At 53.0% G+C, this 256,887-nt stretch overlaps 6 protein-coding genes and 2 pseudogenes across 6 annotated transcripts; 2 read left to right on the top strand and 6 right to left on the bottom strand.

Annotated features, from left to right (window-relative positions):
* Positions 1–16,140: 16,140 nt before the first annotated feature.
* LOC131586385 (zinc finger protein 271-like) lies at positions 16,141–119,028 on the top strand (annotated as a pseudogene).
* Positions 56,071–56,481, bottom strand: LOC131586420 (zinc finger protein 22-like; the record flags this gene model as incomplete). The annotated part of the gene is made up of 1 exon (XM_058853249.1): positions 56,071–56,481. A coding segment is annotated over one exon (411 nt), but the record flags the coding sequence as incomplete, so codon positions are not given.
* Positions 70,573–71,494, top strand: LOC131586396 (olfactory receptor 14J1-like). The gene has a single exon (XM_058853227.1). It carries the CDS (start codon positions 70,577–70,579, stop codon positions 71,492–71,494), a length of 918 nt encoding a protein of 305 aa, XP_058709210.1. The 5' UTR covers positions 70,573–70,576.
* LOC131586408 (olfactory receptor 14C36-like) lies at positions 102,551–103,483 on the bottom strand. The gene has a single exon (XM_058853237.1). The coding sequence runs from the start codon at positions 103,481–103,483 to the stop codon at positions 102,551–102,553; it is 933 nt and encodes a 310-aa protein (XP_058709220.1).
* A 23,519-nt stretch (positions 119,029–142,547) lies between the features above and the next one.
* On the bottom strand, positions 142,548–164,393 carry LOC131586328 (zinc finger protein OZF-like; annotated as a pseudogene).
* Positions 164,394–189,552: 25,159 nt separating this feature from the next.
* LOC131586327 (olfactory receptor 14J1-like) lies at positions 189,553–190,485 on the bottom strand. Its single transcript, XM_058853153.1, has one exon. The coding sequence runs from the start codon at positions 190,483–190,485 to the stop codon at positions 189,553–189,555; it is 933 nt and encodes a 310-aa protein (XP_058709136.1).
* A 41,040-nt stretch (positions 190,486–231,525) lies between these two features.
* Positions 231,526–232,458, bottom strand: LOC131586326 (olfactory receptor 14J1-like). The gene has a single exon (XM_058853152.1). It carries the CDS (start codon positions 232,456–232,458, stop codon positions 231,526–231,528), a length of 933 nt encoding a protein of 310 aa, XP_058709135.1.
* A 23,224-nt stretch (positions 232,459–255,682) lies between these two features.
* On the bottom strand, positions 255,683–256,670 carry LOC131586418 (serine/threonine-protein kinase pim-1-like; the record flags this gene model as incomplete). Its single annotated transcript, XM_058853247.1, has 2 exons — positions 255,683–255,795; positions 256,328–256,670. Coding segments are annotated over 2 exons (456 nt in total), but the record flags the coding sequence as incomplete, so codon positions are not given.
* Positions 256,671–256,887: the final 217 nt, after the last annotated feature.

Here is a 256,887-nt window from a genome sequence, read left to right as displayed (position 1 = left end):
TGTGGAGATTTTGTGGGATGTCTCTGGAATTTGGCAGGGGTTTCAGAACATGTAGGGAATTGTGTGGGATTCTTTTGCTATTTTGTGGGATTTTTTTGAATTATTTAAAATATTGAGGAGATTTTGTTGGAATTTTTGTAGAATTCTGAGGGATTTTGAGTAGACATGTAGAATTTTGAGGTATTTTCTTAGATTTTGTGTAAATTTGTGGGGATTTTCTGGGATGTTTCTGGAATTTGGTATGGTTTTGAGAAGATTTAGGGAGTTTTGTGGGTTTTTTGTTGAATTTTGTGGATTTTTTCTGGAACTTTGTAGGATTTTGAGAGCATTTGGGGCATTTTTTATGAAGAGTTTGTTGAAAAAAACAGGAAAATAAAAGGAGTGAATCTGCTGAAATTTCGGTAAACAAAGGTGAAAAGCAAAACCATCCAAAGTTACCTGAACTCCGCGATAAATCCGCATGGTTTGGCCCAATATCAGCCAAATGGGGTTAAAATCATCCCAAGATGTCCAAAGTGCAACCAGAAGGGCATAAAAATGCCCAAACTGGTGTAAAACCCACTCCAAATGGCCTAAAATCACCCTTGAATCTCCCAAATGGTGCAAGATCCACCCTGAAAGTCGCTGGTTTTGCCTCAAATCACCCAAAGGGCCCCAACATCCCCCAACCTGGCCTGAAACGGCCAAAAGGGACCTAAAATCACCCAAAAAGGGCTCGGTTCGAGCGGCACCGGGACTGGGAGCGAGACCGAGATCGAGACTGAGACTGAGACTGAGACCGAGAGCGGGCCTGAGACTGGGACTGAATCCGGCACCGGCACCGAGACCGGCACCGCTCCGGGACCGGGACTGAGACCGGGACCGGCACCGCTCTGGGATTGAGATCGACACCGGGACCGGAATCGGCTCCGGGAGTGCCCCGGGACTGCTCCGAGACTGAGACCGAGGCCAGCACAGGGACTGGGATCAACACCAGGAGCGCTCCGAGACCGAGACTGAGACCAGAACCGGGATCAGCACCCGGATCACTCCTGGAGCAGCACCGGGATCAGCACCGGGATCACTCCAGGACCAGCACTGGGATCAGCACCGGGATCACTCCTGGGCCGGCACTGGGGTCAGCACCAGGATCACTCCAGGAGCAGCACTGACACTGGGACAGGAACTGCTCCAAGGCCAAGACTGAGACCAGGACTGAAACCAGCCCTGGCACCGGCACTGAGACTGGCACCGCTCCGGGACCGAGACCGAGACCGGGACTGAGAGTGAGATGGAGACAAAGACTGGGACTGGGAGCGCTCTGGGACCGACACTGGGACCACCACAGCTCCGGGACAGAGATCGACACCGGGACCGGAATCAGCTCTGGGATCGCTCCGGGACCACCGCGTTCACTCTGGGCAGTTTTGGCCATGCTTACGGGTGAGACTGGGAAGGGCTGGGAGGGACTGGGAGAGAACTGGGAGGGAACTGGGAGGGAACTGGGAGGGAACTGGGAGAGAGCCTTCGGTGGGGCGGGACTGCCTCAGTTTGCATCATTCCAGTACAGCCATCCCGGTCCATGTGGTCCCGGTCCATGTGATCCCAATCTCTGGTGCTGATCCATACGGTCCCAGTCTGTGCAATCCCAGTCTGTGCAATCCCAGCCCATGGATCCCAGTCTGTGTGGACCTGCATGGCACACACTCCAAGAGTCTGGAATTCCAGTTGCCAGCAAGGAAAAGATGTTCCTGCCCTTGAAGGCAAAGCTCTTGAGAAGGGGCCGAGAGCCAAGTGCAGCAAGATCTTACAGTGACATTTCCCTGCCAGCCCCCAGAACTTCACCCATGCTTGTTGTAGCTCCTGGACTGGGAATTAAATCAGGGGAGGGTCTCTGGTGGGAGCTGCCTTGGGTGCAGGGAGATGCTGATGTCAGTGTTCAGGAACACACATAATCACAGATTGATTATATGCAGGTGCTTGATTGAAGCGCGCGGGAATTAGGGGTATCAGCAACCCAAATCTAGCTCCATCGTCTTTGTCCAAAGTGCACATATTTCTACAATTTCAGCTGTAGCAGTAATCACTGTAACAACCTTATCAATATTGCTTCATTAATATTGCTTGATTAGCTTTATCAATATTGCTTCATGAGAGTTAGCTCATCCTTGTATGAACATGTACGAATCCTATCTCTGGATGGGTATCCTGGAATTCCCAAGCACCAGTTCCCGTTACCGTGAACATTTCAGCTTGCTACACCATCCCTAATACCAGACATTCTTGCGGCCTACTTCTTCATGGTTTTAAGAAACATTTTCAGAAACATTTAACCCCATAATAACAAGGCTTTCACTGATGTGGTGTCACAGAGTGGGGAACACTGGGGGTGTCACTGCTGCGGTGTGTGATAGATTGACATTTAAGTGAAAAAGATAAAAAGCTAAAGAAGTTAAGGTTGCTGGAGGCTGATGGAAGTTTTTTCTCCTGGCCGATAACTGGTCATTTCCGAGAACTGGCAGTAGTTTTGACCATTGAAAAGTGATATCAACCTGTGAACATCACCCTTTAAAACTTAAGCCCGGGAATTTCTCTTTCTCTTTGGTTTCTGGCTTTTGAAGAGGTAACAGGGCTCTGGTTCATCCTCCTCCTCCCCAGGTCGGACAAGGCCACAGGGAGAGTGGGGCTGACTGGAGTTCTGCAGTTCCTGGTGGGGGATGGAGACTGTGAAGTGTCAGGAGCCCCTTCCCAGAGGGAAGTACTCCCATCTGTCCTACTGGTCTGGCCTTAATTTAAATCTTTGATTTTATCAAAGGGTCATTGCTAAACAAAACCTTGGTTTTTGCCTGCTGACAGTGCTGGTCAGGCAGTGTCCCAGGAGATGCTCTTGATGGTTCTTGATGCCTCTTTTCCTGGGCATGGCACTGGAGGAGGTCCAGGCCCAGGTGATGCCACTGAAGGAAATGTGCCCTCATCCCAGGGATGCTCAACACAGACTCCCCCAGCCCCTCAGTGCCCCGCCGCTGGTCACAGCAGCCCCTGCCTGGCTCCTGCCAGCCCACACCATGGTCAGCCCTGCCTGCTCCTGGACATGGAACTCAGCCAGGGCTGGTGCTGTGTGGGCTTTGCTGGTGGTACCAGGCAGACACTGGGGTGAGAGCTCCATCTCTTTATTGGAACAGAAGAGCTGTGCTGGGCCCTTTCCTAGCAGGAGGGACCCACCTTCAGTCCAGGCCACAGAGCAGGGCGGGTCCCTTCAGGGACACAGGGCCTTGCTTTGGGTGGTGGCAGCATCTGCACAGCAGCAAGCTGGTAATGCAGCTGTGACAGGGACATCACGTATGGGCATGGAGATGTGAAATGTGTGGTGCAGGTGTCCCTGAGGGAGGTGTTTGGCCTTTCTTGTGAAGCTGCAGAGGGGAACCTGTTGAGAGAGGAGATGGCTGAGGCCCCAGCTGCAGCTGGCACACAGGGACCCTCCTGCACAGCGGGAGATTCTCACTGTGCTCAAAGTTTCCCTCTGAAGACTAAGAGGTGAATGTGGATGGGCTTAGCAGCTGATCTGCAGGCCAAACAATTGAGTAAGCAAAAGAGGAAATTGAGAAAATACAAGTTTATCCATAGCAAGGAAGAAATCAAGGCTGTTAGCATGGAAACCAATAAAAAGGGACATAAAGGGGTATTTGCAGTTATGTAATATGTGCCTTAGAGGCAGCATACTTACCTTAATAATCTCTTGAAAACTCTTGCCAATTTATTGTTGATGTTAATTGCTTTGTACCAATAAAATACATTAAGCCATTGCTTTGCCCAATGAATATAATGAGCTGTTTTGATGTAAGTAATGACTTAAGATCATGCTTTGTTTAGGGAATAAAAGTTGACCACACTTCGTAATGAAGAAGAAGCCATTGTAGTCTCTGCACAAGTGTGTGTCATGTGTCCGTCTCAAGTGACAGGTGAGAAATTCAAAAACACCTTTGAAAAATCCTGAACTACTGTGGAAATTGAGAAGAAACATTTGTGGACTACTTTCTACAAAAAAAAAAAATTCTAAATGTTCCTAAAAACTTCTTACTTCTAAAAATGAAAAACAAAGATAACATGGTGCTCCATGCCTGGCTGCTGCTGGCAGAGCAAGAAGCTGATAATGCAGCTTTGGTGGGGACAACAGACACTGACTGGGAGATGCAGGAAGACAGGTGTAGTTCTCCCTGATTGAAGCCTTTGGCCTGTCTTGTGAAGCTGCAGAGCCATTCCTGTGGAGAGAAGAGGTCCCCAGCTGCTGCTGGCACTCAGGGACCCTCCTGCACAGCAGGGCCCAGAGCTGCCAAGGCTCCCCAGCACGGCTGGAGCTGCTGGCACAGCTTGGCCCAGCTGGACAGCTGCCCCTCAAGGCCCTGGAGAGCAGGGGATGGCTCTGGGCAGGGTCCCTGCTGTCTGCTTTTCAAGGGCAATCTTATCACCACTCTTTCTCCTGCCCACCTTGCTTTGCCTCTGCCTGGAGCTCCTGGGACTGCTCTTGGCCATGATTAATAATCACTGCTTATTCTGTCAGGATAGGGACATTGAGAAGTTGTCTCCAGCATGCACCATGATCTTCACAATGTGATTGACCAGGACTGCACGTCAATCCATATCTCAATGCCAGTCTGGATGGGAGCACAGATCAGAAGCGTTTTCATGGTGTGCTGGGCTCCCCATCCTGTTTAGGGAACGAGGCACTGCAAGGAGGTCCTCAGTGGCAGAGAAGCCACTGCCTGAGATGTAACCCCGGGTGCCTCCTGTGGCTCAGGGAGCAGCTGTGGCTGTAAATGTGTGTTTGTCTGCAGCACAGAGCCAGGGCTTAGCAAGGCCCTTGTTGTGCCTCAGGCACTGCTCTGCAGCCCCATCGGACCCGGGCCCTCAGCCCTTCCCTGTTGGGGACTGACCTGGCCCGGCCCAGCCATGGGGCAGGGCCCGACAAGGGCGCGGTGGGTCCAGAGGCCCGGCCTGGCCCCGGTCCCCAAGGGATGGGCTCTGTCTGCCTGCACAGCCCACAGGCGAGGCCCGAGGCTCTGCAGGAAGCTTCCTGCCAGCTTTGCACAACCTCCACCGAGAGTGTCCCCTGGCTGTGCTGAGAAGACTAACAAACCCCTCTAGTTTAACCCCACTGCACACCTCATGAGGGATCTCTGCAAATCTTAGGAGAGACCATATTCATTTGTGCCTCATGAGGGATCTCTGCAAACCTTGGCAGGGACCCCAAAATATCCCTTGTTCCTCACAGGGAATCTGTGTACACCTTTTGAGAGACCCCAAAATAATCTCATGTGCCTCACAAAAGAATCCGGCCCCTGGCCCACTTTAGGAAGGACTCAGCTCCTCTCCAGGCCTTGATGGCAACCACTAAATGGTCACGTAAATCATGAGAACTTAAGCCCTCTGCCAGTCCTACAGGTTTCTCCAGTCACCTGTAGCCATAGAAGCGACCCCAAATCCCCTAAGAACTTCAAGAGGAAACCTCAGCCACATGCACCACTTACAAAAGACCCAAACCCGTGCCTGTCTTACTGGAAAACACAACACCCTGCCCGTCTGCCTCACAATGGACCCCAATCATCTGGCAGCCTTACAGGGGTCCCCCATCACCTGCATGCCATAGAAAAGCCAGGTGTGCCATTAACTCTAGCCAGCAGTGTGTTCCATGGCAGAAACCTCTCCAATGCCTTTCTGGGAATTGGGAACACGTGCTGTGGTGCCAGCTGCATCTGTGGGAGCCATGGGCAGTGTGAGTCTGTGCTGTGCTCCACTGCTGAGCTGGCAGCACGGTGGATACGGCCAGGATATTCCGTTTCCCACAGGTCTGGAGCCTGCAGGCACCTTGCTGTCCCTTGGCACAGGCTGTGCCACCCAACAAAGCCCAGAAAGCCGGGAGCAGAGCCCAGGGACAGCACAGCTGATTGGGCAGTGGCTCCTTCCAGGGACATGGGCCAAACCCATCCCTGAGCAGCCACTGCCACCCCTGACCCTCCCTGCTCTGTGACAGCTCCCCCAGCCCAAGGGGACAGAGCCAGGTCCTGTCAGGACACACTGGAGCTTTGGCCTCCCCCTCTGCCCATTCCCCACCATGGGCATCCCTTTGCAGTTGCTGCCAGGTTTCAGGAAGTGTCTCCCACAGAGGGACCCCAGCAGGATTGCTCAGTAGCCGAGTACCCTGAGCCTGCTGGGGATAATTCCTCTGCGCTGGGCCGGCTTTGTCCTGGTGGCGTAACAGTAAGCATTAAGAATTAAATGCAATTTTATTTTTTATTGCAGAAATGTAAAAATATTCTACTCTTATCAGATTTATAAAACTACAATGAAAATTCCTAAACTGACATGGAAATAGGGAAGAAATATTTGTGGATTTATTCTACAAAAAAAAAAAAAATCTAAATATTTCTAAAAATTTCTAATTTTGCGAAACAAAAAAGAAAGGTAGTATGGTGTTTCAGGAGCCATGTGCCTGGCTGCTGCCTGCCCAGTCTGGGCTGTGCCCAACCAAGCAGCTCTGCCACTGCTGGTAGTACCAGCCAGATACCAGAGCTGAAGCCCAAAGGTGCTGCTGGACTCAAGCCCTGCCTTGGCAGGAGACCCTTGCCTTCTGTCCTGTCTGGAGAGCAAGGCCAAACCCTTTGTGGACAGAGACTTCTGTTCTGTGTGTTGGTGGCAGCATGGGCATAGCAATGAGTTGATAATGCAGCTGTGGCAGGGACAACGGACACTGGCTTGAAGATGCAGGATGACAGGTGCAGGTCTCCCAAACTGAGGTGTTTGGCAGGACTTGTGAAGATGCAGAGGCGCTCCTGTGGAGAGAAGAGGTGGCTGAGGCCCCCAGCTGCCTCTGGCACACAGGGACCCTCCTGCACAGCAGGGCCCAGAGCTGCCAAGGCTCCCCAGCACGGCTGGAGCTGCTGGCACAGCTTGGCCCAGCTGGACAGCTGCCCCTCAAGGCCCTGGAGAGCAGGGGATGGCTCTGGGCAGGGTCCCTGGCCAGGAGCGGGCCCCAGAGCACCTCTGCCTTTCAAGGACAATCTCATCCCCGCTCTTTCTCCTGCCCACCTTGCTTTGCCTCTGCCCGCTGCTCCTGGGGCTGCTCTTGGCCAGGCAGCCTCAGTGGCAGCCAGCACTGGCTGCAGCCCCAGCGGGCTCCCCAGGACAAGGCCCAGCAATTAAGAGGCCAATGAAAGGCCTGGGCAGCAGCAGAACTCTCAGCAGAGTTATTTGGGCAACCAAGGACTATCCACAAGTCCACAGCAGCCTCACTGGGAATGTTTCCTGACTATGAGCAGCCTTTCAATAAACTGTTTGAGGCTGAGATCACAAAACACTCACCGTTTTCTCTTCCAGCAATACCAGACTCCAGCACAGCACATCATCAGGAAAAGTGCTCCACCAGCCACAATGGCCATTAACTTAATCAAACCATGTGTTCCCTGGTAGAAAAGTCTTCTCATGCTTTCCCAGATATTCTGAGCATGTGTTGTGGTGCCAGCTGCATCTGTGGGAGCAATGGGCAGCGTGAGCCGTGCTGTGCTCCACTGCTGAGCTGTCAGCACGCTGGATACAGCCAGGACGTTCTCTGTTTCCCCCAGAGCTGGGGCCTGCAGGCACCTTGCCACCCCTTGGCACAAGACTGCTCAACCCCCTGAGCTTGAATGGCACAATTTCTCTGTGCTGTGCTGGTCTTCTCCAGGCAATACTTGTCAAGGACATGGATAAGGGTCAGGGAAATGCCCAGGGTTTTGGAAATGCTCCTGGGCCACCCCTCTTCCAAACAGACCCTAAATGTGAACTAGCCCGAGACCGGAAATTTTCAGGTGTGCATGGCCTGTGCTGTAGTTTGGGCTCCCTGTCAGCTGATGCCAAATGCCTTCCTTCAGAGGCTGGGGAGAAGCTGCAGCCAGGCTGGGAAACAGCCCTGCAGGGCATGAAAGCAGCAGTGCGACAGCAAGGCTGCCATGAATCTGCTTCCTGCTGTGCCACGCACGGTGTGTCCAGATGTGCAGAGAAAGCCCCTGGCTGCTGAGTCTCAGGAGGAGGCTGAGGGACATGGACCCACCACGGCGTCCCTCCAGATCATTCAGGATTATTTCCAGATATTTGAGTTCCCCCATTGCTACATTACTATCTCCTATAGGTTTGTTCTTCTTTCTCAGGGGACCATAATATAAAGTATTTCCATTTTCCAGGAATGGATCCCACAGAACCAGTGCTCAGCCTGTGGGGTCAGCAGGGATGCACCACAAACCCCAGTGATGGGAGCTGGGCTTGCTTGCAGAATTTAGCTCAGGAGCTGGGAAAGTCCTTGCTGCAGACACACCTGTAACTCAAAAGCCACAGAAGCTTCTCTCATCTCTGCTGCACAGGCAGCACTGAGCCACAGGAGCAGTGAGAGGATCACGCAGGGAGAGGGCACACACGTGCACAGCTCTGTCCTGGCACCTGCAGCGATGCCGCCCTGGCCGAGACTTGTGCTCTGAGCTGGCAGCTCTCCCAGGGGGAAAGGCCTTCACCTACCCTCAGAATATTCCTCATCATCAGGCTCAGTAATTGATATGGATCGGGAATCCAGATCATCCTCATAATCATGTTCATCTGCAACGAAAGGCAGGACAGAACAGCTCCTGTGACACTGCTCATGATTCTTCTTCAGGCTGGAGTGGCAGTGAGTGCACCTGAGTGACTGCTGCCCTCCAAGGCACTCCCTCATCTCTGCCTTCCACTCAGGAGCAGGGGCAGGGGGACCACGTGCCTGCAGTGGCCCCACACTGGGATGGAAGGAGCCCCTTGCATGGCAGTCAGGCGAGAAAGGACTCCCTGGAGCTGCCAGCAGCTCTGAACTGAGCCCCAGGCAGGGCCAGGGCTTGGCAGTGGCAGCCAGAACAGCTCAGGCTCCGTGTGGCCGGCAAATGAGCCATGCAAGGCACAGCCCCGGGACACAGCCCTGGGCCCGGCCCCTTCCTCTCTGCTCTTCTCCATGGCTTCACAGAGCACATTGAACTTCTTCATGAACAATGAACATTGGCAATGCACACAGGAAGAAGATTGACAGCTAAATGCTCCTTCCTCCCACTGACAGCGATGCTGTGGGATCACTCAGGGCTCCAGAAGGGAGCAGGGCAAGGTTTCCAGAATCCATCAACCTTCAGACTCTTGAGGGAAATGGCACATGAGTGAGCTCTTGCCACCTTGACACTGATTATTCTGTGTAGAAAGGGACATTGAAAACTTGCCTCCAGCATCTGGCAAGGTCTTCAAACCGCCATCTACCAGCACTTCCAGATGCTCCATGTCACGATCCCAGTCTAGAAGGGAGCACAGATCAGAACCATTCCATTGTGTGCTGGGATCCCCTTCTGCCTTAGGGAACTGGGCACTGCAAGGGGGTCGGGTAAGGCCATGGGAGCCAGATGTCAATGGACATGGCCAAAGCTGCAGAGGGGCCTGAGGAAAGCTCTGGACTGGCTCTGGTCACTCTCAACATCTTTTCCATGCTCTGTGCAAAATCCCTGAAAGGCAGGCACTGCCATGCAGCAGAGATGTACAGCTCAAGCCTCAGCAGGGCTCAGGCCCAGAGGCACAGCAATTACCTCCTGGGACTGTGCCTGGCATGGCCTCCCTTCCTGCAGCAGAGGCTGCCCATGAGCCACTGCTTCCTCCGGGAAACGCTGCCTTCAGCACAGCCTTTGGGTTCATCTCTGGAGAAAGGAAGAGCCACAGCTGGATCAGGTGGGGCTGTTCCCCAACAGGAAGGTGGCATCTTCAAACTGCAATACTTGTCAAGTCATGGATAAAGTTCAGGAAGCCATCAAAACTTTGGAGCCAGGCCAGGGCCCTCCCTCCTCCAAAGAGCTGCCATTCCACATCTAGCCCAAGACTGGGAAATTGCAGGGGATCTCAGGGTGTGCATGGCCCATGGTGCAGTTTGGGCTCCCTGTCAGCTGATGCCAAATGCCTTCCTGCAGAGGCTGGAGAGAAGCTGCAGCCAGGCCAGGCTGGAAAACAGCCCTGCAGGCCGTGAAAGCAGCAGTGGGGCAGCGAGGCTGACATGGATCCCTTCCTGCTGTGCTGGGCACAGCGTGTCCAGATGTGCAGGGAAAGCCCCCGGCTGCTGAGTCTCAGGAGAAGGCTGAGGGACATGGACCCACCATGGTGTCTATCCAGTTCACTCAGCATCTTGTCTTCTGTAGGTTTGTTCCTCCCTCTAGGAGAACCTTAACAGAAAGTATTTCCATTTCAGATGAATGGATCCCACAGAACCAGGCCTCAGCCTGTGGGATCAGCAGGGACACACAACTCACCCCTGTGATGGGAGCTGGGCTTGTGTGCAGCAACCAGCAAAGGAGCTTGAAACATCCTCGCTGCAGACACACCTGTAACTCAACAGCCACAGAAGCTTCTGTCACCTGGTTCCTGCCAGGTTGTCAATGATTATTCCTTGTTGGGACAGTGAGAACATACCTGCATGGGGCTCCAGAGGCAGAAAATCTTCATGAAGCCAAGCTGCTGGAGAAGCCTTCCTACCATCCTTGTCTAGAAAGGAGCACAGGTCAGAAGCATTCCATAGTGTTCTGGGACCCCCTTCTGCTTTAGGGAATTGGGCACTGCAAGGGGATCAGGTAAGGCCATGGCCAAAGCTGCAGAGTGGCCTGGGGAGCTCTGGGCTGGCTCTGGTCACTCTCCACCCTATTTGCAGGCCCTGTGAAACATCTCTGGATGGGCGGCAGGACCTGCCCAGGGCCCCTGGGGCCTCTCTCCCTCCCACAAAGGAAACCCCTCCCTAAAGCCCTGGGGAAAACCACCCCCAATGCTTCCCAGGGAGAAGGAAGTGCTGTCCCGGGAAAGGGAAGCCAAGCCGCCGGCTCACCTGCTCGCCCTGCTCGCCATGGAGCAGCCTGGGCAGCCCTGTCAGGCAGGGCCACTGCCAGGAGGAGCAGGAGGAGGAGTTGCAGAGCAAAGGCCATGGTGCCTTGCCCTCTGCCAGTCCTGCAGCTCTTGCTGCCACCACTGTCCTGACACCGCTGTCCCAATGTCAGCACCGCTGCTGCCGCCGCCGCTGCTGCCACAACAGTCGTGGTCAAGGACTGACTGCTCGGTCCTTGTGGTGCTGTGCAACCACGGGGCTCTGGGACCTCTGTGACCTCAGAGCCTGCTGTCACCTCAGCCTGCTGTCACCCCAGAGCCTTCTGTGACCTCATGGCCTTAGGTGTCTGCCCCAAGTGTACGCCCATCTGTACTAGAGGACTGCCCCAATGTAAATCTTTGAGTTCATCAAAGGGTCATTAATAAACAAAACCTTGGTTTTGCCTGCTGACATTGCTGGTCAGGTGGTGTCCCGGGAGATGCTCTTGATGGTTGCCTCTTTTCCTGGGCTTGGCACTGGAGGAGGTCCAGGCCCAGGTGATGCCACTGAAGGAAATGTGCCCTCATCCCAGGGATGCTCAACACGGACTCCCCCAGCCCCTCAGTGCCCTGCCGCTGGTCACAGCAGCCCCTGCCTGGCTCCTGCCTGCCCACACCATGGTCAGCCCTGCCTGCTCCTGGACATGGAGCTCAGCCAGGGCTGGTGCTGTGTGGGCTTTGCTGGTGGTACCAGCCAGACACTGGGGTGAGAGCTCCATCTCTTTATTGGAACAGAAGAGCTGTGCTGGGCCCTGCCCTGGCAGGAGGGACCCACCTTCAGTCCAGGCCACAGAGCAGGGCGGGTCCCTTCAGGGACACAGGGCCTTGCTTTGGGTGGTGGCAGCATCTGCACAGCAGCAAGCTGGTAATGCAGCTGTGACAGGGACATCACGTATGGGCATGGAGATGTGAAATGTGTGGTGCAGGTGTCCCTGAGGGAGGTGTTTGGCTGGACTTGTGAAGCTGCAGAGAGGAACCTGTTGAGAAAGGAGATGGCTGAGGCCCCAGCTGCAGCTGGCACACAGGGACCCTCTTGCACAGCGGGAGATTCTCATTGTGCTCAAAGTTTCCCTCTGAAGACTAAGAGGTGAATGTGGATGGGCTTAGCAACTGGGCTGCAGGCCAAACAATTGAGTTAGCAAAAGAAGAAATTGAGAAAATACAAGTTTATCCATAGCAATGAAGAAAGCAAGGCCGTTAGCATGGAAACCAATAAAAAGGGACATGAGGGGTATTTGCAGTTGTAATGAATGGAATTGGTTCTTGCTAACTAAATTGTAACTGTTACTAAAGATGTTTTTATTATTTATTTATTTTATGTTATTATTAGAAACAATCAAGAATCACTGTTACAAAGCAGATTTACCCCTTTGCAGATGTTACATGTCAAAATTAAGGTACAGGATGTAGTTTAGAAGATAAATGGTGTCTCAAGACCAAAATGGCAAAAATTAGAACAAATTTAGGCATTGGGCCTAAAGATTAGTAAACATAAGGCTAATTAGTAGACTAACATAACACAACGCTTAGTACACACACACAAACCTGTAAGGTTATCCCAAGGACAATGAGGAAGAGGAGAAGCCTTTGGCAAAAGACCACCAAAAGAAGACTGATGACCCCCTAACAAAAAGCGAGGCATGCGCCGTGAAGAAAAGTGATGTAAAGTCAGAAAAATCGGAAATAGGAGGAAACTTACAGGAAACATTAATGAATATGTAAAAGCATACAGTATATGAGTTTAGCTTGAAGTGCTTTGTTTTGAATATGAGGCAGGGTGGGAAACCTCTGTACCCTGGTTGGTTTTGCTTATGATTTAATCATACTTAATTTCTAGCAGATTATATATATAATTTTTTTTTATTAAACTGTATTATTTCACTAAACTGTATTCTTTTATACTACATTAGTATTCAATTTAGTAAATTGTATTCATTTTTAATTAAACTGCCATTAAGCCAAGGGACCTAGTTGTCAAAATTCTAATTTCAATAATAACAATATTTTAACAAGGAAGGCTGTTACAACAACATTTTTTATTTAACAAACATGACACAACATGAGGTATATTAACAAAGAAGCCCCCTTACGGTGACAACATTCTACTGTTCAAACTGTAAAACATCTTTGTGTACTGATCAGGAGGTCACGATTTCCTCTTTACAATCCTGATGCTGAATGTTTCCTTAGGAGGTCTGGTCACAGAGAAGAATGAGCCCCTTGTGGGCTGCCCCTGTTTGGACAACCTGCTCCTCACCCCGAGCCTCAGCATGTCTGACATCGCCCACCTGGGACTGACATCCCAAAACATTGAAAACATTTATAAACTTTTCTTTATCATTAAAATCTAATTAATTAATAAAAATGAAATTTTTATTTTTATAATATTATTCTGTATTTTTATAACCTATTTTTTATATTTATATAAAAGAATTGATACATTTTTATCAACTAAAAAAATTATCGGTCTTTGATTCTGAGTACCACAATTCCCTTCATTCGTTAATTGACTACTATTTCACCCTCTTTATGCTAATTATTCCTATTTTTAGTCCTTTGATCATAATTTTTATAATTTTCTCAGACAGGGTAAAAGGGGCCACTTTGGGGTCCATGGGGACTTTTCTGGGGAACATTTGGGGCAGTTTTGGGTCTGGGGAGGGAATTTAGAGAGAACTTGGGGGTCTGGAGGACACTTGGGGGAGCCAGGAGGGCACTTGGAGGGGCACTTAGGGATTCTGTGAGACAATTCGGGGCCCGGGGGAGCACTTGGGGGTCCAGGGGGGCACTTGGAGGTCAGGGAGGGGAATCTGGGGGCCCTTCGGGGTCCGGGAGGGCACTTGGGGGGCTGTAACAGGGAATCTATGGGCCGCGGGTGATGATGGGAGCTGTAGGCGCCGGTATAATACTGTTTAATGGGGCCGCGGAGCATCACGGGAGTTGTAGGCGCAGCTCCAATGGGTTCCGGTGAGGCGCGGGGCATGACGGGAGATGGAGTCCCGGCTGGAATAGCGCTCTATGGGCGCCGCGGAGCATGATGGGAGCTGTAGTCCCGGAAGTGGCTCGGAAGGCGCGTTTGGCGGTGTGGGGAAGCGCTTGGAGAAAACTTTTGCGTCTGAGCCATGGCTGCAGGTGCTGGGGGCGAATGTATACGGCTCGGGAGCACTTGGGGGGAACCTGGGGAGCTGTAACCGGGATCTTTAGGGCGCGGGGCACGGCAGGAGGTTTGGGCGCGGAACTGTGTTGTGGGATGATGGGAGATGAATTCCCAGCAGTGGCTGGAAGGGGAATCTGTGGGGTCGGGAACATTCAGGGATCCAGGGACACTTTGGGGGGTCCCGAACGGGCGCAGAGGGGGCACTCGGGGATCCTGGAGGGTTTGGGGGAGAATTACGGGACATACGAGGGGCGATCCCGGGGTTCTGGCGAGCGCAGGGCATATTCCCAGTTCCTCACAACCTGGTCTCAATTGCCCCCTGCAGGCTCCTACTCACTGCCAGTATGATCCCAGTATGATCCCAGTATGATGTCAGTACACAGCCAGTGCGATCTCAGCCACTGCCAGGATGATCCCAGGATGATCCCAGTACAAACCAGTCCCTGCCAGTGCTGCCACTCCTGGGATCCCCCAGCCCTCTCTGTGTTCCCCCCTCCCACATCTCCCCAGAGCAGCCCCAAGGGCTGGCAGTCCCCAGCCAGGGTCCCCAGCCAGCCCCAGGTTGGATCTGCAGCCCCCAATTTTCCCAGTTTCCCTCTCCTTTTCCCCGGGCCGGGTTCCCCCCGTCCCCAGCGGGTGGGAGCAGGGGAGAGCCCCGCGCTGCCCATCCCGACCTGTCCCGGCTCCATCCCCGCTCCTGCCGTGGGCTGTGAGGGGTTTGGGAACGGGGCACCGAGGGTGTCACTGCTCCTGGGGGAGGTGGAGGAGGGATGGAAGAGGAAGGATGAAGAAGGAGAGTGAGAAGGGATGGAGGTAGGAGAAGGCGCTGGTGTTAGGGAGGAGAAGGAGGAGGGATGGAAGGGGAGGAAAGGGAGGAAGATTTTGTAAATATCCACAAATCCCTTCAGTCTTGTCCCCCATGGGGATGTGTCCGCCCTTCACAGAACACGGGCGGGAAGGGGTCTCAAAATATATCCAACATGGACCTAAGGTATTTTAGACAAAGAAGGCTCAGACTTACGAGACGTGGTCCTGGGTTTATTGTATGTGGATCTCCCGGGGCAAGAAAGAGGCTGAGATTCCTCGGGTGCTCTCTTAAACTTGGGGGAGGGGGTGGCCAGGGGATACAGGGGGGTTACAGCCAATGGGATAGGGAAAAGAAAAGGGAGGTTAGGTAGGGACTGACCTTATACAACACCAAGGGTGAGTTCTTCCCTTGGGACATACCATAATTTTTTAAATGCACTTGAACAGGAAGAGGAGGGACAAAGGAGGATCAGGGAAAGGAGAAGGAACCAAGAGGTCAAGAACTCCCTGAATTCACAGTCCCCCACCTGTGGGATCATCACCCCCCATCCCACAGGTGCCCCGAGAGGGGGAGCCCAGCCCAGATATCCTGGGGGGTCCCTCGGTTGGGTTTTTTGAGGGGGGATATTTGTGACTTAAGGACTGCAAAGCTGAGCGGAAAATGCCCCTTGGGGGGACACTGGGGATCCCAGCCTCCCGAAGTGGGGAGATGGAAATGGGGGGAGCTTTTTGAATTCCTGGCACTCCCAGCAGCCTGGGGAGGGCAGGGACCGAGCAGACAGAACCCCAGTACAAGCATGACCCCCAGCAGCTGGGATTGGGGGAACCTCTGAACACCAAAGGGGAGAGACCAGAGATGGGGAACTTCTGGGAGGCATTTTCAGGGCTGAATCTTGATGTTTGGGAGGTTTTTGTGGAAGGCTTGTGATTTCTAATAATGGATTTGAGGAGGAAGAACTCCCTAATCCAATGTGCTTATGAATTGTATTTTTCCCCAAACCAGGATTTCCCATTCCCAGACCTTGGGCAGATGGAGAAGGAGGCTGTGAGGAAGAGGAAGATGCCCCGGGACACCCAGGCAGGTGAGGAGGAAGTCAGTGCCCCTTTCCCCCTCTCTCCTGCTCCATCTCCCAGCCCAGCATGGCCCCCGGCTGCAGGACCACCCCGCTGCCGACGCCGTCCTGCCGGGGACGCACTGGGGGGATCTCCTTCCCCTTCCCTCTGGCCCGGAGGCAAATCCCATCCTCTCCTTGTCCTTCCTCCCCCAGACAAGGAGCTGAGGATGGAGACCAGGGAGGACAAATCCCTGCAGCAGAACCTCGTGGACAAGGCCATTTTGAGCAGCTCCACAATGCAGAAATCCAACAGGGAGGAAAATCCCTGGAGATCCCTCAGGAGGAGGGGCTCCAAACCCAGCCCAGGGTGCTCTGAGGAGGAAAGACCCACCCTGTGCCGGGCAGGCGGCCGGAGATCCAGCCAGGGCTCTGAGCTGGTGGTCCATGAGCAGCTTCAGGATGGGGAGAAGCCCTACAAGTGCTTGGAGTGTGGGAAGAGCTTCATGTTGAGCAACAAACTGATCTGCCACCAGATGATCCACACTGGGGAATGGCCCTATCAGTGTGGGGAATGCGGGAAGGGCTTCAGCTTCAACTCCAACCTCGTCACCCAGCAGCGCATCCACACTGGGGAGAGGCCCTACGAGTGTCCCAAGTGTGGGAAGAGGTTTCAGACCAGCTCTACTCTCCTCAGGCACCAGCGGATTCACACGGATGAGAGGCCCTTCCGCTGCCCTGACTGTGGGGAGGTCTTCAAGTACAACTCCCACCTCACTGTCCACCGACGCATCCACACTGGGGAGAGGCCCTACGAGTGTCCCCAGTGTGGGAAGAGTTTCATCCAGAGCTCTGACTTGACCAGACACCAGCGGAGGCACCAGTAAGGGAAGCTCTGCAAATGCCTCAACGTACAGGAAGAGCTTTTTGCATTGCTCCAGCTTCATCCCCCCATGGAAAATTCAAGTTTGGCAGAGACCTGGTAATCCATGTTCCCTGTGATCCATGCTGGGGAGACACCTGTACCTTTTCCTGCCTATGGCAATGAGATGATGTGAGATCAAAGAAGGTGAGGGTCTGGCCATGGCCCTGTCATTATATTCAATCCCATCTCAGGTCATTGCCAGGGGCAGGTGTTGGGGGTTAGGTGTCTTTTTTTTTTTTTTTTTTAATTCTGGATTGCCTGTGGAATTTTTACCCATTAGTTGCGGGGACAACCTAACTATGGGTACTTGGTGGGTGATAGACAAAAGACAAAGAGTTTGGCTGGGCCCAGGGGGGGAAGGGGGCAGGAAAAAAGGAGGGTGGGGACAGTTTGGTGGACTTTTCTTCTGCTTCAGAGAAGGACACTTTGAGTGCAGAGCTGTTGCGGTAAGGAGAATGGAATTTTGCCTTCACCCAGATGGAGCTGTTGCTTCTTCTCCTTCTTTCGTCTTTGTTGGTGGCCTCGCACCCCCTGTCCTGCCAGGACATGTGGCAGTGCCAGCCACCGCCATGGAGCTGCTGATACACCTCAGCCACCGGCCCGGGATCTCAGCTCATCCCTGCTGTTCCAGCTGAGTGTTCCTCAGAGCCCTGCAGGAGCACCGGGACTGACTGCCCGAGGGGTTTGTGAAACAAAGCCTCTCCTCCATCCCTTCCCGTCTCAGAGAAAGCTGTCACAGGGCCCCTGGTTCTGTTTTCTTGCTAATGCTGTAGTTCTTGTTTGTTTGTTTGCTTTGTTATAAATACTAATAAAGAACTGTTATTCCTATCCCCAGATCTCTGCCTGAAAGCTCCTTGTTTTCAAAACTATAATAATGTAGAGAGAGGGGGTCTACATTTTCTTTCCAGGGGAGGCCCCTGCCCTCCCTAGCAGGCACCTGTCCTCCAAAACAAAGACAGATGGGGAGTTTCTCCATCCTCCTTGCCTTTGCGGGGCTGGCAGTGGCCTTGGTTCCTCATGCTCTTTTTGTGGGGCCTTCTGTGTCTGTGCCCCTCCGACTTAGGGGGACAGGGGATATTTGCTGCCCCCTTTCTGCTTCTGGGAAGCCTGTGTGGGCTCTTTGTCCCACTCTGATTTGGGGGTGCCAGTGTTGTCACCATCCCGGCAGCCTCCGGCCTCTCTTTGCCCTTTGCCAGGTCATGGGTGTTCTCTGTCCCCCTGCAATTTGCGGGGCTGGCACAGGCACAATTCCTCTCCTCTTTGGTGGGGCTGGCAGTTTTCCCTTCCCCCTCCGACTTGGGGGCTGCTGTGGGCTCCATCCATCTCTTATTTTGGGCTGGGGTGGGTATTTATCTCCCTTCAGTTTGGGGGGCCTGGGGATCGTCTCCATCATCGTCCAGTTTTGAAGGGCCTGGGAGTAGTCTCTGCCTTCCAGTGATTTGGGGGGACTGGTGCAGGCTCCACCCCTTTCTGATTTTGAGGGACAACCTGGAGGAAAGGCACCAAAAGTTTGACAAAGGCTGAAGGGAACGCTCTGATTACCCCTTTTGCCAAGAGGTTCCCTTAGCTGAAGTTGCTAACAAGGACCAGACTCGCCAGCCTGCCGTGGGTTTCGAGTTGTTTTATTTCCTGGGCCCTCAGTCCTGCGTGGGACATGGGAACTGGGTGCTGCAGAGTCTGCGGCAAGGCATCAGAACTGCCCGCCCAACACCCAAGGGTGGTAGAAGATCTGCTCCAGCACTGGCCGATCCATGGGGTGCTTGGACAAACAGCAGCGGATCAGATGTTGGCACTCTGGGGAGAGAAGGCAGAAAGCGGCGCTCACTTGCAGAAGGCTCCTGCCCAGCTGCTCCCGGCGCCTGCAGAAGCCAGGCCACGCTGCGTGTGCTCGGAGCTGCCCTTGGCGGGAGAGCGGCATGGCAGGACAAGCGTCCCCTCCTTCAGCCAAGCGTGCCACACCCAGCCTGCCACGGGCCACCTGCTGCAGCCGGCCCTTGAGGGCACATGGACGTCCCGTGCAGCTGCGGGAGGGCCGGGCTGGGCTGCGCGGTGCCACCTGCCAAAGCCTGCCTTCTTCAGGCTGTGTGCCAACCTGGAGAGACCTCCTGCGGGAAGAAGAGCTGCCCCAACACCATGTCACGCTCATTCTCGAAGGGCAGGAACCCGCACACCATCTCAAACAGCAGCACGCCCAGGGACCAGATGGTCGCCCCATCGCCGTGGTAGCAGCGCAGGCCGATCCACTCAGGCGGGCAGTACGTCCGTGTTCCTAGGGGAGACGGGCGGTGCTGCTCAGTCACAGGCTGCTGCCTTCCAGAGCCTGGAGCCAGCCTCCTGCCAGAGGCAGGGGCTGCAGCCGTGGCCACAACTTCCCCCCAAGGCCTGCCTGCCTCCCCCTGACAATGGGCCAAAGCCAAGAAACCATTCTGCAAGGCTGAGAACGCCAGCGGAGCAGCCCAAGGCCTTGCGGGCCTGCCAAGCCCAGGAGCCGGGGCCCGGCTTTTGCAGCCCCTTTCTGTCGGCAGGGCCGGCAGCCGGCTCCTGGGGCACAGCACCTGCCCCGTGCCACAGGGCAGCCGGCAGCCGGCTGAATGCCGCACCCCGCGGCCCAGGAGGGAATGGGGCCGTGCAGTGACTGGCACTGGGAGCAGGGCCGGCGCTCTGGGCTCACCGGCAAACTGTGTGAAGGCCCGCTCCTGGAGGAAGGTGCCGCAACCAAAGTCGATCAGCTTCAGCTCGCCAGTCTCCGGGTTGATGAGGAGGTTCTCTGGCTTGATGTCCCGGTGCAGGACGCCGCAGGCGGTGCAGTGCCACACGGCCTCCAGCACCTGCCAGAAAAGCCAGCGCGCCACCTCCTCACTCAGGAACTCTTGCTCCAGCAGGATGTGCAAGAGATCCCGAGATTGCTCCGGAACCTCCATCACCAGCACGAAGCTGTCAGGCAGCTCGAACCAGTCGAGGATCTGGATGATTCTGCGGCAGCCAGAGCCCACCTTCTCCATGAGCACGATCTCCGTTGGAACACAGGTGCTGTCGGGCTGTGAGGACGAGACAATGCCTCCATCACAGGGCCTGATGCTGCCAGGAACCCCCCGAGTTTCCGCCAGTGCAGCGGCCCCAGCCAGTGCCAGCCACTTTGCTCTGACCTGCTTCTAGGCTGCTCTCAGAAGCCCTGGCCTGGCCTGGGAATGCCCCTCCAGAGCCCCATGGGAGCCTCAGACAGCTCCTCAGGTCTCACCTGCTGGTACAGAAGTCTTGTTGGTAGTTGGTGGCTGTATGGGAGCGGCTTCCTGGAGATGGAGGAAACTCCCTGGTCCCTCGGGAATTGTCTCCACCAGGCACGGGCTGTTGCCAGCTGGCACGTCCAGCACCGTCACCTGGGAGCTGTGGTCCGGCAGCTTCTGGCTCCAGGACACTTGCTGCTCCTCCAGCTGCTCCTGAGATGGCTCCCCTGGATCGGACTGGGCTCCCACTTGGACCTGTGGGCTTTCCCTGGCCATGTCAGTGCTCAGGGTTGCGCCCGTGTTGTTGAGGTCCAAGGGTCCAAGGGAGCTGGGAGACCTGTCCCTGGGCTCTGCACCTTCTGCAGGCTGACAGGTCTGGCTGAGCCTCTCCGAGGGATGGAGGCTGTCAGAGATAGCGGAGGCTCCTGGCACCATGGATGTTCTCTGACAGGCTGAGCCTCTTGCATGGATGGTGGGTCTTCTCTGCTGTGCCATCCTTGCAAGGCTTGAGGCTCTCCCCCCGATGGCCAATCTTCCTGGGAGCAGCCTCCTGAAGGGATGGCGGCTTCTGGAGAAGCTGGGCAAGCCACAGCAGGGCAGGTGGCCTCACCTCATCAGCTTCTCCAGTTGTTTCCACAACGCCAGCCACATCCCAAAGTAGAGCGGCACAGATGTCCCATTGCGTGCCCAATGCCGGATCATCACTTCCTGCAGCTCTTGGGCCACTGCCATGCAGGGACCGCAGCTGCAGGAGCTCTCCAGAGGGCTTGCGGGAGCACCTGGCCGCTGGCGAGGGGTCACCCGAGGCCTGGAGAACCTGGGAGCCGCAGGGGCTGCTCGGTTCCTCCATGGGCCTCTGGGCCTAACCCTGGGGCGCTTCCTCGTCTGCCACCTCCATGGTTGCCAGTGGCCACCGGCCCACCAGACAGCCACAGCGGCCAGCAGCAGGACAAGGGCAGGCATCAGGACACCACTGTCACCCATGGCTACGGCACGTCCCATGGTGACTGCACTGGCAGCTGCAGGGGCTGGCCCGGTTTATATAGGGCTGGCGCGGTGATGTCACAGTGCTTTGGCCAGGACAGCTGTGTGACATCATGGCCCTGCATCACCCCAGCGCTCAGCCCCTTTGTGCCATCACAGCCCCACCCAATTCAGGGATCACAGCACCGGCTCATCCCTGAAGATGAACATGGCCGGGAAAAGCCTGGAAATAAGAAGTGTAGCTCAGCCCCTTGCAATGAATCCTTCCCTGGAGCAAGTGGCAGCACATCAGGAAGAGTGCTGCTGCCACCTGTGTCAAACCCCCGGATCTCAGGACACTGCAGCGGCACCAACTTCAAACAACCACTACTCTGTGCCGGAGAAGATCCCCCAGAGACAAAGGGAGGTGAAGTTCCTCTGTCTCTGGGGAGCTCTCCTGAAATGGCTGGCGAGGACTGCAAGAGTTTTTTCTTAGCAGCTCACCAAACTTCTGCAGAGCCTCCATTCTAAATAAAACCGATATTCCAAAGAGCGCTCATGCTTGTCCCACTGCTCTGGTTTTGACTGCCAGAGGGTCCCTCTCTTCCCAAGAGCTGGCACATGCTGTGTTTGGATTCAAGATGGGGATGCTGTGGTTCAGTCAGGGGTGGTTTGGTTTCTGCTGAGCAGGGCTTGCCCTTTTCAAGGACATTGCAGTGTCCCTTGGTACAATGCATGTTTTCCTCTGGGAAGGGAGGGGTGAGCGTTGAACACAGATACAAGAATGCGTTAGAAAACCTGCACTGTGACTCTGTCCGTGTTTGTCAGGTGACCATCCACATCCTGGAAGGGGACAATGTAATTTCTATAATTTCTTTTTATTCATGTATTTAACAAGTCAATTTTTATTGTGCTTCACATTTTTGGCCACCTTCATCTCCAGCTGAGCTTTCAGTGCACCAAATTTCTTGCTGCAGTGGCAAGAAGCATCTCTGTATTCTTCTCCTGACCTTCATTCCTTGTCCTCTACCCATCCCATCCCGCCCCAGGGAGCAGAGACCTTCCTGGGGCAGATCCAGGAGGATATCCAGGACCATCCTGGCCTGGGACGGGTGCCAAGGAGATCCAGGAGGGTTCAGTGTCCAGCTCTAAGTCCTGGGACACCCTGTGCCGTGTTCCCAACATCCCCGATTTCCAGGAAGGAGCCACAGCAGCCTCCTGGCCATCCATGGATTTTTCTTCCAGGAATTTGCTGTGGAGCTTGTTTCTGTTTTCTTGCTCTTTCTGAGCTCCTGTCATGGAGCTGGAAGAGGTGGAGAGGAGAAACATCGGGAATGGGAAGACAGAGGGAAATTGCTGGGGAAAAGTGAGACACACACACCCCTAATGGTGCCCAAATCTCCACAAAATTCCACAAAATCTAAGAAAAATCCCTCACAATTCTTCAAGTCTCCACAAAATCCCACAAAATTCCAGAAAAATACCACAAAATTATTTAAACTATTGCAAAATCCCATAAAACTCAAAAAAAATCGCACGAAATTGAAAAAACAAAAACAAAAAATCCCTAGATCTTCCCAAAACACTACCAAATTCCAGAAACATCCCACCAAATCTCCACAAAATTCCAAAGAAGCTAAGAAAAATCCCACATAATTCTTCAAGTCTACACAAAATCCCACAAAATCCAAGAAAGATCCCACGAATTTGCAGAAATCGTCTCAAAAGCCCAACAAATTCCAGAAACATCCCAGAAAATCTAAATAAATTTCCACAAAATCTAAGAAAATAATTCAAAATTCTTCATGTCTCCTCAAAATCCCTCAAAATTCCACAAAACTCCCACAAAATCTCCTCAATATTTTACAAAATTTAAAAAATCCTACAAAATTACAGAAAAATCCCATAAAATTGCAGAAAAATCTCACACAGTTCTGTAAATGTTCTGAAAACACTACCAAATTCCAGAAATATCCCACCAAATCGCCACAAATTTCCACAAAATTTCAGAAAAATCCCGCAAAATTCATCAAGTCTCAAAAAAATCCCACAAAATTCTAGAAAAAACTCCAACAAAATTGCAGAAAGCTTCTCAAAACCCAACCAAATTCCAGAAACATCCCACCAAATCTCCACAGAATTCCACAAAATCTAAGAAAAATCCCTCACAATTCTTCAAGTCTCCTCAAAATCCCACAAAATACCAGAGAATTCCACAACAGTACAAAAAAATCACACAAAATTCCAGAAACATCCCACCAAATCGCCACAAATTTACAAAAAGTTTCAGAAAAATCCAACAAAATTCTTCAAGTCTCCACAAAATCCCTTAAGACTCCAGAAAAAAATCTCAAAAAATCCCCTAAATCTTCCCAAAACCCAACCAAATTCCAGAAACATCCCACCAAAACTCCACAAAATTCCAAAGAAGCTAAGAAAAATCCCTCATAATTCTTCAACTCTCCACAAAATCCCACAACATTCAAAAAAAATCCCACAAAATTGCAGAAATCTTCTCAAAACCCCAGCAAATTCCAGAAACATCCCACAAAACCCCCACTAATCTCCGCAAAATCTAACAAAATACCACAAAAATCCTTCATGTCTCCTCAAAAACCCTTAGAATTCTACAAAACTCCCAAAAAATCTCCCCAATATCCTATAAAATCCAAGAAAAATACCACCAAATTGCAGAAAAATCCCACAAAATTGATTAAATGTTCTGAAAACCCCAGCAAATTGCAGGAACATCCCACCAAATCGCCACAAATTTCCACAAAATCTTCAAGTCTCTTCAAAATCCCTCAAGATTCCAGAAAAAAATCTCAAAAAATCCCCTAAACCTTCCCAAAACCTTACCAAATATACAGAAACATCCCACCAAATCTCCACAAAATTCCAAAGCAGCTAAGAAAAAATCCCTCAAAATTCTTCGAGTCCCCACAAAATCCCACAAAATTGCAGAAAAATTCCACACAATTCCCAAAATGTTCTCAAAACCCCAGCAAATTCCAGTAACATCCCACAAAATCCCCACTCATTTCCACAAAATCTAAGAAAATACCTCAAAATTCCTCATGTCTCCTCAAAATCCCTTAAAATTCCACAAAACTCCCACAAAATCTCCCTAATATCCTTCAAAATCCAAGAAAAATCCTACCAAATGGCAGAAAAATCTCACACAATTCATTAAATGTTCTGAAAAACCCCAGCAAATTCCAGAAACATCCCACAAAATCTCCACAAAATTCTACAAAATCTAAGAAAAAACCCTCAAAATTCTTCAAGTCTCTACAAAATCCCACAAAATTGCAGAAAAATCCCATACAATTCCATAAATGTTCTCTAAACCCTACCAAATTCCAGAAACATCCCACTAAATCCTCACAAATTTCTACAAAATCTAAGAAAATAACTCAAAATCATTCATGTCTCCTCAAAATCCCTCAAAATTCCACAAAACTCCCACAAAATTTCCTCAATATCCGACAAAATTCAAGAAAAATCCCACAAAATTGCAGAAATCTTCTCAAAAGCCCAACAAATTCCAGAAACATCCGACAAAATCTCCACAAATTCCCACAAAATCTAAGAAAAATCCCACAAAATTCTTCAAGACTCCTCAAAATCCACCAAGTTTCCAAAAAAAAATTGAAAAAAATTCCCTAAATCTTCTCAAAAGCCCACCAAATTCCAGAAACATCCCACCAAATCGCCACAAAATTACAAAAAATCTAAGAAAAATCCCACACAATTCTTCAAGTCTTCACAAAATCCCACCAAATTCAAGAAAAATCCCACAAAATTGCAGAAAAATATCACACAATTCATTAAATGTTACCAAAATCCTACCAAATTCCAGTAACTTCCCAGAAAATCTAAACAAATTTCAACAAAATCTGCGAAAATCCCTCAAAATTCTTCATGTCTCCTCAAAATCCCTCAAAATTCCACAAAACTCCCACAAAATCTCCCCAATATCCTGAAAAATTCAAGAAAAATCCCACAAAATTGCAGAAAAATCCCACACAATTGATTAAAAGTTCTGAAAAACCCCAGCAAATTGCAGGAACATCCCACCAAATCTCCACAAAATTCTACAAAATCTAAGAAAAAACCCTCAAAATTCTTCAAGTCTCTACAAAATCCCACAAAATTGCAGAAAAATCCCATACAATTCCATAAATGTTCTCTAAACCCTACCAAATTCCAGAAACATCCCACAAAATCCTCACAAATTTCCACAAAATCTAAGAAAATAACTCAAAACCATTCATGTCTCCTCAAAACCTATCAAAATTCCACAAAACTCCCCCAAAATCTCCCCTATATCCTACAAAATTAAAGAAAAATCCCACAAAATTGCAGAAAAATCCCAAACAATTGATTAAATGTTCTGAAAACCCCAGCAAATTCCAGAAACATCCCACAAAATCGCCACAGATTTCCAAAAAAATCTAAGAAAAAATACCTCAAAATTTTTGAAGTCTCCACAAAATTTCACAAAATTCAAGAAAAATCCCACAAAATTACAGAAATGTTCTCAAAAGCCCAACAAATTCCTGTAACATCCCACAAAATCCCCAGTAATTTCCAAAATCTAAGAAAATATCTCAAAATTCCGCATGTCTCCTCAAAATCCCTCAAAATTCTACAAAACTCCCACCAACTCTTCCCAATATCCTACAAAATCCAAGAAAAATCCCACTAAATTGCAGAAAAATCCCACACAATTAATTAAATGTTCTGAAAACCCCAGGAAATTCCAGAAACATCCCACCAAATCGCCACAAAATTCCACAATATATAAGAAAAATCCAACAAAATTCTTCAAGTCTTCTCAAAATCCCACAAAATACCAGAAAATTCCACAACAGTACAAAAACGTCCCACAAAATTCCAGAAACATCCCACCAAATCCCCACTAATTTCCACAAAATCTAAGAAAAATCCCACAAAATTCTTCAAGTCTCCATAAAATCCCACAAAACTGCAGAAATCTTCTCAAAACCCTACCAAATTCCATGAACATCCCAGAAAATCTAAACAAATTTCTAAAAAATCTAAGAAATACCTCAAAATTCTTCATGTCTCCTCAAAATCCCTCAAAATTCCACAAAACTCCCACAAAATCTCCTCAATATCCTACAAAATCCAAGAAAAATCCTACCAAATTGCAGAAAAATCCCACACAATTCCCTAAATATTCTGAAAAACCCCACCAAATTCCAGAAACATCCCAGCAAATCTCCACAAAATACCACAAAATCTAAGAAAAATCCCTCACAATTCTTCAAGTCTCCTCAAAATCCTTCTAGATTCCTGAAAATCCAACAAAATTATTTAAACTTTTGCAAGATCCCATAAAACTCAAAAAACATCCCACAAAATTGAAAAAACAAAACCAAAAATCTTTAAATCTTCCCAAAACCCTACCAAATTCCAGTAACATCTTACAAAATCTCTTGAATATCCCACAAGAATCAATAAAAATCCCACAAAATTCAAGAAAAATCCCACAAAATTGCAGAAATCTTCTCAAAACCCCAGCAAATTCCAGGAACATCCCACCAAATCCCCACAAATTTTCACAAAATTTAAGAAAATATGGCAAAATTCTTCATGTCTCCACAAAATCTTAGAAAGTTGCAGAAAAATCACACACAACTCCCTAAATGTTCTGAAACCCTAGCAAATTCCAGAATCATCCCACCAAATCTCCACAAAATTCCACAAAATCAAGAAAAATCCCTCAAAATTCTTCATGTCTCCTCAAAATGGTTTACAATTTCATAAAAATAACACAAAATTATGTAAACTTTTGCAAAATCCCACCAATTTGGGATAACTTAAAACAAAATTGCAAAAAATTAAAATGAAAAAATCCCTAAATATTCCCAAACCCTACCAAATTCCAGAAACATTCCACCAAATCTGTAGAATATCCCAAAAAAATCAAGAAAAATCCCACAAAATAAGAAAAAATGACCCTTCTTACACACAAAGTTCACCAAGTCATTCCCTGCATTTCTCCTTTTCACTGTCTTTCATCCACTGAGAGGTCCAGCTTATCATGTTCTGGTGCTTATCATCAGCTGATTGTGCTCTTGATTTCTACCACTGCAAGACATGTAGAATCATCTAAACTGAACACAGAAACAAACTCCCTCTGTCAGCCCATCTTCACATTCCAGATCACTTTCAAGATGTCCATGGGGCATTTGGAATGATGAGCTCTCCACTGCTGGCTGCAGGCTCTGGAGATTTTTTCTCCACATTCAGCCAGGCTTGTATTCCCCAACAATTCCTGGTAGCCCATCATGTTTTCTTTGGCTAGAAGAGGAACAATGAAAACCTTACCAATGGCACAACTCCCCAGTGCACAAGGAAAAGAAAGAACAAGTTGTCAAGTTCTTCAAATATTTGTCCTGCTTTGCTGCAAGAGTTGTGCTGCATTCACAGTGTGGGAAGCCAAGAGAAGCTGCAGCTGGGGGCACATCTTGTGACAGGAGCTGTGCCTTGTTCTCCAGGACAGGTTTTTGGAAAGAACAGACAGGACTGGGGAGGAGATTCTGGGAAAATTGAAACAACTTTTTAAAGAAATGAAAATAAAATCCAAAGAAACAACCAATATTTTTTTTCTATTTTTCTCTATTGATTTTTATGTTTCCCTTTTCCATCTTGCACTGTTTCTCCATCCCATTCATTCCAAATGGATCTCACCTCTAAGATCTGAGACTTGGCAAGTTTTAGACACTGTAAAATACCATGAGCTACACCCAGTTTGACTCCCCCTGTTTTACTTGGAAAGCAATGCTGGAGACACAAGTGCAGTGCTTGGCTCAGGTACAAATTCTGCATTCAGGGAATGTGCTCAGACAGTGTCTGACCCTCAGCAGGGACAAGGCACAGCAGCAGCCAAGGGCATTGCTGTGCCCCTGTGCAGGAGTCAAGACTCTGGCTCTTGGCTCACCAGGGCAAAGTTCCCGTGTTTGGCCAGGCTCAGGGGCTGCCCGGGGAGCGCGGGGCTCGGGGCGGGGCCGAGCGGGCAACGGACAAACGGACACGGGGACAAACGGTCCCGGGGCTTCAGTTGCAGCGGCAGCAGCGGCAGCAGCAGCGGCAGCAGTGGAAGCAGCAGCTTTAGAGACTTCTTCGATTCTCCTCCTCTCCCTCTCCCTCTCTCGGTCTCCCTTCCCCTGCATCCCCTCATCTCCGAGTCGAATTCTTCGACTCCCTTGAGTCCCTTGTCCCTCTCCCACTGTCCCGCACCCCATCCCTGTCTCCCTTTTCCTGTGTCCCCTCCTCTTCCAGTTTCCCTCTCCCCGTGCCCACCCGGGCCATGCCCCCGGTCCGCCCCCGGCCCCGGGCGGGGCTGCCCCGGCCCCGGCCCCGGCCCCGGCCCCGAGCATCCCCCCGCGGTCTCGCCTCCGCCCAGCTCTGGCTGTGCTGGCGCTGGCGCTGCTGGGCGGGCATCATTGCCTGGGGCTGGGGCGGCATCGCTGCCCTTTGGCTCCGCCTGGCCTGGCCCCGGCCCCGGCCCCGGCCCCGGCCCCGGCCCCGGCTCCTCCCGGGGCCCGCGGAGGACACAGGCGGCGCGGCCGCTGCCGCCGCCTCCGCTGCGGCTTCCCCGGCCCGAGCTCCGCCGCTCAGCAGCGCGGCCGCCGGCCCCGAGCCGCCGCTGTCGCGTTCCAAAGAGCGAACGCCTGCGGATGCCCGGCCCGGGGAGGTCGGGGAGCGCTCGGGGGCCGTTCCTGGCCCCGGGCCGAGCACTGACGGCCGCGTCTCTTCCCCAGGGAAGGCGCAGGAGGCCCTGCAGCAGCGCTACCGAGTGGGTTCTCTGCTGGGACGCGGCGGCTTTGGCAGAGTTTTCGCAGCCACTCGGTTCTCGGACGGACTCCCGGTGAGCGGTGGGGCCAGCGGCGGGCGGAGGAGGAGGAGCGGGCGGAGGGGGCGGAGGAGGAGGAGAAGGGGGCGGAGGAGTAGGATGGGGCTGGACACGGCAGGCGCTGAGCTGAATCCGCTGTTCCCTTTGGCTTACAGGTGGCCATCAAAAAGGTGCCACGGAACCGTGTCCGGCACTGGGGCGAGCTGGTGAGTGAGCGGGGCCAGCGGCAGAAGCCGGGGCGTGCCGGGCGGGGATGAGCCGGGACCCGGCAGGGTGGGAGCTGCCAGGACACCTGGAGGGAGAGCGGGCATGGGGCCAGCGGAGGGCACAGAGCATCCCGGGCTGGCTGAGGGCTTCCCGAGCCCTGGCACGGCCTCAGCCCCACTGACGGCACCGTGCTCCTCCCGCAGCCCGACGGCACCAGCGCACCACTGGAGATAGTGCTGCTGGACAAGGTGTCCACAGGCTTCCCCGGTGTGGTGCAGCTGCTGGAGTGGCTTGAGCTCCCCAACTACATTGTTATGGTGCTGGAGCGCCCAGAGCGGTGTCAGGACCTGCGGCACTTCATTCGGGCACGGAAGTTCCTGTCCGAGGAAGAGGCGCGGGAGCTGTTCCGGCAGGTCCTGGCAGCCGTGCGGCACTGCACCAGCTGCGGGGTCCTGCACCGAGATATAAAACCGGACAACATCTTGGTTGACCTGGACACCGGCGAGGCAAAGCTGATAGACTTCGGCTGTGGCACCTACCTTCAGGAGACAGCCTACACTCAATTTGCAGGTGAGCCCACACAGGGGTAGGCTTCTGGTCCCAGCATCTCCTGGCCCAACATCTCTTGGCGCAACAAGGGTGTGGCAGGAGGGATTCTCCCAGGACTGGGGCTGGGGCAGCCAGCCTGACAAAATCCTCCATGGGTAGGGGTGGCAGAGAGGGGGAGGCAGGACCTGTGCACCAGCTGGTTTGGTGTGCAGGTGAGAATGGGCTTGGACTGCTGTGCTTCCCTGGTTTGCTTTGGTTCAAAATATGTTTTGGGCAATGCCAGCAGGGAGGATGTGGGTATGGTTTTTCCCCAGCACTGAGTGGGTATTTCCCTTTGTGTGTCATGGTCGGGCCTTGCCAGGGTTTCTGCTGCCCTCTTCCAGCACCAGTGACTTCGTTTCCAGCCACGGATTTGTACCCAAGTCCCAGGTGCTGGCGAGAGGGCAGCAGGTCACCCCATGGGCCACTGGGGAAGCCCCCACATGCCCAGGGATGCTGGGGTCAGGCTCTGGGAGCAGCAGCATCCCCCTGATGAGCTCCATCCATATTCCATAGGAACACCATCATACAGCCCCCTGGAATGGAACGACTTTGGGTGGTACCATGGCGAGGCAGCGACCGTCTGGACCCTGGGCATCCTGCTGCACGAGATGGTCTGCGGGGAGCACCCTTTCAGGAGGGGCAGGAACATCAGATGGGGCCAGCTCCCACTGCCACAACGGCTCTCCCAAGGTGAATCCTCATCTCTGGGCACAGGGGGAACACCAGTGTTGGGAGACAGCAGCGGGCTCGTGAGCATCCCGCTCTGGCAGCTGCTGAGGAGGTGGCACATGTCCTGCTCTGCTGCTCTCCTCCAAAACAAAGAATTGATGGGAAAGTTTAGGCGGAGCTCTGAGCACATCCAGCGTGGCCTGGGCACGGGAATAGTGGGACAAAGCAGACAGGAGCCTTCTCCAACTGACCAGTGGTTTGTGGTTTCTCTCCCCAGACTGCCAAGCTCTGATCAGGTGGTGTTTATCCCTGAACTCCTTGGACAGGCCCTCATTAGAAGACCTGTCCTGTGATCCCTGGATGCAGGATATTCATCAGCCCTAGAAGAAGGGAGAGAGCCACAGGCACAGTGATGCAGGGACCTGGTAAGTTACAGCTCCACACATGCCCTGGCAATCAGCAGCAAAGAAACCCAGACTTTTTTGTCCTGCCTGTGTCACTGCACTGGGCTCATCAAATGGGAACACACAGCCCTTGTGCTGGAGCTGAGCTGCTCTGCCCAGCACTGGTGGGCACCATCTGAGCTGGTTTTGCTTGTCCTGGTTCACTGACAGCCGGGCCCTGGGCAGAACCTTGACAGCCTGGTGTCCCCCCAGGGAAGAAGGAGCCCCTGGAGAAACTGGACCAGGTGGGGCTGCTGCTGCTGCTGGAGACATGGAGGAAAACAGCAAGGATGACATCCTCTTCCTCCACCTGGCCAGCGGGAGCTGGTGATGATGGACTTTGATTCTGGCACCTTCTTCAAAGCCAGGCTCCACAGTGAATTTTCAGGTAAGTCCAGTCCCAGGGGGATGCTCCCAGATTTGAGCATTGGCGGGGAACCAAAGGTTTCCCCTTCACTGGGGCAGATGCAACTGATTCCTCAGTGGCTGCCCAGCTGGTTTTTGGCAGGGCTGGGGGCATGGGCTGGGGTGGTTACGAAATGGGAGTGGGATCCTGGCCCTGCCAACAGCCCCCACCACCCACCGTGCCCCGGGCTGGGGCTGGGGCAGCCAGCCCGACACAAACAAACCCCCATGGCAGGAGCACAGGTGGGACTCCAGAACCTGAGCACGGCTGCTTTGCTGGGCAGGCAAGGAAGGGCTTGGGCTGCTCCACTCCCCTGCTTTGCTTTGGGATCACCGTGATTTTGGGGGACAGTGCAGGGGGAAAGGGAGCAAGCATGGGCTTCCCTCACCCATGGGTGGGTTTTTCCCCAGAATGTAGGGGTTGGGCCTTGCTCAAGTTTCTGACAGAGATAAGATTTTTTACCATTTTTCTTGTTTCCCCTTTTTGTCTGTAACCTATTTTCATTAATTTGTTGTTTGTTTTTCTAAAGGAAGCGTTCTAGGTGGGATCCAGTCTGGATCGGGAAGTGCTTGGGACCAGCTGTGGCGTGGATGGGCCGTGCCCTTGGAGAAGACTGAGGACATCGTTTGGGACCAGCTTTTCTTCTGGCAGCGGATGGTGTGAGGTGGGTCCTCATCTCCTTGGCATGGGTGGGACAAGAGCTTTTGGGAGATGGCAGCGGGCACAGGAGCATCCCGCTCTGGGCAGCTGCTGAGGGGCTGGATCTGCCGTGGCTGGCTGCAGGCTGGGCACATGTCCTGCCCTCCTGCTCTGCTCCCAAAGGCAGCAGTGATGGGCAGCTTTGGGCCCAGCTCTGAGCACGGCCAGCATGGCCTGGGCACCGCGGCTGGCTGGGACAAGGGGACAGGAGCCTTCAGCTGACGGGCGGTTTCTGCTTTCTCTCCTTGCAGCCGGGCTCTGCGGATGCTGAGGCTGCTCTGGGCTCTGCCAGGGCTCTGCTGGGCTCAGCACCGGGCCGGGATCAGCCAAAGAAGAAACGGTGTGACCTGAAGCAGAGACTGGAGCATTTTGGCAATGCAGCTCAAGTCTGCAGAGTGTCCACCTCCAAGGGAAAACATGACACCTCCCAAAAATTAAACTTGTTCCGTAACTTCTGAAATGAAATCAATCTGGGATGACCCCAAATGACATTTTTCATCTTGCTCAAGCTGTAGCTCAGAACAGTTCTATTCTCTGAAGGAGTTCTGTCCCCCACCTGCCTTTTACTTCACAACTGCTCCCTCCTTTCCCCCAGTGAGTTCCCAGCCCATCACAGTCTCCATCACACTGCAGCCTTCCTTGATGCCCCTCACCATGAGGAAGGCCAAGCCCCAGTCTCAGGGACTCATCCTGTCAGTGGCTGAAGAGCAGCAATGTCTGTCTGTGCCAGGGGCTCTTGGATGTCTCTATCCATGGACAGAAGGGTCTGTCTGTGCCAGGGGCTCTTGGATGTCTCTGTATCCATGGACAGAAGGGTCTGTCTGTGCCAGGGGCTCTTGGATGTCTCTGTATCCATGGACAGAAGGTCTGTCCTTGCAAAGGTTTCCATAATATCTTGGTACCCGTGAGTATGGAATGAACACAGAGAGTGAAAGTGTCAGTCACGTTGTTTGCACACTCCTTCCTTTCCATACAAGACACATCCATGCACACCCCCACGTATAGATATATTAAAAGGATAGGGATGGATAGATATTTCCCACAGAGCTCTAACTTAGGCATAACTCACCTTGTAAGCCATGGCCAGGGCATTTTTTTCCCAGCTCTGTGGGAGTAGGTGTCCAAGAGCTATAGGGAACAGCATTTAGAAGCAGTTTCAGGATTTCTAGGCAGGAAAGGGAGCTGACAACCGTCCACGTAACTCACCATATTTGTCAGGATGGGCTGCTGGTACTTTAGGAATATGGCACAATGGAGACACAAGACTTGGGATAATCCCAGCTCTCTGTGGATCTGTGCAAAGGTGGAGCAGCAGAAACACCTTGTGTCTTCTTTGGGGACACAAGGTCCAAGGAGCTGGGGTGGCAGAGCGTGACCTGGGCTGGTGGCAGGTGAAGTCCCATCTCATGACATCCCGGAGTGGCACAGGACAAAGCTCCAAGCACCCACAGCCCCACTGAGGAAGTCCTTGGAGTGCTGCACATCCCATAGGAAAAGCTGCATTCACTCAGTCCATTGGGATTTATCACTTCCATTTGCAACACTTTAGGTCCAAGTTTCAAACTGCAAAATTTTTACACTCAAGACACAGTCATGAAGAACATGTATTTCAATTTCCTGTTCCTTTAACTGCAGTGTAAAATATCTTAATATTGGAAAATATCCATCAAATCTGTAAAGGAAGGCAGCTAATGGATCCTTTCCACTAGCACATCTACAAACTGAGTAACTAAAATCAAAGCTGAGTTCTCTTTTTCAAAAGATCAGTCACCTCTTTCTTACTCCAGAGTTATAGAAGATTTTTCACTACACATTTGGAGGTAATTTTTATCTTTCATATTTTTTCATGTTTTCTTTTTTGTTTTGTTTTTTTGTTTCTCTTTATTTGGGGTTTTTTTTACAGAAAGTATGCCCTAGAAAAGGCATGTCCTTTGCCCCTGGTTCCCGTGTGGAGCAGCTCCCTTCCCGCTGGCTGAGCTGCTCAGGCAGAGCCCGGCAGCTCCTGGCCCTGCAGGGCTGAGGCTTTTCCCCGTTGCTGGGCACAGACTGATGGAGCAGCACTGCTGAACACGGGCACACGCAGAGGGAGCAGAGCAGCTGCCTTTGCCCACCTGAAGCTCCAAGGCCAAACTCTGAGCAGGCACGGCTGGAAGAGACTCGCAGGCTCCCTGTTGGCTCTGCTGCCCCACTTGTGCCCGGCCCAGCTCTGCGTGAGGCAGAGGGAGAACAAGGGGCAGCTCCCTCCCAGCCCCAGCCCAGGGACCCCTCCAGCCCCGGGCCTTGGGGCACTGTCAGCACCCGCTGCTCCAGCCACCGCTTCTGCTGGCACTGACAGCAACAACCAAACCGGGGCTGGTCCCCAGGGAGCAGCAGCAGTGCCTGGATCTGATCCCTCAGCCTGGGGCAGCCCCCTGGGGGAACAGAGGGCACAGCAAGAGGGACAAAACCAGTCAGGGTCAGAGACTGGGAAAAGCCAGAGCTGGGAGCAGGAACAGCTGCTTCATTGCACTCTTGGAGAAAGCTCTTGGCTGGGTCAAAGCACTGAAAGGTGTGAAAGGCAGAGAGGAGGCCACACCAAACAATGCTCCTGTTTTCACACCCTCCTGTAATAAATGGAAATGATTTGTGCTAACTAAATTGTAACTATTTGGAAAGTTATTATTAGGAGCAATCAAGGGAATTGGTGTTACAAGGCAGATGTAGCCCCCCTAGAGATGTTACATGTTAAAATTAAGGTACAGGATGTAGTTTTGTGATAAGAAATGTCCTAAGACAAAATTGACCTTGAGATGGATGAAGTTGGAATGACTTTAGGTATAGGGCCTGAAAATTATAAAATATAAGACTAATGAGTGGAGCACAATGCTTACTTACATAACACAATGCTTAGGACACATGCACAGCCTGTAAGGTTATCCAGAGGACAACGAGGATGAGTGTAAGCCTTCATCCAAAAAACCACCAAAACAAGACAGAAGACCCCCTAGCAACAAGTGAAGCATGTGCCATGAAGAATAGTGATATTAAATCAATGAATCGGAAATAGGAGGAGACTTATGGGAAACATTAATGAATAGGTATAAGCATACAGTATATAATTTTAGTTTGAATTACTTTGTTTTGGTATGTGAGGCAGGGTAAGAAGCCCTCCCTGTACCCTGGTCAGTTTTGCTTATGCTTTAATCATAATTACAGGCAAATTATATTCACAAATATATATCTATGTATCTGAAGTTATTCACTAAATTGTACTCTTTTACTAAATTGTTTTCCTTTTATACCAAATTGCTATTCAGGCCACTAAATAGTATTCTTTTATTAAATTGTATCCTTCTATTCAATTCACTAAATTGTATCTTTTTTTTCCCTTGTTATTAAATTGCTGTTAACCTAATAGCTCTTGTTGTCTTATTTTAATTTCATTTATAATAGCACCAAGCAGAAAAGGGGCTGACTGAGAGCAAGCAAACTTAACTTTCTGCCAGGACACAAATTTAGAGGGCAAAAAATTAAAAAAACCCACAGCATCAGCCCAGCTTCCCAGTGAGAAGGGTTGGAACTCTCTGCCCTCAACACTTCCCCAGCAGCTTTACAAAGGGAACTGGGATCTGAGCTGTGCCCTCCGAACCAACAGAGCCAGCCTCCCTTCAGGGTGAGAAGCCACGGCCTCAGTTACAGCCCCGGGTGCCTCCTGTGCCCCAGAGAATGGCCCGGCTCACCTGGCCCAGCCCAGCCCGGCCCGAGTAGCCCGGACTGGCCTCAAGGGATGGGCTCCACCTGCCCGCTGTGCCCACAGGCCAGGCCCAAGGGCTCACAAGAGGCTTCCTCCCAGCTTTGCAAAACTCGGCCAAGAGTGTCCCCTTTACTGTGCTGAGAAGAGTAAAAAACCCTCTCAATTTAACCCCACTGCGCTCCTCATGGGGGATCCCTGCACACCTTAGGAGAGAGCCCAAATTTTCCCTGTGTGCCTCATGAGGTGCAGGCCCAGGTGATGCCACTGAAGGAAATGTGCCCTCACAGCCCAGGGACGCTCAGCATGGGCTCCCCCAGCCCCTCAGGGCCCCACCGCTGGTCACAGCAGCCCCTGCCTGGCTCCTGCCTGCCCACACCATGGGCACCCCCGGCTGCTCCTGGACATGGAGCTCAGCCAGGGCTGGTGCTGTGTGGGCTTTGCTGGTGGTACCAGCCAGACACTGGGGTGACAGCTCCATCTCTTTATTTGAACAAAAAACATGGGCCAGCCCCTGCTCTGGTGCACAGGGGCTGCCCAATTTCAGTCCTGGCCAGGGACCAGGGCCAGGGGGCTCAGGGGCAGAGGGTCTCGCTTGAGAGGTGTGGGTCTTGGGATGCCATCAAGATGGGGATGCAGCTGCAGCACAGCAGATGGGGAGAGATGTGAAGAGCGAGGATAACAGGTCAGCTTCTCTTAGACTAAAATCTTTGGCTGCTCTTCTGAAGATGCAGAGGCACTCCTGTTGAGAGAAGAGGTTGCTGAGGCCCCCAGCTGCCCCTGGCACACAGGGACCCTCCTGCACAGCAGGGCCCAGAGCTGCCAAGGCTCCCCAGCACGGCTGGAGCTGCTGGCACAGCTTGGCCCAGCTGGACAGCTGCCCCTCAAGGCCCTGGAGAGCAGGGGATGGCTCTGGACAGGGTCCCTGGCCAGGAGTGGCCCCAGAGCACCTCTGCCTGTCAAGGCCAATCATGTCCCCGCTCTTTCTCCTGCCCACCTTGCTTTGCCTCTGCCCTCTGCTCCTGGGGCTGCTCTTGGCCAGGCAGCCTCAGTGGCAGCCAGCACTGGCTGCAGCCCCAGCGGGCTCCCCAGGACAAGGCCCAGCAATTAAGAGGCCAATGAAAGGCCTGGGCAGCTGCAGAACTCTCGGCAGAGTTATTTGGGCAACCAAGAACTTAAGCCACAAGTCCACAGCAGCCTCACTGGGAATGTTTCCTGACTATGAGCAGCCTTTCAAGAAACTGATTGAGGCAGAGATCAGCAAAACACTCACCGTTTTCTCTTCCGGCAATACCAGACTCCAGCACAGCACATCATCAGGAAAAGTGCTCCACCAGCCACAACGGCCATTAACTTAATCAAACACTGTGTTCCCCAGCAAAAAACTCTTCTCATGCTTCTCCAGATCTTGTTAGCTTGTCTGGTGGTGCCAGCTTCATCTGTGGGAGCAATGGGCAGCGTGAGCCTGTGCTGTGCTCCACTGCTGAGCTGGCAGCACGGTGGGTATGGCCAGGACGTTCTCTGTTTCCCCCAGAGCTGGGGCCTGCAGGCACCTTGCCACCCCTTGGCACAAGACTGCTCAACCCCCTGAGCTTGAATGGCACAATTTCTCTGTGCTGTGCTGGTCTTCTCCAGGCAATACTTGTCAAAGACATGGATAAGGATGAGGGAAATGCCCAGGGTTTTGGAGCTGCTCCAGGGCCCTCCCTCTTCTAAACAGCCCCTACACCTGATCTACCCTGAGACCAGGAAATTTTCAGGGGATCTCAGAGACCCGTGCTGCAGTTTGGGCTCCCTGACAGCTGATGCCAGATGCCTTCCTGTAGAGGCTGGGGAGAATCTGCAGCCAGGCCAGGCTGGGAAACAGCCCTGCAGGGCATGAAAGCAGCAGTGGGGCAGCGAGGCTGCCATGGATCCCTTCCTGCTGTGCTGGGCACAGTGTGTCCAGATGTGCAGAGAAAGCCCCCGGCTGCTGAGTCTCAGGAGAAGGCTGAGGGACATGGACCCACCACGGCATCCCTCCAGATCATTCAGGATTATGTCCAGATATTTGAGTTCCCCCATTACTACATTGCTATCTCCTATAGGTTTGGTCTTCTTTCTCAGGGGACTATAATATAAAGTATTTCCATTTCCCAGGAATGGATCCCACACAACCAGTGCTCAGCCTGTGGGGTCAGCAGGGATGCACTACACACCCCAGTGATGGGAGCTGGGCTTGCTTGCAGAATTTAGCTCAGCAGCTGGGAAAGTCCTTGCTGCAGACACACCTGTAACTCAACAGCCACAGAAGCTTCTCTCATCACTGCTGCACAGGCAGCACTGAGCCACAGGAGCAGTGAGGGGATCACGCAGAGCGAGGGCACACACGTGCACGGCTCTGTCCTGCCACCTGCAGTGATGCCGCCCTGGCCGAGCCTTGGGCTCTGAGCTGGCAGCTCTCCCAGGGGGAAAGGCCTTCACCTACCCTTATAATCTTCCTCATCATCAGGCTCAGTAATTGATATGGATCGGGAATCCAGATCATCCTCATAATCATGTTCATCTGCAACGAAAGGCAGGACAGAACAGCTCCTGTGACACTGCTGAAGGTTCTTCTACAGGCCAGAGTGGCAGTGAGTGCACCTGGGTGACTGCTGCCCTCCAAGGCACTCCCTCATCTCTGCCTTCCACTCAGGAGCAGGAGCAGCGGGACCACATGCCTGCAGTGGCCCCACAATGGGATGGAAGGAGCCCCTTGCATGGCAGTCAGGGGAGAAAGGACTCCCTGGATCTGCCAGCAGCTCTGAACTGAGCCCCAGGCAGGGCCAGGGCTTGGCAGTGGCAGCCAGAACAGCTCAGGCTCTGTGCGGCCGGCAAAAGAGGCATGCAAGGCACAGCCCCAGGGCACAGCCCTGGGCCCGGCCCCTTCCTCTCTGCTCTTCTCCGTGGCTTCACAGAGCACATTGAACTTCTTCATGAACAATGAACATTGGCATTGCACATGGGAAGAAGATTGACAGCTAAATGCTCCTTCCTCCCACTGACAGCCATGCTATGGAATCACTCAGGGCTCCAGAAGAGAGCAGGGCGAGGTTTCCAGAATCCATCAACCTTCAGACTCTTAAGGGAAATGGCACGTGAGTGAGCTCTTGCCACCTTGACACTGATTATTCTGTGCAGAAAGGGACATTGAGAACTTGCCTCCAGCATCTGGCAAGGTCTTCAAACCGCCATCTACCAGCACTTGCAGATGCTCCATGTCACGATCCCAGTCTAGAAGAGAGCACAGATCAGAACCATTCCATGGTGTGCTGGGATCCCCTTCTGCCTTAGGGAACTGGGCACTGCAAGGGGGTCAGGTAAGGCCGTGGGAGCCAGATGTCAATGGACATGGCCAAAGCTGCAGAGGGGCCTGAGGAAAGCTCTGGACTGGCTCTGGACATTCTCAACACCATTTCCATGCTCTGTGCAAAATCCCTGAAAGGCAGGCACTGCCAAGCGGCAGAGATGTACAGCTCAAGCCTCAGCAGGGCTCAGGCCCAGAGGCACAGCAATTACCTCCTGGGACTGTGCCTGGCATGGCCTCCCTTCCTGCATCAGAGGCTGCCCATGAGCCACTGCTTCCTCCGGGAAACGCTGCCTTCAGCACAGCCTTTGGGTTCATATCTGGAGAAAGGAAGAGCCACAGCTGGATCAGACAGAACCATTCCCCACTGAGGAGGTGGCATGTTCAAGAGGCAATATTTGTCAAAGTCATGGATAAGGATCAGGAGAAAGGCCAGGTTATTTGGGCTGGCCAGGGCCCTCCCTCCTCCAAAAAGCCCCTACACCAGATCGACCCTGAGACTGGGAAATTGCAAGGGATCTCTGGGTGTGCATGGCCTGTGCTGCAGTTTGGGCCCCCTGTCAGCTGATGCCAAATGCCTTCCTGCAGAGGCTGGGGAGAAGCTGCAGCCAGGCCAGGCTGGAAAACAGCCCTGCAGGGTATGAAAGCAGCAGTGGGGCAGTGACGCTGACATGGATCCCTTCCTGCTGTGCTGGGCATGGTGTGTCCAGATGTGCAGGGAAAGCCCCCGGCTGCTGAGTCTCAGGAGAAGGCTGAGGGACATGGACCCACCATGGCGTCTATCCAGATCACTGAGCATCTTGTCTTCTGTAGGTTTGTTCCTCCCTTTAAGAGAACCTTAACAGAAAGTATTTCCATTTCAGATGAATGGATCCCACAGAACCAGGGCTCAAGCCTGTGGGATCAGCAGGAACACACAACTCACCCCTGTGATGGGAGCTGGGCTTGTGTGCAGCAACCAGAAAAGGAGCTTGAAATGTCCTTGCTGCAGACACACCTGTAACTCAACAGCCACAGAAGCTTCTGTCACCTGGTTCCTGCCAGGTTGTCAATGATTATTCCTTGTTGGGACAGTGAGAACATACCTGCATGGGGCTCCAGAGGCAGAAAATCTTCATGAAGCCAGGCTGCTGGAGAAATCTTCCTACCACGCTTGTCTAGAAAGGAGCACAGATCAGAACCATTCCATGGTGTGCTGGGATCCCCTTCTGCTTTAGGGAACTGGACACTGCAAAGGGTTTGGGTAAGGCTGTGGGAGCCAGATGTCAATAGACATGGGCAAAGCTGCAGAGGGGCTTGGGGAGCTCTGGGCTGGCTTTGGTCACTCTCAACACCCTCTTTGCAGCCCCTGTGCAACATCCCTGGTGGGGCAGTGGGACCAGCCCAGGGCCCATGGGCTCTCCCTCCCACAGAGGAAACCCCAAGGCCTTGGGCCAAACCGCAGCATTCAGTGCCACAGGTAACGGAACCTCTCTCCTGCCCTCTCTCCTGCCCTCTCTCCTTCAGCTGGGACAGCTCCCCCAGCCCAAGGGGACAGAGCCAGGCCCTGTCAGGGCACACTGGAGCTTTACCCTCCCCCTCAGCCCTTTCCCCACCATGGGCACCCCTTGCAGCAGCTGCCAGGTTTTGGGACGTGTCTCCCATGGAGGGATCCCAGCAGGACTGCTCAGTAGCCAAGTGCCCTGAGCCTGCTCAGGATAATTCCTCTGCACTGTGCTCACACAGCCAAGCAGCAGAGATGGCAGCTCAAGCCTCAGCAGGGCTCAGGCCCAGAGGCACAGCAATTACCTCCTGGGACTATGCCTGGCATGGCCTCCCTTCCTGCAGCAGAGGCTGCCCATGAGCCACTGCTTCCTCCGGGAAACGCTGCCTTCAGCACAGCCTTTGGGTTCATCTCTGGAGAAAGGAAGAGCCACAGCTGGATCAGGTGGGGCTGTTCCCCAACAGGAAGGTGGCATCTTCAAAAGGCAATACTTGTCAAAGTCATGAATATAGTTGAGGAAGCCATCAAAACTTTGGAGCCAGGCCAGGGCCCTCCCTCCTCCAAAGAGCTGCCATTCCACATCTACCCCAAGACTGGGAAATTGCAGGGGATCTCAGGGTGTGCATGGACCACGGTGCAGTTTGGGCTCCCTGTCAGCTGATGCCAAATGCCTTCCTGCAGAGGCTGGGGAGAAGTTGCAGCCAGGCCAGGCTGGGAAACAGCCCTGCAGGCCATGAAAGCAGCAGTGGGGCAGCAAAGCTGACATGGATCCCTTCCTGCCATGCTGGGCACGGTGTCCAGATGTGCAGGGAAAACCCCCGGCTGCTGAGTCTCAGGAGAAGGCTGAGGGACATGGACCCATCATGGTGTCTATCCAGTTCACTCAACATCTTATCCATGTGTTTGGATGTCTCCAGGGACTTACTATCCTCTGTTGGTTTGTTCCTCCCTCTAGGAGAACCTTAACAGAAAGTACTTCCATTTCAGATGAATGGATCCCACAGAACCAGGGCTCAGCCTGTGGGATCAGCAGGGACACACCACTCACCCCTGTGATGGGAGCTGGGCTTGTGTGCAGCAACCAGAAAAGGAGCTTGAAATGTCCTTGCTGCAGACACACCTGTAACTCAACAGCCACAGAAGCTTCTGTCACCTGGTTCGTGACAGGTTGTCAATGATTATTCCTTGTTGGGACAGTGAGAACATACCTGCATGGGGCTCCAGAGGCAGAAAATCTTCATGAAGCCAAGCTGCTGAAGAAGCCTTCCTACCATCCTTGTCTATAAAGGAGCACAGATCAGAACCATTCCATAGTGTTCTGGGACCCCCTTCTGCTTTAGGGAACTGGGCACTGCAAGGGGGTCAGGTAAGGCCATGGCCAAAGCTGCAGAGGGGCCTGGGGAGCTCTGGGCTGGCTCTGGTCACTCTCCACCCTCTTTTCAGCCCCTGTGCAACATCTCTGGAGGGGCAGCAGGACCAGCCCAGGGCCCCTGAGGCCTCTGTCCCTCCCACAGAGGAAACTCTCCCTTAAGCCCTGGGGAAAACCATCCCCAAAGCTTCCCAGGGAGAAGGGAGCGCTGTCCCGGGAAAGCGGACCGAGGCTGCCGGCTCACCTGCTCGCCCTGCTCGCCACGGAGCAGCCTGGGCAGCCCTGTCAGGCAGGGCCACTGCCAGGAGGAGCAGGAGGAGGAGGCGCAGAGCAAAGGCCATGGTGCCTTGCCCACTGCCAGTCCTGCAGCTCTTGCTGCCACCACTGTCCTGACACCGCTGTCCCAATGTCAGCACCGCTGCTGCCGCCACTGCTGCTGCCGCAACAGTCGTGGTCAAGGACTGACTGCTCGGTCCTTGTGGTGCTGTGCAACCACGGGGCTCTGGGACCTCTGTGACCTCAGAGCCTGCTGTCACCTCAGCCTGCTGTCACCCCACAGGCTGCTGTGACCTTATGGCCTTGGCTGTACCCCCTGAGTTACTCCCATCTGTACTCCAATCTGTACTGGACTGATTGTAAATTTTTGACTTCATCAAAGGGTCAGTGCTAAACAAATCCTTGGTTTTGCCTGCTGACAGTGCTGGTCAGGCAGTGTCCTGGGAGATGCTCTTGATGGTTGCCTCTTTTCCTGGCCATGGCACTGGAGGAGGTCCAGGCCCAGGTGATGCCACTGAAGGAAATGTGCCCTCATCCCAGGGATGCTCAACACAGACTCCCCCAGCCCCTCAGTGCCCCGCCGCTGGTCACAGCAGCCCCTGCCTGGCTCCTGCCTGCCCACACCATGGTCAGCCCTGCCTGCTCCTGGACATGGAGCTCAGCCAGGGCTGGTGCTGTGTGGGCTTTGCTGGTGGTACCAGGCAGACACTGGGGTGAGAGCTCCATCTCTTTATTGGAACAGAAGAGCTGTGCTGGGCCCTGCCCTGGCAGGAGGGACCCACCTTCAGTCCAGGCCACAGAGCAGGGCGGGTCCCTTCAGGGACACAGGGCCTTGCTTTGGGTGGTGGCAGCATCTGCACAGCAGCAAGCTGGTAATGCAGCTGTGACAGGGACATCACCTATGGGCATGGAGATGTGAAATGTGTGGTGCAGGTGTCCCTGAGGGAGGTGTTTGGCTGGACTTGTGAAGCTGCAGAGAGGAACCTGTTGAGAGAGGAGATGGCTGAGGCCCCAGCTGCAGCTGGCACACAGGGACCCTCTTGCACACTGGGAGATTCTCACTGTGCTCAAAGTTTCCCTCTGAAGACTAAGAGGTGAATGTGGATGGGCTTAGCAGCTGATCTGCAGGCCAAACATTTGAGTTAGCAAAAGAAGAAATTGAGAAAATACAAGTTTATCCATAGCAAGGAGGAAAGCAAGGCCATTAGCATGGAAACCAATAAAAAGGTGCATAAGGGGTATTTGCAGTTGTAATAAATGGAATTGGTTCGTGCTAACTAAATTGTAATTGTTATTAAAGTTATTATTAGAAACAATCAAGAACCAGTGTTACAAAGCAGATGTACCCCTTTGCAGATGTTACATGTCAAAATTAAGGTACAGGATGTAGTTTAGAAGATAAATGGTGTCTCAAGGCCAAAATGGCCTTGAGATGGACCAAAATTAGAACAAATTTAGGCATTGGACCTAAAGATTAGTAAACATAAGGCTAATTAGTAGACTTACATAACACAAGGCTTAGTACACACACGTAAACCTGTAAGGTTATCCAAAGGATAATGAGGAAGAGGAGAAGCCTTCGCCAAAAGACAACCAGAAGAAGACTGAAGACCCCCTAACAACAAGTGAGGCATGCGCTGTGAAGAAAAGTGATGTAAAGTCAGAAAAATCGGAAATAGGAGGAAACTTACAGGAAACATTAATGAATATGTATAAGCATACAGTATATAAGTTTAGCTTGAAGTGCTTTGTTTTGGACGTGAGGCAGGGTGGGAAGCCTCCATACCCTGGTCGGTTTTGCTTATGCTTTAATAATACTTAATTTCTAGCAGATTATATGAATAAATTTTATTTTTTTATTAAACTGTATTATTTCACTAAACTATATTCTTTTATACTACATTAGTATTCAATTTCGTAAATTGTATTCATTTTTAATTAAACTGCCATTAAGCCAAGGGACCTAGTTGTCAAAATTCTAATTTCATTTATAACAATATTTTAACAAGGAAGGCGGTTACAACAACATTGGTATTTACCAAACATGACAAAACATGAGGTATTTTAACAAAGAAGGCCCCTTATGGTGACAACATTCTACTGTTCAAACTGTAAAACATCTTTGTGTACTGATCAGGAGGTCACGATTTCCTCTTTACAATCCTGATGCTGAATGTCTCCTGAGGAGGTCTGGTCACAAAGAATGAGCCCCTTGTGGGCTGCCCCTGTTTGGACAGCCTGCTCCTCACCCTGAGCCTCAGCATGTCTGACATCGCCCACCTGGGACTGACATCTCAAAACATTGAAAATATTTATCCATTTTTCTTTATCATTAAAATCTAATTAATTAATAAAAATAAATTTTTAATTTTTACAATAATATTATTCTGTATTTTTATAACCTAATTTTTCTATTTATATAAAAGAATTGATACACTTTTAGCAACTAAAACGTTATCGGTCCTTGGTTCAAAGTACTACAATTCCCTTCATTAATTGGTCACTATTTCTCCCTCTTTATCTTAATTACACCTATTTTTAGTCTTTTGATCATATTTTTTAATAATTTTCTCAGGCAGGGTAAAAGGGGCCACTTTGGGGTCCATGGAGACTTTTCTGGGGAACATTTGGGGCAGTTTTGGGTCTGAGGAGGGAATTTAGAGAGAACTTGGGGGTCTGGAGGACACTTGGGGAGACGGGTGGGCACTTGGAGGGGCACTTAGGGATTCTGTGGGACAATTTGGGGTCCGGGAGAGCACTTGGGGCTCCAGGGGGGCACTTGGAGGTCAGGGAGGGGAATCTGGGGGCCCCTCGGGGTCCGGGCGGGCACTTGGGGAGCTGTAACAGGGAATCTATGGGCCGTGGGGGATCATGGGAGTTGTAGGCGCCGGTATAATACGGTTTAATGGGGCCGGGGAGCATCACGGGAGTTGTAGACGCAGCTCCAATGGGTTCCGGTGAGGCGCGGGGCATGACGGGAGATGAAGTCCCGGTTGGAATAGCGCTCTATGGGCGCCGCGGAGCATGATGGGAGCTGTAGTCCCGGAAGTGGCTCGGAAGGCGCGTTTTGGCGGTGTGGGGAAGCGCTTGGAGAAAACTTTTGTGTCCGAGCCGTGGCTGCAGGTGCTGGGGGCGAATGTATACGGCTCAGGAGCACTTGGGGGGAACCTGGGGAGCTGTAACCGGGCTCTTTAGGGCGCGGGTACGGCAGGAGGTTTGGGCGCGGAACTGTGTTGTGGGATGATGGGAGATGAATTCCCAGGAGTGGCTGGAAGGGGAATCTGTGGGGTCGGGAGCATTCAGGGATCCAGGGACGCTTTGGGGGGTCCCGAACGGGCGCTGAGGAGGCACTCGGGGATCCTGGAGGGTCTGGGGAACACATGGGACCTATGGGGGGCGATGCCGGGGTTCTGGGGAGCGCAGGGCATATTCCCAGTCCTTCCCAGTTCCTTCCAGCATGATCCCATTTGCTCTCAGCCACTCCCGTCAGCGTCAGCATGATCCCATTCACTCCCAGTATATCCCATTTGCCCCCAACCTGGTCTCAGTTGCCCCCTGGAGGCTCCTACTCACTGCCAGTATCATCCCAGTCTGATCCCAGTATGATTCCAGTCTCCCTCAGTGTGATCGCAATCTCTCCTGGCATGGGCCCAGCTGCTCCCAGTATGATCCCAGTATGATGTCAGTACACAGCCAGTGCAATCTCAGCCACTGCCAGGATGATCCCAGTACAAACCAGTCCCTGCCAGTGCTGCCACTCCTGGGATCCCCCAGCCCTCTCTGTGTTCCCCCTCCCGCATCTCCCCAGAGGAGTCCCAAGGGCTGGCAGTCCCCAGCCAGGGTCCCCAGCCAGCCCCAGGTTGGATCTGCAGCCCCTAATTTTCCCAGTTTCCCTCTCCTTTTCCCCGGGCCGGGTTCCCCCCGTCCCCAGCGGGTGGGAGCAGCGGAGAGCCCCGCGCTGCCCATCCCGACCTGTCCCGGCTCCATCCCCGCTCCTGCCGTGGGCTGTGAGGGGTTTGGGAACGGAGCACCGAGGGTGTCACTGCTCCTGGGGGAGGAGGAGGAGGGATGGAAGAGGAGGGATGAAGAAGGAGAGAGAGAAGGAATGGAAGTAGGAGAAGGAGGTGGAGTTAGGGAGGAGAAGGAGGAGGGATGGAAGGGGAGGAGAGGGAGGAAGATGTTGTAAATACTCCACAAACCCCTTCATTCTTGTCCCCCATGGGGATGTGTCCGCCCTTCTCAGAACACGGGCGGGAAGGGGTCTCAAAATATATCCAACATGGACCTAAGGTATTTTAGACAAAGAAGGCTCAGACTTACGAGACGTGGTCCTGGGTTCATTGTATGTGGATCGCCCGGGGCAAGAAAGAGGCTGAGATTCCTCGGGTGCTCTCTTAAACTTGGGGGAGGGGGTGGCCAGGGGATACAGGGGGGTTACAGCCAATGGGATAGGGAAAAGAAAAGGGAGGTTAGGTAGGGACGAACCTTATACAACACCAAGGGTGAGTTCTTCCCTTGGGACAGACCATAATTTTTTAAATGCACTTCAACAGGAAGAGGAGGGACAAAGGAGAATCAGGGAAAGGAGAAGGAACCAAGAGGTCAAGAACTCCCTGAATTCACAGTCCCCCACCTGTGGGATCATCACCCCCCATCCCACAGGTGCCCCGAGAGGGGGAGCTCAGCCCAGATATCCTGGGGGGTCCCTAGGTTGGGTTTTTTGGGGGGGGGGGTATATTTAAGAATTAAGGACTGCAAAGCTGAGCGGAAAATGCCCCTTGGGGCGACACTGGGGGCTCCCAGCATCCCTGAGTGGGGAGATGGAAATGAGGGGAACTTTTCAGATTCCTGGCACTCCCAGCAGCCTGGGGAGGACAGGGACTGAGCAGACAGGGGAACACCAATACAAGCGTGACCCCCAGCAGCTGGGACAGGGGGGAACCCCTGAACACCAAAGGGGAGAGACCAGAGATGGGGAACTCCTGGGAGGCATTTTCAGGGCTGAATCTTGGTGTTTTGGAGGTTTTTATGGATAGCTTGGAATTTCTAGAGATGGACTTGGGCAGGAGGAACCCCCTAATCCAATGTGCTCATGAATTGTATTTCTCTCCAAACCAGGATTTCCCATTCCCAAATCTTGGCCAGATGGAGAGGAAGGCTGTGAGGAAGAGGAAGATACCCCAGGACACCCAGGCAGGTGAGGAGGAAGTCAGTGCCCCTTTCCCCCTCTCTCCTGCTCCATCTCCCAGCCCAGCCTGGCCCCCGGCTGCAGGACAACCCCGCTGCCGACGCCGTCCTGCCGGGGACGCACTGGGGGGATCTCCTTCCCCTTCCCTCTGGCACGGCGGCAAATCCCATCCTCTCCTTGTCCTTCCTCCCCCAGACAAGGAGCTGAGGATGGAGACCAGGGAGGACAAATCCCCACGGCAGAACCTCATGGGAGAGGCTGTTTTGAGCAGCTCCACAGTGCAGGAATCCAGCGGGGAGGAAAAGCTTCAGAGATCCCGCAGGAGGAGGGGCTTCAAACCCATCCCAGGGTGCTCTGAGGAGGAAGGACCCACCCTGTGCCGGGAAGGCGGCCGGAGATCCAGCCAAGGCTCTGAGCTGGTGGTCCATGAGCAGCTTCAGGATGGGGAGAAGCCCTACAAGTGCTTGGAGTGTGGGAAGAGCTTCAGCCAGAGCACCAAACTGATCCGCCACCAGATGATCCACACTGGGGAGAAGCCCTACGAGTGTGGGCAATGTGGGAAGGGCTTCAGCTTCAGCTCCAACCTCATCCGTCACCGGCGCATCCACACTGGGGAGAGGCCCTATGAGTGTCCCGAGTGTGGGAAGAGGTTTCAGAGGAGCTCCCATCTGCTCGTGCACCAGCGGATTCACACGGATGAGAGGCCCTTCCGCTGTCCTGACTGTGGGGAGGGCTTCAAGCACAACTCCACCCTCATCAACCACCAGCGCATCCACACTGGGGAGAGGCCCTACGAGTGTGGGGAATGTGGGAAGAGCTTCAGCCACAGCAACAGCCTGATCTGCCACCAGAGGATCCACACTGGGGAACGTCCCTATGAGTGTGGGGAGTGTGGGATGACTTTCAGCCAGAGGTCCCAGCTGACCATCCACCATCTCATCCACACTGGGGAGAGGCCCTACGAGTGTGGTGAGTGTGGGAAGAGGTTTCAGACCAGCTCCAGTCTCCTCCAGCACCAGCGGATGCACACGGATGAGAGACCCTTCCACTGCCCTGACTGCAGGAAGGGCTTCAAGCACAACTCTCACCTCATCACCCACCGGCGCATCCACACTGGGGAGAGGCCCTACGAGTGTCCCCAGTGTGGGAAGAGCTTCACCCAGAGATCTCACTTGACCAGACACCAACAGAGGCACCGGTAAGGGAAGCCCTGCGAGTGCCTCAAGTGCAGGAAGAGCTTCATGTTCTGCTCCAGCTCCATCCTCCATCAGAGGTCCCATGTTGGGCAGAGCCCTGATGACCCACGTTCCCAGTGATCTGTGTTGGGAACACACTGGGCTGGAGGTCATTTTATTTTGGTTTCAATTATCTTTGGATTCATCCTCATCCCTTTAAAACCAACAAATGGTGGTAAAAATCAACAAATTCATCAAAGGCATCTAAAACCTCACATTTTACTAGTGCTTCAAGGCAATCTTGGAGATACTTGTGAGTATTTGAGGGTTGTGGGGTTATTTGGTGGAGTTGTCTCCATTTCTTGGCACTCAAAGAGGTGCGAGGGATCGATCTGTCACCTCAAAACCACTTAATGCCACTGAAACCTTCTCAGTCCCTCTCCAAAATTATTCAATTCCACAGCCCCTCAGGGTGTGATGCCTCATGTTTTGGCTTTCATATCTTTCATATTCTGCACTGCCTAGGTTTGTAGTTTTGAAGTTCATATTAAGTATTAGTGAGCTCTCTTCACAGAGTAGGTAGACAAAACAATTCCTTTTCTAGCTTGATACCAAGGACAGTTGTTAGAAGTTTCAGGCCCAAAAGCATAAACAAGGGTGGACTGAAGAGAGAAAACAAGAAGGATGGGACTTCATCATCTGAAGCTGTAACTGGACAATGAACCCAAATATGCAGATGGACCTAAACTTGTAAAAATATGGGACCTCGTGATGATTTGTCCATTTTTATGACCACTTTTGCTCCATCTTGGGTGTAGCCCTGGCCAGGCTCTTGTACTGCCCAAGGTGTATCTGTAACATGCTGGTCGTGAGTGAGGAGACAAAATCCACGACTCGTGCTCCAGTTGCTCATCAGACAAAACAGCCTCATTTATTATTCAGAACTCACTTGAATACCAAATTCAAATTTCCCAGGCTAGACAGCCATTGGCTGATACTTCCCTCCCTGCCCTGCATCCTGGCCAGTAGTGTGCAGTGGTTCAGACATGAATTAGGCTCACTAAATTAAATTTGTGCTAAAATCTATGGCTAAAGAGAATTTACTGCTAAATTAGATTTGTGTTATGTCTAGATTTACCTTGTCCAGTCCTGACCAGCTCTACTGTGACCATACTGTGACAATTCACTGTTTTTGATTAAATTAGAAAATATAAAATGCTCTCTGTTACCCTATCTGCAAGGGCCCTTTGCAGACATGATAACAGGGACAGCATGGGTTTAATTTGAATGAAGTTTTCTAGTTAACTTGACAAACTTAATTCTCTTCAGCAAGCAATATGCTTTGTGTACTAAATTGAGTTTGCAACACTCCCTTCCAGGAGCTGGCAGACAGGATCACAATCCTTTAAGCTAACAAGCCACAGGTTAATTACTTATAGTTAAAAGTTACAACTTAACATTAAAAAACAAGAAAGTATTTTGAACTGAGATTATCCTGAACTCTTTAAACAAGAAACAAAAACATTCAACATTTAGAACCGTGAGAAAAACCCAACTTAGCAGAAAAACAATTTGTAAACAAACAGTTTTTAAATGAACTGTCTTTTCAAGAGTCTGATTTTCATGGTGAATAAGTTGTTCTGGTTACTCTTCTTTAATCTGCTCCATCACATCCGTAGAGGTACTGTCAGGAGGGTGTTGTTTGTGTCCTTTGGCTGTATGTTTCACTCTTTCACATTGGTTGCAGCTTGCATTATCACTTCTTTGTCCCTGAGCTGTCCCCTGTGGAATGGGCTGGTGTGGACAGTTTATTTTCCCGTGGCCTTGTTGTCCACACTTGTAGCAATGGGGTGTGAGTTTAACAGCAGCTGTAATAGAATTGGCTAGCATATCCATGTGATGAGATCCAGTCCCAACCTTAGCACATGCTGTAATCATCTCCTCCAGAGATGGATTCTCTTGAGGTAATGCAGCTATAATTTTTCTACAGTCTTGGTTTGCATTATCTCGTGCCAATTGTAGCATTAATTGACCCCTTGCTTCACTGCATATATAGCTCATGGGGGTTTTATCTTCTACTTGAATAGCTTTGGGTTGGCACTGACAAGTTGGTAATTTTTGTTAGAGCTCACATTGCTAAGTCTTTCACTTGTGTTAGAATTGCAGAGTTCAAGCGAGCCTGGGTTTGGGGATCTTCTGATACTGCTGAATGATTTATTGTATGAACAGCCTTAGCTACTTTGCTTTCTGGGGTCCCACCACACATTCCTCCCTTTTGGTTTTCAGTAATTCCTGTTAAAGTGCCATGTGCTCTTCCCACAATGACCTGTTTTATTGTTATTTGAGGAACGCCAGTGCGGTGTGTTACACTCCAGGGCTGTAGGAAATGTTTTGTTTTCTGTGAGATGTGTGTTGTTTTGATGCTATGAGGGATGCTCAAAACAGCAAAGGCTGACTGCCAGTGTGCAATGGCATCCCGACCCTTTTCTCTTGTGTGTTTTATAGCCCATATTGCTGATGAAAAGGTATCTGTGGATAAATGTACATATTTTAAATGTCTAAATTCAGGGATGTGTGTGACATGGGTTTAGCAGATTTGTAAGGCACGCAGTCCACAAGGGTTTGCTCCCATCTGCAGTGGTGCAGTGTGGCCCTGGTGTCCTGATGGGACACTTGTGGTTGGGTTCTTTTTCCCCCTTGGACTGAAGATTGATGAGATAGAGGCAGTTTTCTCTTGTTTGGACTTGGTTGTTTATTCTTCTTTTATCTCCATTACATGTATACAGGGTACAAGGAGCCACAAGCAGCTATGTGCACTAAGATAGAAAGGTGCAAAATGACTAACAAAGATCTTCTTCAAGGATTTTTATATGTTCATTTACCCAATTAACAAATGCCAAGGAAATATTTTTTCTTAGTGACCCAATGACCCAACACTTGTGTGCTGCACTGCAGCATTCTCTATCCAATCACCTACTACTACCCAAAAACCTCTAGAAGAAGAAGATGAAGAAGAAAGAAGGACAAGAGACAACACCCTGAATCCTCCATCTTGTCCTCTATTTCCTAAACTAGTTTAAACTCCAAACTTTAACTTCTTCATGCAGTGACGTAAGAAATCTCTTTAATCTACACACTTACACTCCTGGTTTTTCTATTAACAGTTGCTTTCACGGTGTTCTATGACATTCAGTGTTTTCTTGGATGTCAGAGCCAGGTATCAGAGATAGGGGCACACTCTCAGTGCCTCTGGCTCCAACAGTAAACTAAGCTGAATATTGTTAAGTGTTATTCCACTGTTAAATTCTGAAGTCATATAAGTTAGCTTAAATGCTGTTAAGTTCTTTTGCTAAATTGTGATGTTTGAGGAATAAATTAAGGTATAAGTGAAGTCCTGTTAAGTTTGATCTCTGTTAAGCTCAAACACACACACACACACACACACACACACACACACACACAGAGTTCTGGGTTAATTTCTGGTTGAATTGCCTGGATTTTGTTTGTTTTTGTTGTTGCTTTGTTTCCTTGCTGTGCCTGAAGTGTCCAGTCAGGAGCAGAGTGACTCTTGCCAAGGAACTTTGTGCTGCTGGTGCTTAATATTAAATCTGGTTTTTGCTGCTCCCTTGCTGGGGATATTTTAAGTGCTCTCAAGCCCTCGTTGGTGACGGGGTGAAGGAGCCCTGGCCCAGGCTCTGGCCCTGGGGGATATGGGGATGCTGCCAGGGATTCCCTGTCCCCCTGTCCCATGCCCCACAGACCTTGGGATGTCCCACAGCCATTCTGTGATGTCCCAGCCTGGACTGTGATGTCCCAGCCCCTCTGAGATGGCAGAAGCCAATCTGATGTCACAGTCTTCTCTCTGACATCACACACTCTTCTCTCTGATGTCACACAGCTGCTCTGTGATGTCACAATCTGCTGTCTGATGTCACAGAGCCGCCCTCTGGGATTGTGGTGTCTGCTCTGTGACCTCACAGCCCACTCAGTAATGTCACAGTCCACCCTGTGGTGGCTCTGTGATGTCATACAGAAACTCTGTGATGTCACAACCCACTCTGTGATGTCATGCATTCAACCTCTGATGTCACAGTCCTCTGTGTGATGCCACACCCTGCTTTCTGATGTCACAGAATCCCCTCTATGATGCTGTAGCTGCTCAGTGACCTCACACAACAAACTCTGTCATGTCACAGCCCCATCTGTGACCTCACACAACCCACTCGGAGCTGTCACACAGCCCCTTTCTGACATCACAGCTGCTCTGGGGCTCCAGGACACAGCCCCAGAGGTGCCACTGTGACACAGCCCCCTCTGGGACATCCCCCAGCCCCTGCCAGTGCTGAGCCCCTGGGAGCTCTGTCTGGGCCTGCTGGTGTCCCTGAGCTGCCCTGGCAGGGCCCCAGCCCTGCTGGGCTGTGCTCAGGAGCTGCTCCTGGCCAGAGCTGTCTCTCTGCAGCGCTGCCCTTGCCAGGAGCTGCCTCTGGGCCAGGAGCCCGGCCCAGCTCAGCAGCACAGACACAGCACCAGCACTTTCATTACCCTCTCGGGCCTTTGGGGCTCTCTGCATCCCACTCAGTCCCTCAGAGTGTACTCCAGAAACTTCTCAAGAGCTCCAAGTCAGATGGAAACACTGAAGTTTCTTGTAGTTGAAATGAGAGACACGAGTGAGAAAGCGTCCCCAGGTTCCAGGTAGAGCAGAAGACTGGAGGCCCTGATGGCAGCTGAGGACAAGCAAGGGAAAGGTGTCTGTGGTGCTGAGCAAAGCTGGATGTGTTTCAGGAATGCCAAGGGCCAAGGGCTGAGCCCCAGCCCCTGGCAAGGCACATGCTGTCCCTCCCTCATTGCTCAGGGCTCTTCCCGGGGCACTGGCATGTGGGGATGTGCAATGCCAAGGGCAGCACCATGGGGTGGCCCCTGCCAGGCTGCTGAGCAGGGCCAAGGAGGCAATGAGGCCCCAGGGCTGCCAGGGTCACTTGTCCCCTGCTGGCCTCAGGCCCAGGGCCAGCAGCCATGGCCAAAGGGCTGCACAAGTTGCCTCTGGCAGGGCCTTGCAGCTGCTGCCCATCCCTGTGCCCTCTCCAGCCCAGGCTGCCCTGTGGTGTCCATGCCCTGCACCTCTGTCCCTGCAGGCTGTCGTCATCCCCCGGCTCCCCCACCTCGCTGGCCCCTTCCTTTGCTGACAGCTCTGTGTCCTGCCTGCCTCTGCCTGGCCACACAAAGCCTTGGGCTGCTCCAGACTCCATCTGGGGGATGTGTTGCACCACAGCCCTGCCCTGGGACACAAATTCCTTCCTCCTGGTGTTCATACTGGGCCTCCCCAGCTGCACTTGGCATCAATTCTTTCTTTCTCTGGCTCTTTTCCACTATGTCAAAAGGATCCACCATCTCTGAAACCGCTCTTTAAACACTCTCATGGCTCTTGTCCACTGTCCTCAGTCTCCACCCCACGGAGCACAGAGCTCCTTTGTCCCTATAGAGTGGTCATGTGCCTGAGGCCTCAAAACCCCACCTTGGGAGATCTCTGGGGACTCTCCAAGGGGTTTTCAAATGAAAACAGACTGCTTATAGTCTAAAAATCACAAGAGGACAAGGCCAACCTAACCCCTCTGTCCTGGCTGCTTTTGTCTTGGAGCAATTCTTAGATCTATGGAATTTGGGATGCCAAATTCTAAATGGTCCCTGGACAAGGAGGCTGGAGCTTTTCCATAGGGAGGAACAGAGCCGCTCTGTTTCAGGGGCTGATGCGAGGTGACCACCAAAGGCCAAGGCCAGCCAGAGCTAGCAGGTTTTTTCTGGGAGATACCCTTGAATAAAAGAAATGTTTAAGGGAGAGTACCAATTTTGGCAATGGGCATCAGAAAAGACAGATGGTATTCCATTGTTAAACCTGTGGGACAAATTGCATTACGGTTCAATTCCACCTGTCCAGTCTTTTACACATAAACAAAGCCTGGGACCGGGATTGGAGTAGACAGTCACCCCAGTCTCCTCTCTTAGAAGGAATTTAAATGTCTAGGCATCCTAGAGGGTTTTGAGGATTCCTGGTGGCTGTTGGGTGTCATTTCTCCACCTCATGACTCAGCAGGAGTTTCTCCAATAAAGAAATAAAGCTTTAGCCTGAAGATCCCACTCTGCCCATGACAGGAAGCCCTGGGAGTGTCTGTGACATCCCGGCTCTTTGGCAGCCTGGGGACTCCTGGGATGTCACCGTGGAGCCCCCAAGAGTGCCTGTGACAGAGCGGTGCCTTTGCAGCCCAAGGTCCCCTGGGATGTCACCATGGAATTGCTGTGACTGTGTCTGACCACACGGCTCTTCAGCATCCCCAGAAACCCCTGGGAGGTCTCTATGGAGCCGCTGTCAATGCCTGTGACATTCCGGCTCTTGAACAGCCTGGAGACTCTTGAAATGTCCCCATGGAGCTCCTCTGAGGGCCTGTAACAAATCTGATCCTTGGTAGGCAACCATCACCAGGACCTGTTGCTATGGTCTGTTTCCATGACAACCATCACAGCCCCTGTTGCTATGGTCAGTCCCTTGGAAGCTCCATGGAGACCCCATGCCAGGGGTGGTTGCCATGGACACCAGCTCAGGCCTGGAGCCAGGGCCCATTGCCATGGCAACCATTTGCAGTCCCATTCCCAGGCTCATGGGATCACAGAGCCACAGAATTGGCTGAGTTGGGAGGGACCCATGGGGATCCTCCAGTCCAACTGCTGGCCCTGCACAGGACACCCCAACAATCCCAGCCTGGGCCTGGCAGCGCTGGCCAAACGCTGCTGGAGCTCAGCCAGCCCTGGAGCTGGGAGCCTTCCCTGGGGAGCCTGTTCAGTGCCCCAGCAGCCTCGGGGGAAAAACCTTTTCCTCACATCCAGCCTAAACCTGCCCGCCTCAGCTCCAGCCGCTCCCTCCACTCCTGTCCCTGGGCACCAGAGGGAAGAGGTTCCCACAGCCCCCAGCCAGGGACCCGCTCCCAAGGCTGCTGCCATGGCAACCAGGCCTGGCACCAGCTGGGATGCTCGGTTTCCACGGGCTGGGCTTCAGGAACGGCATTCCCCAATTTCATGTTCCTGCTAAAATCGCACTGCTGCTCACTTCCCTCTTGCCTTCCATGGAAAGCAGAAAAGGCAAAGATCCCAGGCTGGGATAAGAACAATTTATTGAGAAGAGCAATGGGATAAGGAACAAACAGAGATAGAAACAATTTGGATAACAGAAGGGATAAGACAAACTATTCACAGAGAAAACTAAAATGCCACCGACTGGCTCATCCTGGCCACATATTTCCTCCTGCCAAGAAAGGACACTCTTATCCTCAGGTGAGAGAGAGGGAGTCCGTTTCCTGCCCCTGGCAACCTGAGATGGGATTGAATATAATGACAGGGACACGGTCAGACTCTCACGTTCTTTGATCCCACATCATGCCATTACCATGAGCAGGAAAAGGTACAGGTGTCTTCCCAGCATGGATCACAGGAAACATGGATCACCAGGTCTCTTCCCAATGTGGATCCTCCAAGGGTGGATGAAGCGGGAGCAGTGCACAAAGCTCTTCCTGCACTTGGAGCACTCGCAGGGCTTCCCTTACTGATGCCTCCGTTGGTGTCGGGTCAAGTTAGATTTGACTGAGAAGCTCTTCCCACACTGGGGACACTTGTAGGGCCTCTCCCCAGTGTGGATGCGCCGGTGCTTGACAAGGTGGGAGTTTTGCTTGAAGACCTCCCCACAGTCGGGGCAGCGGAAGGGCCTCTCATCTGTGTGAATCCGCTGGTGCACGAGGAGATGGGAGCTCGTCTGAAACCTCTTCCCACACTCGGGACACTCGTAGGGCCTCTCCCCAGTGTGGATGCGCTGGTGGATAATGAGTTGGGAGCTGAAGCTGAAGCCCTTCCCACATTCCCCACACTCATAGGCCCATTCCCCAGTGTGGATCATCTGGTGGCGGATCAGGGTTTTCCTCTGGCTGAAGCTCTTCCCACACTCCAAGCACTTGTAGGGCTTCTCTCCATCCTGAAGCTGCTCATGGACCACCAGCTCAGAGCCCCGGCTGGATCTCCGGCCACCTTCCCGGCACAGGGTGGGTCTTTCCTCCTCAGAGCACCCTGGGATGGGTTTGGAGCCTCTCCTCCTGCGGGATCTCTGAATCTTTTTCTCCCTGTTTGACTCCTGCGCTGTAGAGCTGCTCAAAACGGCCTCTTCCATGAGGTTCTGCTGCAGGGATTTGTCCTCCCTGGTCTCCATCCTCAGCTCCTTGTCTGGGGGAGGAAGGACAAGGAGAGGATGGGATTTGCCTCCGTGCCAGAGGGAAGGGGAAGGAGATCCCCCCAGTGTGTGCCCAGCAGGACGGCATCGGCAGCGGGGTTGTCCTGCAGCCAGGGGCCAGGCTGGGCTGGGAGATGGAGCAGGAGAGAGGGGGAAAGGGGCATTGACTTCCTCCTCACCTGCCTGGGTGTCCTGGGGTATCTTCCTCTTCCTCACAGCTGCCTTCTTTATCCAACCAAGGTCTTGGAATGAGAAATACTGGTTTGGGAGAAAACAAGGAATAAGCACATGGAGTTTGATGGTCCCTCTTACCAAGTCCATCTTTAGAAGTCACCCAGGCATCTAAGGTGTCTTGGTTTTAAAGGAAAGGTGTTTGCTAAGGAAGGCAGAAAACTCCACTGAAATGGATAAAAATGTAAACATCCCATCCCCCTCCGAATTATTATAATCTTGAAATCAAATTGATCTCAGGTTACGATATGGGAATAGGAATAATAGTTCTTTACTAAAAAAAATTGAAAATGAAAATGTAGTTGTACAAAAAAAAAAGAAAAAAACAACAACAAAAAACCAGCCCTCCCAGTGTCAGAATACAACCTGAAACCCTGTTGGTCAGGGTGTTGGTAGCAGTCTGATTAAATGGTGGCTGCAGTCCTCCTGGAGTGACAGATGTGGTTCTGTTTAAGCAGTGATTCCATAGAAGATTGTAGCTTACCTCTGAAGTTCCGGTGCTGTAGATGGGTCCGGTCTCTCCTCTGGGAATCCAGTGGAGAAAGACTCCCTGTGGTGTTTAGAGTCTCAGATTATATCCAGTCAGGAATGCTTGGCTCCTCCCCCTGGGTGGAGCATCTCACAATGGGATGATGTCATTTTATCAGTCCTGCAGTGAGACTCAATGGCCCATTAACATAAGATATCGTCCTGGAGGGAGGATGGGTGGTGGAAGAGATAAAGAACACTGCCCCACCTGGTTTTAACAGCCGGCCCATTAACAGAAGACATCCCTCAGATATGAGGGAATGGGTGATGAAAGAGATAAAGAAAACTGCTCCACCAGGTTTTAACAGATGGTGATAGAAAACATACTTTTGGTTACATCTTGCATTGCAACCCAGTACATGGAGTCCATAAAAATTTTACACCACAAAAATTCAGCTGTGAAAATGCCTCCCAAGAGTTCCCCATCTCTGTTCTCTCTCTTTTGGTGTTCAGGGTTTCCTTCCTGTCCCAGCTTCTGGGGTTCACGCTTGTACTGGGCGTCCCCTGTCTAGTCAGTCCCTGCCCTGCCCAGGCTGCTGGGAGTGCCAGGAATCTGAAGATTTTCCCGTTTCCATCTCCCCACTTAGGAATGCTGGAAGTTTTGGGGGGTCCTAGGGTCCCTGCTCACCTTATTCTCTTCTGGGGGGTGCAGGTGGTCCATGGAGACACCCTTCCCTCTCTCCAGGCTGTTGAGGGTCCCATGAATTGCGGCACTCCTTCTCTCTGTGCTCCCCACTTTGGGGTCCTGGGGGACACAGGGCTCTGCTCCTTCAGGCTGCCTCTGTCAGCAGCTGCCACAGGGAACCCCAAATGTCCCCCCAAGGGGCATTTTCCACTCAAAGAACTCATTTTCCACTGAAGAACTTTGGAGTTCTTCATTCTCCAATAATCACCCCCAAAAACCCAACCCAGGAACCCCCCAGGATATCTGGGCTAAGCTCGGTAACCATGGTCACCTTCGGGATGGGGGGTGATGATCCCACGGATGGGGGGCTGTGAGTTCAGGGAGTGCTGGACTGGGATAGACTGGGAGTGACTGAGATCATACTGGAATAACAAGCACCTGACTGGGATTACTAAGAGTGTCTGGAAATGGCTATGGGTATGCTGAGGGCAACTGCAATATACTGGGAGAGTTTGTAACCATACTGGGGATGACTGGGAACACACTGGGAATAAATAGGAACCACGCTGGGGACAACTGGGACCCCATGCTGGGGAAAACTGGGAGCAACTGGGAGTGAGTGGGTCTACACTGGGGGCAACTGGGAATGACTGCAACTTTGCTGGGAGTAGCTGGGACCATCTGGGGAGTGACTAGGACTATACTGGGGGCAACTGGGTGCAACTGGGATCACACTGGGAGGAACGGGGAGCAACTGGAACCATGCTGGGGACAACTGGGATCCTGCTGGGATCACAGTGGGAGCAGCTGGGCCATCCTGGGCAAGACTGGGACCATACTGGCAGCAACTGGGACTGCACTCAGGGTGACTGGGAGTGGCTGGGAGCAACTGGGATAGACTGGGAGAGACTGAAACCACAATGCAGGTAAATGGGAGCAACTGGAACCACACTGGATAATCCTGGGAGCAGCTGTGCCCATGCTGGGGTAATACTGGGATCCTAGTGGAACTAGCTGGGATTATACTGAGAGTGATTGGAAAGGTGCCGGCTATGACTGGAACCATGCTGGAGGTGACTGGGAGCAACTGGGCCCATTCTGGGAGTGAGAGGGAGTCACTCTGGCCATGACTGGAATCATACTGGGAGGATCTAGGGGTGAGTGGGTGCAACAGCTCATTCTGGGAGGGACTGGGACTGTAGAGGGAGTGACTGGGATCATCCTGAAAGTCTTTTTCTGTGGATCTTATGTGTTTCTGGTCTCTTTTTATTCCCCTTCTTATCCAATGTGCCTGGATTATTTTTGGATATCTTAATGTTACCTAAAATCTTAAGGGTAAGCAGTTTTTAGGTTAAATGAGCTAAGTTTCCAAAGTTAATGCTATGGTAAGCGTTTTGTGTTCGATTGGATGCTGTATTAAACCCTTTGCCAAAATTCCTTGATTGTCTATATTTTAACAGTTAAATTTTGTGTCATTTTGACCTTTTAGCTCAGTTGTTAGACCATGATGCCAGTATCACCGAGGCTGTGGGTTCAATCCTTTCAGGACTGAAATCCTGTCAGGCCATTCACTTAAGAGCTTGACTTGATGATCCTTGTGGGTCCCTTCCTACCAAGAATATTCTTTACATCTGTCCATCTTGAGAAGATCTGGTTGTTGTTTCTCCTGTGCACCAAACTCAAGCAGAGGAACCTTTGGTTACCACCAGCATTGAAGTGTTCTGGGGTATTACAGACCTGCAGGCTCACAGTGGCCTCTTGTTTCCATGAGGCCCCAGAGTGTCCCACTGGTTCCTTGGTTCCATGGGTCCAAGAGTGCCACAATGATCCCCGTGGTTCCACAACTTCCCATGGTGTCACTCTGGCCCCTTGGTTCCATAAGGGTCTGGAGTGTCACACAGGTTTATGGCATTCGTCCTTGCTGCCCCTCACATCCCACTGCCCCACAAAGAGCCCCGAGCCACCCGTGAGGGACAGGCCCTGCTGTGCCAGGCCTGGGCTCAGGGCTTGGCCTTTCTGCTTCCTCCAACCCAGCCAGGGCTTGCTCAGCATTGCAGTTCCCTGCTCAGAGCCTTTGGCTCCCGGCAATCCTGGCCTCCAGGATCTGCTCTCGCCAGTCCCTGGGGAGCCTTTGGCAGTCCCTGCCCTCAGAGGGAACGATTGAAGCTCCAAGGGACTTGGAGTTTTGTTTCTGACACCTGTAGCAGCTTCTTCAGACTGAAGGAGAGACAAAGGAGGATCAGGGAAAGGAGAAGGAAGCACGAGGTCAAGCACTCCCTGAATTCACAGCCTCCACCCATGGGATCATCACCCCCCATCCCACAGGTGACCAGGGAGGGGGAGCTTGGCCCAGATATCCTGGGGTGTCCCTGGATTGGCTTTTTTGGAGGGGATGTTTGGAGAATGAAGAAATCCAAAGCTGAGTGGAAAATGCCCCTTGTGGGGACACTGTGGGGTCCCAGCATTCCTAAGTGGAGAGATGGAACCAGGGGAACTTTTTGGATTCCTGGCACTCCCATCAGCCTGGGACTGAGTAGACAGGTGACCCCCAGTACAAGTCGGACCCCCAGCATCTGGGACAGGGAGGAACCCTTGAAGACCAAAGGGGAGAGACCAGAGATGAGGAACTCCTGGGAGGCATTTTCAGGGCTGAACCTTGGTGTTTGGGAGGTTTATATGGACCCCATGTCCTGGGTTGCAGTGCAAGATGTAACCAAAAGTATGTATTCTTTCACCATCTGTTAAAACCTGGTAGAGCTATTTTCTTTATCTCTTTCATGAGCCATCCCTCATAACTGGGGGATATCTTCTGTTAATGGGCCAGCTGTTAAAACCAGGTGGGGCAGTGTTCTTTATCTCTTCCACCACCCATCCTCCCTCCAGGGGGATATCTTCTGTTAATGGGCCATTGAGTCTCACTGCAGGACTGATAAAATGACATCATCCCATTGTGAGATGCTCCACCCAGGGGGAGGAGCCAAGCATTCCTGACTGGATATAATTTCAGAATTAGAACACCACAGGCAGTCTTTCTCCACAGGATTCCCAGAGGAGAGACCAGACCCATCTACAGCATCAGAACTTCAGAGGTAAGATACACCCTTCTACGAGATCATTGCTTCAACAGAACCATATGTGTCACTCCAGGAGGACTGCAGACACCATTTAATCAAATTACTTCCAAAACCCTGACCAACAGTGTGTAAGGTTGCATTCTGCATTCTGATTCTGTTGGTGAGGTTTTTTTTTGTTGGTTTTTTTTTTTTTTTTTTTTTTTTGTACTGCTGCATTTTCATTTTCCTTCATTATTAAAGAACTTATATTCCTTTTCCCATATCGTTACCTGAGAGCACTTTGATTTCAAGATTATAATAATTCGGAGGGGATGGGATGTTTACATTTTTATCCATTTCAATGGAGGCTCCTGCTTTCCTTAGCAAACACCTCTCCTTTCAAACCAAGACACCCCAGATGCCCTGGTGATTTCTAGAGAGGGACTTGAACAGAAAGTCCTTCAAACTCAATGTGGTCATTCCTTGTTTTCTCCCAAAGCAGGATTTCCCAATCCCAAACCTTGGCTGGATGGAGAAGGAGGCTGTGAGAAAGAGGAAGATGCCCCAGGACACGCAGGCAGGTGAGGAGGAAGTCAGTGCCCCTTTCCCCCTCTCTCCTGCTCCATCTCCCAGCCCAGCCTGGCCCCCGGCTGCAGGACAACCCCGCTGCCGATGCCGTCCTGCTGGGCACACACTGGGGGGATCTCCTTCCCCTTCCCTCTGGCACGGAGGCAAATCCCATCCTCTCCTTGTCCTTCCTCCCCCAGACAAGGAGCTGAGGATGGAGACCAGGGAGGAAAAATCCCCACGGCAGAACCTCATGGAAGAGGCCATTTTGAGCAGCTCCACAGTAAAGGAGTCCAACAGGTAGGAAAAGCTCCAGAGATCCCGCAGGAGGAGGAGCTCCAAACCCATGCCAGGGTGCTCTGAGGAGGAAAGACCCACCCTGTGCCAGGAAGGTGGGCAGAGATCCAGCCAGGGCTCTGAGCTGGTGGTCCAGGAGCAGCTTCAGGATGGGGAGAAGCCCTACAAGTGCTTGGAGTGTGGGAAGAGCTTCAGCCACAGAAGAAACCTGGTCAGCCACCAGATGATCCACACTGGGGAATGGGCCTACGAGTGTGGGGAATGTGGGAAGGGCTTCAGCTACAACTCCAAACTCGTCATTCACCAGCGCATCCACACTGGGGAGAGGCCCTACGAGTGTCCTGAGTGTGGGAAGAGGTTTCAGACCAACTCCAGTCTTCTCCTGCACCAGCGGATTCACAGAGAGGAGAGGCCCTTCCGATGCTCTGACTGTGGGAAGGGCTTCAAGCGAAATTGCACCCTCATCACCCACCGCCGCATCCACACTGGGGAGAGGCCCTACAAGTGTTCCCAGTGTGGGAGGAGTTTCTGCCACAGCTCTAGCTTGACAAGACACCAACGGAGGCACCAGTAAGGGAAGCTCTGCAAATGCCCCAAAGTGCAGGAAGAGCTTTCTCCACAGCTCCAGCTTCATCCCCCATTGAGGGCCCCACGTTGGGAAGAAACCTGGTGATCCATGTTCCCTGGGATCCATGCTGGGAAGACACCTTTACCTTTTCCTGCCTATGGCAGTGACATGATGTGGTATCAAAGAAGGTGTGGGTCTGGAGATGGCCCTGTCATTATATTCAGTCCCATCTCAGGTCGTTTCCAGGTGCAGGAAAAGGACTCCCTCTCTCTCACCAGAGAAAAAGGTTTTCATTTCCTGTCAGGAGGAAATACGTGGCCAGGAAAAAGCTGACGGTGGTCTTTTAGTTTTCCCTGTAAGTAGTTTATGTTAGCCCTTCTGTTATACAAAGTTGTTTCTGCTCCTCTTCATTCATTATCTCGTTGCTGTTCTCAATAAATTGTTCTTATCCCAGCCCGGCATCTTTGCCTTTTCTGCTTTCCATGGGAGGCAAGAGGGAAGAGAGCGGAAGCGCGGTTTCAGCAAGACCAGGAAATTGAGGAATGCCATTCCTGAAGCCCAGCCCGTGGAAACCGAGCATCCCAGCTGGTGCCAGGCCTGGTTGCCATGGCAGCAGCCTTGGGAGCGGGTCCCTGGCTGGGGGCTGTGGGAACCTCTTCCCTCTGGTGCCCAGGGACAGGAGTGGAGGGAGCAGCTGGAGCTGAGGCGGGCAGGTTTAGGCTGGATGTGAGGAAAAGGTTTTTCCCGCGAGGCTGCTGGGCCACTGAACAGGCTCCCCAGGGAAGGCTCCCAGCTCCAGGGCTGGCTGAGCTCCAGCAGCGTTTGGCCAGCGCTGCCAGGCCCAGGCTGGGATTGTTGGGGTGTCCTGTGCAGGGCCAGCAGTTGGACTGGAGGATCCCCATGGGTCCCTCCCAACTCAGCCAATTCTGTGGCTCTGGGATCCCATGAGCCTGGGGATGGGACTGCAAATGGTTGCCATGGCAACAGAATCTGGCAACAGGCCTGAGCTGGTGTCCATGGCAACCACCCCTGGCGTGGGGTCTCCATGGAGCTGCCAAGGGACTGATTATAGCAACAGGGGCTGTGATGGTTGTCATGGAAACAGACCATAGCTACAGGGGCTAGTGATGGTTGCCTGCCAAGGATCAGATTTGTTACAGGCTCTCCGAGGGGCTCTATGGGGACATTCCAAGAGTCTCCAGGCTGTTCAAGAGCCAGAATGTCACAGGCATTGACAGGGGTTCCATGGAGACCTCCCAGGGGTTTCTGGGGATGCTGAAGAGCCGTGTGGTCAGACGCAGTCACAGCAATTCCATGGTGACATCCCAGGGGACCTTGGGCTGCAAAGGCACCGCTCTGTCACAGGCACTCCTGGGGCATCCACGGTGACATCCCAGGAGTCCCCAGGCTGCCAAAGAGCCGGGATGTCACAGACACTCCCAGGGCTTCCTGTCATGGGCAGAGTGGGATCTTCAGGCTAAAGCTTTATTTCTTTATTGGAGAAACTCCTGCTGAGTCATGAGGTGGAGAAGTGACACCCAACAGCCACCAGGAATCCTCAAAACCCTCTAGGATGCCTAGACTTTTTAATTCCTTCTAAGAGAGGAGACTGGGGTGGCTGTCTACTCCAATCCCGGTCCCAGGCTTTGTTTATGTGTAAAAGACTGGACAGGTGGAATTGAACCGTAATGCAATTTGTCCCACAGGTTTAACAATGGAATACCATCTGTCGTTTCTGATGCCCATTGCCAAAATTGGTACTCTCCCTTAAACATTTCTTTTATTCAAGGGTATCTCCCAGAAAAAACCTGCTAGCTCTGGCTGGCCTTGGCCTTTGGTGGTCACCTCGCATCAGTCCCTGAAACAGTGCGGCTCTGTTCCTTCCTATGGAAAAGCTCCAGCCTCCTTGTCCAGGGACCATTTAGAATTTGGCATCCCAAATTCCATAGATCTAAGAATTGCTACAAGACAAAAGCAGACAGGACAGAGGGCCTTGTCCTCTTGTGATTTTCTTCGACTATAAGCAGCCTGTTTTCATTTGAAAACCCCTTGGAGATTGCCCAGAGATCTCCCAAGGTGGGGTTTTGAGGCCTCAGGCACATGACCACTGTATAGGGACAAAGGAGCTCTGTGCTCCGTGGGGTGGAGACTGAGGACGGTGGAGGAGAGCCATGAGAGTGTTTAAAGAGTGGTTTCAGAGATGGTGGATCCTTTTGACATAGTGGAAAAGAGCCAGAGAAAGAAAGAATTGATGCCAAGTGCAGCTGGGGAGGCCCAGTATGAACACCAGGAGGAAGGAATTTGTGTCCCAGGGCAGGGCTGTGGTGCAACACATCCCCCAGATGGAGTCTGGAGCAGCCCAAGGCTTTGTGTGGCCAGGCAGAGGCAGGCAGGACACAGAGCTGTCAGCAAAGGAAGGGGCCAGCGAGGTGGGGCAGCCGGGGGATGACAACAGCCTGCAGGGACAGAGGTGCAGGGCATGGACACCACAGGGCAGCCTGGGCTGGAGAGGACACAGGGATGGGCAGCAGCTGCAAGGCCCTGCCAGAGGCAACTTGTGCAGCCCTTTGGCCATGGCTGCTGGCCCTGGGCGTGAGGCCAGCAGGGGACAAGTGACCCTGGCAGCCCTGGGGCCTCATTGCCTCCTTGTCCCTGCTCAGCAGCCTGGCAGGGGCCGCCCCATGGTGCTGCCCTTGGCATTGCACATCCCCACATGCCAGTGCCCCGGGAAGAGCCCTGAGCAATGAGGGAGGGACAGCATCTGCCTTGCCAGGGGCTGGGGCTCAGCCCTTGGCCCTTGGCATTCCTGAAACACATCCAGCTTTGCTCAGCACCACAGACACCTTTCCCTTGCTTGTCCCCAGCTGGCATCAGGGCCTCCAGTCTTCTGCTCTACCTGGAACATGGGGACGCTTTCTCACTCGTGTCTCTCATTTCAATTACAAGAAACTTCAGTGTTTCAATCTGACCTGGAGCTCTTGAGAAGTTTTTGGAGCACACTCTGAGGGACTGAGTGTGATGCCAAGAGCCCCAAAGGCCCAAGAGGGTGATGAAAGTGCTGGTGCTGTGTCTGTGCTGCTGAGCTGGGCCGGGCTCCCGGCCCAGAGGCAGCTCCTGGCAAGGGCAGCGCTGCAGAGAGACAGCTCTGGCCAGGAGCAGCTCCTGAGCACAGCCCAGCAGGGCTGGGGCCCTGCCAGGGCAGCTCAGGGACACCAGCAGGCCCAGACAGAGCTCCCAGGGGCTCAGCACTGGCAGGGGCTGTGGGATGTGCCAGAGGGGGCTGTGTCACAGCGGCACCTCTGTGGTTTGTGTCCTGGAGCCCCAGAGCAGCTGTGATGTCAGAAAGGGGCTGTGTGACAGCTCAGAGTGGGCTGTGTGAGGTCACAGATGGGGCTGTGACATCACAGAGTTTGTTGTGTGAGGTCACTGTGCAGCTACAGCAACACTGAGTGGAATGTGTGACATCAGAAAGTAGGGTGTGACACCACAGTATGGCTGTATGATATCACAGCCTGGTCTGGCTGATATCACTTAGTGGGTTGTGACATCACAGAGAGGACTATGACACCAAAGGTTAGATGTACAACAACACAGAGAGGGTTGTGACATCACAGAGCAGACTGTGACACCACATGGTTGTGATATGAAATCCTAGAGTGGGCAGTGACATCATAGAAGAGCCATGTGACATCTCAGGACAGGTTGTATGACATCACAGTGCCGACTGTGATATCATAGAGTGAACTATGACATCAAATGTTGCTGTGTGGTATCACAGAACGCTATGTGACATCACTAGGTGGTTTTGTGGCATATAGGAAAAGATGTGACATCACAGAAAGGTGGTGTGACATCCTGGGGCAGGTTGTGTGACACCACTGAGTGGGCTGTGACATCCCAGGTGGCTGTGTGACATCTCGAGGTCACTGGGGAGGTCACTCTGCCCCAACCTCCCTCACAGTTTCCCCCAGAGAAGTCCAACGCTGCCCTTGCAGCAGCCTGTCTGCACAGAAACACTTCCAGGGCTCTCTGCATTTCCCTTCCCTCACTCTTGCCTCACTCACTCACCTCCCAACAACCCACTTGGTGCTTTCAGCTGCAAGGAGTTCAAAGCTTGTCTGTCCTTCAGCAGCTGCTCTAATTCTGCCTTCAGCCAACTCTGGATTTGTGTTTATTGTAGAACTTCCTGTGTGTCTGAAACATTCCTTGTGTGGTTCTGCCTTGGGGAAGGGGAACCTCCTTGGTGGCACCTTGGGCTTGGCACACACTTGAGGAGGGTGTCTGTTTTCCACAGCGAAACTCAGGAGTTTTAGATTGCTAAAATACAAGAAGGAAAACCCCTCTTTGCCTGAGTACAGCCAGTTCTGTGAGCAAAGCAGGTCCCAGGTGAGTGAGGAGAGACAGGATGGGGTTGGGGAACGTGGAGCAAGGTTGTCCCCACTGGGTCAGACCTCAAGGCACAGCTTCTCTGACCTGGCCAGACCTCCTTAGGAGAGACCCTGGATCAATATCCATCACTGAATGCTGCAATCATCTCTGCTCTAAAGAGAACAGGAATAAAAGACCCCCTTTTAAAATAGGAATTCATATTTCTTAGAAGTTCTTTGAACTATTTCTCCATAATTATTGTAGAAAACTTTCCTAGGAACTGCACCAGACCAGAGGGAAATCAAGGCACAGCCATGGTTTGTTAGGACTTGCTTGATCCTAATGAGCCCCGTGGTGCATTTGGAGCTGAGCCCTGGAACCTCAGGGCCTGAGAGGAGATTGCACAAACCTTTCCAAGAGTCAAAGTCAGTGGAAAAGCCCAAAGTTTCTTGACGCAGTAATGGGTGCCACTGAGGTCCATCCCCAACACAGAATCCTCATGGACTCCTTGGAGGAGAGAACTGGAGGCCAGGATTGCACAAAAACCTCCCAGAGAGTCAGTGTGGGAAGGAAAATCCAAAGTAGCTGAAAAAGCCTGAGTATCTCAAAGTATTGATGAGCCCCATTGAGTGTCAATGCAAAGCTCCCAAGGGACTCGTTAAAGCAGATAATTGGGGCCCTGATTGCACAAACTTCTCAGAGACTCAGGGTGGGAAGGAAAAAGGAAAGTACCTTAAGAACCTGAAGTACCTTGAAGCATTAATGAGCCCCACTGAGTGTTGTTACTGACAAAGCCTCTCAAGGGACTAATTACAGCAGATAATTGGAGGCCAGGATTGCACAAAGCTCTCAGAGACTCCAAGGCAAAAGCCAAAGTCCTTTGAAAAAGCTGCAGTCCCTGGGAGCATGAAGGAGCCCCCCAGGGCCATTCCTGAGCAAGGCTCCCCAGGGACTCCTTCCAGCAGATCCCTGAGGCCACTGGCATGTGGGCTAGGGGGGATGCTGAGGGCAGGCCAAGGGGGTGACAGTGGCCAGCCTTGCTGGGGCTGTGCCAGGAGGCCCCAGGGCCTCAGGACAAGGTGTCTCCTCACAGCCCTTGCTGGCACAGCATTGGCTGCTGTGGCCCAGGGCACCAAGACTTGGCTTCTCTTTGTCCCCAGCTGTCATCAGTGCCTCCAGTTCTCTGCTCTGCCTGGGGCCTGGGGACACTTTCTCAGTCACGTCCCTCAGTGGGACCCATTAAAAGTGAAAGAAACTTTGGAGTTGGATTCTGACTTGGAGTTCTTGAGAGCTTTCTTCCCCTCCCTCTCAGGGACTGATGTTCAGGGCCTCAGCACAAAGCCCCAAGAGGCTCATTAAAGTCCTGCTGCTGTGTCTGTGCTGCTGAGCTGGGCTGGGCTCCTGGCACAGAGGCAGCTGCTGGAAACCAAGAAGAGCTTCAAAAGCACATTTCTCTTGCTGAGCAGCTCTTCTGCCAGCCCAGCAGGGCTGGGGCACTGCCTGCAGCCACCCTGGGCACAGCCCAGAGGCCCAGAGAGCTTCAATCAGTCAGGGCTGGGAAGGTGCTGAGAAGTGCCTGGGGCAGAATCACTGCCAGCCCTTGACACAGGAAGCCTCTGGCTGCAGGACAATGCAGCTGCAGCTCCTGGAGGCATCTCCTCAAGCTGGAACATGCCAGTGCCTACAGACTCTGTGAGTACAGCTCTGAGTATTTGTGGTGGAGGGGAGGTGAATGCTCATGAAGTTCTGACATGCTGAGTGTTTCTGATCAGTTATAGAATATTTCCAAGACAAGGATTTTGATAAAAATGAGGACATTTCCTAAGACTTTGTATTCAGTTTCCTACTACTGGAGAATGGCAGGGAGGGGTGGATAAATATTAAAGGTATTACAAATTTTGACAAGTGCCTGAGACATCTCAACTGTTACTTTTAGTGATCAGTAGGTTCACAGAAGATTCCTGATGTGCTTTCAGCAATTCTACCCATGAACTGCACCAAGTAAATTACACAGGGAGCATGGCAAGTCAGGGGCTGCATAAAAGGGAAGATTCTGCTTTTTTAATCTAGTGCTCTGGGTTGCCTGGATGGGAAACTGCACATTGATATTCATCTCTCATTTCATTTCTCTATTCAACCTCTGATGACAGCTTGAGATAAATAAAAAAAAAATTCTCAGATCTTAACAAACCAGGCACTGACAGAAATCAGCACAGGGCCTCTTACAGGCAGCATCAGTGTCTCTGTTCCAGCCTCCTCAAGGTTGCTCTGACATTCCCATCACAGCCTGCAGAGCCAGAGCTTCCCCTGGGCAGTGCCCTGAGCTGGGAGGGCTCTGCAGGGCAGAGCTGAGCCCCCAGGGCTGGGCTGGGCTGGGGCAGCACTGGCAGGGACCAGCCCTGGGCACAGGGCAGCAGCTGCTGGCAGGGACAGCTCCAGGCAGCAGAGCCCTGGGCAGGCAGTGGGGGGAAAGTGCCACAAAGCTCTGCTGGGATGTTTAAAGTCTTTTCCCAACCTAACTATTCCATGATTACTTTTATACAGATCCCCATGCCAAGACACAGCAAATGTCTCAATGCAAATGCCTGAGGGTGACTGTCCTGCACTGGTGCTGCCTGGCAGGGGCTGGGCAGGGCTGGGCAAGGAAAGGCTTTTCCTCAGGGCCTGGCTCTCTCTCCTTGCCTTGCCCAAGAGCTCCTGGCATTGCTGACGAGCTCTCTGGGAATGGCAGCTCCAGGTGACGGGGCAGGCCCAGCCCTTGAACTCCTCCTGTGCAGGCTGGGCACAACAATGGGATGTCCCAGCTCCCTCTGCCCTGGGGAGCTCTGGGCAGGGCAGGCTGGGAGGCTGGGAATGACCCAACTCTCCTCCAGCAGTGCCATGGACAGGACCCTTGGTGTGTCCTTGGGATGCCACCCAAGCTGTGAGCTGTCTCCAGGGGACACTGGGGACAGGAGTGTCCTTGGCCAGGAGTGGGGCTGAGACTCTGAGAAATGCTGAACCAGTTTGCTCTGCTGTGGGTCCCTCTGCACTCAGCTGTGCCAGGCTGATTTTCAGGGGAACACAGTGCCTGCCTTCAGTCTCAGAAAGGGCAGCTGGGGACAGATGGAGCAACAGAGTAGCTCCCCTCACCCTCCACTGAGTTACAGCCAATGCTCCTGCATTACACAGTTCTCTCTGATCTCCCTGGGCACAGCAGGAAACCCTAACAAACTGCCTTTGGCCATCACCATTACTGAGCCCTGGGACAGGAGATGCTGCCAAGCTCCTCTGCCTCAGGAGCAGTTTGGGATGATGCAGTCCAAACCCAGGACCGGCCCCTAACCCCGTTCCCATGACCCCACTGCTGCAGAGCAGAGCTGACTCCTCAATGTCCATGGGCAGAGCCCCTTCTCATCACGGCAATGGGACCAGATCCCAGCAGAGCTCCAGGCACGGGACTGAAGGAAGGGCTCTGAGAAAAGGAAAATGGGGTGGCACAGAGCAGCAGGAGGAGGGCTGGGAGAAGGGACTTGGTCATTATTCAGCAAAGTCTCTCCTGACTTGTCACTGTCTCCTCCTTCAACAGAACTCCATGGCCAGAGTGAAGAAATGTCCAACAGCAGCTCCATCAGCCACTTCCTCCTGCTGGCATTGGCAGACACGCGGCAGCTGCAGCTCCTGCACTTCTGCCTCTTCCTGGGCATCTCCCTGGCTGCCCTCCTGGGCAACGGCCTCATCATCAGCGCCGTAGCCTGCAGCCACCACCTGCACAGCCCCATGTTCTTCTTCCTGCTCAACCTGGCCCTCACTGACCTGGGCTCCATCTGCACCACTGTGCCCAAAGCCATGCACAATTCCCTCTGGGACACCAGAGACATCTCCTACACAGGATGTGCTGCACAAATATTTTTTTTTGTTTTCTGTGCTGCAACAGAGTATTTCCTCCTGACCATCATGTGCTACGACCGCTACGTGTCCATCTGCAAACCCCTGCACTACGAGACCCTCCTGGGCAGCAGAGCTTGTGCCCACATGGCAGCAGCTGCCTGGGCCAGTGGCTTTCTCTATTCACTGATGCACACAGCCAATACATTTTCCCTGCCCCTGTGCCTGGGCAATGCCCTGGGGCAGTTCTTCTGTGAAATCCCACAGATCCTCAAGCTCTCCTGTTCAGACGCAAACCTCAGGGAACTTGGGCTCATTGCAGTCAGTGTCTGTTTAGCACTTGGCTGTTTTGTGTTCATTGTTTTCTCCTATGTGCAGATCTTCAGGGCTGTGCTGAGGATCCCCTCGGAGCAGGGACGGCACAAAGCCTTTTCCACCTGCCTCCCTCATCTGGTTGTGGTCTCCTTGTTTATCAGCACTGCAGCATTTGCCTACTTGAAGCCCCCCTCCATCTCCTCCACGTCCCTGGATCTGACAGTGTCAGTTCTGTACTCGGTGGTGCCTCCAGCCCTGAACCCCCTCATCTACAGCCTGAGGAACCAGGAGCTCAAGGCTGCAGTGTGGACACTGATGACTGGATGATTTCAGAAACTGCTGGGCAATTCCTGCAAATCACTTGTAATAAAGTGATTTTTAATCACTTGTAAATGACTTGTAATAAAAGTAATCTTGGATACTTCTTGTTGGTTTGGTTGGGTTTTTTCCATTTTTTTGGTTTTCTCATAGTGTCTGCAAAGAAATGTCATTGTTGGTGCCATTTCTCATTTTGTTTCCCTCCACCTTCCCTGTGGACACAGGCTGTGTCAATGAGGGGCTGTGCTCTTGGTGGCTGTAAAGGAATTAAAGGATCTCCCAGCAAAGTCTTCTCCAGAGATCCCCCTTTTGTTCCCTTCTCTGGAGCTGCAGCAGCAGTGTCTGTGTGCAGAGCTGGGGTCAGATCAGTGCTGGCACAGCAGCTGTGCCCAGGAGCAGCAGCACTTGGTGTTGCCAGTGCTGCTCCCGTGCCACTGCCCCGCTGCCCTCCTGGCCCTGGTGTTGCTGCAGGGCCTGAGTGCTCTCGGAGCCAGGCACAGCCCTGGGGGTGGCTGTCGCCCTGAAAACTCAGCTTCTGAGCTTGCTGACATAGTTTTCTAAAGACTTTCCCAGGACAGTAATTGTAAACATAGATATGTGTACATTCTTTCTGTTACACGTCTTGTGATGGGCATCTCTCATGGCCAGTGCAGTGAGAAAGTGTTATCCTGACCATCCAATCCCTGGCCATGGTCAGAAACCTATAAATCCTGGGAGGAAAAATAAACTCTCTCTTTCCTTCACCACACCTCGACCTGTGTCCGCGTGATCTATTCATCTTCAGCAGCAACAGGTGGCAGTGCCGGGGCTGCAGCAGGGACAGGCCATGGGCACTGCTGGGGCAGCGCTGACGCCTCAGGGCAGGGCCTGGGGGCTCCAGGCTCCTTGCCCAGGCTCTCTCAAGAACACGCCCAGGCCAAAGCTCAGCACAGAAAACCCCCGTGAGCAGCCCCAAGGTGGCCGTGGGCAGGCTGGGGGCAAACAGCATGGCTGGGGCTCTGCAAGGTCCCTGGGGGAGATGGGAAGGAGCAGCAGAGCAGGGGCTGATCCATCCCCACTGCTCTGGACACCCCAGGGCAGCATCCCAGAGCGTCCTCGTGGAGCTGCCAACAACATCCCCCCTGTGCAGCCCTGGCCTCTCCCCCAGCTCAGAGAGGTGCCGCATCCTTGCAGGCACAGACACGGCAGCACTGGCTCAGGAGCCCCTGTTTGCACTGCCCAGAGCAGGCGTCAGCACCCCCATGGTGCTGCTGTGGGGAGATGAACCTGAGGGAGCACAAATGCCATCAGCCCCTGGGGCCAGGAAGGGCTGGGGGACGGGAGGGAAACCACTCAGGTTTGTCGTGGCCTCTGAAGTCACAGAGAAAATTTGTTTCCATGAGCTGTGAGTTTCCTGTGCCACTGCAGATGTTGGTGCTCAGGACCAGGAAATCCCAACACTCTGAATTGCGCTTGGGAGAGATTCGTGGAACTGCCAGGATGACGAGGGCTGGAATGCTGGTAGAAAAGCCTGCACTTTAATTAACCCAATTTCCTATGGAAAATAATCCAGGAATTTCCTTGGAAAAGCAAGGACATGTTTTTTTAGGAGGTGTCATAGGCACTCCCAGACTGGGGGACTCCCTAACCCATCCTTTCCGGATTGAGGAATGGAAGTTCCTGGGATGAGCCAGGATTAACAAACACCTCCCTCAGGTGTGTGTTCCAGGATTTTTCTAGGTTTTCCCAGCCCAGGTGAGCCATGTGCAGCATTCCAAAGGGATTGGTTAAAACCAGGAAGGATTTTGTTCCCCATGGGAATAAAACTGGCTCCAAAACCCTCCCAGAAAGTCCAAATCCCGATTTTTGCAGCTTTTTCCACCTCCACTGGGTGAACAAAAACTGCTGGGTGCGGTGTCACCCACCAACTGGTCCTTCGGGAGATCTTCTCCTCGTTCCCCAGGTGGTCCTAGGAGGGTCCCGGTGTCCCCTTGGATAGCCCTTGCTAAAACGCGAGGGGGTTTCCTCAGGGAAGTGACAGACCCGAGAGTGACTTGCTTTCTGCAGCTGGTGCTGCAGGAGACGCTTCTCCCGGGATCCAGGGAACCAGGGAACCGCTGGCAGAGCTCCCTGTTGGGGCACCACTTGTCGCAGTGAGCGGAGGTGGTCAGGGTGCCGCGACCTTCCCAGGGAAGCGTCTCCTGTGGCACTTCCCCTGGGCGCACAGGCACGCTTGCCTTGCCCCCGTGATTCAGCTGCGAGCCCTTCAAAGGGCTTTTGGAATGGCCGCTGTTCCTCGGGTGCTGCCAAAGAAAAGAGACGGGAGGCACCGTGTGGGGTTCCAAGGAGGTCTTTATTCTTCTCTCCAGAAGGGTCCCAGAGACAACAACTGGCCTGGGCTCAGTGAGAGCAGGGATTATATAGGAAAAGCAGGGGGTGGGGTGGAGCAACAGGGACAATGGTCAGAGGATTCAGGGGTGGAACAAGGGGGAAGGGCCAACAGGGTAAAAATAATATGCATACAGGGGGAAAGACATGTTGGGAACCACTTAACCTGTGGCTGTAAAAATAAAAGCTCCCCATCAAGGCCTTTAGCCTCTGGGGGAGAGTGGTAAGTGAAAGCCTCCTATGGGCTCTTCCTCCAGGGGAGAGTGGCTACAGTATTGGCTGCTTCCTTGGCCCCCACAGTTCCCAGTATCTAGTTAACATCTCATAGTTCTTTGCATCATTTGGGCCCAACAAAGGGTTTACAATAGGAAACAACTGGTCCACTGTACCTTGTAAGGCTCCACTAGCAATTTCTCCCTGCACATGTGCTCTGACCATCTTCATCACCAACTCTTTATCTGTTTTCCTTAGTGCTGTCATCATGAAATCACCTCAGTCTGGGTCTCGGTTCTTGACTATTAACTCAAATTTTTTGCCACTTTGCTAGGGTTTTCTCTATAATTATGAACTTCTTCCTGCCAGTTATTCAGGTCACCAGTAGAAAAGGGGATCTTCACCCACACAGCTTCTCCTGTGGGACCCACTTCTTGCCTTAAGGGGGTGACTAAAGGCAAAGCTTTCTTGGTTTTATTCCTTGTACATGTTGCCACTGGCATCCCCAAACTTGTCCCCTCACCAGGATTATTCATCTCATTCTCACTTTCATTTAATTGAGGGAGAGGAGTGGTTGCTTGAGGGGGAAGGTAGAGCTGGCCTGGAATAACTCGGCTGTGAGTCTTGGACGTCTATAACAGCGTCTTCCTCGCACTTTTTTGCCAATTTCAAACATCTCTGCCCTAAACTACACGCTGAACAACATCTCTTTATTTTCCACTTGTTACCTCTTTCCAAAGGAAGGACCAAAGTCTCCTGGGGGTCCAAATCAAAGCCATATTCTTGGTGCCACTCAGGTTTATTCTTCAGGGTAAAAAAAAGTGTCTGCACATATCACTTGGTCTTATTTGTCTTCTTTTCTTAAAAATAACATCAACTGTAACAGTGGATGATCATTTAAAGTTCCATTAGGCAGTCCATTTTCACCACCTTCTAATTTTTACCAAGCCTACCGTTGGTTACAGTATTTAATCAGATCACTTTGCTTCAAAAAATGACCCTCTGGGATTCCTCCCAAGTCTTTCTAATGTGCTAAAATACATTCTAGTGGACTCTTCGTGCCTTGGACCAGATGTTCCTTGTCTGTGTCACACCCTGTGCGGGTTTGGAATGGCCACCAGCCGGGATGTGTCCCAAGGAGGCCGTGCCAGCTTCTGTGCAAGGCCCCGTTCCCTTCCTGCTGCGGCTGCGTTGGCAGCCCTGGGGGCTCCTTCTGCTGCCCTGAGCCTGCAGAGCAGGGCAGCGTTTGCTGATGGTTTGAGGTGTTCCTAAAGATCCTGTCAGGCTGTCTTAGACACTTTGGGCAAGGGATTCCTTCCAACCTGGGCCACTTTGTGGGGGATGGGGGTGGCCCCAGGGCATGTGGCAGTGTGTGCAAGGGCCCTTTGTGACACATGGTCACCATGGGATGGAAATGGACAGGGTGTCAAAGGGCCCTTTGTGACACGTGGTGACATAGGAGCTGGCGGTGACAGGACCACGCCACAGTGCTCGGTGCATGCGACGGGACAGGACGCGCCAGAGCGGTGCTGTGAGGAGCCCCCGCACAGCGCTCTCGTTTGTGTCTGACCCGGAGCTTTTCTGAGCCATCATTCCTGCAGGTGACCTCGAGGCCAGACCACAGGAATTGCTGACCTGTGGCCTTGCTGAGGTTTCTCTTCTGCAGGTGCCCTCGAGGGCAGACCGTGGGACTTGGTGACCCGGAGCTTTTCCGAGGCATCGCCCATCCCTGCAGTCGCTGCCCTTGAGACCAGAGCACCATCCTTGACGAGGAGCCTCCTGTCCTTGTGGCAGGAGCCCTCAAGACCCGAGTGCAGGACTTGCTGTCCTGCAGTCTTGCCAGGACTTCAGTCTTGCAGGCGCCTTCCAGGCACGACTGCAGGACTTGGTGACTTGGAGCTTTACCGAGCCATCCCTCCTGCAAGTACCATCAATCCAGTCACTGTCATGGAGCAGCGACCCCCAAGAGTGCCCAAGTTGGCCTGGGTGGAGGAGGAGGAAGAAGAAGGCCCTGGAGATGCCCCAGCACAGGAGACTGAAGAGGTGCAGCACTTCCAGCCACTGCAGGAGGGTGAGTGGCAGAGCTGGGCCAGCTTGGCCACATCCCATCCCATCCCATCACGTCCTGTCCCTTTCCGTTCCCTCCCGCCCCTTCCCGTCCTCTGGGGACGTGCCCACAGAAAGGATGGAAGAAGGCCTGGGGCTACCCCCCCAGCAGTGGCCACACTCCATCCCCTGGGGCATCCCAGGGCTGTCCCTGCCTGGGGAGTGCAGGGCTGGGCTGTGTTCTCCGGCCTCTCCCGCAGCCCCTCAGCTCTGGCTGCTCTTTGACAGATGCAGCCATGGACGGGACACAAGAGCAGGACCTTGCCGGTGGCCTCTTCCGCAGAACAGCGCAGGTACCTGCAGCCATCCCCACCTGGGCTGGGCCTGCTGGCACTGCTCAGCCCCCCAGCACCATGCTTGGAGCTCTCCATGCAATATCCCTCTCTTCCCACCCTTCCTTCTCCTGCCTGACTTTCAAATTCATCAAGTGCATTTGGCAGGAAGAGACCAGTGCCATGGGCACGGGGTCCATGGAAAACGGTGATGTCTACACCACCGACACCAGTGCTGCCATGCTGGAATTGATTTTGGAGGAGGGTGTTTCCATTCCAGAGCAAGTAAGCAGCCTGTGGCCAGGGTTTGATCCTCCAGGGATCGCTTGGCCTCCCAAGCCATGCCTGCTGATCACTGTAAGCCTTTGAGGCCATTGCAGCGTGGTGAGAAGGGAAGCACTTCTCTGGGGAAGCTGGGGACATTCCTGACTCCCTGTGGCAGCTTTCCAAGTCTCCCTGTGCCTTCTCCAGGTGCCTGCCATGGTGAGGTACATCCACCAGTGGCTCATGGCCAATGAGTCTGCTGAGCACAGGCTGGGCAGGACACTGCTGGATCTCACTGAGGCACAGCCTGCTGATGTGGTCATTGCTCTCCTGCGTGTGGCCCCATCGTGTGACAGGTACGGGGCCCACATGCCCAGAGGGCTCAGGGCTCCCCAGCCCATCAGCCTGCACAGCCTGGCCCAGGTGTCTGACCAACAGAGAGTTCCAGGGCCCTCTGGCTGCTCCCTTTCCCAGCCCTGCTACATCAGCCCTTGAGCCTGCTGCCATGCCATGCCCCCTCAGGGCCCTGTCCCCACAGGGCTGGGCTGCCTGGGTGCTGCTGCTGGTGAGGGGCAGCGGGCAGAGGCAGAGCTGGCAGCCAGTTCCCCCCCCCCCACTGCTGCCCAGGCCACGGGGATGTGTCTGAGACCCCCGTGAGACAGAGCTGTCACCCCACAGAGCTGCCATGACCATGTGGAAGACGGTCATGTGCTCGAGCAGGACTGTGGAGCCAGTGGTGCAGATACTCCTGGATGTGCTGGGGAACTGGCCAGAGCACAGCACGTGCACCTCCGACGGGGACAACACGGGTGTCTTTGCCCTGGCTGTGAGTTTCTGCAACTGGCCTTTGCTCACCCCATGGCCAGCCGTGTCTTCAGCAGCTCTGTTTCCTCCTTCCCCCACTGCATCTCCCTGCCTCAGGCACTGGGCTGAAACATGGCCTAGGGGCAGCTTCAGGGGCACCAGGCCCGATGCTCCCCCTGTGTCTCCCCCAGCCTCTCCCTGCCACGCTCAGGCCCTGCCACAGAGACACCTCGGCACTGAGCTCTGTCTCAGGGTGCTTTGTCCTCTGCAGGCAACTGTGGTGATGTGGAAGTTCCTTCAGGTGCCCTGTGTCCCACGTGTAGTGAATGGGTATTTCCCCCACCTCTTTGTGCATCTGCTCTTCCAAGTGTTCTTCAGCACTTTGGATATGCCAGAGGAAGTTGATACCTTCTGGAAGGGATGCCAAGAGCAACACGGCCTTGCCACCAGCCCCAGCAGGTGCTCCATCCCAGTCCTTCTGTCCCTGCCATGTCCCCATGGCAGGAGCCAGTGTTCCCAGCGTGACGTGGGCCTTGCTGTGCACACAGGTTTGCAGTGCAGACCCTGAAGTCCCTGCTCTGCCTTCTCCGGTGTGAGCGTGTGGTTCTGGAAGTGGAACGCAAGTGTGGCTGGGACACGCTGCTCTGTGCTGACACCCACCACTATGCCGTGGGTCTGCTGGCCAGGTGAGACCCCCTTCTCCCCACTGCCTCTGGCATTTGTGCCCTGTGTGTCCAGGTGACCCACACCATCCCAGTGGTTGTGGGCACCAAGGAACAACCAAGGAGACTTCAAAAGGCTGGGAGAGGAGGGTGCCCAGGAGCAGCCACCTCCCCAAGGGCCCATGTCCCCTTGGAAGCTGGTGGGGAAAGATCAGCCCTCTGTGAGTCATTCCTGGGAGAGCTTTGCTGCCACTGGCTCAGAGATTTGCTTCCTTTTTCCTCCATTCAGAGAAATGTGTTCTTCATCCGTACACTTGTGCTCTGGGGTAGCATTCTACCTGCTCAGCCTGCTCAGCAAAGAGATGCCATTCTGGGATTTTGCTGCCCTGGCATTCCTTGTAGAGGTGAGCCTGAAGGCCAGCTGCTTTCCAGCTCTCTGCCCTCTCACAGCTGCAGCTGCCTGGGATTTCACTGCCCGTGCTCTGTGCTGCTGCCAGGGCCCAGCTCTGTGTGGTTCTGGCCTCCTGCCAGCCAGCTCCCCTGTCACTGCCCTGTGCCTTTCAGGTCCTGGAGTGCCTGGACTTGACTGAATGCACTGACAGCATCCTGGACATCCTGTCAAACCATTTGCAGAGCGAGTGCAGGGAGAGGCAACGCTTGGCACTCAGAGGCCTCCTAGTGCTTGGCAAGAATCCCCTGATGGTGAGAAGGGGGCAATGGCTGAAGCCATGCGGGCAGCGTAGGGATGGGGAACGCAGTCCCTGGGCTTAGCTGAGCTTCAGACACTGAGGCAGCTGCTCCCAGCTCTCCTGCCTCCTGGCTCAGCTGCCCGAGTGCTTTAGGACCAGCCTTTGGCCTCTGGGCCCTGCAGCAGCAGGGTGGGGTTTCACAGACTTCTCTTCCCCACAGGCCAAGAAAATGTGGAGCCTGACTGAAAACCTGCTGGAGCTCCTGCAGGAAAATGATAGTGACGTGGTCAGGATGACCATGGTTCTTCTCAAATATTTATTCCTGTATAATAGTGCCCCGATAGCCATCCCCATAGCCCGGCAGCTGGCTGAGGTGCTCCTGCCACTGTTTGACAATGTAAGGTTCTGTGCCCTCAGCCACGGCCACTGGGTGCTGCCCAGACACTTTGTGCCCTGTGCATTTGCAGGCCAGTCCGAAGGGGGCCCGAAGCACCCAGTGCTGAAGTCTTTTTTCCTTCCTTTCATACAGGATGATAGCCAGGTGCAGCTGTGCTCCATGTTTGTATTTAAAAAGATGATAGATTTATTAATGGAAGAGGGAAGAAAGGCCCTGAAGTCACACGTGCGCCAGAGCCTGCTGCCACTCTTCTTCCACTGCCATGAGCAGAACCAGCATGTGGCAGAGGTGAGGACACCTGGGCTGCCGGTGGCACCCTGGGAGAGGGCTCGGCTGCCTCCTGCCCTGGCACCTCCAGGCCTTGGCACACGAATGTGGGTCCTGTGCCTGGGTTTGTGGGGCCATGTCCAGTCTCTGCTGCTCTCCAGGTGTCCCAGGAAACGCTGCACTCTTCAGCCAGATTCCTGAAGAGGAGAGATATTGAACAGATGCTGCAGCTGGATAAGAAACTCTGGAAGTTCAGCGAAGGCCTGGTAAGGACAGCCTGGACGGCCCAGCCTCAGCCTGGAGAAGCTCCCTGTCCCCGGTGCCCAGTGTGTGGGGCTGGCAGCTGCGCCCCTGGCCGGTGCTGCACCCAGGGGCACCAACCTGCACCCCACACGCCGCTCCCTTCCCTGGGCCGCATGGCTTCTTCTCCAGGCTCCTCTGGCCCCGAGTGGGGATGCGGGGAGGGGTGACACCCCGGCTCCCTGGGCAGCAGCCGGCCCTCTGCCCCCTCCAGAGCCCGGCGCCAGCGGCTGCTGGCCGGGCCTCAGGGCTGGGCGGGCACGGGAGGCCGGGGCTGGCCGCAGGCAGTGCCCGGCCGAGGGGCAGAGCCCGCACCAACCCTTCCCTCCTGCCGCTCTCTCCAGCTGGCACAGGACAGGAACCGAGCGGCCGAGCAGCTGCGCCGGGCCCTGCCGTACCTGCAGAGCCCACAGGAGCCCCTGCGAGAGGCGGCCATCAGGTTCATCGGTGAGCCACGAACCCGGGCTCCCTCCCCGCCCCGCCGCAGCTCGGCCCCGGCCCCGGCTGCTGCCCCGGCAGCGGCACCCGGGCCCGGCGCCCTGGAGCCCCGGCTGCCCTCGGGGCTGCTGCCGGCCTCTGGCAGCCGTGCCCTTGGGCTGAGTCAGGATGCGGCAGGGGCCCGGGCTGAGCCCTGCCGGGGCGGGAGGGCGTGTGGCCACAGGGCTGGCAGCGCCGCTGGCAGGGAGCTGTGCCGCCGGGGCCCTGACAGGCTCTGTGTTCCCAGGGATGGCCGGGCAGCACCTGAGGGGGCAGAAGAAAGAGATGCTGCTCATTTGTGAGGGTGAGTGAGGGCAGCGGGCTGTCAGCGGGGCTGTCGGGGGGAGCTGCAAGCCCTGGCCTGGCTGTGGAGGGCTCTGCTCCCTGTGTGGATGAGGGGCGGTGTGGGCAGAGCACACCGAGATTTCAGGGGCACGTGGGGCATTCGTGGCCGCAGCTTCGGGCTGATCCCCTCGGTCCCTGCTCCCTGCTGGCCATGGCAAGAGCCGGCTGGGATGGCCCTGGCAGGGGGCTCTCCGTGGGCCCCCGCAGGTCTGGGATCTGACCGTGGCTCTGTCCGTCTCTCTTCCAGCCCTTGAAGACACAGCATGTGACAGCAGCCTGGAGGTTGGAAGCCTGGCACTTCAGACTTTGTGCCTTCTCAGGGCAGGAGACCACGCTCCTATCTCCACCTTCCAGAGGCTGCGAGATCAGCTCCGCAGGGCATGGAGGTCACGGCCTCGTCTGTCGGGCCTCAGCTGGCTGCGCTGCTGGAGCTCTGCAGAGAGCTGATCTGGGAGGCTGTGTCTGCTGGGGCCACATGAGCAGCCAGCAGGGACTTTTTTTCCTTCAAAGATTGTTCTTTTCTTTTTTTTTTGCTTTAGTATGTAAATAATATAGGATATGTTATAATAGTCAGACTCCCAGGAGCTTTCTTTTGCTGCCCAGGGTGTGCGGGGCATAGGGGAAGAGGGGGAAAAGGGGGCTTGTGCTCTGCAAGCTGCCCAGGCATGCAGTGGTGCAGGGAAAATGGTCAGAAGCCCCTTGGCCTTTGGTGGTTCTGCTGAAGTCACAAGCCCTGTCCCAGCCAGGAAGTGCCCTCTGTGTCCTGCTGCCTGTGTTGCTGCCTGGATTGCTGAGGGCTCTGTCATGATCTGCTAACACAGGCAGGAATCATGAGAGATTCGTTTGATCTCCCAGTGCAAAAGGACACAAAGGGATTTCAGTTTAAATCACAGCTATAGTGCACTTTTATTTTAGTGCCAACAACAGGAGTTCTAGCTGCTATGGTTTTTTGAAGGAAAATTGCTGTAGCTTTATGTGATTCTGGAAGGGCTCGAATTAAAGGGGTCATCATTTCACAGGTAATTGCATTGGTGATTCATAGCCTGTAGTTAATTTTCTGTCATGTATCATTTGCAAGCAGGCAGCTTTGTGCATGTCTTCCAGTAGCTGGTCAGGAGTACCAACTATAGCTACAGGGTCTCCCCTTTCCAATGGATTAAGCCCTGCTGCCCAATGAGCTGCGTGCTGAGTTAGGGACCACGGGTTACATCTGTCTCCTGCTGTTGAGAGGACCCCATGTCCCCAGTACCCACTGGCTTCTTGTTCTGTCAGTCAAATCTGATCTCCTCCAGTGAGAGATGCAGTATGTGTTCTGTCTCTGACTCGTGAGGGAGACACCCGTGCTCCTTTTTCAGCTCAGCCAGTTCAGCAGCAGTGTACGGGATTTCTTTAGTGGTTGTATGCGAATCAAGATCTTCATCATTGATATGATTATATTCTGTTTTAATTAAAGGTTTCAAGCTAGAACAGCAGTGCTCCCCACAATTTTTCATCAGTTAGTTCTTTTTGAGGGTAAATTTGATTAATGAGAAGGGTTTCCCTCTCCACTGTTTCTTTGGTGAGTAAGCATTCTTTGAATTTTTAACCCATTCCTCTCTTTGGGCCACTGGCAACAGATGGATCTCATTCCTTTCTTCATCTGATTGTTTTTGCAAAATTTCAACTAGGTTTTGAAAGGAGTCCATTCTAGTTCTTTCCTCACCTTTTTGCTTAAAGCAAGTTTCTCTAGCTGCTGTAAGACAAGCTCCCAAAACTGAGCAGAGTATATATTTTTGCCAAGTAAAAGCCTTTGGAACCCATACTGGAGGTCTCCTCCTCATCCTTGTCTCCACCATGCACCTACCAAGATCCTTGTGCCGTGGAGCATTTGCTCTAAGCCACACCTTGGGTCACCCCGCTCCCGAGTGTCACAATCCCCTAACACAAGTGGAAGTTGTGAGAGGTTTGTTTGATCTCAGAGTGCAAAAAGGACACCAGGGGATTTCAGTTTAAATCACAACAGCACTAATGCACCTTTATTTTAGTGCCAGCAACAAGGGTTATGTGATAGAGGAGAGGGAGGGAGAGATGGAGAGAGGGATAAAGAGGCAAAATGCAAAAAGAAAATAAGGGGGGTTATAGCTACCAACGGATGAGACAGGGTCGCTGGTGTCTTCTTCCATGTGGAGATCTCTCTTGAAGAAAGTAACTTGGAAAAGTCATTTTTACAGTCTGTTTCAAAGCAAGGGGCAGCTGGCCAAGAGGTGGGGAAATTCCTCGGCTATTGTGATGAGCCCCCTTGCTCTGGGAAGCAGGTGTAAGGTACAGAACAGGCCGCTCCTTACAAGTCCCTGCTCAGCAGCAGGAATGAAGGCAGTGTACCTTGAGAGCACAACAAGCACACCTGCAAACCATCACCTGGCAAGCTTCCACCTCAACCAGGCCAGAACCCCTGCACAAAGTCCCTTGGGGTCTTCAGGGTCTCGGTCTCTGTTCTTGTGACGGTTGTGAGGCAGATGAGGGTAACTTCAGACTGTCTCTTACACCCTAGTAACCCCAAATGACTCAAATGACCCCAAATCACCACAAATAACCCCAAATTACTCTAAAGGACCCCTCTGACCCCTCACCTGACCCCAAATGACCCCAAATGACCCCACACCTGACCCCACAGGACACAGACATTTACCCCCTGCTGAGCTCGGTCCTATACAACCCCAAATCCTTCAAAAATCCCCAAAATTTGACCCTGGGAACTTCCTGGACGAGCAGGGTCAGTTCCAGTGCAACGAGGCCTTTGTGCCCTTCTTGGCCAGTGGGCACCCCAAAAATCCCATAAATCCTTGGGGTGGGGTCCTAAATCCTTCTGGAATCCCAAAAATCCCAAAATTCCTTTGCGGTGGGGTTCTACATTCTTTTGGAATCCCAAAATTCCTCGGCGTGAGGACCCCAGACCCATTTGGGACCCCCACCCCTGAAACCCCCAGACCATTTTTGGACCCCAATCCCAAACCTCCCAGACCCTTTAGGGACCCCCCAGGCCCTTTTTGGGGTAGCCCAGACCCTTTTGGGACCTCAGACCCTTTTGGGATCCCGTAGCCCCCAGAGTCCCCAGACCCTTTGGAATCCCCTCGGCCCTTTTGGGATCCCCAATCCCTGAAACCCCCAGACCCTTTTGGGACCTCCAGCCCCTTTTGGGACTCCCAGCCCCTTTGGGACCCCAGTCCCTCTAGAGACCCCCAGCCCTTTTGGGACCCTCGGACCCTTTAGAGATCCCCAGACCCTTTTGGGTCCGCCGACCCTTTGGGGTGGGGCGGTGCTGACGCCCCCTCCCCACAGGGCAGTGGCTGTGCCTGGGGGAGGCGCTGGCGCGGGCAGAGCTGTTCCTGTTCCTGACCTCGCTGCTGCAGCGCCTGCGGCCGCGACCCCCGGCACCCCCCGAGGAGCTGCCCACGGCGCCCCTGGAGAGCGGCTTCGCCAACATCGTGCCCCGCTTCCAGCCCCTCCTGCTGCCCCAATGAGACCCCCCCAAATTCCAGACTGCTCCCCAAATTCAGGAACTGCCCCAGGATCGGGACCTTTCCCCATGGCTGGAAAATCTCCCCCCAGATCCTCCCCAGATTCCACTTCCAACATCCCCCCTGCTTCCAGCTCAGGATGGTGCTCTGATGAGACCCTTCCCCAAATCCCACCCCCGAGATGCCTCCCCATCACTGGAAAATCCCCCCAAATCCAACCCAAACCCCACCCCAAAATCAGGAATCCCCCCCTGAGACCCCTCTCCAAATTCAGGACGCCTCCCCAAAATGCCCCTCCCCATCAATGGAAATTCCCCCAAAACCCAAAAAATCCTCCCCAAATCCCCCTCCCACAATCAGAACACCCCTGGGACCCCAGAATTTCCCCCCAAAACCAGCAAATTTTTCCCCCAAAATCCCAAAATTTCTCCCAAATCCCCCTAAAAACCCCAAACCCCCCATATCCCCCCAAAAGTCCCAAATCCTCCGAAGACTCAAAATCCCCCCCACAAGACTCCAAATTTCCCCCAAAATTTCAAATTTCCTCCCAAACTCCCCAAATTCCTTCAAATCCCCAAAATTCTCCCCACCCCCCCAAATTTTCCCCCCAAAACCACCAAATGCTCCCAAAATCCCAAATCCCCCCTCAAGATTCTCAAATTACACCTCAAATCACCAAAATTTTCTCCCCCAAGTCTCCCAAATACCTCCCCAAAAATATCGGGGGGTGCCCCTAAGTAACCAAATCCCCTCTCCCCAAAATTCCCCTCTGGACTCCAAATTCCCCCCCCCAAAACCCCCAAATTTCCCCCCCCCCAACACAGTTTTTTTCCCCAAAACCCCGAATCCTCCTGCTAAAAAACCCAGAGTTCTGCCCAAAACCCCAAATTTCTCCCCCAAGCACCCAAATGTTACAAAAAAATCCTAAAATTCCTGCCCTAAAGCCCCAAAATTCCTCCCAGGACCCCTGAAGTTTCCCCCCAAAACCCCAAATTTCCCTCCAAACCCCCAAATTCCTCCCAAATTCCCCCCAAAAACTGGGAGAACCTCCCAAAAAAATACCAACACCTCTTCAAAACCCCCCCCAAAATCACAACTCCCTCCCCAAGAATAAACAAAAAAGCTGAAAATGTATATTTTTATTTCACATTTTTCACACCTTGGGCAGGGGTGTAGGGGGGGAAATCCCAGAATTCTCAGGATTTTTCACATTCTTTTGGAGAGAGGTGGTCTTCCCAACTTTTCCAGCAGCCCCCAGGCAACTGCTCCTCAAAATTCCTGCTCCTCAGCCCCCCAAATTAAGTGCACATAAATAAAAAAGAGGAAAAAAGAAAAAAAAAAAAAAAGGGAAAAAGGTAAAAAATAAAAAAAACAGAAAAAAAAGACACCCTCACCCCAATTTGGGGGGAGGAGGACGAAGGTAAAATTGCGGAAGGGGTCGAACCCCCAGAAAAAAATTGAGGGACAGCTAAAAAAATTGGGGGAACTACCACAAAAAAGCTCATTTTGAAAAATGCTAAAACCATTAAATAAATAGCAGAGGCAAAAAACCTGAAAAATCTGGGGAGGAACCCCCAAAAAATGTGTCAAAAATGGGGAACTCCCCCTTGAATCCAAGGGATTTGGGGGAAATTTTTTTCCCAAAAGCTGTGGGTTTTTGAGGGTGGCAGGGGAGGAGAGACCCCCTCCAAATTCCTGGGGGTGTCCTCGAGATCCAGCGAAGGCACCTGGTCCTGGAGGGGGACAAAAAGGCCATTTTAGAAAAATTAAGGGAATCTGGGTGGATTTGGGTGAATTTTAGGGAATTTTGGGATTTTTTGAGGTCTCGGGGGGGGTCTCAATTTTGCGGGGTCTTGCGTTCCGGGGCCACAGGATCATGTTCAGGGAGGCCACAGTTACCAGGAACAGGCATGGGACACCAACGAGATGGGATTCTGCTCAGGAGAACATTTATTCAGCTCAGGAACAAACTCAGACCCAGAGACAGCCCCAAACAGAGGCAGGGAGATGGGGTTTGAGAACCAGGGTGGAGTTCAAGGTCAGGGACCACTGGGAACACAGCAAGGGAGAAACCCCAGGGGCCCAAACCCAATCAGAAATCCCTGGACTGCCTCCCCACGAGGGGTCCAGGGTGGAGTTTCTTCCTGGGCTCACAGGGCCCAACCTCTGAGGCAGAGGGATGGAATTCCCTCTTGCCCACACCTCTCACTTTAACAATGTTCATTTGAAACTAAATCTTTGCCTCCCTGGGCAGGGGCACCTCTGACAAAAACTCACTCAGTAATGGGCTCCCCCTCCCTTCATCACCCCCAAACTTTGGCTGTCTCATTCCAGACCCCACCCCACCTCCTCAATCCCAACCTCAACCCATCCCATTCCTGCTGGACATCAAGACCCCTTCCCAATCCCTATTTCCCCCATTTCACACCTCCCAAACTCCATCCCACCCATCCTGCCCCCCCCAATGCCCATCTCACCTCTCCTGATTTGCATCCCACTTCACCCAGTCCCCTTCCAACCCCATTCCACCTGATGCCTTCAGAAGGCTGACCTAGAACAGAGCCCAGACAGAGTTAAGAATAAAGTTTATTAGAAGAATTTAAATACACCATGGGCAGTACAAGAGGCTGGCAAGGGCTATACGCAAGATAGACCAGAAATGGTCACAAAAATGGACAAGTGATCACAAGGTCTCACATTTTTAGAAGTTTAGGTCCATCTGCAGATTGGGGTTCATTGTCCAGTTACAGCTTCAGATGATGAAGTCCCATCCTTCTTGTTTTCTCTCTTCAGTCCACTCTTGTTTATGCTTTTGGGCCTGAAATTTGTAACAACTGTCCTTGGTATCAAGCTAGAAAAGGAATTGTTTTGTCTACCTACTCTGTGAAGAGAGCCCACTAATACTTAATATGAACTTCAAAACTACAAACCTAGGCAGTGCAGAATATGAAAAATATGAAAGCTAAAACTTAAGGCAACACACCCTGAGGGGCTGTGGAATCCAGGAAATCTGGGTGGGAATGAGTCCTTTTCAGTGGCATAAAGTGATTTTGAGGTGACAGGTTGAACTCGCTCGTCTCCTTGAGTGCCAAGAGATGGAGAAAAATATACCAAATACCCCCAAAACCCACCCATTTACCTCCCTGAATACCAGATTCCCTTCAAGCACTAGTAAAAAGTGAGGCTTTAGATGTCTTTGACTAATCTGTTGACTTTTAGCGCAATTTTGTCTGCTTTAAATAGATGAAGATGAATGAAAAGAAAATTAGGGCCAAATCAAAATGACCACCAGCCCAGTGTGTTCCCAACGCAGATCACAGGGAACGTGGGTCATCAGGGCTCTGCCCAACGTGGGTCCTCTGATGGGAGATGGAGCTGGGGCAGTGCATGAAGCTCTTCCTGCACTTGGGGCACTCGCAGGGCTTCCCTTACCGGTGCCTCCGTTGGTGTTTGGTCAAGTGAGAGCTACTGGAGAAGCTCTTCCCACACTGGGGACACTCGTAGGGCCTCTCCCCAGTGTGGATGCGCTGGTGGTTGATGAGGTGGGAGTTTTGGTTGAAGCCCTCCCCACAGTCAGGGCAGCGGAAGGGCCTCTCATCCGTGTGAATCCGCTGGTGCCTGAGAAGATTGGAGCTGCTGTGAAACCTCTTCCCACACTCACCACACTCGTAGGGCCTCTCCCCAGTGTGGATGCGCTGGTGACGGATGAGTTCGGAATTGCAGCTGAAGCCCTTTCCACATTCTCCACACTGATGGGCCCATTCCCCAGTGTGGATCATCTGGTGGCGGATAAGGAATGAGCTCTGGCTGAAGCTCTTCCCACACTCCAAGCACTTGTAGGGCTTCTCCCCATCCTGAAGCTGCTCATGGACCACCAGCTCAGAGCCCCGGCTGGATCTCCGGCCGCCTTCCCGGCACAGGGTGGGTCTTTCCTCCTCAGAGCACCCTGGGATGGGTTTGGAGCCCCTCCTCCTGCGGGATCTCTGAAGCTTTTCCTCCCCGTTGGATTCCTGCACTATGGAGCTGCTCAAAACAGCCTCTTCCACAAGGTTCTGCTGTGGGGATTTGTCCTCCCTGGTTTCCATCCTCAGCTTCTTGTCTGGGGGAGGAAGGACAAGGAGAGGATGGGATTTGCCTCCGTGCCAGAGGGAAGGGGAAGGAGATTCCCCCAGTGCGTCCCCGGCAGGACGGCGTCGGCAGCGGGGTTGTCCTGCAGCCGGGGGCCATGCTGGGCTGGGAGATGGATCAGGAGAGAGGGGGAAAGGGGCACTGACTTCCTCCTCACCTGCCTGGGTGTCCTGGGGCATCTTCCTCTTCCTCGCAGCCTCCTTCTCCATCCAGCCTCCAGGTCTGGGATTGGGAAATCCTGGTTTGGGAGAAAACAAGGAAGGAGCACATTGAGTTTGAAGGTCCCTCTGTCCCAGTCCCTCTCTAGAAGTCACTAGGGCATCTGGTGTGTCTTGGTTTGAAAGGAAAGGTGTTTGCTAAGGAAGGCAGAAGCCTCCATTGAAATTGATAAAAATGTAAGCAACAACCCCCTCCAAATTATTAGAATCTTGATATGAAAGCCCTCTCAGATAAATATATAGGAATAACAATTCTTTACTAAAGAAAGGAAAATGAAAATTCAGCAGTAAAAAAGAAAAACAACAAAAAAACAACACTCTGAGAGAGTCAGTATACAACCCTATACCCTGTTGGTCAGGGTGCTGGCAGCAGTGGCTGCAGTCCTCCTGGAGTGACAGATGTGGTTCTGTTGAAGCAATAGAAGATTGTAGCTTACCTCTGAAGTTCCGGTGCTGTAGATGGGTCTGGTCTCTCCTCTGGGAATCCAGTGGAGAAAGACTGCCTGTGGTGCTCTGACTCTCAGATTATATCCAGTCAGGAATGCTTGGCTCCTCCCCCTGGGTGGAGCATCTCACAATGGGATGATGTCATTTTATCAGTCCTGCAGTGAGACTCAATGGCCCATTAAGAGAAGATACCCTCCTGGAGAGAGGATGGGTGGTGGAAGAGATAAAGAACACTGCCCCACCCGGTTTTAACAGCTGGCCCATTAACAGAAGACATCCCCCAGTTATGAAGGATGGGTGATGAAAGAGATAAAGAAAACTGCTCTACCAGGTTTTAACAGATGGTGATAGAATACATACTTTTGGTTACATCTTGCATTGCAACCCAAGACATGGGGTCCATAAAAACCTCCCAAACACCAAGATTCAGCCCTGAAAATGCCTCCCAGGAGTTCCTCATCTCTGGTCTCACTCCTTTGCTGTTCAGGGATTCCTCCCTGTCCCAGCTGCTGGGGATCATGCTTGTACTGTGGGTCCCCTGTCTACTCGGTCCCTGACCTCTTCAGGCTGCTGGGAGTGCCAGGAATCTGAAAAGTTTCCCCTGTTTCCATCTCCCCACTTAGGGATGCTGGGACCCCCCAGTATCCCTCCAAGGGGAATTTTCCATTCAGCTTTGGAGTTCTTCATTGTCCAAACATCCCCCCCAAAAAACACAACCCAAGAAGGACGCCCCGGGACATCTGGGCCAAGCTCCCCCTCCCCGCTCACCTGTGAGATGAGGGGTGATGATCCCACAGGTGGGGGGACTGTGAATTCAGTGGGTGCTTAACCTCATGCTTCCTTCTCCTTTCCCTGATCCTCCTTTGTCTCTTCTTCAGGCTGAAGAAGCTGCTCAAGGAGTCAGAAGCAAAACTCCAAGTCCCTTGGAGCTTCAGTCGGCCCCACTGAGGGCAGGGACTGCCAAAGGCTCCCCAGGGACTGGTGAGAGCAGATCCTGGAGGCCAGGATTGCCGCGAGCCAAAGGCTCTGAGCAGGGAACTGCAATGCTGAGCCAGCCCTGGCTGGGTTGGAGGAAGCAGAAAGGCCAAGCCCTGAGCCCAGGCCTGGCACAGCAGGGCCTGTCCCTCACGGGTGGCTCGGGGCTCTTTGTGGGGCAGTGGGATGTGAGGGGCAGCAAGGACAAATGCCGTAAACCTGTGTGACACTCCAGATCCTTATGGAACCAAGGGGCCAGAGTGACACCATGGGAAGTTGTGGAACCAAGGGGATCATTGTGGCACTCTTGGGCCCATGGAAACAAGTGGCCAGTGGGACACTCTGGGGCCTTATGGAAACAAGAGGCCACTGTGAGCCTGCAGGGCTGTAACACCTCAGAACACTTCAATGCTGGTGGTAACCAAAGGTTCCTCTGCTTGAGTTTGGTGCACAGGAGAAACACCAACCAGATCTTCTCAACATGGACAGATGCAAAGAATATTCTTGGTAGGAAGGGACCCACAAGGACCATCAAGTCCAGCTCTTAAGCGAATGGCCCCACAAGGATTGAACCCACAACCTTGGTGATACTGGCACCATGCTCTGACCAACTGAGCTAAGAGGTCAAAATGACACAAAATTTTACTGGCAAAATATAGACAATCAAGGAACTTTGGCAAAGGGTTAAATACAACATCCAATTGAACATAAAATTCTCACCATAGCATTAACTTCACTAGCTTAGCTCATTTAACCTAAAAACCTTGAACATTTAAGATTTTGGGTAGCATTAAGATATTCAATAATGTTCCAGGTACGTAGGATAAGAAGGAGAAGAAAAAGAGACCAGACAGACAGAAGATCTACAGAAAAACACTTCCAGGATGATCCCAGTCACTCCCACTACAATTCCAGTCACTCCCAGTTTGAGCTATGGCACCCAATCACCCACAGTGCGGTTTCAGTCAATCCCAGGTCCTCCCAGCATGATTCCAGTCATGGCCAGAGTGACTCCCTGTCACTCTCAGGATGGGCCCAGTTGCTCCCAGTCACCTCCAGTATGGTTCCAGTCACAGCCAGCCCCTTTGCAGTCACTCCCAGTACGATACCAGTTAGTTCCAGTAGGATCCCTGTATGTCCCCAGCATGGGCACAGCTGCTCCCAGGATTATCCAGTTGTGGTTCCAGTTGCTCCCATTTACCTGCACTGTGGTTTCAGTCTCTCCCAGTCTATCCCAGTTGTTCCTAGTCACTCCTCAGGTGCTTCCAGCCTGATCCCTGTTGCTCCCAGCCACTCCCAGTCACCCTGAGTGCAGTCCCAGTTGCTGCCAGTGTGGTCCCAGTCTTGCCCAGCATGGCCCAGCTGCTCCCACTGTGATCCCAGTAGGATGCCAGTTGCCCTTAGCATGGATCCAGTTGCTCGCTGTTGCTCCCAGTGTGATCCCAGTTGCACCCAGTCTCCCCTAGTATAGTCGCAGTCCCTCTCCAGATGATCCCAGACTCTCTCAGCATGGTCCCAGTCATTCCCAGTTGCCCCCAGTGCAGACCCAGTCACTCCCAGTTGTTCCCAGTTGTCTCCAGCATGGGCTCCCAGTTGTCCCCAGCACGGTTCCCGCTGTTCCCAGTGTGTTCCCAGTCATCCCCAGTATGGTCACAGACACTCCCAGTATATCCCAGTTGCCCTCAGCATGTCCATGGCCATTCCCAGACACTCCCAGTAATCCCACTCAAGTGCTTGTTATCCCAGTATGATATCAAGCCCAGAATATCCAAGTCGAGCTGGGATTCACTCCCTGAATTCACAGCCCCCCATCTGTGGGATCATCACCCCCCATCTCACAGGTGACCAGAGAGGGGGAGCTCGGCCCAGATATCCTGGGGGATTCCTGGGTCGGGTTTTTGAGCGTGATGATTGGAGAATGAAGAACTTCCAAAGCTGAGTGGAAAATGCCCTTTGGGGGGACATTGGGATGTCCTGGTGGCAGCTGCTGGCAGAGGCAGCCTGGAGGAGCAGAGCCCTGTGTCCCCGAGGACCCCAAAGTGGGGAGCCCAGAGAGGGGGAGCACCACAATTCATGGGACCCTCAATTGCCTGGTGAGGGGCAGGGGGGTCTCCATGGACGCCCTGCACCCCGAAGAAGAGAATAATGGGAGCAGAGACCCCGGGACCCCAAAAAATTCCAGCATCCCTAAGTGGGGAGATAGAAATGGGGGAAACTTCAGATTCCTGGCACTCCCAGAAGCCTGGGCAGGGCAGGGACCGAGTAGATGGGGGACCCCCATATACATGTTACCCTCAGATGCTGGGACAGGGGTGAAACCCTGAACACTAAAAGGGAGAGAACAGAAATGGGGAACTCCTGGGAGGCATTTTCAGGGCTAAGTCTTGGTGTTTGGGAGGTTTTTATGGACCCCATGTCTTGGGTTGCAATGCAAGATGTAACCAAAAGTATGTATTCTATCACCATCTGTTAAAACCTGGTAAAGCAGTTTTCTTTATCTCTTTCTTGACCCATCCTTCATAACTGGGGGATATCTTCTGTTAATGGGCCAGCAGTTAAAACCAGATGGGGCAGTGTTCTTTATCTCTTCCACCACCCATCCTCCCTCCAGGGGGATATCTTCTCTTAATGGGCCATTGAGTCTCACTGCAGGACTGATAAAATGACATCATCCCATTGTGAGATGCTCCATCCAGGGTGAGGAGCCAAGCATTCCTGACTGGATATAATCTGAGAGTCAGAGCACCACAGGCAGTCTTTCTCCACCGGATTCCCAGAGGAGAGACTGGACCCATCTACAGCACCAGAACTTCAGAGGTAAGCTACAATCTTCTATGGGATCATTGCTTCAAGACAACCACATCTGTCACTCCAGGAAGACTGCAGCCACCATTTAATCAGACTGCTACCAACACCCTGACCAACAGGGTGTCAAGTTGTATACTGACTCTCTCAGCGAGTTGTTTTTTTGTTGTTTTTTATCTTAGGTACTGCTGCATTTTCATTTTCCTTTCTTTAGAAAGGAATTATTATTCCTATTCCTCAATCTTTATCTGAGAGCACTTTGATATCAAGATTATAATAATTCAGAGGGGGTGATTACTTACATTTTTATATATTTCAGTGTAGGTTTCTGCCTTCCTTAGCAAACACCTTTCCTTTCAATCCACGACAAGCCAGGTGCCCGGGTGACTTCTAGAGAGGGACTTGAACAGACAGACCTACCAACTCAATGTGCTCATCCCTTGTTTTCTCCTAAACCAGGATTTCTCATTTCCAAACCTCATCTGCATGGAAAAGAAGGCTGCAAGGAAGAGGAAGATGCCCCAGGACACCCAGGCAGGTGAGGAGGAAGTCACTGCCCCTTTCCCCCTCTCTCCTGCTCCATCTCCCAGCCCAGCCTGGCCCCCGGCTGCAGGACAACCCCGCTGCTGACGCCGTCCTGCCGGGGACGCACTGGGGGGATCTCCTTCCCCTTCCCTCTGGCACGGAGGCAAATCCCATCCTCTCCTTGTCCTTCCTCCTCCAGACAAGGAGCTGAGGATGGAGACCAGGGAGGACAAATCCCCACAGCAGAACCTCATGGAAGAAGCTGTTTTGAGCAGCTCCACGGCAGAGGAATCCAATGCGGAGGAAAATCCCCGGAGATCCCGCAGGAGGAGGGGCTCCAAACCCATCCCAGGGTGCTCTGAGGAGGAAAGACCCACCCTGTGCTGGGAAGGCGGCCAGAGATCCAGCCGGGGCTCTGAGCTAGTGGTCCATGAGCAGCTTCAGGATGGGGAGAAGCCCTACAAATGCTTGGAGTGTGGGAAGAGCTTCAGCCGGAGCAACAGCCTGATCCAGCACAAGATGATCCACACTGGGGAATGGCCCTACAAGTGTGGGGAATGTGGGAAGGGCTTCAATTGCAGCCCCAACTCATCATCCACCAGCGCATCCACACTGGGGAGAGGCCCTACGAGTGTCCTGAGTGTGGGAAGAGGTTTCAGACCAGCTCCACTCTCCTCCTGCACCAGCGGATTCACACGGATGAGAGGCCCTTCCGCTGCCCCGACTGTGGGGAGGGCTTCAAGTACAACTCCACCCTCACCATTCACCGGCGCATCCACACTGGGGAGAGGCCCTACGAGTGTGGGGAATGTGGGAAGAGGTTTCAGGCCAGCTCCACTCTGCTAAGGCACCAGCGGATTCACACGGATGAGAGGCCCTTCCGCTGCTCTGATTGTGGGGAGGGCTTCAAGCAAAACTCCACCCTCATCAGGCATCGGCGCATCCACACTGGGGAGAGGCCCTGTGAGTGTGGAAAATGTGGCAAGAGCTTCAGCCACAGATCCAACCTCAGTGCCCACAAACGCATCCACACTGGGGAGAGGCCCTACGAGTGTCCCCAGTGTGGGAAGAGCTTCACCCAGAGCTCTACCTTGACCCAACACCAACGGAGGCACCGGTAAGGGAAACCCTGTGATTGCCCCAAAGTGCAGGAAGAGCTTTGTTCACTACTCCAGCTTCATGTGCCCTTCCAGAATCCACGTTGGGAAGAGACCTGGTGATCCATGTTCCCTGGGATCCATGCTGGGAACACACCTGTCCCTTTTCCTGCCCATGGCAATGTCATGATGTGGGATTGAAGGACATGAGGGTCTGACCATGTCCTTGTCATTATATTCAATTTCATCTCAGGTTGTTGCCAGGGGAAGGAAAAGGACTCCCTCTCTCTCACCAGAGGAGAAAAGTGTCCTTTCCAGACAGGAGGAGATACGTGGCCAGGAAGAGTCAGTTGGTGGCATTTTAGTTTTCCCTGTAAATAGTTTGTCTTATCCCTTCTGTTATCCAATTTTTTTCTGTTCCTGTTTGTTCCTTATCCCGTTGCTCTTCTCAATAAATTGTTCTTATCCCAGCATGGGATCTTTGCCTTTTCTGCTTTCCATTAGAAGCGGGAGGGAAGCGAGCAGCAGTGCGATTTCAGTAGGAGCAGGAAATTGGGGAATCCCATTCCTGAAGCCCAGCCCATGGAAACCGAGCATCCCAGCTGGTGCCAGGCCTGGTTGCCATGGGCAGCAGCCTTGGGAGCGGGTCCCTGGCTGGGGGCTGTGGGAACCTCTTCCCTCTGGTGCCCAGGGACGGGAGTGGAGGGAGCGGCTGGAGCTGAGGCGGGCAGGTTTAGGCTGGATGTGAGGAAAAGGTTTTTCCTGCGAGGCTGCTGGGGCACTGAACAGGCTCCCCAGGGAAGGCTCCCAGCTCCAGGGCTGGCTGAGCTCCAGCAGCGTTTGGCCAGCGCTGCCAGGCCCAGGCTGGGATTGTTGGGGTGTCCTGTGCAGGGCCAGCAGTTGGACTGGAGGATCCCCATGGGTCCCTCCCAACTCAGCCAATTCTGTGGCTCTGTGATCCCATGAGCCTGGGGATGGGACTGGAAGTGGTTGCCATGGCAATGGGCTCTGGCTCCAGGCCTGAGACAGGCACAAACAGGGCTTCCATGGAGACTTCCCAGGGGTTTCTGGGGATGCTGAAGAGCCGTGTGGTCAGATGCAGTCCCAGCAATTCCATGGTGACATCCCAGAGGACCTTGGGCTGCAAAGGCACCGCTCTGTCACAGGCACCCTGGGACCCCATGGTGACATCCCAGGAGTCCCCAGGCTGCCAAAGAGCCGGGATGTCACAGACACTCCCAGGGCTTCCTGTCATGGGCAGAGTGGGAGCTTCAGGCTAAAGCTTTATTTCTTTATTGGAGAAACTCTGTCTGAGTCATGAGGTGGAGAAATTACACCAAACAGCCACCAGGGATCCTCAAACTCCTCCAAGTCACCTAGACTTTTAAATTCTTTCTAAGAGAGGAGACTGGGAGCAGCTGGATTCAATCCCAGCCCGAGTTTGTCAGAGGTTTATGTGTAAATATTGGACATGTAGAATTGAACCGTAATGCAATTTGTCCCACATGATTAACAATGGAATATCAGATATATTTATATAAATACAACTGTGACTGATTCTGAACATGATTTATTTACACCACAGAGTAAATAAAGAAAAAGATTTATTTACTCCACAGTATAGGAGCTATAACAATTATTAGACTATAGTGCCCTAGGAAGCAATTTTGAAGGAAACAGGGCCTTGCTGGAGTTGTTTGAGCCCATTCCAGGCACAGCCTCCTGCTCCAGCAGGAACTGCCTTTCCTGTGCCATGGCCAGGGCAGATCCCGCTGCAGGAAAAGCCCCAGGCCAGCCCCAACCCAGGGAAGGGCTCGGGCACAAGTGCAGAGTGCCGTGCTGGGAGCTGTGCCAGGGACAGCCTGAGGCACCAAAGGCACCTTGGCAGCAGCAGCTGCTTCCAGGCCATGGCCAGAAGGCTCCCTTGGCACCCCGGCCTGGTGGCCAGCACTGCAGAGCTGCTGCTTCAGGGCTCATTTCTGGCTGGGCTCTGGAAAGCCACTGCTGCTCCAGGAGCCTGACTGGGAAGCAATTGGCCCCAGCACCCTGGGGACAAGATAATAATGAAACAACTCTTTATGGCAGCAGAGACAAGGCAGGGGCAGAGGAAAGGAGAGAACCAGGCCCAGGGGACATGGCTGCAATGGTGATGGCTTTGAGGTCAGTGCCACTGCAGCAGCCTGGCTGGCCCTCAGCAGACATTCTGGCCAGGAGGGTTGTGAGGTCACCCAGCACATCAGAGAACCCACACAACAGCAATTCCATCCTTGGGGAGGGGAGGGGGCTTTCACTGTGTCAGGTTGCACAGAGATCCTGCTCTTGGAGCATTCTTGGGATGGGGCATCGACTTGTCTGGAAAAGCAGTTGCAGTTTTGTGCCACTCTCATAAAATACCTGATTAAAATTTTTTCTCCTTCTAAAAAATATAAATTAACTCTTGATCACTTTAAAGATATTCATCCCTGTCACTGCAAGATTTTGGAGAAAATAACTTTGACCAGTGCTTCCATTTTCACACACCATGGAGAGGACCCAAAAATCTCCCAGGATGGGGTTTGGAGGCCTCATCACATAAGCAACATAAGAGCTGAGGGCCCTGGGCTGTGCAGCTGCAAGGCCCTGCCAGAGGAAACTTGTGCAGCCCTTTGGCCATGGCTGCTGGCCCTGGGCCTGAGGCCAGCAGGGGACAAGTGACCCTGGCAGCCCTGGGGCCTCATTGCCTCCTTGTCCCTGCTCAGCAGCCTGGCAGGGGCCGCCCCATGGTGCTGCCCTTGGCATTGCACATCCCCACATGCCAGTGGCCCGGGAAGAGCCCTGAGCAATGAGGGAGGGACAGCATCTGCCTTGCCAGGGGCTGGGGCTCAGCCCTTGGCGCTTGGCACTCCTGAAACACATCCAGCTTTGCTCAGCACCACAGACACCTTTCCCTTGCTTGTCCCCAGCTGCCATCAGGGCCTCCAGTCTTCTGCTCTACCTGGAACCTGGGGACACTTTCCCACTCGTGTCTCTCATTTCAATTACAAGAAATTTCAGTTTTTCCATCTGACTTGGAGCTCTTGAGGAGTTTCTGGAGCACACTCTGAGGGACTGAGTGTGATGCCAAGAGCCCCAAAGGCCCGAGAGGGTGATGAAAGTGCTGGTGCTGTGTCTGTGCTGCTGAGCTGGGCCGGGCTCCTGGCCCAGAGGCAGCTCCTGGCAAGGGCAGCGCTGCAGAGAGACAGCTCTGGCCAGGAGCAGCTCCTGAGCACAGCCCAGCAGGGCTGGGGCCCTGCCAGGGCAGCTCAGGGACACGAGCAGGCCCAGACAGAGCTCCCAGGGGCTCAGCACTGGCAGGGGCTGTGGGATGTGCCAGAGGGGGCTGTGTCACAGCAGCACCTCTGTGGCTGTGTCCTGGAGCCCCAGAGCAGCTGTGATGTCAGAAAGGGGCTGTGTGACAGCTCAGAGTGGGTTGTGTGAGGTCACAGATGGGGCTGTGACATCACAGAGTTTGTTGTGTGAGGTCACTGAGCAGCTACAGCATCATAGAGGGGACTGTGTGACATCACAGAGAAGGCTGTGACATCATGGCATGGCTGTATGACATCATAGACCTGGTTGTGATGTCAAAGTATGTGCAGTGACATTATAGGGTATCTGTATGACATCACAGAGGTGGCTGTGTGACATCACTGATGGGGTTATGACATCACAGAGTTGGCTGTGACATCATGAAGGATGGTGTGAGGCCATAGAGCAGACACTGCCATCATAGAGGGTGGCTCTGTGACATCACAGACCAGGATGTGACATAACAGAACAGACTGTGACATCACAGGTTGAATTTTTGACATCATAGTCTTCTGTGACATCGCAGTACAGCTGTATGACAACACATGATAACATCCCAGAGTTGTCTCACTTAACAGAGCTCAAACTTAACAGGACTTCAGTTATCCCTTAACCTTAACTGAAACCTCAAATGTCACAATTTAGCAAAACAACAGCATTTACTGTATTTAACCTAACTTACAACCTATGACTGAGCGAATTAACAGAGGAATAATACTAAACAGTATTTAAATTAGCTTATAATTTATATTAAACAACAATGGAGCAAAAGGAAAACACTACACAGCGTTTAACTTATCTTATACCTCGTGACTGAACCTTCCTCACAGGCCTGACTGACTGAGATCTCCAAGGCACTCCAACCCCTCTGAGAGCAGCATTTCTGCCACATTTGCCAGGGCACAGCACTGGTGTGTGCACACAGACACAAAGAGGCAGTGCAAGGCAGCTGTGAGAAATTCCCCTGCAGGGCAGGGAAATGCTCCCTGCGGATGCTCTGGCATCTCCCCAGCGGGCGAAGGGCTGAGCCTGGAGGAGTGGGGGGATCGGCCCAGGCTCCGTCCTTGTTCGGGGATGCCCCGAGTGCAGCAAACGGGAGAGTTCCCAGCTCACAGAGGCCCCACTCAGAGGGAGGTGGCTGGCCCAGGAGAGCTGCAAGGGGCTCTTTTTGGAGCGCTGTTTGTAGGGCCCCAAGAGAGGGGCTTCAGGCACAGCAATGTTTCATCCTGGCCGCACTTGGCATCAACAGCTTTCTTTGCAAGGCTGAGAACAGGGATGTTGTGCCACGGAGGGGACAGAAACAGTTCCCAGGGCTGCTCCTGAAGCAAGCAGGAGCTGCTTGGGCAGCAGCAGTGCCTGGGAGCAGACAGTGTTTCTGATGAGCTGCACAGGAGCTGAGCCCAGGGGCTGTTGGCCAAGGCCCAGGCCCAAGGAGCATTTCTCAGCTGGCAGGGCGGCCTGAGAAGGGGAGGGGGGAATGCACCAGCACAGGGCCCCATGGAACCAAGGGACCATTGTGACACTACAGGGCCCAATGGAACCAAGCAGAACATTCTGACATAGTGTGGCTCCATGGAACCAAGGATCCATTGTGACACAACAGGGTCTCATGGAGGCAAGGGGACCACAGTGATACTGGGGGCTCCATGGGACCAAGGGTCCATTGTGACATTGTGGGGCATCATGGTATCATGGACACCATTATGACAATGTGTGGCTTTGAGCCAATGAGTCCTGCACGCTCACACAGGCTGAGATGGACACTGCTGGTTTCTCTGTCAGGATCTCTGAGCCCAGCCCAGCTCCCTCCAAGCTGTCCCAGCTGCCCTGAGCTCTCGGCAGCAGCCAGGGCCTCTCCCCAGCACAGCCCAGCCGGCTCTGGCCCCACAGCTCTGCTCAGGGCAGGCTGCTCTGGGCACTGCCCCACGGCCTCAGCCCCTCTGCATGGCACAGCAGCAGCTGCAGCTCAGAGAGGCCTCAGCCCCAGCCATGGGGGAAGGTGCTTGGCCAAGGGAAAAGGAGGCTCCCTGGGTGCCCTGCTCCCCTCTCCCTGAGGTGCTGAGAGCTCTGCAGCCCCTCCTGCCATCCCATCTGCCCAGGCCAGCACAAGAGCCCCAGCCTTGGGGCCCTCAGGAGCTGCTCCTGCTCCAGGCCCAAAGCTGGGCCAGCCAGAAAGCTGTGCCCATTTCTGTTCATTCCTGCTCTGATGAGGAGGGATCCTCAGCCACCTGGAGGTTGCTGATGCATTTTGCTACTCCAGAGGCCACCTCTTCCTTGGGCTTATGGAACCAAGAGGCCCCTGTGACACTGCAGGGCCTTGTGGAACCATTCAGAGCATTGTGACAGAGCAGGGCCTCGTGTCATGATAGGGCCATTGGGACACTGCAGGGCCCCATGGAACCAAGGGGCCAGTGTTGTTCCTCAGGGACTCATGGAATGAAGGAAACATTTTTGACACCGTGGTGCCCCTTGGTACCAAGAGGCCATGATGACACTGTGGAACCAAGGAGAGCATTGCTGCACTGAGAGACCTCATGGAATCAAGAATCCACTGGGACACTGCAGAGCCCAAGGATCCAAGAGAATTTGTGACACCAAGGGGTCCCATGGAACCAAAGGGACACTGTGACCCTGGGAGGCCTCAAGGAATCATGGAGATCATTGTGACACACCAGAGCACCATGGAATTGTGGTGACACCAGGTTGTCTGGGAGTGTTGATGTGCTGCAGGGTAGGAGGGCTCTGCACAGGGACCTGGACAGGCTGAATCCAGGGCCCAAACCCAACAAGGTGAGGTTTAACAAGTCCAAGTGCCAGGTCCTGCACTTTGGCCCCAACAACCCCTGCAGTGCTACAGGCTGGGGACAGAGTGGCTGGACAGCAGCCAGGCAGAAAGGGACCTGGGGCACTGATGGACAGCAGGCTGGGCATGAGCCAGCAGTGTGCCCAGGTGGCCAAGAAGGCCAATGGCTCCTGGCCTGGATCAGGAACAGTGTGGCCATCAGGACCAGGGCAGGGATTCTGCCCCTGTGCTTGGCACTGGTTGGGCAGCACCTCGAGTGCTGTGTCCAGTTCTGGGCCCCCAATTTAGGAAGGACATGGAGGGGCTGGAACACGTCCAGAGAAGGGCAACAAGGCTGGTGAGGGGTCTGGAGCACAAGTCCTGTGCAGACAAGCTGATGGAGCTGGGATTGTTTATCCTGGAGAAGAGGAGGCTCAGGAGAGACAAGGTGATGTCAGGGCACAAGTTGGACTTAATGATCTCCAAGGTCTTTCCAACCTCTCTGTTTCTGTGATTCCCTGAAACCACCCTTGGAGCAGGTACAAGATGAGCCCTGGGCCTCTTCTTCAGAAGGACCAGCAGCCCAGGGCCCTCAGCTTCTCCACACAGGCCCCAAAGCCCATCCTGTCAGTCCTGCAGAGCCTCTTCAGCTCCTCCTCATTGCCCAGAACAGGGAGCCCCACAGCCAGACACAGCAGCCCAGATGTGCCCCCCTGGCCTGTGCTGCCTCTGGCAAGGGAGCAGCACGAGGCACTGCAGGACCCTGCAGACAATTCCTGAAGCACTTGTAGGATGATCCTGCTTCCCAAGGGATGTTCCCATGGTGCCAACTGGGGAACTGAAATGGGGAGTAGGGCCAGAGAGGAAAGGGCAAACAGGGATGGGCTGCTTGGAGGGCAAAGAACAGGAGTGGGCAATAGGAAGAAATCTGGAGCAGGAAGAGTAAAGAAGGCAAAGGTGAAGCGAAGGAAATGCTCAGGGCAGTTTGGGGCTGGCTTCCAGGCAGCCCCGGCTCTGAGCAACAATGTCTGCAGTGGCACAGGAAACTCGCAGCTCATGGGAACAAATTTTCTGTGTGACTTCAGAGGCCACGACAAACCTGAGTGGTTTCCCTCCCATCCCTCAGCCTTTCCTGGCCCCAGGGGCTGATGTCATTTGTGCTCCCTCAGGTTCATCTCCCCACAGCAGCACCATGGGGGTGCTGACGCCTGCTCTGGGCAGTGCAAACAGGGGCTCCTGAGCCAGTGCTGCCGTGTCTGTGCCTGCAAGGATGTGGCACCTCTCTGAGCTGGGGGAGAGGCCAGGGCTGCACAGGGGGGATGTTGTTGGCAGCTCCATGAGGACGCTCTGGGACACTGCCCTGGGGTGTCCAGAGCAGTGGGGATGGATCAGCCCCTGCTCTGCTGCTCCTTCCCATCTCCCCCAGGGACCTTGCAGAGCCCCAGCCATGCTGTTTGCCCCCAGCCTGCCCACGGCCACCCTGGGGCTGCTCACGGGTGTTTTCTGTGCTGAGCTTTGGCCTGGGCGTGTTCTTGAGAGAGCCTGGGCAAGGAGCCTGGAGCCCCCAGGCCCTGGCCTGAGGCGTCAGCGCTGCCCCAGCAGTGCCCATGGCCTGTCCCTGCTGCAGCCCCGGCACTGCCACCCCCAGGGCTGTGCCCGGCCCCGAGAGCACTCAGGCCCTGCAGCAACACCAGGGCCAGGAGGGCAGCGGGGCAGTGGCACGGGAGCAGCACTGGCAACACCAAGTGCTGCTGCTCCTGGGCACAGCTGCTGTGCCAGCACTGATCTGCCCCCAGCTCTGCACACAGACACTGCTGCTGCAGCTCCAGAGAAGAGAACAAAAGGGGGATCTCTGGAGAAAACTTTGCTGGGAGATCCTTTAGTTCCTTTAAAACCACCAAGACCTCAGCTCCTTATTCACACATTCTGTGGCCACAGGGAAGGTGGAGAGAAACAAAATGAGAAATGGCACAAACAATGACATTTTATTGAAGACAATTTTAAAACATAAAACTAAGTAAAAGAACCTCCTAAATGAAACCACCAAGAAGTATCAAAGATAAGTTTTATTATAAATGATTTGCAGGAATTGGCCAGCAGTTTAATGTTTCTGAAATGATCCAGTCATCAGTGTCCACACTGCAGCCTTGAGCTCCTGGTTCCTCAGGCTGTAGATGAGGGGGTTCAGGGCTGGAGGCACCACTGAGTACAGAACTGACACTGCCAGATCCAGGGATGGGGAGGAGATGGAGGGGGGCTTCAGGTGAGCAAATATGATAGTGCTGATAAACAGGGAGACCACAGCCAGGTGAGGGAGGCAGGTGGAAAAGGCTTTGTGCCGTCCCTGCTCAGAGGGGATCCTCAGCACAGCCCTGAAGATCTGCACATAGGAGAAAACAATGAACACAAAACAGCCAAGTAGCAAACAGGCACTGACTGCAATGAGCCCAAGTTCTCTAGTGTAGGAATTTGAGCAGGAGAGCTTGAGGATCTGTGGGATTTCACAGAAGAACTGGCCCAGGGCATTGCCCTTGCACAGGGGCAGGGAAAATGTGTTGGCTGTGTGCATCAGTGAATAGAGAAAGCCACTGGCCCAGGCAGCTGCTGCCATGTGGGCACAAGCTCTGCTGCCCAGGAGGGTCCTGTAGTGCAGGGGTTTGCAGATGGACACGTAGCGGTCGTAGCACATGATGGTCAGGAGGAAAAACTCTGCTCCAAGGAAGAAGAGAAGGAAAAAGAGCTGTGCAGCACATCCTGTGTAGGAGATGTGTCTGGTGTCCCAGAGGGAATTGTGCATGGCTTTGGGCACAGTGGTGCAGATGGAGCCCAGGTCAGTGAGGGCCAGGTTGAGCAGGAAGAAGAACATGGGGCTGTGCAGGTGGTGGCTGCAGGCTACGGCGCTGATGATGAGGCCGTTGCCCAGGAGGGCAGCCAGGGAGATGCCCAGGAAGAGGCAGAAGTGCAGGAGCTGCAGCTGCCGCGTGTCTGCCAATGCCAGCAGGAGGAAGTGGCTGATGGAGCTGCTGTTGGACATTTGCTGTGGCTGCACATGGGAACCTGTTCATGAAGAAAAAGAGCAGTGACAAGTCAGGAGAGGCTGGGACTCACCCACCTTTGTTCCTGCTCTGGGAAAACTTCACCCAGGTCCCTGACTGAGCTCCAGCTGTGCTGTCTGAGTGTGCCAGGAGCAGCCAGGCCTGTGCCTGGGGGCTCTCCAGGAGCCATCCCTGCCCTGCTGCCCTGGGTTTGTAGCCATGCAGGAGAGGGACATGGCTGGAAATTCAGGATTTGTTAGGGGATTCACTCCTAATGCAGAAAGATTTGTTGCCATCTGCACACACACTTCTAAATTATAGCAGGAGTTGCTTTTAGGAATTGTCTTCTTACCCACAAATCATTCCTGGTTCATTGAGGTCAGAAATCCCCAGCATTTCTGCTGCACTCAGAGTTTCCCACTGAGAGATGTGAGAGGCAAAGGATTCCCTGTGGCTTAGGGAAGGTGAGGGGCTGGATGGGCTTGTTCCCAACTGCCCTGGGTTTGCACCTTTGGCTGGAATCAGAGCACAGTCCCACTCCTGTGTCACCCTGGCATAAACCAGACCCTGCCCAGAGCAGAGGGATCCCTGAATGTCTCACCCTCTCTAAAGGTCTCTGGGCAAGGTCTCAGCACCCCCCTCTGTCAAGGACACTCACGGCTCCCTTGGCAGAGCCAACAGCATTTCCTCACCTGTGGCATCTCTGCCTTTTCCCATGGGACATTCAGGGAACTCTGAGAGGCTCTGGCACAGATTTGCAGCCAGGAGGGCAGCTCAGAGCTTGGAAGGACACAGCAAGGAGATCCCCAGGTGTGCCCATGATGGGATCTCAGGGAGGGGACTCAGCTCATTCCCCTTTCCCATGGACTGCTTTGCCCACAGCCCCACAGGTCACAGGGAAGCTGGGACACCCCATTCCCATGGACACACCTGCCTGGCAGCAATCCCAAGGGCAGGGCCTGACTCAGCTGCTGCAGATGCCAGAGGCTCCCTGAGAGCCCCAGATATCAATGACAATATCAGAGCAGTGCATTTAGGCTGTTTAGGAGGCTCCCAGCAGAGAGACTGAGCACCCAAACTTACAATTCTGGCATCTCTGTAAATGTTCCAACATTACTTTGCTGATCCTGGTGTGTCTCTTTCAACTCAGAATGTTCTGTGATTCTGGGATTACAATTCCTCTTGCTTCTCTCATCCCCCTGTTGTCTATAATTAAAAGAAGAAAAAAACCACCTTTTGCAACAGTGTTAGAACAGTAAAGTAAAAACCAGACCTTTATTGGAAGCTTCCAGGTGTTCCATTGGGGATGGGGCACACCCAGCCCCTTGTTTCAATAATTTATTAATGTTGATTAATTAGGATATTTAAAAGAAACATTCAATAGGAGATTCAGCTGCCCCAGTTACACACCCCTGGGTCAACCCATTGGAGTAGGTCCAAGGGTTACTTTGCCCCTCTTTCTGTTATGACTTTTCATATTCTGGTTAAAATCCAAATGTTCTTCATGTAGCTCCTCTCCCTGATGATAAGACTATACAGTATTTCAGAAATGTATTTAGAAGGTCAGTTTATTGTTCTAAAATCTAAGAGAAAGGTTAGGAAACATACTAGAATTAATTAAGGATAATAGTTATATAACAGTAGTTTAATAGAGTTAATTAAGGATTATAATTTTATAACTATATAATAGTTTATGGATATAAATACGTATTAAAAATGTATAAAAAGCAAAAATATTTTTGTCATCATCCCAGCTTTCCCATCCTGCTTAAAGCAAGAAATTGAAAACAGTCTCAGGAAAGCTCCTGATCTTGACATCAATCTGAGTCTCACCTTCTTTTGGGAAGTGTCCTCCGGAGCTGTGCCCAGGCAGGTCTGGAGCTGGGAGCAGCCCTGCCCCACACAGCCCCTCTCAGCAGCAGCACCTGCCCTGCTCAGGGTGGCTCCTTCCCCCCACAGCTTCTCCCCAGCGCTGGGAGCAGCTCCCCGGGCCGGCTGAGAGCTGTCCCTGGCAGGCAGCAGAGTCCCTGCCCCAGCACAGCGCCCTGGGCTGCAGGACCCTGCTCTGCAGGACAGCCCTGGGCACCCCTGGCTGCTCTACACAAGGGACAGGCAGAGAATGTACTCACAGAGTCTGTAGGCACTGGGAAGTTCCAGCTTGAGGAGATGCCTCCAGGAGCTGCAGCTGCATTGTCCTGCAGCCAGAGGCTTCCTGTGTCAAGGGCTGGCAGTGATTCTGCCCCAGGCACTTCTCAGCACCTTCCCAGCCCTGACTGATTGAAGCTCTCTGTGCCTCTGGGCTGTGCCCAGGGTGGCTGCAGGCAGTGCCCCAGCCCTGCTGGGCTGGCAGAAGAGCTGCTCAGCAAGAGAAATGTGCTTTTGAAGCTCTTCTTGGTTTCCAGCAGCTGCCTCTGTGCCAGGAGCCCGGCCCAGCTCAGCAGCACAGACACAGCAGCAGGACTTTAATGAGCCTCTTGGGGCTTTGTGCTGAGGCCCTGAACATCAGTCCCTGAGAAGGAGGGGAAGAAAGCTCTCAAGAACTCCAAGTCAGAATCCAACTCCAAAGTTTCTTTTCCTTTTAATGGGTCCCACTGAGGGACGTAACTGAGAAAGTGTCCCCAGGCCCCAGGCAGAGCAGAGAACTGGAGGCACTGATGACAGCTGGGGACAAAGAGAAGCCAAGTCTTGGTGCCCTGGGCCACAGCAGACAGTGCTGTGCCAGCAAGGGCTGTGAGGAGACACCTTGTCCTGAGGCCCTGGGGCCTCCTGGCACAGCCCCAGCAAGGCTGGCCACTGTCACCCCCTTGGCCTGCCCTCAGCATCCCCCCTAGCCCACATGCCAGTGGCCTCAGGGATCTGCTGGAAGGAGTCCCTGGGGAGCCTTGCTCAGGAATGGCCCTGGGGGCTCCTTCAGGCTCCCAGGGACTGCAGCTTTTTCAAAGGACTTTGGCTTTTGCCTTGGAGTCTCTGAGAGCTTTGTGCAATCCTGGCCTCCAATTATCTGCTGTAATTAGTCCCTTGAGAGGCTTTGTCAGTAACAACACTCAGTGGGGCTCATTAATGCTTCAAGGTACTTCAGGTTCTTAAGGCACTTTCCTTTTTCCTTCCCACCCTGAGTCTCTGAGAAGTTTGTGCAATCAAGGCCCCAATTATCTGCTTTAATGAGTCCCTTGGGAGCTTTGCATTGACACTCAGTGGGGCTCATCAATACTTTGAGATACTCAGGGTTTTTTCAGCTACTTTGGATTTTCCTTTCCACACTGAGTCTCTGGGAGGCTTTTGTGCAATTCTGGCCTCCAGTTCTCTCCTCCAAGGAGTCCATGAGGAGCATGTGTTGGGGATGGACCTCAGTGGGACCCATTAATGCCTCAAGCAACTTTGACTGTTTCCTCTGACTTGAACTCCTAGAAAGGTTTGTGCAATCTCCTCTCAGGCCCTGAGGTTCAAGGGCTCAGCTCCAAATGCACCACGGGGCTCATTAGGATCAAGCAAATCCTCAAAAACCATGGCTGTGCCTTGATTTCCTTCTGGTCTGGTTCAGTTCTTAGGAAAGTTTCTTACAATAATTCTGTATAAATTGTTCAAAGAGCTTTTAAGAAATATGTAATCCTATTTTAAAGGGTGTCTTTTATTCCTGTTCTCTTTAGAGCAGAGGTGATTGCAGCATTCAGTGATGGATATTGATCCAGAGTCTCTCCTAAGGAGGTCTGGCCAGGTCAGAGAAGCTGTGCCTTGAGGTCTGACCCAGTGTGGACAACCTTGCTCCACATTCCCCAGCCCCATCCTGTCTCTCCTCACTCACCTGGGACCTGCTTTGCTCACAGAACTGGCTGCACTCAGGCAAAGAGGGGTTTTCCTTCTTTGATTTTAGCAATCTAAAACTGCTGAGTTTCCCCATGGAAAACAGACACCCTCCTCAAGTGTGTGCCAAGCACAAGGTGCCACCAAGGAGGTTCCCCTTCCCCAAGGCAGAACCACACAAGGAATGTTTCAGACACACAGGGAGTTCTACAATAAACACAACCCCAGAGTTGGCTGAAGGCAGAATTAGAGCAGCTGCTGAAGGACAGACAAGCTTTGAACTCCTTGCAGCTGAAAGCACCAAGTGGGTTGTTGGGGGTTGTGTGGGTGAGCCAAGAGTGAAGGTGCTAGTGTTCAGGAACACACATAATCACGAATGATTATATGAAGGTACTTTTCTGAAGAGCTCTGGGTGTCAGGGGTACACATACCCAAGTCTGACCCGATTTGGTTTTGAGTTGAACATGTTTTATACTCTATCATTATACAACTTACATATTAATTATTGAACATATGTTGTTCTGTTGTATGCATTGTTTCTACCCAAGCGTGGATTTCTCATGATCCCTCCCAGCCCCCTAAGATTGTTCCTCATGTTCTTTAAACAATAATTATATCTAATCACATCTAACAATTGTATCATGATCATCTACTGATTAAACAGGTGCAGTTTGACCTGATCTTTAGCAAGTACAAGGCCTAACATTTCTCAGGGCCTACTTTTCCCAGGGATTTCCAAACCTAACTTTCTTTCTTAGTCTCCGAATTTTCTAAGATTTTAGAACATTTTACTATCAAGTGAAGGGAAATGCAGAGAGCCCTGGAAGTTCTTCTGTGCAGACAGGCTGCTGCAAGGGCAGCGTTGGCCTTCTCTGGATTTCTCACCTCCCCAGTGACTTCACAGAGCCCCCTGAGGTGTCACACAGACACTTGGGATGTCACAGCCCACTCAGTGGTGTCACACAACCGGCCCCAGGATGTCACATTACCATTCTGTGGAGTCACAACACTTCCCATATGCCACAAAACCACCTGGTGATGTCACATTGCCTCCTGTGATGTCACACAGCAACATTTGATGTCATAGTTCACTCTATGACGTCACAGTCGGCACTGTGATGTCATACAACCTGTCCTGAGATGTCACGTGGCTCTTCTACGATGTCACTGCCCACTCTAGGATTTCATATCACAACCATGTGGCTTCAGAGCCTGGTCTGTGATGTCACAACCCTCTCTGTGATGTTGTACATTAAACCTCTGGTGTCACAGTCCTCTCTGTGACATCACAACCCACTAAGTGATATCACCCAGCCCACACTGTGATGTCATACAGCCACACTGCGATGCCACACCCTGCTTTCTGATGTCACACATTGCTCTCTGTGATGCCGTAGCTGCTCAGTGACCTCACACAACAAACTCTGTGATGTCACAGCCCCAGCTGTGACCTCACACAACACACTCTGAGCTGTCACACAGCCCCTTTCTGACATCACAGCTGCTCTGGGGCTCCAGGACACAGCCACAGAGGTGCCACTGTGACACAGCCCCCTCTGGCACATCCCACAGCCCCTGCCAGTGCTGAGCCCCTGGGAGCTCTGTCTGGGCCTGCTGGTGTCCCTGAGCTGCCCTGGCAGGGCCCCAGCCCTGCTGGGCTGTGCTCAGGAGCTGCTCCTGGCCAGAGCTGTCTCTCTGCAGCGCTGCCCTTGCCAGGAGCTGCCTCTGGGCCAGGAGCCCGGCCCAGCTCAGCAGCACAGACACAGCACCAGCACTTTCATCACCCTCTCGGGCCTTTGGGGCTCTTTGCATCACACTCAGTCCCTCAGAGTGTGCTCCAGAAACTTCTCAAGAACTCCAAGTCAGATGGAAACACTGAAGTTTCTTGTAGTTGAAATGAGAGACACGAGTGAGAAAGCGTCCCCAGGTTCCAGGGAGAGCAGAAGACTGGAGGCCCTGATGGCAGCTGGGGACAAGCAAGGGAAAGGTGTCTGTGGTGCTGAGCAAAGCTGGATGTGTTTCAGGAGTGCCAAGCGCCAAGGGCTGAGCCCCAGCCCCTGGCAAGGCAGATGCTGTCCCTCCCTCATTGCTCAGGGCTCTTCCCGGGCCACTGGCATGTGGGGATGTGCAATGCCAAGGGCAGCACCATGGGGCGGCCCCTGCCAGGCTGCTGAGCAGGGACAAGGAGGCAATGAGGCCCCAGGGCTGCCAGGGTCACTTGTCCCCTGCTGGCCTCAGGCCCAGGGCCAGCAGCCATGGCCAAAGGGCTGCACAAGTTGCCTCTGGCAGGGCCTTGCAGCTGCACAGCCCAGGGCCCTCCGCCTCTACCTGCTGCTTATGTGATGAGGCCTCCAAACCCCATCCTGGGAGATTTTTAGGTCCTCTCCAAGGTGTGTGAAAATGGAAACACTGGTCAAAGTTATTTTCTCACAAATCTTGCAGTGACAGAACAAGGATGAATATCTTTAAAGTGAACTAGAGTGGATTTGGTTGTTTTTAGAAGGAGGAAATATTGTACAATCAGAGTGGCACAAAACTGCAACTGCTTTTGCAGACAAATGTATGCCTCATACCAGGATTGCTCCAAGAGCAGGAGCTCTGTGCAACCTGACACAGTGAAAGCCCCTCCCCTCCCCAAGGATGGAATTCCTGTTGTGTGGGTTCTCTGATGTGCTGGGTGCCCTCACAACGCTCCTGGCCAGAATGTCTGCTGAGGGCCAGCCAGGCTGCTGCAGTGGCACTGACCTCACAGCCATCACCACTGCAGCCATGTCTCCTGGGCCTGGCTCTCCCCTTTCCTCTGCCCCTGCCTTGTCTCTGCTGGCATGAAGAGCTGTTTCATTATTATCTTGTCCCCAGGGTGCTGGGGCCAATTGCTTCCCAGTCAGGCTCCTGGAGCAGCAGTGGCTTTTCAGAGCCCAGCCAGAAATGAGCCCTGAAGCAGCAGCTCTGCAGTGCTGGCCACCAGGCCGGGGTGCCAAGGGAGCCTTCTGGCCATGGCCTGGAAGCAGCTGCTGCTGCCAAGGTGCCTTTGGTGCCTCAGGCTGTCCCTGGCACAGCTCCCAGCACGGCACTCTGCACTTGTGCCCGAGCCCTTCCCTGGGTTGGGGCTGGCCTGGGGCTTTTCCTGCAGCGGGATCTGCCCTGGCCATGGCACAGGAAAGGCAGTTTCTGCTGGAGCAGGAGACTGTGCCTGGAATGGGCTCAAACAACTCCAGGAAGGCCCTGTTTACTTCAAAATTGCTTCCTAGAGCACTATAGTCTAATAATTGTTATAGCTCCTTTACTGTTGAGTAAATAACTCTTTTTCTTTATTTACTCTGTGGTGTAAATAAATCTGTCTAATCATCTTCAGAATCAGTCACAGTTGTATTAGTATAAATATATCTGGTATTCCGCTGTTAATCCTGTGAGACAAATTGCATTACGGTTCAGTTCCAGCTGTCCAATATTTACACATAAACCTTTGACAAAGTCTGGGGCTGGGATTGAATCCAGCTGCTTTCAGTCTTCTCTCTTAGAAAGAATATAAAAGTCTAGGTGACCTGGAAGGGTTTGAGGATCCATGGTGGCTGTTGGCTGTCATTTCTTCACCTCATGACTCAGCAGGTGTTTCTCCAATAAAGAAATAAAGCTTTTGCCTGAAGCTCCCACTCTGCCCATGACAGGAAGCCCTGGGAGTGTCTGTGACATCCCGGCTCTTTGGCAGCCTGGGGACTCCTGGGATGTCACCGTGGAGCCCCCAAGAGTGCCTGTGACAGAGCGGTGCCTTTGCAGCCCAAGATCCTCTGGGATGTCACCATGGAATTGCTGTGACTGCATCTGACCACACGGATCTTCAGCATCCCCAGAAACCCCTGGGAGGTCTCTGTGGAGCCCCTGAGAGTGCCTGTGACATTCCAGCTCTTGAACAGCTTGGAGACTCGTGGAATGTCCCCATGGAGCCCCTCTGAGAGCCTGTAACGAATCTGATCCTTGGTGGGCAACCATCACCAGGACCTGTTGCTATGGTCTATTTCCATGGCAACCATCACAGTCCCTGTTGCTATGGTCAGTCCCTTGGCAGCTCCATGGAGACCCCATGCCAGGGGTGGTTGCCATGGACACCAGCTCAGGCCTGGAGCCAGAGCCCGTTGCCATGGCAACCATTTGCAGTCCCATCCCCAGGCTCATGGGATCACAGAGCCACAGAATTGGCTGAGTTGGGAGGGACCCATGGGGATCCTCCAGTCCAACTGCTGGCCCTGCACAGGACACCCCAACAATCCCAGCCTGGGCCTGGCAGCGCTGGCCAAACGCTGCTGGAGCTCAGCCAGCCCTGGAGCTGGGAGCCTTCCCTGGGGAGCCTGTTCAGTGCCCCAGCAGCCTCGCGGGAAAAACCTTTTCCTCACATCCAGCCTAAACCTGCCCGCCTCAGCTCCAGCCGCTCCCTCCACTCCTGTCCCTGGGCACCAGAGGGAAGAGGTTCCCACAGCCCCCAGCCAGGGACCCGCTCCTAAGGCTGCTGCCATGGCAACCAAGCCTGGCACCAGCTGGGATGCTCGGTTTCCATGGGCTGGGCTTCAGGAATGGCATTCCCCGATTTCCTGGTCCTGCTAAAACCGCACTGCCGCTCACTTCCCTCCCACCTCCCATGGAAAGCAGAAAAGACAAAGATCCCAGGCTGGGATAAGAACAATTTATTGAGAACAGCAATGAGATAAGGAACAAACAGGTACAGAAACAATTTAGATAACAGAAGGGATAAGACAAACTATTCACAGGGAAAACTAAAATGCCACCGACTGGCTCTTCCTGGCCACATAGTTCCTTCTGCCAGGAAAGGACACTCTTCTCCTCTGGTGAGACAGAGGGAGTCCTTTTCCTGCCCTTGGCAATGATCTGAGATTGAATTGAATATAATGACAAGGACATGGTCAGACTCTCATGGTCTTTGATCTCACATCATGTCATTGCCATGAGCAGGAAAAGGTACAAGTGTCTTCCCAGCATGGACCACAGGGAACATGGATCACCAGGTCTCTTCCCAATGTGGGTCCTCCAAGGGGGGATGAAGCTGGAGCAGTGCACAGAGCTCTTCCTGCACTTGGGGCGCTAACAGGGCTTCCGTTACCTGTGCCTCCGTTGGTGTTTGGTCAAGTTAGACCTGTCTGAGAAGCTCTTCCTGCACTTGGGACACTCGTAGGGCCTTTCCCCAGTGTGGATGCGTTTGTGGGTAATGAGGCTGGAGCTGCAGCTGAAGCTCTTCCCACATTCCCCACACTCGTAGGGCCTCTCTCCAGTGTGAATGCGCCGGTGGGTGACAAGGTAGGACTTCTGCTGGAAGCCCTCCCCACAGTCAGGGCAGCGGAAGGGCCTCTCATCCGTGTGAATCCGCTCGTGCCTGAGGAGAGTGGAGCTGGTCTGAAACCTCTTCCCACACTCAGGACACTCGTAGGGCCTCTCCCCAGTGTGGATGCGCTGGTGGATGATGAGTTGGGAGCTCCAGCTGAAGCCCTTCCCACATTCCCCACACTTGTAGGCCCATTCCCCAGTGTGGATCATCTGGTGGCGGATCAGGGTTTTCCTCTGGCTGAAGCTCTTCCCACACTCCAAGCACTTGTAGAGCTTCTCCCCATCCTGAAGCTGCTCATGGACCACCAGCTCAGAGCCCCGGCTGGATCTCTGGCCACCTTCCCGGCACAGGGTGGGTCTTTCCACCTCAGAGCACCCTGGGATGGGTTTGGAGCCCGTCCTCCTGCAGGATCTCTGAATCTTTTCCTCCCCGTTGGATTCGGATCTTGTGGATTCACTCAAAATGGCCTCTTCCACGAGGTTCTGCTCTGGGGATTTGTCCTCCCTGGTCTCCATCCTCAGCTCTTTGTCTGGGGGAGGAAGGACAAGGAGAGGATGGGATTTGCCTCCGTGCCAGAGGGAAGGGGAAGGAGATCCCCCCAGTGCGTCCCCGGCAGGACGGCGTCGGCAGCGGGGTTGTCCTGCAGCCGGGGGCCATGCTGGGCTGGGAGATGGAGCAGGAGAGAGGGGGAAAGGGGCACTGACTTCCTCCTCACCTGCCTGGGTGTTCAGGGGCATCTTCCTCTTCCTCGCAGCATTCTCCTCCATGCAGCCAAGGTTCGGGATTAGAAAATCCTGGTTTGGGAGAAAACAAGGGATGAGCACATTGAGTTTTTAGGTCTCTCTGTTCAAGTCCCTCTCTAGAAGTCACCCGGGTATCTGGAGAGTCTTGGTTTGAAAGGAAAGGTGTTTGCTAAGGAAGGCAGAAACATAAACTGTAATCTATAAAAATGTAAGCAACAGCCCCCTCTGAATTATTATAATCTTGAAATCAAAGTGCTTTCAGATAAAGATATAGGAATAGGAATAATGGTTCTATTTTTAAAAAAAATGAAAATGCAGCAGTACAAAAAAAAAAATAGCGAACAAATAACCAACTCACTGAGAGAGTCAGAATACTACCTGACACCCTGTTGGTCAAGGTGCTGGCAGCAGTCTGATTAAATGATGGCTGCAGTCCTCCTGGAGTTACAGTTGTGGTTCTGATGAAGCAATGATCCCATAGAAGATTGTAGCTTACCTCTGAAGTTCCGGTGCTGTAGATGGCTCCGGTCTCTCCTCTGGGTATCCAGTGGAGAAAGACTGCCTGTGGTGCTCTGATGCTCTGATTATATCCATGCAGGAATTCTTGGCTCCTCACCCTGGGTGGAGCATCTCACAATGGGATGATGTCATTTTATCAGTCCTGCAGTGAGACTCAATGGCCCATTAACAGAAGATATCCCCCTGGAGGGAGGATGGGTGATGGAAGAGATAAAGAACACTGCCCCACCCGGTTTTAACAGCTGGCCCATTAACAGAAGATATCCCCCAGTTATGAGGGATGGGTGATGAAAGAGATAAAGAAAACTGCCCCAGCAGCTTTTAACAGATGGTGATAGAATACATACTTTTGGTTACATCTTGCATTGCAACCCAGGACATGGGGTCCATGAAAATTTTACACCACCAAAATTCGGCCCTGAAAATGCCTTCCAGGAGTTCCCTATGTCTGTTCTCTCCCTTTTGGTGTTCAGGATTTCCTCCCCTGTCCCAGCTCCTGGGGGTCACAATTGTACTGGGGGTCCTGCATCTAGTCGGTCCCTGCCCTGCCCAGGCTGCTGGGAGTGCCAGCAATCTGAAAAGTTTCCCCCATTTCCATCTCCCCACTTAGGGATGCTGAAAGTTTTTGGGGTCCCAGGGTCCCTGTTCCCCTTATTCCCTTCTTGGGAGGGCAGGGGGTCCATGGAGACCCCCCTGCCTCTCTCCAGGCTGTTGAGGGTCCCATGAATTGCGGCACTCCCCCTCTCTGGGCTCTCCACTTTGGGGTCCTGGGGGACACAGGGCTCTGCTCCTCCAGGCTGCCTCTGCCAGGAGCTGCCACTGGGAACCTCAAATGTCCCCCAAAGGGCATTTTCCACTCAGCTTTGGAGTTCTTGTTTCTCCAATCATCATCCTCAAAAACCCAACCCACAGACCCCCCAGGATATCTGGGCCGAGATCCCCATCCCTGGTCACCTGTGGGATCAGGGGTGATGATCCCATGGATGGGGGGCTGTGAATTCAGGGAGTGAATCCCAGCTCCACTGGGATATACTGGGCGTGAGATCATACTGGGATAACAAGCACTTGACTGGGAGTGTCTGGGAATGGCTATGGACATGCTGAGGGCAACTGGGACATACTGGGAGTGTATGTGACCATACTGGGGATGACTGGGAACACACTGGGAACAATGGGAAATGTGCTGGGGACAACTGGGACCCCATGCTGGGGATAACTGGGAACAACTGGGAGTGATTGGGTCTGCACTGGGGGCAACTGGGCATGACTGGGACCATGCTGGGAGCAGCTGGGATAATCTGGGGAGCGACTGGGACTATATTGGGAGGAAGTGGGTGCAACTGGGATCACACTGGGAGGAACAGGGAGTGACTGGAACCATGCTGAGGGCAACTGGCATCCTACAGGGATCACAGTGGGAGCAGCTGGGCCATGCTGAGCGAGACTGCTACCGTACTGGCAACAACTGGGACTGCACTCAGGGTGACTGGGAGTGGCTGGGAGCAACTGGGATCAGGTTGGAAGCACCTGAGGAGTGACTAGGAGCAACTGGGATAGACTGGGAGAGACTGAAACCACAGTGCAGGTAAATGGGAGCAACTGGAACCACACTGGATAATCCTGGGAGCAGCTGTGCCCATGCTGGGGACATACAAGGATCCTAGTGGAATTAGCTGGGATCATACTGGGAGTGAATGGAAAGGTGCTGGCTGTGACTGGAACCATACTGGAGGTGACTGGGAGCAACTGGGCCCATCCTGGGAGTGACAGGGAGTCACTCTGGCTATGACTGGAATCATGCTGGGAGGATCTGGGAGGGACTGGAACCATACTGGGGGTGACTGCGTGCAACAACTCATACTGGGACTGACTGAGATTGCAGTGGGAGTGACTGGGATCATCCTGGAAGTATTTTTCTGTAGATCTTCTGTCTTTCTGGTCTCTTTTTCTTCTCCTTCTTATCCTACGTACCTGGAACATTTTTGGATATCTTAATGTTACCCAAAATGTTAAGGATTAACACTTTTTAGGTTAAATGAGCTAACTTTGAAAAGTTAATACTATGGTAAGAATTTTATGTTCAATTGGATGTTGTATTAAACCCTTGCCCAAAAATCCTTGATTGTCTATATTTTAACAGTTAAATTTTGTGTCATTTTGACCTCTAAGCTCAGTTGGTCAGAGCATGGTGCCAGTATCACCAAGGCTGTGGGTTCAATCCTTTCAAGATTGAAATCCTGTCAGGCCATTCACTTAAGAGCTGGACTTGATGATCCTTGTGGGTCCCTTCCTACCAAGAATATTTATTACATCTGTCCATGTTGAGAAGATCTGGTTGGTGTTTCTCCTGTGCACCAAACTCAAGCAGAAGAACCTTTGGTTGCCACCAGCATTGAAGTGTTCTGGGGTGTTACAGCCCTGCAGACTCACAGTGACCTCTTGTTTCCATAAGGCCCCACAGTGTCCCACTGGTGCCTTGGTTCCATGGGCCCAAGAGTGCCACAATGATCCCCTTGGTTCCACAACTTCCCATGGTGTCACACTGGCCCCTTGGTTCCATAAGGATCTGGAGTGTCACACAGGTTTATGGCATTTGTCTTTGCTGCCCCTCACATCCCACTGCCCCACAAAGAGCCCCGAGCCACCCGTGAGGGACAGGCCCTGCTGTGCCAGGCCTGGGCTCAGGGCTTGGCCCTTTCTGCTTCCTCCAACCCAGCCAGGGCTTGCTCAGCATTGCAGTTCCCTGCTCAGAGCCTTTGGCTCCCGGCAATCCTGGCCTCCAGGATCTGCTCTCACCATTCCCTGGGGAGTCTTTGGCAGTCCCTGCCCTCAGTGGGGCTGATTGAAGCTCCAAGGGACTTGGAGTTTTGCTTCTGACTCCTTGAGCAGCTTCTTCAGCCTGAAGGAGGGACAAAGGAGGATCAGAGAAAGGAGAAGGAAGCACGAGGTCAAGCACTCCCTGAATTCACAGGCCCCCCACCTGTGGGATCATCACCCCCCACCTCACAGGTGACCGGGGAGGGGGAGCTTGGCCCAGATATCCCGAGGGGTCCTTCTTGGGTTGTGGTTTTTTGGGGAAATGTTTGGAGAATGAAGAACTCCAAAGCTGAATGGAAAAGACCCATTTGGGGGATACTGGGGTGTCGCAGCATCCCTATGTGAGGAGATGGAAATGGGGTGAACTTTTTTGATTCCTGGCGCTCCCAGCAGCCTGAAGAGCTCAGGGACCAAATAGACAGGAGACCTGCAGTACAAGCGTGACCCCCAGCAGCTGGGACAGGGAGGAACCCCTGAAGACCAAAGGAGGGAGAGCTGAGATGGGGAACTCCTGGCAGGCATTTTCAGGGCTGAATCTTGGTGTTTGGGAAGTTTTTATGGACCCCATGTCTTGGGTTGCAATGCAAGATGTAACCAAAAGTGTGTATTCTATCACCATTTGTTAAAACCTGGTAGAGCAGTTTTCTTTATGTCTTTCATCATCCATCCCTCATAACTGGGGGATGTCTTCTGTTAATGGGCCAGCCATTAAAACCAGGTGGGGCAGTGTTCTTTATCTCTTCCACCACCCATCCTCCCTCCAGGGGGATATCTTCTGTTAATGGGCCATTGAGTCTCACTGCAGGACTGATAAAATGACATCATCCCATTGTGAGATGCTCCACCCAGGGGGAGGAGCCAAGCATTCCTGACTGGATATAATCAGAGCATCAGAGCACCACAGGCAGTTTTTCTCCACTGGATTCCCAAAGGAGAGACCGGACCCATCTACAGCACCGGAACTTCAGAGGTAAGCGACAATCTTCTACGGGATCATTGCGTAAACAGAACCACATCAGTCACTCCAGGAAGACTGCAGCCACCATTTAATCAGACTGCTACCAACACCCTGACCAACGGGGTGTAAGGTTCTGACTCTGTTGGTGGGTTGTTTTTTTATAGTTGGTTTTTTTCTTTGTATTGCTGCTTTTTCATTTTCCTTCTTTAGTAAAGAACTTATATTCCTTTTCCCATATCGTTACCTGAGAGCACTTTGGTTTCAAGATTATAATAATTCGGAGGGCATGGGATGCTTACAATTTTATCAATTTCAGTGGAGATTTCTGCCTTCCTTAGCAAACTCCTTTAAACCAAGACACCTGAGATGCCCTGGTGACTTCTAGAGATGGGCTTGGTAAGAGTGACCATCAAACTCATTGTGCTCATTCCTTGTTTTCTCTCAAACCAGGATTTCCCAATCCCAAACCTTGTCCAGATGGAGAAGCAGGCTGTGAGGAAGAGGAAGATCTCCCAGGACACCAAGGCAGGTGAGGAGGAAGTCAGTGCCCCTTTCCCCCTCTCTCCTGCTCCATCTCCCAGCCCAGCATGGCCCCCGGCTGCAGGACAACCCCGCTGCCGATGCCGTCCTGCCAGGGACGCACTGGGGGGATCTCCTTCCCCTTCCCTCTGGCACGGAGGCAAATCCCATCCTCTCCTTGTCCTTCCTCCCCCAGACAAGGAGCTGAGGATGGACACCAGGGAGGACAAATCCCCACAGCAGAACCTCGTGGAAGAGGCTGTTTTGAGCAGCTCCACAGCGCAGGAGTCAAGCTGGGAGGAAAATCCCCAGAGATCCCACAGGAGGAGAGGCTCCAAACCCATCCCAGGGTGGTCTGAGGAGGAAAGACCCACCCTGTGCCAGGAAGGTGGCCAGAGATCCAGCCGGGGCTCTGAGCTGGTGGTCCATGAGCAGCTTCAGGATGGGGAGAAGCCCTACAAGTGCTTGGAGTGTGGGAAGAGCTTCAGACGGAGCAACAGCCTGATCCGCCACCAGATGATCCACACTGGGGAATGGGCCTACGAGTGTGGGGAATGTGGGAAGGGCTTCAGCTGCAGCTCCAAACTCATCATCCACCAGCGCATCCACACTGGGGAGAGGCCCTACGAGTGTCCTGAGTGTGGGAAGAGGTTTCAGACCAGCTCAAATCTCGTCCTGCACCAGCGGATTCACACGGATGAGAGGCCCTTCCGCTGCCCCGACTGTGGGGAGGGCTTCAAGTACAACTCCACCCTCGTCAAGCACCGGCGCATCCACACTGGGGAGAGGCCCTACGAGTGTGGGGAATGTGGGAAGAGCTTCAGCCGGAGCTCTCATTTGACCAGACACTAACGGAGGCACCGGTAAGGGAAGCCCTGCGAGTGCCCCAAGTTCAGGAAGAGCTTTGTGCACTGCTCCTGCTTCATCCCCACTTGGAGGATCGACATTGGGAAGAGACCTGGTGATCCATGTTCCCTGTGATTTGTGCTGGGAAGACACTTGTACCTTTTCCTGCCTATGGCAATGACATGATGTGGGATTAAATAACATGAGGGTCTGGCCATGGCCCTTTCATTATATTCAATCCTGTCTCAGGTCGTTGCCAGGGGCAGGAAAAGGACTCCCTCTCTCTCACCAGAGGAGAAGGGTGTCCTTTCCAGGCAAGAGGAAATATGTGGCCAGGAAGAGCCAGTTGTGTGGTGGTTTAGTTTTCCCTGTAAATAGATTTTCTTATCTATTCTGTTACCAAAATTATTTCTGTTCCTGTTTGTTCCTTATCCCGTTGCTGTTCGCAGTAAATTGTTCTTATCCCAGCCTGGGATCTTTGCCTTTTCTGCTTTCCATTAGAGGCGGGAGGGAAGTGAGCAGTGGCACGGTTTTAGCAGGAGCAGGAAATTGGGGAATGCCATTCCTGAAGCCCAGCCCATGGAAACCGAGCATCCCAGCTGGTGCCAGGCCTGGTTGCCATGGGCAGCAGCCTTGGGAGCGGGTCCCTGGCTGGGGGCTGCAGGAACCTCTTCCCACTGGTGCCCAGGGACAGGAGTGGAGGGAGCAGCTGGAGCTGAGGCGGGCAGGTTTAGGCTGGATGTGAGGAAAAGGTTTTTCCCGCGAGGCTGCTGGGGCACTGAACAGGCTCCCCAGGGAAGGCTCCCAGCTCCAGGGCTGGCTGAGCTCCAGCAGCGTTTGGGCAGCGCTGCCAGGCCCAGGCTGGGATTGTTGGGGTGTCCTGTGCAGGGCCAGCAGTTGGACTGGAGGATCCCCATGGGTCCCTCCCAACTCAGACAATTCTGTGGCTCTGGGATCCCATGAGCCTGGGGATGGGACTGCAAATGGTTGCCATGGCAACGGGCTCTGGCTCCAGGCCTGAGCTGGTGTCCATGGCAACCACCCCTGGCATGGGGTCTCCATGGAGCTGCCAAGGGACTGACCATAGCAACAGGGACTGTGATGGTTGCCATGGAAACAGACCATAACAACAGGGGCTGTGATGGTTGCCTGCCAAGGATCAGATTTGTTACAGGCCCTCAGAGGGGCTCCATGGGGACATTCCAAGAGTCTCCAGGTTGTTCAAGAGCCGGAATGTCACAGGCACAGACAGGTGCTCCACAGAAACCTTCCAGGGGTTTCTTGGGATGCTGAAGAGCCGTGTGGTCAGACGCAGTCACAGCAATTCCATGGTGACATCCCAGGGGACCTTGGGCTGCAAAGGCACCGCTCGGTCACAGGCACTCCTGGGGGCTCCACGGTGACATCCCAGGAGTCCCCAGGCTGCCAAAGAGCCGGGATGTCACAGACACTCCCAGGGCTTCCTGTCATGGGCAGAGTGGGAGCTTCAGGCTAAAGCTTTATTTCTTTATTGGAGAAACACCTGCTGAGTCATGAGGTGGAGAAATTACACCCAGCAGGCACCATTGATCCTCAAACCCCTCCATGTCACCCCAACTTTTAAATTTTTTCAAAGAGAGGAGACTGGGGGCAGCTGGATCCAATCCCAGCACCAGACTATATTAAAGGTTTATGTGTGAAGATTGGACAGGTGGAAGTGAAACAAAATGCAATTTGTCCCACATGATTAACAATGGTATACCAGAGATATTGATATAAATACAGCTACAATTGATTCTGATCATGATTAGCCAGAAAGATTTATTTAGAACACTGAGTAAACAAAAAATAGAGTTATTTATTCCAGATTATAGAGGCTATAACAGTTATTGAAATATAGTGCACTAGGGAGCCATTTTGTAGTAAACAGGGCCTTGCTGGTGTTGTTTGAGCTCATTCCAGGCACAGCCTCCTGCTCCAGCAGGAACTGCCTTTCCTGTGCCATGGCCAGGGCAGATCCTGCTGCAGGGAAAGCCCCAGGGCAGCCCCAACCCAGGGAAGGGCTCGGGCACAAGTGCAGAGTGCCGTGCTGGGAGCTGTGCCAGGGACAGCCTGAGGCACCAAAGGCACCTTGGCAGCAGCAGCTGCTTCCAGGCCATGGCCAGAAGGCTCCCTTGGCACCCCGGCCTGGTGGCCAGCACTGCAGAGCTGCTGCTTCAGGGCTCATTTCTGGCTGGGCTCTGAAAAGCCACTGCTGCTCCAGGAGCCTGACTGGGAAGCAATTGGCCCCAGCACCCTGGGGACACGATAATAATGAAACAACTCTTCATGGCAGCAGAGACAAGGCAGGGGCAGAGGAAAGGGGAGAGCCAGGCCTAGGGGACATGGCTGCAATGGTGATGGCTGTGAGGTCAGTGCCACTGCAGCAGCCTGGCTGGCCCTCAGCAGACATTCTGGCCAGGAGCGTTGTGAGGGCACCCAGCACATCAGAGAACCACACAACAGGAATTCCACCCTTGGGGAGGGGCTTTCACTGTGTCAGGTTGCACAGAGATCCTCCTCTGGGAGCAGTCCTGGGATGGGGCATCCATTTGTCTGCAAAAGCAGTTGCAGTTTTGTGCCACTCTGATTGTAAAATATTTCCTCCTTCTAACAAATCTAAATCCATTCTTGTTCAGCTTAATTATATTGATCCCTGTCAATGCAAGAATTGGTAGAAAATAACTTTGACCAGTGTTTCCATTTTTACAAACCACGGAGAAGACTAAAAAATCTCCCAGGATGGGGTTTGGAGGCCTCATCACATAAGCAGCAGGTAGAGGCTGAGGGCCCTGGGCTGTGCAGCTGCAAGGCCCTGCCAGAGGCAACTTGTGCAGCCCTTTGGCCATGGCTGCTGGCCCTGGGCCTGAGGCCAGCAGGGGACAAGTGACCCTGGCAGCCCTGGGGCCTCATTGCCTCCTTGTCCCTGCTCAGCAGCCTGGCAGGGGCCGCCCCATGGTGCTGCCCTTGGCATTGCACATCCCCACATGCCAGTGGCCCGGGAAGAGCCCTGAGCAATGAGGGAGGGACAGCATCTGCCTTGCCAGGGGCTGGGGCTCAGCCCTTGGCGCTTGGCACTCCTGAAACACATCCAGCTTTGCTCAGCACCACAGACACCTTTCCCTTGCTTGTCCCCAGCTGCCATCAGGGCCTCCAGTCTTCTGCTCTCCCTGGAACCTGGGGACGCTTTCTCACTCGTGTCTCTCATTTCAACTACAAGAAACTTCAGTGTTTCCATCTGACTTGGAGTTCTTGAGAAGTTTCTGGAGCACACTCTGAGGGACTGAGTGTGATGCAAAGAGCCCCAAAGGCCCGAGAGGGTGATGAAAGTGCTGGTGCTGTGTCTGTGCTGCTGAGCTGGGCCGGGCTCCTGGCCCAGAGGCAGCTCCTGGCAAGGGCAGCGCTGCAGAGAGACAGCTCTGGCCAGGAGCAGCTCCTGAGCACAGCCCAGCAGGGCTGGGGCCCTGCCAGGGCAGCTCAGGGACACCAGCAGGCCCAGACAGAGCTCCCAGGGGCTCAGCACTGGCAGGGGCTGTGGGATGTGCCAGAGGGGGCTGTGTCACAGCAGCACCTCTGTGGCTGTGTCCTGGAGCCCCAGAGCAGCTGTGATGTCAGAAAGGGGCTGTGTGACAGCTCAGAGTGGGTTGTGTGAGGTCACAGATGGGGCTGTGACATCACAGAGTTTGTGTGAGGTCACTGAGCAGCTACAGCATCATAGAGGGGACTGTGTGACATCAGAAAGAGGCGTGTGATGTCACAGTGTGGCTGTATGACATCACAGTGTGGTCTGGGTGATATCACTTAGTGGGTTGTGACATCAGGGACATGACTATGACATCAGAGGTTGAATGATTATCATTACTGAGAGGATTCTGACATCACAGAGCAGGTTGTGACATCACAGAGCCACCACAGGGTGGACTGTGAAATCACTGGTTGACTGTGTGACATAATAGACCAGGCTGTGAAGCCGCATGGTTGTGATTTGAAATCCTAAATTGGGCAGTGACATCATAGAAGAGCCATGTGACATCTCAGGACAGGTTGTATGACATCACAGTTCTGACTGTGACATCATAGAGTGAACTATGACATCAAATGTTGCTGTGTGACATCACAGGAGGCAATGTGACATCACCAGGTGGTTTTGTGGCATATGGGAAGAGTTGTGACTTCACAGAATGGCAGTGTGACATCCTGGGGCAGGTTGTGTGACACCACTGAGTGGGCTGTGATATCCCAGGTGTCTGTGTGACACCTCAGGGGGCTCTGTGAGGTCACTGGGGAGGTGAGAAGTCCAGAGAAGTCCAATGCTGCCCTTGCAGCAATCTGTCTGCACAGAAGAACTTCCAGGGCTCTCTGCATTTCCCTTCCCTTGATAGTAAAAGGTTCTAAAATCTTAGAAAATTCAGAGACTTAGAATGAAAGTTAGGTTTGGAAAGCCCTGGGAAAAGTAGGCCCTGAGAAATGTTTGGCCTTGTACTTGCTAAAGATCAGGTCAAACTGCACCTGTGTGATCAGTAGATGATCATGATACAATTGTTAGATGTGATTAGATATAATTATTGTTTAAAGAACATGAGGAACAATCTTAGGGGGCTTGGGGGATCATGAGAAATCCATGCTTGGGTAAAAACAATGCATACAACAGAACAATATATGTTCAATAATTAATATGTAAGTTGTATAATGATAGAGTATAAAACATGTTCAACTAAAAACCAAATCCGGTCAGACCTGGGTATGTGTACCCCTGACACCCGGAGCTCTTCAGAAAAGCACCTTCATATAATCATTTGTGATTATGTGTGTTCCTGAACACTAACACCTTCACTCTTGGCTCACCCACACAACCCCCAACAACCCACTTGGTGCTTTCAGCTGCAAGGAGTTCAAAGCTTGTCTGTCCTTCAGGAACTGCTCTAATTCTGCCTTCAGCCAACTCTGGGGTTGTGTTTATTGTAGAACTCCCTGTGTGTCTGAAACATTCCTTGTGTGGTTCTGCCTTCGGGAAGGGGAACCTCCTTGGTGGCATCTTGGGATTGGCACACACTTGAGGAGGGTGTCTGTTTTCCATGGGGAAACTCAGCAGTTTTAGATTGCTAAAATCAAAGAAGGAAACCCCTCTTTGCCTGAGTGCAGCCAGTTCTGTGAGCAAAGCAGGTCCCAGGTGAGGGAGGAGAGACAGGATGGGGCTGGGGAATGTGGAGCAAGGTTGTCCACACTGGGTCAGACCTCAAGGCACAGCTTCTCTGACCTGGCCAGACCTCCTTAGGAGAGACTCTGGATCAATATCCATCACTGAATGCTGCAATCACCTCTGCTCTAAAGAGAACAGGAATAAAAGACACCTTTAAAATAGGAACACATATTTCTTAGAAGTTCTTTGAACTATTTCTCCAGAACTATTGTGGGAAACTTTCCTAAGAACTGCACCAGATCAGAGGGAAATCAAGGCACAGCCTTGATTTCCCTTTGATTGTGGGAAACTTTCCTAAGAACTGCACCAGATCAGAGGGAAATCAAGGCACAGCCATGGATTGTTAGGATTTCTTTGATCTTAATGAGCCCCGTGGTGCATTTGGAGCTGAGCCCTTGAACCTCAGGGCCTGAGAGGAGATTGCAAAAACTTTTCCTGGAGTCAAAGTCAGAGGAAAAACCCAAAGTTTCTTGAGGCATTAATGGGTGCCACTGAGGTCCATCCCCAACACAGGCTCCTCATGGACTCCTTGGAGGAGAGAACTGGAGGCCAGGATTGCACAAAAACCTCCCAGAGAGTCAGTGTGGGAAGGAAAATCCAAAGTAGCTGAAAAAGCCTGAGTATCTCAAAGTATTGATGAGCCCCACTGAGTGTCAATGTAAAGCTCCCAAGGGACTCGTTAAAGCAGATAATTGGGGCCTTGATTGCACAAACTTCTCAGAGACTCAGTGTGGGAAGGAAAAAGGAAAGTGCCTTAAGAACCTGAAGTACCTTGAAGCATTAATGAGCCCCACTGAGTGTTGTTACTGACAAAGCCTCTCAAGGGACTAATTACAGCAGGTAATTGGAGGCCAGGATTGCACAAACCTCTCAGAGACTCCAAAGCAAAAGCCAAAGTCCTTTGAAAAAGCTGCAGTCCCTGGGAGCATGAAGGAGCCCCCCAGGGCCATTCCTGAGCAAGGCTCCCCAGGGACTCCTTCCAGCAGATCCCTGAGGCCACTGGCATGTGGGCTAGGGGGGATGCTGAGGGCAGGCCAAGGGGGTGACAGTGGCCAGCCTTGCTGGGGCTGTGCCAGGAGGCCCCAGGGCCTCAGGACAAGGTGTCTCCTCACAGCCCTTGCTGGCACAGCATTGGCTGCTGTGGCCCAGGGCACCAAGACTTGGCTTCTCTTTGTCCCCAGCTGTCATCAGTGCCTCCAGTTCTCTGCTCTGCCTGGGGCCTGGGGACACTTTCTCAGTCACGTCCCTCAGTGGGACCCATTAAAAGGAAAAGAAACTTTGGAGTTGGATTCTGACTTGGAGTTCTTGAGAGCTTTCTTCCCCTCCCTCTCAGGGACTGATGTTCAGGGCCTCAGCACAAAGCCCCAAGAGGCTCATTAAAGTCCTGCTGCTGTGTCTGTGCTGCTGAGCTGGGCCGGGCTCCTGGCACAGAGGCAGCTGCTGGAAACCAAGAAGAGCTTCAAAAGCACATTTCTCTTGCTGAGCAGCTCTTCTGCCAGCCCAGCAGGGCTGGGGCACTGCCTGCAGCCACCCTGGGCACAGCCCAGAGGCACAGAGAGCTTCAATCAGTCAGGGCTGGGAAGGTGCTGAGAAGTGCCTGGGGCAGAATCACTGCCAGCCCTTGACACAGGAAGCCTCTGGCTGCAGGACAATGCAGCTGCAGCTCCTGGAGGCATCTCCTCAAGCTGGAACATGCCAGTGCCTACAGACTCTGTGAGTACATTCTCTGCCTGTCCCTTGTGTAGAGCAGCCAGGGGTGCCCAGGGCTGTCCTGCAGAGCAGGGTCCTGCAGCCCAGGGCGCTGTGCTGGGGCAGGGACTCTGCTGCCTGCCAGGGACAGCTCTCAGCCGGCCCGGGGAGCTGCTCCCAGCGCTGGGGAGAAGCTGTGGGGGGAAGGAGCCACCCTGAGCAGGGCAGGTGCTGCTGCTGAGAGGGGCTGTGTGGGGCAGGGCTGCTCCCAGCTCCAGACCTGCCTGGGCACAGCTCCAGAGGACACTTCCCAAAAGAAGGTGAGACTGGGATTGCTGTAAAGATCAGGAGCTTTCCTGAGACTGTGCTCAATTTCTTTCTTTAAGCAGGGTGGGAAAGTTGAGATGATGACAAAAGATTTTTGCTTTTTATATATGTTTAATATATTTTTAGATCTGTAAACTGTTGTTATATAGATATAAAATTATAATCCTTAATTAACTCTATTAAACTACTATTATAAACTTATATAACTATTATCCTTAATTAACTCTAGTATGTTTCCTAACCTTTCTCTTAGATTTTAGAACAATAATCTCATTTTTCTAAATACGTTTCTGAAATACTAAATTGTCTTATCATCAGGGAGAGGAGCTACAAGAAGAATATTTTATTTTTTAACCAGAATATGAACAGTCATAACAGAAGGTGGGGCAAAGAAACCCTTGGACCTACTCTAATGGATTGTCTCAGGGGTGTGTAACTGGGGCAACTGAATCTCCTATTGAATGTTTCTGTTAAATATCATAATTAGTCAACCTTAATAAATTGTTGAAATAAGGGGCCGGGTGTCCCACATCTCCACTGGGACACCTGGAAGCTTTCAATAAAAGTCTGTTTCTTACTTTACTGTTCTAACTCTGTTGCAAAGAGGTTTTCTCTCTTTTTCTTTTAGATAACAGGGGATAAGCAGAAGAGGAATTGTAATCCCAGAATCACAGAACATTCTGAGTTGAAAGGGACACACCAGGATCTGCAAAGTAATGTTGGAACATTTACAGAGATGCCAGAATTGTAAGTTTAGGTGCTCAGTCTCTCTGCTGGGAGCCTCCTAAACAGCCTAAATACACTGCTCTGATATTGTCATTGGTACCTGAGGCTCTCAGGGAGTCTCTGGCATCTGCAGCAGCTGAGTCAGGCCCTGCCCTTGGGATTGCTGCCAGGCAGGTGTGTCCATGGGAATGGGGTGTCCCAGCTTCCCTGTGACCTGTGGAGCTGTGGGCAAAGCAGTCCATGGGAAAGGGGAATAAGCTGAGCCTCCCTCCCTGAGATCCTATCATGGGCACACTGGGGATCTCCTTGCTGTGTCCTTCCAAGCTCTGAGCTGCCCTCCTGGCTGCAAATCTGTGCCAGAGCCTCTCAGAGTTCCCTGAATGTCCCACGGGGAAGGGCAGAGATGCCACAGCTGAGGAAATGCTGTTGGCTCTGCCAAGGGAGCCGTGAGTGTCCTTGGCAGAGGGAGGTGCTGAGCCCTTGCCCAGAGACCTTTAGAGAGAGTGAGACATTCAGGGATCCCTCTGCTCTGGGCAGGGTCTGGTTTATGCCAGGGTGACACAGGAGTGTGATTGTGCTCTGATTCCAGCCAAAGGTGCAAACCCAGGGCAGTTGGGAACAAGCCCATCCAGCCCCTCACCTTCCCTAAGCCACAGGGAATCCTTTGCCTCTCACACCTCTCAGTGGGAAACTCTGAGTGCAGCAGAAATGCTGGGGATTTCTAGCCTCAATGAACCAGGAATGATTTGTTGGTAAGAAGACAATTCCTAAAAGCAACTCCTGCTATAATTTAGAAGTGTGTGTGCAGATGGCAACAAACCTTTCTGCATTAGGAGTGATTCCCCTTACAAATCCTGAATTTCCAGCCTTGTCCCTCTCCTGCATGGCCACAAACCCAGGGCAGCAGGACAGCGATGGCTCCTGGAGAGCCCCCAGGCACAGGCCTGGCTGCTCCTGGCACACTCAGACAGCACAGCTGGAGCTCAGTCAGGGACCTGGGTGAAGTTTTCCCAGAGCAGGAACAAGGGTGGGTGAGTCCCAGCGGGACAATCTACATGGAATGGCCCAGGTTTGGGTTAAAGCAGCCTCTCCTGACATGTCACTGTCCTTTATTCATGAACAGGTCCCCATGTGCAGCCACAGCAAATGTCCAACAGCAGCTCCATCAGCCACTTCCTCCTGCTGGCACTGGCAGACACGCGGCAGCTGCAGCTCCTGCACTTCTGCCTCTTCCTGGGCATCTCCCTGGCTGCCCTCCTGGGCAACGGCCTCATCATCAGCGCCGTAGCCTGCAGCCACCACCTGCACAGCCCCATGTTCTTCTTCCTGCTCAACCTGGCCCTCACTGACCTGGGCTCCATCTGCACCACTGTGCCCAAAGCCATGCACAATTCCCTCTGGGACACCAGACACATCTCCTACTCAGGATGTGCTGCACAGCTCTTTCTGATTACCTTCTTTCTTGGATCAGAGTTTTATCTCCTGACCATCATGTGCTACGACCGCTACGTGTCCATCTGCAAACCCCTGCACTACGAGACCCTCCTGGGCAGCAGAGCTTGTGCCCACATGGCAGCAGCTGCCTGGGCCAGTGGCTTTCTCTATTCACTGCTGCACACAGCCAATACATTTTCCCTGCCCCTGTGCCATGGCAATGCCCTGGGCCAGTTCTTCTGTGAAATCCCACAGATCCTCAAGCTCTCCTGCTCCAAATCCTACCTCAGGGAACTTGGATTTCTTGTGATTACTGCCAGTTTATCATTTTGTTGTTTTGTGTTCATTGTTTTCTCCTATGTGCAGATCTTAGGGCTGTGCTGAGGATCCCCTCTGAGCAGGGACTGCACAAAGCCTTTTCCACCTGCCTCCCTCACCTGGCTGTGGTCTCCCTGTTTATCAGCACTCTCATGTGTGCCCACCTGAAGCCCCCCTCCATCTCCTCCCCATCCCTGGATCTGACAGTGTCAGTTCTGTACTCGGTGGTGCCTCCAGCCCTGAACCCCCTCATCTACAGCCTGAGGAACCAGGAGCTCAAGGCTGCAGTGTGGACACTGATGACTGGATCATTTCAGAAACATTAAACTGCTGGCCAGTTTCTGCAAATCACTTGTAATACAAATCATCTTTGATACTTCTTGATGTCCTTTTTTCTTTTTTTCTTTTCTTCTTTTAACTTTTTTCATATCGTCCACAAAGAAATCTCATTGTTGGTGCCATTTCTCATTTTGTTTCTCTCTCCACTTTCCCTGTGGCCACAGACTGTGCCAATGAGTGGCATGCACTCTTGGTGGCTTTAAAGGAATTAAAGGATCTCCCAGCAAAGTTTTCTGCAGAGATCCCCCTTTTGTTCCCTTCTCTGGAGCTGCAGCAGCAGTGTCTGCGTGCAGAGCTGGAGCAGATCAATGCTGGCACAGCAGCTGTGCCCAGGAGCAGCAGCACTTGGTGTTGCCAGTGCTGCTCCCGTGCCACTGCCCTGCTGCCCTCCTGGCCCTGGTGTTGCTGCAGGGCCTGAGTGCTCTCGGGGCCGGGCACAGCCCTGGGGGTGGCAGTGCCGGGGCTGCAGCAGGGACAGGCCATGGGCACTGCTGGGGCAGCGCTGACGCCTCAGGGCAGGGCCTGGGGGCTCCAGGCTCCTTGCCCAGGCTCTCTCAAGAACACGCCCAGGCCAAAGCTCAGCACAGAAAACCCCCGTGAGCAGCCCCAGGGTGGCCGTGGGCAGGCTGGGGGCAAACAGCATGGCTGGGGCTCTGCGAGGTCCCTGGGGGAGATGGGAAGGAGCAGCAGAGCAGGGGCTGATCCATCCCCACTGTGCTGGACACCCCAGGGCAGTGTCCCAGAGCGTCCTCATGGAGCTGCCAACAACATCCCCCCTGTGCAGCCCTGGCCTCTCCCCCAGCTCAGAGAGGTGCCGCATCCTTGCAGGCACAGACACGGCAGCACTGGCTCAGGAGCCCCTGTTTGCACTGCCCAGAGCAGGCGTCAGCACCCCCATGGTGCTGCTGTGGGGAGATGAACCTGAGGGAGCACAAATGCCATCAGCCCCTGGGGCCAGGAAGGGCTGGGGGGCGGGAGGGAAACCACTCAGGGTTGTCGTGGCCTCTGAAGTCACACAGAAAGTTTGTTCTCATGAGCTGTGAGTTTCCTGTGCAACTGCAGACGTTGTTGCTCAGAGCCAGGAAATCCCAACCCTCTGAATCACACCTGGGATAAGGATTAGTGGAACTGCCGGAATGACGAGGACTGAAATGCTGGTGGAAAAAGCTGCACTTTAATTAACCCAATTTCCTGATGGAAAATAATCCAGGAATTTCATTCCTGGAATTGGAAAAGCAAGGAAATGTTTTTTTAGGAGGTGTCATAGGCACTCCCAGACTGGGGGACACCCTAACCCATCCTTTCCGGATTGAGGAATGGAAGTTCCTGGGATGAGCCAGGATTAACAAACACCTCCCTCAAGTGTGTGTTCCAGGATTTTTCTAGGTTTTCCCAGCCCAGGTGAGCCATGTGCAGCATTCCAAAGGGATTGATTAAAGCCAGGAAGGATTTTGTTCCCCATGGGAATAAAACTGGTTCCAAAACCCTCCCAGAAAGGCCAAATCCTGATTTTTGCAGCTTTTTCCACCTCCACTGGGTAAACAAAAACTGCTGGGCACAGTGTCACCCACCGACTGGTCCTTGGGGAGATCTTCTCCTCGCTCCCCGGATGGTCCTAGGAGGGTCCTGGTGTCCCCTTGGATAGCCCTTGCTATAACGCGAGGGGGTTTCCTCAGGGAAGTGACAGACCCGAGAGCGACTTGCTTTCTGCAGCTGGTGCTGCAGGAGACGCTTCTCCCGGGATCCAGGGAACCAGGGAACCGCTGGCAGAGCTCCCTGTTGGGGCACCACTTGTCGCAGCGAGCGGAGGTGGTCAGGGTGCCGCGACCTTCCCAGGGAAGCGTCTCCTGTGGCACTTCCCCTGGGCGCACAGGCACGCTTGCCTTGCCCCCGTGATTCAGCTGCGAGCCCTTCAAAGGGCTTTTGGAATGGGCGCTGTTCCTCGGGCGCTGCCAAAGAAAAGAGACGGGAGGCACCGTGTGGGGTTCCAAGGAGGTCTTTATTCTTCTCTCCAGAAGGGTCCCAGAGACAACAACTGGCCTGGGCTCAGTGAGAGCAGGGATTATATAGGAAAAGCAGGGGGTGGGGTGGAGCAACAGGGACAATGGTTTGAGGATTCAGGGGTGGAACAAGGGGGAAGGGCCAACAGGGTAAAAATAATATGCATACAGGGGGAAAGACATGTTGGGAACCACTTAACATGTGGCTGTAAAAATAAAAGCTCCCCATCGAGGCCTTTAGCCTCTGGGGGAGAGTGGTAAGTGAAAGCCTCCTATGGGCTCTTCCTCCAGGGAAGAGTGGCTACAGTATTGGCTGCTTCCGTGGCCCCCACAGTTCCCAGTATCCAGTTAACATCTCGTAGTTCTTTGCATCATTTGGGTCCAACAAAGGGTTTACAATAGGAAACAACTGGTCCACTGTACCTTGTAAGGCTCCACTAGCAATTTCTCCCTGCACATGTGCTCTGACCATCTTCATCACCAACTCTTTATCTGTTTTCCTTAGCGCTGTCATCATGAAATCACCTCAGTCTGGGTCTCGGTTCTTGACTATTAACTCCAATCTTTTTGCCACTTTGCTAGGGTTTTCTCTATAATTATGAACTTCTTCCTGCCAGTTATTCAGGTCACCAGTAGAAAAGGGGATCTTCACCCACACAGCTTCTTCTGTGGGACCCACTTCTTGCCTTAAGGGGGTGACTAAAGGCAAAGCTTTCTTGGTTTTATTCCTTGTACATGTTGTCACTGGCATCCCCAAACTTGTCCCCTCACCAGGATTATTCATCTCATTCTCACTTTCATTTAATTGAGGGAGAGGAGTGGTTGCTTGAGGGGAAAGGTAGAGCTGGCCTGGAATAACTCGGCTGTGAGTCTTGGACGTCTATAACAGCGTCTTCCTCGCGCTTTTTTGCCAATTTCAAACATCTCTGCCCTAAACTACACGTTGAACAACATCTCTTTATTTTCCACCTGTTATCTCTTTCCAAAGGAAGGACCAAAGTCTCCTGGGGCTCCAAATCAAAGCCATATTCTTGGTGCCACTCAGGTTTATTCTTCAGGGTAAAAAAAAGTGTCTGCACATATCACTTGGTCTCATTTGTCTTCTTTTTTTAAAAAATAACATCAACTGTAACAGTGGATGATCATTTAAAGTTCCATTAGGCAGTCCATTTTCACCACTTTCTAATTTTTACCAAGCCTACCATTGGTTATAGTATTTAATCAGATCACTTTGCTTCAAAAAATGACCCTCTGGGATTCCTCCCAAGTCTTTCTAATGTGCTAAAATACATTCTAGTGGACTCTTCGTGCCTTGGACCAGATGTTCCTTGTCTGTGTCACACGTGTGGGTTTAGAATGGCCACCAGCCAGGACGTGTCCCAAGGAGGCCGTGCCAGCTTCTGTGCAAGGCCCCGTTCCCTTCCTGCTGCGGCTGCGTCGGCAGCCCTGGGGGCTCCTTCTGCTGCCCTGAGCCTGCAGAGCAGGGCAGCGTTTGCTGCTGGTTTGAGGTGTTCCTAAAGATCCTGTCAGGCTGTCTTAGACACTTTGGGCAAGGGATTCCTTCCAACCTGGGCCACTTTGGGGGGGATGGGGGTGGAACCAGGGCGGGTGGCAGTGTGTGCAAGGGCCCTTTGTGACACATGGTCACCATGGGATGGAAATGGACAGGGTGTCAGAGGGCCCTTTGTGACACGTGGTGACATAGGAGCTGGCGGTGACAGGGCCACACCACAGTGCTCGGTGAACGCGACGGGACAGGACGCGGCAGAGCGGTGCTGTGAGGAGCCCCCGCACAGCGCACTCGTTTGTGTCTGACCCGGAGCTTTTCTGAGCCGTCATTCCTGCAAGTACCATAAATCCAGTCACTGCCATGGAGCAGCGACCCCCAAGAGTGCCCAAGTTGGCCTGGGTGGAGGAGGAGGAAGAAGAAGGCCCTGGAGCTGCCCCAGCACAGGAGACTGAAGAGGTGCAGCACTTCCAGCCACTGCAGGAGGGTGAGTGGCAGAGCTGGGCCAGCTTGGCCACATCCCATCCCATCACGTCCTGTCCCTTTCCGTTCCCTCCCGCCCCTTCCCGTCCTCTGGGGATGTGCCCACAGAAAGGATGGAAGAAGCCTGGGGCTACCCCCCCAGCAGTGGCCACACTCCATCCCCTGGGGCATCCCAGAGCTGTCCCTGCCTGGGGAGTGCAGGGCTGGGCTGTGTTCTCCGGCCTCTCCCGCAGCCCCTCAGCTCTGGCTGCGCTCGCTCTTTGCCAGGAGCAGCCATGGAGCGCACTCGAGAGCAGGGACGCAGCCGTGGCCTGTTCCGCACAACAGCGCAGGTACCTGCAGCCATCCCCAGCTGGGCTGGGCCTGCTGTCCCTGCTCAGCCCAGCACCACGCTTGGAGCACTCCATGCAATGTCCCTCATTTCTTGCCCTTCTGCTGCAGATGATTTGCAAATTCATGAAGAGAATTCGGGAGGAAGAGACCAGTGCCATGGGCACTGTGGTCAGAGCATACTCTCCCATCTTCAAAACCAAGACCTGTGCTGCCCTGCTGGACATGCTTGTGGAGGAGGGTCCTTCCAGTCCAAAGCAAGTAAGCAGCCTGTGGCCTGGCTTCCATCCTCCCAGGAATTGCTTGGCCACGCCAGCTGCTCACTGTGAGCCTTTGAGGCCGTGGCAGTGTGGTGGGAAGGGAAGCACTTCTCTGGGAAGCTGGGCACATTACTCCCGCTGGCAGCTTTCCAAGTTTCCCTGTGCCTTCTCCAGGTGCCCAGCATGGTGAGGTACATCCACCAGTGGCTCGAGGCTAATGAGTTTCCTGAGTACAATCTGTGCAGGCCCCTTCTGGATCTGACAGAGGCACAGCCTGCTGACGTGGTGATGGCTCTCCTGCGTGTGGCCCCATCGTGTGACAGGTACAGGGCCCACGTGCCCAGAGGGCTCAGGGCATCACCCTGCACAGCCTGGCCCAGGTGTCTGACAAACAGAGGATTCCAGGGCCCTGTGGCTCCTCCCTTTGTCAGCCCTGGCACAGCAGCCCCCGAGCCTGCTGCCCTCAGGGGCCAGTCCCCACAGGGCTGGGCTGCCACTGAGGGGCAGGGGGCAGAGGCAGGGCTGGCAGCCAGTTCAGCTCCCTGCTGCTGCCCAGGCCACGGTGATGTGTCCCAGACCCCCCTGACACAGAACTCTGACCCCACAGAGCTGCTACCACCATGTGGAAGAGCATCATGTGCTCGTGCAGGGCTGCAGAGCCGGCCATGCTGATACTCCTGGATGTGCTGGGCAACTGGCCAGAGCACAGCATGTGCACCTCCGATGGGGACCACACGGCTGTCCCTGCCCTGGCTGTGAGTTTCTGCAGCTGACCTTTGCTCACCCCAAGGTCACCTCTCCCTCAGGTCTCCATCCTCCCTCCTCCCATGGCATCTCCCTGCCTCAGGCACTGGGCTCAAACCTGGCCTAGGAGCAGCTCCAGGGCCACCAGGCTGGCTGCTGTCCCTACATCTCCACTGGCCTCTCCCTCCCACGCTCAGGCCCTGCCACATGGACACCTGGGCACTGAGCGCTGACTCGGGCTGCTCTGTCCTTCGCAGGCAACTGTGGTGATGTGGAAGATGCTGCAGCTGCCCTGTGTCCCACATGCAGTGGCAGTGTATTTCCCCCGCCTCTTGGTGCATCTGCTCTTGCAAGTGCTCTTCAGCACACTGGATATGCCAGAGGAGGTCGATACCTTCTGGAAGAGATGCCAGGAGCAACACGGCCTTGCCATCAGCCCCAACAGGTGCTCCATGCCAGTCCTCCTGTCCCTGCCATGTCCCCAGGGCAGGAGCCCGTGCTCCCAGCATCACCTGGGCTTTGCTGTGCACACAGGTTTGCAGTGCAGACCCTGAAGGCCCTGCTCTGCCGACTGCACTATGAGGATGTGGTGGCGGCAGTGGAAGACGAGTGTGGCTGGGACACGCTGCTCTGTGCTGGCACGCACCACTGTGCCGTGGCTGTGCTGGCCAGGTGAGCTGCCCCCAAACAGCGTTTGTGCCCTGTGCCTGGGGTGCCCCACACAGTCCCCGTGGTCATGGGCCAGAGGGCCTTGTCACCAAGGGATGGCCAAGGACACTGCAAAAGCCTGGGAGAGGAGGGTGCCCAAGAGCAGCTGCCTCCCAAAGGGCCTGGGTCCCCTTGCAGGGTGGTGGAGAAGGGCCAAGCTCCTCCTGTGAGTCAGTCCATGGAGAGGTTTGTCCCGCTGGCTCAGGGTCTTGGTTCCTTTTTCCTCCCGTCAGAGGAATGCGTCACGTGTCCCTACCCTTGTGTTCTGCGATTGCATTCTACCTGCTCGGGCTGCTCAGCAAAGACATGGCACACGGGGATTTGGCCGCCATGGCATTCCTTGTGGAGGTGAGCCTGAAGGCCAGCGCTGCCTCGCTGAGCTGTCTCCCAGCTCTCTGCCCTCTCGGTGCCGCAGCCGCCCGGGACGGTGCCCACGCCCTGTGCTGCTGCCTGGGCCCAGCCCTGTGCGGTGCTGCCCCATCACCGGCCTGTGCTCTTCAGATGTTGGAGTGCCTGGACTCAAGTGAATACCGTGACAGCGTCCTGGAGATCACATCAAACAAACTGCAGAGCGAGTGCAGGGAGAGGCGTCGCTTGGCACTCAGAGGCCTTGTGGTGCTCGGCAAGAATTCCTCCATGGTGAGAAGGGGGCAGCGGCTGCCGGCGTGGGGCTGGGGAAGGCAGTGGCTTGCGCTTGGCTGGCCTTTGGCCACTGAGGCAGCTGCTGCCAGCTCTCCTGCCTCCTGCCTCTTGCCTTCTGCCCCAGGGCTTTGGCACAGGGCTTTGGCCTCTGGACCCTGTGGCAGCAGGGTGGCATTTCACACACTTGTGTTCCACACAGGCCAAAAGAATGTGGAGCCTGCATGAAAGGCTCGTGGAGCTCCTGTGGGAAGATGACAGCGATGTGCTTGGGATGAGCATCGCTCTCCTCAGCCGTTTGTTCCTGTACAACGCTGGCCCGATAACCATCCCCCTCGGCCTGCAGCTGGCTGAGGCGCTCCTGCCGCTCTTCGACAATGTAAGGCTCTGTGTCTCCAGCCATGGCCGCTGGCTGCTGCCTAGGCACTGTGCCCTGTGCATTTTCAGGCTGTGCCCAGGTGGGCCTGAAGCAGCTGATGCTGACGTCTTTATTTCTTCCTTTCCTACAGGATGATAGCCAGGTGCAGCTGTGCTCCATGTTCATCTTCCGAGAGATGATGGATTTATTGCCAAAGGAGGGAAAAAAGGCCCTGAAGTCCCACGTGCAGCAGAGTCTGCTCCCACTCTCCTTGCACTGCCATGACGAGAACCAGCGCGTGGTTGATGTGAGGACTCGGCAGCTGCCGTGGCTCCCTGGCAGGGCGCTCAGTGCCTCCTGCTCTGCTGCCTCGCAGGCTGCAGCTCCCTCCTGCTCTTGGTCCAGGGACATGGGTCCTGCGCCCTGGGCTGTGGTGCCATCTCTGGGTCTCTGCTGCTCTCCAGGCCTCCCGGGAAACGCTGCTCTGTTCCGCCCGATTCCTGAAGAGGAAGGATCTCCAGCAGATGCTGCGGGTGGATCAGAGCTGGAGGTTCGGCGAGGGCCTGGTAAGGGCGGGCTGGAAGCCCCAGCCCCAGGCTGGAGAAGCTCAGTGTGTGTGGCTGGCAGCTGTGCCCTGCCCAGTGCCGCACCCAGGGGCGCCAGCCTGTGCCCCACACGCTGCTCCCTTCCCTGGGCCCCGCGGGCTCTACTCCAGCCCCCTGTGGCCCCGAGCCGTGTGCCCATGGAGCCCCGGCCCAGCTGGCCTGTCGGGCAGGGCGGCACCGCGGCTCCCCGGGCAGCAGCCGGCCCTCTGCCCCCTCCAGAGCCCGGCGCCAGCGGCTGCTGGCCGGGCCTCAGGGCTGGGCGGGCACGGGAGGCCGGGGCTGGCCGCAGGCAGTGCCCGGCCGAGGGGCAGAGCCCGCACCAACCCTTCCCTCCTGCCGCTCTCTCCAGCTGGCACAGGACAGGAACCGAGCGGCCGAGCAGCTGCGCCGGGCCCTGCCGTACCTGCAGAGCCCACAGGAGCCCCTGCGAGAGGCGGCCATCAGGTTCATCGGTGAGCCACGAACCCGGGCTCCCTCCCCGCCCCGCCGCAGCTCGGCCCCGGCCCCGGCTGCTGCCCCGGCAGCGGCACCCGGGCCCGGCGCCCTGGAGCCCCGGCTGCCCTCGGGGCTGCTGCCGGCCTCTGGCAGCCGTGCCCTTGGGCTGAGTCAGGATGCGGCAAGGGCCCGGGCTGAGCCCTGCCGGGGCGGGAGGCCGTGTGGCCACAGGGCTGGCAGCGCCGTTGGCAGGGAGCTGTGCCGCCGGGGCCCTGACAGGCTCTGTGTTCCCAGGGATGGCCGGGCAGCACCTGAGGGGGCAGAAGAAAGAGATGCTGCTCATTTGTGAGGGTGAGTGAGGGCAGCGGGCTGTCAGCGGGGCTGTCGGGGGGAGCTGCAAGCCCTGGCCTGGCTGTGGAGGGCTCTGCTCCCTGTGTGGATGAGGGGCGGTGTGGGCAGAGCACACCGAGATTTCAGGGGCACGTGGGGCATTCGTGGCCGCAGCTTCGGGCTGATCCCCTCGGTCCCTGCTCCCTGCTGGCCATGGCAAGAGCCGGCTGGGATGGCCCTGGCAGGGGGCTCTCCGTGGGCCCCCGCAGGTCTGGGATCTGACCGTGGCTCTGTCCGTCTCTCTTCCAGCCCTTGAAGACACAGCATGTGACAGCAGCCTGGAGGTCGGAAGCCTGGCACTTCAGACTTTGTGCCTTCTCAGGGCAGGAGACCACGCTCCTATCTCCACCTTCCAGAGGCTGCGAGATCAGCTCCGCAGGGCATGGAGGTCACGGCCTCGTCTGTCGGGCCTCAGCTGGCTGCGCTGCTGGAGCTCTGCAGAGAGCTGATCTGGGAGGCTGTGTCTGCTGGGGCCACATGAGCAGCCAGCAGGGACTTTTTTTCCTTCAAAGATTGTTCTTTTCTTTTTTGTTTTTCTTTAGTATGTAAATAATATAGGATATGTTATAATAGTCAGACGCCCAGGAGTTTTTTTTTGCTGCCCAGGGTGTGTGGGGCATAGGGGAAGAGGGGGAAAAGGGGGCTTGTGCTCTGCAAGCTGCCCAGGCATGCAGTGGTGCAGGGAAAATGGCCAGAAGCCCCTTGGCCTTTGGTGGTTCTGCTGAAGGCACAAGCCCTGTCCCAGCCAGGAAGTGCCCTCTGTGTCCTGCTGCCTGTGTTGCTGCCTGGATTGCTGAGGGCTCTGTCATGATCACTAACACAGGCGGGAATCATGAGAGATTTGTTTGATCTCCCAGTGCAAAAGGACACAAAGGGATTTCAGTTTAAATCACAGCAATAGTGCACTTTTATTTTAGTGCCAACAACAGGAGTTCTAGCTGCTATGGTTTTTTGAAGGAAAATTGCTGTAGGTTTATGTGATTCTGGAAGGGCTCGAATTAAAGGGGTCATCATTTCACAGGTAATTGCATTGGTGATTCATAGCCAGTAGTTAATTTTCTGTCATGTATCATTTGCAAGCAGGCAGCTTTGTGCATGTCTTCCAGTAGTTGGTCAGGAGTACCAACTATAGCTACAGGGTCTCCCCTTTCCAATGGATTAAGCCCTGCTGCCCAATGAGCTGCGTGCTGAGTTAGGGACCACGGGTTACATCTGTCTCCTGCTGTTGAGAAGACCCCATGTCCCCAGTACCCACTGGCTTCTTGTTCTGTCAGTCAAATCTGATCTCCTCCGGTGAGAGATGCAGTATGTGTTCTGTCTCTGACTCGTGAGGGAGACGCCCGTACTCCTTTTTCAGCTCAGCCAATTCAGCAGCAGTGTACGGGATTTCTTTAGTGGTTGTATGCAAATCAAGATCTTCATCATTGATATGATTATATTGTGTTTTAATTAAAGGTTTCAAGCTAGGACAGCAGTGCTCCCCACAATTTTTCATCAGTCAGTTCTTTTTGAGGGTAAATTTGATTAATGAGAGGGGTTTCCCTCTCCACTGTTTCTTTGGTGAATAAGCATTCTTTGAATTTTTAACCCATTCCTCTCTTTGGGCCACTGGCAACAGATAGATCTCATTCCTTTCTTCATCTAATTGTTTTTGCAAAATTTCAACTGGGTTTTGAAAGGAGTCCATTCTAGTTCTTTCCTCACCTTTTTGCTTAAAGCAAGTTTCTCTAGCTGCTGTAAGACAAGCACCCAAAACTGAGCAGAGTATATATTTTTGCTGAGTAAAAGCCTTTGGAACCCATACTGGAGGTCTCCTCCTCATCCTTGTCTCCACCGTGCGCCTACCAATATCCTTGTGCTGTGGAGCATTTGCTCTAAGCCACACCTTGGGTCACCCCGCTCCCGAGTGTCACAATCCCCTAACACAAGTGGGAGTTGTGAGAGGTTCGTTTGATCTCAGAGTGCAAAAAGGACACCAGGGGATTTCAGTTTAAATCACAACAGCACTAATGCACCTTTATTTTAGTGCCAGCAACAAGGGTTATGTGATAGAGTAGAGAGAGAGAGAGAGATGGAGAGAGGGATAAAGAGGCAAAATGCAAAGAGAATAAAAGGGGGGTTATAGCTACCAACGGATGAGACAGGGTCGCTGGTGTCTTCTTCCATGGGGAGATCTCTCTTGAAGAAAGTAACTTGGAAAAGTCATTTTTACAGTCTGTTTCAAAGCAAGGGGCAGCTGGCCAAGAGGTGGGGAAATTCCTCGGCTGTTGTGATGAGCCCCCTTGCTCTGGGAAGCAGGTGTAAGGTACAGAACAGGCCGCTCCTTACAAGTCCCTGCTCAGCAGCAGGAATGAAGGCAGTGTACCTTGACAGCACAACAAGCACACCTGCAAACCATCACCTGGCAAGCTTCCACCTCAACCAGGCCAGAACCCCTGCACAAAGTCCCTTGGGGTCTTCAGGGTCTCGGTCTCTGTTCTTGCAATGGTTGTGGGGCAGATGAGGGTAACTTCAGACTGTCTCTTACACCCTAGTAACCCCAAATGACACCAATGACCCCAAATCACCACAAATAACCCCAAATTACTCTAAAGGACCCCTCTGACCCCACACCTGACCCCAAATGACCCTTCTGGCCCCACACCTGACCCCACAGGACACAGACATTTACCCCCTGCTGAGCTCAGTCCTATACAACCCCAAATCCTTCAAAAATCCCCAAATTTTGACCCTGGGAACTTCCTGGATGAGCAGGGTCAGTTCCAGCACAACGAGGCCTTTGTGCCCTTCTTGGCCAGTGGGCACCCCAAAAATCCCATAAATCCTTGGGGTGGGACCCTAAATCCTTCTGGAATCCCAAAAGTCCCCAAATTCCTTTGTGGAGGGGCCCTACATCCTTTTGGAATCACAAAATTCCTTGGGGTGGGGACCCCAGGCCCATTTGGGACCCCCACCCCTGAAACCCCCAGACCATTTTTGGACCCCAATCCCAAAGCTCCCAGACCCTTTAGGGACCCTCCAGACCGTTTTTGGGGTAGCCCAGACCCTTTTGGGACCCCAGACCCTTTGGGGTGGGGCGGTGCTGACGCCCCCTCCCCACAGGGCAGTGGCTGTGCCTGGGGGAGGCGCTGGCGCGGGCAGAGCTGTTCCTGTTCCTGACCTCGCTGCTGCAGCACCTGCGGCCGCGACCCCCGGCACCCCCCGAGGAGCTGCCCACGGCCCCCCTGGAGAGCGGCTTCGCCAACATCGTGCCCCGCTTCCAGCCCCTCCTGCTGCCCCAATGAGACCCCCCCCAAATTCCAGACTGCTCCCCAAATTCAGGAACTGCCCCAGGATCGGGACCCTTCCCCATGGATGGAAAATCTTCCCCCAGATCCTCCCCAGATTCCACTCCCAACATCCCCCCCACTTTTAGCTCAGGATGGGGCTCTGATGAGACCCCTCCCCAAATCCCATCCCCAAGATGCCTCCCCATCGCTGGAAAATCTCCTTAAATCCACCCCAAACCCTGCCCCAAAATGGGGAATCCTCCTTGAGACCCCCCCAAATTCAGGCCTCCCCAAAATGCCCCTTCTCAATGGGATCAGGACCCCTCTCCATCAATGGAAATTCCCCCAAAACCCAAAAAATTCTCCCCAAATCCCTTTCCCAAAAATCAGAACCCCCCCAAGACCCCTGAATTTCCCCCCAAAACCACCAAATGCCTCCCCAAAAATACCAGAATTCTTCACAAATCACCCCAAAAACCCCAAAACCCCCATACTCCCCCCAAAGTCCCAAATCCACCCAAGACTCAAAATCCCCCCCCCAAAACTCCAAATTTCCCCCCCAAAATGCCAAATTTTTCCCCAAAACCCCCAAATTTCTCAAAACCCCCCAAATTCTACCCACTCCACAAATTTCCCCCCCAAACCACCAAATCCTCTCAAAATCCCAAATCCCCCTCAAGACCCTCAAATTACACCCCAAATCGCCAAAATTCTCCCCCCCAAGACTCCCAAATTCCTCCCCAAAAATACAGGGGGTGCTTCTAAACAACCAAATCCCCTCTCGCCAAAATTCCCCTCTGGACTCCAAATTCCCCCCCAAAACCCCCAAATTTTCCCCCCCAAACCCAGTTTTTTTCCCCCAATACCCCGAATCCTCCCCCTAAAAAACACAGAGTTCTCTCCAAAACCCCAAATTTCCCCCAAACCCCCAAATTCCCCCCAAATTCCCAAATTCCACCCCAAAACTCAGGAGATCCCGCCCAAAAATACAGTGACCCCTCCCGAGAAGCCCTCCAAGATTGCAACTCCCTCCCCAAAAATCACCAAAAAAGCTGAGAACGTGAATTTTTTATTTCGCATTTTTCATACTTTGGGGGGGAGGGGGAACCCCAGAATTCCGGGGATTTTTCCTGTTTTTTGGGGAGGGGGTTGTCCCCAACTTTTCCAACACCCCCCAGGCGACCCCTTCCCAAAATTCCTGTGCCTCAGCCCCCCAAATTAAGTGCACATAAATAAAAAGAGGGAAAAAAAATAGGGAGAAAAAAAGGTAAAAATAAAAAAAAAGAACCCCTCCAACCCAAATCTGGGAGAAGGGGGACAGAGGAAAAATTGAGGGAGGGGATGATTCCCCCCTAAAAAAATTGAGGGACCCCTCAAAAAATTGGGCGAACCTCCTCCGAAAAAACCTCACATGCCAAAACCATCAAAAAAATAGCAAAAAAAGGCAAAAAAACCATGAAAGATTTGGGGGAGAACCCCCCCCCCCCAAAAATGTGTCAAAAATGGGGGACCTCCCCCTTGAATCCAAGGAATTTTTGGAAAAGTTTTTTCCCAAAATGGGTTTTTGTGGGTGGCAGGGGAGGAAAGATCCCCTCCAAATTCCTGGGGGTGTTCCTGAGATCCAGTGGAGGCACCTGGTCCTAGAGGGGGACAAAAAGGGAATTTTAGGCAAATTAAGGGAATTTTGAGGGATTTGGGTGAATTTTAGGGAATTTTGGGATTTTTGGGGGGGTCTGGGGGCAGGTCTCAATTTTGCAGGGTCTTGCGTTTTGGGGCTGCAGGATCATGTCCAGGGAGGCCACAGTTACCAGGAACCAGCATGGGACACCAACGAGATGGGATTCTGCTCAGGAAACCATTTATTCAGCTCAGGAACAAACTCAGATCCAGAGACAGCCCCAAACAGAGGCAGGGAGATGGGGTTTGAGAACCAGGGTGGAGTTCAAGGTCAGGGACCACTGGGAACACAGCAAGGGAGAAACCCCAGGGGCCCAAACCCAATCAGAAATCCCTGGGCTGCCACCCCACGAGGGGTCCAGGGTGGAGTTCCTTCCTGGGCTCTCAGGGCCCAACCTCTGAGGCAGAGGGATGGAATTCCCTCTTGCCCACACCTCTCACTTTAACAATGTTCATTTGAAACTAAATCTTTGCCTCCCTGGGCAGGGGCACCTCACACAAAACTCACTCAGTAATGGGCTCTTCCTCCATTCATCATCCCCAAACTTTGGCTGTCTCATTCCAGACCCCACCCCACCTCCCCAATCCCAACCCCAACCCATCCCATCCCATCCCTGCTGGATATCAAGACCTCCTTCCCAAGCCCTATTTCCCCCATTTCACACCTCCCAAACTCTATCCCACCCATCCTGCCCCACCCAATGCCCATCTCACCCCTCCTGATCTCCATCCCACTTCACCCAGTCCCCTTCCAACCCCATTCCACCTGATGCCTTCAGAAGGCTGACCTAGAACAGAGGCTGGACAGAGTTAAGTATAAAGTTTATTAGAAGAATTTAAATACACCATGGGCAGTACAAGAGCCTGGCAAGGGCTACACCCAAGATAGACCAGAAATGGTCACAAAAATGGACAAGTGATCACAAGGTCTCACATTTTTAGAAGTTTAGGTCCATCTGCATATTTGGGTTCATTGTCCAGTTACAGCTTCAGATGATGAAATCCCATCCTTCTTGTTTTCTCTCTTCAGTCCACCCTTGTTTATGTTTTTGGGCTTGAAACTTCTAACAACTGTCCTTGGTATGAAGCTAGAAAAGGAATTGTTTTGTCTACCTACTCTGTGAAGAGAGCTCACTAACACCTAATGTGAAGTTCAAAACTACAAACCTAGGCAGTGTAGAATATGAAAAATATGAAAGCTAAAACTTAAGGCAACGCACCCTGAGGGGCTGTGGAATCCAGGAAATCTGGGTGGGAATGAGTCCTTTTCAGTGGCATAAAGTGATTTTGAGGTGACAGATTGAACTCGCTCGTCTCCTTGAGTGCCAAGAAATGGAGACAATTCCACCAAAAAACCCCACTACCCCCAAATACTCCCAAGTATCTCCCAGATTCCCTTGAAGCATTAGTAAATTTGAAGTTTTAGATGCCTTTCATGAATTTCTAGACTTTTATTCCAATTTTGTCTGTTTTAAAGGGATGAAGATGAATCAAAAGATAGAACCAAACCAGAATGACCACCAGCCCAGTGTGTTCCCAATGCAGATCACTGGGAACGTGGGTCATCAGGGCTCTGCCCAACGTGGGTCCTTTGATGGAGGATGGAGCTGGGGCAGCACACGAAGCTCTTCCTGCACTTGGGGCACTCACAGGGCTCCCCTTAGTGGTGCTTTTGTTGGTGTTGGGTCAAGTGAGATTTCTGGATGAAGCTCTTCCCACATTCCCCACACTTGTAAGGCCTCTCCCCAGTGTGGATGCGCCGGTGGGTGATGAGGTTGGAGTTGTCCTTGAAGCCCTTTCTGCAGTCAGGGCAGCGGAAGGGCCTCTCATCCGTGTGAATCCGCTGGTGCACGAGGAGAGTGGAGCTCCTCTGAAACCTCTTCCCACACTCGGGACACTCGTAGGGCCTGTCCCCAGTGTGGATCATCTGGTGGATGGTCAGCTGGGATCTCTGGCTGAAGGTCATCCCACATTCCCCACACTCGTAGGGACGTTCCCCGGTGTGGGTCCTCTGGTGGAGGATCAGGCTGGAGCTGTGGCTGAAGCTCTTCCCACATTCCCCACACTCGTAGGGCCTCTCCCCAGTGTGGATGCGCCGGTGGGTGATGAGGTTGGAGTTTCGCTTGAAGCCCTCCCCACAGTCGGGGCAGCGGAAGGGCCTCTCATCCGTGTGAATCCGCTGGTGTAGGAGGAGATTGGAGCTGCTGTGAAACCTCTTCCCACACTCAGAACACTCGTAGGGCCTCTCCCCAGTGTGGATGCGCTGGTGGATGACGAGCTGGGAGCTGCAGCTGAAGCCCTTCCCACATTGCCCACACTCATAGGGCCATTCCCCAGTGTGGATCATCCGGTGGCAGATCAGGGTTTTCCTCTGGCTGAAGCACTTCCCACACTCCAAGCACTTGTAGGGCTTCTCCCCATCCTGAAGCTGCTCATGGACCACCAGCTCAGAGCCCCGGCTGGATCTCCGGCCGCCTTCCCGGCACAGGGTGGGTCTTTCCTCCTCAGAGCACCCTGGGATGGGTTTGGAGCCCCTCCTCCTGCGGGAGCTCCAGGTATTTTCCTCCCCATTGGGTTCCTGCACCGTGGAGCCGCTCAAAACGGCCTCTTCCATGAGGTTCTGCTGCAGGGATTTGTCCTCCCTGGTCTCCATCCTCAGCTCCTTGTCTGGGGGAGGAAGGACAAGGAGAGGATGGGACTTGCCTCCGTGCCAGAGGGAAGGGGAAGGAGATCCCCCCAGTGCGTCCCTGGCAGGACGGCGTCGGCAGCGGGGTTGTCCTGCAGCCGGGGGCCAGGCTGGGCTGGGAGATGGAGCAGGAGAGAGGGGGAAAGGGGCACTGACTTCCTCCTCACCTGCCTGGGTGTCCTGGGGCATCTTCCTCTTCCTCGCAGCCTCCTTCTCCATCTGGCCAAGATTTGGGAATGAGAAATCCTGGTTTGGGGAAAAATACAATTCACAAGCACATTGGGTTAGGGAGTTTGTTCTGCCCAAGTCCATCTCTAGAAGTCACCAGCCATCCATAAAAACCTCCCAAACACCAAGATTCAGCCATGAAAATGTCTCCCAGGAGTTCCCCATCTCTGCTCTCTCCTCTTTGCTGTTCAGGGGTTCCCCCCTGTTCCAGCTGCTCACGGTCACACTTGTACGGGGGGTCCCCTGGCTACTTGATCTCTGGCCTCCTCAGGCTGCTGGGAGTGCCAGGAATCTGAAAAGCTCTCCCCTTTTCCATCTCCTCAATAAGGAATGCTGGGACTCCCCACGGTCCCCCCAAAGGGCATTTGCTGCTCAGGTTTGGAGTTCTTCATTCTCCAAACATCCCCCCCAAAAAAACCCAACCCAGGGATGCACGAGGATATCTGGGCTGAGCTCCCCCTCCCCAGGCACGTGTGGGATGGGGGATGATGATCCCACGGGTGAGGGGCTGTGAATTCAGGGAGTGCTTGACCTCGTGGTTCCTTCTCCCTTCCCTGATCCTCATTTGTCCCTCCTCTTCCTCCCTCTCCTTCCCTTCCATCCTTCCTCCTCCGCTTCCTCCCTAACCCCACCTCCTTCTCCTACTCCTGTCCCTTCTCTCTCTCCTTCTTCATCCCTCCTCTTCCATCCCTCCTCCTCCTCCCCCAGGAGCAGTGACACCCTCGGTGCCCCGTTCCCAAACCCCTCACAGCCCACGGCAGGAGCGGGGATGGAGCCAGGACAGGTCGGGATGGGCAGCGCGGGGCTCTCCGCTGCTCCCACCCGCTGGGGACGGGGGGAACCCGGCCCGGGGAAAAGGAGAGGGAAACTGGGAAAATTGGGGGCTGCAGATCCAACCTGGGGCTGGCTGGGGACCCTGGCTGGGGACTGCCAGCCCTTGGGGCTCCTCTGGGGAGATGTGGGAGGGGGAACACAGAGAGGGCTGGGGGATCCCAGGAGTGGCAGCACTGGCAGGGACTGGTTTGTACTGGGATCATCCTGACAGTGGCTGAGATTGCACTGGCTGTGTACTGACATCATACTGGGATCATACTGGGAGCAGCTGGGTCCCTGCTGGCTGAGACTGGGATCCCACAGAGGGTGACTGGAGTCATACTGGGATTGACTGGGAGTGGCTGTGAGCAACTGGAATCATGCTGAGAGGAACTGGGAGGAGCTGGGAATGACTGGGAGCGTGCTGGGGCTGAGTGGGATATACTGGGAGAGACAGGGAGTCCCAGGGATCACACTGGAGGCTACTGGGGTCATACTGGAACTGACAGGGAGCAACTGGGGGCCACTGGCCTCATACTGGGAGTGACTGGAATTAGACTGTAAGCGACTAGGATCAGACTGGGAGTTACTGGGATTAGATTGTGACTGGGATGAGACTGGGAGTGTGAAGGAAACTGGAAAATTGGGGAAAAAATGGAAAAAAACCCCAGGATAAATTCAAGGAAAATGGAAGGGAAAATTCAGGAAAAAACCACAAAAATATCAGGGTACAATCCAAAAAAATTTGGGAAAAATCAGGAAAAAATTGGGAAAAATTTGGGAAAAATGGGAAAATTTGAAAAAAATTGGGGAAAATCAGAAAAAATGGGGAAAAAATCAGGAAAAAATAGGAAAAGAAGGAAAAATCATGAAACACCAGGGAAAATTGGAAAGAATATTGGGCAAATCAGGAAAAAAACTGGGAAAGAACTTGGAAAAATTCGGGAAAATCCAGAAAAGAAAGAGGAATAAAATCTGGAAAGTAATAGGAAAAAAAACAGGAAAAATCAGGTAAAAACTAGGGAAATTTGAGAAGAAATTGGGAAAAAGCTAGAAAAAATTTGGGATAGGAAGAGAGAAGAATCAGGAAAAAATGGGAAATACATGAAAAAAATTGTGAGAAATCAGGGAAAATATCAGGAAAAAGAAGCCAAAAAGACCCTGGGAAAAATCAGGAAAAAATATTGGAAAAATATTGGAAAAATGAAGGAAAAACCAGAAATATTTGAGAAAAAATTGCAAAAAAATAAGGAAAATAATTTGGAAAAAATCAGAGATAAAATGTGGAAAAAAAAGAAAATCAGGGAAACAAACAGGAAAACGATAAAAAAATCTGGAAAAATCAGAAAAAAATAATGAAAAAAATCAGGAAAGAATTGGGGAAAACCAGAAAGATTAGGGAAAGGAAAAGGGAAAAATCAGGAAAAAAAATGGGATTAAAACAGGAAAAAGCACAAAAATCAAGGAAAAGTTTAAGAAAATAATGGGAAAAATTAAAAAAAAAAAAAATCAGAAAAATAAAAAAATAATGAAAAAAATCATTAAAAAATCATAAAAAAAAATCAATAAAAATCAGGAAATAATGGGGAAAATCTGGAAAAATATTGAGAAAAAATTGGGTAAAATCGAGAAAAGAGAGGGAAGAAACCTGGAAAAAATCAGGAAAAATCAGTAAAGAAATTAGGAAATACAGGGAAAAATCAGGGACAAATTGTGAAAAAAATATGGGGAATAACCAGGAAGAAATTGTGAAAAGAAGAGGGAAAAATCAGGAAAAAGTGGGGGAAAAGCAAGAAAAAAATTTAGGAAAAAAATTGGGAAAAAACAGGGAAAAATCAGGAAAAGAAAGAGGAAGAAGACTAGGAAAAAAATGGGAAAAATCAAGGAAAAAAAGAAAAAAAAATGAGGAAAAGAAAGTGGGGAAAAACTTTGGAAAATTGGGAAAAAAATTGGGAAAAAACTAGGAAATATCAAGGAAACAAACAGGAAAAAAATCAGGAAAAAATAGGAAAAAAAGGGAAGTATTTGGACAAATCAGAGGGAAAAATCAGGAAAAAAAATTTGAAAAATATGTGAAAAAAAATGTGAAAAATGAAGAAAAAAATAAGAAAAAGGGAATAAAACCTGGAAGAAATCAGGGAAAAAAAATCAGAAAAAAACCTGAAAAAAAAATGGGGGAAAATCAGGAAAAAAAATGGGAAAAAATCAGGAAAAAATGGGAAAAAACAGAAAAATTATGGAAAAATTTGAGAAAAAGTTGGGGAAAAGACAAAAAATTTTGGGAAAAGAAGAGGGAAAAATCAGGAAAAAAAATCAGGAAAAAAATGGGGGAAAAACAGGGAAAAAATCAGGGAAAAAATGAGGGAAAAATCAGGAAAATTAAGAAAAAAAAAAAAAGAAAAAGAGAAAAAATTTGGGGAAAATAATGGGGAAAATCAGGAAAAAAACAGGATGAAATTCCCTCATCCCATTTTTCCGTGGAATTTTGGGAATTGCCTACCTGGGAGGTCGTAGAAGAATTTCCAGGCCTGGGATACAGGGAGTGGGGAAAGGTGGAATTGCAGATGAGCTGGTCAAGATTTTTGGGAAGGTAGATGGCCTGGTCCTATTCCAGCTTCCACAATGTTTGGATGAATCCCACTCCTCCTTCCGGCTAGAAATCATGGAAAAATCATGGAAAAATAATGGGAAAGCTGTGATTCAAATTGATGGAGTTTTGCCCCCAAAGCACAGTTTTTTCCCACCAAAATTTCTATTTTTCCCCCCCAAAATATTAATTTTTTGGAATAATTAAATGGGGAAGATTAGGGGGAAATAGGGAAAAATAGGATGGAAATGGAGTAAAAATGGGGGAAATTGGAGCCAAAATGGGAAAAAATAGAGAAAAAATGGGATAAAAATAAGGACAAATGGGATGGAAATGGAGGAAAAATTGAGAAAAATGGGAGAAAGGAATGGAAGATGGGGATAAAATGATGGAAAAATGAGATAAAACCAGGATAAAAATGGGGGGAAAAAATGAGGGAAACTGGGAGAAAAATGAAGGGAAAATGGGAATAAAAATGGTAAAAATGAAGTGAAAGTGGGAGAAAAATGGAAGAAAATGGGGAAAACAGGAGAGAAGATGGGGAACAAACTGGGGAAAAATGGAGCAAAAAGAGGGTAAAATGGGGAAATGGGGAAAAAATAGATTAAAAATGGGAAAAAAAATTGGGAAAAATTAGGACAACATGGAGAAAAAATTGAATAAAAATGCAAGAAAAAATAGGAAAAAAATCAGAAAAATTAAGAAAAAAATTAAGGAAAATGAGTTTAAAAGGGAGTAAATAGAGGAAAAAAAGAGAAAAATGGGTGAAAATTAGGGAAAAATAAAAAAAATAGGATAATAATGGGGAAAAAATATATGAAAACGGGATAAAATGAGGAAAAATGGAAAAAATGGAATAAAAATGGGATAAAAACGGGGAAAATTTGAGATAAATGGGATAAAATTGTGGGAAAATGGGGATAACATTTGGGAAAAATGGAGACAAGCTGTACCCTAATAGGGAATGATTGGGAGAGACTGGGCTCATCCTGCTGCCGAGGAAACTGAAACCACACGGGGGGAGAAACTAAGCTCATGCTGGGAGCAGCCACTGCCGGCACCGGGAGCCCCGAACCCCTTTCCCGGCCGTGCCGCCCCTCCAGCCCCAGCACCCCCCGCCGGGGTCCCGACAATCCCAGGGGTCCCCCCCCTCTCGGGGTCCCCGCTTTGCGGCTCTGGGGCTCTCCTCTCTCTGGGGTCCCGCTCAGGGAAGCCGCGGCTCTCCCGGGGCTCCCCAAAACCGGGGTCCCCCGGCTCTCACGCGGTCCCCACCTGGCACCGGCAGAGCTCGGGGGACCCGCATCCCCCCGACCCCTTTCCCGGGGCTCTGCCGCCACCGGGACCCCCCAAAAACACCTCCCGGGGACCCCCGGGGTCCCCCCGAGGGGCATCTGCGGCTCGGCTCTGGAGCCCTGCCATCCCCAAACATCCCCCCCAAAAGCCCCAAACCCAGGGACCCCCGGGGTATTTGGGGCGAGCTCCCCCTCCCCGGGCACCTGCGGGATGGGGGGCGATGGTCCCGAAGGAGCTGCAGATCCAGAGAGCGGGGAGCGCACGTGGAGCCTCCTCTGCCTGCTCCAGCTCTTCCTCCTCCTGCTCCTCCTCTTCCTCCTCCTCTGTCCCTCCTCTGTCCCTGGGCGTGGTTCGGAGCCCTCGGGTGAGCGGGGCCGGGCCGGGACACGATGGGAAAGGGCTGGGTCCCCCCCAAACCGAGCTGGGGGCAGCGGAGGTTTGGGGGAACAATGGGAACGGGGCGGGACAGGGGAACAGGGGGAGGTGGGAGCACTGAGGGTCCCCCAGTTCACCCCAGGACCCCCAAGCCCCGTCCCAGCCCCCCCAGTTCCCCCCGCAGCCCCGGCTGAGGGGGGGCTCAGCCCAGGAGCCGCCGTCGTTCGGGGCTCCCCCGAGTGCAGGAACGGGAGAGTTCCCGGCTCGGGGAGGCCCCAGCAGAGGAGGGGATCTTGTCCCTCTTCCAGGGCCTTTCAGGGTCTTCAGGCCCCTCTCAAGAGGAGTTTTTCTCTTTTTCAGTTTTTTTGGGGTGGATCCCACAACGACAGGGGTTTTTTCCTCCCCATTTTAGGGTGTTTGAGCAGCCACAGCCCCACAAGCCTCTTTTGAGGGGGGATCATAATGGCTTTAAGTGACATTTTTAGGGGTGTCCCCACCCCAAGCCCCTGTAGGGGATGTTTTGTCCCCCCAGGATGAATTTTGGGGGTTCTCTCTACCATGGCCGCTTTAAGGGCCCCCGCTATTGTCGGGTCCCACTGTAACTCCTCTTAAAAGGGGAACGCCACTCCCGTTGGTTCCGGCAGTGGAGCCCCGGGAGGGGTTGGGGGTCCCGGGAGGAGTTGGAGAGATGCCAATGGGAGATCTCCACCTGGGAGATGCCAATGATGGCCATGGGGATCCCATGCTGGGTATAAACCTTTGTGAGGGGTTCCTGGGGGTTTTCGGAAGTTCTGGGTGTTTTTGGGGCCACGGTGATTTTTTTGGGGTTCTCAAGGGTGTTTACAGGGGTCCAGATGGGGGAATGTGGGTGATCCTGGGGGTGGAATTGGGGGTCCCAAGGCTGTTTTGGGGAACCTGCTGGTGATGGAGATAGGGACCCCATGCCAGGTATGAACCTTGTCAATGTCTGTATGGGGTTTTGCCATTTTGGGGAGTTTTTGGAGCATCCAGGGATGTGTTTGGGATCCCGGGGAGGTTGGGGTGCCCCGGGCGGGTTTGGGGGTTCTCGGCAGGTTTGGGGGTACCTGGGCAATGTGGGTGGCAGTGCTGGGGACCCCGTGCTGGGTTTGAACCTTCTCACTGTGCACGGGCAGCGTCAGCGTGTTCAGGGAGATCCTGGGGGGCCCGGGGGGTCACCCCAAATCCCAAGGACCCCAAATGCTGAGGGACCCCCCGAACTGCCCTCACCGCTGGATCTGCTGCAGGCAGGGGGGCACCAGCACTCGGCCCCCACCCTCCACCATCACAGGGGGGCTGTGGAAGAAATCTGGGGGTGCACGGACAGGTCGGGTGGGACCCCCAAAGTCCTGGGGGAGGGGACACAGGGGGACTCCCAGGAATTCCCGTTGTGGGGGGATGAGGGGGGACCCAGGAAGAGTTTTGGGGGGGGCTGGGTGGGTCATGGGGGGTCCCCCAGGATGGGTTTGGGGGGAACCGGATTGGAGCTCCCATGGCAGTGGGATAGGAAGATCTGCCCATGGAATTCCATGGGAATGGCATAACAGTGAGATCCATCTACAGAATGGGACAGCAGCGGGATCCATCCATGGAGGTCCCGTGGGAATGGGATGATGTCTGAGATCCATCCATGGAATTTCCATGGGAATTCAAATGTTCCCAAATTTTGTTCTCCCAAATCCCACATTCCCATTCCCTCATTACCTGGGAATTCTGCCCTCCCCACCTTTACACTCCAGCGCCTCCCACCCATATCTGACATATTTCCGGAGACATTCCCTGCAGCTGTGAGCCAGGGAATTTTTTAATCCCTCAGCCTGGATCTCAGGGATCCCCGTGGCGGTGCCACAGTTGCCATCGCAGCCCCACAGATCCCCCAGCCCCGGCTCCCCCCGCTCAGCCCCGCTCTGGCTGTGCCGCTGCTGCAGCATCTGCAGCTCCTCGCTGGCCCCGTGGCGGTGCCGCTCCTTGTGCCGGCCCTGGCTCTCCCAATATCCCAGCCCTGGCTATCCCAATATCCCAGCTCTGGCTATCCCAAGATCCCAGCTCTGGCTATCCCAAGATCCCAGCTCTGGCTATCCCAGTATTCCAGCTCTGGCTATCCCAAGATCCCAGCCCTGGCTATCCCAATATCCCTGCCCTGGCTATCCCAGTATCCCCGCCCTGGCTATCCCAATATCCCAGCCCTGGCTATCCCAATATCCCAGCCCTGGCTATCCCAATATCCCAGCCCTGGCTATCCCAATATCCCAGCTCTGGCTATCCCAATATCCCAGCTCTGGCTATCCCAAGATCCCAGCTCTGGCTATCCCAATATCCCAGCCCTGGCTATCCCAATATCCCAGCCCCGGCTATCCCAAGATCCCGGCTCGGTTCCGGCCGCCATCCCCGGTGGCTGCAGCTCTGCCCGGCCCCGCTCGCTGCGGCGGTGCTGGAAGGGGATCCCAGGCAGGGACCCCATGGACATGGACTGCGGGAAGCCCGGGCCGGGCTCCGACAGCGCCGCGTGCAGGGAACGCAGGGAGAGGAGAACTGGGGGGACATTTGGAGATTTGGGATCGGGGGGGTCACGGCTGAAGGAAAGGGGGAACGGGGAGAGCCGGGAAGGGCATTTGGGGATGCCAGGACTGACAAGAGGGGAGGCTAGGGCTGGCTAGATGTGGCATGGCTGGAGTTCAGGGCGTTCCTGTATCCAGGAAAGGGAGCTCCAAGGGTCCCCGGTGTCCTCATTGCCAGGACAGGGCAGGGAAAGCCGGGATGGCTGGGAATAGGGGTCCCGGGTGTCCTCAGTGCTGAGGAAAGGAGGGGCTGGCTGCTGAGAGAGGCAGGAATAAGGGTCCAGGGGGTAAATGGGTCAAGGAGAAGGTGGCTCTGGGGGCTGCGGGAGGCGGGATGGCCGGGAAAGGGGTGCAGGCGTTCCTGGTGCCAGATAAGGGGGTGCAGGGTGGGACCCACGGCCGGGAATGGGGGTTCGGTGGGATGGCGGCGCCCAGGAATGGGGGTTTAGGGGACCCTCAGCGCTCCGGAATGGGCGATCAAAGAGTCCCGGTGCCGGGGGTCCCCCTCACCTCTCGCCGCCCCCCGGGAGCGCCCCCAGCCCCAGCGCTGGAGCCATCGCGCTGCTCCGCTGCGGCCCCGCCCACAGCCCCGGCCCCGCCCCCAGAGCCGCCTCCGGCCCCGCCATTGGCGCCGCTCTTTGCTGCCCGCCAATGTCATACATGGCGCTATGATGTCATACAGCCATGTCATGATGTCACAGCCTTCTCTGTGATGTCACACAGTGCCCTCTATGATGCCATAGCTGCACAGTGACGTCACACAACAAACTCTGTGATGTCACAGCCCCATCTGTGACCTCACACAGCCCACTCGGAGCTGTCAGACAGCCCCTTTCTGACATCACAGCTGCTCTGGGGCTCCAGGACACAGCCACAGAGGTGCTGCTGTGACTCAGCCCCCTCTGGGACATCCCACAGCCCCTGCCAGTGCTGAGCCCCTGGGAGCTCTGTCTGGGCCTGCTGGTGTCCCTGAGCTGCCCTGGCAGGGCCCCAGCCCTGCTGGGCTGTGCTCAGGAGCTGCTCCTGGCCAGAGCTGTCTCCCTGCTGTGGTCTGTTTCCATGGCAACCATCACCAGCCCTCTGTTGGTATCCTGTTTCCCTGACAACCATCACAGCCCCTGTTGCTATGGTCAGTCCTTTGGCAGCTCCATGGAGACCCCATGCCAGGGGTGGTTGCCATGGACACCAGCTCAGGCCTGGAGCCAGGGCCCATTGCCATGGCAACCATTTGCAGTCCCATCCCCAGGCTCCTGGGATCACAGAGCCACAGAATTGGCTGAGTTGGGAGGGACCCATGGGGATCCTCCAGTCCAACTGCTGGCCCTGCACAGGACACCCCAACAATCCCAGCCTGGGCCTGGCAGCGCTGGCCAAACGCTGCTGGAGCTCAGCCAGCCCTGGAGCTGGGAGCCTTCCCTGGGGAGCCTGTTCAGTGCCCCAGCAGCCTCGCAGGAAAAACCTTTTCCTCACATCCAGCCTAAACCTGCCCGCCTCAGCTCCAGCCGCTCCCTCCACTCCTGTCCCTGGGCACCAGAGGGAAGAGGTTCCCACAGCCCCCAGCCAGGGACCCGCTCCCAAGGCTGCTGCCATGGCAACCAGGCCTGGCACCAGCTGGGATGCTCGGTTTCCATGGGCTGGGCTTCAGGAATGGCATTCCCCATTTTCCTGCTCCTGCTAATGCAGCTCTGCCGCTCGCTTCCCTCCCACCTCCCATGGAAAGCAGAAAAGGCAAAGATCCCGGGCTGGGATAAGAACAATTTATTGACAACAGCAATGGGATAAGGAACAAATAGGTACAGAAACAATTTGGATAACAGAAGGGATAAGACAATCTATTTACTGGGAAAACTAAAATGTCATTGACCGGCTCTTCCTGGCCACGTATTTCCTCCTGCCAGGAAAGGACACCCTTCTCCTCTGGTGAGAGACAGGGAGTCCTTTTCCTGCCCCTGGCAGTGACCTGAGGTGGGACTGAATATAATGGGCCATGATCACACTCTCACATTCTTTGATCCCAAATCATGTCATTGCCACGGGCAAGAAAAGGGACAGGTGTCTTCCCATCATGGATCACAGGGAACATGGATCACCAGGTCTCTGCCCTATGTTGGTCCTCCAAGGGGGGATGAGGCTGGAGCTGTGGAGAAAGCTCATCCTGCACTTTGGGGCATTTGCAGAGCTTCCCTTACCGGTGCCTCCGTTGGTGTTTGCTCAAGTGACATCTCTCACTGAAGCTCTTCCCACATTGGGGACACTCGTAGGGCCTCTCCCCAGTGTGGATACGCTGGTGCCTGATGAGTTTGGAGTTTCGCTTGAAGCCCTCCCCACAGTCGGGGCAGCGGAAGGGCCTCTCATCCGTGTGAATCCGCTGCTGCCTGAGGAGAGTGGAGCTGCTGTGAAACCTCTTCCCACACTCAGGACACTCGTAGGGCCTCTCCCCAGTGTGGATGCGCTGGTGGATGATGAGCTGGGAGTTGAAGCTGAAGCCCTTCCCACATTTCCCACACTCATAGGCCCATTCCCCAGTGTGGATCATCTGGTGGCAGATCAGGCGGTTGCTACACCTGAAGCTCTTCCCACACTCCAAGCACTTGTAGGGCTTCTCCCCATCCTGAAGCTGCTCATGGACCACCAGCTCAGAGCCCTGGCTGGATCTCCGGCCGCCTTCCCGGCACAGGGTGGGTCTTTCCTCCTCAGAGCACCCTGGGATGGGTTTGGAGCCCCTCCTCCTGCGGGATCTCCGGGGATTTTCCTCCGCATTGGATTCCTCTGCCGTGGAGCTGCTCAAAACAGCTTCTTCCATGAGGCTCTGCCACAGGGATTTGTCCTCCCTGGTCTCCATCCTCAGCTCCTTGTCTGGGGGAGGAAGGACAAGGAGAGGATGGGATTTGCCTCCGTGCCAGAGGGAAGGGGAAGGAGATCCCCCCAGTGCGTCCCTGGCACGACGGCGTTGGCAGCAGGGTTGTCCTGCAGCCGGGGGCCATGCTGGGCTGGGAGATGGAGCAGGAGAGAGGGGGGAAGGGGCACTGACTTCCTCCTCACCTGCCTGGGCATCCTGGGGCATCTTCCTCTTCCTTGCAGCCTTCTCCATCCAGCCAAGATTTGGGAATGGGAAATCCTGGTTTGGGGAGGTTTGAGTTTGAAGGTCCCTCTACCCAAGTCCATCTCCAGAAGTCACCGGGCATCTGGAGTCCATAAAAACCTCCCAAACACCAAGATTCAGCCCTGAAAATGCCTCCCAGGAGTTCCCCATCTCTGGTCTCTCCACTTTGGTGTTCAGGGGTTCCCCCCTGTCCCAGCTGCTGGGGGTCACTCTTGCACTGGGGGTCCTCTGTCTACTCAGTCCCTGCCCTCCCCAGGCTGCTGGGAGTGCCAAGAATCCAAAAAGTTCCCCTGGTTACCAGCTCCCCACTTAGGGATGCCAGGACCCCCAATTTACCCCCAAGGGGCATTTTCTGCTCAGGTTTGGATTTCTTCATTCTCCAAACGTCCCCTCAAGCAGCCCAAAATAGGAAGCACCTAAAATATCTTGGCTGAGGTCCCCCTCCCCGGTCACCTGTGGGATGGGGTGTGATGATCCCATAGGTAGGCGGCTGTGAATTGAGGGAGTGCTGGACCTCGTGGTTCCTTCTCCTTTCCCTGATCCTCCTTTGTCCCTCCTCTTCCTCTTGCTCCCCCTCTTCCTCCCTCCTCCACTTCTTCCCTAACCCCATCTCCCGCTCAATCCCTCGTGCTATTTGAGCCATTCGGAACACAGTTCCGCACCCAAACCTCCTGCCGTGCCCCGCGCCCTAAAGAGCCTGGTTAGAGCTCCCCAGGCTCCCCCCAAGTGCTCCCGAGCCGTATACATTCGCCCCCAGCACCTGCAGCCACGGCTCGGACACAAAAGTTTTCTCCAAGCGCTTCCCCACACCACCAAACGCGCCTTCCGAGCCACTTCCGGGACTACAGCTCCCATCATGCTCCGCGGCGCCCATAGAGCGCTATTCCAGCCGGGACTCCATCTCCCGTCATGCCCCGCGCCTCACCGGAATCCATTGGAGCTGCGCCTACAACTCCCGTGATGCTCCGCGGCCCCATTAAACCGTATTATACCGGCGCCTACAACTCCCATCATCCCCCGCGGCCCATAGATTCCCTGTTACGGCCCCCCAAGTGCCCGCCCGGACCCCGAAGGGCCCCCAGATTCCCCTCCCTGACCTCCAAGTGCCTCCCTGGACCCCCAAGTGCTCCCCCGGACCCCGAATTGTCCCACAGAATCCCTAAGTGCCCCTCCAAGTGCTCACCCGGCTCCCCCAAGTGTCCTCCAGACCCCCAAATTCTCTCTAAATTCCCTCCCCAGACCCAAAACTGCCCGAAATGTTGCCCAGAAAAGTTTCCATGGACCCCAAAGTGGCCCCTTTTACCCTGTCTGAGAATAATTTCAAAATTATGAATAACGGGCTAAAAATAGGAGTAATTAGCATAAAGAGGGAGAAATAGTGGTCAGTTAATTAATGAAGGGAATTGTGGTACTTAGAGCCAGAGAACAATAATGTTTTGTTCCTGAAAATGTATCAATTCTTTTATATAAATGGAAAAACAAGGTTATAAGAATACAGAATAATATTATTATAAGAAGTAAAATTTTATTTTTATAAATTAATTAGATTTTAATGATAAAGAAAAATTGATAAATGTTCTCAATGTTTTGGGATGTCAGTCCCAGGTGGGCGATGTCAGACATGCTGAGGCTCGGGGTGAGGAGCAGGTTGTCCAAACAGGGGCAGCCCAAAAGGGGCTCATTCTTCTCCATGACCAGACCTGCTAAGGAGACATTCAGCATCAGGATTGTAAAGAGTAAATCGTGACCTCCTGATCAGTACACAAAGATGTTTTACAGTTTGAACAGTAGAATGTTGTCACTGTAAGGGGCCTTCTTTGTTAATGTACCTCATGTTGTGTCATGTTTGGTAAATACCAATGTTGTTGTACCAGCCTTGTTAATGTCACCTGGCCTTGTCTATTGCCTCTGCTGCTCCCGGCACCCCCCAATGGCACCGATGACAGCACCCAGTGTGTAGATGAGCCCAACTCCCATGGGGGGTAGCACCCAGGAGAAGTGGGATTAACATCCAAAGACCCCTAGAATCAGCAAGCTGTGGCACGAAACAGACTCCAAACTACACTGAGGAGCAAGGGAGAACATTGAGCAACTGACTGATGTTCCGGACTTTATCACCATAACTAAACAACATTTGCTCTCCATGACTACCCAAGATTTACAGTAAACCAGAGTTTTTCTAGACGCTTTCCTGAAGACAGAATCCCCAGCTCTGCCCTGTGGCAAAGCTGAACATCTCCTCCTCTGGGTCATCCATCGGGAGCAGCATTGAGCTCCCCCACCTAGAGGTGCCCTCAATAAAGGCATTAAAAAGGAGCTGCTCTCCTTGCCTGCTCGTTTCAGAAGGACTGAGCCTGTGGCAGAGTGACCCACGCTGCAGCACTGTGAGGGGGCTGTTCCCCATGGGATGGACCCAGCTTGGAGAAGTTCCTGGAGAAGTCTCCGGTGGCAGAGAGCCCAGGGTGCAGCAGGGGAACGACTCCTGTCCCTGAGCAGGGGGAAAAGCCCCGGGGGATGGAGTGACCATGGCCCCATTCCCTGTGTCCCTGCACTGCCGGGGGAGGAGGCACAGCTGGGAGGAGGGAGGGGTGGAGGGAAGCTGGTTTTAAGGGTCTTCCTTTACTCCTCATGATCCTGCTCTGAGTTTTTGGAGTTTTCTGACAGAAATCTCTCTCCTCCCCCAGTCATCCACAGGGATTTGTGGCAGTTTTCCCTTTTAGGGGGAAATCCGAGTGATGCCCTGATGCTCCTAATTAGAGGTGGGAGAAGTGAGGCTCCAGGTCTTCCCCCTGAGCCGGAGACACCGAACACCCAGGGCTGGGAAAGGCGGGCCGGGAGCTGCGGAGAACTTTGTTTGCGTTGGGAGCTCAATGGCGGCTCGGGCCGGGCCCGTTCCAGGGCTGTTCCTCATCTCCGCCCTTCCCCTCACACAGCCCGGGGGGCCCTGAGGGCGCGGCGCGGGGCTGTGCCGTGTGCAGAGCCCGCCGCTGGCTGCGATTGGCTGCTGCTGACGTCACTCGTGGTTATGGCGCGCTCTGATTGGGCAGAGCGGGGACAAGCCCGGCCCCGCTTGCGCCCCCAGGGCGGCCGTGGGGCAGGAGAGCCGCCATTGCCGGAGCGTCTGTGCGGGCCCGGGAGCGGCGGCAGCGGCCGGAGCCCGGTGAGGCGGCGGTGGAGCTCGGAGGCGGCCCCGGCCATCGCAGGTGGGAGCCGCGCTCGGTTCTGCGGGGGCTCGGGGCTCGCTGCGGGCCCGGGAGGGGGCGGCAGGGGGCTGTGGCGGGTGGGTTGTGCCGTGGACGGCCCGTGTTGGCCCTGGCGTGAGGGCGCTGCGGGAGCGGCTGCCCGCGGTCTCCTTCCCGCTGCGGCCTCGGCAGGAGCCGGTGCCGGAGCAGCGCTGGCTCGTCCCGGTTCGTGTCGGTAGCCCGGAGGTGGCTGCGCTGTGCCCGGGGCTGGGCGGGAAAATTCCCGGCGCCAGAGGTTTGTGTGGCCATTGGAGCCAGAGGAGTGGTGTGAAAGTGACTTTATTGCTGCCCAAAGGGAGAGGCCATGGGCCATTTGCCATGCGCTCTCTCCAGTTGCTGGAGGACGCGGCCTCGTTTTTGTCCTGATTTTCCCGGCCGCGTGTCCCTGTCCCTTTCCCCACTGGCGGAGGTGCTTGGAAGGTTCAGACTTCCCCATCTGCCTCCTGCATGTCCCGGTTAGTATGTACCCACCACTTTTGTAGAACATCCGATATTGATGGCTCTGTTAAGTCTTTGTTCTTCTGGAAGTTCAGGAATTTAGCGGGACTTTGTCAGAGCAGCGGTCCTTGTCAATTAGTAACATTTTCTGAAACTGATGCTTTCTCCCATTGCTTCCTTATGTACAAATCCATATCTGCAAGCAGATTCACTCACTGATTCTGTTTTTTCTTCCTGGCTGTTCTTTGTTTTTGGGATTGCTCTCAGTGCCCTCATTCGCTGTCCTTTTGTAGCCGTTTGTGGCTCAGGAGGCCTGGCTGCCCCCTGCATCCCCTTGCTCAGCTGCTGAATGAGCTGCACTCAGCAAGGTGTCCTGCATGGTGAAAAGATGAGAGTTGCTGTAGAACATAAGAGGAGAAAGTGCATTCGTTTAACCCATGGTCTGCCAGGGAAACATGGAGATGTGTTCTATTCCCATCTGTTCCATGTTTGGACCAGGACACGAGCTGCTTTCTTATTTCCTTGTTATCTGTTTCACCATTTTTGCTCTGTGATCTATTTGCCAACAGCAGTTTGAGTCATTTAATTTTCCACAAACTCTGCCTCCTTTTCCTGCTAAAAGATAATCTGATCCCATCCCATGGTGAAATGTTGTGTTCTTCATCTGAGTGGATTGGTTGGGAAGAAAGTCAGGAACTGGAGCTGTCTGGTTGGGTATTAGTTTGAGGACATCCTGTAATCTAAATATGCCATGGAAATGATAAATGGGTTCTCTGGCTCCTGATATGAATTTGTCAGGGTTCCCAGGGGCTGGTCCGTGGTGTTGCAGGATTTGTTCTGGTGGCCGTTCATATTTTCCCCAGTTTTGGGTGCTCCCTCCAGCCAGGGCTCCATCAATTTTTGACTTTTCTCTAATTAAATCAGCTCATACTTGGATTCCCAACTGATTTCCCTTGGGGTAACAAAAACCCCAGTGCTCTAATTCACCCTATATAACACAGAAAGTGAGAGCACAAGTTAAGGTGGGGACTGGGATGATTCCCGCCCATTTTTTATAGTGAAGTTTTCACAACAATCTCCATTTGCTGTTTTCCTTTGCAGCTTAACCAATTTCTGTGTCAGTCAGATATCCTCACCATGGGCTCTGCCTTTAGCTGTGCAAATTCCATCTGTGCCAGCAGGCAGAGCTTGGGGTGAGGGGCAGAGGAATTCAGGCCAATTCCTCCCCCAGGCAGGAAGACCCTGGTACATTGTCCAGGCTTTTCCCCAGAGGTGTTAATTTGCATTTCTAAAGCTCCTCTCCTGGCTGCCTGGAATGAATCTTCTCTTCCTGGGGAGCCATGGGATGACTCACATGAAGGGCTCCCTCCCCCATCTGCTTTTTTTTTTTTTTTTTTTTTTTTAACAATTTTCTATTAACTCTTTCCATTTTAAAGGGCTACCTTTCAAACTCTTCTAGTTTTCAAAATGCAGGTTAAAGGTGAACATGGAAAAACCCATACCATAATTTTGCTATCACTAAGAGCCATGCACAAACATAAAAGCAAAAATTAGAAAGCAATCAAGTATTTTCTTTTACTTCTCCTCTGACTAAAAACTGATTCTCACACCCCTGGCCCAAACAGAACTTACAATATAAAAGTAGAATTATTACGAAAAATTCTTCTAATGGTGTAATCCTTTCACTGAAACTGTGAAAAGCAAAAACTCTCCAACAGTGTCTTTAGAGAAATAAAGCATGACTTGATTCTGAACAGAATCATTTCAACCACGCATAGTCTGCATGTGCAGAGAAAATCATTCCATGACATGTGAGTTTTACCAGATGTTTCCTAAACTTTATACAGTCTGAACCCATAGAAATCCATGGGTTTAATATTCATTGTTTCCAAGTTGTGGAGTCCTTAGTGTTTGGTTTCCTGTTGCACCCGATTTCTGTGCCTCTGATGTGAATTAGGTCTGCATTCCTGGATTTCCTGCTCAGCCTTTTCCAGACCAGGTGTCTCCAGCTGTGCCAGGGCAGTGTCTGGGGTAGATGTTGGTTGATGTTTGCTGCTGGGCCTTGATGTTTTGTTGATGGTCGTTGTCTTTGTGGGAATCTTTTGGGCTATTCCCAGTCTATTGAGATGTTAAGCTCATCTCTGCTGAGTGGTGGAACATCCCTTAAAAGAAAAACCCTTTAAAATTCCTTTCCCCAAGGCAAATGCAAATGAAGCCTGACTGGAGAAATCAAATAAAAAATAATTTTACACTTGGTCTATTTTCTAATACTCTAATCCCAGCCAGCCCAGAGTGTAATTGAGATCCAGAGTGGAATTCTCCCGGTGCCTTCCCCAGCAGCTGTGGTGAGGGCAGGCACAGAAAGCCCTGAAGCTCCAGCAGTGCCAGCCAGGATTGTCCCGCAGGGGCTGGAGATGCCAAAGGAGGGTGCCCAGGCCGAGGATTTCAGCAGAGGATCTGTGGGCAGGCCCAGGGGCTTCCCCCACTGGGGAGCCCTGGCTGCTGCTGCCTTGCCTTCAGTGCAGGCTCAGGGGCGGCCTCCCATCCTCCTGCTGCAGCTGGGAAATCCAAATCTCCGGGGCTTCAGAGCCCTTGAGCCGAGGCTGAGGGGTCTCCCCGTGTTCAGCTGTGCTGGGGCTGTTTCTGTGCTCAGGGACACTTGGAATGGGCCGTGTCACTTGGCCACCAGAGCTGCTTCTTTCCTCTGCTTCGGCAGGACCCGATGTCCTGGTTGGGTGTGTCGTAGTAGAGATGGACAATGACACCTGTTTCTTCTTCCATCACAGCCAAAGCTTTATTGCACACAGCTTATATTTACATGGTTATCAGAAGGCACCGTGCTTAATTCCAGTTGGTTGGGAACTCAGTTCACTGGTTGGTAATGGTGAGTGTACACGTCAATCCAAACTTTTCTCAATGTAAACAATGTTTACATACTTTTTCTACTGATTCTTATGGTACAGATCCCTTGTTACTACAGGTGCACTTGTTCTTCTCCCCAAGAATAGTTTTTTATGCTAAAAAACTTTTCATTCTCAAGATGTTTTTGTATGGGAACTTATCAGGCCAGCTGCTAGCTACACTTAGCTGAAGTAACAAATCCTAAACCATGATTTTACAAGTCCTTTCTTTTGTAAGGTTTTACCTTTATGTGACAGGGTGTTGTGAACAGCAAAGTCCAAAGGTGGGTGTGTCTCAAATCTCTCCCAGCCCCGGTCGGGATCTCTCTCAATTCAATGCAGGCATGGGTTTCTTCCCAGCCCCCTCTCTTGGCTGTTCAAACAGGAGGCTGGGTTAAACCCTTCCCCTGTCCTCAATTCTAAATCCTCCTGTGCCACTGAACAAGTTTCATACTGCAGTCACCGAGCTCGGCTCATCCATTTAGGGGCTCTGTTGGGGTGCATGGGAGAAGGTGAGGAGGGGTCCCCGGGGGTCGTGTCCCCCCCCTGGGAGCGCCTGTGACTCCCCCATGTTCCCCCCATGCCGGGCTCACCCCCTTTTGTCTCTGCCAGAGCTCCTGACCCAGCTCCTGCTGTGCCCTGGGAGGGGCTTTGGGGAGCCCCCCTGGGACCCCCTTGGATCCCCATTCCTGGGCCCTGGGACCCCCCCGCATCTCCTTCCCCAGCTCCGGGACCCCCTGCACCCCCTTCTCCTGCACCAACAGCGCCCTGCACCCCCTTTCCCGGGGATCCTCCCCTGCCAGCCCCTGGATCCCCCGGTTCGGTCAGCCCGGGGACCCCCGGAGCCCCATTCCCGGCCATCCCGGGGCACCGCACCCCCAAGCCTCCCTTTCCAGGGAAAGCCGAGCTGGGCACGGGGCTCTCCAGCCGCTCTGGGATTTCTGATCACCCAAAGGAGAGGCAGAGAGCAGCAGAGAGAGGGAGAAGGAGATTGGGAATCGGGGCTCGGGCTCCCAGCGCCCGCTCCTGCTCCGCCGGGGCTGGGGAGCCGCAGCCGCAGGAAAAATGGGATCCGCGGATCCCGGGGCTTCCCCCGCTTTGGGCCGAAGCCGGCGGGTTCCAGGCAGAGTTTGAGCGCAGGGCCCGGGAGCTCAGCCCAGTTTGTCCCGGGGGTCCCGCAGTGCGCGGCCGAGGAGGGTCCCGGGGGATCCCGGGAGGGGATCCCGGGGAATTCCCTGGAATTGCCCCGTCCCCTCCCCCCGCGCTCCCTCGGCACTTTCGCTTCCGCCTTGGCCGCCCTGCGCCGCCGGGATCTGCCCGGCGACCGGTGACGTCACTGCAGCTTCGGGCTGCCACTGGCGGGCAGCAAAGAGCGGCGCCAATGGCGGGGCCGGAGGCGGCTCTGGGGGCGGGGCCGGGGCTGTGGGCGGGGCCGCAGCGGAGCAGCGCGATGGCTCCAGCGCTGGGGCCGGGGGCGCTCCCGGGGGGCGGCGAGAGGTGAGGGGGGACCCCCGGCACCGGGACTCTTTGATCGCCCATTCCGGAGCGCCGAGGGGCCCCTAAACCCCCATTCCTGGGCGCCGCCATCCCACCGAACCCCCATTCCCGGCCCTGGGTCCCACCCTGCACCCCCTTATCCGGCACCAGGAACGCCTGCACCCCTTTCCCGGCCATCCCGCCTCCCGCAGCCCCCAGAGCCACCTTCTCCTTGACCCATTTACCCCCCGGACCCCTATTCCTGCCTCTCCCAGCAGCCAGCCCTTCCTTTCCTCAGCACTGAGGACACTCGGGACCCCTATTCCCAGCCATCCCGGCTTTCCCTGCCCTGTCCTGGCAATGGGGACACCGGGGACCCTTGGAGCTCCCTTTCCTGGGTACAGGAACGCCCTGAACTCCAGCCATGCCACATCTAGCCAGCCCCAGCCTCCCCTCTTGTCAGTCCTGGCATCCCCAAATGCCCTTCCCGGCTCTCCCCGTTCCCCCTTTCCTTCAGCCGTGATCCCCCCGATCCCAAATCTCCAAATGTCCCCCCAGTTCTCCTCTCCCTGCGTTCCCTGCACGCGGCGCTGTCGGAGCCCGGCCCGGGCTTCCCGCAGTCCATGTCCATGGGGTCCCTGGCTGGGATCCCCTTCCAGCGCCGCCGCAGCGAGCGGGGCCGGGCGGAGCCGCAGCCGCCGGGGATGGCGGCCGGAACCGAGCCGGGATATTGGGATAGCCAGAGCTGGGATATTGGGATAGCCAGAGCCGGGATCTTGGGATAGCCAGAGCTGGGATATTGGGATAGCCAGGGCTGGGATATTGGGATAGCCAGGGCTGGGATATTGGGATAGCCAGGGCTGGGATATTGGGATAGCCAGAGCTGGGATATTGGGATAGCCAGGGCTGGGATAGCCAGGGCTGGGATACTGGGATAGCCAGGGCTGGGATACTGGGATAGCCAGAGCCGGGATCTTGGGATAGCCAGAGCCGGGATCTTGGGATAGCCAGGGCTGGGATCTTGGGATAGCCAGGGCTGGGATCTTGGGATAGCCAGGGCTGGGATCTTGGGATAGCCAGGGCTGGGATCTTGGGATAGCCAGGGCTGGGATCTTGGGATAGCCAGGGCTGGGATATTGGGATAGCCAGGGCTGGGATCTTGGGATAGCCAGGGCTGGGATATTGGGATAGCCAGGGCTGGGATCTTGGGATAGCCAGGGCTGGGATATTGGGATAGCCAGGGCTGGGATCTTGGGATAGCCAGGGCTGGGATATTGGGATAGCCAGGGCTGGCACAAGGAGCGGCACCGGCACGGGGCCAGCGGGGAGCTGCAGATGCTGCAGCAGCGGCACAGCCAGAGCGGGGCTGAGCGGGGGGAGCCAGGGCTGGGGGATCTGTGGGGCTGCGATGGCAACTGTGGCACCGCCATGGGGATCCCTGAGATCCAGGCTGAGGGATTAACAAATTCCCTGGCTCACAGCTGCAGGGAATGTCTCCGGAAATATGTCAGATATGGGTGGAGGCGCTGGAGTGTAAAGATGGGGAGGACAGAGTTCCCAGGGGATATGGGAATGGGAATGTGGGATCGGGGAGGGTAAAATTTGGGAACATTTGAATTCCCATGGAAATTCCATGGATGGATCTCAGACATCATCCCATTCCCACGGGACCTCCACGGATGGATCCCGCTGCTGTCCCATTCTGTAGATGGATCTCACTGCTATGCCATTCCCATGGAATTCCATGGGCAAATCTTCCTATCCCACTGCCATGGGAGCTCCAATCCAGTTCCCCCCAAACCCATCCTGGGGGACCCCCCATGACCCACCCATCCACCCCAAACTCTTCCTGGGTCCCCCCTCATCCCCCCACAACGGGAATTCCTGGGAGTCCCCCTGTGTCCCCTCCCCCAGGACTTTGGGGGTCCCACCCGACCTGTCCGTGCACCCCCAGATTTCTTCCACAGCCCCCCTGTGATGGTGGAGGGTGGGGGCCGAGTGCTGGTGCCCCCCTGCCTGCAGCAGATCCAGCGGTGAGGGCAGTTCGGGGGGTCCCTCAGCATTTGGGGTCCCTGGGATTTGGGGTGACCCCCCGGGCCCCCCAGGATCTCCCTGAACACGCTGACGCTGCCCGTGGACAGTGAGAAGGTTCAAACCCGGCACAGGGTCCCCAGCACTGCCACCCGCATTGCCCAGGTACCCCCAAACCTGCCGAGAACCCCCAAACCCCCCAGGACACCCCAACCTCCCCGGGATCCCAAACACATCCCTGGATGCTCCAAAAACTCCCCAAAACTGCAAAACCCCATACAGACATTGAGATGGTTCATACCTGGCATGGGGTCCCCATCTCCATCACCAGCAGGTTCCCCAAAACAGCCTTGGGACCCCCAATTCCACCCCCAGGATCACCCAAATTCCCCCATCAGGATTCCTGTAAACCCCCTTGAGAACCCCAAAAAACAGCCGTGGCTCCAAAACCACCCAGAACTTCTGAAAACCCTCAGGAACCCCTCACAAAGGTTTATACCCAGCATGGGATCCCCCATCACCTTCATTGGCATCACCCAGGTACCCCCAACCCCTCCCGGGGCTCCACTGCCGGAACCAACGGGAGTGGTGTTGCCCTTTTAAGAGGAGTTACAGTGGGATCCGACAATAGCGGGGGCCCTTAAAGTGGCCATGGTAGAGAGAACCCCCAAAATCCACCCTGGGGGACAAAACATCCCCTACAGGGGCTTGGGGTGGGGACACCCCTAAAAATGTCACTTAAAGCCATCATGATCCCCCCCTCAAAAGAGGTTTGTGGAGCTGCAGCTGCACAAACACCCCAAAATGGGGAAGAAAAAACACCCTGTAGTGGTGGGATCCCCCCAGAAAACCTGAAAAAGATAAAAACTCCTCTTCAGATGGGCCTGAAGACCCTGAAAGGCCCTGGAAGAGGGACAAGATCCCCTCCTCTGCTGGGGCCTCCCCGAGCCGGGAACTCTCCCGTTCCTGCACTCGGGGGAGCCCTGAACGACGGCGGCTCCTGGGCTGAGCCCCCCTCAGCCGGGGCTGCGGGGGGAACTGGGGGGGCTGGGACGGGGCTTGGGGGTCCTGGGGTGAACTGGGGGACCCTCAGTGCTCCCACCTCCCCCTGTTCCCCTGTCCCGCCCCGTTCCCATTGTTCCCCCCAAACCTCCGCTGCCCCCAGCTCGGTTTGGGGGGGACCCAGCCCTTTCCCATCGTGTCCCGGCCCGGCCCCGCTCACCCGAGGGCTCCGAACCACGCCCAGGGACAGAGGAGGGACAGAGGAGGAGGAAGAGGAGGAGCAGGAGGAGGAAGAGCTGGAGCAGGCAGAGGAGGCTCCACGTGCGCTCCCCGCTCTCTGGATCTGCAGCTCCTTCGGGACCATCGCCCCCCATCCCGCAGGTGCCCGGGGAGGGGGAGCTCGCCCCAAATACCCCGGGGCTCCCTGGGTTTGGGGTTTTTGGGGGGGATGTTTGGGGATGGCAGTGCTCCAGAGCCGAGCCGCAGATGCTCCTCGGGGGGACACCGGGGGTCCCCGGGAGGTGTTTTTGGGGTGTCCCGGTGGCGGCAGAGCCCCGGCAAAGGGGCCGGGGGGATGCGGGTCCGGCATGGCCGGGAAAGGGGCTCGGGGCTCCCGGTGCCGGCAGTGGCTACTCCCAGAATGAGCCCAGTTGCTCCCCCCGTGTGGCTCCAGTTTCCTCTGCGCCCCACGATAAGCCAAATCACTCCCAGTCATTCCCTATTAGAGTACAATTTGTCTCCATTTTATCCCATTTTTCAACATTTTTATCCCATTTTTCCCCATTTTTATCCCATTTTCCCATTTTTGCTCTGTTTTTTCTAATTTTATCCCATTTTCGTAATAATTTTCCCCATTTTTATCCTATTTTTTATTTTTCCCCATTTCCCCCCCATTTTTTTCCTTTTTCCCTCCATTTTTCCCTTTTTAAACTCATTTTTCCTCATTTTTTTCCCAGTTTTTCTGATTTTTTTCCTATTTTTTCTCCATTTATACTCAAATTGTTCCCCTACGTTTTCCTATTTTTCCCAGTTTTTTCCATTTTTAATCTATTATTTCCCCATTTTATGCTATTTTTGCTCCATTATCTCCCATTTTTTTCCCCATATTTACTCCTATTTTCCCCATTTTCTTCCATTGTTCCCCTATTTTTGCCTCATCTTTACCATTTTTATTCCCATTTTTATCCCAGTTTTCCCCATTTTTTTCCCCCATTTTTATCCTGGTTTTATCTCATTTTTCCATCATTTTATCCCAATTTTCTTCCCTTTCTTTCTCGCATTTTTCCTAGTTTTTCCTCCATTTCCATCCCATTTTCGTTAATTTTTCCTTATTTTTATCCCATTTTTTCCCTATTTTTTCCCGATTTTGGCCCCATTTTCCTCCACTTTGCTCCACTTTTCCTCCCATTTTTCTCACTTTCCCTCCATGTCTTTGTAGTTTTCCCCAACTTTTCCCCATTTTCCCTATCTTCCCCATTTAATTATCCCAAAAATTGACATTTGGGGAAAAAATAGAAATTTTGGTGCTTTGGGGGCAAAACTCCATGAATTTTAATCACAGCTTTCCCATGATTTTTCCATGATTTCCCCATGATTTCCAGCCAGAAGGAGGTGTGAGATTCATCCGAACATTCTGGAAGCTGGAAGAGGACCAGGCCATCTACATTCCCAAAAATCTGGAGCAGCTCATCTGCAATTCCACCTTTCCCCACTCCCTGTATCCCAGGTCTGGAAATTCTTCTATGACCTCCCAGGTAGACAATTCCTAAAATTCCATGGAAAAATGGGACTGGGGGATTTCATCCTGATTTTTCCCATTTTTTTCCTAATATTTTTCCCAATTTTTTCTCTCTTTTTTTCCCCCATTTTTTCCTGATTTTTCCCTCATTTTACCCTGAATTTTTCCCATTTTTTTCTCCATTTTTTCCTGTTTTTTTTCCCAGTTTTTTTCTTAAATTTTCCTGATTTTCCCCTGTTTTTTGCAAATTTTCCCTGATTTTTCCCTCTCCTTTTCCCAAAATTTTCTGTCATTTTTCCAACTTTTTCTCAATTTTTTCCCTAATTTTCCTGGTTTTTCCCCTTTTTTTCCCATTTTTTTTCGGTTTTTCCCAATTTTTTCCTTGATTTTCCCCCACTTTTTTCATTTTTTTTCCTGATTTTTTTCCCTGATTTTTTCCAGGTGTTATTCTTTTTTTTTCCTGAGTTTTCTCTCATTTTTCACTTTTTTTTTCAGATTTTTCCCTCTGATTTGTCCCAATATTACCCGTTTTTCTTCTAATTTTTCGTGATTTTTTTCCTGTGCATTTCCCAAATATTTCTTGGCTTTTTCCTATTTTTTTTCCCCATTTTTCCAAGTTTTTTTTTCTCCTCTTTCTTTTCCTCATTTTTTCCTTGATTTTTTTCCCTTGATTCTCCCCAGTTTTTTCCCGGTCTTCTTCCTTTCTTTTCTGATTTTTTCACTGTATTTTCCCAATGTATTCCTGATTTTTTTTCCTGATTTTCCCACATTTTTTCCTGATTTTTCCCTCTTTTTATTCGCAATTTTTTCCTGCTTATTCCCCAATTGTTTCACAAATTTTCCCTGATTTTTTCCTGTATTTCCTAATTTTTTTCCTAATTTTTCCAGGTTTCTTCCCTCTCTCTTTTCTCAATTTGACCCAATTTTTTCCCAATCTTTTTCCTGATTTCCCCTATTTTTTGCCTGATTTTTCCTGATTTTTTTCACAATTTTTTTCTTTTTCTGATTTTTTTTCCAATTTTTTCAAAAATTTTTCCTTCATTTTTGTGGTTTTTGCCCATTTTTTTCCCTTTTTATTTCCTGATTTTTCCCGTTTCCTTTCCCAAATTTTTCTAGTTTTCCCCAATTATTTTCCTGAGTTTTTTCAATTTTTTCTCAAATATTTCTGGTTTTTCCTTCATTTTTCCAATATTTTTTCCAATTTTTCCCTGATTTTTCCTAGAACCTTTCCGGCTTTCTTTTCTTGATACTTTGCCTGATTTTTCACAATTTTTCATGTATTTCCCATTTTTCCTGATTTTTCTCTCTTCCTTTCCCAATTTTTTTCTAGCTTTTTCCCAAATTCTTCTCAAATTTCCCTAGTTTTTACCTGATTTTTCCTGGGATTTTTCCTATTTCATTCCAGATTTTATTCCTCTTTCTTTTCTGGAATTTCCCCAATTTTTTCAAGTTCTTTCCCAGTTTCTTTTCTTATTTCCCCAATATTCTTTCCAATTTTCCCTGTTTTTTCATGATTTTTCCTTCTTTTCCTATTTTTTCCTGATTTTTTCCCCTTTTTTTTTGATTTTTCCCATATTTTTTCCACTGTCTTTTCCTGACTTTTTCCCCAATTTTTTCCCATTTTTTCCTTGAGTTTTCCCTTTTTTTCCCCAAAATTTTTCATGGTTTTCCCCAATTTTTTTAAATTTTTCCCAGTTTTCCCAAATTTTTCCCAATTTTTTCCTTATTTTTCCTCCATTTTTTTGGATTTCACCCTGGTATTTTTCTGGTTGTTCCCTGAATTTTCCTTTCCATTTTCCTTCAATTTATCCTGGGTTTTTTTTTTTTCATTTTTTCCCCAATTTTCCAGTTTCCTTCACACTCCCAGTCTGATCCTAGTCGCTTACAATCTAATCCCAGTCACTCCCACTATGAGGCCAGTGGCCCCCAGTTGCTCCCTGTCAGTTCCAGTATGACCCCAGTAGCCTCCAGTGTGATCCCTGGGACTCCCTGTCTCTCCCAGTATATCCCAGTCAGCCCCAGCACGCTCCCAGTCATTCCCAGCTCCTCCCAGTTGCTTTCAGTATGATCCCAGTTGTTCCCAGCCACTTCCAGTCAATCCCAGTATGATTCCAGTCACCCTCAGTGGGATCCCAGTCTCAGCCAGCATGGACCCAGCTGCTCCCACTGTGATCCCAGTATGATCCCAGTTGAGCATGATCCCAGAATAGTTGCAATTCTTCCCAGTTCCTACCAGTATGATCCCAGTTGTCCCTAGAATAGTCCCAGTCCATCTCAGCATGATTCCACCCACTCCCAGTTGCCCCCAGTGTGGTTCCAGCTGTTCCCAGTATGGTTCCAGTCACTTCCAGGATAATCTCAGTCACTCCCAGTATTGTTACAGTCCCTCTCAGATCCTCCCAGCATGATTCCAGTCACAGCCAGAGTGACTCCCTGTCACTCCCAGGATGGGCCCAGTTGCTCCCAGTCACCTCCAGCATGGTTCCAGGCACAGCCAGCCCCTTTTCAGTCACTTCCAGTATGATCCCATCTAGTTCCACTAGGATCCCAGTATGACCCCAGCATGGGCACAGCTGGTTCCAGTTGCTGCCATTTACCGGCACTGTTGTCTCTGTCTCTCCCAGTCTATCCCAGTTGCTCACAGTCACTCCCAGTCACTCTGAGTGCAGTCCCAGTTGCTGCCAGTATGGTCCCAGTCTTGCCCAGCAGGGCCCAGTTGCTCCCACTGTGATTCCAGTAGGATCCCAGTTGTCCCCAGCACGGTTCCCGTTGTTCCCAGTGTAATTTCAATCCCCCCAGTATGGTCACAGACACTCCCAGTATATCTCAGCTACCATCAGCATGCTTCTTGTGCTCATTCCCAAGGATTCCCAGTTACCCCAGTAAGGTTCCAGTATCATTCCAGTACAAACCAGTCCCTGCCAGTGCTGCCACTCCTGGGATCCCCCAGCCCTCTCTGTGTTCCCCCCTCCCGCATCTCCCCAGAGGAGCCCCAAGGGCTGGCAGTCCCCAGCCAGGGTCCCCAGCCAGCCCCAGGTTGGATCTGCAGCCCCCAATTTTCCCAGTTTCCCTCTCCTTTTCCCCGGGCCGGGTTCCCCCCGTCCCCAGCGGGTGGGAGCAGCGGAGAGCCCCGCGCTGCCCATCCCGACCTGTCCCGGCTCCATCCCCGCTCCTGCCGTGGGCTGTGAGGGGTTTGGGAATGGGGCACCGAGGGTGTCACTGCTCCTGGGGGAGGAGGAGGAGGGATGAAAGAGGAGGAGCAGTAGGAAGAGGAGGGACAAAGGAAGATAAGGGAAAGGTGAAGGAACCACAAGGTCGAGTGCTCCCTGAATTGACAGCCCCCACCTGTGGGATCATCATCCCCCATCCCACAGGTGACCGGGGAGGAGGAGCTCAGCCCAGATATCCTTGGGAGTCCCTGGGTTGGGGTTTTTGGGGGGGGATGTTTGGAGAATGAAGAACTCGAAAGCTGAGTGGAAAATGCCCCTTGGGGGGACCTTGGGGAATCCCAGCATCCCTTATTGAGGAGATGGAAATGGGCAGAACTTTTTGGATTCCTGGCACTCCAAGCAGCCTGGGGAGGGCAGGGAGCAAGTAGACTGGGGACCACAGGTGTAAGTGTGCCCCCCTGCAACTGGGACGGGGTGAACCCCTGAAGACCAAAGGGGAGAGACCAGAGATGGGGAACTCCTGGGAGGCATTTTCAGGGCTGAATCTTGGTCTTTCGGAGGTTTTTATGGATGGCTGGTGACTTCTAGAGATGGACTTGGGCAGAACAAACCCCCTAACCCAATGTGCTTGTGAATTGTATTTTTCCCCAAACCAGGATTTCCCATTCCCAAACCTCGGCCAGATGGAGAAGGTGGCTGCAAGGAAGAGGAAGATGCCCCAGGACACCCAGGCAGGTGAGGAGGAAGTCAGTGCCCCTTTCCCCCTCTCTCCTGCTCCATCTTCCAGCCCAGCATGGCCCCCGGCTGCAGGACAACCCCGCTGCCGACGCCGTCCTGCCGGGGACGCACTGGGGGGATCTCCTTCCCCTTCCCTCTGGCACGGAGGCAAATCCCATCCTCTCCTTGTCCTTCCTCCCCCAGACAAGGAGCTGAGGATGGAGACCAGGGAGGACAAATCCCCATGGCAGAACCTCACGGGAGAGGCCGTTTTGAGCAGCTCCACAGTGCAGGAATCCAATGAGGAGGAAAATCCCCAGAGATCCCGCAGGAGGAGGGGCTCCAAACCCATCCCAGGGTGCTCTGAGGAGGAAAGACCCACCCTGTGCCAGGAAGGCGGCCAGAGATCCAGCCAGGGCTCTGAGCTGGTGGTCCATGAGCAGCTTCAGGATGGGGAGAAGCCCTACAAGTGTTTGGAGTGTGGGAAGAGCTTCAGCCAGAGCAACCGCCTGATCTGCCACCAGATGATCCACACTGGGGAATGGCCCTACGAGTGTGGGGAATGTGGGAAGGGCTTCAGCTGGAGCTCTCAACTCATCATCCACCAGCGCATCCACACTGGGGAGAGGCCCTACGAGTGTCCTGAGTGTGGGAAGAGGTTTCAGACCAGCTCCAATCTCCTCCAGCACCAGCGGATTCACACGGATGAGAGGCCCTTCCGCTGCCCTGACTGTGGGGAGGGCTTCAAGCAGAACTCCACCCTTGTCACCCACCGGCGCATCCACACTGGGGAGAGGCCCTACGAGTGTCCCCAGTGTGGGAAGAGCTTCAGAAACAGCTCTAATTTGACCATTCACCAGAGGACCCACACTGGGAAACGTCCCTATGAGTGTGGGGAATGTGGGATGACCTTCAGCCAGAGGTCCCATCTGACCATCCACCAGATGATCCACACTGGGGAGAGGCCCTACGAGTGTCCCGAGTGTGGGAAGAGGTTTCAGACCAGCTCCACTCTCCTCAGGCACCAGTGGATTCACACGGATGAGAGGCCCTTCCGCTGCCCTGACTGCAGAAAGGGCTTCAAGCACAACTCCCACCTCATCACCCACCGGCGCATCCACACTGGGGAGAGGCCCTACGAGTGTCCCCAGTGTGGGAAGAGCTTCTCCAGTAGCTCTCACTTGACCAGACACCAACAGAGGCACCACTAAGGGAAGCCCTGCGAGTGCCTCAAGTGCAGGAAGAGCTTCATGTGCTGCCCCAGCTCCATCTCCCATCAGAGGCCCCACGTTGGGCAGAGCTCTGATGACCACGTTCCCAGTGATCTGTGTTGGGAACACATTGGGGTGATGGTCATTTTGATTTGGCCCTGATATTCTTTTAATTCATCTTCATCCTTTTAAAATAGACAAAATTTGGGTAAAAGTCAATAGATTCATCAAAGGCATCTTAAACCTCACTTTTTCCTAGTGCTTTAAGGGAATCTGGGATTCAAGGAGATAACTGAGAGGATTTGGGGATTGTGGGAGTATCTGTTGTAGTATTCTCCATTTCTTGTCACTCAAAGAGATGAGAGGGTTCAATCTGTCACATCAAAACCACTCTATGCCACTGAAAAGTACTCATTCCCACCCAGAATTCCTGGATTCCACAGCCCCTCAGGGTGTGATGTCTTAAGTTTTAGCTTTCATATTTTTCATATTCTCCACTGCCTAGGTTTGTAGTTTTGAACTTCCTGTTAAGTGTTAGTGAGCTCTCTTCACAGAGTAGGTAGACAAAACAATTCCTTTTCTAGCTTGATACCAAGGACAATTGTTAGAAGTTTCAGGTCCAAAAGTATAAACAAGGGTGGACTGAAGAGAGAAAACAAGAAGTACAGGACTTCATCATCTGAAGCTGTAATTGGACAATGAACAGATTGCAATATCCAGATGGACCTAAACTTCTAAAATGTGAGACCTTGTGATCACTTGTCCATTTTTGTGACCATTTCTTGTTCATCCTGGGTGTAGCCCTGGCCTGGCTCTTGCACTGCCCAAGGTGTATCCTTTAAGGCCTTTTAATAAACTTTATTCTTAACTCTGTCCAGCCTCTGTTCTAGGTCAGCCTTCTGAAGGCATCAGGTGGAATGGGGTTGGAAGGGGACTGGGTGAAGTGGGCTGCAAATCAGGGGAGGGGTGAAATGAGAATTGGGTGAGGCAGGATAGGTGTGATAGAGTTTGGGAGGTGTGAAATGGGGGAAATAGGGCTTGGGAAGGGGGTCTTGATATCCAGCAGGGATGGGATGGGTTGGGTTTGGGATTGGAGAGGTGGGGTGGGGTCTGCAATGAGACAGCCAAAGTTTGGGGAAGATGAATGGAGGGGGAGCCCATTACTGAGTGAGTTTTGTGTGAGGTGCCCCTGCCCAGGGAGGCAAAGATTTAGTTTCAAATGAACATTGTTAAAATGAGAGGTGTGGGCAAGAGGGAATTCCATCCCTCTGCCTCAGAGGTTGGGCCCTGCAAGCCCAGGAAGAAACTCCACCCTGGACCCCTCGTGGGGAGGCAGCCCAGGGATTTCTGATTGGGTTTGGGCCCCTGGGGTTTCTCCCTTGCTGTGTTCCCAGTGGTCCCTGACCTTGAACTCCACCCTGGTTCTCAAACCCCATCTCCCTGCCTCTGTTCGGGGCTGTCTCTGGATCTGAGTTTGTTCCTGAGCTGAATAAATGTTTTCCTGAGCAGAATCCCATCTTGTTGGTGTCCCATGCCTGTTCCTGGTAACTGTGGCCTCCCTGGACATGATCCTGTGGCCCCGGAACGCAAGACCCTGCAAAATCAAGCCCCCCACCCCCTCAGACCCCCCAAATATCAAACAATTCCCATAAATTTGCCCAAATTCCCCAAAATTCCCTTAATTTTTCCTAAATTATTCTTTTTGTCCCCCTCCAGGACCAGGTGCCTCCACTGGATCTCGGGGACACCCCCAGGAATTTGGAGGGGGTCTCTCCTCCCCTGCCACCCTCAAAAACCCACAGCTTTTGGGAAAAAAAATTCCCCCAAATCCCTTGGATTCAAGGGGGAGTTCCCCATTTTTGACAAATTTTTGGGGGGTTCCTCCCCAATTTTTTCAGGTTTTTTGCCTCTTTGCCACTTATTTAATGGTTTTAGCATTTTTCAAAATGAGCTTTTTTGTGGTGGTTCCCCCAATTTTTTTAGTGGTGGGTAATTTTTTTTCTGGGGGTTCGACCCCTCCCGCAATTTTACCTTCATCCCCCTCCCCCCAAATTGGGGTGAGGGTGTCTTTTTTTTTCTGTTCTTTTTCTTTTTTACCCTTTTCCCTTTTTTTTTTTTTTTTTTTTTTTTTTTTTATTTATGTGCACTCAATTTGGGGGGGCTGAGGAGCAAGAATTTTGGGGAGCGGTTGCCTGAGGGGCTGCTGGAAAAGTTGGGAAGATCCCCTCTCTCCAAAAGAATGTGAAAAATTCTGAGATTTCTGGGATTTCCCCCCCTACACCCCTGCCCAAGGTGTGAAAAATATGAAATAAAAAAATATACATTCTCAGCTTTTTTGTTTATTCTTGGGGAGGGAGTTGTGATTTTGGGGGGGTTTTGAAGAGGGGCTGCTATTTTTTTGGGAGGTTCTCCCAGTTTTTGGGGGGAATTTGGGAGGAATTTGGGGGTTTGGAGGGAAATTTGGGGTTTTGGGGGTAAACTTCGGGGGTCCTGGGAGGAATTTTGGGGTTTTAGGGCAGAAATTTGGGATTTTTTTGTAACATTTGGGTGCTTGGGGGAGAAATTTGGGGTTTTGGGGAGAACTCTGGGTTTCTTAGGGGGAGGATTTGGGGTTTTGGGAAAGAAATTTGGGTTTGGGGAGAAAATTTGGTGCTTTTGGGGGAAATTTGGGGGGGTGGGGAAATTTTGGGGGTTTTGATGAATTCTGGGGTTTTGAGGGGAAATTTGGGGTTGGGAGGAAATTTGGAGTTTTGGGGTGGGATTTTGAGTCTTGGGTGGATTTGGGACTTTGGGGGGAGCATGGGGGTTTTGGGGGTTTTAGGGTGATTTGTGAGGAATTATGGTATTTTTGGGGAGGCATTTGGTGGTTTTGGGGGGAAATTCAGAGGTCCTGATTTTGGGAAGGGGATTTGGGGAGAATTTTTTGGGTTTTGGGGGAATTTCCATTGATGGGGAGGGGCATTTTGGGGAGGCGTCCTGAATTTGGGGAGGGGTCTCAAGAGGGATTCCCGATTTTAGGGCGGGGTTTGGGGTGGATTTGGGGGGATTTTCCAGCAATGGGGAGGCATCTTGGGGGTGGGATTTGGGGAGGGGTCTCATCAGAGCCCCATCCTGAGCTGGAAGTGGGGGGATGTTGGGAGTGGAATCTGGGGAGGATCTGGGGGGAGATTTTCCAGCCATGGGGAAGGGTCCAAATCCTGGGGCAGTTCCTGAATTTGGGGAGCAGTCTGGAATTTGGGGGGGTCTCATTGGGGCAGCAGGAGGGGCTGGAAGCGGGGCACGATGTTGGCGAAGCCGCTCTCCAGGGGGGCCGTGGGCAGCTCCTCGGGGGGTGCCGGGGGTCGCGGCCGCAGGCGCTGCAGCAGCGAGGTCAGGAACAGGAACAGCTCTGCCCGCGCCAGCGCCTCCCCCAGGCACAGCCACTGCCCTGTGGGGAGGGGGCGTCAGCACCGCCCCACCCCAAAGGGTCAGGGGTCCCAAAAGGGTCTGGGAGTCCCAAAAGGGGCTGGGGGTTTCAGGGGTTGGGGATTCCAAAAGGGCCGAGGGGATTCCAAAGGGTCTGGGGACTCTGGGGGCTACGGGATCCCAAAAGGGTCTGAGCTCCCAAAAGGGTCTGGGCTACCCCAAAAAGGGTCTGGGGGTCCCTAAAGGGTCTGGGAGCTTTGGGATTGGGATCCAAAAATGGTCTGGGGGTTTCAGGGGTGGGAGTCCCAAATGGGTCTGGGGTTCCACACCCCGAGGAATTTTGGGATTCCAAAAGAATGTAGGGCCCCACCCTAATAGAATTTTGGGATTTTTGGGATTCCAGAAGGATTTAGAGCCCCACCCCAATGGAATTTTGGGATTTTTGGGATTCCAGAAGGATTTAGGACCCCACCCCAAGGATTTATGGGATTTTTGGGGTGCCCACTGGCCGAGAAGGGCACAAAGGCCTTGTTGTGCTGGAACTGACCCTGCTCATCCAGGAAGTTCCCAGGGTCAAATTTTGAGGATTTTTGAAGGATTTGGGGTTGTTTAGGACCGAGCTCAGCAGGGGGTAAATGTCTGTGTCCTGTGGGGTCAGGTGTGGGGTCAGAGGAGTCCTTTAGAGTAATTTGGGGTTATTTGTGGTAATTTGGGGTCATTGGTGTCATTTGGGGTTACCAGGGTGTAAGAGACAGTCTGAAGTTACCCTCATCTGCCCCACAACCATTGCAAGAACAGAGACCGAGACCCTGAAGACCCCAAGGGACTTTGTGCAGGGGTTCTGGCCTGGTTGAGGTGGAAGCTTGCCAGGTGATGGTTTGCAGGTGTGCTTGTTGTGCTGTCAAGGTACACTGCCTTCATTCCTGCTGCTGAGCAGGGACTTGTAAGGAGCGGCCTGTTCTGTACCTTACACCTGCTTCCCAGAGCAAGGGGTCTCATCACAATAGCCGAGGAATTTCCCCACCTCTTGGCCAGCTGCCCCTTGCTTTGAAACAGACTGTAAAAATGACTTTTCCAATTACTTTCTTCAAGAGAGATCTCCCCATGGAAGAAGACACCAGCGACCCTGTCTCATCCGTTGGTAGCTATAACCCCCCTTATTTTCTTTTTGCATTTTGCCTCTTTATCCCTCTCTCCCTCTCTCTCTCTCTCCTCTATTGCATAACCCTTGTTGCTGGCACTAAAATAAAGATGCATTAGTGCTGTTGTGATTTAAACTGAAATCCCCTGGTGTCCTTTTTGCACTCTGAGATCAAACGAACCTCTCACAACTTCCACTTGTGTTAGGGGATTGTGACACTCGGGAGTGGGGTGACCCAAGGTGCAGCTTAGAGCAAATGCTCCACGGCACAAGGATATTGGTAGGCATATGATGGAGGCAAGGATGAGGAGGAGACCTCCAGTATGGGTTCCAAAGGCTTTTACTCGGCAAAAATATATACTCTGCTCAGTTTTGGGAGCTTGTCTTACAGCAGCTAGAGAAACTTGCTTTAAGCAAAAAGGTGAGGAAAGAACTAGAATGGACTCCTTTCAAAACCCAGTTGAAATTTTGCAAAAACAATTAGATGAAAAAAGGAATGAGATCCATCTCTTGCCAGTGGCCCAAAGAGAGGAATGGGTTAAAAATTCAAAGAATGCTTACTCACCAAAGAAACAGTGGAGAGGGAAACCCCTCTCATTAATCAAATTTACCCTCAAAAAGAACTGACTGATGAAAAATTGTGGGGAGCACTGCTGTCCTAGCTTGAAACCTTTAATTAAAACAGAATATAATCATAACAATGATGAAGATCTTGATTTGCATACAACCACGAAAGAAATCCCGTACACTGCTGCTGAATTGGCTGAGCTGAAAAAGGAGTACGGGCGTCTCTCTCACGAGTCAGAGACAGAACACATACTGCATCTCTCACCGGAGGAGATCAGATTTGACTGACAGAACAAGAAGCCAGTGGGTACTGGGGACATGGGGTCTTCTCAACAGCAGGAGACAGATGTAACCCGTGGTCCCTAACTCAGCACGCAGCTCATTGGGCAGCAGGGCTTAATCCATTGGAAAGGGGAGACCCTGTAGCTACAGTTGGTACTCCTGACCAACTACTGGAAGACATGCACAAAGCTGCCTGCTTGCAAATGATACATAACAGAAAATTAACTACTGGCTATGAATCACCAATGCAATTACCTGTGAAATGATGACCCCTTTAATTCGAGCCCTTCCAGAATCACATAAACCTACAGCAATTTTCCTTCAAAAAACCATAGCAGCTAGAACTCCTGTTGTTGGCACTAAAATAAAAGTGCACTATTGCTGCGATTTAAACTGAAATCCCTTTGTGTCCTTTTGCACTGGGAGATCAAACGAATCTCTCATGATTCCTGCCGGTGTTAGCGGATCATGACAGAGCCCTCAGCAATCCAGGCAGCAACACAAGCAGCAGGACACAGAGGGCACTTCCTGGCTGGGACAGGGCTTGTGGCTTCAGCAGAACCACCAAAGGCCAAGGGGCTTCTGGTCATTTTCCCTGCACCACTGCATGCCTGGGCAGCTTGCAGAGCACAAGCCCCCTTTTCCCTCTCTTCCCCTATGCCCCACACACCCTGGGCAGCAAAAGAAAGGTCCTGGGAGTCTGTCTATTATAACATATCCTATATTATTTACATACTAAAGCAAAACAAAAGAACAATCTTGAAGGAAAAAACGTCCCTGCTGGCTGCTGATGTGGCCCCAGCAGACACAGCCTCCCAGATCAGCTCTCTGCAGAGCTCCAGCAGCGCAGCCAGCTGAGGCCCGACAGACGAGGCCGTGACCTCCATGCCCTGCGGAGCTGATCTCGCAGCCTCTGGAAGGTGGAGATAGGAGCGTGGTCTCCTGCCCTGAGAAGGCACAATGTCTGAAGTGCCAGGCTTCCAACCTCCAGGCTGCTGTCACATGCTGTGTCTTCAAGGGCTGGAAGAGAGACGAACAGAGCCACGGTCAGATCCCAGACCTGCGGGGGCCCACGGAGAGCCCCCTGCCAGGGCCATCCCAGCCGGCTCTTGCCATGGCCAGCAGGGAGCAGGGACCGAGGGGATCAGCCCGAAGCTGCGGCCACGAATGCCCCACGTGCCCCTGAAATCTCGGTGTGCTCTGCCCACACCGCCCCTCATCCACACAGGGAGCAGAGCCCTCCACAGCCAGGCCAGGGCTTGCAGCTCCCCCCGCCAGCCCCGCTGACAGCCCGCTGCCCTCACTCACCCTCACAAATGAGCAGCATCTCTTCCTTCTGCCCCCTCAGGTGCTCCCCGGCCATCCCTGGGAACACAGAGCCTGTCAGGGCCCCGGCGGCACAGCTCCCTGCCAGCGGCGCTGCCAGCCCTGTGGCCACACGCCCTCCCGCCCCGGCAGGGCTCAGCCCGGGCCCTGCCGCATCCTGACTCAGCCCAAGGGCACGGCTGCCAGAGGCCGGCAGCAGCCCCGAGGGCAGCCGGGGCTCCAGGGCGCCGGGCCCGGGTGCCGCTGCCGGGGCAGCAGCCGGGGCCGGGGCCGAGCTGCGGCGGGGCGGGGAGGGAGCCCGGGTTCGTGGCTCACCGATGAACCTGATGGCCGCCTCTCGCAGGGGCTCCTGTGGGCTCTGCAGGTACGGCAGGGCCCGGCGCAGCTGCTCGGCCGCTCGCTTCCTGTCCTGTGCCAGCTGGAGAGAGCGGCAGGAGGGAAGGGTTGGTGCGGGCTCTGCCCCTCGGCCGGGCACTGCCTGCGGCCAGCCCCGGCCTCCCGTGCCCGCCCAGCCCTGAGGCCCGGCCAGCAGCCGCTGGCGCCGGCCTCTGGAGGGGGCAGAGGGCCGGCTGCTGCCCGGGGAGCCGCGGTGCCGCCCTGCCCGACAGGCCAGCTGGGCCGGGGCTCTATGGGCACACGGCTCGGGGCCACAGGAGCCTGGAGAAGAAGCCGTGCTGCTCCCGGGTGCAGCACCGGGCAGGGGCGCAGCTGCCAGCCCCACACACTGGGCACCGGGGACAGGGAGCTTCTCCAGGCTGAGGCTGGGCCGTCCAGGCCGTCCTTACCAGGCCTTCGCTGAACTTCCAGAGTTTCTTATCCAGCTGCAGCATCTGTTCAATATCTCTCCTCTTCAGGAATCTGGCTGAAGAATGCAGTGTTTCCTGGGACACCTGGAGAGCAGCAGAGACTGGAGATGGCCCCACAAGCCCAGGCACAGGACCCGCATTCGTGTGCCAAGGCCTGGAGGTGCCAGGGCAGGAGGCAGCCGAGCCCTCTCCCAGGGTGCCACCGGCAGCCCAGGTGTCCTCACCTCTGCCACATGCTGGTTCTGCTCATGGCAGTGGAAGAAGAGTGGGAGCAGGCTCTGGCACACGTATGACTTCAGGGCCTTTCTTCCCTCTTCCATTAATAAATCTATCATATTTTTAAATACAAACATGGAGCACAGCTGCACCTGGCTATCATCCTGTATGAAAGGAAGGAAAAAAGACTTCAGCACTGGGTGCTTCGGGCCCCCTCCAGTCTGGCCTGTGAATACACAGGGCACAAAGTGTCTGGGCAGCACCCAGTGGCCGTGGCTGAGGGCACAGAACCTTACATTGTCAAACAGTGGCAGGAGCACCTCAGCCAGCTGCCAGGCTATGGGGATGGCTATCGGGGCACTATTATACAGGAATAAATATTTGAGTAGAACCATGGTCATCCTGACCACGTCACTATCATTTTCCTTCAGGAGCTCCAGCAGGTTTTCAGTCAGGCTCCACATTTTCTTGGCCTGTGGGGAAGAGAAGTCTGTGAAACCCCACCCTGCTGCTGCAGGGCCCAGAGGCCAAAGGCTGGTCCTAAAGCACTCAGGCAGCTGAGCCGGGAGGCAGGAGAGCTGGGAGCAGCTGCCTCAGTGTCTGAAGCTCAGCTAAGCCCAGGGACTGCGTTCCCCATCCCTACGCTGCCCGCATGGCTTCAGCCACTGCCCCCTTCTCACCATCAGGGGATTCTTGCCAAGCACTAGGAGGCCTCTGAGTGCCAAGCGTTGCCTCTCCCTGCACTCGCTCTGCAGATGGTTTGACAGGATGTCCAGGATGCTGTCAGTGCATTCAGTCAAGTCCAGGCACTCCAGGACCTGAAAGGCACAGGGCAGTGACAGGGGAGCTGGCTGGCAGGAGACCGGAACCACACAGAGCTGGGCCCTGGCAGCAGCACAGAGCACGGGCAGCCAAATCCCAGGCAGCTGCAGCTGTGAGAAGGCAGAGAGCTGGAAAGCAGCTGGTCTTCAGGCTCACCTCTACAAGGAATGCCAGGGCAGCAAAATCCCAGAATGGCATCTCTTTGCTGAGCAGGCTGAGCAGGTAGAATGCTACCCCGGAACACAAGTGTACAGATGAAGAGCACATTTCTCTGAATGGAGGAAAAATGAAGCAAAACTCTGAGCCAGCAGCAGCAAAGCTCTCCCAGGAATGACTCACAGAGGGCTGATCTTTCCCCACCAGCCTGCAAGGGGACGTGGGCCCTTGGGGAGGTGGCAGCTCTGGGGCACCCTCCTCTCCCAGCCTTTTGAAGTCTCCTTGGTTGTTCCTTGGTGCCCACAACCACTGGGATGGTGTGGGTCACCTGGACACACAGGGCACAAATGCCAGAGGCAGTGGGGAGAAGGGGGTCTCACCTGGCCAGCAGACCCACGGCATAGTGGTGGGTGTCAGCACAGAGCAGCGTGTCCCAGCCACACTTGCGTTCCACTTCCAGAACCACGTGCTCACACCGGAGAAGGCAGAGCAGGGACTTCAGGGTCTGCACTGCAAACCTGTGTGGACAGCAAGGCCCACGTCACGCTGGGAGCACGGGCTCCTGCCATGGGGACATGGCAGGGACAGGAGGACTGGGATGGAGCACCTGCTGGGGCTGGTGGCAAGGCCGTGTTGCTTCTGGCATCTCTTCCAGAAGGTATCAACTTCCTCTGGCATATCCAAAGTGCTGAAGAACACTTGGAAGAGCAGATGCACAAAGAGGTGGGGGAAATACCCATTCACTACACGTGGGACACAGGGCACCTGAAGGAACTTCCACATCACCACAGTTGCCTGCAGAGGACAAAGCACCCTGAGACAGAGCTCAGTGCCGAGGTGTCTCTGTGGCAGGGCCTGAGCGTGGCAGGGAGAGGCTGGGGGAGACACAGGGGGAGCATCGGGCCTGGTGCCCCTGAAGCTGCCCCTAGGCCAGGTTTGAGCCCGGTGCCTGAGGCAGGGAGATGCAGTGGGGGAAGGAGGAAACAGAGCTGCTGAAGACACGGCTGGCCATGGGGTGAGCAAAGGCCAGTTGCAGAAACTCACAGCCAGGGCAAAGACACCCGTGTTGTCCCCATCGGAGGTGCACGTGCTGTGCTCTGGCCAGTTCCCCAGCACATCAAGGAGTATCTGCACCACTGGCTCCACAGTCCTGCTCGAGCACATGACCGTCTTCCACATGGTCATGGCAGCTCTGTGGGGTGACAGCTCTGTCTCACGGGGGTCTCAGACACATCCCCGTGGCCTGGGCAGCATTGGGGGGGGGGAGCTGGCTGCCAGCTCTGCCTCTGCCCGCTGCCCCTCACCAGCAGCAGCACCCAGGCAGCCCAGCCCTGTGGGGACAGGGCCCTGAGGGGGCATGGCATGGCAGCAGGCTCAAGGGCTGATGTAGCAGGGCTGGGAAAGGGAGCAGCCAGAGGGCCCTGGAACTCTCTGTTGGTCAGACACCTGGGCCAGGCTGTGCAGGCTGATGGGCTGGGGAGCCCTGAGCCCTCTGGGCATGTGGGCCCCGTACCTGTCACACGTTGGGGCCACACGCAGGAGAGCAATGACCACATCAGCAGGCTGTGCCTCAGTCAGATCCAGCAGTGTCCTGCCCAGCCTGTGCTCAGCAGACTCATTGGCCATGAGCCACTGGTGGATGTACCTCACCATGGCAGGCACCTGGAGAAGGCACAGGGAGACTTGGAAAGCTGCCACAGGGAGTCAGGAATGTCCCCAGCTTCCCCAGAGAAGTGCTTCCCTTCTCACCACGCTGCAATGGCCTCAAAGGCTTACAGTGATCAGCAGGCATGGCTTGGGAGGCCAAGCGATCCCTGGAGGATCAAACCCTGGCCACAGGCTGCTTACTTGCTCTGGAATGGAAACACCCTCCTCCAAAATCAATTCCAGCATGGCAGCACTGGTGTCGCTGGTGTAGACATCACCGTTTTCCATGGACCCCGTGCCCATGGCACTGGTCTCTTCCTGCCAAATGCACTTGATGAATTTGAAAGTCAGGCAGGAGAAGGAAGGGTGGGAAGAGAGGGATATTGCATGGAGAGCTCCAAGCATGGTGCTGGGGGGCTGAGCAGTGCCAGCAGGCCCAGCCCAGGTGGGGATGGCTGCAGGTACCTGCGCTGTTCTGCGGAAGAGGCCACCGGCAAGGTCCTGCTCTTGTGTCCCGTCCATGGCTGCATCTGTCAAAGAGCAGCCAGAGCTGAGGGGCTGCGGGAGAGGCCGGAGAACACAGCCCAGCCCTGCACTCCCCAGGCAGGGACAGCCCTGGGATGCCCCAGGGGATGGAGTGTGGCCACTGCTGGGGGGGTAGCCCCAGGCCTTCTTCCATCCTTTCTGTGGGCACGTCCCCAGAGGACGGGAAGGGGCGGGAGGGAACGGAAAGGGACAGGACGTGATGGGATGGGATGGGATGTGGCCAAGCTGGCCCAGCTCTGCCACTCACCCTCCTGCAGTGGCTGGAAGTGCTGCACCTCTTCAGTCTCCTGTGCTGGGGCATCTCCAGGGCCTTCTTCTTCCTCCTCCTCCACCCAGGCCAACTTGGGCACTCTTGGGGGTCGCTGCTCCATGGCAGTGACTGGATTGATGGTACTTGCAGGAGGGATGGCTCGGTAAAGCTCCAAGTCACCAAGTCCTGCAGTCGTGCCTGGAAGGCGCCTGCAAGACTGAAGTCCTGGCAAGACTGCAGGACAGCAAGTCCTGCACTTGGGTCTTGAGGGCTCCTGCCACAAGGACAGGAGGCTCCTCGTCAAGGATGGTGCTCTGGTCTCAAGGGCAGTGACTGCAGGGATGGGCGATGCCTCGGAAAAGCTCCGGGTCACCAAGTCCCACGGTCTGCCCTCGAGGGCACCTGCAGAAGAGAAACCTCAGCAAGGCCACGGGTCAGCAAGTCCTGTGGTCTGGCCTCGAGGTCACCTGCAGGAATGATGGCTCAGAAAAGCTCCGGGTCAGACACAAACGAGTGCGCTGTGCGGGGGCTCCTCACAGCACCGCTCTGGCGCGTCCTGTCCCGTCGCATGCACCGAGCACTGTGGCGTGGTCCTGTCACCGCCAGCTCCTATGTCACCACGTGTCACAAAGGGCCCTTTGACACCCTGTCCATTTCCATCCCATGGTGACCATGTGTCACAAAGGGCCCTTGCACACACTGCCACATGCCCTGGGGCCACCCCCATCCCCCACAAAGTGGCCCAGGTTGGAAGGAATCCCTTGCCCAAAGTGTCTAAGACAGCCTGACAGGATCTTTAGGAACACCTCAAACCATCAGCAAACGCTGCCCTGCTCTGCAGGCTCAGGGCAGCAGAAGGAGCCCCCAGGGCTGCCAACGCAGCCGCAGCAGGAAGGGAACGGGGCCTTGCACAGAAGCTGGCACGGCCTCCTTGGGACACATCCCGGCTGGTGGCCATTCCAAACCCGCACAGGGTGTGACACAGACAAGGAACATCTGGGCCAAGGCACGAACAGTCCACTAGAATGTATTTTAGCACATTAGAAAGACTTGGGAGGAATCCCAGAGGGTCATTTTTTGAAGCAAAGTGATCTGATTAAATACTGTAACCAACGGTAGGCTTGGTAAAAATTAGAAGGTGGTGAAAATGGACTGCCTAATGGAACTTTAAATGATCATCCACTGTTACAGTTGATGTTATTTTTAAGAAAAGAAGACAAATAAGACCAAGTGATATGTGCAGACACTTTTTTTTACCCTGAAGAATAAACCTGAGTGGCACCAAGAATATGGCTTTGATTTGGACCCCCAGGAGACTTTGGTCCTTCCTTTGGAAAGAGGTAACAAGTGGAAAATAAAGAGATGTTGTTCAGCGTGTAGTTTAGGGCAGAGATGTTTGAAATTGGCAAAAAAGTGCGAGGAAGACGCTGTTATAGACGTCCAAGACTCACAGCCGAGTTATTCCAGGCCAGCTCTACCTTCCCCCTCAAGCAACCACTCCTCTCCCTCAATTAAATGAAAGTGAGAATGAGATGAATAATCCTGGTGAGGGGACAAGTTTGGGGATGCCAGTGGCAACATGTACAAGGAATAAAACCAAGAAAGCTTTGCCTTTAGTCACCCCCTTAAGGCAAGAAGTGGGTCCCACAGGAGAAGCTGTGTGGGTGAAGATCCCCTTTTCTACTGGTGACCTGAATAACTGGCAGGAAGAAGTTCATAATTATAGAGAAAACCCTAGCAAAGTGGCAAAAAATTTGAGTTAATAGTCAAGAACCGAGACCCAGACTGAGGTGATTTCATGATGACAGCACTAAGGAAAACAGATAAAGAGTTGGTGATGAAGATGGTCAGAGCACATGTGCAGGGAGAAATTGCTAGTGGAGCCTTACAAGGTACAGTGGACCAGTTGTTTCCTATTGTAAACCCTTTGTTGGACCCAAATGATGCAAAGAACTATGAGATGTTAACTAGATACTGGGAACTGTGGGGGCTGAGGAAGCAGCCAATACTGTAGCCACTCTCCCCTGGAGGAAGAGCCCATAGGAGGCTTTCACTTACCACTCTCCCCCAGAGGCTAAAGGCCTTGATGGGGAGCTTTTATTTTTACAGCCACAGGTTAAGTGGTTCCCAACATGTCTTTCCCCCTGTATGCATATTATTTTTACCCTGTTGGCCCTTCCCCCTTGTTCTGCCCCTGAATCCTCTGACCATTGTCCCTGTTGCTCCACCCCACCCCCTGCTTTTCCTATATAATCCCTGCTCTCACTGAGCCCAGGCCAGTTGTTGTCTCTGGGACCCTTCTGGAGAGAAGAATAAAGACCTCCTTGGAACCCCACACGGTGCCTCCCGTCTCTTTTCTTCGGCAGCACCCGAGGAACAGCGCCCATTCCAAAAGCCCTTTGAATGGCTCGCAGCTGAATCACGGGGGCAAGGCAAGCGTGCCTGTGCGCCCAGGGGAAGTGCCACAGGAGACGCTTCCCTGGGAAGGTCACGGCACCCTGACCACCTCTGCTCGCTGCGACAAGTGGTGCCCCAACAGGGAGCTCTGCCAGCGGTTCCCTGGTTCCCTGGATCCCGGGAGAAGCGTCTCCTGCAGCACCAGCTGCAGAAAGCAAGTCACTCTTGGGTCTGTCACTTCCCTGAGGAAACCCCCTCGCGTATTAGCAAGGGCTATCCAAGGGGACACCGGGACCCTCCTAGGACCACCTGGGGAGCGAGGAGAAGATCTCCCGAAGGACCAGTTGGTGGGTGACACCGCACCCAGCAGTTTTTGTTTACCCAGTGGAGGTGGAAAAAGCTGCTAAAATTGGGATTTGGCCTTTCTGGGGGGGGTTTGGAGCCAGTTTTATTCCCACAGGGAACAAAATCCTTCCTGGTTTTAACCAATCCCTTTGGAATGCTGCACATGGCTCACCTGGGCTGGGAAAACCTAGAAAAATCCTGGAACACACACCTGAGGGAGGTGTTTGTTAATCCTGGCTCATCCCAGGAACTTCCATTCCTCAATCCGGAAAGGATGCGTTAGGGAGTCCCCCAGTCTGGGAGTGCCTATGAGACCTCCTAAAAAACTATTTCCTTGCTTTTCCAATTCCAGGAATGAAATTCCTGGATTATTTTCCATCAGAAAATGGGGTTAATTAAAGTGCAGCTTTTTCCACCAGCATTTCAGTCCTTGTCATTCTGGCAGTTCCACCAATCCCTATCCCAGGTGCGATTCAGAGGGTTGGGATTTCCTGGTCCTGAGCAACAACATCTGCAGTTGCACAGGAAACTCACAGCTCATGGGAACAAACTTTCTGTGTGACTTCAGAGGCCACGACAACCCTGAGTGGTTTCCCTCCCGCCCCCCAGCCCTTCCTGGCCCCAGGGGCTGATGGCATTTGTGCTCCCTCAGGTTCATCTCCCCACAGCAGCACCATGGGGGTGCTGACGCCTGCTCTGGGCAGTGCAAACAGGGGCTCCTGAGCCAGTGCTGCCGTGTCTGTGCCTGCAAGGATGTGGCACCTCTCTGAGCTGGGGGAGAGGCCAGGGCTGCACAGGGGGGATGTTGTTGGCAGCTCCATGAGGACGCTCTGGGACACTGCCCTGGGGTGTCCAGCACAGTGGGGATGGATCAGCCCCTGCTCTGCTGCTCCTTCCCATCTCCCCCAGGGACCTTGCAGAGCCCCAGCCATGCTGTTTGCCCTCAGCCTGCCCACGGCCACCCTGGGGCTGCTCACGGGGGTTTTCTGTGCTGAGCTTTGGCCTGGGCGTGTTCTTGAGAGAGCCTGGGCAAGGAGCCTGGAGCCCCCAGGCCCTGGCCTGAGGCGTCAGCGCTGCCCCAGCAGTGCCCATGGCCTGTCCCTGCTGCAGCCCCGGCACTGCCACCCCCAGGGCTGTGCCCGGCCCTGAGAGCACTCAGGCCCTGCAGCAACACCAGGGCCAGGAGGGCAGCGGGGCAGTGGCACAGGAGCAGCACTGGCAACACCAAGTGCTGCTGCTCCTGGGCACAGCTGCTGTGCCAGCACTGATCTGCCCCCAGCTCTGCACACAGACACTGCTGCTGCAGCTCCAGAGAAGAGAACAAAAGGGGGATCTCTGGAGAAAACTTTGCTGGGAGATCCTTTAGTTCATTTAAAGCCACCAAGACCTCAGCTCCATATTGACACAGTCTGTGGCCACAGGGAAGGTGGAGAGAAACAAAATGAGAAATGGCACAAACAATGATATTTTATTGAAGACAATTTTAAAAAGTTGAACAAAGAAAAAAGAACCTCCAAAATGAAACCAAGAAGTATCAAAGATGATTTTTCTTACAAGTGATTTGCAGAAATTGGCCAGCAGTTTAATGTTTCTGAAACCATCCAGTCATCATTCTCCACACTGCAGCCTTGAGCTCCTGGTTCCTCAGGCTGTAGATGAGGGGGTTCAGGGCTGGAGGCACCACCGAGTACAGAACTGACACTGCCAGATCCAGGGATGGGGAGGAGATGGAGGGGGGCTTCAGGTGAGCAAATATGGCAGTGCTGATAAACAGGGAGACCACAGCCAGGTGAGGGAGGCAGGTGGAAAAGGCTTTGTGCCGTCCCTGCTCAGAGGGGATCCTTAGCACGGCCCTGAAGATCTGCACATAGGAGAAAACAATGAACACAAAACAGCCAAGTGCTAAAAAGGCACTAACAGCAAGAAGCCCAAGTTCCCTGAGGTTTGAGTGTGAGCAGGAGAGCTTGAGGATCTGTGGGATTTCACAGAAGAACTGGCCCAGGGCATTGCCATGGCAGAGGGGCAGGGAAAATGTATTGGCTGTGTGCAGCAGTGAATAGAGAAAGCCACTGGCCCAGGCAGCTGCTGCCATGTGGGCACAAGCTCTGCTGCCCAGGAGGGTCCCATAGTGCAGGGGTTTGCAGATGGACACGTAGCGGTCGTAGCACATGATGGTCAACAGGGCAAGCTCTGCTCCAAGGAAGAAGATAAGCAGAAAAACCTGTGCAGCACATCCTGTGTAGGAGATGTCTCTGGTGTCCCAGAGGGAATTGTGCATGCCTTTGGGCACAGTGGTGCAGATGGAGCCCAGGTCAGTGAGGGCCAGGTTGAGCAGGAAGAAGAACATGGGGCTGTGCAGGGGGTGGCTGCAGGCTACGGCGCTGATGATGAGGCCGTTGCCCAGGAGGGCAGCCAGGGAGATGCCCAGGAAGAGGCAGAAGTGCAGGAGCTGCAGCTGCCGCGTGTCTGCCAATGCCAGCAGGAGGAAGTGGCTGATGGAGCTGCTGTTGGACATTTGCTGTGGCTGCACATGGGAACCTGTTCATGGACAAAGGACAGTGGCAAGTCAGGAGAGGCTGCTTTGAGTCAAACTTGGGCCTTTCCCTGTAGACTGTCCTGCTGGGACTCACCCACCCTTGTTCCTGCTCTGGGAAAACTTCACCCAGGTCCCTGACTGAGCTCCAGCTGTGCTGTCTGAGTGTGCCAGGAGCAGCCAGGCCTGTGCCTGGGGGCTCTCCAGGAGCCATCGCTGCCCTGCTGCCCTGGGTTTGTGGCCATGCAGGAGAGGGACAAGGCTGGAAATTACGGATTTGTCAGGGGATTCGCTCCTAATGCAGAAAGATTTGTTGCCATCTGCACACACACTTCTAAATTATGGCAGGAGTTGCTTTTAGGAATTGTCTTCTTACCCACAAATCATTCCTGCTTCTCTGAGGTCAGAAATCCCCAGCTTTTCTGCTGCACTCAGAATTTCCCACTGAGAGATGTGAGAGGCAAAGGATTCCCTGTGCCTTAGGGAAGGTGAGGGGCTGGATGGGCTTGTTCCCAACTGCCCTGGGTTTGCACCTTTGGCTGGAATCAGAGCACAGTCACACTCCTGTGTCACCCTGGCATAAACCAGAGCCTGCCCAGAGCAGAGGGATCCCTGAATGTCTCACCCTCTCTAAAGGTCTCTGGGCAAGGTCTCAGCACCTCCCTCTGCCAAGGACACTCACAGCTCCCTTGGCAGAGCCAACAGCATTTCCTCAGCTGTGGCATCTCTGCCCTTCCCCGTGGGACATTCAGGGAACTCTGAGAGGCTCTGGCACAGATTTGCAGCCAGGAGGGCAGCTCAGAGCTTGGAAGGACACAGCAAGGAGATCCTCAGGTGTGCCCATGATGGGATCTCAGGGAGGGGACTCAGCTCATTCCCCTTTCCTATGGACTGCTTTGCCCACAGCCCCACAGGTCACAGGGAAGCTGGGACACCCCATTCCCATGGACACACCTGCCTGGCAGCAATCCCAAGGGCAGGGCCTGACTCAGCTGCTGCAGATGCCAGAGCCTCCCTGAGAGCCCCAAATACCAATGACAGTATCAGAGCAGTGCATTTAGGCTGTTTAGGAGGCTCCCAGCAGAGAGACTGAGCACCCAAACTTACAATTCTGGCATCTCTGTAAATGTTCCAACATTACTTTGCAGATCCTGGTGTGTCCTTTTCAACTCAGAATGTTCTGTGATTCTGGGATTACAATTCCTCTTCTGCTTCTCTCATCCCCCTGTTATCTAAAATAAAAAGAGAAAAAACCTCTTTGCAACAGTGTTAGAACAGTAAAGTAAGAAACAGACTTTTATTGGAAACTTCCAGGTATCCCAGTGGAGATGTGGGACACCCGGCCCCTTATTTCAACAATTTATTAAGGTTGACTAATTAGGATATTTAACAGAAACATTCAATAGGAGATTCAGTTGCCCCAGTTACACACCCCAGGGTCAACCCACTGGAGCAGGTCCAAGGGTTACTTTGCCCCACTTTCTGTTATGACTGTTCATATTCTGGTTAAAAAACAATATGTTCTTCTTGTAGCTCCTCTCCCTGATGATAAGACTATTTAGTATTTCAGAAATGTATTTAGAAGATGAGATTATTGTTCTAAAATCTAAGAGAAAGGTTAGGAAACATACTAGAGTTAATTAAGGATAATAGTTATATGTTGGAGTCTGAGATACAGACTGTGTGCCCTTGCTTTTAATATTTAGTTCCAGGATTCAAAGAAACACTGAATTTCATATAATATGAAATTCATGTGCATGTTTTCATGGTGATACATGAAAACAAATGTTAAAGTTAGATAGGAAATGTGTAAATGTGTAGATTAGAAAGTTTCTTAAATCACTAGGTGAAAAAGTAGTTTAGAGAACAGGAGACAAGATGGAGGATTTAGGGTGTTGTCTCTTGTCCTTCTTCTTTCTCCTTCATGTTCTTCTCCTAGGGGTGTTTGGGGAGTAGTAGGTGATTGGGTAGAAAATGTCACAGTGCAGCACACAGGTGTTGGGTCATTGGGTCACTAAGAAAAATAATTTAGTTGGCACCTGTTAATTGGGTAAATGGACATTTAAAGACCTTGAAGAAGATCTTTGTTAGCCATTTTACCTCTTTTCTATCATAGTGCACATAGCTCCTTGTACCTTGTAATGCTGATAAGAAAAAATAAACAACTGAGACCGAACGAGAGAAAAAACCGCCTCCCTCTCATCAATCTTCAGTTCAAAGGGAAAAAGAACCCAAATCTAAAAGTCCATAAACAGACAGTTATATAAGTATATAATAGTAGTTTAATAGAGTTAATTAAGGATTATAATTTTATATCTAAATAACAACAGTTTACAGATTTAAAATATATTAAAAATATATAAAAAGCAAAAATCTTTTTGTCATCTTCTCAACTTTCCCATCCTGCTTAAAGCTAGAAATTGAAAACAATCTCAGGAAAGCTCCTGATCTTGACAGCAATCCGAGTCTCACCTTCTTTTGGGCAGTGTCCTCCGGAGCTGTGTCCAGGCAGGTCTGGAGCTGGGAGCAGCCCTGCCCCACACAGCCCCTCTCAGCAGCAGCACCTGCCCTGCTCAGGGTGGCTCCTTCCCCCCACAGCTTCTCCCCAGCGCTGGGAGCAGCTCCCCGGGCCGGCTGAGAGCTGTCCCTGGCAGGCAGCAGAGTCCCTGCCCCAGCACAGTGCCCTGGGCTGCAGGACCCTGCTCTGCAGGACAGCCCTGGGCACCCCTGGCTGCTCTACACAAGGGACAGGCAGAGAATGTACTCACAGAGTCTGTAGGCACTGGCATGTTCCAGCTTGAGGAGATGCCTCCAGGAGCTGCAGCTGCATTGTCCTGCAGCCAGAGGCTTCCTGTGTCAAGGGCTGGCAGTGATTCTGCCCCAGGCACTTCTCAGCACCTTCCCAGCCCTGACTGATTGAAGCTCTCTGTGCCTCTGGGCTGTGCCCAGGGTGGCTGCAGGCAGTGCCCCAGCCCTGCTGGGCTGGCAGAAGAGCTGCTCAGCAAGAGAAATGTGCTTTTGAAGCTCTTCTTGGTTTCCAGGAGCTGACTCTGTGCCAGGAGCCCGGCCCAGCTCAGCAGCACAGACACAGCAGCAGGACTTTAATGAGCCTCTTGGGGCTTTGTGCTGAGGCCCTGAACATGAGTCCCTGAGAGGGAGGGGAAGAAAGCTCTCAAGAACTTCAAGTCAGAATCCAATTTCAAAGTTTCTTTCACTTTTAATGGGTCCCACTGAGGGACGTGACTGAGAAAGTGTCCCCAGGCCCCAGGCAGAGCAGAGAACTGGAGGCACTGATGACAGCTGGGGACAAAGAGAAGCCAAGTCTTGGTGCCCTGGGCCACAGCAGCCAGTGCTGTGCCAGCAAGGGCTGTGAGGAGACACCTTGTCCTGAGGCCCTGGGGCCTCCTGGCACAGCCAGTGGCAAGGCTGGCCACTGTCACCCCCTTGGCCTGCCCTCAGCATCCCCCCTAGCCCACATGCCAGTGGCCTCAGGGATCTGCTGGAAGGAGTCCCTGGGGAGCCTTGCTCAGGAATGGCCCTGGGGGGCTCCTTCATGCTCCCAGGGACTGCAGCTTTTTCAAAGGACTTTGGCTTTTGCCTTTGAGTCTCTGAGAGCTTTGTGCAATCCTGGCCTCCAATTATCTGCTGTAATTAGTCCCTTGAGAGGCTTTGGCAGTAACAACACTCAGTGGGGCTCATTAATGCTTCAAGGTACTTCAGGTTCTTAAGGTACTTTCCTTTTTCCTTCTCACACTGAGTCTCTGAGAAGTTTGTGCAATCATGGCCCCAATTATCTGCTTTAACGAGTCCCTTGGGAGCTTTGCATTGACACTCATTGGGGCTCATCAATACTTTGAGATACTCAGGGGCTTTTTCAGTTACTTTGGATTTTCCTTTCCACACTGAGTTTCTGGGAGATTTTTGTGCAATCCTGGCCTCCAGTTCTGTCTTCCAAGGAGTCCATGAGGAGCATGTGTTGGGGATGGACCTCAGTGGGACCTATTAATGTTTGGAGAAACTTCGGGTGTTTCCTCTGACTTGGACTCCTGGAAAGGTTTGTGCAATCTCTTCTCAGGCCCTGAGGTTCAAGGGCTCAGCTCCAAATGCACCACGGGGCTCATTAGGATCAAGCAAGTCTTAACAAACCATGGCTGTGCCTTGATTTCCCTCTGGTCTGGTGCAGTTCTTAGGAAAGTTTCCTACAATAGTTATGGAGAAATAGTTCAAAGAACTTCTAAGAAATATGTAATCCTATTTTAAAGGGTGCCTTTTATACCTGTTCTCTTTAGAGCAGATGTGATTGCAGTATTCAGTGATGGATATTGATCCAGGGTCTTTCCTAAGGAGGTCTGGCCAGGTCAGAGAAGCTGTGCCTTGAGGTCTGACCCAGTGGGGACAACCTTGCTCCACATTCCCCAGCCCCATCCTGTCTCTCCTCACTCCCCTGGGACCGGCTTTGCTCACAGAACTGGCTGCACTCAGGCAAAGAGGGGTTTTCCTTCTTTTATTGTAGCAATCTAAAACTGCTGAGTTTCCCCATGGAAAACAGACACCCTCCTCAAGTGTGTGCCAAGGCCAAGGTGCCACCAAGGAGGTTCCCCTTCCCCAAGGCAGAACCACACAAGGAATGTTTCAGACACACAGGAGTTCTACAATAAACACAACCCCAGAGCTGGCTGAAGGCAGAATTAGAGCAGCTGCTGAAGGACAGACAAGCTTTGAACTCCTTGCAGCTGAAAGCACCAAGTGTGTTTTTGGGAGGTGAGTGAGTGAGGCAAGAGTGAGGGAAGGGAAATGCAGAGAGCCCTGGAAGTGTTTCTGTGCAGACAGGCTGCTGCAAGGGCAGCGTTGGACTTCTCTGGACTTCTCACCTCCCCAGTGACCTCACAGAGCCCCCTGAGGTGTCACAGAGCCACCTGGGATATCACAGCCCACTCAGTGGTGTCACACAACCTGCCCCAGGATGTCACGCTACCATTCTGTGGAGTCACAACACTTCCCATATGCCACAAAACCACCTCCTGATGTCACATTGTCTCCTGTGATGTCACACAGCCACATTTGATGTCATAGTTCACTCTATGATATCACAGTCAGCACTATGATGTCATACAACCTGTCCTGAGATGTCACATGGCTCTTCTATGATGTCATTGCCCACTCTAGGATTTCATATCACAACCATGTGGTGTCACAGTCTGCTCTGTGATGTCACAACCCTCTCTGTGATGCTGTACAACTAACCTCTAATGTCACAGTGCTCTCTGACATCACAACCCACTAAGTGATATCACCCAGCCCACACTGTGATGTCATAAAGCCACACTGTGATGCCACACCCTGCTTTCTGATGTCACAGAATCCCCTCTATGATGCTGTATCTGCTCAGTGACCTCACACAACAAACTCTGTCATGTCACAGCCCCATCTGTGACCTCACACAACCCACTCGGAGCTGTCACACAGCCCCTTTCTGACATCACAGCTGCTCTGGGGCTCCAGGACACAGCCACAGAGGTGCTGCTGTGACACAGCCCCCTCTGGCACATCCCACAGCCCCTGCCAGTGCTGAGCCCCTGGGAGCTCTGTCTGGGCCTGCTCGTGTCCCTGAGCTGCCCTGGCAGGGCCCCAGCCCTGCTGGGCTGTGCTCAGGAGCTGCTCCTGGCCAGAGCTGTCTCTCTGCAGCGCTGCCCTTGCCAGGAGCTGCCTCTGGGCCAGGAGCCCGGCCCAGCTCAGCAGCACAGACACAGCACCAGCACTTTCATCACCCTCTCGGGCCTCTGGGGCTCTTTGCATCACACTCAGTCCCTCAGAGTGTGCTCCAAAAACTTCTCAAGAGCTCCAAGTCAGATGGAAACACTGAAGTTTCTTGTAGTGGAAATGAGAGACACGAGTGAGAAAGCGTCCCCAGGTTCCAGGTAGAGCAGAAGACTGGAGGCCCTGATGGCAGCTGGGGACAAGCAAGGGAAAGGTGTCTGTGGTGCTGAGCAAAGCTGGATGTGTTTCAGGAATGCCAAGGGCCAAGGGCTGAGCCCCAGCCCCTGGCAAGGCAGATGCTGTCCCTCCCTCATTGCTCAGGGCTCTTCCCGGGGCACTGGCATGTGGGGATGTGCAATGCCAAGGGCAGCACCATGGGGCGGCCCCTGCCAGGCTGCTGAGCAGGGACAAGGAGGCAATGAGGCCCCAGGGCTGCCAGGGTCACTTGTCCCCTGCTGGCCTCAGGCCCAGGGCCAGCAGCCATGGCCAAAGGGCTGCACAAGTTGCCTCTGGCAGGGCCTTGCAGCTGCACAGCCCAGGGCGCTCAGCCTACACCTGCTGCTTATGTGATGGGGCCTCCAAACCCCATCCTGGGTGATTTTTGGGTCCTCTCCATGGTTTGTAAAAATAGAAATGCTGGTCAAAGTTATTTTCTCACAAATCTTGCAGTGACAGAACAAGGATCAATAGCTTTAAACTGAAGAAGAGTGGATTTAGATTTGTTAGAAGGAGAAAATATTTTACAATGAGAGTGGCACAAAACTGCAACTGCTTTTCCAGACAAGTCGATGCCCCATCCCAGGACTGCTCCCAGAGTAGGAGCTCTGTGCAACCTGACACAGTGAAAGCCCCTCCCCTCCCCAAGGATGGAATTCCTGTTGTGTGGGTTCTCTGATGTGCTGGGTGCCCTCACAGTGCTCCTGGCCAGAATGTCTGCTGAGGGCCAGCCAGGCTGCTGCAGTGGCACTGACCTCACAGCCATCACCATTGCATCCATGTCCCCTGGGCCTGACTCTCCCCTTTTATCTGCCCCTGCCTTGTCTCTGCTGGCATGAAGAGTTGTTTCATTATTATCTTATCCCCAGGGTGCTGGGGCCAATTGCTTCCCAGTCAGGCTCCTGGAGCAGCAGTGGCTTTTCAGAGCCCAGCCAGAAATGAGCCCTGAAGCAGCAGCTCTGCAGTGCTGGCCACCAGGCCGGGGTGCCAAGGGAGCCTTCTGGCCATGGCCTGGAAGCAGCTGCTGCTGCCAAGGTGCCTTTGGTGCCTCAGGCTGTTCCTGGCACAGCTCCCAGCACGGCACTCTGCACTTGTGCCCGAGCCCTTCCCTGGGTTGGGGCTGGCCTGGGGCTTTTCCTGCAGCAGGATCTGCCCTGGCCATGGCACAGGAAAGGCAGTTCCTGCTGGAGCAGGAGGCTGTGCCTGGAATGGGCTCCAACAACTCCAGCAAGGCCCTGTTTACTTCAAAATTGCTTCCTAGAGCACTATAGTCTAATAATTGTTATAGCTCCTCTACTCTGGAGTAAATAACTCTATTTTATGTTTGCTCTGTAGAGTAAATAAATCCTCCTGTCTAATCATGATCAGAATTAATCACAGCTGTATTTATAGAAATACATCTGATGTTCTATCGTTAATCCTGTTGGACAAACTGCATTATGGTTCAATTCCACCTGCCCAATGTTTTACACATAAACATTTGACAACATCTGGGGCTGGGATTGGATCCTCCGGCTCCCAGTCTCCTGCCTAAGAAGGAATTTAAAAACCTAGGCATCCCGGGGAGGTTGGACAATCCATGGTGGTTGTTGAGTGTCATTTCTCCACCTCAAGTCATAGCAGGAGTTTCTCCAATAAAGCAATAAAGCTTTTGCCTGAAGCTCCCACTCTGCCCATGACAGGAAGCCCTGGGAGTGTCTGTGACATCCCGGCTCTTTGGCAGCCTGGGGACTCCTGGGATGTCACCGTGGAATTGCTGTGACTGCATCTGACCACACGGCTCTTCAGCATCCCCAGAAAACCCTGGGAGGTCTCTCTGGAGCCCCTGTCTCTTCCTGTGACATTCCGGCTCTTGAACAGCCTGGAGACTCTTGGAATGTCCCCATGGAGCTCCTCTGAGGGCCTGTAACAAATCTGATCCTTGATAGGCAACCATCACGATGACCTGTTGCTATGGTCTGTTTCCATGACAACCATCACAGCCCCTGTTGCTATGGTCAGTCCCTTGGCAGCTCCATGGAGACCCCATGCCAGGCGTGGTTGCCATGGACACCAGCTCAGGCCTGGAGCCAGAGCCCGTTGCCATGGCAACCATTTGCAGTCCCATCCCCAGGCTCATGGGATCACAGAGCCACAGAATTGGCTGAGTTGGGAGGGACCCATGGGGATCCTCCAGTCCAACTGCTGGCCCTGCACAGGACACCCCAACAATCCCAGCCTGGGCCTGGCAGCGCTGGCCAAACGCTGCTGGAGCTCAGCCAGCCCTGGAGCTGGGAGCCTTCCCTGGGGAGCCTGTTCAGTGCCCCAGCAGCCTCGCGGGAAAAACCTTTTCCTCACATCCAGCCTAAACCTGCCCGCCTCAGCTCCAGCCGCTCCCTCCACTCCTGTCCCTGGGCACCAGAGGGAAGAGGTTCCCACAGCCCCCAGCCAGGGACCCGCTCCCAAGGCTGCTGCCCATGGCAACCAGGCCTGGCACCAGCTGGGATGCTCGGTTTCCATGGGCTGGGCTTCAGGAATGGCATTCCCCAATTTCCTGCTCCCGCTAAAACCGTGCTGCCGCTCTCTTCCCTCTTGCCTCCCATGGAAAGCAGAAAAGGCAAAGATCCCATGCTGGGATAAGAACAATTTATTGAGAACAGCAACGGGATAAGGAACAAACAGGAACAGAAAAAATTTGGATAACAGAAGGGATAGCAAAATTGATTCACAGGGAAGACTAAAATGCCACCAACTGGCTCTTCCTGGCCACATATTTCCTCCTGCCAAGAAAGGACACTCTTCTCCTCTGGTGAGACAGAGGGAGTCCTTTTCCTGCCGCTGGCAATGACCTGAGATGGGATTGAATATAATGACAGGGACATGGTCAGAGCCTCATGTTCTTTGAACTCACATCATGCCATTACCATGGGCAGGAAAAGGTAGAGGTGTCTTCCCAGCATGGATCACAGGGAACATGGATCACCAGGTCTCTTCCAAACGTGGATCCTCCAAGGGGGAATGAAGCTGGAGCAGTGCACAAAGCTCTTCCTGCACTTGGAGCACTCGCAGGGCTTCCCTTACTGGTGCCTCCGTTGGTGTCTGTTCAAGTTAGATTTGTCTGAGAAGCTCTTCCTGCACTGGGGACACTTGTAGGGCCTCTCCCCAGTGTGGACGCGTTTGTGGGTATTGAGGTGGGAGCTGCAGCTGAAGCTCTTCCCACATTCCCCACACTCATAGGGCCTCTCCCCAGTGTGGATGCGCCGGTGGGTGACAAGGGTCGAGTTCTGCTTGAATCCCTCCCCACAGTCGGGGCAGCGGAAGGGCCTCTCATCCGTGTGAATCCGCTGGTGCACGAGGATATTGGAGCTGCTGTGAAACCTCTTCCCACACTCAGGACACTCGTAGGGCCTCTCCCCAGTGTGGCTGCGCTGGTGGATGATGAGTTGGGAGCTGCAGCTGAAGCCCTTCGCACATTTCCCACACTCGTAGGCCCATTCCCCAGTGTGGATCATCTGGTGGTGGATCAGGGTTTTCCTCTGGCTGAAGCTCTTCCCACACTCCAAGCACTTGTAGGGCTTCTCCCCATCCTGAAGCTGCTCATGGACCACCAGCTCAGAGCCCTGGCTGGATCTCTGGCCGCCTTCCCAGCACAGGGTGGGTCTTTCCTCCTCAGAGCACCCCGGAATGGGTTTGGAGCCCCTCCTCCTGCAGGATCTCTGGGGCTTTTCCTCCCCATTGGATTCCAGCACTGTGGAGCTGCTCAAAATGGCCTCTCCCATGAGGTTCTGCCGTGGGGATTTGTCCTCCCTGGTCTCCATCCTCAGCTCCTTGTCTGGGGGAGGAAGGACAAGGAGAGGATGGGATTTGCCTCCGTGCCAGAGGGAAGGGGAAGGAGATCCCCCCAGTGCGTCCCCGGCAGGACGGCGTCGGCAGCGGGGTTGTCCTGCAGCCGGGGGCCATGCTGGGCTGGGAGATGGAGCAGGAGAGAGGGGGAAAGGGGCACTGACTTCCTCCTCACCTGCCTGGGTGTCCTGGGGCATCTTCCTCTTCCTTGCAGCCTTCTCATCCATACCGCCAAGGTTTGGGAATGAGAAATCCTGGTTTGGCAGAAAACAAGGAATGAGCAAAATTAGTTTGGAGGTCCCTCTGTTCAAGTCCCTCTCAAGAAGTCACGCGGGCGTCTGGGGTGTCTTGGTTTGTAAGGAAAGGTGTTTGCTAATAAAAGCAGAACCTCCATTGAAATTGATAAAAATGTAAAGCAACAACCCCCTCCTAATTATTATAATCTTGATATCAAAGCCCTCTCAGATATAGATATAGGAATAGGAATAATAGTTGTTTTCTAGAAAGGAAATTGAAAATGCATCACTACAAAGAAAAAAACAACAAAAAAACAACACTCTGAGAGAGTCAGTATACAACTGGACACCCTAGGTCAGGACGCTGGTAGCAGTCCGATTAAATGGTGGCTGCAGTCCTCCTGGAGTGACAGATGTGGTTCTGTTTTATCAGTGATCCCGTAGAAGGGTGTAGCTTACCTCTGAAGTTCCGGTGCTGTAGATGGGTCTGGTCTCTCCTCTGGGAATCCAGTGGAGAAAGACTGCCTGTGGTGTTCTGATTCTCTGATTATATCCAGTCAGGAATGCTTGGCTCCTCCCCCTGGGTGGAGCATCTCACAATGGGATGATGTCATTTTATCAGTCCTGCAGTGAGACTCAATGGCCCATTAAGAGAAGATGTCCCTTTTGTGTGAGGATGGGTGGTGGAAGAGATAAAGGACACTGCCCCACCTGGTTTTAACAGCTGGCCCATTAACAGAAGATATCCCCCAGTTACAAGGGATGGGTCATGAAAGAGACAAGGAAAACTGCTCTACCAGGTTTTAACAAATGGTGATAGAATACATACTTTTGTTTACATTTTGCACTGCAACCCAAGACATGGGGTCCATAAAAACCTCCCAAACACCACGATTCAGCCCTGAAAATTGCTGCCCAGGACTTCCCCATCTCTGGTCTCCCTCCTTTGGTGTTCAGGGGTTCCTCCCTGTCCCAGCTGCTGGGGGTCATGCATGTACTGTGGGTCTCCTGTCTACTCGGTCCCTGACCTCTTCTGACTGCTGGGAGTGCCACGAATCTGGAAACTTCCCGTGTTTCTATCACCCCACTTAGGGATGCTGGGACCCTCCACTATCCCTCCAAGGGGCATTTTCCACTCAGCTTTGGAGTTCTTCATTTTCCAAACATCCCCCCCAAAAAACACAACCCAAGAAGGACCCCTCGGGATATCTGGGCCAAGCTCCCCCTCCCCGGTCACCTGTGGGATGGGGGGTGATGATCCCACAGGTGGGGGCTGTGAATTCAGGGAGTGCTTGACCTCGTACTACCTTCTCCTTTCTCTGATCCTCCTTTGTCCCTCCTTCAGGCTGAAGAAGCTGCTCAAGGAGTCAGAAGCAAAACTCCAAGTCCCTTGGAGCTTCAATGGACCCCACTGAGGGCAGGGACTGCCAAAGGCTCCCCAGGGACTGGTGAGAGCAGATCCTGGAGGCCAGGATTGCCGGGAGCCAAAGGCTCTGAGCAGGGAACTGCAATGCTGAGCAAGCCCTGGCTGGGTTGGAGGAAGCAGAAAGGCCAAGCCCTGAGCCCAGGTCTGGCACAGCAGGGCCTGTCCCTCACGGGTGGCTCGGGGCTCTTTGTGGGGCAGTGGGATGTGAGGGGCAGCAAGGACAAATGCCATAAACCTGTGTGACACTCCAGATCCTTATGGAACCAAGGGGCCAGTGCGACACCATGGGAAGTTGTGGATCCAAGGGGATCATTGTGGCACTCTTGGACCCATGGAACCAAGGAACCAGTGGGACACTGTGGGGCTTCATGGAAACAAGAGGTCACTGTGAGCCTGCAGGGCTGTAACACCCCAGAACACTTAAATACTGGTGGATACCAAATGTTCCTGTGCTTGAATTTGGTGTACAGGAGAAACACCAACCAGACCTTCTCAACATGGACAGATGTAATAAATATTCTTGGTAGGAAGGGACCCACAAGGATCATCAAGTCCAACACTTAAGCGAATGGCCCCACAAGGATTGAACCTACAACCTTGGTGATGCTGGCACCATGCTCTGACCAATTGAGCTAAAAGGTCAAAATGACACAAAATTTAATGGACAAAATATAGACAACCAAGGAATTTTGGCAAAGGGTTTAATACAGCATCCAATTGAACATAAAACTCTTACCATAGCATTAACTTTGCAAACTTAGTTAATTTAACCTAAAAGTGTTAATCCTTAAGATTTTGGGTAACATTAAGATATCCAAAAATGTTCCAGGTACGTAGGAAAAGAAGGAGAAGAAAAGGAGACCAGAAAGACAGAAGATCTACAGAAAAACACTTCCAGGATGATCCCAGTCACTCCCACTACAATTACAGTCACTCCCAGTAAGAGCTGGTGCACGTAGTCACCCCCAGTATGGTTCCAGTCCCTCCCAGATCCTCCCAGCATGATTCCAGTCATGGCCAGAGTGACTCCCTGTCACTCCCAGGGTGGGCCCAGTTGCTCCCAGTCACCTCCAGCATGGTTCCAGTCCCAGCCAGCCCCTTTTGAATCACTCCCAGTATGATCCCAGTTAGTTCCACTAGGATCCCAGTATGACCCCAGCATGGGCACAGCTGCTCCCATGATTATCCAGTGTGGTTCCAGTTGCTCCCATTTACCTGCACTGTGGTTTCAGTCTCTCCCAGTCTATCCCAGTTGCTCCTAGTCACTCTTCAGGTGCTTCAAACCTGATCCCAGTTGCTCTAAGCCACTCCCAGTCACTCTGAGTGCAGTCCCAGTTGCTGCCAGTATGGTCCCAGTCTTGCCCAGCATGGCCCAGCTGCTCCCACTGTGATCCCAGTAGGATGCCAGTTACCCTCAGCATGGTTCCAGTTACTCCCTGTTCCTCCCAGTGTGATTCCAGTTGCACCCTGTTGCCCCCAGTATAGTGCCAGTCCCTCCCCAGATGATCTCAGCCGCTCCCAGCATGGTCTCAGTGATGCCCAGTTGCCCCCAGTGTAGACCCAGTCGATCACACTCGCTCCCAGTTGTCGTTAGCATGGGCTCCCAGTTGTTCTCAGCATGGTTCCCATTGTTCCCAGCGTGTTCCCAGTCATCCCCAGTACAGTTATGGACACTCCCAGTATATCCCAGTTGCCCTCAGCATGTCCATAGCCATTCCCAGACACTCCCAGTAATCCCAGTCAAGTGCTTGTTATCCCAGTATGATCTCAGTCACTCCCAGTATATCCCAATTGAGCACTCCCTGAATTCACAGCCCCCCACCCACAGGATCATCACGCCCATCCCAGAGGTGACCAGGGAGGGGGAGCTCGGCCCAGATATTCTGGGGGGGTCCCTGAGTTGGGTTTTTTGGTGGGGGATGTTTGGAGAATGAAGAACTCCAAAGCTGAGAAGAAAAAGGCGTTTGGGGGGACATTGGGGGTTCCCAGTGGCAGCTGCGGGCAGAGGCAGCCTGGAGGAGCAGAGCCCTGTGACCACCAGGACCCCAAAGTGGGGACCCCAGAGAGGGCGAGCACTGTGATTCGTGGGACTCTAAACAGCCTGGAGAGGGGCAGGGGAGTCTCCACGGAACCCCTGCACACCAAAGCAGAGAATAAGGGGAGAAGTGACACCGGAACCCAAAAAACTTCCAGCATCCCAAAGTGTTTAGGTGGAAATGGGGGAGACTTTTTAGATTCCTGGCACTCCCAGCAGCCTGGGCAGGGCAGGGACTGAGTAGACAGGGGACCCCCATACACACATGACCCTCAGGAGCTGGGACAGGGAGGAAACCCTGAACACCAAAAGGGAGAGAACAGAGATGGGGAACTCCTGGAAGGCATTTCTAGGGGTGAATTTTTGTGGTGTGAAATTTTTATGGACCCAATGTCTTGGGCTGAAATGCAAGATGTAACCAAAAGTATGTATTCTATCACCATCCGTTAAAACCTGGTAGAGCAGTTTTCTTTATCTCTTTCATGCCCCATCCCTCATAACTGGGGGATGTCTTCTCTTAACGGGCCAGCTGTTAAAACCAGGTGGGGCAGTGTTCTTTATCTCTTCCACCACCCATCCTTCCTCCAGGGGGATATCTTCTGTTAATGGGCCATTGAGTCTCATTGCAGGACTGATAAAATGACATCATCCCATTGTGAGATGCTCCAGCCAGGGGGAGGAGCCAAGCATTCCTGCCTGGATATAATCAGAGCATCAGAGCACCACAGGCAGTCTTTCTCCACTGGATTCCCAGAGGAGAGACCAGACCCATCTACAGCACCGGAACTTCAGAGGTAAGCTACACCCTTCTACGGGATCACTGATAAAACAGAACCACATCTGTCACTCCAGGAGGACTGCAGCCACCATTTAATCGGACTGCTACCAGCGTCCTGACCTACAGGGTGTCCAGTTGTATACTGACTCTCTCAGAGTGTTGTTTTTTTGTTGTTTTTTTCTTTGTAGTGCTGCATTTTCAATTTCCTTTCTAGAAAACAACTATTATTCCTATTCCTATATCTTTATCTGAGAGGGCTTTGATATCATGATTATAATAATTAGGAGGGGGTTGTTGCTTTACATTTTTATCAATTTCAATGGAGGTTCTGCTTTTATTAGCAAACACCTTTCCTTACAAACCAAGACGCCCCAGACGCCCGGGTGACTTCTTGAGAGGGACTTGAACAGAGGGACCTCCAAACTAATTTTGCTCATTCCTTGTTTTCTGCCAAACCAGGATTTCTCATTCCCAAACCTTGGCGGTATGGATGAGAAGGCTGCAAGGAAGAGGAAGATGCCCCAGGACACCCAGGCAGGTGAGGAGGAAGTCAGTGCCCCTTTCCCCCTCTCTCCTGCTCCATCTCCCAGCCCAGCATGGCCCCCGGCTGCAGGACAACCCCGCTGCCGACGCCGTCCTGCCGGGGACGCACTGGGGGGATCTCCTTCCCCTTCCCTCTGGCACGGAGGCAAATCCCATCCTCTCTTTGTCCTTCCTCCCCCAGACAAGAAGCTGAGGATGGAGACCAGGGAGGACAAATCCCCACGGCAGAACCTCATGGGAGAGGCCGTTTTGAGCAGCTCCACAGCGCAGGAATGCAACGGGGAGGAAAAGCCCCAGAGATCCCGCAGGAGGAGGGGCTCCAAACCCATCCCAGGGTGCTCTGAGGAGGAAAGACCCACCCTGTGCCGGGAAGGCAGCCAGAGATCCAGCCAGGGCTCTGAGCTTGTGGTCCATGAGCGGCTTCAGGATGGGGAGAAGCCCTACAAGTGCTTGGAGTGTGGGAAGAGCTTCAGCCAGAGGAAAACCCTGATCCACTATTGAGAAGACCCCCGAGCTGTTCACCAGTCTTCACAGAAGTAATTGTGAATGCCAGTTTATTTCTATCTTTAGCACACTTTTATAGGGTTCTACAGGGTCTGCAGGCAGAACAAGCTACTATTGGCTAACACACACAGTTTACATTTTTTCTCTTACACACAAGGATATTGTTTTGCTTTACTCTCTCTTCTGCAGGAAGGTTTCAAGGACTTTAGCCTTTAATATCACGACTTATTTCAAAGGCTGGTTTGTGCATACAGGCCTTTACTAATATATAAAATATAGCAACAAATCCCCCTTTCTCTTTTTGCACAAACCAGGCTTTGGATAAGATAACATACAACTTAGACTGTCATCTCAATTAACATTATAAGTAAAGTCCGTCCCCCTTCTAGCATAAGAGACTTCAACCATCTAGTGATGCCTCAGCTGGCGAACCAACTTCCAATGGGATCACTATCTTCTTTCAGGGCATGTAACTCATCCTGTAGCTGTTGTAGTTGCTCATGGATGGAAGCTGAATGATCAGTAAGATCCAAGCAGCACATGCCTTCAAACTCTTCACAACCATGTCCTTGTGCTAAGAGCAAAAGGTCAATTGCAACTTGATTTCATAGTACTGCATGATACACACTACTCACATCAGCTGAAAGCTCACTTAACATTGTGGATGTTAAGTTTAATTCTTTCCTAGTCCAGCAAGCGAGCCTTTTTAGAGTGGCTAAACTTTAATTCATTCAGGCTTCGCTTTGACTGTTTGATGTTCTTCATTTTGCTAGCTATATTCAACAATTGATGTAAGCTTGGGTGGAACAAAGTGAGTTTCCCAAGATAACAGGGTCTTCTATGTGGATTAGCAAGAATCTAATTCCATGCTTTATCTCCACAGATTAGGAATATGGAACTAGGTGATCATTTTGGTAATTGTCCTGTGAGATTGCACCACGAATAAAGGCTTTACTTACAGTGGTAGTAACGAGATCAGCTATAGGGTTGACTGCAACCCAGTGCTGCATTACTTTGTTAGAATGACTTTTTGTCGAGGGTTTAAACATTATCCATCCACCTGAGGTATTGGTGGAACATAACAAATCCAATTCTTCTGAGGGTTGTAACATTAAGAACTTTGGTAATTTTTGCTTGCTAACAGGCTTCAAGTTGTCTTAATGTGAAGCCAACAGTGCGACTGCACTCTTGCAACATTGCCAATCGATTCAGTCGAGTCTCGTTACTAATTAAACTTTTAAATGCTTGAGGATCCCATTCAGGGACTCCTATGAGACAGGTGCAAAAGGATCTCCAGGGGTGGCTAGGCTCAAACACATTGACCTTTGGCCAGTTCAATGTGCCAGAGTGACCCATATGTTCTGTCACTTTTGGATGTTAGTTAGCAGACAGTTGGTCATGACTATACACAACACAACTACCATAAGCATTTTACCATGTAAATGACACCATATTTGCAAACTCATAGCTAGAACTTCAATCGTTAAATGAACTTTCAAAGATGCTTACACTACTTCTTAAAGAGGGAATACTTATACTTTATACTAACATAACAATTACTACACAAGCTAAACACTTAAACTATTATCTAACTACTTTTAACACAGGTGCTCTGGTATATATGTAGTCTAAGCGTGAAAGCAATTTGCTAAAAGGGTAAACACACAACTACAATTTGCCTTATATACAATTAAATGGAGTCTCTACACTTCTTAGATCTTCTACAGAATTTCTCCAGCACGATTCAGTCCTGGAACGTTCACTGCTCCTGTGATGTCAGCTGGCAGTTGATCGGTGACTGAGGGCTTTGATGTTCAAGTTGTTCTTCAGATCCTTCTAAATCTTAAAACAAAGGATACCTGAAAAATTGGTAGAGACACAACATCATAATAACAACATAAAATTTCTGTTGGCAACTGTCTATATAGTGTTCAGACACAACTGTGTCCTGACAGGTCCACTTCTGATCCATGTCTGGAGTACCACGGCTGTGTGATGACATCTCTGTTCACTGGATCTCATGTGTTCAGAGGCACACAGTCTGGTCAGATGGACAGGTGACCTTTTTGAACCTGCCAACAAAACACAGACACTTCTCTCCTTGAAGTTAATAAATTATACTAATTAAATGCTTGTGGGGCATCCATTTTCCCCCGTTTTTCTTAAAAAAAAATAAAAATGAGATGTACTTCTGTTATAAGCAACAACATCAACACAAAACCTTATACACAATTAATAAGAACTTATACTAGTTAAAAATCAATTAAATCTTAAACATTATTAATAACATATATAATATAAAACTGCTATTAATTACTAAAACACTGCACTAGCATCCCATAGTTAGCAAACAAACAGAAACAAAAATCAGTGAAGGATTGGATCATCACCTCCGGAAAATGACTCTCCAAGCCCACTTCAAAACTGATCCAGCTGTCATATTAATAGGGTCAAATTGCTGAGTCAAAAGGTGACTCAAATACTGATTTGGGACAGAAAATATCTGGATCTGTTGGCAAACATTCTATCCAGGTAAAGTCAAGGCTTGGCCAGGGCCTAGGCTTTAAACTGGAAAGATGCCTCTTAACTCATTTCTAAAACAAGGTTCTCAATAGTAGCAGCTATGAGATGCTTACAGCATAGCAAACTGTTCTAAACTCCACAATAATTATATATGACAAAAGGAAATAACAAACTTAACCTTAAAAGAATATCTAAGTTAGAAAACTTAACTTAAAAACATTCAAGCCTAAACATTATAAAACTTGACTATTCTTAATTCTATTAGCACTTAATCTATATTAAATGAAAACATAACTTAATCTTATTCTGTTACTACAAAAAAGCAGCTAAAAGTTTAATATATACCTTTTAAACACAATATAACAATAACATAAATTCACTATAAAGATTATAAAGATGTAGCAAACACATCACAATTCTATGTCATCTAGCTTTGAAAATAACCCACAATAACTGCAAATGTTACTAAAAATACTTATTCATAATAGAAATTTGCCTAGTATATGCTTAAATTGGTTAGGATGTTAAAGTGCAGTTTTTCTAAAGAAAAACCACCACAACAACACAGGATTTGGCAAGTTGCCATCCAGCTTTTGTAACACTTTTCAAAAACATTAAGTCCAATTTTTAAACTAAAACCTAAAATCCAAATTGGTATATATGCAGTTATATGCGTTTTATATAGCAAAGGACTCACATTAAAATTTCCTTATTAAAATTGTGGAAAAACCAAGCAAATGGATAATATATACCTTAACTTAACTTTGTCTTGTACAGTAAAGTTCCCTTAACTAATTATCTTTTAAACCACAAATCTCTTCTGTAGATAACATTAATTGGAAGAAGGTTTTCCTAAAAGCTATAAATCATACCATGTTTTAACCTTGGATTCTAAAACCAATTATTGCAAGGCAACTTCTGTTAGTATTCACCTTAAACACTTTTTTTTTTTTTTTTTTTTCTTTCTTAACTTTCAAAGAACCACAATAATTTCTCTAGTAAAACTCTAAAAACTGCAATTGCATAAACTCACAATTACTTAAAACACAAAATTGACTCTACAATGGTATATAAAAACATTTTGAAAACCCAATAAATCACGACAACAAACCAGGCACCATCCCAGTGCCCCCACCGAGAGAGGGAGCGGGGGGGTGGACTGCCCGCTCTGCTGCTGCTGCAGCTCTGCTCTTATCTTTCTTCACATTCTCCACATACTCTCGCAGCGAGGAAAAACAGAGAGAAAGAAAAAAAAAAAAGCCTCACAAAGTTAACTTTAACAAATGCAGTTTTTTCTCTCAATCTCTCTTGTTGTTTGCTGATAGAGGAAAAAAGGGCATGATTATGCAAAAGCAGGCGATTTTACACGAAAAGTCTCTCACGGCCAGGTGCTAACAACGGCGATCAGAGGCCTTGGAACTTTTCTTGCGCTGCTTCTACCCCCAGGGTGCCTTTGTTCCCTGCGCTCACCTCGCTCCCTCATGTCCCTCTGGTTCGGGTGGAAACCAATTTAAATTTGGCTTCTTTTCTTCCAGGGTGGTAAAGATGGAACTTAAATAAGGTTGTAGTGCTAAAAGTGACTCCAAAAATGAAGCAAATATTTCTGGATGTATCACATCCTGCCATAACTGAACAGATTCTGTTCGTTGTTTCAGTGTTCCCTGTGGAACTTTTTTCTCATTATTTTTTTCTCCCTAACTCTCCCTCCCTCTCTCCATGGGCAATATAGATAGGAGAGCTTGCCCAGCAGTGGGAGGTAAAGGCATCTGCCACTGTGACGCAGGTAGAATTACAGGGCTCACATCCTCAGCATATCTCACTTTTCTGTTTTTTAAGGTATTAATTACAATCTGCCAAGTTCGACCGAGAAACACAGTGTCCTTGCTCTTTTCCGTAATTGCCGTTTCCCATATCAGAGCCGATAAATCAGTCCGTTCTTGCTCCGCAAGAAGCAGTGAGCACTGCAAATGCTCAAGACAATTAGCCCATATAATGAGCATATCCAGGTCCCTTTCCTGGGCTGCTTCGCCTCGTTTAACGAGGATGCAGAGAAGCAGTTGATTTACTGCCGCAAATTCCACATCCATGACGACAGCACCCGCAAGAGGGAAGGTTGCGACCCTTCTACTACGCCCTTGCCTCTGGGCCCCCCCCCAGCAGCCCTACTTCCACGTCTAACCGCTCCGCGTCTCACCGCGCTCAGGCTGCCTATCTGGTGCCGATCCAAGCCCTCGACGATTAATGCCCAGATCCACTCCGATGACTCCAGAGTCCTTCTGCCCGCAGGGTGTCTCTGGTCGGTGCGCCAAATATTGAGAAGACCCCCGAGCTGTTCACCAGTCTTCACAGAAGTAATTGTGAATGCCAGTTTATTTCTATCTTTAGCACACCTTTATAGGGTTCTACAGGGTCTGCGAGCAGAACGAGCTACTATTGGCCAACACACACAGTTTACATTTTTTCTCTTACACACAGGGATATTGTTTTGCCTTACTCTCTCTTCTGCATGAAGGTTTCAAGGACTTTAGCCCTTAATATCACAACTTAGTTCAAAGGCTGGTTTGTGCATACAGGCCTTTACTAATATATAAAATATAGCAACACTGCCCCACCTGGTTTTAACAGCTGGCCCATTAACAGAAGACATCCCCCAGTTATGAGGGATGGGTGATGAAAGAGATAAAGAAAACTGCCCCAGCAAGTTTTAACAGATGGTGATAGAATACATACTTTTGGTTACATCTTGCATTGCAACCCAGGACATGGGGTCCATAAAAATTTGACACCACCAAAATTCGGCCCTGAAAATGCCTCCCAGGAGTTCCCTATCTCTGTTCTCTCCCTTTTGGTGTTCAATGTTTCCCCCCTGTCCCAACTGCTGGGGGTCATGCTTGTACTGGGGGTCTCCTGTCTACTCGGTCCCTGACCTCTCCAGGCTGCTGGGAGTGCCAGGAATCTAATAAGTTCCCCCATTTCCATCTCCCCACTTAGGGATGCTGAAAGATTTTGGGGTCCCAGGGTCCCTGCTCCCCTTATTCTCTGCTTTAGAGCGCAGGGGGTCTAAGGAGTCTCCCCTGCCCCTCTCCAGGCTGTTGAGGGTCCCACAAATCGTGGTGCTCCCCCTCTCTGGGCTCCCCAGTTCGGAGTCCTGGGGGTCACAGGGCTTTGCTCCTCCAGGCTGCCTCTGCCGGCAGCCACCACCGGGACACCACAGTGTCCCCCCAAAGGACATTTTCCACTCAGCTTTGGAGTTCTTCATTCTCCAAACATCCCCCCCAAAAAACCCAACCCAGGAACTCCCCCAGGATACCTGGGCTGAGCTCCTCCTCCCTGGTCACCTCTGGGATGGGGGTGATGATCCCACGGGTGGGGAGCTGTGAATTCAGGGAATGCTCAACTGGGATATACTGGGAGTGGCTGAGATCATAGTGGGATAACAAGCACTTGACTGGGATTACTGGGAGTATCTGGGAATGGCTATGGACATGCTGAGGGCAACTGGGATATACTGGGAGTGTCTGTAACCATACTGGGGATGACTGGGAACACACTGGGAACAATAGAAACCATGCTGGGGACAACTGGGACCTCATGCTAACGACAACTGGGAGCGAGTGGGAGTGACTGGGTCTGCACTGGGGGCAACTGGGCATCACTGAGACCATGCTGGGAGTGGCTGGGATCATCTGGGGTGGGACTGGGACTATACTGGGGGCAACTGGGTGCAACTGGGATCACACTGGGAGGAACAGGGAGCAATTGGAACCATGCTAAGGGCAACTGGCATCCTACTGGGATCACAGTGGGAGCAGCTGGGCCATGCTGGGCAAGACTGGGAGCATACTGGCAGCAACTGGGACTGAACTCAGGGTGACTGGGAGTGGCTGGGAGCAACTGGGATCAGCCTGGAAGCACCTGAGGAGTGACTAGGAGCAACTGGGATAGACTGGGAGAGACTGAAACCACAGTGCAGGTAAATGGGATCCACATTGGATAATCCTGGGAGCAGCTGTGCCCATGCTGGAGTCATACTGGGATCCTACTGGAAGTAGCTAGGATAATATTGGATGTGATGCAAAAGGGGCTGGCTGTGACTGGAACTGTGCTGGAGGTGACTGGGAGCAACTGGGTCCATCCTGGGAGTGACAGGGAGTCACGCTGGCCATGACTGGAATCATGCTGGGAGGATCTGGGTGTGACTGGGCTCATAGTGGGGGTGACTACATGCACCAGCTCATACTGGGAGTGACTGAGATTGTAGTGGGCATGACTGGGATCATCCTGGAAGTGTCTTTCTGTAGATATCATGTGTTTCTGGTCTCTTTATATTCTCCTTATTATCCTATGTACCTGAAACATTTTTGGATATCTTAATATTACCCAAAATCTTAAGGGTTAATGTTTTTTAGGGTAAATGAGCTATGTTTGCAAAGTTAATGCTATGCTAAGAGTTTTATGTTCAACTGGATGTTGTATTAAACCCTTTGCCAAAGTTCCTTTATTGTCTATATTTTAACAGTAAAATTTTGTGTCATTTTGACCTCTTAGCTCAGTTGGTCAGAGCATGGTGCCAGCATCAACTTTGTTGTGGGTTGTGGGTTCAATCCCTGTTTGGGCCATTCACTTAAGAGCTGGACCTGATCCTTGTGGGTCCCTTCCTACCAAAAATATTCTTTACATATGTCCATGTTGAGAAGATCTGGTGGGTGTTTCTCTTGTGCACCAAATTCAAGCAGAGGAACCGTTGGCTAACACCAGCATTGAAGTGTTCTGGGGTGTCACAGCTCTGCAGGCTCACAGTGACCTCTTGTTTCCCTGTGACCTCACAGTGTCCCAGTGGCCCTGTGGTTCCATGGGCCAAACAGAGACACAATGATCGTCTTAGTTCCACAACTTCCCACAGTGTCACACTGGCGCCTTAGTTCCATAAGGATCTGGAGTGTCACACAGGTTTATGGCATTTGTCCTTGCTGCCCCTCACATCCCACTGCCCCACAAAGAGCCCCAAGCCACCAGTGAGGGACAGGCCCTGCTGTGCCAGGCCTGGGCTCAGGGCTTGGCCTTTCTGCTTCCTCCAACCCAGCCAGGGCTGGCTCAGCATTGCAGTTCCCTGCTCAGAGCCTTTGGCTCTCGGCAATCCTGGCCTCCAGGATCTGCTCTCACCATTCCCTGGGGAGCCTTTGGCAGTCCCTGCCCTCAGTGGGGTCCATTGAAGCTCCAAGGGACTTGGAGTTTTGCTTCTGACTCCTTGAGCAGCTTCTTCAGCCTGAAGAAGGGACAAAGGAGGATCAGGGAAAGGAGAAGGAAGCACGAGGTCAAGCACTCCCTGAATTCACAGCCCCCCACCTGTGGGATCATCACCCCCCATCTCACAGGTGAGCGGGGAGGGGGAGCTTGGCCCAGATGTCCCGGGGCGTCCTTCTTGGGTTGTGTTTTTTGGGGGGGATGTTTGGACAATGAAGAACTCCAAAGCTGAATGGAAAATTCCCCTTGGAGGGATACTGGGGGGTCCCAGCATCCCTAAGTGGTGAGATGGAAACAGGGGGAACTTTTCAGATTCCTGGCACTCCCAGCAGCCTGAAGAGGTCAGGGACCGAGTAGACAGGGGACCCACAGTACAAGCATGATCCCCAGCAGCTGGGACAGGGAGGAATCCCTGAACAGCAAAGGAGTGAGACCAGAGATGAGGAACTCCTGGGAGGCATTTTCAGGGCTGAATCTTGGTGTTTGGGAGGTTTTTATGGACCCCATGTCTTGGGTTGCAATGCAATATGTAACCAAAAGTATGTATTCTATCACCATCTGTTAAAACCTGGTAGAGCAGTTTTCTTTATCTCTTTCATCACCCATCCTTCATAACTGGGGGATGTCTTCTGTTAATGGGCCAGCTGTTAAAACCAGGTGGGGCAGTGTTCTTTATCTCTTCCACCACCCATCCTCCCTCCAGGGGGATATCTTCTGTTAATGGGCCATTGAGTCTCACTGCAGGACTGATAAAATGACATCATCCCATTGTGAGATGCTCCACCCAGGGGGAGGAGCCAAGCATTCCTGACTGGATATAATCTGAGAATCAGAGCACCACAGGCAGCCTTTCTCCACTGGATTCCCAGAGGACAGACCAGACCCATCTACAGCACCAGAACTTCAGAGGTAAGCTACAATCTTCTATTGCTTCAACAGAACCACATCTGTCACTCCAGGAGGACTGCAGCCACTGCTGCCAGCACCCTGACCAACAGGGTATAGGGTTGTATACTGACTCTCTCAGAGTGTTGTTTTTTTGTTGTTTTTCTTTTTTACTGCTGAATTTTCATTTTCCTTTCTTTAGTAAAGAATTGTTATTCCTATATATTTATCTGAGAGGGCTTTCATATCAAGATTCTAATAATTTGGAGGGGGTTGTTGCTTACATTTTTATCAATTTCAATGGAGGCTTCTGCCTTCCTTAGCAAACACCTTTCCTTTCAAACCAAGACACACCAGATGCCCTGGTGACTTCTAGAGAGGGACTGGGACAGAGGGACCTTCAAACTCAATGTGCTCCTTCCTTGTTTTCTCCCAAACCAGGATTTCCCAATCCCAGACCTGGAGGCTGGATGGAGAAGGAAACTGTGAGGAAGAGGACGATGTTCCAGGACGCCCAGGCAGGTGAGGAGGAAGTCAGTGCCCCTTTCCCCCTCTCTCCTGCTCCATCTCCCAGCCCAGCATGGCCCCCGGCTGCAGGACAACCCCGCTGCCGACGCCGTCCTGCCGGGGACGCACTGGGGGGATCTCCTTCCCCTTCCCTCTGGCACGGAGGCAAATCCCATCCTCTCCTTGTCCTTCCTCCCCCAGACAAGGAGCTGACGATGGAGACCAGGGAGGACAAATCCTCACAGCAGAACCTTATGGAAGAGGCCATTTTGAGCAGCTCCACAGTGCAGAAAACCAATGGGGAGGAAAAGCTTCAGAGATCCCTCAGGAGGAGGGGCTCCAAACCCATCCCAGGGTGCTCTGAGCAGGAAAGACCCACCCTGTGCCGGGAAGGCAGCCGTAGATCCAGCCGGGGCTCTGAGCTGGTGGTCCATGAGCAGCTTCAGGATGGGGAGAAGCCCTACAAGTGCTTGGAGTGTGGGAAAAGCTTCAGCCAGAGCTCATTCCTGATCCGCCACCAGATGATCCACACTGGGGAATGGGCCTACAAGTGTGGGGAATGTGGGAAGGGCTTCAGCTGCAACTCTGAACTCATCCGTCACCAGCGCATCCACACTGGGGAGAGGCCCTACGGGTGTGGTGAGTGTGGGAAGAGGTTTCAGACCAGCTCCACTCTCCTCAGGCACCAGCGGATTCACACGGATGAGAGGCCCTTCCGCTGCCCTGACTGTGGGGAGGGCTTCAACCAAAACTCCCACCTCATCAACCAGCAGCGCATCCACACTGGGGAGAGGCCCTACGAGTGTCCCCAGTGTGGGAAGAGCTTCTCCAGGAGCTCTACCTTGACCAGACACCAACAGAGGCACCGGTAAGGGAAGCCCTGTGAGTGCCCCAAGTGCAGGAAGAGCTTTGTGCGCTGCCCCAGCTCCATCTCCCATCAGAGGACCCACATTGGGCAGAGCCCTGATGACCCACGTTCCCAGTGATCTGCGCTGGGAACACACTGGGCTGGTGGTCATTTTGATTTGGCCCTAATTTTCTTTTCATTCATCTTCATCCTTTTAAAACAGACAAAATTGCGGTAAAAGTCAACAGATTAGTCAAAGGCATCTAAAGCCTCACTTTTTACTAGTGCTTGAAGGGAATCTGGTATTCAGGGAGGTAAATGGGTGGGTTTTGGGGGTATTTGGTATATTTTTCTCCATCTCTTGGCACTCAAGGAGACGAGCGAGTTCAACCTGTCACCTCAAAATCACTTTATGCCACTGAAAAGGACTCATTCCCACCCAGATTTCCTGGATTCCACAGCCCCTCAGGGTGCGTTGCCTTAAGTTTTAGCTTTCATATTTTTCATATTCTACACTGCCTAGGTTTGTAGTTTTGAACTTCACATTAAGTGTTACTGAGCTCTCTTCACAGAGTAGGTAGACAAAACATTTCCTTTTCTAGCTTGATACCAAGGACAGTTGTTACAAGTTTCAGGCCCAAAAGCATAAACAAGGGTGGACTGAAGAGAGAAAACAAGAAGGATGGGACTTCATAATCTGAAGCTGTAACTGGACAATGAACCCCAATCTGCAGATGGACCTAAACTTCTAATAATGTGAGACCTTGTGATAACTTGTCCATTTTTGTGACCATTTCTGGTCTATCTTGGGTGTAGCTCTTGCCAGGCTCTTGTACTGCCCATGGTGTATTTAAATTCTTCTAATAAACTTTATTCTTAACTCTGTCCAGCCTCTGTTCTAGGTCAGCCTTCTGAAGGCATCAGGTGGAATGGGGTTGGAAGGGGATTGGGTGAAGTGGGATGCAAATCAGGCGGGTTGAGATGGGCATTGGGTGAGGCAGGATGGGTGGGATGGGGATTGGGAGGTGTGAAATGGGGGAAATAGGGCTTGGGAAGGGGGTCTTGATGTCCAGCAGGGATGGGATGGGTTGGGGTTGAGATTGGGGAGGTGGGGTGGGATCTGCAATGAGACAGCCAAAGTTTGGGGATGATGAAGGGAGGGGGAGCTCATTACTGAGTGAGTTTTTGTGTGAGGTGCCCCTGCCCAGGGAGGCAAAGATTTAGTTTCAAATGAACATTGTTAAAGTGAGAGGTGTGGGCAAGAGGGAATTCCATCCCTCTGCCTCAGAGGTTGGGCCCTGAGAGCCCAGGTAGAAACTCCACCCTGGACCCCTCGTGGGGTGGCAGCCCAGGGATTTCTGATTGGGTTTGGGCCCCTGGGGTTTCTCCCTTGCTGTGTTCCCAGTGGTCCCTGACCTTGAACTCCACCCTGGTTCTCAAACCCCGTCTCCCTGCCTCTGTTTGGGGCTGTCTCTGGGTCTGAGTTTGTTCCTGAGCTGAATAAATGTTTTCCTGAGCAGAATCCCATCTCGTTGGTGTCCCATGCCTGTTCCTGGTAACTGTGGCCTCCCTGGACATGATCCTGCGGCCCCAAAACGCAAGACCCCGCAAAATTGAGATCTGCCCCCAGACCCCCCCAAAAATCCCAGAATTCCCTAAAATTCACCCAAATCCCTCAAAATTCCCTTAATTTCCCTAAAATGCCGTTTTTGTCTCCCTCTAGGACCAGGTGCCTCCACTGGATCTCAGGGACACCCCCAGGAATTTGCAGGAGATCTTTCCTCCCCTGCCACCCTCAAAAACCCGTTACTTTTGGGAAAAAAATTTTCCCAAAAATTCCTTGGATTCAAGGGGGAGGTCCCCCATTTTTGACACATTTTTGGGGGGGGTTCTCCCCCAAATCTTTCATGGTTATTTTGCCTTTTTTTTGCTATTTTCTGATGGTTTTGGCATGTGAGGTTTTTTTGGAGGAGGTTCCCCCAATTTTTTGAGGGGTCCCTCAATTTTTTTAGGGGGGAATCATCCCCTCCCTCAATTTCTCCTCTGTCCCCGTTCTCCCAGATTTTGGTTGGGGGGAGTTCTTTTTTTTTATTTTTCCCTTTTTTCCTCCCTATTTTTTTCCCTCTTTTTATTTATGTGCACTTAATTTGGGGGCCTGAGGCACAGGAATTTTGGGAAGGGGTCGCCTGGGGGGTGTTGGAAAAGTTGGGGACAACCTCCTCCCCAAAAAATGGGAAAAATCCCAGGAATTCTGGGGGTTCCCCCGCACCCAAAGTATGAAAGATGTGAAATAAAAAATTCACGTTCTCAGGTTTTTTGGTGAGTTTTGGGGAGGGAGTTGCAATTTTGGGGGGCTTCTCGGGAGGGGTCACCAGTTTTTTGGGCAGGATCTCCTGAGTTTTGGGGTGGAATTTGGGAATTTGGGGGGAATTTGGGGGTTTGGGGGAAATTTGGGATTTTGGGGAGAATTTTGGGTCTTTTAGGGGAGGATTTGGGATTTTGGGAAAAAAAAAATGGGTTTGGGGGTGAAAATTTGGGGGTTTTGGGGGGAATTCGGGGTCCAGGGGTAATTTTGGGGAGAAGGGATTTGGTTGCTTAGGGGCACCCCCCCCCATATTTTTGGGGAGGTAAATGGGATTCTTGGGGGAGAAAATTTTGGTGATTTGAGGTGTAATTTGAGAATCTTGAGGGGGGATTTGGGATTTTGGGAGCATTTGGTGGTTTTAGGGGGAAAATTTAGGAGGTGGGGAGAATTTTGGGGGTTTTGAGAAATTTGGGGGTTTTGGGGAAAAATTTGGGATTTTTGGGGGGAAATTTGGAATTTTGTGGGGGGATTTTGAGTCTTGGGAGGATTTGGGACTTTTGGGGGGGTATGGGGGTTTTGGGGTTTTTAGGGGGATTTGGGAGAAATTTTGGGGGAGAAATTTGGTGGTTTTGGGGGGAAATTCTGGGGTCCCAGGGGTATTCTGATTTTGGGAAGGGGATTTGGGGATGATATTTTGGGTTTTGGGGGAATTTCCATTGATGGGGAGGGGCATTTTGGGGAGGCATCCTGAATTTGAGGAGGGGTCTCAGGGGGGATTCCCGATTTTAGGGCAGGGTTTGGGGTGGATCTGGGGGGATTTTCCAGCAATGGGGAGGCATCTCAGGGGTGGGATTTAGGGAAGGGTCTCATCAGGGCACCATCCTGAGCTGGAAGCGGGGGGGATGTTGGGAGTGGAATCTGGGGAGGATCTGGGGGGAGATTTTCCAGCCATGGGGAAGGGTCCCGATCCAGGGGCAGTTCCTGAATTTGGGGAGCAGTCTGGAATTTGGGGGGGTCTCATTGGGGCAGCAGGAGGGGCTGGAAGCGGGGCACGATGTTGGCGAAGCCGCTCTCCAGGGGGGCCGTGGGCAGCTCCTCGGGGGGTGCCGGGGGTCGCGGCCGCAGGCGCTGCAGCAGCGAGGTCAGGAACAGGAACAGCTCTGCCCGCGCCAGCGCCTCCCCCAGGCACAGCCACTGCCCTGTGGGGAGGGGGCGTCAGCACCGCCCCACCCCAAAGGGTCGGGGGTCCCAAAAGGGTCGGGGGTCCCAAAAGGGTCTGGGGTCCCAAAAGGGTCTGGGGATCTCTAGAGGGGCTGCGGGTCCCAAAAGGGTCTGGGGGTTTCAGGGATTGGGGATTCCAAAAGGGCCGAGGGGATTCCAAAGGGTCTGGGGACTCTGGGGGCTACGGGATCCCAAAAGGGTCTGGGGTCCCAAAAGGGTCTGGGCTACCCCAAAAAGGGTCTGGGGGGTCCCTGAAGGGTCTGGGAGCTTTGGGATTGGGGTCCAAAAATGGTCTGGGGGTTTCAGGGCTGGGGGTCCCAAATGGGTCTGGGGTCCCCACCCCGAGGAATTTTGGGATTCCAAAGAATGTAGGGCCCCACCCCAAAGGAATTTGGGGATTTTTGGGATTCCAGAAGGATCTAGGACCTCACCCCAAGGATTTATGGGATTTTTGGGGTGCCCACTGGCCGAGAAGGGCACAAAGGTTTTGTTGCACTGGAACTGACCCTGCTCGTCCAGGAAGTTCCCAGGGTCAAATTTTGGGGATTTTTGAAGGACTTGGGGTTGTATAGGACCAAGCTCAGCAGGGGGTAAATGTCTGTGTCCTGTGGGGTCAGGTGTGGGGTCATTTGGGGTCATTTGGGGTCAGGTGAGGGGTCAGAGTTGTCCTTTAGAGTAATTTGGGGTTATTTGTGGTAATTTGGGGTCATTGGTGTCATTTGGGGTTACTAGGGTGTAAGAGACAGTCTGAAGTTACCCTCATCTGCCCCACAACCATTGCAAGAACAGAGACCGAGACCCTGAAGACCCCAAGGGAATTTGTGCAGGGGTTCTGGCCTGGTTGAGGTGGAAGCTTGCCAGGTGATGGTTTGCAGGTGTGCTTGTTGTGCTGTCAAGGTACACTGCCTTCATTCCTGCTGCTGAGCAGGGACTTGTAAGGAGCGGCCTGTTCTGTACCTTACACCTGCTTCCCAGAGCAAGGGGGCTCATCACAACAGCCGAGGAATTTCCCCACCTCTTGGCCAGCTGCCCCTTGCTTTGAAACAGACTGTAAAAATGACTTTTCCAAGTTACTTTCTTCAAGAGAGATCTCCCCATGGAAGAAGACACCAGCGACCCTGTCTTGTCCATTGGTAGCTATAACCCCCCCCCTTTTATTCTCTGCATTTTGCCTCTTTATCCCTCTCTCCATCTCTCTCTCTCTCTCCTCTATCACATAACTCTTGTTGCTGGCATTAAAATAAAGGTGCATTAGTGCTGTTGTGATTTAAACTGAAATCCCCTGGTGTCCTTTTTGCACTCTGAGATCAAACGAACCTCTCACAACTCCCACTTGTGTTAGGGGATTGTGACACTCGGCAGCGGGGTGACCCAAGGTGTGGCTTAGAGCAAATGCTCCACGGCACAAGGATATTGGTAGGCACATGGTGGAGACAAGGATGAGGAGGAGACCTCCAGTATGGGTTCCAAAGGCTTTTACTCAGCAAAAATATATACTCTGCTCAGTTTTGGGAGCTTGTCTTACAGCAGCTAGAGAAACTTGCTTTAAGCAAAAAGGTGAGGAAAGAACTAGAATGGACTCCTTTCAAAACCCAGTTGAAATTTTGCAAAAACAATTAGATGAAGAAAGGAATGAGATCTATCTGTTGCCAGTGGCCCAAAGAGAGGAATGGGTTAAAAATTCAAAGAATGCTTATTCACCAAAGAAACAGTGGAGAGGGAAACCCTTCTCATTAATCAAATTTACCCTCAGAAAGAACTAACTGATGAAAAATTGTGGGGAGCACTGCTGTCCTAGCTTGAAACCTTTCATTAAAACAGAATATAATCAAATCAATGATGAAGATCTTGATTTGCATACAACCACTAAAGAAATCCCGTACACTGCTGCTGAATTGGCTGAGCTGAAAAAGGAGCATGGGTGTCTCCCTCACGAGTCAGAGACAGAACACATACTGCATCTCTCACCGGAGGAGATCAGATTTGACTGACAGAACAAGAAGCCAGTGGGTACTGGGGACATGGGGTCTTCTCAACAGCAGGAGACAGATGTAACCCGTGGTCCCTAACTCAGCACGCAGCTCATTGGGCAGCAGGGCTTAATCCATTGGAAAGGGGAGACCCTGTAGCTATAGTTGGTACTCCTGACCAACTACTGGCAGACATGCACAAAGCTGCCTGCTTGCAAATGATACATGACAGAAAATTAACTACTGGCTATGAATCACCAATGCAATTACCTGTGAAATGATGACCCCTTTAATTCGAGCCCTTCCAGAATCACATAAACCTACAGCAATTTTCCTTCAAAAAACCATAGCAGCTAGAACTCCTGTTGTTGGCACTAAAATAAAAGTGCACTATTGCTGTGATTTAAGCTGAAATCCCTTTGTGTCCTTTTGCACTGTGAGATCAAACGAATCTCTCATGACTCCTGCCTGTGTTAGCAGATCATGACAGAGCCCTCAGCAATCCAGGCAGCAACACAAGCAGCAGGACACAGAGGGCACTTCCTGGCTGGGACAGGGCTTGTGGCTTCAGCAGAACCACCAAAGGCCAAGGGGCTTCTGGCCATTTTCCCTGCACCACTGCATACCTGGGCAGCTGGCAGAGCACAAGCCCCCTTTTCCCCCTCTTCCCCTATGCCCCACACACCCTGGGCAGCAAAAGAAAGCTCCTGGGAGTCTGACTATTATAACATACCCTATATTATTTACATACTAAAGAAAAACAAAAAAGAAAAGAACAATCTTTGAAGGAAGCAAAGTCCCTGCTGGCTGCTCATGTGGCCCCAGCAGACACAGCCTCCCAGATCAGCTCTCTGCAGAGCTCCAGCAGCACAGCCAGCTGAGGCCCGACAGACGAGGCCGTGACCTCCATGCCCTGCGGAGCTGATCTCGCAGCCTCTGGAAGGTGGAGATAGGAGCGTGGTCTCCTGCCCTGAGAAGGCACAATGTCTGAAGTGCCAGGCTTCCAACCTCCAGGCTGCTGTCACATGCTGTGTCTTCAAGGGCTGGAAGAGAGACGAACAGAGCCACGGTCAGATCCCAGACCTGCGGGGGCCCACGGAGAGACCCCTGCCAGGGCCATCCCAGCCGGCTCTTGCCATGGCCAGCAGGGAGCAGGGACCGAGGGGATCAGCCCGAAGCTGCGGCCACGAATGCCCCACGTGCCCCTGAAATCTCGGTGTGCTCTGCCCACGCCGCCCCTCATCCACACAGGGAGCAGAGCCCTCCACAGCCAGGCCAGGGCTTGCAGCTCCCCCCGACAGCCCCGCTGACAGCCCGCTGCCCTCACTCACCCTCACAAATGAGCAGCATCTCTTTCTTCTTCTCCCTCAGGTGCTGCCCGGCCATCCCTGGGAACACAGAGCCTGTCAGGGCCCCGGCGGCACAGCTCCCTGCCAGCGGCGCTGCCAGCCCTGTGGCCACACGCCCTCCCGCCCCGGCAGGGCTCAGCCCGGGCCCTTGCCGCATCCTGACTCAGCCCAAGGGCACGGCTGCCAGAGGCCGGCAGCAGCCCCGAGGGCAGCCGGGGCTCCAGGGCGCCGGGCCCGGGTGCCGCTGCCGGGGCAGCAGCCGGGGCCGGGGCCGAGCTGCGGCGGGGCGGGGAGGGAGCCCGGGTTCGTGGCTCACCGATGAACCTGATGGCCGCCTCTCGCAGGGGCTCCTGTGGGCTCTGCAGGTACGGCAGGGCCCGGCGCAGCTGCTCGGCCGCTCGGTTCCTGTCCTGTGCCAGCTGGAGAGAGCGGCAGGAGGGAAGGGTTGGTGCGGGCTCTGCCCCTCGGCCGGGCACTGCCTGCGGCCAGCCCCGGCCTCCCGTGCCCGCCCAGCCCTGAGGCCCGGCCAGCAGCCGCTGGCGCCGGCCTCTGGAGGGGGCAGAGGGCCGGCTGCTGCCCGGGGAGCCGCGGTGCCGTCCTGCCCGACAGGCCAGCTGGGCCGGGGCTCCATGGGCACACGGCTCGGGGCCACAGGAACCTGGAGAAGAAGCCGTGCTGCTCCCGGGTGCAGCAGTGGGCAGGGGCGCAGCTGCCAGCCCCACACACTGGGCACCGGGGACAGGGAGCTTCTCCAGGCTGAGGCTGGGCCGTCCAGGCCGTCCTTACCAGGCCTTCGCTGAACTTCCAGAGTTTCTTATCCAGCTGCAGCATCTGTTCAATATCTCTCCTCTTCAGGAATCTGGCTGAAGAATGCAGCGTTTCCTGGGACACCTGGAGAGCAGCAGAGACTGGAGATGGCCCCACAAGCCCAGGCACAGGACCCGCATTTGTGTACCAAGGCCTGGAGGTGCCAGGGCAGGAGGCAGCCGAGCCCTCTCCCAGGGTGCCACCGGCAGCCCAGGTGTCCTCACCTCTGCCACATGCTGGTTCTGCTCATGGCAGTGGAAGAAGAGTGGCAGCAGGCTCTGGCGCACGTGTGACTTCAGGGCCTTTCTTCCCTCTTCCTTTAATAAATCTATCATCTTTTTAAATACAGACATGGAGCACAGCTGCACCTGGCTATCATCCTGTATGAAAGGAAGGAAAAAAGACTTCAGCACTGGGTGCTTCGGGCCCCCTTTGGTCTGGCCTGTGAATACACAGGGCACAAAGTGTCTGGGCAGCACCCAGTGGCCGTGGCTGAGGGCACAGAACCTTACATTGTCAAACAGTGGCAGGAGCACCTCAGCCAGCTGCCGGGCTATGGGGATGGCTATCGGGGCACTATTATACAGGAATAAATATTTGAGAAGAACCATGGTCATCCTGACCACATCACTATCATTTTCCTGCAGGAGCTCCAGCAGGTTTTCAGTCAGGCTCCACATTTTCTTGGCCTGTGGGGAAGAGAAGTCTGTGAAACCCCACCCTGCTGCTGCAGGGCCCAGAGGCCAAAGGCTGGTCCTAAAGCACTTGGGCAGCTGAGCCGGGAGGCAGGAGAGCTGGGAGCAGCTGCCTCAGTGTCTGAAGCTCAGGGACTGCGTTCCCCATCCCTACGCTGCTCGCATGGCTTCAGCCACTGCCCCCTTCTCACCATCAGGGGATTCTTGCCAAGCACTAGGAGGCCTCTGAGTGCCAAGCGTTGCCTCTCCCTGCACTCGCTCTGCAGATGGTTTGACAGGATGTCCAAGATGCTGTCAGTGCATTCAGTCAAGTCCAGGCACTCCAGGACCTGAAAGGCACAGGGCAGTGACAGGGGAGCTGGCTGGCAGGAGACCAGAACCACACAGAGCTGGGCCCTGGCAGCAGCACAGAGCACGGGCAGTGAAATCTCAGGCAGCTGCAGCTGTGAGAGGGCAGAGAGCTGGAAAGCAGCTGGCCTTCAGGCTCACCTCTACAAGGAATGCCAGGGCAGCAAAATCCCAGAATGGCATCTCTTTGCTGAGCAGGCTGAGCAGGTAGAATGCTACCCCAGAACACAAGTGTACGGATGAAGAGCACATTTCTCTGAATGGAGGAAAAAGGAAGCAAAACTCTGAGCCAGCAGCAGTAAAGCTCTCCCAGGAATGACTCACAGAGGGCTGATCTTTCCCCACCAGCCTGCAAGGGGACGTGGGCCCTTGGGGAGGTGGCAGCTCTGGGGCACCCTCCTCTCCCAGCCTTTTGAAGTCTCCTTGGTTGTTCCTTGGTGCCCACAACCACTGGGATGGTGTGGGTCACCTGGACACACAGGGCACAAATGCCAGAGGCAGTGGGGAGAAGGGGGTCTCACCTGGCCAGCAGACCCACGGCATAGTGGTGGGTGTCAGCACAGAGCAGCGTGTCCCAGCCACACTTGCGTTCCACTTCCAGAACCACATGCTCACACCGGAGAAGGCAGAGCAGGGACTTCAGGGTCTGCACTGCAAACCTGTGTGCACAGCAAGGCCCACGTCACGCTGGGAGCACGGGCTCCTGCCATGGGGACATGGCAGGGACAGGAGGACTGGGATGGAGCACCTGTTGGGGCTGATGGCAAGGCTGTGCTGCTCTTGGCATCCCTTCCAGAAGGTATCAACTTCCTCTGGCATATCCAAAGTGCTGAAGAACACTTGGAAGAGCAGATGCACCAAGAGGTGGGGGAAATACACATTCACTACACGTGGGACACAGGGCACCTGAAGGAACTTCCACATCACCACAGTTGCCTGCAGAGGACAAAGCACCCTGAGACAGAGCTCAGTGCCGAGGTGTCTCTGTGGTAGGGCCTGAGCGTGGCAGGGAGAGGCTGGGGGAGACACAGGGGGAGCATCGGGCCTGGTGCCCCTGAAGCTGCCCCTAGGCCATGTTTCAGCCCGGTGCCTGAGGCAGGGAGATGCAGTGGGGGAAGGAGGAAACAGAGCTGCTGAAGACACGGCTGGCCATGGGGTGAGCAAAGGTCAGTTGCAGAAACTCACAGCCAGGGCAAAGACACCCGTGTTGTCCCCATCGGAGGTGCACGTGCTGTGCTCTGGCCAGTTCCCCAGCACATCGAGGAGTATCTGCACCACTGGCTCCACAGTCCTGCTCGAGCACATGACTGTCTTCCACATGGTCATGGCAGCTCTGTGGGGTGACAGCTCTGTCTCACGGGGGTCTCAGACACATCCCCGTGGCCTGGGCAGCAGTGGGGGGGGGGAACTGGCTGCCAGCTCTGCCTCTGCCCGCTGCCCCTCACCAGCAGCAGCACCCAGGCAGCCCAGCCCTGTGGGGACAGGGCCCTGAGGGCCATGGCATGGCAGCAGGCTCAGGGGCCGATGTAGCAGGGCTGGGAAAGGGAGCAGCCAGAGGACCCTGGAACTCTCTGTTGGTCAGACACCTGGGCCAGGCTGTGCAGGCTGATGGGCTGGGGAGCCCTGAGCCCTCTGGGCACGTGGGCCCCGTACCTGTCACACGTTGGGGCCACACGCAGGAGAGCAATGACCACATCAGCAGGCTGTGCCTCTGTCAGATCCAACAGGGCCTTGTCCAGCTTGTGCTCAGCAGACTCATTGGCCATGAGCCTCTCATGGATGTACCTCACCATGGCAGGCACCTGGAGAAGGCACAGGGAGACTTGGAAAGCTGCCACAGGGAGTCAGGAATGTCCCCAGCTTCCCCAGAGAAGTGCTTCCCTTCTCGACACACTGCAATGGCCTCAAAGGCTTACAGTGATGAGCAGGCATGGCTTGGGAGGCCAAGCGATCCCTGGAGGATCAAAGCCTGGCCACAGGCTGCTTACTTGCTCTGGAATGGAAACACCCTCCTCCAAAATCAATTCCAGCATGGCAGCACTGGTGTCGGTGGTGTAGACATCACCGTTTTCCATGGACCCAGTGCCCATGGCACTGGTCTCTTCCTGCCAAATGCACTTGATGAATTTGCAAGTTAGGCAGGAGAAGGAAGGGTGGGAAGAGAGGGATATTGCATGGAGAGCTCCAAGCATGGTGCTGGGCTGAGCAGTGCCAGCAGGCCCAGCCCAGGTGGGGATGGCTGCAGGTACCTGTGCTGTTCTGCGGAAGAGGCCACCGGCAAGGTCCTGCTCTTGTGTCTGGTCCATGGCTGCATCTGTCAAAGAGCAGCCAGAGCTGAGGGGCTGCGGGAGAGGCCGGAGAACACAGCCCAGCCCTGCACTCCCCAGGCAGGGACAGCCCTGGGATGCCCCAGGGGATGGAGTGTGGCCACTGCTGGGGGGCTAGCCCCAGGCCTTCTTCCATCCTTTCTGTGGGCACATCCCCAGGGGATGGGAAGGGGTGGGAGGGGACAGAAAGGGACAAGACATGATGGGATGGGATGTGGCCAAGCTGGCCATGGGCTGAGCCCTGATGCTCAGTTCTGCCACTCACCCTCCTGCAGTGGCTGGAACTGCTGCACCTCTTCAGTCTCCTGTGCTGGGGCATCTCCAGGGCCGCCTTCTTCCTCCTCCTCCACCCAGGCCAACTTGGGCACTCTTGGGGGTCGCTGCTCCATGGCAGTGACTGGATTTATGGTACTTGCAGGAGGGATGGCTCGGAAAAGCTCCGAGTCTGCAAGTCCTGCAGTCGTGCCTGGAAGGCACCTGCAAGACTGAAGTCCTGGCAAGACTGCAGGACAGCAAGTCCTGCACTTGGGTCTTGAGGGCTCCTGCCACAAGGACAGGAGGCTCCTCGTCAAGGTTTGAGGTCTGGTCTCAAGGGCAGTGACTGCAGGGATGGGTGATGCCTCAGGAAAGCTCCGGGGCACCAAGTCCCACGGTCTGCCCTCGAGGGCACCTGCAGAAGAGAAACCTCAGCAAGGCCACAGGTCAGCAATTCCTGTGGTCTGGCCTCGAGGTCACCTGCAGGAATGACGGCTCAGAAAAGCTCCGGGTCAGACACAAACGAGTGCGCTGTGCGGGGGCTCCTCACAGCACCGCTCTGGCACGTCCTGTCCCGTCGCGTGCACCGAGCACTGTGGCGTGGCCCTGTCACCGCCAGCTCCTATGTCACCACATGTCACAAAGGGCCCTTTGACACCCTGTCCATTTCCATCCCATGGTGACCATGTGTCACAAAGGGCCCTTGCACACACTGCCACCTGCCCTGGTTTCACCCCCATCCCCCCCTAAGTGGCCCAGGTTGGAAGGAATCCCTTGCCCAAAGTGTCTAAGACAGCCTGACAGGATCTTTAGGAACAGCTCAAACCATCAGCAAACGCTGCCCTGCTCTGTGGGCTCAGGGCAGCAGAAGGAGCCCCCAGGGCTGCCAATGCAGCCGCAGCAGGAAGGGAACGGGGCCTTGCACAGAAGCTGGCACGGCCTCCTTGGGACATGGCCCGGCTGGTGGCCATTCCAAACCCGCACAGGGTGTGACACAGACAAGGAACATCTGGGCCAAGGCACGAAGAGTCCACTAGAATGTATTTTAGCACATTAGAAAGACTTGGGAGGAATCCCAGAGGGTCATTTTTTGAAGCAAAGTGATCTGATTAAATACTGTAACCAACGGTAGGCTTGGTAAAAATTAGAAGGTGGTGAAAATGGACTGCCTAATGGAACTTTAAATGATCATCCACTGTTACAGTTGATGTTATTTTTAAGAAAAGAAGACAAATGAGACCAAGTGATATGTGCAGACACATTTTTTTACCCTGAAGAATAAACCTGAGTGGCACCAAGAATATGGCTTTGATTTGGACCCCCAGGAGACTTTGGTCCTTCCTTTGGAAAGAGGTAACAAGTGGAAAATAAAGAGATGTTGTTCAGCGTGTAGTTTAGGGCAGAGATGTTTGAAATTGGCAAAAAAGCGCGAGGAAGACGTTGTTATAGATGTGCAAGACTCACAGCCAAGTTATTCCAGGCCAGCTCTACCTTCCCCCTCAAGCAACCACTCCTCTCCCTCAATTAAATGAAAGTGAGAATGAGATGAATAATCCTGGTGAGGGGACAAGTTTGGGGATGCCAGTGACAACATGTACAAGGAATAAAACCAAGAAAGCTTTGCCTTTAGTCACCCCCTTAAGGCAAGAAGTGGGTCCCACAGGAGAAGCTGTGTGGGTGAAGATTCCCCTTTTCTACTGGTGACCTGAATAACTGGCAGGAAGAAGTTCATAATTATAGAGAAAACCCTAGCAAAGTGGCAAAAAGATTGGAGTTAATAGTCAAGAACCGAGACCCAGACTGAGGTGATTTCATGATGACAGCGCTAAGGAAAACAGATAAAGAGTTGGTGATGAAGATGGTCAGAGCACATGTGCAGGGAGAAATTGCTAGTGGAGCCTTACAAGGTACAGTGGACCAGTTGTTTCCTATTGTAAACCCTTTGTTGGGCCCAAATGATGCAAAGAACTATGAGATGTTAACTAGATACTGGGAACTGTGGGGGCCAAGGAAGCAGCCAATACTGTAGCCACTCTCCCCTGGAGGAAGAGCCCATAGGAGGCTTTCACTTACCACTCTCCCCCAGAGGCTAAAGGCCTCAATGGGGAGCTTTTATTTTTACAGCCACATGTTAAGTGGTTCCCAACATGTCTTTCCCCCTGTATGCATATTATTTTTACCCTGTTGGCCCTTCCCCCTTGTTCCACCCCTGAATCCTCTGACCATTGTCCCTGTTGCTCCACCCCACCCCCTGCTTTTCCTATATAATCCCTGCTCTCATTGAGCCCAGGCCAGTTGTTGTCTCTGGGACCCTTCAGGAGAGAAGAATAAAGACCTCCTTGGAACCCCACACGGTGCCTCCCGTCTCTTTTCTTTGGCAGCGCCCGAGGAACAGCGGCCATTCCAAAAGCCCTTTGAAGGGCTCGCAGCTGAATCACGGGGGCAAGGCAAGCGTGCCTGTGCGCCCAGGGGAAGTGCCACAGGAGACGCTTCCCTGGGAAGGTCACGGCACCCTGACCACCTCCGCTCGCTGCGACAAGTGGTGCCCCAACAGGGAGCTCTGCCAGCGGTTCCCTGGTTCCCTGGATCCCGGGAGAAGCGTCTCCTGCAGCACCAGCTGCAGAAAGCAAGTCACTCTCGGGTCTGTCACTTCCCTGAGGAAACCCCCTCGCGTTTTAGCAAGGGCGATCCAAGGGGACACCGGGACCCCCCTAGGACCATCCGGGGAGCGAGGAGAAGATCTCCCGAAGGACCAGTTGGTGGGTGACACCGTGCCCAGCAGTTTTTGTTTACCCAGTGGAGGTGGAAAAAGCTGCAAAAATCAGGATTTGGCCTTTCTGGGAGGGTTTTGGAACCAATTTTATTCCCATGGGGAACAAAATCCTTCCTGGTTTTAACCAATCCCTTTGGAATGCTGCACATGGCTCACCTGGGTTGGGAAAAAATGGGAAAATAATCTGGGAAAATCATAGATTTTCCACTTAACAGCTCAATCCCTTTGGAATGCTGCACATGGCTCATCTGGGCTGGGAAAACCTGGGAAAATCCTGGAACACACACCTGAGGGAGGGGTTTGTTAGTCCTGGCTCATCCCAGGAACTTCCATTCCTCAATTTGGAATTGATGGATTACAGAGTCCCCCAGTCTGGGACTGCCTATGACACTGCCTAAAAAACCATTTCCTTGCTTTTCCAATTCCAGGAATGAAATTCCTGGATTATTTTCCATCAGGAAATTGGGTTAATTAAAGTGCAGGCTTTTCCACCAGCATTCCAGTCCTTGTCATTCCGGCAGTTCCACTAATCCCTATCCCAGGTGCGATTCAGAGAGTTGGGATTTCCTGGCTCTGAGCAACAACATCTGCAGTGGCACAGGAAACTCACAGCTCATGGGAACAAATTTTCTGAGGCCACGACAACCCTGAATGGTTTCCCTCCCATCCCCCAGCCCTTCCTGGCCCCAGGGGCTGATGGCATTTGTGCTCCCTCAGGTTCATCTCCCCACAGCAGCACCATGGGGGTGCTGACGCCTGCTCTGGGCAGTGCAAACAGGGGCTCCTGAGCCAGTGCTGCCGTGTCTGTGCCTGCAAGGATGCGGCACCTCTCTGAGCTGGGGGAGAGGCCAGGGCTGCACAGGGGGGATGTTGTTGGCAGCTCCATGAGGATGCTCTGGGACGCTGCCCTGGTGTGTCCAGCGCAGTGGGGATGGATCAGCCCCTGCTCTGCTGCTCCTTCCCATCTCCCCCAGGGACCTTGCAGAGCCCCAGCCATGCTGTTTGCCCCCAGCCTGCCCACGGCCACCCTGGGGCTGCTCACGGGGGTTTTCTGTGCTGAGCTTTGGCCTGGGCGTGTTCTTGAGAGAGCCTGGGCAAGGAGCCTGGAGCCCCCAGGCCCTGGCCTGAGGCGTCAGCGCTGCCCCAGCAGTGCCCATGGCCTGTCCCTGCTGCAGCCCCGGCACTGCCACCCCCAGGGCTGTGCCCGGCCCCGAGAGCACTCAGGCCCTGCAGCAACACCAGGGCCAGGAGGGCAGCGGGGCAGTGGCACGGGAGCAGCACTGGCAACACCAAGTGCTGCTGCTCCTGGGCACAGCTGCTGTGCCAGCACTGATCTGCCCCCAGCTCTGCACACAGATACTGCTGCTGCAGCTCCAGAGAAGGGAACAAAAGGGGGATCTCTGGAGAAAACTTTGCTGGGAGATCCTTTAGTTCCTTTAAAGCCACCAAGACCTCAGCTCCATATTGACACAGTCTGTGGCCACAGGGAGGGTGAAGAGAAACAAAATGAGAAATGGCACAAACAATGACATTTCTTTCTGGACAATATTGAAAAGTAAAACAAAGAAAAAGAATCTCCAAAATGAAACCAACAATAAGTAGCAATGATTACTTTTATTACAAGTAGTTTGCAGAAATTGGCCAGCAGTTTAATGTTTCTGAAATGATCCAGTCATCAGTGTCCACACTGCAGCCTTGAGCTCCTGGTTCCTCAGGCTGTAGATGAGGGGGTTCAGGGCTGGAGGCACTACTGAGTACAGAACTGACACCGCCAGATCCAGGGATGGGGAGGAGATGGAGGGGGGCTTCAGGTGAGCAAATATGGCAGTGCTGATAAACAGGGAGACCACAGCCAGGTGGGGGAGGCAGGTGGAAAAGGCTTTGTGCCGTCCCTGCTCAGAGGGGATCCTCAGCACAGCCCTGAAGATCTGCACATAGGAGAAAACAATGAACACGAAACAGCCAAGCAGCAAACAGACAGTGACTGCAATGAGCCCAATTTCTCTAATGTAGGAATTTGAGCAGGAGAGCTTGAGGATCTGTGGGATTTCACAGAAGAACTGCCCCAGGGCATTGCCCTTGCACAGGGGCAGGGAAAATGTGTTGGCTGTGTGCATGAGAGCATTGAGAAAGCCACTGGCCCAGGCAGCTGCTGCCATGTGGGCACAAGCTCTGCTGCCCAGGAGGGTCCTGTAGTGCAGGGGTTTGCAGATGGACACGTAGCGGTCGTAGCACATTATGGTCAGGAGGAAAAACTCTGCTCCAAGGAAGAAGAGAAGGAAAAAGAGCTGTGCAGCACATCCTGTGTAGGAGATGTCTCTGGTGTCCCAGAGGGAGTTGTGCATGGCTTTGGGCACAGTGGTACAGATGGAGCCCAGGTCGCTGAGGGCCAGGTTGAGCAGGAAGAAGAACATGGGGCTGTGCAGGTGGTGGCTGCAGGCTACGGCGCTGATGATGAGGCCGTTGCCCAGGAGGGCAGCCAGGGAGATGCCCAGGAAGAGGCAGAAGTGCAGGAGCTGCAGCTGCCGCGTGTCTGCCAGTGCCAGCAGGAGGAAGTGGCTGATGGAGCTGCTGTTGGACATTTGCTGTGGCTGCACATGGGAACCTGTTCATGAAGAAAAAGAGCAGTGACAAGTCAGGAGAGGCTGGGACTCACCCACCTTTGTTCCTGCTCTGGGAAAACTTCACCCAGGTCCCTGACTGAGCTCCAGCTGTGCTGTCTGAGTGTGCCAGGAGCAGCCAGGCCTGTGCCTGGGGGCTCTCCAGGAGCCATCCCTGCCCTGCTGCCCTGGGTTTGTAGCCATGCAGGAGAGGGACATGGCTGGAAATTCAGGATTTCTTAGGGGATTCACTCCTAATGCAGAAAGATTTGTTGCCATCTGCACACACACTTCTAAATTATAGCAGGAGTTGCTTTTAGGAATTGTCTTCTTACCCACAAATCATTCCTGGTTCATTGAGGTCAGAAATCCCCAGCATTTCTGCTGCACTCAGAGTTTCCCACTGAGAGATGTGAGAGGCAAAGGATTCCCTGTGGCTTAGGGAACGTGAGGGGCTGGATGGGCTTGTTCCCAACTGCCCTGGGTTTGCACCTTTGGCTGGAATCAGAGCACAGTCACACTCCTGTGTCACCCTGGCATAAACCAGACCCTGCCCAGAGCAGAGGGATCCCTGAATGTCTCACCCTCTCTAAAGGTCTCTGGGCAAGGGCTCAGCACCTCCCTCTGCCAAGGACACTCACAACTCCCTTGGCAGAGCCAACAGCATTTCCTCACCTGTGGCATCTCTGCCTTTTCCCGTGGGACATTCAGGGAACTCTGAGAGGCTCTGGCACAGATTTGCAGCCAGGAGGGCAGCTCAGAGCTTGGAAGGACACAGCAAGGAGATCCCCAGGTGTGCCCATGATGGGATCTCAGGGAGGGGGCTCAGCTCATTCCCCTTTCCCATGGACTGCTTTGCCCACAGCCCCACAGGTCACAGGGAAGCTGGGACACCCCATTCCCATGGACACACCTGCCTGGCAGCAATCCCAAGGGCAGGGCCGGACTCAGCTGCTGCAGATGCCAGAGGTTCCCTGAGAGCCCCAGATACCAATGACAATATCAGAGCAGTGCATTTAGGCTGTTTAGGAGGCTCCCAGCAGAGAGACTGAGCACCCAAACTTACAATTCTGGCATCTCTGTAAATGTTCAAACATCACTTTGCAGATCCTGGTGTATCCCTTTCAACTCAGAATGTTCTGTGATTCTGGGATTACAATTCCTCTTCTGCTTCTCTCATCCCCCTGTTATCTAAAATAAAAAGAGAAAAAAACTCTTTGCAACAGAGTTAGAACAGTAAAGTAAGAAACAGACTTTTATTGGAAGCTTCCAGGTGTCCCAGTGGAGATGTGGGACACCCGGCCCCTTATTTCAATAATTTATTAAGGTTGACTAATTATGATATTTAACAGAAACATTCAATAGGAGATTCAGTTGCCCCAGTTACACACCCCTGAGACAATCCATTAGAGTAGGTCCAAGGGTTTCCTTGCCCCACTTTCTGTTATGACTGTTCATATTCTGGTTAAAAAACAAAATGTTCTTCTTGTAGCTCCTCTCCCTGATGATAAGACAATTTAGTATTTCAGAGACGTATTTAGAAAATGAGATTATTGTTCTAAAATCTAAGAGAAAGGTTAGGAAACATACTAGAATTAATTAGGGATTATAATTTTATAACTATATAATAATAGTTTACAAATTAAAAAATGTATTAAAAATGTATAAAAAGCAAAAATATTTTTGTCATCATCCCAGCTTTCCCATCCTGCTTAAAGCAAGAAATTGAGCACAGTCTCAGGAATGCTCCTGATCTTTACAGCAATCCCTGGCTCACCTTCTTTTGGGAAGTGTCCTCTGGAGCTGTGCCCAGGCAGGTCTGGAGCTGGGAGCAGCCCTGCCCCACACAGCCCCTCTCAGCAGCAGCACCTGCCCTGCTCAGGGTGGCTCCTTCCCCCCACAGCTTCTCCCCAGCGCTGGGAGCAGCTCCCCGGGCCGGCTGAGAGCTGTCCCTGGCAGGCAGCAGAGTCCCTGCCCCAGCACAGCGCCCTGGGCTGCAGGACCCTGCTCTGCAGGACAGCCCTGGGCACCCCTGGCTGCTCTACACAAGGGACAGGCAGAGAATGTACTCACAGAGTCTGTAGGCACTGGCATGTTCCAGCTTGAGGAGATGCCTCCAGGAGCTGCAGCTGCATTGTCCTGCAGCCAGAGGCTTCCTGTGTCAAGGGCTGGCAGTGATTCTGCCCCAGCCACTTCTCAGCACCTTCCCAGCCCTGACTGATTGAAGCTCTCTGTGCCTCTGGGCTGTGCCCAGGGTGGCTGCAGGCAGTGCCCCAGCCCTGCTGGGCTGGCAGAAGAGCTGCTCAGCAAGAGAAATGTGCTTTTGAAGCTCTTCTTGGTTTCCAGCAGCTGCCTCTGTGCCAGGAGCCCGGCCCAGCTCAGCAGCACAGACACAGCAGCAGGACTTTAATGAGCCTCTTGGGGCTTCGTGCTGAGGCCCTGAACATCAGTCCCTGAGAGGGAGGGGAAGAAAGCTCTCAAGAGCTCCAAGTCAGAATCCAACTCCAAAGTTTCATTTCCTTTTAATGGGTCCCACTGAGGGACGTGACTGAGAAAGTGTCCTCAGGCCCCAGGCAGAGCAGAGAACTGGAGGCACTGATGACAGCTGGGGACAAAGAGAAGCCAAGTCTTGGTGCCCTGGGCCACAGGAGCCAATGCTGTGCCAGCAAGGGCTGTGAGGAGACACCTTGTCCTGAGGCCCTGGGGCCTCCTGGCACAGCCCCAGCAATGCTGGCCACTGTCACCCCCTTGGCCTGCCCTCAGCATCCCCCCTAGCCCACATGCCAGTGGCCTCAGGGATCTGCTGGAAGGAGTCCCTGGGGAGCCTTGCTCAGGAATGGCCCTGGGGGGCTCCTTCATGCTCCCAGGGACTGCAGCTTTTTCAAAGGACTTTGGCTTTTGCTTTGGTGTCTTTGAGAGCTTTGTGCAATCCTGGCCTCCAATTATCTGCTGTAATTAGTCCCTTGAGAGGCTTTGTCAGTAACAACACTCAGTGGGCTCATTAATGCTTCAAGGTACTTCAGGTTCTTAAGGTACTTTCCTTTTTCCTTCCCACCCTGAGTCTCTGAGAAGTTTGTGCAATCATGGCCCCAATTATCTGCTTTAACGAGTCCCTTGGGAGCTTTGCATTGACACTCATTGGGGCTCATCAATACTTTGAGATACTCAGGGCTTTTTCAGCTACTTTGGATTTTCCTTCCCACACTGACTCTCTGGGAGGTTTTTGTGCAATCCTGGCCTCCAGTTCTGTCCTCCAAGGAGTCCATGAGGAGCCTATGTTTGGGATGGACCTCAGTGGCACCCATTAATGCTTGGAGACACTTTGGGTGTTTCCTCTGACTTTGACTCCTGGAAAGGTTTTTGCAATCTCCTCTCAGGCCCTGAGGTTCAAGGGCTCAGCTCCAAATGCACCACGGGGCTCATTAAGATCAAGCAAATCCTAACAAACCATGGCTGTGCCTTGATTTCCCTGTGGTCTGGAGCAGTTCTTAGGAAAGTTTCCTAAATAGTTATGGAGAAATAGTTCAAAGAACTTCTAGAAAATATGTATTCCTCTTTTAAAAGGTGTCTTTTATTCCTGTTCTCTTTAGAGCAGAGGTGATTGCAGCATTCAGTGATGGATATTGATCCAGGGTCTCTTTTAAGGAGGTTTGGCCAGGGCAGAGAAGCTGTGCCTTGAGGTCTGACCCAGTGTGGACAACCTTGCTCCACATTCCACTCACCTGGGACCTGCTTTGCTCACAGAACTGGCTGCACTCAGGCAAAGAGGGGTTTTCCTTCTTTTATTTTAGCAATCTAAAGCTCCTGAGTTTCCCCATGGAAAACAGACACCCTCCTCAAGTGTGTGCCAAGGCCAAGGTGCCACCAAGGAGGTTCCCCTTCCCCAAGGCAGAACCACACAAGGAATGTTTCAGACACCGAGGGAGTTCTACAATAAACACAACCCCAGAGTTGGCTGAAGGCAGAATTAGAGCAGCTGCTGAAGGACAGACAAGCTTTGAACTCCTTGCAGCTGAAAGCACCAAGTGTGTTGTTGGGAGGTGAGTGAGTGAGGCAAGAGTGAGGGAAGGGAAATGCAGAGAGCCCTGGAAGTGTTTCTGTGCAGACAGGCTGCTGCACGAGCAGCGTTGGACTTCTCTGGGGGGAACTGTGAGGGGAGGTCGGGGCAGAGTGACCTCCCCAGTGACCTCGAGATGTCACAAAGCCACCTGGGATGTCACAGCCCACTCAGTGGTGTCACACAACCTGCCCCAGGATGTCACACCACCTTTCTGTGATGTCACACCACCTTTCTGTGATGTCACATCTCTTCCTACATGCCACAAAACCACCTCGTGATGTCACATAGCGTTCTGTAATGTCACACAGCCACTTTTGATTTCATAGTTCACTCTATGATCTCACAGCTGGCACTGTGATGTCATACAATGTCCTGAGATGTCACATGGCTCTTCTATGATGTCACTGCCCACTCTAGGATTTCATATCACAACCATGTGGTGCCACAGTCTGCTCAGTGATGTCACAACCCTATCTGTGTTGTTGTACATCTAACCTCTGGTGTCACAGTCCTCTCTGTGATGTCACAACCCACTAAGTGATATCACCCAGACCATGCTGTGATGTCATACAGCCACACTGTGATGTCACACCCTGCTTTCTGATGTCACAGAATCCCCTCTGTGATGCTGTAGCTGCTCAGTGACCTCACACAACAAACTCTGTGATGTCACAGCCCCATCTGTGACCTCACACAACCCACTCGGAGCTGTCACACAGCCCCTTTCTGACATCACAGCTGCTCTGGGGCTCCAGGACACAGCCACAGAGGTGCTGCTGTGACACAGCCCCCTCTGGCACATCCCACAGCCCCTGCCAGTGCTGAGCCCCTGGGAGCTCTGTCTGGGCCTGCTCGTGTCCCTGAGCTGCCCTGGCAGGGCCCCAGCCCTGCTGGGCTGTGCTCAGGAGCTGCTCCTGGCCAGAGCTCTCTCCCTTCTGTGGTCTGTTTCCATGGCAACATCTGCCCCGTTGTAATGGTCTGTTTCCATGGCAACCATCACAGCCCCTGTTGCTATATTCAGTCCCTTGGCAGCTCCATGGAGACCCCATGCCAGGGGTGGTTGCCATGGACACCAGCTCAGGCCTGGAGCCAGAGCCCATTGCCATGGCAACCATTTGCAGTTCCATCCCCAGGCTCATGGGATCACAGAGCCACAGAATTGGCTGAGTTCGGAGGGAGCCATGGGGATCCTCCAGTCCAACTGCTGGCCCTGCACAGGACACCTTAACAATCCCAGCCTGGGCCTGGCAGCGCTGGCCAAACGCTGCTGGAGCTCAGCCAGCCCTGGAGCTGGGAGCCTTCCCTGGGGAGCCTGTTCAGTGCCCCAGCAGCCTCGCGGGAAAAACCTTTTCCTCACATCCAGCCTAAACCTGCCCGCCTCAGCTCCAGCCGCTCCCTCCACTCCTGTCCCTGGGCACCAGAGGGAAAAGGTTCCCTCAGCCCCCAGCCAGGGACCCGCTCCCAAGGCTGCTGCCCATGGCAACCAGGCCTGGCACCAGCTGGGATGCTCGGTTTCCATGGGCTGGGCTTCAGGAATGGCATTCCTCAATTTTCTGCTCCTGCTAAAACCGCGCTGCTCCTCGCTTCCCTCCCGATTCTAATGGAAAGCACAATAGGCAAAGATCCCTGGCTGGGATAAGAACAATTTATTGAGAAGAGCAACGGGATAAGGAACAAACAGGAACAGAAAAAAATTGGATAACAGAAGGGATAGGACAAACTATTTACAGGGAAAACTAAAATGCCACCGACTGGCTCTTCCTGGCCACATATTTCCCCCTGCCAGGAAAGGACACTCTTCTCCTCTGGTGAGAGAGAGGGAGTCCTTTTCCTACCCCTGGCAATGACTTCAGATTGAACTGAATATAATGACAAGGACATGGTCAGACTCTCATGGTCTTTGATCTCACATCATGTCATTGCCATAGGCAGGAAAAGGTACAGGTGTCTTCCCAGCATGGATCCCAGGGAACACGGATCACCAGGTCTCTTCCCAATGTGGATCCTCCAAGGGGGGATGAAGCTGGAGCTGTGGAGAAAGCTCTTCCTGCACTTGGGACACTCATAGGGCCTTTCCCCAGTGTGGATGCGTTTGTGGGTAATGAGGCTGGAGCTGCAGCTAAAGCTCTTCCCACATTTGCTACACTTGTAGGGCCTCTCCCCAGTGTGAATGCGCCGGTGGGTGATGAGGTTGGAGTTTTGATTGAAGCCCTTCCCACAGTTGGGGCAGCGGAAGGGCCTCTCATCCGTGTGAATCCGCTCGTGCCTGAGGAGAATGGAGCTGCTCTGAAACCTCTTCCCACACTCAGGACACTCGTAGGGCCTCTCCCCAGTGTGGATGCGCTGGTGGATGATGAGGTGGGAGCTGTAGCTGAAGCCCTTCGCACATTCTCCACACTCATAGGCCCATTCCCCAGTGTGGATCATCTGGTGGTGGATCAGGCTTTTGCTCTGGCTGAAGCTCTTCCCACACTCCAAGCACTTGTAGGGCTTCTCCCCATCCTGAAGCTGCTCATGGACCACCAGCTCAGAGCCCTGGCTGGATCTCCGGGCACCTTCCCGGCACAGGGTGGGTCTTTCCTCCTCAGAGCACCCTGGGATGGGTTTGGAGCCTCTCCTCCTCCGGGATCTCTGAATCTTTTTCTCCCTGTTGGATTCCTGCACTGTGAAGCTGCTCAAAACAGCCTCTTCCACAAGGTTCTGCCGTGGGGATTTGTCCTCCCTGGTCTCCATCCTCAGCTCCTTGTCTGGGGGGGGAAGGACAAGGAGAGGATGGGATTTGCCTCCGTGCCAGAGGGAAGGGGAAGGAGATCCCCCCAGTGCGTCCCCGGCAGAACGGCGTCGGCAGCAGGGTTGTCCTGCAGCCGGGGGCCATGCTGGGCTGGGAGATGGAGCAGGAGAGAGGGGGAAAGGGGCACTGACTTCCTCCTCACCTGCCTGGGTGTCTTGTGGCATCTTCCTCTTCATCGCAGCTTTCTCATCCATCTGGCCAAGGTTTTGGATTGGGAAATCCTGGTTTGGGAGAAAACAATGAATGAGCACACTGACTTTGAAGGTCCCTCTGTCCAAGTCCTTCTCTAGAAGTCACTGAGCATCTGGGTTGTCTTAGTTTGAAAGGTAAGCTGTTTTCTAAGGAAAGCAGAAACCTCCATTAAAATGGATAAAAATGTAACCAACAACCCCCTCCGAATTATTATAATCTTGATATCAAAGTGATCTCAGATAAAGATATGGGAAGAGGAATAATAGTTCATTTCTAAACATAGGAAAATGAAAATGCAGGAGTAAAAAAAAAAAACCACAAAAAAACCAACAAAAAACCATCCCACCAACAGTGTCAGAATACAACCTGACACCCTGTTGGTCAGGGTGCTGGTAGCAGTCTGATTAAATGGTGGCTGCAGTCCTCCCGGAGTTACAGATGTGGTTCTGTTGAAGCAATGATCCCATAGAAGATTGTAGCTTACCTCTGAATTTCCGGTGCTGTAGATGGATCCGGTCTCTCCTCTGGGAATCCAGTGGAGAAAGACTGCCTGTGGTGCTCTGATGCTCTGATTATATCCAGGCAGGAATGCTTGGCTCCTCCCCCTGGGTGGAGCATCTCACAATGGGATGATGTCATTTTAGCAGTCCTGCAGTGAGACTCAATGGCCCATTAACAGAAGATATCCCCCTGGAGGGAGGATGGGTGGTGGAAGAGATAAAGAACACTGCCCCACCTGGTTTTAACAGCTGGCCCATTAACAGAAGTCATCCCCCAGTTATGAGGGATGGGTGATGAAAGAGATAAAGAAAACTGCTCTACCAGGTTTTAACAGATGGTGAGAGAATACATACTTTTGGTTTGTCGTGGTTTTAAACCAGTAACAAAAAAATTACTTATTTCTTGCTGTGAGATATGGATTAGAGCAAGAGCAAAACAGGCTTAAAACTTAAAAGGAATAAAGAAAGTTTATTAACATAACTACAAAAATAAGAACACCAGAATAAACTTCCAGAAAACCCTTTTATTCCCCATTACCCAACTATTCCCTTGTACACGTGACAACATAGAGACAAAAACTTTGGAACTTTGGTGTTTAAAACAGTCCCAATTCCTGCTCGAGTCTTTTCATCAGTCTTTGTAGAGAAACAGAAGGCTACTTCTGCTAATCTATGGAGTTTCTCACGAGAAAACTATTTCTGTTATAGTTTTCTATTTCTCTGATGCCAGGTGCCTGGAAATCTGTCATCAGTTCACTCCTCCCATTCCACATCACTCTGAGGTGTGTATGGGTCAATGAGTCTAGGGATGCTATTTTAAGGATGAGTTATTCAAAGGCAGAAGTTCTCTTCATCTGTTTTTGTGAGCCTTCCTGGAAAACAGCTTTCCCCTTGCCCCGCCAAGGCTTAAAAATCTTCACTCTACCCATTTCCAGCAACCCACAGTATCACAACCACTCTCTCTTTTTTTCAAAAGTTCACACTTTGAACACTCTATTCCTCCCATACTCTAGTCATGAATTGAAGGAGTCTTTTTAAACTACTATTGTCCATCTCCATAGCTTTAACAGAAAGATATTTCAGCTGTAAGCATCTCCCTATTCTCTCTCTCTTATTTAAAACTTAACTCTTTTCTTCACTGTTTTTGGTGGTTCTGTGATGTCTTTTTTATGTTGATTGTCTCTCTTGTTCTCTGTCTTTTCTGGGAAAAAGGAGTAATCTGTTTGTAGTAAAAGAATTAAAAGCTTTAGAAAAGCTGCAAGAGTTCATAGTGTCAGGTTTCAGTCCAGCAGCAGAAACTGAAAACCAAACCAGGCTGCCAGCTCTGCTTTCCTTTCCTTTTCCCCCCCCTTCCCTCTCGTCCTCTGCGGCCTTCTTCGGCTGAGAGAGATGGGGGGGAGTGGAGGAGGCTACCACAGAGCCTCGTTACCTTCTCAGAAGCCGGAAACTAAAGAGGACAAGAGACCTCTGACTGTACATCTTAAGGGGGTGTTTACAAGTTGAATTCACTTTTTAATGGTCAGAACTGCTGTGAGTTCTTAGAAATGACTGATAATTGGTCAGGAGGAAAAACTCCCATCAGCCACCAGCAGCTTCAACTTCCTTAACTCTCAAAGCTGTCTTAAAGGTAAAGCTACCCCATGACACCTGGTCAATCACACTATGAAGATCATGGTGCATGCTGGTGACAACTTCTCAATGTCCCTTTGCTGACAGAATAAGCTGTGATTATTAATCATGGCCAGGAGCAGTCCCAGGAGCTCCAGGCAGAGGCAAAGGAAGATGGACAGGAGAAAGAGTGGTTATAAGATTGACCTTGAAAAGCAGACAGCAGGGACCCTGCCCAGAGCCATCCCCTGCTCTCCAGGGCCTTGAGGGGCAGCTGTCCAGCTGGGCCCAGCTGTGCCAGCAGCTCCAGCCGTGCTGGGGAGCCTTGGCAGCTCTGGGCCCTGCTGTGCAGGAGGGTCCCTGTGTGTCATCGGCAGCTGGGGACCTCTTCTCTCCAGAGGAGTGGCTCTGCAGCTTCACAAGACCGGCCAAAGGCTTCAATCAGGGAGAACTACACCTGTCTTCCTGAATCTCCCAGTCAGTGTCTGTTGTCCCCACCAAAGCTGCATTACAAGCTTCTTCCTCCGCCAGCAGCAGCCAGGCATGGAGCACCATGTTATCTTTGATTTTCATTTTTAGAAGTAAGAAGTTCTTAAGAACATTTAGATTTTTTTTTTGTTTGTTTGTTTTTTTTGTTTTTTTTTTGTAGAAAGTAATCCACAAATGTTTCTTCTCAATTTCCATAGTAGTTTAGGATTTTTCAAATCCGTTTTGGAATTTCTGACCCGTCACTTGAGACAGACACACGACACACACTTGTGCAGAGACTACAGTGGCTTCTTCTTCATTACAAAGTGTTGTCAACTTCTATTCTCTTAACAAAGCATGATCTATAGTCATTAGTTACGTCAAAACAGCTCATTATATTCATTGGGCAAAGCAATGGCTTAATATATTTTATTGGTACAAAGCAATTAACATCAACAATAAATTGGCAAGAGTTTTCAAGAGAGTATTAAGGTAAGTATGCTGCCTCCGAGGCATGTATTACATAACTGCAAATAACCCTTATATCCCTTTTTATTGGTTTCCATGCTAACGGCCTTGATTTCTTCCTTGCTATGGATAAACTTGTATTTTCTCAATTTCCTCTTTTGCTAACTCAAATGTTTGGCCTGCAGCCCAGTTGCTGAGCCCATCCACATTCACCTCTTAGTCTTCAGAGGGAAACTTTGAGCACAGTGAGAATCTCCCAGTGTGCAAGAGGGTCCCTGTGTGCCAGCTGCAGCTGGGACCTCAGCCATCTCCTCTCTCAACAGGTTCCTCTCTGCAGCTTCACAAGTCCAGCCAAACACCTCCCTCAGGGACACCTGTACCACACATTTCACATCTCCATGCCCATACGTGATGTCCCTGTCACAGCTGCATTCCCAGCTTGCTGCTGTGCAGATGCTGCCACCACCCAAAGCAAGGCCCTGTGTCCCTGAAGGGACCCGCCCTGCTCTGTGGCCTGGACTGAAGGTGGGTCCCTCCTGCCAGGGCTGGGCCCGGCACAGCTCTTCTGTTCCAATAAAGAGATGGAGCTCTCACCCCAGTGTCTGGCTGGTACCACCAGCAAAGCCCACACAGCACCAGCCCTGGCTGAGCTCCATGTCCAGGAGCAGGCAGGGCTGACCATGGTGTGGGCAGGCAGGAGCCAGGCAGGGGCTGCTGTGACCAGCAGCGGGGCACTGAGGGGCTGGGGGAGTCTGTGTTGAGCATCCCTGGGATGAGGGCACATTTCCTTCAGTGGCATCACCTGGGCCTGAACCTCCTCCAGTGCCATGCCCAGGAAAAGAGGCAACCATCAAGAGCATCTCCTGGGACACCGCCTGACCAGCAATGTCAGCAGGCAAAACCAAGGTTTTGTTTAGCAATGACCCTTTGATGAACTCAAAGATTTACAGTCAGGGCAGTCCTCTAGTACAGATGGGAGTACACTTGGGGCAGACACCTAAGGCCATGAGGTCACAGCAGCCTGTGGGGTGACAGCAGGCTGAGGTGACAGCAGGCTCTGAGGTCACAGAGGTCCCAGAGCCCCGTGGTTGCACAGCACCACAAGGACCGAGCAGTCAGTCCTTGACCACGACTGTTGTGGCAGCAGCGGCGGCAGCAGCAGCTGTGCTGACATTGGGACAACGGTGTCAGGACAGTGGTGGCAGCAAGAGCTGCAGGACTGGCAGAGGGCAAGGCACCATGGCCTTTGCTCTGCGCCTCCTCCTCCTGCTCCTCCTGGCAGTGGCCCTGCCTGACAGGGCTGCCCAGGCTGCTCCATGGCGAGCAGGGCGAGCAGGTGAGCCGGCGGCCTCGGTCCCCTTTCCCGGGACAGCGCTCCCTTCTCCCTGGGAAGCGTTGGGAATGGTTTTCCCCAGGGCTTTAGGGGGGTTTCCTCTGTGGGAGGAAGAGAGGCCTCAGGGGCCCTGGGCTGGTCCTGCTGCCCCTCCAGAGATGTTGCACAGGGCCTGCAAATAGGGTGGAGAGTGACCAGAGCCAGCCCAGAGCTCTTCAGGCCCCTCTGCAGTTTTGGCCATGGCCTTACCTGATCCCCTTGCAGTGCCCAGTTCCCTAAAGCAGAAGGGGATCCCAGCACACCATGGAATGGTTCTGATCTGTGCTCCTTTCTAGACAAGGATGGTAGGAAGGCTTCTCCAGCAGCTTGGCTTCATAAAGATTTTCTGCCTCTGGAGCCCCATGCAGGTATGTTCTCACTGTCCCAACAAGGAATAATCATTGACAACCTGGCAGGAACCAGGTGACAGAAGCTTCTGTGGCTGTTGAGTTACAGGTGTGTCTGCAGCGAGGATGTTTCAAGCTCCTTTTCTGGTTGCTGCACGCAAGCCCAGCTCCCATCACAGGGGTGAGTGGTGTGTCCCTGCTGATCCCACAGGCTGAGCCCTGGTTCTGTGGGATCCATTCATCTGAAACGGAAATACTTTCTGTTAAGGTTCTCCTAGAGGGAGGAACAAACCTACAGAGGATAGTAAGTCCCTGGAGACATCCAAACACATGGATAAGATGCTGAATCAACTGGAGAGACGCCGTGGTGGGTCCATGTCCCTCAGCCTTCTCCTGAGACTCAGCAGCCGGAGGCTTTCTCTGCACATCTGGACATGCCATGGCTGGAACAGCAGGAAGGGATCCATGTCAGCTTTGCTGCCCCACTGCTGCTTTCATGGCCTGCAGGGCTGTTTCCCAGCCTGGCCTGGCTGCAGCTTCTCCCCAGCCTCTCCAGGAAGGCATTTGGCATCAGCTGGCAGGGAGCCCAAACTGCACCGTGGTCCATGCACACCCTGAGATCCTATGCAATTTCCCAGTCTTGGGGTAGATGTGGAATGGCAGCTCTTTGGAGGAGGGAGGGCCCTGGCCTGGCTCCAAAGTTTTGATGGCTTCCTGAACCTTATCCATGACTTTGACAAGTATTGCCTTTTGAGGATGCCACCTTCCTGTTGGGGAACAGCCCCACCTGATCCAGCTGTGGCTCTTCCTTTCTCCAGAGATGAACCCAAAGGCTGTGCTGAAGGCGGTGTTTCCCGGAGGAAGCAGTGGCTCATGGGCAGCCTCTGCTGCAGGAAGGGAGGCCATGCCAGGCACAGTCCCAGGAGGTAATTGCTGTGCCTCTGGGCCTGAGCCCTGCTGAGGCTTGAGCTGCCATCTCTGCTGCTTGGCTGTGTGAGCACAGTGCAGAGGAATTATCCTGAGCAGGCTCAGGGCACTTGGCTACTGAGCAGTCTTGCTGGGGTCCCTCCATGGGAGACACGTCCCAAAACCTGGCAGCTGCTGCAAGGGGTGCCCATGGTGGGGAAAAGGCTGAGGGGGAGGGTAAAGCTCCAGTGTGCCCTGACAGGGCCTGGCTCTGTCCCCTTGGGCTGGGGGAGCTGTCCCAGCTGAAGGAGAGAGGGCAGGAGAGAGGGCAGGAGAGAGGGCAGGAGGGAGGTTGGGATATCTGTGGCACTCCTTGCTACAGATTGGCCCAGGTCTTTAGGGAAGGTTTCCTTTATGGCAGTGAGAGCCTCTGGGCTCTGGGCTGGTCCTGCTGCCCCTCCAGCAATGCTGCACAGGGTCTGCAAAGAGGGTGGAGAGTGACCAGAGCCAGCCCAGAGCTCCCCAAGCCCCTCTGCAGCTTTGGCCATGTCCATTGACATCTGGCTCCCACAGCCTTACCTGACCCCCTTGCAGTGCCCAGTTCCCTAAGGGAGAAGGGGGTCCCAGCACACCATGGAATGGTTCTGATCTGTGCTCCCTTCCAGATGAGGGTGGTAGGAAGGCTTCTCCAGCAGCTTGGCTTCATGAAGATTTTCTGCCTCTGGAGCCCCATGCAGGTATGTTCTCACTGTCCCAACAAGGAATAATCATTGACAACCTGTCACAAACCAGGTGACAGAAGCTTCTGTGGCTGTTGAGTTACAGGTGTGTCTGCAGCGAGGACGTTTCAAGCTCCTTTTCTGGTTCCTGCACCCAAGCCCAGCTCCCATCACAGGGGTGAGTGGTGTGTCCCTGCTGATCCCACAGGCTGAGCCCTGGTTCTGTGGGATCCATTCATCTGAAATGGAAATACTTTCTGTTAAGGTTCTCCTAGAGGGAGGAACAAACCTGTAGGAGACAAGATGTTGAGTGAACTGGATAGACGCCATGGTGGGTCCATGTCCCTCAGCCTTCTCCTGAGACTCAGCAGCCGGGGGTTTTCTCTGCACATCTGGACACGCCATGGCTGGCACAGCAGGAAGGGATCCATGTCAGCCTTGCTGCCCCACTGCTGCTTTCATGGCCTGCAGGGCTGTTTCCCAGCCTGGCCTGGCTGCAGCTTCTCCCCAGCCTCTCCAGGAAGGCATTTGGCATCAGCTGACAGGAAGCCCAAACTGCAGCTCAGGCCATGCACACCCAGAGCTCCATTGCAATTTCCCAGTCTCTGGAAATTTGTTTGGAGGAGGGAGGGCCCTGGCCAGCCCCAATAACCCGGCCTTTCTCCTGATCCGTATCCATGACTTTGACAAATATTGCCTCTTGAACATGCCACCTCTCCTATGAGGAATGGTTCTGTCTGATCCAGCTGTGGCTCTTCCTTTCTCCAGATATGAACCCAAAGGCTGTGCTGAAGGCAGCATTTCCCAGAGGAAGCAGTGGCTCATGGGCAGCCTCTGCTGCAGGAAGGGAGGCCATGCCAGGCACAGTCCCAGGAGGTAATTGCTGTGCCTCTGGGCCTGAGCCCTGCTGAGGCTTGAGCTGCCATCTCTGCTGCTTGGCAGTGCCTGCCTTTCAGGGATTTTGCACAGAGCATGGAAAAGGTGTTGAGAATGTCCAGAGCCAGTCCAGAGCTCTCCTCAGGCCCCTCTGCAGCTTTGGCCATGTCCATTGACATCTGGCTCCCACGGCCTTACCCGACCCCCTTGCAGTGCCCAGTTCCCTAAGGCAGAAGGGGATCCCAGCACACCATGGAATGGTTCTGATCTGTGCTCCCTTCTAGACTGGGATCGTGACATGGAGCATCTGGAAGTGCTGGTAAATGGCGATTTGAAGACCTTGCCAGATGCTGGAAGCAAGTTTTCAATGTCCCTTTCTACACAGAATAATCAATATCAAGGTGGCAAGAGCTCACTCATGTGCCATTTCCCTCAAGAGTCTGAAGGTTGATGGATTCTGGAAACCTCGCCCCATTCCCTTCTGGAGCCCTGAGTGATCCCACAGCATCGCTGTCAGTGGGAGGAAGGAGCATTTAGCTGTCAATCTTCTTCCTGTGTGCAATATCAGTGTCTCCTTCTGTGTGCTCTGTACAGCCTCGGAGAAGAGCAGAGAGGGAAGGGGCCGGGCCCAGGGCTGTGCCCCGGGGCTGTGCCTTGTGTGGCTCCTTTCTGGCCCCAGGGAGCCTGAGATGCTCCCGCTCTATCTGCCAAGCCCTGGCCCTGCCTGGGGCTCAGTTCAGAGCTGCTGGCAGCTCCAGGGAGTCCTTTCTCCCCTGACTGCCATGCAAGGGGCTCCTTCCATCCCAGTGTGGGGCCACTGCAGGCATGTGGTCCCCCTGCTCCTGCTCCTGAGTGGAAGGCAGAGATGAGGGAGTGCCTTGGAGGGCAGCAGTCACTCAGGTGCACTCACTGCCGCTCTGGCCTGAAGAAGAATCTTCAGCAGTGTCACGGGAGCTGTTCTGTTCTGCCTTTCTTTGCAGATGAACCTGATGATGAAGATGATCTGGATTCCCCGTCCATATCAGTTACTGAGCCTGATGATGAGGAAGATTATGAGGGTAGGTGAAGGCCTTTCCCCCTGGGAGAGATGCCAGCTCAGAGCCCAAAGCTCGGCCAGGGCAGCATCGCTGCAGGTGCCAGGACAGAGCCGTGCACGTGTGTGTCCTTGCTCTGCGTGATCCTCTCGCTGCTCCTGTGGCTCAGTGCTGCCTGTGCAGATCAGCAGAGATGAGAGAAGCTTCTGTGGCTGTTGAGTTACAGGTGTGTCTGCAGCAAGGACTTTCCCAGCTGCTGAGCTAAATTCTGCAAGCAAGCCCGGCTCCCATCACTGGGGTGTGTGGTGCATCCCTGCTGACCCCACAGGCTGAGCACTGGTTGTGTGGGATCCATTCCTGGGAAATGGAAATACTTTATATCATAGTCCCCTGAGAAAGAAGAACAAACCTATAGGAGATAGTAGTGTAGCAATGGGGGAACTCAAATATCTGGACATAATCCTGAATGATCTGGAGGGATGCCGTGGTGGGTCCATGTCCCTCAGCCTTCTCCTGAGACTCAGCAGCCGGGGGCTTTCCCTGCACATCTGGACACACTGTGCCCAGCACAGCAGGAAGGGATCCATGTCAACCTCGCTGTCTCGCTGCTGCTTTCATGGCCTGCAGGGCTGTTTCCCAGCCTGGCCTGGCTTTTCTCCCCAGCCTCTGCAGGAAGGCATTTGGCATCAGCTGACAGGGAGCCCAAACTGCAGCATGGGACGTGAACACCCTGAGATGGCCTGAAATTTCCAGTCTCGGGGTAGATCAGGTGTAGGGGCTGTTTAGAAGAGGGAGGGCCCTGGAGCATTTCCAAAACCCTGGGCATTTTCCTGACCCTTATCCATGTCCTTGACAAGTATTTCCTGGAGAAAACCAGCACAGCACAAAGAAATTGTGCCATTCAAGCTCAGGGGGTTGAGCAGTCTTGTGCCAAGGGGTGGCAAGGTGCCTGCAGGCTCCAGCTCTGGGGGAAACAGAGAACGTCCTGGCCATATCCAGTGTGCTGCCAGCTCAGCAGTGGAGCACAGCACGGCTCACGCTGCCCATTGCTCCCACAGATGCAGCTGGCACCACCAGACAAGCTAACAATATCTGGAGAAGCATGAGAAGAGTTTTTTGCTGGGGAACACAGTGTTTGATTAAGTTAATGGCCATTGTGGCTGGTGGAGCAATTTTCCTGATGATGTGCTGTGCTGGAATCTGGTATTGGTGGAAGAGAAAACGGTGAGTGTTTTGCTGATCTCTGCCTCAATCAGTTTCTTGAAAGGCTGCTCATAGTCAGGAAACATTCCCAGTGAGGCTGCTGTGGACTTGTGGGTAGTCAGTGGTTGTCCAAATAACTCTGCTGAGAGTTCTGCTGCTGCCCAGGCCTTTCATTGGCCTCTTAATTGCTGGGCCTTGTCCTGGGGAGCCCGCTGGGGCTGCAGCCAGTGCTGGCTGCCACTGAGGCTGCCTGGCCAAGAGCAGCCCCAGGAGCAGCAGGCAGAGGCAAAGCAAGGTGGGCAGGAGAAAGAGCGGGGATGAGATTGCCCTTGAAAGGCAGAGGTGCTCTGGGGCCCGCTCCTGGCCAGGGACCCTGCCCAGAGCCATCCCCTGCTCTCCAGGGCCTTGAGGGGCAGCTGTCCAGCTGGGCCAAGCTGTGCCAGCAGCTCCAGCCGTGCTGGGGAGCCTTGGCAGCTCTGGGCCCTGCTGTGCTGGAGGGTCCCTGTGTGCCAGCGGCAGCTGGGGGCCTCAACCACCTCTTCTCTCCACAGGAGTGCCTCTGCACCTTCAGAAGAGCAGCCAAAGATTTTAGTCTAAGAGAAGCTGACCTGTTATCCTCGCTCTTCACATCTCTCCCCATCTGCTGTGCTGTGGCTGCATCCCCATCTTGATGGCATCCCAAGACCCACACCTCTCAAGCGAGACCCTCTGCCCCTGAGCCCCCTGGCCCTGGTCCCTGGGCAGGACTGAAATTGGGCAGCCCCTGTGCACCAGAGCAGGGGCTGGCCCATGTTTTTTGTTCTAATAAAGAGATGGAGCTGTCACCCCAGTGTCTGGCTGGTACCACCAGCAAAGCCCACACAGCACCAGCCCTGGCTGAGCTCCATGTCCAGGAGCAGGCAGGGCTGACCATGGTGTGGGCAGGCAGGAGCCAGGCAGGGGCTGCCGTGACCAGCGGTGGGGCCCCGAGGGGCTGGGGGAGCCCATGCTGAGCGTCCCTGGGCTGTGAGGGCACATTTCCTTCAGTGGCATCACCTGGGCCTGCACCTCATGAGGCACACAGGGAAAATTTGGGCTCTCTCCTAAGGTGTGCAGGGATCCCCCATGAGGAGTGCAGTGGGGTTAAATTGAGAAGGTTTTTTACTCTTCTCAGCACAGTAAAGGGGACACTCTTGGCCGAGTTTTGCAAAGCTGGGAGGAAGCCTCTTGTGAGCCCTTGGGCCTGGCCTGTGGGCACAGCGGGCAGGTGGAGCCCATCCCTTGAGGCCAGTCCGGGCTGCTCGGGCCGGGCTGGGCTGGGCCAGGTGAGCCGGGCCATTCTCTGGGGCACAGGAGGCACCCGGGGCTGTAACTGAGGCCGTGGCTTCTCACCCTGAAGGGAGACTGGCTCTGCTGGTTCGGAGGGCACAGCTCAGATCCCAGTTCCCTTTGTAAAGCTGCTGGGGAAGTGTTGAGGGGCAGAGAGTTCCAACCCTTCTCACTGGGAAGCTGGGCTGATGCTGTGGGTTTTTTTAATTTTTTTCCCTCTAAATTTGTGTCCTGGCAGAAAGTTAAGTCTGCTTGCTCTCAGTCAGCCCCTTTTCTGCTTGGTGCTATTATAAATGAAATTAAAATAAGACAACAAGAGCTATTAGGTTAACAGCAATTTAATAACAAGGGGAAAAAAAAGATACAATTTAGTGAATTGAATAGAAGGATACAATTTAATAAAAGAATACTATTTAGTGGCCTGAATAGCAATTTGGTATAAAAGGAAAACAATTTAGTAAAAGAGTACAATTTAGTGAATAACTTCAGATACATAGATATATATTTGTGAATATAATTTGCCAGTAATTATGATTAAAGCATAAGCAAAACTGACCAGGGTACAGGGAGGGCTTCTCACCCCGCCTCACATACCAAAACAAAGTAATTCAAACTAAAATTATATACTGTATGCTTATACCTATTCATTAATGTTTCCCATAAGTCTCCTCCTATTTCCAATTCATTGATTTAATATCACTATTCTTCATGGCGCACGCTTCACTTGTTGCTAGGGGGTCTTCTGTCTTGTTTTGGTGGTTTTTTGGACGAAGGCTTACACTCATCCTCGTTGTCCTCTGGATAACCTTACAGGCTGTGCATGAGTCCTAAGCATTGTGTTATGTAAGTAAGCATTGTGCTCCACTAATTAGTCTTATATTTTATAATTTTCATGCCCTATGCCTAAAGTCATTCTAACTTTATCCATCTCAAGGTCGATTTTATCTTAGGACATTTCTTATCTCAAAACTACATCCTGTACCTTAATTTTAACATGTAACATCTGTAGGGGGGCTACATCTGCCTTGTAACACCAATTCCCTTGATTGCTCCTAATAATAACTTTCCAAATAGTTACAATTTAGTTAGCACAAATCATTTTCATTTATTACAGGAGGGTGTGAAAACAGGAGCATTGTTTGGCGTGGCCTCCTCTCTGCCTTTCACACCTTTCAGTGCTTTGACCCAGCCCAGAGCTTTCTCCAGGAGTGCAATGAAGCAGCTGTTCCTGCTCCCAGCTCTGGCTTTTTCCAGTCTCTGACCCTGACTGGTTTTGTCCCTCTTGCTGTGCCCTCTGTTCCCCCAGGGGCTGCCCCAGGCTGAGGGATCATATCCAGGCACTGCTGCTGCTCCCTCGGGACCAGCCCCAGTTTGGTTGTTGCTGTCAGTGCCAGCAGAAGCGGTGGCTGGAGCAGCGGGTGCTGACAGTGCCCCAAGGCCCGGGGCTGGAGGGGTCCCTGGGCTGGGGCTGGGAGGGAGCTGCCCCTTGTTCTCCCTCTGCCTCACGCAGAGCTGGGCTGGGCACAAGTGGGGCAGCAGAGCCAACAGGGAGCCTGAGAGTCTCTTCCAGCCGTGCCTGCTCAGAGTTTGGCCTTGGAGCTTCAGGTGGGCAAAGGCAGCTGCTCTGCTCCCTCTGCGTGTGCCCGTGTTCAGCAGTGCTGCTCCATCAGTCTGTGCCCAGCAACGGGGAAAAGCCTCAGCCCTGCAGGGCCAGGAGCTGCCGGGCTCTGCCTGAGCAGCTCAGCCAGCGGGAAGGGAGCTGCTCCACACGGGAACCAGGAGCAAAGGATGTGCCTTTTCTAGGACATGTTTTCTGTAAAAAAAAAACCCAAATAAACAAAACAAAAAAACAAAACAAAAAAGAAAACATGAAAAAATATGAAAGATAAAAATTACCCCCAAATGTGTAGTGAAAAATGATCTATAACTCTGGAGTAAGAAAGAGGTAACCGATCTTTTGAAAAAGAGAACTCAGCTTTGATTTTAGTTCCTTAGTTTGTACACGTGCTAGTGGAAAGGATCCATTAGCTGCCTTTCTTTACAGATTTGATGGATGTTTTCCAATATTAAGATATTTTACACTGCAGTTAAAGGAATAGGAAATTGAAGTACATGTTCTTCATGACTGTGTCCTGAGCGTAAAAATTTTGCAGTTTGAAACTTGGACCTAAAGTGTTGCAAATGGAAGTGATAAATCCCAATGGACTGAGTGAATGCAGCTTTTCCTATGGGATGTGCAGCACTCCAAGGACTTCCTCAGTGGGGCTGTGGGTGCTTGGAGCTTTGTCCTGTGCCACTCCGGCATGTCATGAAATGGGACTTCACCTGCCACCAGCCCAGGTCACGCTCTGCCACCCCAGCTCCTTGGACCTTGTGTCCCCAAAGAAGACACAAGGTGTTTCTGCTGCTCCACCTTTGCACAGATCCACAGAGAGCTGGGATTATCCCAAGTCTCGTGTCTCCATTGTGCCATATTCCTAAAGAACCAGCAGCCCATCCCTATGAATATGGTGAGTTACATGGATGGTTGTCAGCTCCCTTTCCTGCCTAGAAATCCTGAAACTGCTTCTAAATGCTGTTCCCTACAGCTCTTGGACACCTACTCCCACAGAGCTGGGAAAAAAAATGCCCTGGCCATGGCTTACAAGGTGAGTTATGCCAAAGTTAGAGCTCTGTGGGAAATCTCTATCCATCCCTATCCTTTTAATATATCTGTACGTGGGGGTGTGCATGGATGTGTCTTGTATGGAAAGGAAGGAGTGTGCAAACAACGTGACTGACACTTTCACTCTCTGTGTTCATTCCATACTCATGGGTACACAGATATTATGGAAACCTTTGCAAGGACAGACCTTGTGTCCATGGATACAGAGACATCCAAGAGCCCCTGGCACAGACAGACCCTTCTGTCCATGGATACAGAGACATCCAAGAGCCCCTGGCACAGACAGACCCTTCTGTCCATGGATACAGGGACATCCAAGAGCCCCTGGCACAGACAGACCCTTCTGTCCATGGATACAGAGACATCCAAGAGCCCCTGACACAGACAGACATTGCTGCTCTTCAGCCACTGACAGGATGAGTCCCTGAGACTGGGGCTTGGCCTTCCTCATGGTGAGGGGCATCAAGGAAGGCTGCAGTGTGATGGAGACTGTGATGGGCTGGGAACTCACTGGGGGAAAGGAAGAGCACTTGTGGAGTAAAAGGCAGCTGTGGGGACAGAACTGTTCAGAGAAGGGCTGAGCTACAGCTTGAGCAAGATGAAAAATGTAATTTGGGGTCATCCCAGATGGAATTCATTTCAGAAGTTATGGAACAAGTTCAATTTTTGAGGGGTGTCATGTTTTCCCTTGGAGGTGGACACTCTGCAGACTTGAGCTGCATTGCCAAAATGCTCCAGTCTCTGCTGCAGGTCACACCATTTCTTCTTTGGCTGATCCCGGCCCGGTGCTGAGCTCAGCAGAGCCCTGGCAGAGCCCAGAGGAGCCTCAGCATCCGCAGAGCCCGGCTGCAAGGAGAGAAAGCAGAAACCGCCCGTCAGCTGAAGGCTCCTGTCCCCTTGTCCCAGCCAGCCGCGGTGCCCAGGCCATGCTGGCCGTGCTCAGAGCTGGGCCCAAAGCTGCCCATCACTGCTGCCTTTGGGAGCAGAGCAGGAGGGCAGGACATGTGCCCAGCCTGCAGCCAGCCACGGCAGATCCAGCCCCTCAGCAGCTGCCCAGAGCGGGATGCTCCTGTGCCCGCTGCCATCTCCCAAAAGCTCTTGTCCCACCCATGCCAAGGAGATGAGGACCCACCTCACACCATCCGCTGCCAGAAGAAAAGCTGGTCCCAAACGATGTCCTCAGTCTTCTCCAAGGGCACGGCCCATCCACGCCACAGCTGGTCCCAAGCACTTCCTGATCCAGACTGGACCCCACCTAGAACGCTTCCTTTAGAAAAACAAACAACAAATTAATGAAAATAGATTACAGACAAAAAGGGGAAACAAGAAAAATGGTAAAAAATCTTATCTCTGTCAGAAACTTGAGCAAGGCCCAACCCCTACATTCTGGGGAAAAACCCACCCATGGGTGAGGGAAGCCCATGCTTTCTCCCTTTCCCCCTGCACTGTCCCCGAAAATCACGGTGATCCCAAAGCAAAGCAGGGGAGTGGAGCAGCCCAAGCCCTTCCTTGCCTGCACAGCAAAGCAGCCGTGCTCAGGTTCTGGAGTCCCACCTGTGCTCCTGCCATGGGGGTTTGTTTGTGTCGGGCTGGCTGCCCCAGCCCCAGCCCGGGGCACGGTGGGTGGTGGGGGCTGTTGGCAGGGCCAGGATCCCACTCCCATTTCGTAACCACCCCAGCCCATGTCCCCAGCCCTGCCAAAAACCAGCTGGGCAGCCACTGAGGAATCAGTTGCATCTGCCCCAGCAAAGGGGAAACCTTTGGTTCCCGGCCAATGCACAAATCTGGGAGCATCCCCCTGGGTCTGGACTTATCTAAAAATTCACTGTGGGGCCTGGCTTTGAAGAAGGTGCCAGAATCAAAGTCCATCATCGCCAGCTGCTGCTGGCCAGGTGGAGGAAGAGGATGTCATCCTTGCTGTTTTCCTCCATGTCTCCAGCAGCAGCAGCAGCCCCACCTGGTCCAGCTTCTCCAGGGGCTCCTTCTTCCCCGGGGGCACACCAGGCTGTCAGGGTTCTGCCCAGGGCCCGGCTGTCAGTGAACCAGGACAAGCAAAACCAGCTCAGATGGTGCCCACCAGTGCTGGGCAGAGCAGCTCAGCTCCAGCACAAGGGCTGTGTGTTCCCATTTGATGAGCCCAGTGCAGTGACACAGGCAGGACAAAAAAGTCTGGGTTTCTTTGCTGCTGATTGCCAGGGCATGTGTGGAGCTGTAACTTACCAGGTCCCTGCATCACTGTGCCTGTGGCTCTCTCCCTTCTTCTAGGGCTGATGAATATCCTGCATCCAGGGATCATGGAACAGGTCTTCTAATGAGGGCCTGTCCAAGGAGTTCAGGGATAAACACCACCTGATCAGAAGCTGGCAATCTGGGGAGAGAAACCACAAACCACTGGTCAGTTGGAGAAGGCTCCTGTCTGCTTTGTCCCACTATTCCCGTGCCCAGGCCACGCTGGATGTGCTCAGAGCTGGGCCTAAACTTTCCCATTAATTTTTTTGTTTTGGAGGAGAGCAGGAGAGCAGGACATGTGCCACCTCCTCAGCAGCTGCCAGAGCGGGATGCTCACGAGCCCGCTGCTGTCTCCCAACACTGGTGTTCCCCCTGTGCCCAGAGATGAGGATTCACCTTGGGAGAGCCGTTGTGGCAGCAGGAGCTGGCCCCATCTGATGTTCCTGCCCCTCCTGAAAGGGTGCTCCCCGCAGACCATCTCGTGCAGCAGGATGCCCAGGGTCCAGACGGTCGCTGCCTCACCATGGTACCACCCAAAGTCGTTCCATTCCGGGGGGCTGTATGATGGTGTTCCTATGGAATATGGATGGAGCTCATCAGGGGGATGCTGCTCCCAGAGCCTGACCCCAGCATCCCTGGGTATGTGGGGGCTGCCCCAGTGGCCCATGGGGTGACCTGCTGCCCTCTCGCCAGCACCTGGGACTTGGGTACAAATCCGTGGCTGGAAACGAAGTCACTGGTGCTGGAAGAGGGCAGCAGAAACCCTGGCAAGGCCCGACCATGACACACAAAGGGAAATACCCACTCAGTGCTGGGGAAAAACCATACCCACATCCTCCCTGCTGGCATTGCCCAAAACATATTTTGAACCAAAGCAAACCAGGGAAGCACAGCAGTCCAAGCCCATTCTCAACTGCACACGAAACCAGCTGGTGCACAGGTTCTGCCTCCCCCCTCTCTGCCACCCCGACCCATGGAGGATTTTGTCAGGCTGGCTGCCCCAGCCCCAGTCCTGGGAGAATCCCTCCTGCCAGACCCTTGTTGCGCCAGGAGATGCTGGGCCAGGAGATGCTGGGACCAGAAGCCTACCCCTGTGTGGGCTCACCTGCAAATTGAGTGTAGGCTGTCTCCTGAAGGTAGGTGCCACAGCCGAAGTCTATCAGTTTTGCCTCGCCGGTGTCCAGGTCAACCAAGATGTTGTCTGGTTTTATATCTCGGTGCAGGACCCCGCAGCTGGTGCAGTGCCGCACGGCTGCCAGGACCTGCCGGAACAGCTCCCGCGCCTCTTCCTCGGACAGGAACCTCCGTGCCCGAATGAAGTGCCGCAGGTCCTGACACCGCTCCGGGCGCTCCAGCACCATAACAATGTAGCTGGGGAGCTCAAGCCACTCCAGCAGCTGCACCACACCGGGGAAGCCTGTGGACACCTTGTCCAGCAGCACTATCTCCAGTGGTGCGCTGGTGCCGTTGGGCTGCGGGAGGAGCACGGTGCCGTCAGTGGGGCTGAGGCCGTGCCAGGGCTCGGGAAGCCCTCAGCCAGCCCGGGATGCTCTGTGCCCTCCGCTGGCCCCATGCCCGCTCTCCCTCCAGGTGTCCTGGCAGCTCCCACCCTGCCGGGTCCCGGCTCATCCCCGCCCGGCACGCCCCGGCTTCTGCCGCTGGCCC

Source organism: Poecile atricapillus, chromosome 19 (assembly GCF_030490865.1).
Source record: "Poecile atricapillus isolate bPoeAtr1 chromosome 19, bPoeAtr1.hap1, whole genome shotgun sequence".
In the NCBI taxonomy this organism is placed as follows: Eukaryota; Metazoa; Chordata; class Aves; order Passeriformes; family Paridae; genus Poecile; species Poecile atricapillus.
The sequence above is the reverse complement of the archived record's forward strand: the minus strand, read 5'-3'. Positions and strand labels throughout refer to the sequence as shown.

Coding starts and splice junctions, on each gene's coding strand:
- LOC131586396 (XM_058853227.1), top strand. CDS start 70,577: ATGTCCAACAGCAGCTCCATCAGCCACTTCCTCCTGCTGGCATTGGCA.
- LOC131586408 (XM_058853237.1), bottom strand. CDS start 103,483: ATGTCCAACAGCAGCTCCATCAGCCACTTCCTCCTGCTGGCATTGGCA.
- LOC131586327 (XM_058853153.1), bottom strand. CDS start 190,485: ATGTCCAACAGCAGCTCCATCAGCCACTTCCTCCTGCTGGCATTGGCA.
- LOC131586326 (XM_058853152.1), bottom strand. CDS start 232,458: ATGTCCAACAGCAGCTCCATCAGCCACTTCCTCCTGCTGGCACTGGCA.